The sequence below is a fragment of the Manacus candei genome, unplaced genomic scaffold (assembly GCF_025592945.1).
Source record: "Manacus candei isolate 608988 ecotype Guabito, Panama unplaced genomic scaffold, ASM2559294v1 h1tg000014l, whole genome shotgun sequence".
NCBI classification, from domain to species: domain Eukaryota; kingdom Metazoa; phylum Chordata; class Aves; order Passeriformes; family Pipridae; genus Manacus; species Manacus candei.
Window position 1 is genome coordinate 11,971,515 of NW_026138062.1, and position 288,358 is coordinate 12,259,872.

The 288,358-nt window shown below is 38.1% G+C and overlaps 2 protein-coding genes across 5 annotated transcripts in view; both read left to right on the top strand.

The window, feature by feature from the left end:
- The window catches only part of OBI1 (ORC ubiquitin ligase 1), a 24,149-nt gene extending 15,148 nt beyond the window's left edge, over nt 1-9,001 (top strand). For all 4 annotated transcript variants that reach the window (XM_051780447.1, XM_051780446.1, XM_051780445.1 and 1 more), the window contains one exon: nt 6,651-9,001. In XM_051780447.1, coding sequence (XP_051636407.1) covers nt 6,651-8,154 — 1,504 coding nt within the window. In that variant the 3' untranslated portion in view covers nt 8,155-9,001. The remainder of the gene's footprint in view (nt 1-6,650) is intronic.
- Nucleotides 9,002-17,958: 8,957 nt separating this feature from the next.
- Nucleotides 17,959-20,284, top strand: POU4F1 (POU class 4 homeobox 1). The gene is made up of 2 exons (XM_051780508.1): nt 17,959-18,262; nt 19,124-20,284. The coding sequence occupies exons 1-2, from the start codon at nt 18,140-18,142 to the stop codon at nt 20,171-20,173; spliced, it is 1,173 nt and encodes a 390-aa protein (XP_051636468.1). The 5' UTR covers nt 17,959-18,139; the 3' UTR covers nt 20,174-20,284.
- Nucleotides 20,285-288,358: the final 268,074 nt, after the last annotated feature.

The window sequence follows — 288,358 nt, forward strand, 5'->3', positions numbered from 1 at the left end:
CAATAAAAAACTTTCCTTTTATCATAGTCTTGAGTTGTTTTTTCTTTGTTCGTATCCATTAAAACCTGCTGAAAAATGTCATGTATGTCAATAAAATTGATATTTCAACCATCTCAGGGATTTTTACACAATTTTTAAACTGATGATGCTGATTGATTAGCTTTTTATTTTTTTTCCTTGAAACATTTTTAAGAGTAGACCTTCACCAGAATACAATAACATCATGTAGTTGGGACACAGGTCTGAAAGGCAAATAGAGGTAAGTTTCTTGCTCTAATTCTTGCTAAAGACCTTCACTTGTCTCCTATTTCTCAGGCAAATCAGACTGATTGGTGGCTGTTGTTTGCTCTTTGTTTACCCTTTCTCCTGATGAATTCTCAGTAACTTTCATTTTCCCAATGGGGAACAACAAAACTTCTAAAACTTAAGTTTTGCAGGATGATAAAGCCCTATTAATTCCAGCTCTACTTAAAATAGAAAACTGTTACGTCTATTGGCAAGGCACAGTGGATCTAAAAGCATTTTTGGCAAAAGGATGTTTTCATTTTTACCTGAAGGAAAATAACTAGCAAGTCCATCTACTCCAGGGTATAGTGTATTTTATGAATGGTTAGATTCAAATTAGCTTGAACCAGCCTTCTAGGCTTCCTAGGAGCCTTTTCCCTAAATATTTAATTCCTTCTGCCAGTTAAAATCCCAGTCTGAAAAACTATCTGTAAAATGCACAAAATTGTTGCATTATCTCTTTTCTCTGATTTTGTTTTATTGTTGTAGTTTGAGGAGGGAGGAGAGGTTCTCCATCTCCAGTTTTACTGTTTATCTTGTCTAGATTTTAATATCAAGTACTTTCAGAAATCTAAGGCTGTTGACTTTTTGGGTCATTTGTTACTACATTGAATTTTTATCTAAGTCAAATACTTCTGCTCATGCCAGACTTTTTAGTTTAGTCTTCATTTTACTGAGCCTACAAATAGGCTTCTAGTAACCTGTGTCCATGGTGCGGAGGGTAAGAACTTTACTGTCTTCCTTGATAGAAAACTGGGCTCTGTTCTTACCTCTCCACAAGTTTGCTATTCCAGAGGAGTGACCATTTTCAAAGACCAGCTGCAGTGTGGCCTTAAAAGTAAGTAGGAGAACGGAGAATATAGTAGCCTTCAAAACAACTCTGAGTTCTTAAGTCATAGCATTAAATCCTGAGGAAGTGCCCACTCCAGGTGTGAAGGTCTGAAAACTTAAGCAGATGGGTAAGGACATTCAGATCACACTCCAGTTTTGTGGGTTTTCTGGTAGGATTTTTTTTTTTAGTAATTCTGAAGTAATTATTTCTGGTTTATGCTGTTTGCTGACCCTGGGTATAATCTACCTTTCTTATATGGAAAATCAGTGCTGCTTCACTGAAAGATGTTAAAATGCTTGGAGAGATTTTGCATATTTGTCTAAATTCGCCCAATTCCCTAAGTGAAAGGAGAAGCTCATTTCAAAGAACATACCTGACTTGTCTGTTCTGTTCAAATCCTGCTGCTCTACAGTCATCCAACAAACAGTATATGTCTTGACTTTTTTTTTTCTTTGCTTGCTAGGAAAAGGCCCCTGTCTTACAGTAACTGTTTTTTTCTTCTTAAACATGCCTGTGCAAATATGACATACTTTTAAGGCAATTGTATAAAACCTGGGATATTCTCTGATCTGCAGACACTTGAGATCACTTGTCATAGGTGATGTAGAGGGGGATTGCAGAACTTGTTCTCGTGCAGCTACATCTGGTACACAATATCACAGAAGGACTGTAGAAGCTACTAAGGCTTTCAGCTGCTTTGTTCTTAGATTTCCTGCCTCTATCTTCCCACCTAACTGCAGAACCCAAGGGAAAATGTGAAAATGTGTATCTACATGACAGAACTGGGTTTGGTTGTACACTCTGGCATTGCCCTTATCTCAAACTGTGACAGGCCCTGACTGTACCTTGTCATTTCCCACTTTTCACCACTCTTTGTTTCCGTTGGAGTATGGATCATGCTCTTGCATCCTGAGCATGAGGGTGGCCCCCAGCCTGGGCCATCAGGTGATTAGAACTGGAGAGTCAATTTCCATAGCATCCTTGCAGCCCCAGTCTTCAGTAAGTGGTTATACAAGAAAAGTTTGTTGCAGCTACTTACTACCCACAAAGGGAAATGTTTGTGTGAGACTCTGTGGTTTTAAACTGAGTTGGTATCACTTAAGGGCTCAACCAGATAGATGTGTTAGTGGTCGCTGATGTGTGAAAATAAAACCCTAAAGCTGAATTTGCAGAACTGATAGATAAGAAGAGAAGAAACAAGTGAAGAAATTTGTTTTTCAACTTACCAACAGTTTCTAAGTGGACTTCTTCAGAAGTTGTTGTGGTTTAACCCCAGGTAGGAACTAAGCCCCACACAGCTACTCACTCACTCCCCTCCCAGGGTAGAGGAGTGGAGAAGTAAAAGTGAAAAAACGCATGGGTTGAGATAAAGACAGTTGAATAGGGAAAGCAAAAGCCATGCACAAGCAAAGCAAAACAAGGAATTCATTCATCACTTCTCACAGGCAGACAGGTGTTCAGCCATCTCCAAGAAAGCAGGGCTCCATCACGTGTAACTGTGACTTCAGAAAACAAACACCATCACACCTTTCCTTCTTCTTCCCCCAGCTTTATATTCAGAGCAAAATGCCTTATGGCGTGGCATATCCCTGTGGTTAGTTGAGGTCAGCTGTCCCAGCTGTGTCTCCTCCCAACTTCTTGTGCACCCCCAGCCTCCTCACTGATGGGTTGAGAGACAGAAAAAGCTTTGACTCTGTTGTAAGAACTACACAGGAGTAACTAAAACAGCTCTGTGTTGTCAGCAGTGTTTCCATCACAAATCCAAAACATAGGCCCATACTAACTACTGTGAAGTGAATTAACTGTATCTCAAACAAAAGCAGGATAGGAGTACTCAAACATAACTGAGGGAGCAGTTGTGTGATAATGTGCAGGAAAGTTACTCCAACAGTGTTAGTTCTTCTTGCTCCCTGTATGTTAATTCTTCTTGCTCAGAGAGCTGACTCTAGCTTTCTGTCAAGTTAGAATCATGCTGAGTCAAGAAAAAGGACTCTGACTGAGGAGAGATCCTGAAACTTTGGATTCAAGTGTTCCATCTAGACATCCAGTATCACCTCAGACACTATAACATATCCAGTACACCTTCCTGGGGCTGGTGGCTGTGATAGAGGGTCTATAGAATATGTGTATCCTTCCAAAGTGATAGCTGGAGGTCAGCAGTCATGTAAAAGATTTTAGGTGATCTAAAATGTCATTAAGTTTCTGTTTTGAAGAATCCAAATCCCACCTGAAATGTCTTTCTGTTCACTTTATGAGTGACCACTTGTTTCTGCAGGCTTTCAGTTTTCTATAGAAAGGATGCATTTAAAACACATGCGTTGAGATCGAAAGTCATTGTTTCAGTGATGTGACTGAAGAACAAGACACTAATGCTCAAAAGTCTTTGTCCATGTGTGAGGGTGTGGCTTTCCTTCAGTATATGTATGCTCTTTATCACATGTATACTGAATACCTTAACTTCTAGTGAAGAAGTTAACACTTGTTACTAAGTGTGAAATAGTTCAAATACTTCAGGAAATTTATCTAGATTGTCAGGTGAAACTTAGATTTATTTTCATGTAACTGCACTGCATTCTATTGTTATTATCAGACCATAATTTTTTCATTTATAGCACAGCTCACTGTACATCTGAAGGGAAAAGAAGAGAAAATCTTTTATGAGTGGTTTGGTTTGGGGAGATGAGCAGGAATCTGGCTTCTCTAACCAAAATGTGAATGTCTTAAGCCCTCTGCTGACCTGCTAGGTCAGTCACTAAAACATCTATATCATGCTCTGGTCTGGAGTAATTGGCTTAAATATGTGCATAGTAATATGGCTGTCTTAAAAATCCATGTCCTTGAAAATTTGGGAAATAAATGCAGGCAAGTCTCAAAGCTGGAAGAGAAAGAAAGCAATTACTGTTCTTTGCCTAACTGCAGAAGTAACTTTGTAGGCAGCTTGTCATATGTTCCGTTTCTGAAAACCAAAATTCCCAAGCACATCCCTCTGCAACAATTAACATATTAGTGATGCTATTTGCCTTTGAACAACATACTGTATTTTTTTAACCTGAGGACACTTGTTATAAAAGTTACACTTGAGAATATGGTGCTTCTTCCTCATAAGCAAATCCCAGACTGTCACTAATGCTATTTGCATTAAATAAACATATTACACCATTCTTCCATTAAAAAGGAATTACCAGGTATGCATATAAATGTAAACATGTTTTAATTTTTATGTCAGAGTGTCTGTTACAGCAGACTTGAGAAAATCTTGCTTATTTTGCAGAATCATTTTTCCCTTTCTCTCACTTGGCTATTCAGCTAAATTGTATTTTTGCATCATCTTTCTATCTTTTATTAAGCAGTGTAGCGTTTGCACCTGTAAGACTATGTGAACAGGTCTTTTAGAGAAGGGCAAAATAAATACTTTTGGATCATCTTAGGAAGTGTGAAAGGTCTTGCTTGGACCCTGCTGTGCTACACTGACTCCTTCCGTATCGTAAAGCAAAATCTGTGTTCCTTTAACTAAAGGAGGAAATAAGCCAAAATGTGTTGTATAGGAGGATGCTTATTTCATGTAACCCCCTTCACCTGACAATATAATGGAAACACTCTTGAGCTGTGATTCTGTTTTTATCTAGTTTCATATGGGAGACAGAAAGTTGTCTGTGCCTTTTCTCCCATTCCCCTCTTGTGTGCAGCTAGAAGTGGAGAAACTGCTATAATCGATTGAGAAAACTTGTTATCCAGAGCATAAGCAAATGAAAAATGTTCTGTCTTCTTTTTTATGAAGACAAAGAAAATTGAGTAGAGCTACTGTGGAGGGGGGGTATCTTTGCCTTGACTGAGTTCCAATCCAACCAGCTTCTTGTAGGGGGAAAAAAAGTCTTACTAAATATAAATATTCTATCTTGGCATTTTTTGTCAACAAGGCAGTGAGTGGCACATACCAAAACTGTGTGAACCTTAGGCTGATCTGATTTAAAAAGTCATCTAGTAGCAGTGCTGTGACAGACTATTGTGTGAGTCTTACCCACCACTGAACCATCTACACTAAAGTCTTCAGAGTTCTTCAGATATGCAGAAGCAGTTGAATGGTGAAATATATCAGTAGATCCTGGTCACTTGTGCCCAATTTGTCTGGGGCTTGTGATACCCGTTATTCCTTTCTCTAACTACCCACTTAACTGTATTGCAGTTGTCAGCATACAACAGTTTCTTGCTGCTTTGGGCTCATGAATTAGAAGAAATAGAATACAGTTTGATTGTTTGCTGGAAATGCATGCCTGGATCCATGGATATTTTGCCAGCATAGTTGCAGGCCACAGATATACCACCTTCAGATTTCACTGGTCTAAAGGTTGCAGTGGGAGCATTTTGTGAAGAGATGAGGGGATAGAATGGGGAAAATGGAATGTAAATTCACTGTGACTCTGAGGGAGGGACAGGCAGACAGGCAAAGAAAAAAGGTAGAAATTCCAGGCAGTGTTTGTGCTGGAAGAGTGAATATAAACTTACGCTGTAACACAGAGCTGCAAGATAGGAGGTGGAGATTTAAGCCCGCATACAGAATTGTCATTTCTTTGTGATATAAAACCTTATTTGTCATAGTTGTAGGGTGGCTGTAGGTCCTTCCCTCCTTTCTAATAATACCAGAACTTTAAGTGTTTTTTCTTTCTATAAATTGAAATCCTTGGATGGGGCAGGGAATTCCCTGGTGCTCACCTGTCAGTGACAGGTTAGAATTAGTCAGGGCATATAGCTGAAACCTTCACCTGCCCTCTGGGGAAGGTCAGTCTTGAAAGCTGATGGAGGACGGGGGGAAGGCAAGTCCATATCTTGGCAGTTGAAAATGTGCTCAAGCTGGAAGCCCCACAAGCACATAACTTTCACAAACCACAAGTGTCAGGTTTTTGTATTGGAGTCAAGGTAGAAATTAGATTGTTCTGGTTGTAAAGCTCAGAAAACAAGTAACTGAAGTAAGTGGATATACCTTCTGCAGAACAGGTAAGGAAAAGCTGTATATCTAACAGGAACGTAATTGAAATGGTCTGTATAAGTATTTAAACCACCTCAAAGGACTACTGCATTTTCTACGTTTCATATTGGCATTTTGTATTTGACAAGGTGACATTGTGAAAGAAATGTGTTGTAAAACACTGCTGTACTGTAGGAAAATGATTGAATGTAAATATTTCAAGATGTGGACCACTGTTCAAATGTTATCATAAATCTTTGCCATTGTTTTAGGGGATAATTCTTCATGCATATTTGAGTTGAATTGATAGAACCAGCCCCTGGAAGTCTAATCTGCTTGTTATTGCCTTGCCACCACTAATTTTTTAATTTTGTCTTTTTACATATCACCTCCACCTGTATGTTATTTGTGATGATTTTAGCATTTTTTCATAACTAGCAGAGAAAAGTTATGACTTTTCAAATTAACACAGTGTTTAATAGTTTTGCTCTGTCTTGAAATAAGCTTGCAAAGCATCATGAGAATGTCTTTTTCCAGCTTAATATTTTCTTTCTTTTTTACTTATTGCAGGTTTGGTAGGTTTACAGTAGCTGCACTTCAGTCCAAAGTGGAACAAAGTGAACGTGAAATGAACCGTCTGAAAAAGGCACTGGAAAGAAGTGATAAATACATAGAAGAGATGGAATGTCAGCTTTTACAGCTGAAAAATGCAGGCAAAGGAAGCCAAACAGTGAGTGCTGTTAGTGAGAGAGCACTTTCCACAGATGCTGAAGGAGGTGAGAGCAGTGAAGATGCAACTTCTTTGAAAACCCAAGTTGAAGAGAAAAAAGCTTTGAATACCAGTCAAAGTCCTGACAGTCTTGAACAGCTGGCAAGTCGTGGAACTTGTTTAATCTCTTCTAGTCAAGATAGTTTGAATAGCTCAAATACCCAGTGTGCCACACAGAAAGAACTATTTCCAGGATGTCACAGGGTTGTCCTGGATGAAAACAGTACAAATATGGATGCCTGCTTAGAAGAGCAGTGGAGTAAAATTGAGGAATGTACCCCATATAAGGATGAAGAACTTTATGATCTTCCACCACCGTGCACACCTTTTTTGTCTCTCAGTCGCCTTCAGTTGAACACTCCTGATGGAAAAGAAAATGCAAGGAAACCATCAACATTCCTGAGAAAACTGAAATTCGAAGAGTTTCGTGGAACTTCAGATGGTGGCAGCAAAGCTTCTCCTGAACACAGCACAAGCAGCTGTAATAGTCAAAAGAAGCTAAACTGTTTTACTACAGGAAAATCAGGGTTTTGGGGCACCTGCCCAACAAATTTTGCTGAGAACTTAGATTTTGATGAATCGGAGCAAAATTCAGTAGCTGATCAGTCAGATGAGACAACAGCGAAGTCCAGTGATAAAACAAGTACTTGCTTACCTAAAAGGCTACATACTCTCTGCTCTTCAGAAATGAATCGCACAAGAACCTCCAGTGAGGCATCTATGGATGCTGCCTACCTTGATAAAATTTCTGAGTTGGACTCAATGATGTCTGAGTCGGACAACAGCAAGAGCCCATGCTATAATTTCAAGTCCTCTGACCTTGATAATTCTTCAAAGTCAACAGAGTGCCCTAAGCTTCTGAATGGAACTGAGAAGAAACTGGAAGAAATGAATGAGGAACAGACAATGAAGTGTCCAGAGACAAGCAATCTAGCAACTGATAGAACTGGCTGGAAACCTGTTATGTTTTCCAACCTCTCCCCATCTGACCTAGATATGAATGACCACTTTCCACTGTTTACAGGCCAAAATGCAGTGGCTAGTGGTAGCAAACCTCAAAACTCTTTATTTCAAAGGGACTTTTCCCCAAGTGTACTGTTCAGTAACTCACAAAGATTGTTTGAGGAACAAAAGCTTGGTTGCTGTTTTTTAAAGATGTCATCTGATCTGCACAGTCAGCTTAGTCCTCCTTGGATGTCTTCCTTTGCAGCTGAAAGAAAAAATAAAAATGTCAGTCAGTCAACCAAGAGGAAAATTCAAAGCAGCCTTTCCAGTGCTAGTCCATCAAAAACCACCAAAAACTGACTCTACTTGAAAATCAAACGTGATTTAAAGTGATAAATCTGCAAATGTGTAATATTTACAGGTGAACTGAATTTTTAATAACTTCCATGCAATCTGATCCTCTCATTTTCAGCTATGTGAAAACCAAATATTCCCTTGCCTATTGCAAGCTATTTCCTAGGGAAGAACCATTCCAGATTATTTTCTTTGACTGGGCATTTTATGTACTTGGAAGTTTGGGGTTTTTGGATGTTCTTTTGTTTTCAGATTACATGCTCTTCCAGTTGTGAGCACAGCTAATGGCTCCCTTCAACAGGAAGTTCTAAGTGGACTTAGCAAATCAGTCATTCCTGTGATAATTAAAGGTTACATTTCCTGTTCCTAAAGATTGCAGTTTTTTGCGTGTAAGGCAGCTACTGGCTATATATCCTATGGATTCATGAAATTGCTATAAAACAATGTCAGTTTTGCCATAAAACTTTCCTCCCAGAGGAAATGTTGCTGCTCAAACTGTTTCATAACACTGTACTGTGCTGAAGCTCTTGTTTTAGGTGGGTGTAAGATAGCAGCTTGTTTCTTTTTAGGGTTACAGCACTTCAGTTAGAAAACATCTCTTCTTTAACACTGCAGTCATGGTTTGTTTTTTTTTTTTTTTGAAGTTAAGCACAATTTTTAATTTAGTTCCCAAAAAGCATTGTTATTCTAAGTGTGTTTAGTATGCCTGTATAGACAATAAAAATGGGTTTGTATGCTAATAACTTGTTTACCTAATGTGCACTGAACATCTTACATTAATACTGTACCATTTCACATTAATACTGCATGCTTTTCTATGTGAATTGAATAAAACATGTTATAAGCACTGTAATCCTTGATGTTGCCTCAAATATTGAATTAGGAAAAAAAGAAAAAGGGGGAAACTTTTTTTTTCCTAATTTGGAAAATAGATATCTTAAGTTTGGTAAAGCATGAATGTGAGCTTATTCATAAAAAAAAAAAATCTCCCTTCCTCCTCCTTGTTAGACATACTACCATTCTAGTGTCAGCATCGATACAGTTGATGGAAATGGCTTTCAGCCTCTCTGGAGGTGACTTTTCCATAAAGTATTGCATAGGTCAACATAATGTGATGGCCTGCCACAGGCAGGAGACCTAATTAAGCAGCAGAGCAAAATTGGTTTCTTTGCATTATTGTGGGTTTTTTTAAGGGCATATTTAATTACAAGATGCAGGTTTTTTCTTTCTATATAGGCCTCTGATGGCGTTTCTTAGAAACAGACGTCCTCGCTTCATCAATACCTATGATATAAAAAATCCATACACTGCCCTTTCTCCCTTTGGAAAGAGTGATAGCCACTTGGAAACTTTTCAGTAGACTGGCTCATCTTTTGTAGAGTAAAGTCCTGTAAGTTGTTTGAACAAGAACTGCATTTCACATTGTAATGTGGGCATGCATTTATGTAATTGTGTTCATTCTAAACTGTGATTTTTCTTTTCTGAGCTTTACCAAAAAATCATTGTTCAAACCATACATGCAAAGACTCTTTCCTGATGACAGGCAGGATGGCATTGTACTTTCATGTACACTTGAATTTTAATCTTCATAGAAAAATCTAGTTGTTCAATTTTAATATATTCAGAAATTAGGGAGCTTTCAACACTATCTGGACATGAGCTGTTACTTGATTTGGCTAGTTTTACTAATAAATCAAAAAATACTGCCACAAACACTTTCTTAAAACATCCTTGCATTACAGAACAATCACAAATACACAGTAAATAAGTGCTATAGTTTGTGGGTTTGTTTCATTGTGGCATTGGGGGGGGTGCATTTATGGGCTTCATTTTAGACTCTGCTTTTTCATTTTTCACTTTCAGTTATGGACATATGAATATAACTGGTGTCATGCCTGAAATCGAACTAAAATAAAGGAGAACGGTGGAGGGTTTTTATGCTATTTTGTAGTCTTTGGGGCAGGAACATCACATACAGGCTTGCTCTTCAATACACATATTTTGACTGTACATATCATGCAATTTGAATGGATAGAAGAGCCAAGCCCAAGGTTAAATGCTGAAAATTGAGGTTGTAAATTTCTTACTCTCAAGATGGGAAAGGGAAAAGGCCATCAGGCTGAGTGCTGGCTTTTTGCTTGGAATGGTTGTGGGAGCTCATATATTGTCGTGTAAAGCCTCCCAACTCTGGGCTGGTAACTTTCTACATAGTTGCAAGAAAACTATCATCATTATCTGTAATTAATGAATTCCAAGCTCTCTCATACTCTCAGATCTCAGCCACAACTATAGTGAGCAGATTGTGATTGCAAACAGTGCTGTAAGTAGGAGCATTTTATGTGTCACAAGTTGTAAAGCTGAAACTGTTCTGAATCCTTGTCTTATTTGGTTTGTGTAGATTCTTTTTGGCTTAAAATTGGTAGTGTGATCAATGTGATATTAAATCAAAATTTCAACTATATGTAATGACTAGGGTTTCTTCACTTATAAATTTGTCAGCTGTATATGAGGTTTCTTTCAGTTCTCCAGGTTGAGTTCTGTCAATGCTGGGCTTACTTAATCTCTTTCTGCATTTAATAAAACAGCCTAAACTAGAGTGCATTGCTGCTAATTTTTGACAATAGATATTTCAAAGGGATGTACAGAAGAGATCTATGATGTCTAATGATATTTAATAGGTCATAAAATTTTTACTTCCTCTAATAATACTTCCTATACTAAATACAAGTCAACTTGCAGATTTTAACATGGAAGAATGCTCTCCAGGACAATAGGTAACACAGAAAAATGAGTTTGCTACCAGCCTAGGTTTGTTGCCAGTGAAATCTACTGGGTTATACGTAAGAGCAAGAATGCCAAGGTCAGGTTTTTACTTTGTTATTGGCAGTTTTTCACCTACGTGAAGTCTGGCAAGTGACCTGCTTCTCCATGATTCCCTAAAGGCCTTGTGGGAGCCCAGTTCTGCTTGGTATTGCTTCCTTGGGAGAGGGCTGCCAGAACAGCTCTGCATACCAGCACCAGATAGTGACTTGAGCTGTGTTTGGTTTTAAATGTGCTTTATTATCTCTTTGTGAAGTATCCTTTAAAAGGGGGAAAGGGGACAATGTGTAGCTTGTACACACAATACAAGGTGTGCTAACTTGGGTCTCCCATCCTTCAACATTCACTGTTTCTCTCACCCAGCAATGCCATTTAAAGGCAGTTTAACTGACTGAGTCTGATCCTAGTCTTTGCACAGCATCAAAGTCATGCCTCTGACTCCTAGCAACCACAGGCTTGAAATGCAGTCTTTACACACCTCTGCTGTGCTGTGGTTATGATAAATGTTTTGCAAACTGGGAACACTCCTTCCTTGCTGCTTTTTGGCATAGGACCTGTGTACATAGACTAAGGCTTCCACTTCCTCCTTCCCAGGTTTTGGTGAGAGGAAGAGCAGCTCTAAGGTAACTCAATATAGAGATTCATGATTATTCCAAGGATTTCCCTGCTGGCTAGTAACCCAGGTCCAGCCCTTCCTGTGCCTTTGTTCCTTGCAGCAGTGACAAGTCAACTGCTGTGACAAACCACCCACTTTTCAGGCCTGGTCTAAAGGGGTGGCCTGTCTGTCTTGTCTTTGTGGTCCAAAGTTGAGCTACTGCCTCAGTGTCCCTTAGCTCTAACTGGAAAAGCCATCATCATTGGCTGAAGGATGGAGGGGAAAGCACAGCTGGCACAGGAGAAAGCTTGTGTGTGCTTTGACAGCTGTGAATGTAGCGAGAGATAGCAGCAGAGGATGAAACTGTATTCTGGTTTCTTTGGCTTTTCTCAATAGAAAGCAGTCTCCTCTCTAAAGCTCTTAGAGGCAGTGTAGGTGCGGTCTGCTGGTTTTCAGGGAAGCTAGGTGGACAAGCAGTCAAGCTACCTACTGGGCAGCTGACACTCCTACCTGATGCTCGTTGGGCCATCGAGTGCCGGTTTCAAGCCACCAGAATGTGCCAGGGGAGCCCGAGGACCAGGCACGGATGAGAAGAGTCCCTGTCCCTTTCCCAGATCATTCTCTGCTTGGTGCATGCCTGGGAAAGCAGTGGGAACCAGCCACAGGGCTGGATGGCTACATGGGCATCCGAACCTCACAGAAAATGATGTCAGAGTTTTTTGTTTTGTTTTTGTTTTTGTTTTTTTTTTTTTTGTTTACCTATCCGCCTTAGAGCTGTCCCCAAATTTTGGGGAGAGAAGTAATGGCGCTGCCCTCCCCCGGCTCCCCCACCCCACGCAAACCCAGGTCGCGGGTTTGTTTTGTTTTGTTTTCCCACCTTCATTGTTAACAAAACCCGGTGATTAAGACTCGAAACTAACAAAGAGTTTTTATTCCACCTTAACCTTGCACACAATCCTTTAACAAATTAATTAATCCTAATGAATTAACACTTCATTTATTTAAACGCGCTACAGTTCATGAATTAAATTTTCATGCAGTGATTAAAGGCTGTTAAAATATGCATGATTTCGTTAAAATTTTATAATAAATCAGGGCAATGTGTTACATGACAAGGCAACTACTTCCCAGCCCCTCGGAAGGTGCTTTGATTCGCGCGGGGGGACGGGGGAAGCCGAATGCTCTGCTCTCTGTTTGAGCAGCCGAGCGGACCCCGGAGCGCGGTGAGACGCGGCTGACGACCGACCCCTGCCCCTTCCGACCCCTCTCCGTGTCTTTCTGGGAAGAGGAAGGCTGCGTTTTCAGGCTAACCCATCGAAATGTGGCGTACTTAGAGCGAGAGCGCGGGCCAGCAACTGGTTTGCCCACAGAGCGGGTGTGAAAAGCGAGCGGGGTCTGGGAGGTGTTTTGCTGGGGGGGCATCTTGGTTAGCTTGTAATTCCTCTGCATCACTTTTACGAAAGAGCGAGAAACTTTACTACCGACAGGACCTGCGGTGTCTTTCACCGGACCTCTGCCTGGCTCCTCCGGTCTCCTTCCTTACCCGAAAGGGGACGTTGTGAACTACCTTGGGACTTAAATCACCATCAAGCGTTTCAATTTTTAATATGACAACATTCTACACTTTGGCTGCAAAAGCAATTATTGCGGCTTGTACATCAGTAATTAGCAGATCTTTGCTGATGTAAGGAAGGTCCTCATTAGGACAAGGAAATACTTTTTGTGCATTCACCCAAAGGGTTGGTTGGGTTTTGTTGTGGTTCTTTTTACTTTTTTTTTTCTTGTGAAGGTTAATTTTTATCATCTAAATGGAAAATAACTTTTACACTAGATAGTATATTGACTTTCTGTGAACTTCACCAAACAACACATGTACTGTAGGTTTTCTCTCAGTGCTCCCACTGACACTCGGGGTAGGACAAATACTCCGACTACAAAATGTAAAGCTAACATTTGGTGAAATAAAAATATCCAGAAGGTTTAGAGTGAGTCGTGAGATCCACATTAACATTTTTTTAAAAGTCGAGATATACAGCAAACTATGATCAGACGTTAATACTTAATATCATAAACTTTAGTATATTTATCTTTGGGGAATCCTAAAAGAGAAATCAAATACAATGGGTTACAGTAATTAATTTATAAATCGTTTCACTGTGGGAATAAGGGGTTACTTTATTACTTTCTCGAGATAGGTTGTTCAGTCAATTAAGGAAATCTGCCTATTTCTTGCATTTGAAGCCGGATAAAACTGCGGGAGACATGTAAATGCGTTATATATATATATATATATATATATATATATATATATATATATGTGACTCCTTCGCTTTACTGAGCATCTCGGGCCATAAAAGTAGGGCTACAGCATGGTCGTGTCGCCAATGAACTCACTCCTCAAAGCCTGCGAGTTTATTGCCATCAGTATTCATGAGGCTGGACGTACCCACGAGGAATAGAAATAAGAGCGAACATTAAGATAAAATCTATTACCAGGCCCGTGCGATTCTGAGCCTGGCTCAAGCCGTCTGCTCGGGGAGCTGGCTGTGTGTGGTGGGGAGAGGAGGGGCTGCCGAGGGCTGGTGACATTGGCGGCTGATCCCCGGCGTGCCCAGGGGAATCCTCCTGGGCAGCAGCCCCTGCACTCGGTGTAGGGGAGCAGAAGGGCTACGACGCTGGAGCGGGAATTAAGGTCGGGCTCTAATTTTGAGCGTTGCTTTAAAAGTTAGCGTGAAGTTAGTGCTTCACCTCTTCAAAAAAACTTAAAAAAAAAATTGTTCCAAGGACTGCGAAGGGAAGTTTTACCTCCTGGACTTGATAGGTGACAGACCAAGCAGTGCCCTAAAAAACCTTTTGTTCTGCTCCTCCCTTCTCCTGAAAGATTAGACAGAGGGAAATCTTGGCTGCAAGTCCATACGGAGGCTTCTGCCTCCGGGGCAGCAGGAGGGAATGGGCGGGGGCCGGCGGCAGCCTCCCCAGGAGGCGCCAGCAGCCCGCCTCCTCCCCGGGGTCCGGAGGCTTTGCCAGCCCCGTCCCTCGGGCAGCCGCGGTGACAGAGGCCCGAGCAGTTTCTGTGACTGGAGAGAGGAGCCTTTGAGAGGGGGTGTCTCTCCAGCCGGGCGGGACTGCTTCATCCCCGAGGAGTATCCAGCAGGACGCATATCGCGAGCTGCAGAAACAGCGTGCCCACCCACAACCCGGCGTCCAGAAGACACTGGAGAGGTGGGACGGGACCCTTAGAACTTCTAAAGGTCCTCACCTCCTTAGCCTCGGGCTGGCGCTAGGGTGGAGGTGTGAAGGGGGCTGAATTCCCTGCCTTTCTGGCCGAAAAAAATAAGCCTGTGAACAGAAGGGGTCATTTTAAAAGCACTGGCGGGGTTGAAGTTCCTCCAGCCAAGGAGAAAGTCTCGTCCAGCAGTACCTGCCCGAGCCTCCCATCCCCATCCCGCTGGTGGCTGCCTGCCCTCCCTGCCTGCCCTTGCTGCCTCGGCCCAACCCCTGCCAGCCCAGAGGTTAAAGACCCGGCCGCAGCGGCAAAGCAGGTCCCCGGTGTATGTGGGCATGAAAGGTCACCGCTTAGCCTGGAAATCCTCCTCTCGGCAGCCTTTGCCATCACTTGCACAATTTTCCCTCCTCTCAATGTTTTCCTTAGGGAAACCTGGTGTACTTGGCCTGACAGCATCCTGGAGAGCGGGGTACGCGCAGAGACGCACTGACAAACACCCACGCATCCCAGGCGCAACAGCATCCCACTCCTTCCTCCAAGGGACGAGGACGTGATCACCACTATCCGTCTCCCTTCCCCGTCGGGGTCTGCCCAGGAGCCCCCTGGCGCGTGCCATGGGCTTGATCTCGCCGCTGAGTGGGAACGACAGGCTGCTCGGCTCGGGCCTTGCTCCTGCCTCTGGGCGCTTTTCAGCAACTTTGGAGGAAAACGGTGATGTCTCCCGCTTTCCTACTGCTCCCCATCCCTTCCCCAGGTGGCTTTTCCTTTACAAGCCACGATAGCTTAGAAGTAGCTAGAATAAGTCATATAGCTTTAAAAAATAATAATAAAAAAAAAGAATAAATATATATGAAGTATGGTTTGTCGATTCTGATACAATGATGTCGATAAATAAGGGGAATCCAAGCCCAGTTTCAAGTTACATCCTCTTCAGAGATGAAGTTGCATTCCGATACCCCAGGGGATGCAGTAATGGATGGAGACCTGGCTCCCCCTCGCACAAGTAATTGGCAGTCGTTCCCTCCTTCCTCCTGGACTGGCAGGGGAGCTAGGAAAGGGCTTATGAAGACAGATGTGGACTTCACCTGGGGTTGTGGCGTGTGCCCTGTGTGTATGTGCATTCGAGTGTGTGTGTGTGCCTGTGTGCGCGTTTGCCTGCGTGCCATTTCGGCTGTGTTTATGCGCATAAATAAGAAGCGTTCAGGAGAAACAGAACAATTCCGTTGCACTCCCAGGCTGTCACATCCCTGATCCAAATATCCTGCTGCCTCTCCCCGCGGCTTGCCTGCCCGCAGCCCTGCCGGAACAAACAACGTAGCATCTGGTCAGTCACCGAGGGACGGCTCCAGCGTGCCCCAGGGGACAGGATTCACCTTGGGCCGTTCGATAAGAATCCACATTAATCTCGCAGGCACAGTAGCAGATTCACTGCTTCCACAGTTTTGCCTCCAACTCCATAAACAACTCCAAGAAAAAATTGAATCTACTCTAAAACGGAACATAATAGTGCACTATTAACCCTGGTGTGAACCCTTAAATGGTTCAAACGCAAGAGTATTCAAAGAATAAACCACTGAAACGGGAGGGAGAGGAGAGAAGAGAGAAAAATGCAGAGAAAGATATGAAGGAACGAAGGGAGGGAGAAAGGGAGAGAGAAAGGAAGAGAGAAAGGAAGAGAGAGAGAGAGAAAGAGTGAAAGAGTGAAAGAAAGAAAGAAAAAAGAAAAAAGAAAAAAGAAAGAAAGAAAAAGAGAGAGAGAAAGAAAGATAGAAAGAAGGATAGAAAGAAAGAGAGAAAGAAAGAGAAAGAGAAAGAGAAAGAGAAAGAGAAAGAGAAAGAGAAAGAGAAAGAGAAAGAGAAAGAGAAAGAGAAAGAGAGAATGAGAAAGAGAGAAAGAGAGAAAGAGAGAAAGAAAGAAAGAAAGAAAGAAAGAGAAAGAAAGAAAGAGAGAAAGAAAGAAAGAAAGAATGAAAGAAAGAGAAAGAAAGAAAGAAAGAAAGAAAGAATGAAAGAAAGAGAAAGAAAGAAAGAAAGAAAGAAAGAAAGAAAGAAAGAAAGAAAGAAAGAAAGAAAGAAAGAAAAGAAAGAAAGAAAGAAAGAAAGAAAGAAAGAAAGAAAGAAAGAAAGAAAGAAAGAAAGAAAGAAAGAAAGAAAGAAAGAAAGAAAGAAAGAAAAGAAGGAAAGAAAGAAAGAAAGAAAGAAAGAAAAGAAGGAAAGATTCTGTTTGTGATTGTTTTCTGCTTCAAGCCACGCCAGTGAAACTTGAGTTTTCCCACAGAGCGGAGTTGGGGCTGGGCAGCAGGAGGAGATGCACAGTCTCACCTCAGCGGCGCTGCCCGTGCAAAGCGCACACGCACACACGCCCCGCGTGGGCGCAGCGGCTGTCACCCGCGGCACCTGGAACAGCAGTATGTTCACTAAAACTACACGAGGTGAGGGGAAATTAAATTACAGGGAAAACCATAGTCTCTGAGCGGTTCAAACAAATGTCTACCACCGCAGTTCTTCTCCAGGAGCCGGTGTACATTTCGCGGCAGGAGCGGGGAGCGGCCGGAGGACGCCCCTTTCTGTGACGGGGCTCCGCAGCGCGGAGGGGCAGCGCACCTTTGTGTTTCAGTGCTGGGGGCCGGGCTGGTTCCCCCCGCCGCTCCAAGGGCAGAGAAGGGGCGCCCTGCCCCGCACCCCGCCCATCCCCGCCCCATCGGGGCGCCCCGGGCCGCGCCGGCGGCCGCGCAGCGCGCACGTGTGGCAGCCACAGGTGCCGCAGCCGCCGGTGCTCGGTGTCGTTCTCTATAAGAGCGGCCCCGCCGCCGCCGCCCCGGCGAGACGGGCGAGGGCTGCGGGAAATGCAACAAGGCGCGGGGAGGCAGGGACCGGGGGCGGCGGGAGGAAAAGAAGGAGGAGGAAGAGGAGGAGGAGGAGGAAAAGGAGGAGGGAGAAGGGGAAGGAGAAGGGGGGGAGGCAGCTGATGTCTGTCAAAGCCGGAGCCGCGCTCTCGCGAGAGCCCGCCCGGCGGTAGCCACGGGATGCGGGGCTCAGGTGCGGGCAGAGCGCAGCGCAGCGCGCCCGGCGCCGGGCAGCGGCAGGCAGAGGACTGAGAGAGGGAGGGAGGGAGGGAGAGAGGGAGACGGCGGGGGCCAGAGGGAGCCTCGCCGCCCGCTCGCCCACCCACCCCAGCCCCGGCCACCGCGGCAGCAGCGGCGGCGGGGGCAGGGTCCGCTGCGGCACCGCCGCCACCAGCGGCTCCGTCACCGCTGTCAGCGGCTTCCCCCGGCGGGAGGAGAGAGCCCGGAGAGCACTTTTCCCTCGACTTTAGGAGTGTTTGTGGATTTACATGCCAAGCCTTCAAGATGATGTCCATGAATAGCAAACAGCCGCATTTTGCCATGCATCCCACCCTACCTGAGCACAAATACCCCACTCTACACTCCAGCTCGGAAGCAATAAGAAGAGCATGTCTACCAACTCCACCGGTAAGGGATAGATAGCTGCGGCTCTCTTCTTTCTTTCTTTCTCTCTCTTTTACACACGCACGCACTTTTCTTTCTTTCTCTCTCTCTCTTTTCTGTATACTGCATGTATGTGTATGTGCATTAATAAAAAAACGCTGCGAGGCACATTTTGACAAGCGGCGCTTAATGTTTTTTTCATGTCTTCCTCTGCAATCATCTGAGCGCCTGTGATCTTTTTTGAAAGCGGTGTTCACACGAGTCTCCGACTTCATCCACTTTCTGTATTAATTTTTATGACTCGGCCTCTGAAAAGGAATGCGTTTTATGTGCTCTTGTGTTTGACACAATTCCCCAGCTGAGAGTTACAGATCCGTTTCTTCTCCTCCTTTCTTTTCTCCTTTCGTTCCATTTCTCTCCTTTCAATTTATTTTTTCCCTTCACTCCCTCCTCCTCTCCTTTTCGGATTCCCCCTTGCTTCCTGCCCTTTCTACTCTTCGCCTCTTCTTTTCCTCTTTTGCTCTCTCCTTGCTTTCCCCCCACCCCCCGCACTCCCCCTTCCATTATTGTACCCCATCCCCTGTTTCTCCTCACTTCCCCGCGCTGTCGCCTGCTATACCACGCTTCCCTAACCTCTTGGCTCCCCACCGCCACCACCCCGTGCTCCTTTACACGCTCATCCTACTGTCGGCTCCCCGCCCGTACGATCACCCCAACTTTGCCCACCTCTCTCTCCCCTCCATCAACTTTCCACCTCCTTTCCCACGGCGCTCCCGCAACCCCACGCTCTCCCCCGCCCGTCCCCTTCCCCCTCCGTGCTTTGCCCCATCTCTGCCCCCTTGCCCTTCTCTTCCTGCACCCCGCTCTGTTTTGTGTCTCCTGCAGCTGCAGAGCAATATCTTCGCCAGCCTGGATGAGACCCTGCTGGCGCGGGCCGAGGCTCTGGCCGCCGTCGACATCGCTGTCTCGCAGGGCAAGAGCCACCCGTTCAAGCCCGACGCCACATACCACACCATGAACAGTGTGCCCTGCACCTCCACCTCCACCGTGCCCCTGGCACACCACCATCACCACCACCACCACCATCACCAGGCGCTGGAGCCCGGCGACCTCCTCGACCACATCACCTCCCCGTCCCTCGCGCTCATGCCCGGCGGCGGCGGCGGCGGAGGCGGCGGCGGCGGCGGCCACGACGGGGCGGGCGGCGGCGGCGGCGGGGCCGGCAGCGGCGGGGGCGGCGGCGGCGGCGGCGGAGGCGGCGGCGGCCTCATCTCCACCTCGGCCCACCCGCACTCGCACATGCACGGTCTGGGCCACCTCTCGCACCCGGCCGCCATGAACATGCCGTCGGGGCTGCCGCACCCGGGGCTGGTGGCCGCGCACCACGGGGCCGCGGGGCAAGTGGCCTCGGCGGCGGCGGTGGTGGGGGCGGCCGGCCTGGCCTCCATCTGCGACTCGGACACGGACCCACGAGAGCTGGAGGCCTTCGCCGAGCGCTTCAAGCAGCGCCGCATCAAGCTGGGGGTGACCCAGGCCGACGTGGGCTCGGCTCTGGCCAACCTGAAGATCCCGGGGGTGGGCTCCCTCAGCCAGAGCACCATCTGCCGCTTCGAGTCCCTCACCCTCTCCCACAACAATATGATCGCCCTCAAACCCATCCTGCAGGCCTGGCTGGAGGAGGCCGAGGGCGCCCAGCGGGAAAAAATGAACAAGCCCGAGCTCTTCAACGGGGGCGAGAAGAAGCGCAAGCGGACTTCCATCGCCGCCCCAGAGAAGCGCTCACTGGAGGCGTACTTCGCCGTCCAGCCCCGGCCCTCCTCCGAGAAGATCGCCGCCATCGCCGAGAAATTGGACCTCAAAAAGAACGTGGTGCGGGTTTGGTTTTGCAACCAGAGACAGAAGCAGAAACGGATGAAATTTTCCGCCACCTATTAGGGGCGGGCGGGAGGGGCACCGGGGGGGGGGGGGCCGGGCCGGGGCCGCGGGGGACGCCCACGCACCGCCACCGTCGCCTGAGACGCCGTGGGAGGCTCCTGGGGACCACGGGACGATGTAGAAACTAAAGGCGAACTAGTCGGGGAGAGGGGGGGGGGTGTGCGTGTGTGAGGGGGGTGCGCTATCAATTATTAAAACAAAAAAGACATCGGGACATCAACGAGAAGAGGAGAGAGGAGGTAAAAACGCTCTGGAAACCCATGGGGGTCACTTCTGCGGGCCCATTCCCCCTCTACCCCCCACCCCCTGACAGAAAGCGGGAGAAAGCGCAACTTAAAGCGTAAACACACACAGACACACACCAATAAATACCGTGACAGCAACAACCACAAACCGAGAAACCTAAGTCACAACTTTCCGAAGGAAAACAAAACCGACCAACAAACCTGGAAGGCGAAACTGTCGGTGATGATGATACTACGTTTGGTTTGGGTCTTTTTTCATTACTTTATGCTTTTCTTTCTTTTCCTTGGCTTGGTAATGAATGAGGTCGGCGGTGGTTTGGGGAACTTTTTCTTTGGTTGGCTTGGATTTGGTTTTTCTTTGTTTGTTTGCTTTGATATTTTTTTCTGGGTTTTGTTTGTTTGTTTGTTTGTTTGTTTTTCCTCAAACGCGGTTTTGCGCGAGGCTTTGGCGATGGGTCTTGTCTGTGGCGGGGGAGTGGTGCGAATGGGACAGGGGCCAGGGCCGGGGGAGCCACCGCAGCCCGACGGGATAGCCGGTCCTCCAAAAGCTCGGGAGCGGTCTCTTTCCGTTATTGCCTCAATATTCCTAGCTAGCTCAATGAAAACAAGGAAAAAAAAAAAGTTACTCCACAACCCCTTTGTTCCTCCTCCCTCGCCTGCGTGGTTTGCGTTTCCAGCTGTGTCCAAAGACAGGTCCCTCTTTCTGCAGAGATGCATCTGGAGGCAGATGCCAAACCTGCCAGAGCGGGGATGCTCTGCAAAAGATTATGTTCAGACTCATTAATGCTCGCGGTTAAGTATGTCCTCTCCTCTCCCTCCCTCCCCGCTGCTCCCAACCCTATGCCCCCCGGCATCCCTACCAAATATGCAGGATTTAGGTTAAGGTCCTTCCTTGTTTTTTTTCCGAGGGCTGAGGGTTATTGCACCCGGTAGGCAAAGGAAATCACCAGTTTGAAATGGGTTTGAAATAACATTTGTTTCTGAGGGGTCTGCATGTTAGGAACAAACACGGAACAAAAAAAATTTGGGCTTAAAAATTTTTTATTGTAAATAATAAACGTTATGTAGAGGTTGGCTTTTGGGAGGGGTGTGTGGGGTTCAATTTGCACTATAACAGTCTCCTGGATTGGAAGTGATGATGTTATACCATAAAAACGATGCTGGTAGTACTAATAACTATCAAAGTGCGTTACATATCTCGCGAGTTGAAAACAAACAAAAAAAATATCAGGGCTTGTTAGGTAAAAAGGGCAGAGACGTGCAGAAGCCATCGCTGATTCTGGCTTTTGCAGAGAGACTACTAAGGCTTTCAAGTAACAAGGAATTTCTGCAAAGAAAATACAATTCTGTTTAAATCAAAACAAACAATAGACTGAAATTATGCATGACATGACCTAAAAAAAAAAAAAAAAAAAAGGAAAAGAAAAAAGGAAAAAAAAGGCATAGAAAGATCCGTGTTAAAGTCTCTATATTATTTATTTATTTATCTATTTATTTTATTATTAATATTATTATTATTATTATTTCGTGTATCATTGTTTGCAGCGCAAACATTCTATGCATTTTGAAACTGAGCACTAAATAGACTAGCTTCTGGTAGAATCTTTTGTGGATGGTGTAATCTCACAGTTTAACTGCCTGTTTTCACCGAAAACACAAACGTTCTTGTCACGTTCTTGTATTTAGAATTAAAAGAGGAAAGAAAAAAAAAAGGAAGAAAAATGGGAAAAAAAGATAAGAAAGACGATTGTAAATATTTTCTTTAATGCACAAAACAACATAAAAGGGTTACAAACTGCAACCACGTGTGGATCCTAAAATGTCTCACTGAATAATCTACCTGTCCATGTATGTTTGCTGAGCTTTCTCCTTGGTTGTGTCTTTACTCTATTACTTTTATTTCTATCAGAAATATTTCTGTATGCCAAAATACAACAGGGAGATGCGTCCCAGCATACTTACAAATAAAACAAACGTGAAAACAGAATAGTTACTATTATTATTGGGTGCATTTAAAAAAAAATATTTCCGAGACTCGGCTGGTAAATTCAAGGTATGGCCGTTAGATGATAAGACTAATTCTACCAAAAAGAAAATAGTGAGAGATGTATTTTTCTGCTTAAATCCAGAAATCATTACTTTGAGATAGCTCTTATGTGAAAATCGGTGCTCCGAATAAAATTAACTATATATTAGCTGCGTGTGTTTCTTGAAATTTATTCTATAACTGCAGAATATAAATCAAAGTAAAATTTTAAGAAGGACTTCTGAAGTATTTCTTTTCAGTGTGCTGGAAAGGATTATGCACCTACAAAATATGTATAAAGAAGAAAAGCTTGGGTGGTTTCAGGTTTATATGTTGTTCTGACTGGCCTAATTGCACTTAATTATGTAACAAGATACTTTATTTTTATTTTGGGTTAATAAATATGAAAATCCTAAACTGATCTCTCCTTATGTTGTGAATGCAATTGTTCATTAGGAACGTATAGGATGCCACCTACTGCTTCAAGTGATCAAAGAACCTCTTTCTATTTTCTGATGACCTGTGACTAGATCAGATGCCAAATGTAAAAAGTTACTTAATAGCTGGGATTATTTCTTCTGTAGACATATTTTAGCCAAATCTTTTTTAATTTTGCCGGTAAATCTGTGAATCAAGACACGTGATGTTCAGAAGAGAATAATACGTTCAAAAAAGCTGTGATTTTAAACAACTGTTGATGTTAAAAAATAAGCACTAAAGGTATTTTTAAAAAACCATAGATCTCATCCACCGGAAATTACCTTGTTTCTGTTGTTATTGACTTGAAATGTCATCAGAATTTTTAATAAATGCATTTGTAAAAATATTATTTTATAGAAAAGTATTACCGGGTATCATTTTTTGGAGAGTCAGGAATGAACAAATAAAAATAATAACAAATGTTGGGTTTTCTTTTTCATCAGTCCCAAACGATTGAAATGTTGCAAGTGATACCACATTTGTATCATACAGTAATGACCGATGTATGTATTGAAAAGTTGAGGAGTTTGTTTTGTAATAAGTACAATCCTTATCGAGTACAAAGAAAAAAATAATATGTTAATAAAACAGATGGTGAAAATAAAAGCTTTGCAGGGTTTCCTATTTTTCATGGTAGGAAACTGTGCAAAACCGTAACGTCCTGCTTTCTGTCAGATGAATCTGAATAGTTCATAAAACCACAAAATGCTCGTGAGGCCTTTTTAATAAATGCCTTATTAAAAATATCAAAAGAAAAAATAGAGTGAAAGGAAGAGAGGAAAAGAGAAAAGAAAAGAAAAGAAAAGAAAAGAAAAGAAAAGAAAAGAAAAGAAAAGAAAAGAAAAGAAAAGAAAAGAAAAGAAAAGAAAAGAAAAGAAAAGAAAAGAAAAGAAAAGAAAAGAAAAGAAAAGAGAAAAGGAGTATTTATAACGTCTAAACTAAGAACTGTTAAAACTTTTGCATCCGAGGAAAAAAGTAAGATAAAAGATGGAGAGGCAGAACATGCGTTCGCATTTATTCCTCAACAGTTCGTAGCCTCTTGCATACAAAAGAGCAATTTGAGACCAAAAAAATACAGATATTCCCCCCCCCCCTCATGCCAGGGGCCGACGCCTCTAATGACTCCTACACTCCAGCCTGTTCCCCTTGCCGAGAACGCCTCGGTGCTGCCGGCCCTTAAATGGCCTTTTTCTCCACAACCGAGGTATTTCGCCGCTTTCCTAGTGTGATTTTCCAGTCCTAAATCCGTGAGACCCGGTTTGGCTCCCGGATTTTCTGCCTAACGCTTGCTCTCTGCTTGCTTTCAACTTAGATTAGGCCATCATAAGTGAGTAACAGACACCCACTGCCACGGTCGTATTGATTTTTACTCTCCTGTGATATTAAGACTAATTCGGTCCTGGTTCAACAAGTAAAAAGGCTCCCCAGAAGGAGAATGAAGTGTCCTACAGCACTGACTTTATGGTTTATGTGCCTCCCTCCCGCCTCCCCGTGTTCCCTCTTTCCTCCGAAGAGAAATAGATTTGTCGAAAGATAATTATTTTAACTCTGACGGACTCGAGCACATAAAGCTTGATACCGCCAGTGGTGCCCTGTGTTATTCTGGCATTTCCCAAACGATTTTAAATCCCTCCAGTTATTTATATCTCGCTTTTCAGCCGGCGCTATTTTTTTAAAAGCTTTATTATATTTACCTGCTGATTCCAAAGCGGAGGCAAGCCTAATTGATTTTTAAAAGATCAGCAGCAGAATTCTAATCCGCTTGGGAACCTGTTTCCACCTGCCAGCCGAGGGTGTGATTATCGGTAATTATGTTATTTAAGAGTTGATAAAATAGCGGGGCGCGGCGCCGCCCGGGCCCCTTCCCCAGCCGGGGCGCGGAGGGGACCCAGGCGGGGAGAGCGGCTCGGCGGGGCCGCCGCCATCACGTGCGCCGCGGCAAACACAATTACGGGGCCGCTGTTAATAATTCATGGGCTGAGATTTAGAAAATTAATAAAATGAATTATAACAAGAGGCTAATTAAAAACTTTAGTAATTGTTGTCAAGACAGCTTGATGGGAGGCGTGCTGCACGACACCCCCGCCCTCCCCCCCCCCCCCCCCCAGCCGCTTCCCCTCCTTCCCCTTTCGGAAAGCTTTTTCTTTTTCCTCCTTTGCAACCCTTTCGCACCTGAAGGAGGCTCAGTTTGGGATAAAAGCAGTGGATGAATATATAGGTCAGCTGAATATATAGGTCCCAGAGATGAGACCGAGGTGGTAAAACTTCAAGCAAGTCTCTTCGTACAGTAGAAAGATAGATAGGCAGGCGGCTGGTGGGTGGGTGCGTAGATGGATGAATGAAACCCAGGGCTCAAAAGTTAATTTAAACTAAGATGTCACATATAAATCTTTGAAGAGGCAGCAGTAGCAGAAAGCACGCCTGCACCGAAGGGCCCCAGCCCCGTCGCCAGGAGGGCGGGCAGCGGCTGGGGGCGGGCAGGGGCAGGGAGAGCCGGCGGGCACAGTAACGCACTTTCCGCTTTGCTTCCGCACCACCGATGGCAGCAGCAGTCGGTGCGGGGCCCCCACCGCGCCTCCTGCCTCCGCGGAGAGCGGAAGCGCCGCGGGATGCTCGCCCTCCCCAGCGGGATCCCTCTCCGCCTGCTGGTTTAAGATGCAACTTTGAGGCGGGCTCAGCGCGATGTTTCCGCGGGCAGAGGGGGCCGGGGATGTCGGTCCCTGCGCCGGTGCGGATTTATGGCGGTGTCACCAGTCAAGCCCTGCCCGGGAGCTCGCCGTGGCTGGTCGTCCAGAGGCAGCTGTGCATGCAAAATCTGCTTCCCAAATTGGAGTCATAGCCCCTCTGGGAAAGCAGGAGTCCTCCTTTGAACTGCATTTTAACTCCTTCAGCCTGCTTACCGAAGTATACTAAAGCATCTCTAATTCTGTGGGGAAGCGTGGTTAAACACTTTTTTTTAATATAAAATTAAAATTTATCAGGAAGTCGGGGGTGGGGGGAATTAAAAAAATGTTATAAGACGTTAATCACTCTAAAGACTGAAGTATTTAAAAGGCTTTATATAAAAATTAATTTAATATTTTCTTAAAAAGACATTCGGCCCTGGTACGTTGAAGACAAATTGTAACTTCCCACTGATTTTCATAAGTGAGTCATAAAACTCTCCAGAATGCCTCTTTGGGTAGGAATGCCAACCATCCCTCCTGCTCACACGGGCTCTAGCACGGGGCGGCTCTCGGTGCGGGGACAAACCATCCCAATCCCGGGTCCAGCAGCGGGAACAGACACCAGCTCATGCTGCAAACACCGGGGTGCAGAGAAGGACCGAGGCGGTTTTTCATCCCTTGCCCGGGTAGAAGAAAGAAATTTAACATTGTGAGCCAGAGCTAGAAGATGTAAAAGTTGTGGGTGTGGTGTTTTTGGTTTTGTTTTAGTTTGTTTGTTTGTTTGTTTTAACCTATTTTAAAAAAGGTGTTCCTTGACAAGAGGACAGATGTTAACATGAATACATCTTCTTACGGGCTGCGCGGAAAGAAGACAAGGCGCCGATATACATAACTTAGCCCTTGATTATGGTCATTATGTAAACGGAATTACTAACAAAAGTTTGTTTGGTAACTAATTATAGCTCACTAAATCTCTGTCGCTCTTCACTTCAGCATAATGTATACAAACTTTTGTACACGCGGATCAGAATAAAACAAAGTGTTGACAGCATCCAGCAGTGGAAATTCACTTACACAAGACTTTTTTTTTCACTGAAGTGTTGACAATAAACATTTAATGAAGGCAGAGACTTGGATGTCTCCAGACAGTGTCAGAATACTTTAAACAGACCATTAGCATGGCTTCTTCTACTTCAAACAGAGCACACTATACCATAACATTATAAAAATACAAAGTATGAAACAAATAATCTGTTTATACAGATATTTTAAGCTGTTTTCACCAGCTCTGACATCCCCTGTATTTAGTATCAGAAACTTACTCATTTCAGATTACTCGCGCTTAAAAAATGTTAAATACAGTTAATGCAATATTAATCGCCCTTTGGTGATATAAAATGCAATATTTTCAGGCAGCTATTGAGCTTTTCTAGAGGAAGAGCTGATGAAAACAGTCACAGCTGAATAGTGGAGAGAAAAAAGCTCTGTATTTATTGCTTTTGTTTGGCTTTTGGCTACAGAGACAGGAACATTCTAATGGGGTAAGGACATTTATTTTATCTGCAATCTATTGCTGCTAGAGCAGGAGTGGCAGATGGGGTTTGGTGTTATGTTCAAGGAGTAATTTAGAGCAAATCCTAATAACTAATAATGATTTATGTTAATTTCAATCACTTATGTGACTTTATTAAAGCACTGCTGTAAGAGGAATAGAAAGGGAGGGGGTGAGAGGAGAAACTGGAGAAAGACAAGCTGTGTCTGTCTGAAACCGAACCGCATGCTTGAAAGGTTGTTGTGGTGGGCTGCAGTGAAATTTTTGACGAGAGAAAGCAGGTTTTACTTATGAGACTCTATCGTCGGCGCTAATTTCTTAAAAGAAAAGCCCCGTGTAGAAACCCCATCCACCGACGAAAGGCAAAGCAAAATAGGGAGGGAGGAAGAGAAGAAGAGAGCGTGCGAGAGAGACTCGTGTTATGCAAAATGTATTGATTGTGTGTGAGGAATATGCGGTGCTGATGTTCTGGGCTCCCGAAAGAATAGAGGAGGTTCCTGGCGGAATAGCTAGGAAAACCCCAGATGTACATACATCGTGCGAAACTTTTATTCTGGGTTTTTTTTCAGCGTGGTGGAGGTCTACAGTTCTCTACTTACGTTGCATCGGCTTTACTCCTCACCACACATCTCTAGGAGGCTTTTCCCCACGGGGTTTTATAGTCTTATTAGGAAAAAAGAAAAGAATTACAATATAAAAGTAGCTACAGCAATGAGCCTTCCGTATTTGCCCCTGTAATCTTCAGTTTCATTAGCAACTGATAATACTGAAATGTGCACACACATAAACACAGTAGCACACGTCGTCGTGTGTGCATTGAAAGGAGAGATATTTGCAAAAGTCAGCAAACCTCAAAACAGCTAGCGCTGCTCTGTATAAGATCGGTTTGATGTAGGTGAGAAGAGTACTTACACTATTTTGAAAGGGAGGTGCTCTTTGCTTCTGGCAATTTACTTTCCCAGGTACCTTTATACGTTTTTCTGCCTTAAGGCACACAGTCTGAAAGTAAAACAACATCAAAGCTCCTTATTAACACTATTTTCCTGAAATCAGAAGATGAAGCTATCTGAAACGTTTAATCTGGTGTTAGCATTTATTTCCCAACAAAACAACCAGAACAAAGTTCCAAAGAGTCGGGGCAGTTATCTTCAGGAAAATAAAAGGCAAAATGCAGGGAGTGATGTATGTTTCTGCCAGAATCCTTGAAATGGATTAAACAAACTTTAGGTTTTGCTGCATTCTAAAGACACTCTTTTGTTTAATATAATTCCACTCTCCTAATATCAGATATCTTCCTCACTGCCAGGTGCAATGGATGCGAGTTTCTAAACTTTCGGGTCATTTGCAAAAATGTCTTTTCTGCACTATAAATGCGACCGAGTTCTACACAAGGCAATTTTTTAGTACTCTGTGGTAAAGGATTTATACATATAGCAATACCTTTTTCTCCTGGAATTTAAAAAAAAAAATAATAAATAAATAAAGGAAGGGAGGTAAATCCCTATATTATGCGCAAGGAGTAATGCCGATGTTGCTTTCCACCTCTCCGTTTGAAAGCGGCGCAGGACTTTCAAATCCGCCTGTGCGTGCACGCCTGCTTTTTGAACCCTGTCACGGCGGAGGCGCCGCGGGCGGGCTGCGCGCAGGCGGAGCGGAGCGGCGGCGCTTCAGCACAGCGGAGAGCTCCAGCGGGGCCGCGGCGGGCGGCGCGGTCCAAGGGAAGGCTGTCTGTCTGGCTGGCTCTCTCTCTGTCCGTCTGTGGCTGCACAGAAGCCTGTAATATGTTAATGGCCGTAGGGTATGCCTGAGGTACCATCTCAAGCTGCTTCGCACACCATATGTCAGGCCGTTAGCCACATGGATCTATTAATCAAAGGGAGAGAGAGAGAAGAGGAGAGAGGCGGCGGGGGAAGGGAGCTTTTCATACCCCACTGTATGTTGCTGTACACTTTCTCCTTTCATTTCTCTCAGATATAAAGACCCGGAGTACCTCGAACAGGCAGCTGTAATTCTCTTTTGATCTGCTCTTTTATACCCTCGTGTAACCAACTCAGGTCAGCCGGTAGCGAGATTTGAGGCAGGAGGGAGAAATGTGTCACGTTTCGCCTGGCAAAGGATTTGGTTTTAAAGTGCTACTCAACTTCTGTGACAAAGCGGATCGCTGTGTGCCCCTTCAGCCTTCTCCTTGTGGAGGGTGTCTCTGAGGGGAAGCCTTTTTCTAGCGAGCCAAACATCATCCCCCCTATAGACAGCCAGAGCTCTGGCCGTCCTCATCACTTTTATCTCCCCTATTACCTATTGCTGCACGTCATTTCTTCAAGGAAGGTTTGTCCCACGTGAGATCCACAAAAGTATTGAATCCACAATATTACCGGGAGAAGGGGAAGAAGCAGCCTGTGTAAGAGAGAGGTGCAAAAGTCCTTTTGTACATAAATTTTTTATGCAGCCCTCAAAACGGGACCACCTAAACTTCTGTGTTTCAGGCAAATAAAGGTGCCTTGATGTATCTAACATCAAGGCTCAGCGCCCAAGAAGAGGCACGGGCTCTCAGGTCTGGTTTCTCAATTTTGTTTGGAGGATAGGGTTTTCGGGGGACTTTCTCTTCAGGGTTAGAATGAACGTGCTCACATGGGCTCCTCCTGAACCTTCTTGACCAGTCCGTAGGTGACACGTCAGGGGTACTCGGGGGCACAACTCAGACAATTGACATTTCCAACCCAATTCCGAGACCGCTACCATTTTTAATTTTTTTTTTTTTAATTATTATTTTATCTTTCACAGTGAATGAAGGAGAGTATTAAAGAGACTGACCTTTTGCTCAGGTACACGCCACATAAAGTTTTGAAATACTAGATTACTATAAAATGCTACAGCGGCTCAGGAAAGTTACTGAGCGGTGGAGGAGGGGAGAATGGGTTCACTTCAGTATGCTAGGATCCTGCAGTAGGGATCGTGGAGGTGGATGGGGCTGGTCCCTATGCCTGATCTCCAGGTCAAGTGACACGCATGGATGTGCTGTAAATGGTGAAAAAACACCCGAAGAAAGGAAAAGGACGTGGGCTACAGCAGGGACGCTTAACACGAGGACAAACTGTGTTTTTGCAGGCTTACACAAAAAGCACAGTATCCTGTAGCTGGTTGGAATTTCCTCTGTTGGTACAGGACACCACAGAGAGGCAAGTTAGAGGGAAAAGAGCTTGAGACAATTTCTGCCATTGCAAACACAGGATAGTAGCCCTACTGATATGTGTTATATAGTAAAGTGCATAGGTTATGTTGAAGTCAGCCTTACTTTTTAACATTTTTTTCCCCTTTTGGTGGCTGGAAAAATAATGAGTGCATCTGTGCTTAGACCTACAGCTGGCACCCGTCTTCTGGAACCTATGCTTTAATACAGATTGCATTAAATCTGCAAAAATATGAATGCCTTCCTAAGCAATACTTTACATCAAGACAGAGGTAAATGCACGGGTTGAGTATCAGTTGATTCTGCATTTCCACCTAGCTAGGAAAAGGCTCTTATTACCTTTAAATTTTGGTGCACACACCACCCATCATTTTCTTCCTCTATTTAAAAGGTAACCCATATATCTGTCGTTTTAGGTTTCCAAAGACTCGTAACTTAATTCCTTCAGGCTATTCATCAGCACAGTAATTAAACTAGCAAATGGATGTAAATAAAGTGAAATTGGTTTCATGACAGATGAGCCAAAGAGGCCTCTGACATGAAACAAGCCAGGACAATAATTATTTCTGCACCGGGCTATATGAGGAACTCCATCTGGATTTATTAGGTGCTGCAAGTTATTTGCTGGGAGCAGGCAAGACAGGAGGACTCACTTTAATTTGACGGGATTTTTTTTTCTCCTTTTTGCATCCTAAGTAGGTTACAGAAATAAAAATCTGGAATTAACTGTGGCAGTACTCTGGGAAGCCTCTATTCAACGTAAAAACCCGGCAGTGAAAATAGGTAGTAGAAGAAAGGCTTCCTATATAATTTCTTCCCAAATGCTAAATAGGAGAAAATCTACGTTAAAACTCTCCTCTCGAACTATGCCCTATTAAAAAATAATCCAGATCGCTGTGGCAGCCAGTGTATGCTTCTCTTTTCTACAAATATGCATATGGGACAGTGGAGGCAATAGAAAGAAGGCAAATTTGGAGATCTTGGGAATTCTGAAGAGCTTCTCTTAAAAAATAAATAAATTATAATCTCAGCTAAATGGTGTCTGGTAAAATCCCCCTGCTTTACTCTGTCAAGGAAAAGTTTACAGCAGAGAAAGGGGCTGCAAAAGGGAGAGTATGGATTCCGCAAGGCTCAACTGTAATTGGAGCCATCAGGTCCAGCTTGGAGTGGAAGTAATATACAGAATAAATAAAAAAAGGGCTCTCACAGCAGGTGCAGATTAGTCCCTTTCCCCCTGAAAAGATTAGAAACTGACTGCTTTATGCTTAAACGTACTCTCAATTATTTAAGCGCCCCTTCGTGATTAGCAAGTAAAAGTAACGCTCCAAAGCGCTGAAGAAATGAAGCAAGGATAACATCGCTTTCGCCCAGCTCACGCAGGCTTTCCAGCACACGCCTTGCTCCCTGCCGGCTAACAACGCTCAGACCGGGGGACTCGCTTAGATACACACACCTGTAGGGTGGGAAGGGGGCTGGGGGAAAGGAGAGAGGAAGGGAAAAGGAGGGAGGGAACAGGTTCAGCGTGGTAGAGGTTCCGCTGCCGAGGCTATGCAGGCTGCAGTCCAACCTTGTTTCATAGGCGATTGGAATCCGTGGGATTTTCGCAGGAATGCTGAACCCTCAACATCTTTTACACTGGGAAGGGGGAAACCCCCCCCAGTCCTGCACCAAAATCCCAAACACACCTCCCTGCCCATCAATCCGTCGCCCCCCCCCCCCCCCCCCCGCCCTCCCCAAACCATTCTCTTTGAATGGGATGGAAATGAACCGAGGACGTCTGTGTTTGCATACGGCAGTTTGGTCAGGGTTCATATCTTTCTGCAATCAAATCAGAGGCGTTTTCCACCCTTCCTCATGGAAGGCACTGTGTTAACTGCAAAGCCGGGGAGAGATCCTAAAGGGACTGAAATCCCCTTATGTCTGAAGCTGTCCCTTTTAACACACACCAGACTAATTATTTAAAAGTTCTTGTAAAATTAGAAGACATAACCCAGTCCTTTAATTAGAATACACTATGAATAGGGATAGCATATGGAGGCGAATGTCAAGAAGAGGGTGCCAGGGGCAGATCCTAGGAAATCTGTATTCATTTCTGCCTCCTGTTTGTTCAGTAATCTCTACCATCATAACTAAATCTTGGAGCACTGATGTAGTTCGAGTTGTTGTTGACTTAACGTCAAAATTCAATCACTGGGGGTTTTGCATCAGCCGGGCCACTTATTTGTCTAATAAATCCGTCATTTTGTAAGAAAAATATTTGAGCAACCGTACTTGACCTCTTGGTATCCACAAGTCACATTTATTTCTACCAGTTTACGAATGCAAAATGGAGATGATCATCTTAATGCCTCGAGGTACTGTGTTGATTTCTGATTGGATTTTAGATGGAAATGTCTATTTTAAATACCCCGTGATTAAATTGTACATATAATAGAATTTATGCCTCTTAAATCAAATTCTGGTTTGCAAACCCCGAATTTATTTTAAAGGAAATATTATTTAAGCATAAATTGTTTTCTTAAATGATTCGTGACACCCCCCGTTGTAAGATTTTATTATAGCCGGACAGCTTTTTCACTGAAAAACTTATTTTGACCCTGGAGCGTTCGTGTCTGATGAAAGGTGTCTGACAGGGGTAGGGTGGAAGTACACCCGTTTGCGAGCGCTGCCTGGCCCGTGACATCCCACGCTGGATGTTTTGCTTCTTGTTTTTATGCATAATTCTTCCGAAAAGGGGGCCATGTTGTACGAGTTTAATTGGAGTTGGGGGGAAATAACTTTCACTAGAGCTTTTGGGTTGGGGGAAGGGGAATGGGGACGGGAGGATGGGACAGAACAACATCTGTGTCAGGTGAGGGGAGGTTTGGGAGCCTTCCGTGGGGCCGGAGGCCGGCTCCAGCCACGGGCACGTGTCCCCGGGAGCCGCGGCGTTCCCTCGCTCTGCCGGCTCTGCCTGCACCCCCCGCCCGGGCGTTCCCACACGGGACCCCCGCGGGTCCCGCTGCATCTCTCGCCTTGGAAAGCCCCCCTGAGGCCCTCCCTGCGGAGGGGCCCACGCCCTCCCCGGCCGGAGGGGAAGTCCTGCACGAGCGGCTTTTGGGAAGGGTTGGGGAGAGGGCTTCTCTCCTTCGGCAGACATCCCCCCCCCCGCCCTTCTCTGACTCCCAACCCTCGAGTTTTCCCCTTGGGCGGCTGCCGGGGTCCTTCTGTCTCCATGGAAATCTAAGGGGCGGCTGTCAGCCCGGGTAGCGGTCATTATTCCCGCATTAAAGCCAGCCATCGATTCATTCCCCAGCACCCTCTCGCGCCGGGAACACGAAGGGCCAGGCTGGAGCCGCCGGCCACGGGAGCGCTTGCCCGGGAGCGTGCCTCGACCGGCATCCCCCGTGAGTTCCTGCAGCAGTGCCCGACACGAGGAAGGGGGAAAAAAGGAAATATTTCAGCATATTGGAAATTTTAATGTTGGCTTGTAGGAATTAATGTAATGGGTCACGGTTATTAACAACTTATAAAGGCTTAAATCAATATAAATTAATTTAATTATGATTTCTAATTGCATTATGCATGATCAATTTGAAACACTACATTAAAGATAATTAGAGCAGGGTGCTAGTCAGTAATCACTTCCTTTATAGCTTAATGAAAAGGAATGCCATGTATTACCTGTGGGGTGGATCCATGAAATAATATAAATGCTTATTTTCCGATAGAAAATAATTATATGTTTTAAAAGACATTTTAATTGTTTTATTGTAAGCACAGAATGGATTTGAACTTTTTAAATGGCCTTGCTTAAGTATTATTGGTGTTGACTGAAGTGCTGAGTCCATCTATTGATGACCCAAAGGAAGACTAACTTTTATGTAAAAGTATCATGCTGTCCTCAGAAGCTAGTGCCAAGAGGTCACAGTAGATGGAGGTCCTAGCTTAGCATAATGGGTTTAACATTTCCATGACATCATCAGGGAATCTGAAAAGGAGTCTGAGGATAATCAGAGTGGTCATTCAGAAGTAGAGTAAATATTTTATGAGGATATATAGAAGACAGGAAAGAAGGTGGTCAGAAAGGTGAATCTCTACTTCTTCATGCTCTATGAAGAAGGTTTTTTACTTGGTACCACTTTTGATTGAAAACTCATGTATCTGTAATACAAAAAAAAAAGGCAGATCATGACCCTTGGAGAGGTGAATCCCAATTCACTTTTAGTGGCTGATCTAAATATATTTGTATTCATGGTCATCTTTAAGGGTTACAGATTATTTCTCTCTTACTTTTCGGATATAAATGCATCCTTAATTGATTGTTTATTTGTCCTGTGTATTGGCACTTACTCAGAGATGTGTTCCTAGTTTAGCAACAAAAGTTCATTTACTGTTAAAATTAAAAGCAACCACCATAAATGAATGCCTTGTAAATGGACACAATGAGGCAGACTAATTGAAAATGCTTTCCCAATGATTAGCTTTATTTTCCTATCTTTGCCTGATAACTGAAGCAGTACTTGCAGCATACGCCTTGGTTAGACTCATTATATAATTCGTAGTTTTCAGAGACGTAATGTGTAATTAGGGAAACTGAGATTTGAGGAGAACAATAAAGAACAGTAGCATACAATACCTACATTTTTCACAGCAAGACCTGTTTGAAGAATTTGCTTTCTTTTAAGGCCTGATTGAGACCTAGAAGCTTTGGGGCTCCTGAGGATAACACTGTCTGAATAAAAAGGAGAAGTGAAAAGGAGAGCTTAAATGTCACCCAAGGATTATAGCCCTTTAAGGCTAAATTATTAGAAACATACTGATTTTAGTACTGAACCATGCCAGCAGATGACTCTTTGGATGAAATGATTCTAGGGATATACAGCATCTCTTTTTCATAAAGATTCCTGTTTAAAAGTGCACAATAGAGTAGCTATGCCCTCACTCCACCACATCCTGCAGAGGGAAAGTAGAGGCAGAAATAAGCTTACTTTGCATAAGAATTTCTAAGTATTCCAGTGAAGTGGGACAAACTGCAGGATGAGTCTGGTCATTCCCTCTGTTGTTCACAGTTTGAAATGATGTGGCCTCATACTGCCAAGATCCAGGGACAAGATCTGAAAGCAATTCAGGGAAAGGTTTTAAAAAGTACAGTTCTCCAAGCCCAAACTTGCTGTTTTTCTCAACAAAACAAAACAAAAGAAAAAAAAATCCTCCACAGAGGCCCTCGGTTCCTGCATGGAAAGTTCTGATATTTTGGAATAGCAATAGATACATATTGAGTCTAACACCTCGAACTAAGGATGGGATATCAATGCAGCTTGAAATATCCAGGTGACAAATGCCTGATAAATACCAACGGAGACACACTCTTGTGGCTTCTTTGTCACTTCATCTGTGGTAGCTATTACAGTTGTTGTGACTTTCTTGCATCCTGACCTCTCCTCTAAACAAAATTGATTTCCATGACTCAATCTCTTGTCATGAGTGAGGAGTCCCCTAGCATGACTCTTCTCTAACCAAAAAGCTCACCAGGAGAAAAACAGTCTACTGGATTTCATAAATCAGCTCAAGAACTTAAGCCTGCATTGTAAACTCATCTTGTGATATGCCTTAATCTTCTCCACCATGAATAAATATTGCACCAGATTATGATTTTCCACTCTGCACCGAAGCTGGGGCAGTCTTATCTACAAAAAGGTGCAAGGGAGGTATTAGGTTATCCATCTGCTTTTGAGAATACTGATTTTTCTCTCTTTTTTTTTTCTTTTTTTTTAAGTACAAAGAAAATCCTTGCTTGTGCAGGGGACCCTTGATTCCAAAAGCCTCACCTATCTAACCTTTGAGTGGTTAGATTGAGAGCCACATGGAGTCTGTGTTTTATGCTGTTTTTTCATATAGCAATTGATTTTAGATACCACTGCAAACCAAAGATGGAGCGTGAGTGCTGTTTATACGCCAGGGAAAGGAATGAAAATAGCTATGTGGGATACACGGACAATTGAAGCATATACACAGGTTTCTAGCTACAGAACTTTCCTGTGCTCCTCTCTCTAAACTATATCTAGTAAATAAAACAAATATCTTAGTGGTTCAAACACATCTTTGCCTCCTTTTGGGGAACTTCTGAATGACTGGCATATTTGCAACTGTGGCAATTCACCAGAGCCATAAGATACATTTTTGTAAATTTCTGCCCAAGTTTTTCTGTTGAATGCAAAATTGATTTTTTTTCCTCACCTTAAATTAAACAGAAGGACAATTTTAATTCATTGTAAAAGTACTTTTTATAATTTATCGTTATTTAAATAATCTATATTTTTAAAAAAATACATTCACTGCCCAACATCTCAAGGCTTCCCCTTTTCTGATTGATGAAATTTTTTACAAAATCCACTGACAGCTGCAGGCAAATGTCTTAGCAGAAACTTTAATAAAGTGTTTGGTTTTTAAAGCTTCAAAACTAAACCTGGAGGCTTTGCTTCTCAATACTAGAACTAAGCACATTTTGATCAGTGGCTATTTTACTGTTATGCAGGTAAGATAATTGTGTCTGACCAGGTTGTCATCGCAATCTTGCTAGTGAGCTCTCACATTCAGTGTGAATATGTTGGGTTGCAATGCTATATTTTTAAAAAATTTAAACTAATCAAAGACTGTGGCACAATTTCAGCTAATTGGTCACTGGGTATCATGATTCTTTGACAATGCACAGGGTTGTACTAGAGAAGTTTGTAAGTAATATAAAACAAGGGAAGGTCTTTTCAGCATCCATGGGAGGCTGAAGAGGATGATGCTTTTAGCATATAATCAAATATTAGCAATAGAGAGAGGTCAGACTTATTTTTATCTCAAAACATTGTTAATAGGTCTCAGCCTGGCATTGAAAACATCAGGCACATCGCTCTGTGTCTCACCTTTTTAACTCTATTTGCATGTTTGAGCAAATACATCTTAAGGTCTTTTGTGCTCATGACTGGTGATGGAAACAATCTGTATGTTAAATCAGTGCAGAGCTCTGAAGAGGAGCACATTCTGGCTCAAATTCATCCCATTGCAAACTGAGTAAATCATGATAGCCATCAAGTATTTTATCTGTGTTTGAACTGCACATGGTTTGATTGTCCATAATAAAGGGCAAGAATGTGGAGTGTAAACTTATCCACAAAAGAAATGTAGAAACATTAAAAAAATAAATTGGATTAAGAAACAGATGAATATAATGACCCTCCTTACTCTCAATCATATGCTGCCAGATAAGTGTTTGAGTCTGAAAAATTGCACTAATGAAGCTATTTGAAGGCTTTTGTGGACAACTGCTTACTCTTTGAAGATTAAATGAATGATGTTGATGTGATTAATCTTAGTACAGGGAGTGATGCAGCAGCCAGAAAATACCTTGGTGATTTTCATAATTAAACTGAATCAACACTTCAAAGAAATGCCAGTGTTATCACTTGTATATTAGAATTACATTCATTAGACAGAAGAAACAAATAATTTGAGCAAACAAGATTTTCCTTTTGGTGTACTGAGACTTCTGTCATGTCTCAGAGTATCTTACTATAAATCATCATTACTGTTTAATTTTATCCTTGCTTTTTCAGTTACTTGTTTTCTGTTTATTTTTTCTTAAACACTCTAATGATTCAGTGATACTTGCTTCCTGATTACTTATTTTAGTATTAAATAGCCTTTCCCCGTTTTCCAGTTAAAATTGCCTGTCCACTGTAGGATTTCAAATCTTTGTCACTGAAAAATAATGTGAGTAGTCACTGGTTTATGTGGGTAAGCGACTCAAGCATTCCAACAATCTCTAGCCTTACAAGGGCTCCTCTACAAAGGATAGGACAAGCCGCAGAATATAGGGGAGAGAGGAGTGACAACAGAGTCTGTATAAAACTAAGAACATAAATAGTTGTTCACAGTGATCTGTGGAAATAACAGTTCAGGTCAGATTCTGCATGACTAACTCATTTCCTGAGAATCTTAAATATTTCGGTACCACTGCCCAAAGTAATGTTCCTTAGCACCTTCTAAAGTAGCAGAATCTGGATTCATGTAATTGAGCCCCCCAAGTGATCTTTAATAGTGCATGTTTAAAATATTTGAATAATATATGCACACTATTTTGTAACATAAGGAACTTAGAGTATTATATATGTTCCCAAACACATTCACAGACACACAGGTGGACACATATATGCACATGTATACTCACAGACAGTAAACTTGCCAACCTGCTAAACAGTTTTGGTGGGATAAAAAAACAGAACACAAAGATGCAGTCAGCTGCTTCTTTAGTGCAAATCAAAGTAAGGGTGTAGGGTTAATGACTGCTGCATCAATATAAATTTACTGTATTACTCTTTCTATCACCACTTCAGATTATTGGAAAGGTTGCTCTGTGACTTTTGGTAACCTTGATATTTACATCATACTTCTAGTTGTTGTACAGTCTTTCCTTTCACAGTTGCTTAATGTAAAAAAAAAAAAAAGATATTGCTTCTTTAGCATAGTGGATGAAACACAAGCTTTTCACCTTTTAGTTCATTCCATAATCTGAAGTGAAATGAGCTTGATGGTCTCCACACAAGCTCTAATGGGCAATAATCAATAATACCAAGCACAAGTTTGCTTCCATATTCAGTTTAAAAGCTGCACATGGATTTGGAATGCCCACTGATCCCAAGGAAAAGGTTTCTGTGTTACTGTCTAGATATGAGATAAAGAAACACCTCTTACCTGATCTGACCTTCAGTCCCTTCACCTAACCTTGATTTTCTGAATAGTGTACTCTATTTACCTCAACTCAATCTTCCTATCCCACTTCTCTCTTCTTTATAGAAGAAACATTGTATTTGTTGTCATCCCAGATATCATCTATATCTTTTACTGTTCTTCTTTAATTTGTTGTGTGTCCCTTAGGTTTGCTACTACTCAGCACTATACTTTTTGTATGACTCCAAAAGTACTTCTTACTATCAAATAAATGTGGCTACCACCACTACTAAGGCACCTGCAAGGGGCAGACCCAAAGGTACCTGCTATAATTAATGATCCAAATGTGAATCTGTTGAAATTCATGTGTTGACTGATTTCATATGCACATCTCTCATGCTGGGTGGCAGCTCTATATTTATCAGTCATTGCAGAGTGAACCTTGTGACCAAAGACTGTGGACAGTGAGCTGTACATTCGTCTCACCTAACTTTAACCATAAAAGAGACAAATTGCCTAAGCTAACAGTTAGACTTCTGCTACTGTTCATGAATAAAGAGGTAGGCATTTCCAAATGGAGATTTATTTCACCTGAAGACAACTGAGATAGCTGTGCTGAACAGCTCTCCAGAGGTGCCTATCCTTTTCGCTGGCATTAGCAGAGACAGAAAGTCTCAGCTGGTTAACCAGCCTTGGAGAGCTGTACATCCTTACCTCAGTCTTTGTGGTTGAGGTCTACATGACTTTCAGGTGCGTCTTAAAGAGCATGGGAATATACGGAATCTGTTCATTCATGAATTAGTTTTGGCTGCAGATGTATGAACATGAAAATGATTCATAGTCATTCATGTGCAAGGAACAACAGCAGATTGGTAGGTTAGGTTAGAATTTTTCATTGACTTCTCAGAGATTCAGCTTGATTACTTTGCTTTAAGGGGGAGGATAAAGAGGAGAGGAGAAAAAAAGTGGACAAAAAGAGGAAGTGACCTCTATCCTCTAAAGTCAATAGCAAAATATATTTTGTATTAATGTATCTTTAGCTGTTTTTTTTAATTTTTGTTACTTACTTCTACTCTTAAAAATGACTTCTGCAAGCAGCCCTCATGTTATTTCAAGTATTTTAAATACAGTTTACCTTCCTTTCCTCTCCTGCTTCTCACCCCTGAACTTGACCTAAGGCTGCATGATGCCAGCAGAAGGCCTAGGTAAGATGAAGGGTTGAGTGCAAGGCAGTGCACATGCTGCCAATGTGAAGGCATTGGTCCTGGTGAGGGTGGTGCTGTACCATTGGGCCTGTGAGCTAGAGGTGATTTCCTGTCACAGGTACATATAGGAAAGGAAAAGTAGCTGAGATAGCTCCCACAGAGAGGTAGTGACGAAACAACAACAGAGAGTGGGTGTAAGAGCACTATTAATCTTCCATTATACTATACAATCTACGTGGATATCATCAATTGCTTTTGTATGGATACAATTATATTGATTTCATCCTTTAGGATAGAACAATTAATTAGGGCGAGGTTCTCTTCAGCTAGCTTTTAGACATTCAAAGAATGAACCTGAACTGTTTGTTCAAAGTCTCTTTGGAGTCGGTGTAAAAACATAAACACCTCACGGGAATTCAGTTCACCTCCGAACAAGCATCTCATGTCAGATAGATGAATCACTCCTCGGAGGTACCTATTTCTTTTCATTTTTAGAGGGTTACAACTAGGCAGAATTAATCCTTTTCCTCCTGTAAAATATTTATATGATTTCAATAGTCATCTGACCATAAAAAATGCAGGCCAGGGTATATTGTACAACACACATGTGTTGTATGCATACACCAATACACATACATGTGCATTCGTATGGCTCTAGGAGCCGGAAGCAGTACAGTGTCTTAAACATGTTAATTTGGGAGAGTAACAATATCAAAACAGCCTCAGTGGAGAAAATTTAAAGGTAAAATGTGCCTCTTCTGTTGGAGAAGATTTTCAGTTCATTAGCTCTGTTGGAAGATGGGAAGACTACATTTTCAGACTTCTGAAAAACAGACAGATTGGAGAGGGCGGTAGTAATAGGTGAGTATTTATTAACCCCAGACAGACTATTGTTGTAAACAAGAGTTATAATGGCTATTGGTTGAATCACAGTATTTGTAAAAAACATTTAATATGTATGAATAGAAAGAGTTTTAACAACAAAAGTAATGAAAATATCTTCAGAAAAAAACTTTAAAAAGGAGTTGAAGTTTCAAAAAAAGAACATGTTCCTACCCATCACACATAAACACTATGCTCGTAAAAACAAGGAAAAGGGTAACAAGGAATATTTTTCTTTATTGTTCCTGTATAATGAACATTCATATTAAACAAGAAAGATACAACATATAAACCTTAAATTTGAGCTGGTTACTCTTGAGGTTCCTTTATGTACCACTTTTATGTATAATATACATTTTTATTTCTACCTATTTTTAAAGATATGAGAAATAATATACCTAAAAGATATTGTTTTATAACTGGTTTGTGGTAAAATATTTATAGTAGTTGTTTATCCATAACAATGGTGTATATTTAACACAAAGATGAAAAAAGTACAACATTGTTGGCTTAAGGTGTGTTTTTATGGTTTACATTTAAGTATTAATACTTAATGAGTATACAGATGATTTTGTTTCCCTTTTAAAAGAGTTTTCTAGGATAGTTACATTTCAAAATTACTAAAGAGATAGTTTTTAGATTTTAGATGTTTAAATGTAAAACAGGTTGCAATGAAATACAGATGGCTTTATTTTTTACAGGAATGGTCCATTCCTCAGTCACACTTAGTGGTACTGCTAAAAATTCTTCTATTCCAGACCCTCAAATGCCTTTCATAAGTGATGATATGGAAATGTCAGACAGAATAGTAGCATGTGATTTTTTTCATTGGATCAGAGGACTCAAAGAGCTTGATTATGTTTCTTACGGAGGTGCCAAGTGCCATTGGAGAGGTGATAAGGTAACCAAGATATCTATATTGTGTGGGACTGGCAGATACAAACCAGGACCTACATACTTGACCCATCAAAGCCAAGCATGATATCTTATGGCACTAGATGCTATATTTAGAAAAAGGAGTTCCTCACTCACCTAAGCAGACATCGATTTTATGGACAGATAACTAGCACCCTTGAAGTTGTCTTTGTCAAATAATGACAAAGGGAATCTAGAGTGCCTCATCACAGGCATTTACGCTGCAGAACTAAAATTAGGTGAGCTCAATTTTACCTTTAAGACCCAAGTCGAAAACCTAATGCTCCAGTCTTCTGCTCAGTTGCCAGTTCATCTTGGGATGCCCACTAAACATTTATGTTTCTAACTCCTATTCTTCCTCTGAATTTCATAGAAAATCTGGGTAAATAAATTAGTATTTAGGACCATAAATAGATAGATCTCCAGCTCCAAAGCTGACAGTGTATTAACGCCATACCTTCTAAACTAGGAGCCTTAATGGCTTAAAGATGTTAGGTATGTCTATTTGAACACAATTGGAGTTGATCCTGCTGTTTTCTCCAAGAAAGTCTTATCATTAGGATACTTGTTCAGTATTTGGGCTCAGGATTTGTTGCAGCTTGAGATGACTTGAATATCACCTACTACATCTCAAGGCATATCCAATTTTTACGCTGTCAAGTCAGTAGGGATTAAAGGCCTTGTGTTCTCTCCTGTTAGAAATGGACAACTGTGTGACACTTATTAGTCATTGGTCACAGTCACCAGGAGTGCAAAGAAATGCTAGCCTAGGTGGGTTGCTTTTGGGAATGTTTCAGAGTCTGGTCTCTTCTTTTGGCAGCGTTCATAAATTGTACTTAATAATTATATAAAATAAAATAGACACATTTTCCTAAAAAATATTGGTTAGCTCACTTTCTTAGTTTCCTTCCTTCAGTAGAGAAGTCTACCCAGTGGGCTTGAGCTATACATAGTTCCTTAGGTCTACCTTTCCTATGATCCGATGAATCTTTGTTGTAAGGTATTACTCCCTTGTAGCTCATTGCAGCTGTCATATGAAGCCTACTCTTTCAAGAAGTTATCCTCGGTTAAGCACACTGGATTCTTGCTTAACTGATCACATGACTAGTTCTCTGGACTCTGCTGTTTGTATTGGCTGAAGGCTAGATTCAATTCTCCACTTGTTGTCCCCAAGTGCTATCTCAGATACTCTAGTTGATTCAAGATGGGGACTCTTGAATATGACATAGATCCAGAGCTACACCCATGTCTCATGTAGAGATCGTACCTTCACTTACACAGCCACCTAACTGGTACACACATACAGACAGATTCATACATTTGCACTGCTACAGCCTAGCGTTGAATCTTTTACTTGAGATTTGATTCTGTTGTCCATGAATAAGGCTCTAGTACTATTTCAAATACCCTAGGTTATCTGTCTGCAGAGCTGGTGGACATGACACAAGAACTGAGACCTGGAGTGTCAGCTAAAGGGAATCTGGAGGGCTACCTTACACACCTTTACAACTCTAGATGCCTGTATATGGACAACTGGATGACTCTCCTAATACTAATGTCTAAACTTCAGAGGGAGGCAATGATATAGCCAAATTCTGTGGCTAATGTTTCATAACAGCTATCTTTACGTGAGTCTGCTCCCAGTAGGCAAACTCTCTGGACTGCTCTTTGCTGCCTGGCTCTCTCCACTAATCAATTAGGAACCATAAGCACCCAATTTAGGCAGTCTGTGGGTGCCTAATTAATGTTCTTAATTTTCCTAACTCCTAAAAGGGAATTAGGAGATGACATAACTCTTTGAATCTGTGCTCAAGCAGCCAGGATTTCATTATTAAAATTATCCAAGAGTCGAAAATCTGCTTCTGGACAATCTGATAACCACCTAAATCCTGATCCACAAGATGTGTAACACATGCCTATGCAATCTTTGGATTTTACATTATTTTATCCAACACATTTATTGTATATGCAATGTGAAAGGAATAGGTTTAACTCCTGATGTACCTTGCTGAGTTATGTGGCTCTGTAGATGAATGGTGGATGCCAAGCCCTTCAGGAGATGTTGCATAAAAGTAGAATAGAGCATATGCTTTGAGTTTAGTCTGAACTTGTTTTCACTTAAAGGTAGAAAATTCTGATTCAATTCGTTCTATTTTGCTAGAGATTTGAAACTGCATCTCTCACCAAAATGTTCTAAGTATCAGGCTGGTAGATTTTCTGGGGTTTGCTGCTCACAGCCTCCCCTTGCAAGATGTGATGTTCCACTTCACAGAGAGTTATTAAATATTCATTACACTAGTGAAAGAACAAGCTTCTCAGAAGACAGAAAGAGTCTGGTACTTAAGGCAGTCACCTGGGAAAAAGAGAGATCTGGATTCCAGTCACTGCTATAATGATTACTTAGTATTAAATACATACACTGGTTCATGAACTGGAACCCAGCTTCTTTTTTCTCATGGAGAGGGGGGTTGACTATCAAGCACTACTCACTTTCTGTCTATTGCAGTGATTACTTAATTATCCAGGAAAGCTATGGCTGGGGATAACAAGCACTCCTCTAGCAGTTGGGAGATTGTAGTTTCATGTGCATTTCTTGAAATGCTTGTGAAGAAAACTAAATGTGCATTTCTTAGGCCCTTTATTGTCCAAAAGCTAGAAGAGGAAACCCCTTTTATTAGGGAGTAAAATACTATAACTCAGGACTTTAGAATCATGGAATCCCAAGTGGAAGACAACAGCTCCTCTAATTCTAAAGTAAGCTGCAGAATAGAGAGAAGGTTTAAGGCATATGCTTAACCTCCACATTTCCTCCTCCACATGCCTAGCATGTCTTTGTGGATTCCATCTTTTCTGTACAGTCTGTAAGGCAACAGAGATATAACTCAGGACTGCAGATTATGCTACAAAATACACCTGTTGGATAGGTGCTGTGGTATTTAACTAAGACCCCTTGCAGATCTGTACTTTCAGGTAGAATTCTCAAAGACGTTTTGCATTGCTTCCCTAACTCCTCTTGAAACCAGTGTAGATTTTACCATGGACTTAAGAAGGGGCAGACTTGTACCAGCAGAGATGTCTTTCATGCTGCATTCTCCCCATACAACTTCAAAAGCGGAAATATTGGAGTACATATTCTGTTAAACAAATGTCTCTAGGATCATTACATTCTTGATACAAAGACAATGGATTTCTTTCTTCGATTTTTTTTAACATGTATGTTTCTATGCTGACAAATATAACTTATGTACATTGATGTGAATAATTTGAACTTTTGATATGCCTCATGGAGATGTGTGGCTCTAATTCATCAGCAGATGGCCTAGGAAGTTTCAGGGTTTTGCTGCATGGGGTGAATCTGAGCATATGCATTAAATCTATTGAACTTGCTGACTCAGGACCTGAAATAACCATGCCTGCTCAAGAAAAGACCTATTGGATATTGAAAACTTCTGGTGTTAGGCAGTGAGAGAAAGAGAAGCAAAATAAATGTTGTCTTGCTTACAGAATGCATTGAAAAAGAATTAAGAAAACCAGCCAGACAAATCTTTTCAATATCACAGTATGAACTAGATGTAAATTTTTACCTGGAAAGATGAATAATTGGTTTTCCTTGCCTCATAAAGAAGATGCAAGAAGTGGTTCTGGAAAAAGAGGGGACTAGATTGATTTTTTCACAAAAATAAATCGAAGCAGACATTTAATTCTATTGTTTTGTGTTTTCTCTTTCTTTCTCTCTCTCTCCTTCCTCCCTATGATTAGTCCTTTGCTGTTTCCTTTTCTCTTTGATTCTTCCCCTCTTTTCCTTCTACTCTTTTTGCTTCCTTCCTGTACTCTTATATCTCTATCCAACCACAGCCATTCCTGACTCGCTTGTGCAGAATAATCATCAAAATGATCCTTAAATGAAGGACTTAGCTGTAAACTCAAGCTACTTCTTTCTGTCCCAATAGAACAAAATATTTATCCAGAAAGGCATGATAGGAAAGCTAGGATCTCCTGTCTCTGAAAAGAGAGTCTTTGAACTTTTCAGCCAGAGGAAGTTTTCTGTTGGCTATCACTTATGAAAAACATGTTGGCTTTGTTCATTTTTGTTCTTATTCACTAAAGTTCAACAACCTAAAAGAAATATCTGGGCCTTGATCCTTGAATCTACTGAAAGCAAAAAGCAGAAAGAGAGGGGACTAGAAAGGAAAACTATTAGGCTATACTTAAGCTAGTGTGTGCTCTTCCAGACTGAAAGAGAGTAAGATTAAGGATGAGATGTGGATAGCACGAGGCAAGAGATACAAAAATTCTCCCTAAAGCCTCTGTACTTGTCTGCTGCTAATAACATTTTTCAGCTTCAACATGCCAGCAGCTTTCTGCACTACCTGCCTTTCTAAAAAATAAAAGTATAGAGACATTTTAAATAATTCCAAATTTAGCAATGTTAAGAAAAAAGAAGAAGTGAAGAAACCAGAAGCCAGCAAGCAAGTGGGTACTTTGATGTGTGTCAGAAGCACTGAAGCAGGTGGTTTACTCTGAGTGGGCAGCTGGCACTATTTTGGCCAGTGTTTCCCTACTACCCTGGCATCTCAGATTCACGTTTCAATTAACCCCTAAACTGGGAAATGCTCTGGTTGCTGCTAGGTCATATTTTAATTTAAATTCAGAAAATTCATGGGGAAGCTCATAAAATAATTTCACTCATAACTGTTTTACTATTGTGCCTATTCCTCTTTCTTCCTTAAGCCTTCTTCCTCTAATCAAGGAGTCAGAGACAGGTCTCTCACCTCACAAAACAAAGCCTGGTCCCCACCATGTGACACACTGCTGGTCATTTTAAAGGAGTGACTCCAAATGAATTTGTGAATGCCAGATTCTTCCCGTATACGTGCAGCCAATGCTGCACAATGTAAGGAAGAAAAATCCATCAAGAGCTTTAAAGCACCAGAGATACCACTTCTGTTTCTACATTTCCGTTTCAGTTTCTGGCACTCAGCCTAGCAGCAAAACAGGCGCTACCGATCCTCTGCAGTGTCACTAGGACAGACAGTCAATAGAGTCTGTCTGTCAAAAAAGTCACTCGAGTGTCAATAGGCTGGGTAAGTTGTCCTGCTCTGGCACTGAAAGTGGCCAAAGAAAGATAATTAGAAACTTTTTTAGGGAATCATGAGAGACTGCATGCCTGTTTCTGTGATGTCAATGGCAATCAGCAGGAAAGGGGCAACAAGGAGAAATTATATATCTGGATTGCTTTCTCTTGAGTACTTACACATCAGATCTTCAACTAGCAACAAAACTGGGTGTTTAGAGCTCTTAATGAAAAAGGAAAGCAAGTATTCCACAGGATTCTCAGTCTGTGGGTATGGATTTATAGGTATGCATGCCCTAATCATGCCCTTTGGACCAACTTCAGAAGGAAGGGTGGAAACACGCACATTTCACTCTGTGGAGTGGAGGATCTTCTCAGGGTGATACCACAGGCTGAGGTGCATCCAGAACCTTGCTGTTCCACCCTGGGTGTGTAGTTTAGGACCAGAATTATTGTATAACCTGGTTAAGTGATTTAACCACTAGACTAGTGTGAGATATTTGGGAATCACAGTGGTATCGCACTCAGCAGAGCCCAAACAAATAAAGAGCAATCTGAACAGGTTTAGAAAATAAGGCTCTTCTGGGAACTTCTCTCTTTTATTAGCATTCTTAAGTGCTAATAGACACAAAGATGGATTCTAAAAAAGTCATCTCAGTTTAGAAAAAAAAAAGGAAAATAAAGAAGAAAATAAAGAATGCGACTTACACTTAGTACACTTGGCAGTAGAACCTTAAGAAAAATTACTTTCTGAGTCTTTTGTTTCCATGATTGACTTTGTCTGTAAACTGTTCAAAAGTAATGTGGTCAAGTGAGAACTTGGCATTAAAAGATTACAGGAGGAACATTGGCTAAAATATAAAGAGACAGAGTCTCAGTAATGACCTCCGTGGTCCTCAGCCCTGTGGCTGAAAATAGTAGAAGACAGGATGTAAGAATTTGGAAGCAGTGAGCAAAAATGTTAATTGGAACACAGAGCTGAGATTGCAAGAGAGTTTTGGTAGATGGCATATATGTACTCGGGTTTGAATTCAACCAGGATCATGCTGGAACATTTAAATACTCTACATGCATATTTAATATATACAAGCTGCCTGTAGTACTATCTTATAAGCATCTTAAAAAAAAAAGACAGTATTTACCATTTGCTGTTAAATCTAAACAATCAAAATCTAAACAACTGAAGTCTATGATGCCTGTCTCAAGGACTGCATGGAATTTATTTTTCTTCTGGTAATTTTCTTAATAGCACTTTCAGGCATTAGTCACTATAGCCTAGTCAGAGCTCTTGATACTCTGGAGACACTCCTGAAAGACTGAGAAATTCCAAACATTTTTTATGTCAGAAAACTTGTTCATATATGGGAGGAGGTATAGACAACCATAGTTTTACAGTGCATTTCTAATAAAATGAAGTTTACAGGACATGCTTCTGCCAGCCAGTTACCTCTTCTAGATACTTTTAAAATCACTGGTTTGGAGAAAAGAAGAACATTTGCTGAAATGCCGTCACCATCCCCTCCCATCAACTCAGAATCCTTTCAGAATACACCCTGTCAAGTACTACTCAGAATTAATGCAAAACAACAGTGAAATTAACAGCAAATTACATAATTTCTAAGATGTGAGAAGAATTGCAGCCTACATTAATGAAGCACTTAGTTTTGAGCATGAAAACCAAGTCCTATAGTTCATCATCGCAAAGAAAATGAAACTATAAAGCAACCAGACAGTAGAATTTGGGAAGTGTTAGTTTGTGTACTGTGCAGTTTGGCATAATATCTTGTCTTTATTCTATTTGTAAGTAAAAAAAAAATAAAAATTCGGGGTAGAATAAAAGAGATGTGGTTTCGATATACACTTATTTGTGTGCACCTTTATATGGTTGTCTGCATTGACCATCTAGATACTGTAAGAAGAACTAGAAGGACCAGAGGAAAAAATTAGACACTACTGCTGTTTTCCACAGTCTCAAGAAAATATAAATCTGCTGATGTAGATCCTGAGGACTTTTTTCTCTCTTTTCCTTTATACTTTTCCTGACCTAAATGCTTTTGCACCGGACTTTAATATTCAGCATATATATCTGCTACTTTTTTTTTCCCTAAAAGCCTCCAGAGCCCCCTCTCTGCTTTCCCTTTGTTATCAACCACAACAGAAGCCATGTGCAAGTTTAGTTCTGTTGCAGATCATCTCACTGTCAGCAGTTTTCCTTAACTCTCATTACCATGATCCTCCTGGCACAGCAGGTATTGAGTCCACATCCACTGGATTCAATGTCAGAGAGACCCTTGCCCTGACATGGATGTGTCAGTGCGACACGTTTAAACAAACCAGTGTGTAAGTCTATGTTTGAATTCCAAGCTCTTGAGTAGAAGACATTGCCTTGCTTTCATTTCCTATAATGGGTTTATACCCAAAAGAAAATACTCACCAGTTTATACCAAGAATGCAGGCATGTAACAGAAAAAAAAATTAATTTTATGTAGGTTGGGTCAAAGGCAGCTCATTCCTGTTAAAATATTTTGGGAATGATGCTGACCAAGGGAAATGGAAACATATTTTTAGTTAGTTAGGGTGGGATTAATATTGCATGCTCCTATCAGAGGTAATTGCTTAGACTCCTTTTACAGGCAATAAACATCAAAACAACAAAACAAAAATATGCTTCCGGAGAGTGATTCTTATCTTCTGAAAGTAGATGTCCAAATATGTCACATGAATTGAGCTCTACAAATGTCTAGTGCACTCCATTGCCTAAATATCCAGACAACTAATTTATATGTAAATGTCGACATATAAAACATCTCAGGCTGGCTGAGATGAACCTCACCCATATTGTATTCCTTCAGGTACACATCCAGGAAAATCACCTAAATATACATCTGAAATATGTGAAGGTACTTCAGCACTCTCATCAACTGGACCTTGTACAAAGTTCAAATACCTAGCCTTGCTAACCTTACACACCACTGCTGAGATCCTCTAGAACAGACTACTTTTTGAAGCAGATGGTTGGATTTGTCCAAAATCAAGCAGAAGAGTTAGATAGTTGTCAAGTGGCATGGATGGTCAGATGCACTCTGATCTATTCAGTTGCCACAGGGTTGAGTGGTATATTACTTAGATAACATTACATGACCCATACATTTATTTGTTTGTTTTATGTGGACAAAAAAAAATAATAAGGAAGCTATATGAAATTTTTAAAATTAGTTGTATTGAAGCAGTAAATAAATACAGGTTTAGGAGAAATGTATTTTTCTTATGGTCCTTTGGATTTTAGTGCATTATTTTTATGGCTGTTTTGAAATTACTCTTAATTTAGTCCATACTTCATGTATACTAGGTAACAGAAAACAATTCTTTCAAGAAAACACTCAAATTAGAAGGAAAATGAACACAAATCATTCACTTCATTTCCTTTGCTTTCACATATGTCATTGAAAAATATGAAGTGATGGTGTACTTCTGATTTCACCTATCCCCATGTTTTGGGGGATACAGTTTATTTGAAGGGACACATCTTTGTTTGCTCATTGCATTGTACTCTTGGTTTTCTTTGTCACCCTCTTGTTTTTTTCATTCTCCTCTGAGTAACTGAAAATTGATTTCTTTCTGAGTAGGATGGTTATTTCTGTGTTCTTTAGCTAAGTATTTCATTTGATATTTGATTTTAAAAAAATTCCTTATGTTGTTGGTCTGCTTTACTATGTATTGCTTTAATGATTCTTGGTAGGCTTCCTATGCATTGACTAATATAAAAAAATAAAATGTCAGTATTTATGGTAAGAAGGAACATATGTATATTTCCTGTGTATTAGTAATCTGACTCTTTTATTCTGTTTCTCCCTCTAGATGCAATTATATTGCAAAATTGATATTGCTCCTTTCCAATGCATAGCTATAATGAAACAAAAAAAAAATCTATGATTAATGTGAATCCTCATTACTTCTTACAGGTGAGAAACATTTGGAAGTAAAAATTAATTTTTTTTTAGTCTGCACAGCATGAGTATTATGTATCATAAATGTAATAACTGTTTTTGTCACATGTAATCCAAACAAATAATTACTTGCGAAAATCTGAAAAAAGATATTCAAACCCATTATTTAGGGGGAAAGCTGATGAAATATTTTCTCATTTCACTTGGGAGTAACTCTGTTTTGCTACTCAGAATAGAATAGATATCTACAATAAAGAGTAGGAAGACATAATGTCTCATCAACTGAAATGAAAAATCTCATTTATCTAATCACACACTCCTATCATATTTGCATTATACCAAAGTGCATCAGTTCATCTAATGTAAGACCGGGGGTAGGGACATAAAAATAGGTGATGAAAAAAGAAAAGTGCTTAATTCCCTTGCCAGGCAAGTTTTCAAGATGCAATCATATGCTGTGAGAACACGAAGACTGCAAAGCCAGGTATAGGACGGGTAGAAGTGGACATCTTTATTAGACTTATCTCCTGAGGACACTACACAAGCTACTGCCTCATCCAGAATAAATTTTCTGGAAGACTGCATGCAGTCAGATTATAATCATGACCAAAGGGTTTTCTCAGCTGGCCGATAGGTTGCTATCTTTGCAGACCCTTATATCAGGACACAATACTTTTTTACAGGTATTTACATCATTATTGACAACTCAGATAAATTTGTGACTTCTGTGTTGGGACCTGTTGTCCTCAGAGTTCCAAAATAACTAGTAATAGCTGTGAATACAAGCAACACTGTCCTTTTCTGCTACCCTCACTTAGGGTTCTCTCCTGTTAAATATCCAGGAACACTTGGTGGTGCTGGCTTGACCTGCCAAGATACCTTTTCTCTTGAATTAAAATATCTTTGCTCTAACACACAGTCTGTCAAATAACTACATTAGTCAGATTGGTAGAGAAAAGGCATGGAAAGAAGAGAGTAAGAAAATAGACACGAATATTTATGAGAAAATGACAGTTAATGAATGTTTCAAATCAGACATCAGTTCACCAGAAAAATAAAACTGCAATCTGTAATACTAAAAAAAAGTCAATTACTAGAACTGGTTGAAAAATGAAGTTCCCATTTCACAGGAATTTTTTCGTTTTAGAATCCTTTTTTCTTTAAAATGTGTGAAATGCTGAAATCTCAAATTATTTCTTGTCATAGAAAACCTGAAACATTTTTTATTTGGTAACTTCAAACAATCTTATTACAAATAATTACTTTTATATAGCCAAAATATTTTATTTTAAAAAATATAATATTATCATTTGAAACAAATATAACAATGTTCAAAACTCCATTTTGATTTTGATCTATTCAGAATCATCTGGTGGATCGCAAATTTTCTAATGAAGTAACCCAGAAAAGCACCCTCAGAAATCTTTAGGACATCTTTTAACTGACACTGAATATACAGCAATCGAACGAGGAAAGAGTGCTTCCTCATCCACAACTTCAATTATGAATTGCATGTTTCAGATATCCCTCCATGGCAATACTCACAATCCAGCAGAGCTAGCAATATAAATCACAGGGCATAATGTAATGGAAAGGCAACGTGATAGAAAAACATCCTGCAATTTTAGCAAACAGCATGTGCACAGCATTGGTTTACAATGTGGAGGGTGTTCAGTAAATGCTGATTAGCTTCTACAAAAGCTGCAGAAGCCTACTGAGTCTGACATGACATTTCTCCATAGACACAAGGGCTGTTTCAGAAGACTTTGGCAACAAGAAAAAGTGAACCTTAGCTCTCGTATTACCTACTGGTATGGATTGGACCAGTTGACCATTCAGCTAATGAGAGCTTAGATTTGGTCTAAGTCATGAATCTCACTAAATGCTGCCTAGAGGAGGACATAGGAGGATTCTCCCAAAGATTATTATATCCAAAGCCATATCTATTTGACAAATGATCCCTATGGTGAATTCTCACACATCTCATTTCTCTTTCCCCCTAAAGTTTTTCTCAAATTCTCATGTTAGGTTGAACTTGCCAGGCAGTCAGGAAACAAACAACCGTCATAAAAGAAAGGGATAGACTGTTAACGAAACACAGCAAAGGAACTGCATTTCCATACTGTTACTGAGATGAGGCTTTAGGGGATGCAGTGGCTGACTGTAACGTTCCTAGTGTGATATCCTCTACTGGCAGTCAATAAGACAAATTGAAAGAATATTTTAACAATTTTCAGTGCAAAGATTTTACCTTCCCAAGGGCCTCTAGACTTCTCTTCCATGCTAAAATAGCATGTGACGGTGACTTTTTAGCAGCAACTTTTGCATAAAAGGTGATACCACTTCAGAAAAGAGAGGTCATGCTACCCAGTAGTTGGAGGATTGCAGTGCCCTTCCTGGAGTTGTGAGTTCAAATTCCTCTAAGCAACAGAGGGACTTAACCTCAGTCTTGCATAACATGGGTAACCACTTCGCTGAGATTCACCATTATTCATTCTTCTGCTGATATTTCATAGGGAGCCTAACCTTTCAAATATGTTAAGGTATGAAACGGATACTGCACAGCAGTGAGGCACTTTTTGGAATGGGAAAAAGAGGGAAGCTAGTGCTCTTGGGCAACCTTGAATGTCAGCAGCTGGGACCATGATGGGTGGAAAGGCCTTTCAGGATCAACCAGGTTTTAAACAGAGATCCTAAAGAAATAGCTTTTGGATTTAAATGCATAAAATAGAGTTAAACACTAAAGTGTCATCTAAATCTCTTTGTGGATCTCCATCTTACTCCCTCCATCGTTCTTTTTTTTTTCATGTGTCCTTGTGACTAGATTTAAATATCACTATTCTCTATAAAAAAGATCTCAGTATGCTCATTTTTGAGGAGATTTGCCTGTTTTTCTTCGTAATATATGTGCTATTCAGTCACAGTTTAAGTTTTTCAATAGTGAAGCTATAATACAGGCCACAGATTCCAGACTTCTGTACCTATGCCACCCTGCAAAATCAGGCAGTTGCAAAGTACTCTACACTGACTGTCAATACTGCTCTCAGTTTCATTTGCTTTAACACTGACTTTGCCATGCTTTTCTGAATAAATTGAACATTGGAGAAAAGAAGAAAAAAAAAGAAAATAAAAGAAAAATACTTGCTGGAATTCACAGGTGTACTCATCCATTTTGAATTCTAGTGCTAAATTGGAAAATAAAATTATTGTTGCTGCAGACCTTGCTTGGAATGGTTAGCAAAGGTTTGTGACCACCTTCAGTCCTCATGGTATTTAATAAAACCAATTGAAGATCTTCATACCCAGATTTGAGTAAAGTCAATCTTCTATGGGCAATCAGAATTGTGTGTTTAATCTGAGTATGCTTCAGATCACTGCTCAAAGTTGCCCTTTATAAGAATACCACTTCCAGCTTCCCTTTCTAATTGCTGTAGAAATTTTTTCCAGTGTTGGGAAACATGTGATCTCTTAGGCAGCTTCAGAGTAAATAACCTTTTCTATGTCAGCTTCTCTGCCCAATTTAGTTTTCCAGTGAACTCTACAATTTTTTATATGGATTTTGTTAATGGTGCTTTGTCTGAAAAGATTATCTTACCCCCCAAAACTTTCCAGTTCTATTTTGCTTCACTTTAGATTTCAAGTCAGTCATTTGTAGAATGATTTGCATTTTGTAGAATCAGTCTTGACACACCTTTCTGATAGATTTTTCCTCAAACATGAGGGTTCTTATGGAAATGACACTTGGCTTTATGCACTTTCCATTTCTTATCTCTGACAGTCTGTGCAACTCATACAAGCCGGCACGTTCTCAATCTGTGACACCCAACTGAGATTATCATCTTTGTACAACTTGTTAATGTCAGTGGCATTTAAAAGTCTTTGCACTGAGCTACGAAATAATTCAGATGCAGAGAGAATCCCCAAAATAGGCACTTGAAAAGAGCGCCTGCAAACAAAAAAATGTTAAACATCCACTGTCATGAATCTTCCCATTTAAGGGGAAGCAGATCTGATGCTCCCAGAATAAGAGTAGGGGCATTGCCCAACTCTCTTGGGATAGCTGGGCTAGTTAAGATGACATAACACTTCCAGTGTGAAGTTGAGTCTTAATTACAGATGATTTACCCATGATCACAGAAACCCAATTTCATCCCTCCCTTCCCATACCCTTTAAAAAGTGTATATTCATTATGCGGTTCTTCAGCTTTCTACTTACTATTCTTGGCATGATATACTGCTACTTATTGTTTGGCCTTATTCTATCCCACTAGTTCTCTAAAAGCTATCCATTTGTAAAACAGGCTTTACTCTATGAAAAAAGTAGGCTTTGGCTCTGTTCCACTTTCTCTCTTTTATGACACTCCAATGGTGAAAAGGCAGAAGAAATCCACTGAATATATAGTTTGCCCTTAGAAGTTTGACCAAGAAAAGGCAACTTAGTTCCAAGTATTTTTAAAGTTTTGTTCGTTTTTTTTTTTCCTTTTTTTTCTTTTTCATCACCTGTGTTTAGTCATACTGAAGAACCTGCTTTTCTAAATTCAGCTTTTTACCTTAAGCCTGGACTGTACATAAAATCATAGCCTGCATTCACTGGGCACCAAATTTTGAAGAAGGTATAGCAATGTTTGAAATGGGAAGGTGATAATTTAACTTCATAGCTACTTCAAATATGTAAGAGGAAATGTATATTGACAAGTGCACCACATGCTTTAAAATTTTGTAGCACCACATGCTTTAAAATTTCTTGTAAAACGTAAGATCTTACTTTAGATATCTAAAATAGTTGCACATCCATTTAGTGGGTGTGTGATGACTGCAGAGGTATTCCCACCTTAAAGTTATTTCAGAGTGTTTGTTCACCTGAATGTCTCCCATGGTAGCTGTGTAGCTTTAGGGCTATACTCAGTACCATTTGTGTCCACGAAGTATAGACAATATTAAACAGGAACATGCTTGAAAAATTGGCTTTTCTGTTCTTGCAACATACCCAGCTTGAATATTATGTACATTACAAAGAATTTTGTTAGAAAACTGACTGACTGATATTTTTCTTGAAACAACATTATGCCAATAGGTCCTGATGCTGTCTAATATCAGAAAGCCCCAAATAAACCTCGCCATTTCTTGAGGTATATCTGCATTAGGCAATCAGATTTATCTGACTGCCACTAATCACAGCTGTTAGTGGTGAGTGAGGCAGTACCACACAGAACAAATGCAGGCTTTGGTCCTGGAAAAAATATAACAATATTAGAGCACTTTAAACAAGAAATCTTCCTCCTCTGCAGGGTTAATTAGATAAAGTTCAGCACTGCATTCCTGTGATCACAGTGTTTCATGTCATAGGGCTATCAAATATTATGTGTTGGTCTTGACACTGTAAACATAAGCAGTCAATAACTAGGCTATTACTTATTAACAAGGTACAGAGAACTAAATCCAAGGAGATTACCTGTCAGGTTCAGCTCTCTTTTTGGATTTTCAGTTGTTGAAAGAACCTTTCACTTGAGTTTTTACTGTTTAGACTGCATTTCAGTAGGGTTTTGGAGTGTGTTGTGGGCTAAGCTCCCTGCTGCTGGTAAATCCTGTTCTTTCTACTCCTACCTGTGCAATATTGCTGCTCACCTGTAGATGCTCAGTGTGTCTTCAGTGATCCGACTAATCTTATCAATCCTTTGAAAGCTATTCCATCAGAACACAGCAATGACATCAAGTATTTAGCTTCTGGTAAGTCACCAAAATGAATCACTCTGACTGATTCACTTTGCTAAGTGCCATCTTAGAGAAAAGGAGTGAGAAAGGTATTTGTTATCAGGGGAAAAGAAAGGTAGAAACTTGAAGAGGTGACTGGGAGTATCTCCCTGTTTTGGGGGGCACCTGTTAGACGAGGCCAATTTCTGGAAAAGCTATGACCTAAGCAGATAAATTAGGTGAATCCCAGACTAAAAATTTCCATAATTGTGCAAAGTCTACATCTGCAAAAGCCATGGCCCCATGCTACTACTTTCTCTCTTTCATGGTAGAGAGAGGCAAATTCATCTTAGTAAGGTTCAACCAGCCCTTCTGGAAATCATAGCTCCTGAGTTATGAGTGCATTAAATCAGAACTTGAGATGATACATTTAAAATAAAATATGCCTAAAGGTCACCCAAATTTTTTAAAAAATTTACTGTGCTGGAAATGCTTTCCACTATAGAATTATTGAATCATTTAGACTGGAAAAGACCTTTAAGATCATTAAGTCCAGCCATTAACTTAACACCGTCAGATCCACCAATGAACCATGTCCCTAAGCGCCACATCTACGTGGTTTTTTAACAATTCCAGGGACAGTGATTCCACCACTTCTCCTGTCAACCATTGCTTGACATCCCTTTTGGTGAATATTTTTTTCCTAATATCCAATTTAAATTTCTTTTGGTGCAACTTGAGGTAATTTCCTCTTGTCCTATCACTTGTTACCTGGGAGAAAATACTGACTCACATGGTCTCCCTACCATGGAGAGGAAGGGGATGAGATGCATTGAGTGTCCAGGTCTGGAGATGCAACTATGGATAACTTTTCTAATATAAGAAGAGCAATAGGAGGGTATTTTCATGATAAAAATTGAAGATTTGGGGAATTTATCAAGGACTAACCCCCATACATTAAATTGTGGCCTTATCTAAAAAGCTGTATTTTTATCTCTGACTGTGAGTAACTGTAGTATTTAATGTATATAAATATTTGATGATTAACTTTGGTTAAGAGCTATGCTATCTCTGTTCATATCATAAATTCAAGCTCTGAAGCAATAGCTTGGACAAAACACTAAGGACTCAATTGTGCCTTGAAGACACAGCACCACACTGGAGATAACGCAGAGGCACATCACCTCGTCAGGAACTCCAGGAGGGGCTGTGCCTCAGGCATGCACTCTGCCTCCTGCAGCTCCTGGGGAATGCGGCTAATGTACTCCACTTACGTGGGCTTCTGCATGTACTCCAAAGGCAGGCAGTGTTCCTGGCCTCAGAAGACCCACTTGGAGTCTGACACCCTTTAGCTGTGTGAACCTCCCTCACTTTCTGTGAAACAACTACACTAGCAAAGGTCCTAGCCACAATTTGGAAGGAGTCACCAGGAAGTCAAAAGGTTGTTTCTCCTCTGTACTTAGCTTACGCGAGTACTGCTTGTGGCAACTCTTCAGAAATCCAGCTGGCAGACTGTAGTGGTGTCTCAAAAGCACATTTGTGTACTATTGAGAGAGGTTCACCATTCTGTACCTCATGTGACAACTGTCCTGCCCAGTGTAGGACAGGTGTTTCTTTGTAGGCAGGCTGAAAAAGACAGTTTTGAAGATGTGTCTTAAAATTGCACTGGTCTTCATGGTGTCCTAGGATTTCAGCTCAGAGGCTGATGAAAATATCACCCACCAAGAAGAGTGCAAGGACTGTGATGAACTCTGGTTCTCACGAGGAAAATGTTAGCAGAGAGGTTCATACTCTTCTATTCTGCAGGCCTGAACACAGTCTCACACTACACCCCTGAAATTAGCTTGCAATATTCATATGCTTGATGTTATGCAGAGGTGACTTGACTTAAAAATTAATTTTTTAAGGGAATAAAAGTTTGTATTGGAGGGGGACTCTCATAATCTGTGTAATACAGCAGGACCCTGGCAAATGTATGAAATAATATGCTTGGTAGATAAAATTGGAACTCGTTATTTGCTTGCTGTTTAAAATGTGCTAAGGATGTCAGACACTCCATTTTTTTCTATGTTCATAGCATGCTTCCTTTCAGTCCTTGTTCTGTGAGCTCCTAATATATGTATGTTTTGATGCTGCTGCAATTTCATGTGTCTGAGAGGGTGATCTGGTTGTGGGTGGGAGACTTTGGTGGATTATTGTGGTTATATTATCCTGACAGTTACTTGCATAGCTCATTCTTAAATCCATTCTCCCCTAGGCTATCTATTCCTCTTTTTATTATCCTCAATGCCAGAAAGTGACTAATGACTGACTTGAACTTATGGTAGCAACCTAAACCCATTCCTTTTTCTACTGAACACTACTGACGTGGAGAACAGATTATTTGTTCTCTTTCAGATCATTTTATCTTTTTTAAAAATACTGAGAATGTCATCCTACCCCCCTTCAGGATTTCTCTAGACTGAACAACCTGATTATGTCAAACTTTTTATGTAGTCCTTGTTTTCTTGCACTCTGTTCATCTTTGTGCTTTGAACTCCTTCCAGATGTTGTGCATTTTCACTGAAATTACACTGACCATTGTAATGCAGCTGAAGAGCCATCAATGTCAAACGACATGGATTGGCTTAGACTGTAGATAGTCTGTCATCACACCCCTCCTTATTATGCTATTCATCATGTCACCTGTCCAGGATTTGGTGAGGTAGACACAGCTGTAGAAAGAACCACACCTTTAGGTTGGAACCTGATTAACAAGGGAAGGCTCATTGAAAGTCTGATGGTAGAATACAGTTTTGGGTGGATCACAGGTTCATCATACTGAGAACAGGAAGGAGGGAGAACAGCAGAGTAGGCATAATGGACTTCAGAAAAAGCACTCTACAACAGCTGAGGGAACTGGTAAGTAGAGTCCCTTGGGAAAATAATCTAGAGGATAAAGGGATTCAGGAGACCTAGCAGTTATTAAAATAGACTATATTAAAGGTGCAAAGCAAAGTATTCTGATGAGAAGGAGAGCTTGGAAGAGACAATGCAGCTGAATCAGGAACTCTTTAAGGACTAAAGAATACAAAAAAAGGATATATATTAAGTGGAAACAAGGACAGCCAAATAAGGATGTGCATGGAGGATAATAGCACAAGCATGTAGGGATGAACTCAGAAAGGCTAAAATGCAAAATGACTTACAGCTAGCAAGGGAGATGAAAGGCAAGCAGACAAGGTTCTAGAAATACGTTAGGGAGGGAATAGAGGGAAAGTAACAAAAAGTGTGAGTTCAGTACTGAAGACAGAAGAGAAGGAAAGTAAATAACAAAGCACAGAGAAAGGACACTATACTCTTTTTTCTGCTTCCAAATTAACAAAAATACGTAAGAGATGTTAGAATAGCATGATAAAATGCACTCTCAAATTCATAGAATGTTAGCTGAAACAGCTGCAGAGCTATCGTTTTTTGGGAATTAATGGAAGCTAAGTGAAGACCGGGAGAAGGGTACTCTAGGCTATTTCTAAGTCAGCAAGTAGTACAGCACAGCAGGAGGGGCTATGGAGAGGCAGAGTCAGTGTGAAGACTTTAAGTCTGCACAGTGCCTTTCTTCAATTTGACTTTCATTTGATCTTGTGCACCAAGTATGGTGGGCTTTTGATGGGTGTTTTCCAGTTTAGTTCAATCCAGAAGGAACTCACGAAAGTCAGTGTGAACTAAAGCATGAGGACTATTGAGAGATCTGCTTCAGAGGCATATATTTAGAATTAAACTGGGGGGAAAATGCAGGAAATAGAGATAAATCTGCCTGTCTTCAATAGCAAGTCATTCTAACCACTTTTTTAATTGAAAATGAGAAAAAAATTCAGTGTTTGATGTAATGGAAGGTTGTATGTGACATAATTTAACTTCGGATCTGAAGACTCTCATGTCAGACTTTAATGACCATATCCGAAAAACAGTTGAATAAAATCACTGTTACATTTGTGTGTGAGAGGTGGAAAACTTTGCTTAAGATAAATTATGAACTGCATTGTGAGGAGAACATTTCACAGTGGCTCCGACAGAAGTCTGTACTTATCAGGGTTTGCACTAATGAATTGTATTATGGAAGTGAAAGCACATTTATATGTTTTGTTCATTACACCAAACTTAGGACTTTTGTAAGTGAGAAGGGAAATAGGAACATATTGCATTAGGTTGGACTTAAAAATGTTCTTGCTATATTAAAGATATATTTAGCCCCAAATCAATATGATAGATTTGAGTAAGAATCTCCAGAAAAAATATAGTTTAAGAACACATAAACAACAAAGGAATATCTAGTCAGGCACTATGGAAACAAAGCAGGCGTGTCAATCAGCTCTGGGGAAAAAGTGGGAAATGTCATTCTGAGATGTGTGAACAGGACAGGAGTGCCATATATAAGATAGGGAGATAACCATTTTGAATTGCAGGTGAGGCCTCCGGGGAAGTCTGTGCTTAGTTTTGGGCTCCACACTTAAACAAAGATGTTGACAAAATGCAAGAGTCCAGCTGAGCACAAGAATGACATGACATTTCAGAATCTTAAGATCAAAAGAAAGGTTTTATAAACCAGTAATGCTTAGGCAAAGAAAAAAAAAAAAAGAGAAGACAAAGGAAGTACAAGAAAACATGGTTACGTTGCCTCTTCACTGTGGTCTACCCAGAAAAAACACAGGACAGTGGGAGTAATTAGGAACATCTCTCTTTAATCAGATATTTGGTGATACCAAACCAGCCGTTGTAGCTTGACTCAAGATAAGGGTATTTTGCTAAGCAAACTAAGCAGGAAAACAATGTTTATTCTAGCAACACAAAAGGTTACAGAAGTACAAAGTTAGAATTATCTGCCAGCCCTATATGAATGTCTTGGAATACTCTTGGGAATCTCAGCACTCATTAGCATCTATGTTTGGGCATCTGAACTGGCACCTTAGAACCTATGGATTTACTGTCATGTGAAGTGTTATGGCAAACAGATAAGAGAAAATTATTATTGTATCTATTATTGCAAGACCAGCGATTCTGGCCACAGAATAAAATGCATCTTGAACAGACACATAGAATAGGTGATCAACATATATCCAGTCACTATTATTTAAGATATTACTTGCTTGTTCCTGCTACTGTACAACATTATCTTCAAACACCTCAGAAGGAAATCCAATTGGTTCGTTATAGGCACATTTTTAGAGAGACAAGGGATTTAGCCCAGAGCACTTAAAAAAAGTGAATTTTAATGGGAGAGTATGTGAAAGAAATGTTGATGAAGCAAGAAATATGAAGTTTACTGAGCTTAAATATGATATATATACTTATATGGAATACACTATCAAAGGGATAAGACAGAAGAGGAGTTTAGAAAGGGAGACATTCATGTCCGAATCGATGGGAAAAAACTGTGCCAATATTTGTATGTACCGAAGAAAAGTAGGGAAACAAACAATATACATGGAAGTTGTGCATCCTATGAGATCTTAAGAAGAATGGATTTTAAAATTTTTAAAGTCATCCTCTAACAAAGCTTGAACCCATGTCTACTGTAATCTCTGGATCTAAGCTCAGGTATTTGAGCATTGTATGCATGCATGTTTTCCTTTTATAGGTATCTTTATAGGTTGTCTTAAACAATTGTACAAAAATTAAAATAATTCTATGAAAGTGTGTTATTATTTTTTAAAACCATTATGCAGGAGGAAGTAATGGGACATATTTGATCTGATTATCAATTATATTGGTTGTAAGAATTTATTCATAAATGTCATTTGACAATTATTTCAGATGAGTATACATGTCTATGAAATTACTAGTTTCACTTAGTATCTTTCAGTATTAATAAAAGAGAATATTAACATAAGAAAAATGTGATAGTTCTCAGAGTAGTAGCAGAAGTTGAGTAATTTACTAACTTTTCAGTAAATGATACCAATAATGAAACGTCCAGTGCTGCTTACCTTAATGTAGTTCTACATATTTTATGTAAGGTTTTACTAAGAAATAAGCCTCACATGAGAAGAAAAAAATCTAGCTCTCCAAATTGAAACTACTAGTTTCATTTACTCAATGAAATATATCAATCCTGAAAGTCAGCTTCCACTAATGTGCTCATTGCAACATTATTGGTGGTAATATACTTAATTAGTGAATTTTATATAAGATTTATTTTATTCACAGAAGCTTAGTTTGATAAAATCCTTCATTGCAATTCGTTTAATAGGTAGACTATAGAAACTACATTAATATTACATCCATGAGCAAAGAGATTACCCCACAGTTAATGACTCCCTTGGGTTGCCCTTTTCCGACAAAGGCACAGAGCCAAAAAATTCTGTTTTTTTTCCTTCCTTCTGAAATAAAGAAATGCTGTTACATAAAAAATCAAATGTGTTGTTTTTATAACATCTGGATTGTGAACAAATGAGAAGTGACAAAATATACTAACTATGAAACACAATTGTATTGGCAAAAATCTGGTTTAGGGTAAAAAAAAAAGACTCCAAAGGCTGTTGATATGTCTGCCAAATGACTCATAAAACATCTAGAAGTGATTGGGGTCAGAAGAAGAATTTAGCATATTAAAGGATGCTACAAGGAAAGTTTTTAACTTGAAGAGTGGTGTCTCTTAGTGTATTACTTGTGCGCATGAAAGTAGTGAGAGCTGCACACCAGTGTTCCAAAGGTTTCTGCAAATTGTGGTTCAGGTCTTCTATTTGTTTGCTTTGCTTCAGCCTTTGCTTCACAAAGGCTGGAAGTATCACACAGGTAATACCTCTTATGACAACATGACTTTCTTTTCACTGTTCTAACACTTTTGTGGGGCAGGAGGAGGCAATTTGGCTCACTGTCTCCTGAAGATCTATACCAACAGCTGAACATGAATGCTTCAGAGAGAAAAGGGAGGAGCAGTTTAAAAAGGGTGTACTTACTGGTCTTCCAGAAAGGCTCAAAGTATACTGTCATCCAGCCACATTATTTCAGGCAGGATAATTTCAGATAAACATTGCTGAGTGCAATAAACATTGCTGAGTGCAATTTCAGTAGAAGAGAAGATATGAGATCTATATTGGTCTTGGGCATCTGCCTACTTTTAGGGATATCAATACAAAAACACACAGAAACAATGCATAAACAGGCATTTTGTTTGCTATCAGAAGGCAATTCATCCCACTCTAAGATGTCTAGATAGATGAGGTGAATTGCTCTCTGCAAGTACCTATTGTCCTTCAGTCACTGTGAAGAGAGGTTAAACAAAATTTCTAACTTGCAATGAGAAGTAAGAAATCCTGGCCTTAGAGTCTGAAATGTGTTTTGTCCTGTCAAGAAACACATCTTAAAAATATTGATGTTCAGCCTCTTTGAATTTCTTTTCTTCGCTTTCCAGTTCCTGGATCTGCCCAAGGTATGTTTTTATTCTCATTGGCTTGGCTTATCTTCATAAACACAACAAGACTAGAGGAGTGGTACTGGTTACTCTCTGTCAACTACAGTCATGGACTTGGCCCATACTGACCTGCTCTTCTCTGTCAATGTCTGGGGCCATGGGCAGGGGCTTCTCCTTTGAAATCAGCCTGGCACCCTGGATGGATTCTGAATGCAAACTGTGCCATGACAAGGCAGACACTAAAACCAGGATCTGTCTTGGTTTTAGTTAGTTTTACACGTACAATTTGTGAACAACATTTACTTCCTTCTTGCTGGAAAGAATGATGAAATGCACTTAGCTTTTTTCTATGGAAAGAACAGTGTTACCTTCTTTTTATTTCCTTCTGTTTAATATTTTAGTTTATAGAATAATACTAAAAAATTCCTGTTGCTTTATGATAGACTCATAATAAGTTGCTTTTGTGATTGATTAAGTACCTCAGCTTTCATTCCTGTGTTAATCAATTGCAGCATATGGTTATTGCTTCATATACTGTGAAGTTGATAATTTACCATATAAAAACTTCATCCCAACTGTGTCTGCCATTCTGGTTCTAGACGTCAACTTCTTTCATGCTTATGTTTTCCATGACTGTGGAACAAGAATCATAACGTGTTTTGTGATCATGGGAATATGGAAAACAGGAGTAAAATGCATAGTGACCTACTTTTAAGAAAATAATTGGAGCATATCACATACGATTGTAACATAGAAAGCATATTAATATTTATGAGGAAGTACCTTTACTTTTGAGATAAATTTTAAAAAATATTTTGAGTTTTCATGGACCACATCTCTGATTTAAAAATAAACTATGTCAGTTTTAATTAAACTACTTTGAGTTTAAGAATTTGTTTCAGATTACCTGTAATATGTTTAAATGGGGTTTAAGAGACTCATCTAATTTATTCCATAATGTCTTGATGAAAAGCAAAAAATTAAAGAAACCTGGAACTATCAAAAATTGTATTTTCCATATTTTTTCACTTTAATGTCTTCAAAACCTTTAAAACAGTGATGATTTGAGTTCCACAGTCAAAACACTTCTTTTGTAAAGAAACATGAATCAGAATATAATTTTTAAGCTTAGCCATGTTTATATGCATAAGTGATTATTGCATAAGGAGATTAATAATAAATCACAGAGAGATTTATAAATAAGTTATCCATGGGAAACTGAGCTAGTGCTACCAGTTTACTCCTTTACATTGCACACATTGGATTGTCATTAAACTTTAGTTATAGACTTTTTAGTATTTAATTCCATATATTGCCATTTTATGAATTTAGGTAATATATGTGGTGAGCTGCACAGCTACTGCTCACTGGCCTGCATGCCAATAGCTGTACTTAGGAACAATCCACCTGAGCAGATATATATACACATATCTACATATATAAATATATATAAATAAACATACATATATGTGTGTGTATATCATTGCATGCTTGGTGTCAACCAGATTATTGCCTTCACTTCAGCTGAAGTTGCAACAAACCTTAAGTCCATAGCTACACACGGATTAGGACTACCATTTGTCAGCTACTATTGGCAATTTCATCTTATTTCTACACTGAAAAAAACTAACATTTTTTCACTACAAACTCAATGTGATATGTTCTGATTATGTGGACGGCTGTGGTGGAAATGACTAAGGTGGTCATACACAATCTCTAGCTAAAGGCACTATCCATCAGCATCCTAAATCAAAATAATCTTTCTATGTATTTTTGTGAGTGTTTGTTGGCCAACTGCTCATTCTGCTTGTTTCTTTGAATGTATTTGTTGTTAAGAAAGCTTAAAAACAGAAAAATAATTAAAATGAAGAAATTAAGTGTTATGCAAATCATACCACACAGTAGTTTTATGATTCAATGAGTTTGAGAAAGAGAGAGAGTGATGAAAGGAAAGCTTTTTGAATCTAATCTTACATAGTCCATCTGTTGCAGCATATGACAAGAAGTCAAGCATCTGAACTTTTAGTAGCCATTATGGATCCTCAGCATGGATCTGGCTCTCATTGTGAAGCCAATGTTGATACTTCCACTGATTGCACTGATTGACTGTCGTGTCATGTTATCCTTGGCCTTTCCGACTTCCTCACTTCAGGGGATATCAACACTAGTAATCATCAGGCAGGGCTCAATTGATTATCTTCAGAATTTTCTCCGGCTATTGACCATAATGGAAAAAAATTGTGCCTCTGAATTATTCAAAATGAAAACATACACAGAAGAAATCAATAAGGCACATCTGATATTAAAGACAAATTAAAGCAGGCAGTATAACGTGTCTTGGGGCAACTGCTACATACAAAGAAGAAAGCATTTTGGAAGTAAAGAAGACTATTTTCCTTCTTTCCTTTCATTCTTTTACAACTATTATATTTTAGCTGTCAAAATTAACATCTTTACAAATTAGGATATTGTCGGTTTCTTTTCAACTTGTCCTTTGTAAATGTTAGAATTTAACTTCAGACTCTAGCACAATAATTCCTTCTTTGTATCCCCACAGTCTTTTTAACTTAAATGTAGCATGCTGTGCTTGAGGGATAAAATTATAGAAAAATGTTCAGGTCAGAAAAATCACATTAACAAATGTCTAGAGTTAGGCACTAAGCCTCTGCAGACTTTGAAAGTGTTAGAGATTAAACTAGTGAAGAAAAAAGTGCCTCTCTCTGAAATATCTAATGCGTTAGCTGTAGGAAAATGTTCCCTATACGAATCACAGATATGAGTTTTTAAAATCTGTGAAAGAAGAATGGCTTGGTTTTTGAGGGGCAGTATTAGTGAAGAGTCATGTAAGTTTTTACTCTGAGTTTCTGATTCAAGACAAACTACATGCAGAATGCTCATGTAGTGGATGTCATGTAGCATCTCTGATTTTCCATTGGTAAGATTAAGGATTTGGAATCTCTAGAATATTCTCTGGGACTCTGCTATGAATGTGGTAAATTTCTCAGCAAAGACTGCAGAAAAAATGTTCCACACCTGTGGTTTGAAGCAATCAATAGAAAACAACACAGCACTTGTGTGACAACAGGCAACATTAATACCAAAGCTGAACATTTCTAGCACTCAGAAATCTTTACTAGGATCCGATTCCTTGCTCCCTCACTTCATGGAATAATAGTTTTTTCAGTATTATTCCACTGTCTTGTTTACAGTAAATTTTTATTTACAGGGGATTGGAATATCAAAGACAAATGCAAAGGAAATTTAAGTAATGTAATAATGTCTTCTGAGGAACCAAAACCCTTTCCTAAAAGTATGAAAAAGGGGTAATCACTGCTGTGATAATTAATGTTCACTGGAAAGAGAGTCATATCCAGGATGATATAACAATCCCCAGGAATGAGAGCATTGGTGGCTGAGTGGTCTTTCAAAGAACTCGCACAACTGGAATTTGTTTCCACTCTTCATTGAAATTCACACAGGCGGTTGAACCCTATAAAACTAAATGGGTTTTTATTCAGGCTTTTGGGGCATGGAATAGAATATAAAAGGAGCCGAAGCTGCTGTGTAAAAGGAGAAACTTGAATGATTTCTGCTTTTAGTTTGTCTTTTACCACAAAATATGAATAGGCCTAAGCTTTTAATACCTGTACATTTTTACTGCAAGAGGTAGGATTTCTAAAAATATAAATTATTGAGAGATGCAGATAAAATATTTAAAACTACTTAATGTGCTAGGTGCCCAGGTTCTCTTGATCTCAAAGGAAACTAGGCACCTAAGCTGCTTAGCTGTTCAGAAAAATCATTCTTGTATTCCATCCTACCATGTAAACACCTAAATACAGCTGAAAGTCTGGCTAAAAATGCACAATGAACTGTGGAGGGACTGTACACTATGACTGGGATTCTTCTTGTCTAATTTTACACACTATTTGGAAATTTAGGAATGTTTTTAAAACATAAATCTTTAGTGCCGTCAGAGATATAGGATATGTAGGACAACTCAATAGGATTACCAGATGTGATATAGGGCCCAGAAAAAACTTATACCCTCTTGGAACTGCAGGTTGAGAGTAGAAGGGAGAGTCTGTGTTATTTCAAATGGGACCAGATATGCATATTCAGCATGGAGGTCTTAATTTGTATGACTCTGCTTACATTTTCCAGATCAGAGAGTATTACTAGTTACCATGTAGTCTGACATCTCCTCCATATGACACCTGGTTAAACAGGAACCATGGAGAACTACCATAGGTAAGTCTGAGTATGGCCCAGGGCACTTGCCTAAATCTCTTCAGTGGCAGGACCCAAGACAGTCATCTGAGATTGGTAAAATGTGAGAAACATGAGAAATAAATATGTCTTGGAAAGGTGGACTGGGTTTCACACTTGCATTGCAAAGGTTGAGTTTTGTACTAATTTGGTGCTTTTTGAAACCACAGCTATAATAGCGGCTGATGTTGAACCATAACCAAAACAAAGTTCAGGAGAGCTCTGGTTCTGCAGAAAATGGGACTCCACATTGCCAATGGGCAGTTGCCAGTTCAGTCTTCATGTTGCTGGAGCTGTCTTTTTTGCTTATTTCTTTGTCAGAAATGCAAACATGCATCATGATATCTCGTGGGATCCCTGTGACCAACTGCTTGAAATTTTTGCTACTGTGTTTCACATACACACAAAAAACCCTGTCTCTGTTTTCTACTTTACAAAACATTTTGAATGCTTCTTTTCAATTACAATTAAACTTTTTGCTCCTGAAATGGAGAAAGAAATATCACATCATAGTGGCTTGGCCCAGTGTCAGGGAATTACTAAAATTCCTGTTATTGTAAATGAGAATTCTGACTATTGAACCAGGTAAAATATGGTCAATTTTATAGAGCCTATGAAACTCGTGGGAACTTGCTTAATCAAACTTCTTTTGAAAATATGATTTTTTTTCCTGTTCAATTCTGTTGAAGATCTTATGTTGCTTGGGTAGATCCAGACGAGGAAACCAAGGATGGACGTTTGACAAAGATGAAACTCTAGATATTGTCCCCATGATTACTGACACACTATTGTCTGTGGGAACACCAGATTCAAGATTTAGATTACTGGACTAGTATGATGGCTTTCTGCATTCCAAACTCAGTGCATGTACGTGTGCAAAACGTGTATGCATTCTCTATATCAAAACTTGGTATATGATAGTTTGTTGCACAATAAAGTTTTTTCTCAATATAAGATTCTTCTCAGGAGATGTGTTCCTCCGTGAAACAGTAAAACATGAATAAAGCTACAGTAATATTTACAAAGAATTGCAAGCATTGGAAAAATGAAATAAATGTGAAAAAATGCAATATTGTATCTAAGCATGGTCCTAATTAGAAGAGCTAAGGGACTAGATTCTTGGCTACTCACAATTTCAGTTTGCATGGTTGTCAAAGCACAGTAGTGTTGAAGAGATGCTCTTTAATATGTGGCAGAAAGATGTGAAAACAAAGTAAGAACAGGTCAAAACAGAAAGAGAATATGGAAGAAGTGATCTCAGTAGTTTTACAATACTTTCTATGCTGTCAAATAACTAAGTGCCAACTCAGTTTGCTTCAGGTATCTCTTTCAAAGTGACCGATGAGACCTCATTGAAACAAACACCAAGAGTCATTCTAGAGAGAGTTGACTTTGGCCAACAATATGGATAAGACTATATGCAGATTTGGCTCCCTCTGTCCTACACAGTCCCCCAATACTAGTGCAACTGGCTTTGCATCCTCAGGCAGCTCAAGCCCTATCCAAAGTATGCAACAGATAGTTCCACATCATGCTATGAAAACGTGATCTTTCTGGGCTGAGAAGTGCTGCTTGGGCTGTCTGAGCTGAGAAAACCCCAAAAGCATAATTATTATGTTCAAGAGTCTGAAGGCATGGAACCAGGACCAAATGTGAATGTGACCACTTGGCCAGTTGGCCAGTTGTATCGCATAGCCTAAGGGACAGGATGATTCCTAGAAGTGGCTATACTGAGCAATATATGTGTAACATGTTGTCTACATTGTTGCAGAGGAGGTGGGAAGAACCACTCAAGTCTTGATAACACTGTTCAGCACATCTATCTCATGTCTGAACCCCGACTAATTTCGTATTTTTCTCTGTTTTGCCTATATTATCTGGCTGGTACTTTTCCTCATGTGTTTATGGGATTTATAAATCCCCTGGTAAAGGCCTGGAATACTTATCTCTTGTTTCCCAAATAAGCACTACTTATACACCATAAAAAGAGTCAACGTTTCTCCTTTTGTTTTCTTCAGAATAAAAACTTATTTTTATCTAGAAACCTATACTCAGAGCTGGCTTCTAGATTATAAATGCCATATGGATGTGTGTATTCCTCCAGTCTGAACATATGCAATATGAAGCTTAAAGTTACCTCCTTCTCCATGGCATTTCTCACTCAATGACCTGACTTAGTGGCCTGTTGTTCATGTACACACGTTTAGGTGTCTGTTTCTTCCTGTATACTGGATAAGCAACAAGATTGCTAGAAGTTATAACTCCAAGGCTAGTCTTATACCATGTTTGTGATTTTAACCTCTAAGTTTGCTATCGAACTATTTTGTATAATGTGAGGGTCACAAAAAATTGTAGACTGCAAAAATAGATTAGATGATGGGCTTAGTTTACATTTTTGTTGCCTAAGTTATAGTAAACAAAATATAAACTGTGTGAAAAAGTGTCAGATGATGAATGGCTTACACTCTGTACACTTCTGAAAGTTGAGAGAAGCAGCTCATGGAAATGGATGCTTGCTTCTGTTCTCCTGGCAACTTGAAGTTGCTGGCAACTGTCAGAGGCAAAATAGGAGGGTATTATGTCTGAAGTAAAGCAGTCATTGTAAATGATCCTAATAGACTTGCAGAACTGTAAAGCCATGACATGTCCAAAGAAAGTGGTTTAAAAGACCTATGGGGTACAGCTGTCGTCTGTGAAAGAGAAGATGGCGGAGAGTGCCAATGTAAGAAGTACAGTTTTAATCTTTTCAGTCTAAATATTCTCCTTGGCCCTCTTTAGTGTATGAAGTGGGTTTAGCCACTGACTAAAACAAAGAAACATACCTAAGGATACCAATTCTGAGGAAAACTTTTTCTAAATCTTACCTTCTACCTAGACAGTGGAAACATTTGAGGCTGATATTTTCCTGGGGGTTTTCAAAGTAATTGTAATACTTAAGTTGTTGAAGTCTCGTTTCAGAAAAAGCTTGGGGATATAAAACATAATCTTCAATACAATTCTACATACAGAGATATGCTAAACATCGGTGACAGCAGCCGTCTGAGTTGGATGTCTTGTGTTTTACCAAGTTAAAAGCTCATTCTATTCATTTCAGTATAAGTCCATTGTCAATGATTTCTGAGGAACTGATGCAAAAACATGTCACGCGGAACAGGAAAGATGAAACATTTTAAAGAAACTTATTCACAAATATTTCAGAATTAACTGTTTGAAATGCTTTGGAAAGATGCTGGATTATTGTTACATAGAGATTTTCCTGTTTTATGGGAAGTGATACTGGATGGCTGCTTTAATATTGTACTACAGACATCTAGTTACAAAGCAGTAATAATGGTTTACAGCAATGACATAAACTGCATGTTGCAAGCCTATAAGTAATGTGCCTGAAGATGAAAAGTGAACTCAAGACTTGCATGGTATTTCCATGAAGCCTTTTTCTTGCCATGTAAAGACCTTTACCAATATGGCCACCAAGCTGATTAGAGGGCTGGAACAAATTGGGTTCGTTCATCCTGGGAAAGAGGAGGCTTAGGGGTGACCTAATTGTGGCCTTCCAGTACCCAAAGGGAGCCTACAAGAAAGGTGGAGAGAGACTTTTTACAAGAGAATGTGGTGACAGGACAAGGGGGAATGGTTTCAAACTGAAAGCAGGTAGGTTTTGTTTAGATATTAGGAAGAAATTCTTTATTGCGAGGTTGGTGAGAAACTGGAATGCGCTGCCCAGAGGAGCTGTGGGTGCCTCATCCCTGGAAGTGTTTCGTGGCAGGTTGGATGGGGTTCTGAGCTATTTGGTTTAGTTAAAGGTGTCACTGCCGATGATGGTAGAGTTGAAACTGTATGATTTTTAAGGCCCCTCCCAACCCAGGCCATTCTATGATTCTATGGCTATTTCTGCATTGCAAATGCCCCACTAGCCTGTTTCTAGGAAGGAGATTGTGAGCTTTACAGAGCTTTATGTTTTCAATAGAAGAACAATATATTACAAAAAGCAGGTGCCATTGGAATAAATCACATTGAAGATATTTTCATCCATGACTTTCAACAAGGCTCTGGGGCAGTTAGAAGCTAATAATATTGTTTTATCAGGTGATACAGTGCTGGTGTCTGCAGAAAATTTAAGAAGGTAATTTGTTAATTAAACATGAACATTACTATCTTCAGAAAATAAAGAACATTTTGGAAATATTTTGTTAATATTTACTATTTAACAGATCAGGAAAGTCCCATTTAGCAATATGTAATTGCTAAAATGTTGTTGTCAAACACATTAGTTGAGGAAAAAAGAACTAAACTGAATAAACATAAATGACACTTCTGTCTTAAGCAGACAGCATAAACAGTCCCGGGTGATGGGAACCTCCTGCTCCCAAGAGTTACACAAATGTATTGGTAAAATGCCTAAAGCAGATGAGAAGTAAAATAAATCTTGGAAAGAAACCAAAGGATGACATCATCAGCTCAGTGATTCTAATTTACAGTCTAATTTGGAAAAGTTTAAAAAACAAGCACAAAAGAAGTGGTTGAAATAATGATAAATAAGTAACGAGAAATTTCCTGAATTTGAAATTATTTAACTTCATATGCCATTAGTTTCCATTATGATTTTTTCTGAAACCAGAGAAAATGAAAGCGTGTGGCTGTGTCTTATTCTTCTCCATTCCAAAATTCTCATACTTCTGTATACTGAAACTCATCACTGCTAGGTTCCACAGCTCCTTTCAAAGAGTTGAGCTAGACAATGTATCTACTAATTCAAAACCCATCAGTTTACTAAAATAGTTAGTTTTAAATGAACACTGCTTATGTGGCTTTTCATGACATCCTTCAAAGCTGCATATAAAAGTTTATATTATGAACTAACTACTCTCCATCCCGTGATTAAAGGGCACACGATGACCTCATGAACCACCCTTTAGACTTCCAGTGCTTCTGGCTTTAATATTCTGTGCTAGATTCACAGAGCTCTTCTACAGATGCTAAGCGTTCAATCCTGAAGGCTCCACTTCATCATCAGGTAATTAGTATTTTCATTAACTTGCTTATTGTCAAGGAAAATGAGCCTTGATCATCTAATTTTTCCTCAATGAGTTGAATATTGTAATATATCTATAATTAATGTGTTTTATGCCACAAACGTGTAATGGAGTGGAAATCTGAGGCTGCTCCCAGCAGTCACTGTCAGTAAATGTTTGATGAATAAACAGAGACTTTCTAATGGGAAATGGTGGCGACTTTTATAAGCAGACACAATAAAGACTTTATTAACATACTTAAGAAGCATTCTGGGAAATAGAATTGAATGCATTATTACTGTAGGCTCCTTTTGTGAAAAGTAAATTTTACTGTCCCCATAACAAATGTTTGCTTGTTTGATGTAACTTGTAGTATCATTCTTTTATGGACCATCTTTCAGTGTAAATCTGTGATGCATTTTAAAGCCACATATTCCCTATAGGTTTATGATCTTAAAAAATCCCTGTGAAATTTGTATAAACTAATCACCTATACACCTGGCTGTAATGGAAAAAGAAATAGAAAGGAAAAACAAAAGAAAACAACAGTGAACAGATATTTAAAATCTCAAATTAAAGTGAATATCTTGTTAAAATGAAAATGTAATGTAGGTGTTCAGAGAGTGAAGAGAAGCTGGGGTGGAATGGCAGATCATTTTCAGTGCCACATCTGCTGTAACTAAGACTAAATATGTCTTTAAAATGTACTAATTAACAGCTCCAGATGTAATATCAAATGCTGTAATAAAGAGCCAGGAGTGTCTCTGAGCTAGTCAGGAACACATTTAGCTTCTTGACTGCCTCCAGAACAGAAACTAAAACTGCACTGGTTCAATTTTCAGAGGTGTCATGCGCACAGCCTGTGCTACAGTCAATGATGACTACAGACTGTAAAAACACAACCTTCAGGAAAAGGCTGTGTTCCCTTTAATTTTTTTGTTTTCCCCAAGCTGGCATGGTGTTTGCCTTCCCAGAATACACTGTATCTGGGGATCAGCAACTTACCTAAGCAAGAAAGGCACTTGAATTGCATCTACTGGTTTTACTCAGCTAAGTGCAAATTCTGTGTCCAAATTTGCATGCAATTCAGAAGCTTTCTGTGGCGTTGTTGTAATGTGATGGAGAGGGCAGGAATAAAAAGAGTGGAGGATAAAGGGAAAAAAAGAGACTAGAAAGCAAAGAAAAACTTCTAGAAGAAAATCAGAGAGGACAATTGTGAGAGTAAGCAGGATGGCCTGTGGTTATTGCCTCTCTCCACACCCCTGTCATGGGAGCTTCAAATACTCCCCACTCTGAGCCACCAATACTTTCAGTGAATGGCTTTGATACTCAAAACCCCTGCCTGTGTGACTGGTGAGGAACAAGTACAGGCTAGAAGAGGTTCCCATGTTGCCTGCCCTGCAATGAGTTGTCCAGAGACAGCTGGTAGGGTCAAACTCCAGAGCATGCTCTGGGACAGGAGCTGTAGATATAACCATGGGGAGCTGGGTCTGTTTCACACATCTAAATGGGAACTTATCACCTATACCTCATGCAGAGGACTCAGCATGCCTAGGGGTGATGCATCTGTCCTACTTTATAGAATACCGTGAGATTTCTGAATCGAGCTGCAATGAATTATTTCAACTTTTTTGATTTTGAAGGCAAAAGTTTTAACTTTTTGTTCTATTAAGACATTTTAAATATTATGTAAAACTACATCATTTAGAGAAAAAATGTGATGGGCCACATATCATTATTAAAGAACTTTATTTTCATAAGGAAAGTAAGTCAGTGCTTTTGCTTTTCATTCCAGTTTTGTGGAATAAATGTCAGAATTGCCTCTGGAGCAACTTTTTCTTCCAATTTGTTCTATTATATAAAACCAGAAAACTCAAGTTTTGATACAAGTAAATGCCAAGATGGAGTTATTTTGTAGATGCATCCATAATTCAGAAAAGAATTGCCTACTCTTTTGTGTTTTAACTGACCAAATGTAGATGACTATTACATTTACATTTCAAGTAGCTGTTAAACACCCAGAGCGATAAATGAAGAGACACTGTCACTTGCAGCGTATGATTTATCTGATTCTAATGTAGATCTCTGGAATAAGCCAGATGAACCTCAGTCTAAAAGTATGTATTTCTCATCACTTCTTCACCAAGCAATGTGACTCACTCAGGTGTTGAAGTTTACTCAATAGAAGCTTAGACTTAGATAAATCTCCCTTTGTAAACAAACTGGTCAAAACACTAGGAATCTGATCATAGAGAATAATTTAAGATGTCAGAGGATGAAGATGTGAGATTGAAGTAGACTTTTTTTAATTGATAGGTCAGACATGCTTTTGACTTACGACATCACAAGAAATTTCACTGAAGGTGTTTTGTATGGTCAAGACAGAAGAACATATGTGGAGGATTTTAACTCTGACCTACAATTTTTTTCCAGTGGGTAGATCCTTAATTTCTTACAAAAGGGACCTAGTCAAATCAAACTGTGGAAAATAATGTTAAGAAAATTAAGTTGAAAGCTCTGTCCATTCCACCCAAATTGAAGCACCTAGATAGGTGTCCAAAATGAGGTGCATATTCACCATAGCTTCATCTGGGGAAAAACCAATATTTTCATATCCAGTCTTCTTATATGGTGTATTTACCTCAACTCTTGCTAACTACACTGAAAATGAAAATATCCTGAGCCCTGAAGTTTGATAACCATGACATTTGACAAGTGTAATTTGATAAAAAAGGTCAAAAAATAAATCTAACATTGTCTGAAACTTCCAAGTTTAAATTTAATTTTTTTTGGGGGGATATATGATTAAGTCACTATCAACATAGCAAGTTTTATTATATGTTTTTTATATTCACTATCTTTTGCAATTATTCAGATGAATGAGGTGCTTTACAACAGATGGAAAAAACTCAATACCAATGTAATAAAATCAAAACTCCAATAAATCAACATATAAGATATATTTTAATGCTCTCTGGTATCATAAACAAAGTCATCTGATTTAAACAGTAGTCCAGTTTTCAGAATGTTGGAGAAAAGAAAGGTATGTTCTCTTCTAATGTATGAAAAAGAGTTAAGTAAGATTTTGTGACTTTTCTGTCTTCAAGCCAGTGTCTTGGGTGGGATACGGATTGTTTTGAAAATATAAGGAGTGTTAGCAGGTTTTTTCACTGCAGCCAGGGTTATGTTTGTGTTCTCCAATTGTGGTATGTGGCAGCATACTGAACAGTATAGGAAATATTGTAGAATTCCCTCCATGCCTCTCTTAACTAAAACCTTATTATTGTGTATCTGAAATGCAAGAAGGCAAGAAAGTATTTTGCAGGGCAGAGTTTACTGTTATAATGACAGACAAAGTTCAGGTACATCCTTTTTTTCCCCCTAAGAACTACCCATATTGAAGACAATACACCATTGAACATCAGCAGCACAAACTGGGAGCACAGTGCTGTTCTCCATTATGCTGCTATTGATCTCAATATCTACACCTTCTCTTCTAGTTTACACTATCATTACAAAATTAATATTTGACCCAGTCTTCTAATAAGAGATACACATATTTCTACAGACTTCATTGATCTTACATATATTTCTGTAACTACCTGATATTTGGTAAGATTTATCTTTGGATGAGATCTTTGAATCTTTAAAAAAAATATTATTGAAAGTGCAAGTTAATTAATTTTATGAAAAATATTAATTAGAAATAGAAACAAACATGGCAATGAAAAACCCAACTAATATGTTGCTTTCTATTTCACCACAAAAGGACAGAGAAGAAAAAGAGTTTGGCAAAATAATGCATATAAAGGCCAGATATCTGTGTCCTGAGGCCATCAGAGACTTCCCTAATGGACTACAGAATGTGTAAAATAATTAATCATGTGGAGAAGGTATTGCCAGGGTTAGAGATGGGGTCTTGAGCTTTTAATGGAAATGCTCTGTGATTGAGCTGGGAAAAAACTTCTGTAGTTAGAAGAAGAGGGCATCTGTCATACTTAATTCATAATGGTTTAGGAGCACAATAAAATACGAGACATAGTTCAGCACTTCTATTTTGTGGGGTATTAAAACTATATATAATACAGGAATAGTACAAATATGCACTGAACCACTCTCCATGGTGGTGTTCACAAATATCAGTAGGAGGAATGCTTAAAAGGTTAAACTCAGACTCTCTGGGGTCAGATTTGTTCCCTGACTAACAATACATCTATGTCCCTGACTAATCTTTCTGTGTATACTTTAAAAAACCCTGTTATCTTTTCTACCTGCCTATTTGTATGTTGCTGAGATAGAATGAAAATGGATCATTTTATTTGTTTCTTTGTTGGAAGCCTGAACACAATGATCTACCTTAAAATAAATAAGTAAACAAACAAATAAAAATAGTTCTAGTATTAACATGCAAGTTTTACAGACAAAGAATGGAATTAAGACTGAATAACTTAGAAGGGAAACACGGTTAACATTACTTACGCACATGAAATCTCAATCTGTCTGTCTGGTGGAGACATTTTATGGTACAGTCTTTATTAATATGATCTGGAACCTAGCTTTTTCTGCAGGATGCCTTCCTCATTTATTGTATGGGATAAACACTGTTAAATATCTGAGCATTTCCTTTACATTTTCTTGCATTCCCATAGGTCAAGAAGTGAATCTTCTCCTGTGCTACTTTAATCACTCATCCAACAGTTTGGGTGTCCAAATGGAGGCGGCTAACATCTATGTTTTAGTCAGAGCTTGAACATTATGCAGTGTGCAGGGATGCTACTCTGTACTCACACAAAATGAACAGAACTGCTCAGAAAATGAGAGTATAATCCACTGAAAATCATACAGTTTGAGATTCTTAGTCAACAAAAGAATGATTATTAGCCAACAGGCTTGAAAAGAACAAGATATACTTAACTGTGCAGGAGATTTGTTAGAGGCACCATAAGAAACTTTTAAAGGTTCTCATCTGCATTACTTGGTGGACATCAAATTATATACAGTAAAGAAAAATTCAAAATTCAAACTGAAGTAGTGGTACAGAGAGACTGAGTTAGGTACACACTTTTCAATTGTGTTTGCAATTTCTGAGTATGTTTAGAATCAGTAATACAAGGGTTGAAATGTGCCTGAAAAGGAATTTTTTAGGATTACCAATAATCAAAAAAATATTTAAAGACAATATAAGCCTTTGATGTTTCCAGTACGACTAATTCAATCTATAATTATACTCTAAAGATTCTAAATTATGTTAATATTCACAATTTTTGAGGATTTTATTGAAGTATTAGCAGTTTGATCCCATTCATAAAAAGTAAGTTTTATATTAGGCAGTTAAGGAGAAAAAGAATTAACTGGGAAATCATAAATATATCAACATATCACAATAGCGATATGTATATTAATCATAGAAACATAGAAAGCGTTGTGTTGGAAGGAACCTTAAAGATCATCTGTTACACCGTACCGTGCCAGAGCAGGAATGCCTCCTAGTAGACCAGGTGGCTCAGGACCCCATCCAACCTGGCTTTGAAAATTTCTAGGGATGGGGTATCCACAACTTCTCTGGACGACCTGTTCCAGTGCCTCACTACCCAGTTTCCTCACCAACAGAGGAAAAAAACGTTCCCATGTAGCCAAATTTAAGACGACATAGAGTGTCAAGTTGCACCAGTTAGACCAAAAAGACGTATGAGAGGAGTTGACAACAGGACACAAAAGTATTGTTAACATTGTTTTTCAGCTTGGACAGGAAGTTCAGCCCATTCAGCACCTACAATCTGAGCAGGACTATAGGAGTCCTAATCCTTTGCAGCAACTCACATCACTCTGTGAGCAGAAAAGACTCTTGTAGTCAAAGGCAAACACTGTAGCCTCAGAGACTGTAGGTTTCTGTTGCCGCGGGAGGTAGGTGCTGAAAAAATCTCCCCGAGCAGTTTATTAGGGGTGAGATAAGGAAGGGTTTATTATGCCAAGGCTAAAGATGTTACAAGACCCACGCTCAGACTGTGCCTGAGATGTTACATTTTATAATACCATCCATCCAATCCCAGATGTGTCCACCCCGTGGCCTTTACTCTGGTCCGCCCCGGGTCCACCCCCTGAGAAATGGGTCTGGGGTGCATTTCGGGACCCTCTGTTCATCCCATCTTCATCTTCATCAGAGCACAAAGGGTACATAGTTACCAAATTCTTGACCGTATTCTGTGGTTTAGATCCTGATATGCTGTTCTGCCAATAATCTAGGCCTTGCCTTGACAAAGGACTAAACATTTCTGCTGTATTTGGGGGTAGGGGTGATATAGGGAGCATAGAATGGGGTAAGAGGGTTAAGGAATGTGTAGACAAGGGTGCTAGAGGGAAAGGGACAAGGGAGGGACAGGGGAGGGAGGGTTGCTGCTTTTAAAATCTACTTATAAAACTTATAAGGCTTACCAATATTAGAAAAATAAAAAAAAACATTAGGGGTTTAAGGCATCATTTCTCAGTCCTGCTGCTTTTGGATGACTTCTCTACAGAAGAAGGGATTGACTGGCTGCCACAAAGGAGGCATCTGGAAGATAGTATGCAGACTGCACTGAGAGAAAAGAGGAGGTGAAAAATATAAAGGATCTGTATCTGACAGGGATTGAACTCTAATAGAAAGCAAAAAGGGCGGACTTCTGCCTGTGTCAGTTAATGGGAGTTTTGACATTCGTTTCAGGAGCTGTAATGTCAGGCCCATGTGAATTAACAATGGCTGAAGCACAGGAGAAAAGGAATAAATAGGCTGTCCACAGCAGTGGAACTCTTTCTGCCTAAGGGTGTGACTGCACTGTGATTTGGTGTGTGTATACATATTCACACTACCTTTAATCTTGACTGAATGGACACTACCTGGGGTGACTAGTGCTGTGACAGCATGTACTCCAGTGTGGGAAGCACATGGTAGCAGAACACCCAGGCACTTTCTCAAGCGTTGTTGAAGCTTTACTCAGACCTAGGTGTATCTCCTCCAACCATCATTCTCTAAACCAGGTATGATGTAAGTATTTTGACGGGTCTTTAGATGAGAGGTGTTTCAATATTTCTACCATATGGCTGCAGAGAAGGTAGCTGATGTTCAGATTCTAGAGCATGAAGCCTGTGCTACAGTGCTCAGTTCCAATACACTGATGATGCAATTAAACAACGTTGTAACTAACAACTATATGTGAGTGTATGTGTAACTGTTTGCTTGAATTCTTAAAAAAATAAATATATAAAGGAGAAGCTAAAGGTACACAAAAGCACTGATGGACCCTTAAGTGAAATAGGTTATGCTGGTGTGAGGGGGAAGGAGGTTGAGTGTCTGAACGTCACAGCTGTGGCCCAGTGATAGGCAGGCTGAGGCAGCGGGGGCAAGAAGAGTGGGCATATGATGATAGTTGAAGTGTCAAGGGGGTAAAATTTATTGAAAAGCAGATCACAAAGGAGAAAATCCTTCTTGCATATTATTAGGGCTATTGATTGATTTATATAGTGCGTTTCTTAAGCAAAGCTCTTTATAGAATTACAAACTATTAAAGCTGAGTGAATAACTCACAATGAATAATTTATCCCATGAATTTAACCTTTCTTTCTGCTCATGAAATAGCCACAAAGAGATCACTATTTCCTTAATTATTCAGTGAATTTTTTAATGAACTTTTAAAACACTATGAACTCATCACCAAGAATGTTCTCATAATACAAGATAACCAAGGATTCTTTGGGTGCTGAATGTTTAGAGACAACCAAACTTGTGGTGAGCAAAAGCATGTGGACTATCCTGTGCAAATCTGGTGGTGTGCAGTATGTGCTTACTACACAGAGCAGTGCTTTGCAGTGATAGCTGAGCCCTCTCTAAATAGGACAGAAATAAGGAGAGCTGTGGCAATGTGGAACTCAAGCCCTGCTATCTAGCCCTGAGTAGAAGGAGTCTCACACAAATGGCACAAGGCTTACTGCTATTAGCTGGGAATGCTGACAAGTGTGGGTGTATGGAGCTGCAAGGTCTTGCGGGAACCCTCTGTAGTACCTCCATAACAGTGTGCAGCTCGGGAGCACCTAGAGATACTCCCTGTATGCATCAAGTCAGATGGTTATGCACCTGAGTACTGGGGTTTTTTTCAATCAAAGCCTGAATTCATTGTGACACAATATATTTTTCCCTGACAGAATGAGTATGTAAAGCTCTGAATTTAAAAACTTTGCTACTCTAAAATTCCTCTTCCGTGAATATTCAGGTAACTATCATGCAAGTCTATTCTTTGATATATTTTTTTTCCAGGATACATTAAATCCATAAGTATTGGCAGAAAGTGAACACAAAAGCGAGGCCTGCAAACTATGACAAAATGGGTGTAGTAGTTGTGCACTAAGTACATGATCCCCAAAACAAATCCCTTGGAATCGTTCTGCTTCATTATATTAAACATCAGTCGTCCCTGAAGAAAAAGAGAGTTATGTAGAAATAGGAATAGCAGAAACATTATTCAACAGTTTGGAAAGAAGACTATGTCTTCTGAAAAGGAGGGAATATAAGGAGGACAGGGTAGCAGCTTCTTTTAACCTATCATCTCTAATGCAGTCCTCATTCTTGGAGGCTAGGGGCAGATCCTAAAGCTATGTATAAATGCTCTCCATCCTACACTCTAGCTCACTTCTTTTAAGGTTATGCCATGGGACTTTTAAAGCAGTTTCACAATTAAAGTTTCATGCTGCACAGATGGAGAAAAATGAACTTCCAGCACAGCTCTGTGTTGTGGCAATGGACAATCCTTTTTTAATTACAGAATAAACTTTGAGATATTTTCTCTATGGCTGTATTCTATGGCAGTAGCAAGCAAGACTGAGGAGTAATGGATTTTGCAGCTGCTACTGAGTATCTTAGTGCTTCACAGTGCTAATACCCTGAATGGGGCAGTAGATTAATAATTCACCTGTGACAAAATGGTTCAGTCTTTAAAAGGAACAATTTAAAATAAGGTATTAACAAATACCTATAGATTTTTTTTTTTTTAAAGAAGATCTTAATTTGGTATAAGGAAATACAAAATGCTGCTTTCAGATCTCTGCTGAGCTTCTAAATGGAGAGCAGACTGTCTGAGTCTTTATTTGTCTCTCTTGATTCGATTTTTGGGATTTGGGAGTATAATTTTACTGAAAGATTGCAATTACTCCGAGTTCTGGTTTCTGTCAGTCCTTTTGCTGTGCTCAGGGTAAACTCTTTTGGAGTGGTGTCCCAGTGGTCAGGTCCATGTCTCATAGAAGTTATGGGATACACATATGAGATTCTTCCAGAGGGAAGGAAACCAGAGGAGCTCTTGTATTGCTCCTGAGCTTCCACATGCCAGGACGAAGCTGGAGCAGGTCGATTGCAACCTCCTTCTCCAGGGTGAATATGAAGTGAATTTCAGGTTCTCAGCAAGAACTGTTTTCATCACTAAATCCATTTGTATTTGTCCACATTAACCAATAAGGTAGACAGAAGCACAGTTAAGGGAAAGGCCAATTACCTAACAATTTCAGTTTGAGGCAACCTGCATGTCCAAACTGAAAATAATCAGAGATAAAACTGTTCTGACTTTCTGATGAAGTTTAAGCCTCTTGTATCATTTTAAGAAATGTTATACAATTTTCATAAAAAGCTAAATGTTAATTATGAATGTGTCATCCTCATCTCAGCAAGCTAAACAGTCTCTCTACCTTCATAATATTTAAATACAGTTAGATAATTCTGGATAGTTGATCACTGTGCACTTCAGATGTTTAACAAATATTATGATCATAAGTGTGCATCTCAAATGTATATTTATATTGTTGTGCACAGAGTAATGTGTCTTCTGGGTCCTATTGTAAACAAGCTGTCAAGAGCTTAACTGGGTTAGCCTGTAAAAATATCTTTCCATAAATAAATTGGAAAAAACCCCAACCCAACAGTCAAGCAGTGTCTTCTAATGGACTTGATTGGAAAATAAGCGGAAAAAATATAATAACACAATAATGTACTCCTGTGCAGATCGCTTTTCAAAATGTCAGTCTTTGTAACTTTGGGATATAGTCACTTTTTGGTTAATTTTTTTTGTTCTGTGCTTGGTGATATGGAAAATTCCATATTCAATTATATCCAGTCACACCCAGTTTGTTATTCCTCTATTCTAGTCACTCATGTCCTTAGATATGACTAAAATTATCCACAGAGAGATCAAGAGTGCATTTGCCTGTATCATGTTCAGTGCTGCAGCAGCAGAACAGACTGATGACAGCACCAGACAGAAGTGGCTTTTACACACAGCCCAGTACCTGAGGAGGATTAGAAGTAATACACAAGAGCCAGAGATTATTCATGGTGAAATTATAACTGTGTTAACAGAGATCAAATATAATTTATTTTGGTTTCTTTTCTGAGCTTGAAATCTCTGTTGCTGAGGCTGTTCGTCTCTTCTCTGTCACCCTCTTTGATCTACTTTGTTTTCTCATACAAATACTGTATGTAATTATGACATTTATGCCAGCCTTTAAAATAAAATCACTCCTGTTTTGAGGAGAGTTACATAGTAGTACTACCAGACTTATCATAAATGCAGAGTAAAATGCTCTGACATTCTAACAGATGAGAAAATAATTGATTATATAAAACTTATTCCAGAAGTTGCTAATTTAGATTAGGAACTGCTTCCATCAAGAACACTAGTTTAGCTATTCATTCTTTTAGGGAATGAAATTATCTGTTTTTTTATCATTGGGATGAAAATACTTTTTTTTTTTAAGTCACAAAATATTTTGTTTTCTGGAAGTTACTGTTGATGAAGTCTGCATAAAAGAGATGGTTATCTTTTCTCCCTTTTCAAAAGGGATTTAAAATTGAGTATATAATGACAAAAGTTATCAAAGGCTCTCCAGTGGAGACAGCCTTCAATGAGGACTTCAATGGGCATTTGAAAATTTATAACGATTTATTGCTAAGATTTCTCAGGTTGCTTTTAGTATATATTAGATCATCTAGAAACAGAAAAGTTTCTGTCCCTATAGGTCTCTTTAGCATGAACTGATAATGAGATTTTGTTTTGTACCCTCCATTGAAAGCAGTGCTTGCTGATTCATTTCCCTCATGTTGGATATTCACCAAAGCTAACACTTAACTTTAAAGGAATCAACATGCTACCATTCTGACCTAATAGACCCCTCTGAAGGAAATATGCAAAAATTTGGATCACTACAGAAAAGAGAACAACAGGGACTTAGTTATTTTGGTAACAAACAGTGAACCATAACAAAAAATACATGAGAAAACGAGACTGAGGTTTTCACACATATCAGTGTATTCTTGACAAATGTGGAGGCTAAAAACTGTTGTTTCTTTATTTATAAGAATGAAGGTACTTAATGAAGTAAAATCATGCTTCTTCCAAGTTCATAATATTATGGTTTAAAAGTTCTGTACAGAATTAGAGGCTTCAAGAAAAACATTCTCTTCCTCTTGGCTCTGGTTCAAACTCAACACCAAGTTTCACAAGTTATACTGAAAAAAGCTATAATTTGGCCTGATGCTATTGACATTTCCCAGAATATTCCTCTAGGCATCATCAGCACAATTTTTGCCAAAGTGATGTTGCTGTGCATTGCTTGTGTGTTGCTGTGTATAGTATTACACTTTAGAACTAATTCTAAATAATTTGCTATTGCTGTCTGGACTTATCCCTGGCTCCCTCAAAATTTATCAACAATTAATAAATTCTTTGCCGTTATTCTCTACCCTATGAATGATCAGGTCTTTTGAAAAAAAAAGCAAACCGTGAATGTCATGACTTTCCTAAATGTAAATAACAATCTCCCATCCCCTTTGATTTGGTGAATGCAATTTTTTCTGCCAGTTCAACATATCAGTTTTATCCTGATGTACTAATGTCATTCGACCTCTTTTACTTGTTAACTGGAAGAGTCTGGAGTACCAAGACTCATAAAATGTTGGGGCAATGTCTCCAGTCTGGCTGCTGGTCTCTAAATAGAAGTGGTAGATGATGTTTTCTGCAGACTACTCATCCTGTGTCCCAAACTTGCATTGCCTCTTCCTGTCTAAGCAAGTAGTTCTTTCCCTCTCCACTGGTAATAACTGCAACCATCCCATCTCATCCCTCATTTAGTTCTGCTCTCACTCTGTGTCCATTTCAAAATCCTGTAGACCATCCTTTTTTTTTTAAGTACTAGCAGTTGACTTCACCCACTGTCAGTTCTACAGTGGATGTGCCTCTATCCAGATGACTTAATACAGGCAGGCTATGAAACTCTGCTGTCTTCTTCTAATTTCCGAGTGCTTTCTTGGTGCACATATTCAAGGGTACAACTGCAAACATATTCTTTCTATTGTCCCTTGTCATCAGTTCTGACACAAGTACCTTTGTATTTCTCCATCCCACATACATTACCCTGCCAACAATATATTGATGATGCATGTGAGGGTAAAAAGGGATTATTACTAGGATAAAAACCTTTCCTGATTGTTTTCTTTTTCCTTGTTCAAATTTGAAGTCTTTAACTGACATTTTCATAAAATATTTTAGCAGCACTGATATCACTATTTCCTTTTACTGTGTCTGCATCTTTTCTTCTTTCCTTGTCCAGTATTTAAATCTGATAAAGGACATACTGCTCCATATGGAATCTGCTGCTTTTGTTCCAGAACACTAGAGATGTAACCTTAAAATTAAGCCTAGAAACAGTGGAACAAGCTAAAACTGGTTAGAGAAGGAGGGTTCCAGACTATTACAGAGCAATTCATATCGACTAGCATCGGACCCATGCTGACATCTTAACAATAAAAAGGAATCATCTGTGGAAGCAAAGATGGTAAGTCACAGAGGGCATATATAAGTGCAGCCTCAGAGCTATAAAAGCCAGACTGACATTTATCACTCTGTGCATATTGGAGCTGTCATGTTGGTCCTCAGATGATCGTGTTACTACCTTGAAGACATTTTTTTAGAAGCAAAGATTAGAGAGGGAATGAGAGAGAGAGAGGCTTGTTAATAAGTATTGGGTGAAAGCCACATAAAGGAATTAGCATTTATATTATTTATTGTCCCTTTTTCATCATACCCCTCTTCTTACTAATTTTTTTCCCTCCCCTTGGATTTTTCTAACCTTGTGCTGAGATCCTTTTATATTAAACCTAGTTCAGCTTCAGAATGGATTAAAATCAGTTTTACTAAATACTATGTTCAGTGAATGACAAATTGTACAGCTTCACACATTATTATTTGTGCTAAAAGCTATTATGTAAATATATTGGCTTATAGAAGCTTAAGTGGGATGATACAGGAATGCAAAGATAGGGCATACATACAGATCTATTGAAATTATACTCTGTGAGCATCTTGTCTAATAGAAAATTGCGTATTCTCACTCAGAGGGCAGAAAAGAACCATATGTCTATTTTAGTGGCTATGTCTTGAAATGATGCACTTATTCTTTTTATAATATTTTGAAATAAATACATATGGGACCGGTCAGATGTCAACAGTAGCACTGAAAGGAGTATGAATTAGTCACACTGGCACACAGGGCCCTGGAACAATGAACACTGCTCTGGAAGACCCTTGAATGCAGGCCTATTTGCCTCTTAATCCAAATGAATAATTAATGATAATTATCATGCTGCAGTTATTATCTGTGATAATAATATATCCGTAAGGTGAATAAATTCAATCTGCTACTATGCAGAAATGGCAACTCATAATATTCTTAAGAAATACAGATATAATTATCAGTATTAACGGTCAAGGAAAAAAAAAGGAGAGTTTTATATAAAGAATTACAGCAAAAGGTGCAAAGTTTAGTGAGAATGGATTAGATTGTATTATGTTTATTCTTTAGCTGTCATTTCTGTGGTACCAGTTTGCAATCTTTTAGTTGTTTATTTTCCTAAGACCCATTTAGTAACAGCTGATATGTGCATTTGTTCATTACAATCTATCAATAACTTTTCCATCAGTCTACTGATAGAGAAGATCAGGCTCAGGATCTCACAGGCACCCATATGCAAATTGGTCCATTTGTGTAGTTCACTATGCTGGGAATTTTACTCAGCTACAAAAACTTTGAAATATTAAAGCAAAAATCAGCAAAATCAAATAAAACATTAAAAGACCAAATACACCTTTTAAGCTTGTACAAGCCTAGCCATAATGTGTATTTTGGAAAGCACTCTAGGTGAGCTGTCAGCTAGGCAGAGTAGTAGACAATCATATTTAATCTGATCTCCCTCATTGGGCTTGTTGTGACAAAGGATAATGAAGGGGGATGGGTGAATGGAAGCAAGAAGAAGCAACTACCCTCCCACTCTTTTTGAAAATGTTTTTATATCTCTTTATTTTGGCTATTGAGATTTTCACTCATACAATTTAAAGACTTTAAAGTCTACTTAAGTAGAATTAAATTAATTACTGAGATAAAGCTTTGAAATTCAAAGTTCATGCAGACCTTTAACTCACACCAGGAAGGCTTAGTTTTTCCCTCCTTCTTTTCATCCTATGATTCAAAAACTGGTTTACTCAGGGGAATGGTATTGAGATGTAGAGTTTCTCACCTCTAGGTCATTGCTTCAAATCTGGCACAGGTTGGTAGGAACCAAAATTCATTATCATCTACTTATGGTTCAGTGGCCTATGTGAAATAGGTTGATGATCTTTTGGTCTAGTTTTCAGTGGCCAAATGTCCATGCAGTAATAAACATGAATTAGTACTGGAATAAGGCTGAAAGTTGTATTTCTAACATCCGGGGATTATTGTGACAATCCCTCAAAACTCTGGCAGCTTCTAGGGCTACATTTCCAGGAGAGGAGCTTAATTCTTTCATGAATGTCACTATGATTCATCCATTTTCAGTTTATTTTCTGAAGAAATAGGCAAAAGAATTTGCCCCTTTTTCACTTCCTTTTCCATCAGAAAACAACAGATTTCCCTCAAAGTGGATCCTGACAGATGACAAGAATAATAACATGTAAGAGTCAGTAAAAGAATGCATTATTAATCACCCTGGGTTTCATTTAGGCCGTCAGCTCAGTGAGTGAGTTCTGTAGAAGGAAGAGTAGAGATATCATCATTATTATTTACTTGTCCACCTAGGAGTCACAAACCAGGACATCATTGTATTAAGCAATGTGCAAACATAGAAGAGAGAGCTGGTCCCTATCCTAAAGAGCATACCCTAAAACGAGAAACAGTGTATTCTTACAGGTAGATGGACCTAGATGGAGCAATACTGAGAGATGATTATTTGATGCCTGCCAGCCTAGTGGTTATTATTAACAAAAGCATGATATTTTGAAGTGATAAAATATGTTGTTTTTTTTTTTTTTTCCACAGAAAAGAAGAAATCTGGAATGAAGAATTAGTAAAGGAGAAGCCGTATTCACAGATGTTAAGGCAACCATGAAGGGCAGCTTGTGGGGAAAAAAGCTTATTTGAAAATTAAATAAAAGGACAACCAGTGCTGACACTGACTGTGCAACCAATAATCAATAGAAAATTGAAAACAGTAAAATATGGAAAGAGTCAAGAGTGTTCACAGGTTGCTATAATATCTACTGTGTCAAGCAAGGAAAGATACAGGAGAAATATTACAAAAGCACTGAGTTGGGAGATGGCCTTTGCAACAGCAGTCCAACAGCAACAAGAGTGTCTATTAATAGTGGAGAAATCAGCATTACAGTAAGTTACATAGAAGGTGATGAAGGACTTGATCTGTGTGAGTGTATTAGTGTGTATGAAGGGAATAACTGAGAGGATGCATACAAATTCATCTTGAAAATGCTTTGCCAAAAGTCTTAGGAAACTTAGACAAGGTCTGGATAGGACCTACAGTACATGTGATATTAAAATAGATAATATGTTTCAGCTGAAGGAAGATGAAAATATGATCCAGTGATTCAGAAAGGTATTATTGGGAAGTATTTGTCAGAAGATAATTAAGGACCTCATTTAACCCTTTAACTTGCAGAGAAGTTAGGGACCCACAAGGAAGTAGAAGTCAACCAAGCCGAGTTTCTTGTGAAGTGAAAAAGTGTTCTGTTAGAGAAGATATGTCCCTGAAAAGCTGGAATTCTTTTTCTTATATGAATAATATAAATTTAAAGGAAGAAGAAAAGAGCCATTTTGCAACTCCTTCCTATATGGGAAGGAAATCTGATATGGATTTATAGAGGATGTGACAAAATCATAAACAGAAAGGAAGACTAGTAGAAGACAATATCATGAAAAGGGAGCAGATGTAGTCTATGTAGAGAAAAGGCCAGGTAGGCATGTCAAAAAGAACAACTCTCTAGGAAAACGTTTTTAAAGTGTCTGGCAAGAACAGTTTCCAGAGAGGGCAGGAGATAAAAGGCTGTGTTGAAGAGGGTATGGTTTGAAAAGGGAGGAGAATTACTGATTCTTATTGTAAACAAGCTATTTGATGAATTTACAATGAAATAGAGGAGGGAGTTAAGGCTGTACTTGAAGAGAAACAAAAGGTCAAAGGTGACATCTTCTTAGACTGAAGCATCTAAAGCATATTGTACCATGAGGGGAAAGTCAAAGTAGAGTATGAAGCTAAGGAGAAAAGTAAAAGAGAGGCTGTGTGTAGGAACAAAGGATGTGAGGAGCTGGAATAGAACAGGGGCCTGTGGGTGGACTTCGGAGGAGAGAGTAACGGAGAAATGTCAATATCTATGACAGAAACCAGTGCAACCTGTGTAAAAGGAGAAGGAAAATGGAAATGCATGCCAAGGTGAGGAAGGAAGGTCATGACTTGTGTTGCCTATGATTCCTTGGAAGCAGAGCAAAATTCTAGCAGAAACAAAAGTAAAGACAGGAAAAAGGGGAGATTTGAGAAATAAATTAAAAGTGGTAAAAAGTCGTGTGGGATTGTGGACCTGGGATTCAGTTAGGCTATATCTCTGTCACTAGAAAGGCATCAAAGACAAAAGAATGAATTTGCAGTGAAGCTTGACAGAAGAACCATTGAATATGGTTCATGAAAAAGAATGGATAATGTGTAGGTTGGTGGTCAGTAAGGAAAAGAAAATGGATTAATGGAACTTGAACTGGAAAAGAAGAGGCAAAGGCACCAAGGTGGAGGAAATTGTCAGAAAACACATAGGGAAGAAGGCCTGCTGTTGGACCTTCAGCAGCAACTCAGCTGTACAAAGTGAGAGCAACCATATTGCTTGATGTTGACTCATGATGATACTGAAAGGTGGGTTTTAATTGCTCAAGCTTCAAAATTAATTGTCTATATCCTGGGGGAAAGACAGATGAAGAAAGCTCACTTGTCCACTTCCTTTTGAGTGACACAAATGTACCTACTGCAGGACACATGCTACCTCAGTAACAGACCAAACAAATCACTTGTCAATTCAATTGCTGCACACATGATAATGTTAGCCCCAGACTACAATATAAACTGCACTGTTTTATTTCATTATCGTCTGTACTACAAACTACATAGTAAATATATGAATTTTTATTTCCTTTCCTTGGAATCGCTAAAATCTCTTTTACAGAGGGTTATAAAACGTAACATATAAAATCTATGAGGATAACAGTTTTGGACTTTTTTCCTTACTTTCTGGACATGAATAACAAATTCAGTCTCAGAACCTATTTACATAGATTTTTTTTCTCTCCATGTTAATCTTTGACTCTTACATATACCACAGTTTTAAACTATCTTCCAGGTAAATCCCAAAGATATGTTATCCCCTTATAAAAGTTTTTTTTTTTAATCTAATAATTTATTTTTATTAGTAATTTATTATTATTTATTTATACTTAAAAGTACATTTGAGTTATGCTTTTTGTACCAACTCATGGTCAATGCAAATGATGATACAATAGACTATGAGGCAGTCTTCTACAGTGCTCCAAGTGAGGAGCAAATAATCGAGATTGATGCACGTGCAGTGGTTAATTTCAGTGATTAATTTCAGTGCACTAAAACTGAGCGGTGTCAGGAGTCCCATACAGAACCAGGGCTAGTTCATATCACTAAGTCTCCTAGGTAACTTTTCTAAACAGTTATCAGTCGGACAGTATTTCTCTTTATGCACTGTATCACTGTTGTGTTTTATTCAAGTTGACTATTGTCATATGAGCAATAAAAATTTAATTGTCATGGAAGTAACTAAGAAATAAATAGTTTCTATAAGCAATATTTTAATCTGTTGCATTTAAGGAAATACAGTATCCTCATAGTCTTGTCCTAGTAGCCTTTCAGCTAAGATTTTTATATTCTCTCTACTGCTGCTATGCTATTTATTGATTTAGTGACAGACAGTAAAGAAGCAGTAGTGACATGTTCACAGGTAACTATAAGAAGGAACCAGATCTGTGCTAGAATGAGAATCCAGTCAAAGCCCTCTGAAGGAATAGAGTCCATCTGAACTCAGGGGTTATCTGCTCAGCCAGGCTGCAGTTTGGCCAGCCTGCTCAGCCATCATCACAACTAGCTACAGCACTGTGCTGCATTCTTCCTAGGTAAGAGTACAGGGAAGAGCTGTGATGGCATGTGTGTGAGAAAACTGTGCTTACAACACCGTAAAAGTAGAGGCTGCAAGCAGGGAAACAGAAAGTTTGAAAAAGTGAAATAGGCCATGGGCAAATGTGGGAAAGCAGTAAAGATTATTTTTAGGAGGGAAGAGGTATAGGAAAATCTTCAGGAACTTAACAGTTTAAAAGTTGTATCATATGTGAAAAAATTGTCACATTTTTACTCTCCTGTTGCCTTGAAGAACTTTCTGAATGCATCTTTTTTTTCATTCTAGGTACCTAGACTCCAGTTTGGCAAAGCACTTCAGCCAACGCTTGGCTTAAATGAGTTGTATGCAATTCTTAATTGACCAGAGGCTCTAAATGAGTCTGAAGGTATGCTTAATATTTAAACTATGCATATATGCTGTGCTGATCTAGAGGCTAAGCAATGTGAAGAGCTCTGCCATGAAGAACAGAGAAAAGTGAGTAATCCATAGATAACAGAGAAATAAATGTTAACTGTTTATACAGAGACTGCTTTTGGGACCATGTTATGATACAGTCATTACTTGTTACTAGTAGAAATAGTCAACAGAATAATAGAATCTTAGAAAACGAATTAACTACCCCCACACCATGGGCAGGGATGTCACCCACTAGATCAGGTTGCTCAGTACTCCATCCAACCTGGCCTTGAACACTTGCAAGGATGGAGCATCCACAGCTTCTCTGGGCAAACTGCTCCAGTTCCTCAGCACCCTCTGAGTAAAGACTTTCCTCCTCACATCTAATCTAAATCTCTTCTTGTTTCATTTAAAACCATTCCCCTTGTCCTATCACTATCTGACTATGTAAAAAGTCACTTTCCCTCTTTATGTCCTCTTTAATTACTGGAAGGCCACAATGAGATCTCCCCTCATTTTGCAGGAGCAAATTGCAGGAGCAATACGTGGACTTGAGTTTTATGATACAAGAAGGCTAATTTGAATAAACCTTCCCCTTGTACAAAGTTACATAACTTCTTTCCAGCATGGTTTTTAATAGCCTGGGTCTAATATCAGGTAAGAGAGAAAGCCTTCTCTTGAAAGGGCCAGCAGCAATGCAGCTCTGATATAGGTGATCAGACTTCATGGGTCTTATGCAGGGAAGCATGTTTAAGTTTGCCTTTCACTCACTGCCTGGCATGTTTACAGCATATTTATAGCCCCATGTGTATAGGATATGTGAACATATCCTATACACATTCTAGTTATCTCAGGCACTGTTGTGCTAGAACAACCTGGATTAAGCAAAGCTGTGGATAGTACCTATGTAAATGAAGGTGTAAGAAGACAGAACAATCATGGAATGGAGAAAAGAGAAGAAAGGTTGGTGACAGCAACACTTGCTTCACTGTGCTCGCACCTTCAGAGAAATTGTCATTAAATTTGTCCATGAATATTCAAGAATTGACTGCAATTTCTTTAGAGTACTCCATTTTCATAAAGAAATTATGAAAACATAGCTACACCAAAGTGATTTAACAGCACCTGTTAACTACTGAATGAAAATCTTGATATTGCCTCTGTCAAAAGTATGCTTTCTATCATGTCATAGTTTTCAGTCAAGTACTAGGATTTATTGACAGGATATTATTACAAAACATAACTGATGGAAATACCTGTCTCATTGGAAACCCTGAATCCACTGTTCTGTTCATTACCAAGAAAAGATACACAGCATCTTTCCTTAAAGACCTCAGTGTTTGTCTTCAGCAGAGGAAATTCACCAGTGGGAATGTGGAATGACCAAGACCCTCCATCTACTTCTGCCCTGTCTTCTACTTTAAAAGGAATAATAGCCTATAATGCATATAAAAAAATGTATTCTTACATATTTTAAACTTTTACACCTGTTGTCACTAGTGTTTGCCACTTTGTAGACTTGTTTCTGAAACAATATTAATATCAGAATGTCAATGTATTTCTCTTGAGAAAAATGGCCTTCTTATTAATTTATTATTTATTATTGCATCTACATGACAATAAGCACTGCTGTGATAATACTGGAGAATGAAAGTGTTCTTCTTTATGCATAGGTATCTGGGATGCTAATCAGCCTAACAAAGTTCCTTAGCTAGGACCTGAGGAAAACAGCTCGTCTCAAGATGAGAGATTGGTTCTGTCTTCATTGCATGTCTGCTGTTAGCCTACATCTCCAGTGAAGCAGAATTACTCTGAATCTTCAATAACAAGTTTTCAGTAGCTCTGTAGTCAGCACTTTGAGAATTTTGGTATTTATTGAGCATTGCATTACATTTTGGCACTTAGATGACTATTACAGACAAATGATTTCCTGTCCGATACAGAATAATTTCTGCAAAAATCTAGGTATTTAGAGGAATAATCAGCTACTTGATATATTATTTCTAACATCTCAAGTGCTTATCTCTTCAAAATGAACATTTTTGTTTTATTTTAAAAAAATTAGAAACTTTATTCCACAGTGAATTAGATATAGCTATCAAGAGAGGTGTGGGAAGAAATGGTTTTAATAATTTTCATTCATTCCAGCTGGTGAGGCCAATTGCTTTGCATTCATGTTATTTTCAATCATTACCTCTGACCAAAGGTCCTTCAGCAGCCATCGTAATTCCATGCCAGCTGCTCTCTTCATTTTTCTGCTGACAACAAGCTTTCTTTCCTAAAATGGTTAGAATCAGCTGAGCGTTTCTTTTGAATTTAGGATTGGTCTGTACCCATAAAAGCACAGGTGAGACAGGCGAAATAACAGGGCACAGAAAAGGATCAGTAAGAAAATATTGAAATAAATTCAATTTTCTGGTCTCACAAGACTGCATTCTTGATTGTGCCTGCTGATCTGTGCTGTAATGTAAAAATATACCAGTCTGTATTGTGATAACAGCAGAACCTTGTATACAGAAATTTGTAGGCATTTTCAAAGCAAGTAAAATATGCTTTTTTTAAATTATGTCTATCTGTAAACAGAAATACTTGATATCACAGAATCACAGAATATACTGAGTTGGAAGGACCCACAAGGATCACCGAGTTCAACATTATCATTGTATTTTGTGGTTGTGCTCATATCAGTGTCATTGGTATCAATGATAATGAACACCTAAAATTAAAGGAGAGTTAGATAAATACCTCATATGAAATGCTGAGCAGCTATTTTTAAATTAATACTGATGTAGAATTTAACAAACCTTTTTTCTTCCCTAGGTACTTGCTGTCAAGGAGTCAGACTGCAAATCTGCAAACCTTTAAAGTGAGGGGGGCAACCAACCATAGGCATCTACCACTTAGTCCCTCCCATACTTTTAAAGACTATTTCAGCTTTACAAGACTAATCTCACATGGTAAACCATTGAGAAAAAAATGTATGTATTTTTCATAACTATCAGTTGCTATCATAAAAAAAATCCCAAACCAAACTAACAAAAATCTCCCTGAATTACAAAGACAGAGCATTTTCCATTAATTTTGTGATTTTCATAATCTGCTATTAGCACTCTGTCTAATTTACTTCTCTGATGCTTTGGTGACATCCTAACTTCCACAGATGAGCAAATGCACAAATATGCTATTCTGGGTCATTCCCAGGTATGTGCAGTATTGAATAAAGACATGCTTCCTGCAAGGGTCAGAACAAATGAACATCCATGATCCATTTGCATACTCAACATTTCATCTCTTCCAGCTAAATGCCACTTCCTCAGTCCCAGCAGTTTTCCTGCTGAATATCTAGCAGATATGAATTCCTTAGTGGAAGAAACTGTGTACCTTGATAAAGAACACTTGCAAACAAAATACCTGTGTTAAATTACAGCACTAGAATAACGTCTTTTAATATAGAAATTGCTTCAGAATATAGGATTTAAAACTATAGTAACTGTCACGAATCAAAGAGATATCTCAGTGTTACAAAAAGCCTCTTTCGATAAAGAATAAACATAAATCTATAATTTTATATTCTCAGAATAAGATTCATTTCACCTTATTAGCTTTCATAATGTAGACATTTAGTTTTATGTGGGCTACATCTGCAGTTGGTATAATGAATATAGAGTTTGCTAGAGGGTGACCTGATCCTTTTCCCATGTAGGTGTCTAGGGTAAACAGGATGAGTTACTAGATGCCGTCTCTCTCCTCTGATTACTGATGGATGTTATAATATTAGCTTACACTAGGCATCTTTTTAGTAGCTTAAATTAGAAGGAAAGAATCCCATGCTACATGTATTATGAATCTCAGCCATCTCAATTATTTTACCTAAGATGCTTCATGAAGGTAGAACTTTAAAATTCCACAAATAGTTGCACTCCCCTACTGGAGATTGAAAAAAAATGGGTGTTCTTGATGAAGAAATTAAACTTGTCAACAGATTTTGTAAACCTCACATGAATCACACGGTTCTTTAAATAATATGGCTTAAGTGTTTCTGATTGGGGGGATATATAATCTATTTTGGTGTTTTGTGCTTATATACTGTGGGCAGAACTGATATCACTACATTAAAATAAATGATTACTGTCTGCTACAATAAACTATTATCAGTTTCTGGTAAATTCATCAAGTTCTAACAGTTGACTGAAATTTTTGGGCCAAAATTCTGGGACACTGCTCACAGAAAACTGTTCAAGAAAAGAAATACTTGTGGCCCATTCCTTTAGAAGCTCCAGTGTTGCCATAGCTTTACAACATGAACTCTGCCCATCTCTGCCAGGGAGAGGAGCTGAGCAGAGTTTGGGTAATTGAAACCTACTTAGCCAATGGATGAACTGACAGATACTAGTGCTAGCAAGATAAGGAAACTGTAATCAGGAAATTGAGAAAAATGTGCTAAACCTGAGAGGATATTGCATAGACCTGACAAAGGAGTGGGATTAAAATTGTCTGTTTGCACAGACAATGGGACCAAAGCAGGAAACTCAGGAGAGAGGATTCAGTCCAAAACGGGTTGAACAAAAAACAGAGTAAAGAAAAGACTGTCTGAGTAATTAATTAAGATCAGGGAGCTAGAATTACCTATGGAAAGAGAATGGGATTCTAAAGGAGTGTTGGATTACAACTGTGATAGCCAGACGATAGGACTATGGCTCACTGAGCAACAAGATGAGGGCTGACAAAAGCAGCACGGGAAAAGCAGCACGGTATCTGGAAAGAGACAAAGAGGCAAGGCCAGCCTGTAATGAACACACCTTACCAAAAGTCTGAGCCAAAACCTCTTTTTCTCTACCAGAAAGTATAGGCAAAACCAACCACAGAAGAAGTCTCTGGGTACACTGACAAAGCAGAAATTCACTTTGCAAGTACTAAACAACTCAGGGAGATGTGTCTTTCCAACCAATCAAAGAGAAGGTTAAAAGAACCTGAAGAGAGACAAATTCAGATGCAACATACAATATGCATTTTTTTATACTAAAAGTTAAATCCATTATGATCCATCAAAAGATATGGAAACTCTTCTGTGAGGGAAGAACTTTCAAATAGAAATCCTCATATTTTTCAAGTTTCAAAAAAAATGGTTGTAGAAATTACTATGGCCTATATTATCTAGTGATTGCAGTGTTTCCTTCTCTTTTAATCTATCAATGCCCTTTCCAGACCCCTATTCTAGTCCATATAGAAAACAATAAATTCCCGCCATTACCAGTTGGTTACCTAATGGTTTCAATGGATCCTGATTGATTTTTGGGCTGTTTATAAGGAGGAATTTTCAGAAAAAAGTCTACAAAAATTCAATGAAATCGCATCCACACAGGCTTCTCAGTTGTTAGTCACAAACTCATTTTACTAGTGTCTAATCGAATTTTCTTATTAGTGCTTCAAAGTAATCTAATTTTTGTTAGCAATATAGATATAAATTTATATTCCACAAAACATGGAAAAAAAATTGCTCAGACTGAGTAGAAATAAACAGTTTTGATGAAAAAACTTGCACTTTTTCTATATTTAATACTGCTTTCTTTGATGGTATTGTGCTTTATATTGTTCTAGGATGCTTTTTTACAGATGGAGAGAATAACTAAACAAATTATTCCCAACAGTAGAACCAGAAAAGAAAATCCATATTCCACCTATTATCTTCAGTTCTAGATACTAGAGAGAAAGTGTTTTATCTAACACAGATGATGTATGTACAAACTATAAGGTATTAAGTATAAGGGTTGAAGTGCATTCCAACATATGAGTAGCACATGGAGATTCTGATAAATCAAAGGAATTCTATACACCTACGTTTAACTCATAGAGTATTCTAAAGGCTTCTAACAAAACTGATTAACAGCTATTTTGTTAACACAGTATCCAAATATAGAGAGCACTGAAATACATTGACTAACCGATTTAAATCTATCAAAGCAATTTCTATTTGTAGAGTAAATCTAAGGTTTTCCTCTTTCAAAAAAAATCTCTGCTTGTTAAGGTAATGTTCCCAAGTACACGGAAAGTGTAAGAATGAAATATGATCTCCAGACAATATGAAGCAACTGCTCTGGATGTTGTGGACGTGTCTGTTCCAGTTATTGTAATAGGGAAGACTTCTGAATTTCTTTTAGAATCTAAATAGTCTGAGTTCACTTTCTGGAGTTATGCTTCTCCCCAGGGACTACAGAGGGAACAGAAGACATGTTTTACCTAATTTAGATAAACTAATTTAGGTTTCTCAGGAAGTTTTCAAAGCCTGATGAATTCAACATTTTGCAGAAACACTTCTGGATCATCTATGTTAAAAGTTGATTCATTCCAAGAGGATTTCAGACAGGTAAGAGATTTCTCTTACACGCCTTTTATCCAGTTTCCTATGACTTATGTGGAGTAAAAAGCTAAGTTCTTCCTTTTCTGACTGAAGCATATATTATAACCTATACAACACTACTTGTTTTTAATAGGCTTTTCCTCTGGGTTCATCTTAATTCCTGTCCATGTCAGTGGGAGTGATGTGAACATATGGTTAGAGAAAGCTTGAAAGAGGGCAGCAATTCTCATGCCAAGTGAACAAGATTTTGCACCACATTTCAAGCATTTTGTGGATTGGGTGCTGTCAGAAGATGCTATGCACAGCATTGTTTGCAGTATTTTGACATTGCATGGAGATAACCTGGAAACACAGGCAAGCAATTAAGCATTGCTGAAGGGTGAAACCTTGGAGTCTGAGTAAGTTTCCAGCAGAAGGATGAGATTTAGCTGAACTAATTTTCTCATCATCTGATAGACTGCTTGAACAAAATTGCTTCATTTGTGCAGAGAAATCAGAATGTCTCTCTTCTCCCTCTTAAGGTCTATGGGTGCTAGCATGGGGAGAGTGACTTTGGTCAAAATTAGAACTGTGAATTTCCAGACTAAAGGTCTTGGATGACTCCTTATTTCACTGCATTCTATTCTTGAAAGAAAAATTACTTTTTTCCTTTTACTTCTCTAGTAGATGTTCCCCTTAAAATAGCCACAATCTTTTGAAAATGGAAGTTGCTTATTATAGATCTGTTATCTCTCTGCTGGACCATCAAGTATGTGGGTTTTTTTTCAGACTAGCTGCAAGTTATTCAGGATTTTTAAACTTGCATGATACAATATATGCTCTGTAGTGCTGGAGCGTTTTTAAACATGAGATGACTCCAGGTACACTTTGAAAAAGGAGCGAGAGATAGCCTGGACACTTGTTGTCCCTCCTATGGGCTTACTACTGAACTGGGGAAACCCAAACTTATCATTTAGGCAGAAAAACACTGAGATAAAAGGAATAAAATCTCACCCTGAAGGAGGAACATAGATGACAAGTGAAGAATATATTTTAGAATTCAAACATTTGTCGGTAGTTATCAGGATAGTCATGTCTACCTAAATCAAACTATCAAAGTCATTGTGTCCTACCCATAATAGATTAACTCCAGAGATCTGAATACCATTCCCATCTGGAATAATATGCAGTTTATTCTTAAAGTCAAAGTTCTTTGAAAAGTTTATTCCAAGTGGTGTTTAAATCCAAGTACTGATGTCACAGAGATAGATAAGAAATCAATTTTCCAGTTGAGAGTGCAAGCCTCCCCAAATTGAAATAAGTAGTTTTCCTGAGGGATTGTGATAGTAAGTCTCTATGCCAAATATTTGATCTGTTCTGCTCTCTTGCAAAATACATACTCTGCATAAAACACTCTCTGAAATGGGGCCTGCTTGTCCAGATGAATACATTATTCCACTGTGTGGAAAAAGGCTGATCTAGAGGCAAATTATTGAGTGTAATTTATTCCGTATCCTTGCTGGAATAACTTGTGCTCCTGAGCCTCCTCAGATGTGTAGTCAATAGGGAACTCTCTGGCTACATGAGGTTTCTTAATACATCTTTCAGCTAAATCAGAGATTCAAATGCAAAACCCAGCACTCAGGGAGATCATATGAATTTGTGATGCTCCCTGGAGAACTGAAGGTCTATAAACCAATGAACGGATTACAATGAGATGTAAATTCAGTATTTCCAACTGTGGGAGAAATGATGATACCCCAATATTTTTCAAGCTGTACTTATCTCCCTCAGTCAAACAGTAGCACCTCTCAGCATTTATCAACTCTGTAATGTACTTTTAAAGAAATTTTAAGAGCTGATTGTATTTAAAAGCATAGCTTTATATATTTTTTTAAACTGTCTTAGTATTAGGAACTGCCTCCTAGTTCTAAATGTGCTGAACTGAATATTATTACTGAATGTCAGTAATGTGCTGAACACTGCTGTACAGGTTTACTTTTTTTATCTGTTACAATGAAATAATTTTTAAAGATTCATACTAGACTTGATGAAATACCTTAAGTGAAACACAAAGTAGAAAGGGGATATTTGTTCTTTAATGGTGTCTGTAGCTGAAGACATCTGCAGATAGATCAAGCAACTAGTTGGAGAAAAGAGCTACTGAGGTAAGGAACAGAAATTGTTCACTTGTAGTTTAAGGTTGAGGAAGGGGTAGTCTATTCATTCAGTATTTTTTAAAGTATGTGTAAAAGTTATGTAATTTGAGATATGTTGTTGTCCTCCTGCTGTTTAAGTAAGGTTGAACAAACTAGGTCAAATTAGAAGTGAGATCTCCTCAGCCCCAGATAAACTGCTGCAGTGCAGTAGTTGATCTTTCTTCTCCTGTTTCTCCCCCGCTTTTTCAATACCAAAACGGTGTGATAGTTTCAGCTATCAGATTTGTACTTGTCAGATCAACCCTTTTACTTCAAACTTGTCTCCATTCTAAAGATGTCGTTCAGCCTTTTTTTCGTCATTTCCAGGCTCAGCAGCAGCACAGAGGAGCCCCTTAGCTGCCCTTCATCACCATATGAAAGAGAAGAGAAAGCATGTGTCTGCCTTACTGATTGGTGCCATGCACAGACAGAAGGACTGGGACTCAATTTGCTGCAGTATGCCATAGCTCTTGGATCTTGTCTCTCTCCTGGTGTTGAAGCTCACACTTGGTGGAAGTGTAGGCACACATCATGCAAACATAAAGAGTTGTAGGACCTTAGACCAACATTACAAAGAAAGTGTATATACTTCCCTGTGACACTGCTTCCTCTGTGGTTCCACAAGGAAGCAACCAAGTCACACAAATTCATGGTACATGTCCATATTTACTGCATGACTGCAAACACAGGTGCTACATTCAAAGATTTCAGAAGATGTTTTATAAAAAGGGAAGTGATTGACATCATGAAGTTTACCACTGACACATGTATGTGATGAAAAGCTCAAAGATGACTTAATTTCACTTCTGTGTTATGCCACTAATGGCACTAATTTACAGACCAAGCTTTTATCTCAGATACTCCAAAGAAGCTCTAGTTGACTAGAGTATGCACACACAGTCTAGAATGGAGCCTTTAGCTATTGAACTTTCTGGGGGCTGTTATTGATTTTGTTCCATTTTACTATTGGAGGCAGAGAATTGAATTCTGACCTGAGCTCTACAGTAATGCCTTTGGTCTATGACACAAGGGCAAAGCAAGAGTTACAAGAAAATAGAATTTAAAAGATAGCGTGTTCAAAGCACTGATTCTCTATGGTTATATATTCACCCTGGAATCAGTGATCAACACAGAAGCTCTCAATGTGAGTATAAAGATGTCAGAATCAGTTCCCTAATCTTGATGCAGTTTAAATATTACTTCTGGCTAAGTATTACATCTGAACCAAACACATGACCTGAGCTTACAGACATGAGTTTGTTCCTGAGCTGATTCATGTCAGTTTTATAGTCGTAAACATCTTTTGATTTCAGTGGTGTTAATTCATTTTTTCAATAACTCAATGAGAACAGTATATGGAGTAGAATCTTAGAGCGTCTGTTCAGAACAGCCAGTGAACTCCCTTGGTACATAAAGAAAGATTTCAATTTTCAGTATCAGACAAAAAATTTAACAAGTCAGGATACAGTAAACGTCTTCAATGAAACTAATAGAGAAATTAAATGGACAGCTCCTTGAATGAGAACATCTCCTTGAAAGAACCAGTATTATACAGTACATGAAGGCTGTTATTTCTATTTCCACATAAGATAAGCACTGTATAGAAGAGCCAAGACATTAAATTAATTTTACTAAGATCCCTTTATGTTAAATCAGATAGGAGGGTGGATTTGAAAAAGAAGATGCAAATGGCATATTTTTAATATTTTCTCCCTGAAAAAAATTTCTGAAGTTAAGTTAAATGAAGAAATAGGAACTGGAAGGTTGATGGAAGGTTAAAATATTCACAAAATAGACTTGATTTATTCAAGCTTTTCGAAGGCCCAAGAAATATGTTTAATGGGATCCAAAAGACTTGAAAAGAAACCTTATTGTGGTGCACAGCAAAGTAATGAGGAAAAAAAATCTCCATATTTCTTCAGCCTCTAGCTTACCTCTCACTGTGGGGAATCTTGCTGTGAAGAGATTAATCACTGCTGCTTAATAGTATCTCTGCTGGTTGCTCCAGGATAGCAACTAGCTACATAACGCAGCAGATGCATTCTTCTTTTAGTATAACACCTAGTGTACTCTGAATGTGCCAAAGGGTTTTCAAACTTACCATGATGCAAAAACTGACCAGCAGATATTGTAAGCATGTTACCTGGCTCTCCAGAGAGAACAGATTCTGGAAGAAGATGAAATAATCTCTTTTGTCCCCTCTCCCTGCTTTTTTTTTTTTTTTTTCTAAATGGAGGAAGCAAAGGAATGGCCCCTTATAAATCTAACTAGCCACCAGGCTACTTCCAGAGCAAAGTCTCAGAGATTTTCCATTTTCTGAAGCTAGTCCTCACACTGAAACCTCAGTAGGGACTTTGACTTCTTGTCTTGATCTCATCCTTTTTTCTCTTCCATTTGTAGTACTTGATTTCCCTAGGAGCAGAATGGACATTTGCTTTGTTGCAGTAATTATTAATAGTTGGTTACATCCCATTCCTTGTCATCTGCTTAGCTCTCCTTGCTAGCATCAAAACCTCTCTAGTTCCTTTCGGTCTTTATTGGACTAAACTCTCCAGACTATTTGCCTTTCCCTCATCTCCTCCATCTGCAAATCTATCAGTTTTGTCATCATTATCTCTAGTTGTTCAATGAAGAAATGTCCAACAAAAAAGTCTTAACAAACTAGGTCTTGTATAAGATATCAAATGAGGAGATTGGTGCAAGGAAAACTACTTGGCCACAAACATCCTTTCTAGGAGGGCAAAATCAACCTTCTTTTGAGTTTCTCTCCTACTGCATCAAAACTTCAACAGCTTTACCTGAATGCTCTTCAGAGACTGTGGTTCAAAGGTTCTGCCTTTAAAGGGATTGCTGTTTTTTATCTTTGGCAAGAAAAATGGACAGGTTTATTTAAGTTAAATGCTTTTCAAAGATATTTACACAGGAGCTTTCATCTCCTTTTGTCTTTGTTTCTAATTTTCCCAAAAATAACTGCACTGACACAAGAGCAAAGTCTTTTTGATCATTTCAGTGGTAGTGATGATGCAGCTTTGTGAACAGCTAGGCAAGTTGTCTGAAAAAGCCATCTTCTGCTAGGAACAGCAGAGGAAATTGGGTAGAGAAACTGGCAGTTTTCTGCCCCCATCAGTCACCTGTCACAGATCCTTCTCCAGCAGCTAAATAGAGGGTTGATAAACTGCTACCTTTGGGGACTTCCACCATGGAAAGAATGACTGTTGCATAGGTAGTAGAGGTACTCAGAGTAAACTCGATGTCTAAATTCAGAGTAAAACCAAGCCTGAGGAAAGGCTGCTGGGTTTTGATCAGCAGAAAAGATGAAGAGGTGGCTCCAGCTCTTTTTTTTGCAAGAAAATGTCATGGGAACATTATACTGTTTAAACAGCAGTAGTCAGCAAAGATGAAATTCAGTTCCAGATTCTCTTAAACCAGAAAACACTTAAATGTAGTTGTCTGTATGTCATCTAAGTGTTTCAACTGCTATTGTGTTCACTGTGGGTTCAGTAGAGTTACCTAAAAATGAATATATACTGACACATGAGACTTTCCAGAGTACTCTGCCTACCCTGCTGTATCCAAGCGGCATCGTTTTTTCATAGGTCCTGTACCATATCTGCCAGCCTGTTGAGGAAGTCCAAGATACAACAGAGCATCTCAAATAAGGCTAGAAACCTAGATTTAAACAACTGAATTTACTTTGATGATATGGACCAGGTTTTATTGAGCAGAAAAGATGTATAGATGAATCTCACACATAGACACTTACACGTAAGTTTTGTTGAACTGAATCCCTCCCCTGATGCTTTTTTGCTGGGCTGTTCCCTACTAGTGGCACAAAGTGACTGGCACTTTGTGGTTGGGTGAATATAAACAAAAAAGCATGATCCTTTGTCCAAACAGCAGAGAGAACTCAAGCAAGGCACAACTCAAGCAAGGCACAACAGCAGGGATGCACAGGGTCTACAGAGGGTACGTGGGGAAAAAGAGAAGGTAAGTGAAGCCGTGATCTAATAATTGCATCATTCTCATAAGATATTTGTAGCCAGAGAGAACTTTAAGGAGAGGTTTAAAAGAGATTGGAGACTCAGTTTTCCAAGAGTGGGGGATCTTCTAAGCAGCAACATGGAAATCTTGTGAAGCTGTTAACCTGAGAATTTACCTCAGAGTCTGGTACTCCATGCGAGGGATCTTTTTGGTGAAAAGAGGAGGCTTTGAAACTGATGTGACTGGCAAAATGTTCCTATAGAGTGAGCCAAAGGTGGTCAAAATGCCAGGTAGGTATGCTACCTGCAGCGAGTATATTAGTGGAGAAACATTATGTTTGTCAAGCACATTGATTAAAAAGTAGGAATCTAGAAATAAAGTGATAAAAGGCTTCACTGTGTAAGTGGACAGGAGAGGCCTTATCCTCTGCTATTTAAAAATAAAATCTCAATTATATTAGTTTAGATGACAGTACCTCGGCAGAGATCCAAGCTGAAGACTTGTTTATGGGTTTGAACAGTAAGTAGGATGATGGTGTTTTCCACAGCAATCAAGTAAGAAAGTAGCAGGGAAGATGTGGGAGAAGAAAGATTAGAGAAAAATGCAAATAATCATTTTGCCTGTCTATTCAATTAACATCTAGGCCTACTTTGTAGCTTCCTGAAGCCTCAGTGTGGCATTTGGTAGGTGACAAACATTCAAAATAAGCAACCCGCCAACACTTATTCGGGTAGAAATTTCAAATATTCTGGTATGTATTTCTCCACTATAAATAACTTTCTGCAAATTCAGTGTCCTAATTTTGTGTTCCACGTAAAAAAGGAAAAAAGAAGGAAACACTCCAACAAAAAGTTATACTTTTTGTTTTAATGTGTTGGTATTTGGGAAATTAAAGTACCTTATTGATATACAGGCAGGGATGCAAAATTGCTACCTCTCTTTTTAAAATCTCTTTTTTTCAGTCTTCAAAAATACATGTATTTAGTTAAGTCTTGCTCAGCTTTTTTTATATTAGAATTGTATATTCAATTACATTACTCCAAATTAGTTTTGTTACTCTAAAACCCTTGCACAGTTCTTATCCTACCCCTAACATAAAGACTTTGGAGACGGTAATTTTGTCAGTGTTTAAGTAAAAGACATGAGGGAGATATGTTTGGTCTTTCTTGACTGTTCATAGGTTAGAGCAAAATTTGTGTCATTTTAATTTTGTTGCATTTAATAAACCACAAACTCAGAGGAAGTGTTATTGTTTATGGCTTGTATATTTTAACTGTGTATATGCAAAATAGTGTTTCACTTTTCTGGTACATAGCTGCTTGATTAAAAGAAACAACTTACAGTGGTGACTGTAGACATTTTACCTTGTAAATTGTGTTTTAGAATAACTGCAACAAACAACATGTTTACAGCTAAGAGATACTTATAAAAAAACCTGAAACTTTGATCATGGGGGATTTTAATTTCACAGATACTTACTGGGATAACAAGTATGCAAAACCTGTAAGGTGGGAAGCATGTTTCCAGAGGCAATGCATAATTGCTTACTTACAGAAGTCAGTTTATTGACTGAACTTCATGATCAGAGGCTCTTGACATCCAGTGCTAGAAAATTAGCCCATCTTGATAAATAGAGCAGGGCTGATTTATGGATCACAAATTCACAATAAAGAAAAGAAAAGAAGATGCAACACAATTAGTTTTGGCTCAGTGGAAGTTTTGCAAAACTTGTAATACTATAAGGCGTGTTGATGCAGCTAACTACATAAATTAGGGATGTTTTTCTGGAAGATAAACAGGTTTTCATTATACACCACAATATAAATTACATCTATTCAAGTAGAAGGAATAGCTTGTGGTAACATAAACAACTGAATGCTCTTGATGGAAATTATGCCAGATCTCATGGCTGTGTAGGAAACCTGGAGCAGAAAAAAAATGGGAATTATTTAAGAAACAGTTGGACATGTTGCAGTTACAATTCATTCAGGCTAAGTCTCAACAGGGGGAATGTAACTCAAACAAGGTGCTTCAACAGAGTGACAATAATAACATTTTTTATATGTCTGCTTTGGGAAGGGGAGAGATTTACACTTATATTTTAAAAAAATTGCAAAAACTAAAAGATAATTAGAAGATCATGAGTAGATGTTGACTAGCAGGTTGCACATAGTATTCCAAGTATGAACAAAGAGCTTTTTCACATATGGTGTATTTGCAGCAGACAGCAAATAAAATGGAAACAGTCACTAAAAAGTAGTAATTGAGATTATCAGGCATGAGGAGTTAATGTGATGTGTCAGGAAATAGTACACTCCTACTGTTACCTTCTTTCTTGGATGGAGTATAGGGAATAGTTGTCTTAAGATGAATTTCTGGGTCTTGGTTGATTTAGCAAGTTTGTCATTGATTTCAATGTTGCTGCTTGCGTGTTTAAGCTAAGTGAGGGCTGGCCTTTAGGATTTGCCATTGTACCTATAATTACTTGGATGAAGGAATATGGGAAAGGAGCTTCATAACAGCGCAGTCACTGAAGGTGGACATGATACAGGAGCAGGTCATGATTCTGAAGAGAGTCTGTAGCTTCTTTAACTTCATGGTAAAAGTTCATACTTTTACAATGTATTTCTGGAGAGCATGGAATTTGTCCATACACCTTCACTGTCATGGAAGAATTAAGGCTTTGCATTACATATCTTATCTACATTAAGATAAACCACTCGATAAAACTTTGAATATGTGGAAATCAGACCTTTGGGTTACACACAGTATCATGGGGTTTTTCAGGAGGCAGTCCTTCATTTATTTATTCACTCTTCAGTTCTGGTGGTTTTGGTCTCTATTTTAGCTGCAGATCCATGTATTAAGGATGTAAATCACTTCACAGTTTCTGGCAATTTAGGTGTAAGTAAAAAATTAGAAAATCCTTAATTTTCCACTGAAAATTCCTTATAATTTCTCCTACTAGGATATCATTACCTATAGAATAAGTTGAGCTTGGCCTGAAACACTAGTCATTCATCTGTTTAGGAACATTACATCTCAATACATATGCCTCTTATTCCATGTATATACAGACCAAAGATAGGACTCTTTAGTATGAGATATCAAGTTTACATCTGCATTCCCAAATGAGAGACTGGGACAACAAGGACAAATAATGCTGTTAAAAGCACTCCAGTGTGGTAAGAATGTAAAGCTGTAATGTAAAAGACAGAAGGAAGGAGAAAAGGAAGGAGAACACAAGAGCAGGTTGGATAAAGCAACATTTACAGCTCTGTATGACACAGGCTAGATTTTATGTGTACAAGTGAACTGAATTCTGTTCCTCCTTGTTTATAGAGCACTGAGAATTTATAATATCGGTCAAGAGGCACTTGCATTTAGCAGAACTTCTTCATGCCCCAAAAATTTTTGTAATATCAGGCAGATACAGCTATGTGTAAAGGCATAAAATTGTAAAATGATAAATCTCTTGCTTTTTCATTTACTTCTCCATTCTTACAGACTATCTTTGGAAATTCATATGTAATTAGTTTCTCTTTAATATTCTCTCTCTAATCTTTACTTATCTATCAGTATTGCTAAATAATAAAAAAAAGACACAAAAGCATTTTAGCTGAAATACAGCAAATTGATCACTTGGATTCATTCAAAATACTCATGTATTCTGTGGCTGTGGTTATACAAAAAATCAGTCATCATCACTGACATCACATTCCTGCCAAAGCCTTAAAATCAGTAAGGAGCATGGAGTACCATTAAGGGTCAAATTTTCAAGCATTCTCACCACTTTTCATTTCAGAATTGAGACTCATCATTGACCTTTTCCTTTGTCTGTTTTACCCAGCAGTATTTTTATCTGTTAGTGCAAGGTTGATCACAACATGGCATTGTTGTATTCTGGACATGAGAAAATAAACCTCTCAGATTAGATATGACGCTTCTTTCTCTGGTGCTTGAAAAAACCTCCAAAACTACACAAAGACTAACTCTTGTAGGAAGGCAAGGCAACAGTGGAGAATGTTATTCTCTTGATAAGAGTAATAGTATTTAGGCTGACAAATTTGTTAGTTCTGCTGAAAAGAAGACCTCACAAAGTCTGTAGTTGTTCCCCTTTAATTTGATCTACTGGGATGCCTGGACAAATTACTGTTTCCCTTTTGTGCTCAACTTCATTTGTGGAAGGGGTATAGTGGAAGGATAAGGTATTATGAGTCCATACAGTGAGCCTCAACTATGAAAAGAATGAGGGCTGTGAAGCACCTTAGCACTGGTTTCATGAAGTAGCATATGTAAACAGAAGTTCTCAAGTTGGGCAAAAAATATGCTGTTCTTCAGCTTAGAGATTAATCACGTTCCTTTCTTTCCTTCTCTGTAAATTGTAATTTTCTGCAAATATGCAGTTTTGCATTTTATTTTAAAACACAACTTACATTTTTGGTTTACATTTGCACACTTTAGCCTTTGGAAAAAAAGTTTCTTCTTCAACATTACCATCATTGTTACGTCTGAGAACTGCGGGAGTGGTTAATATAGTATCTCAGGACCAACTCATTTTATTGGGAAATCCAAAAGTAGCTCTGTTTTCAGGCTTTATTTTAGCTTCTAGTGGGCTAATATAATGACAAATGTTTGTAACAATAGTAAAAAAATTTTTGAGAAAAACATTTTCACTCCAGTAATATTTAGCAGAATAGAATAGGAGTTCACTACTTTGTATAAAGCAGTCTCCTAAGGTATTTTTGTTTCTAACAAAGGATTAAGGTGTGTCCATGTGAATTCCATCACATTTCTCTCATAATAGTAAGACTATGTTAAGGATAAAATGGCAACCATCTTGCTGGTTCAGCCTACTGGACGGCCACCATAGTGCTTAAGTAAATTACTGTCTAACAAAAAATAGGACATACTAAACTCTGATGAAGAGAGGAAGAAAAGTATATGTATACATATATGATGATAGAGCAGAGCTATGCTGTGAGCACAAGGCCATTGAAACACAGTGATATCATTCAGCTGGAAATCACGTCTGTTCCAATATGTATTCACTGCAGCAAATGTGGCTTCGTAAAACTTTTATTCTGTAAGGAAACCTTCATAAATACAGGGCTTCTGCATTTTACTTGAACTACCACACAAGTGCATGTTGTTGAAATATAACTTTAAATAGCTTATGAAGACATCTCTATGAATTCAAAATTACTGTACTTGCAGAAAAAGCAACAATATCCATCTGTAAATCCTTTAATCATAAGCATTAAAGAATAGTTCTTCAGAGAATCACAGGCTGCTGACTAAAGTTTACGTTTTCTTGAGTTGCTTTTGGTGCTGCTAGCTATTTTTCTCATACACATGATGTTAATGTGAAGTGACACTTGCACCTGTTGTCACCATCTTATGGTAATTAGCATAGTGCCCTAAGTAGTAGCAGGGCCATCACATCCAAACATAAGCCATTAACATATTGCAGCTGTCATCAGTAGGGAAAGCTAATGGAGTTAGTGAATTTGCACACTACTGCATACCTTGGCTCAGCTAGCATAACTCCCCATATTGGGGTCATTGGGGATAGGAAAAAGAAATGTGGGATGTAGCCAGTCAGGAGTGAAAGAATACATTTTACTGCAGGTTTACTTTCATGTATTATGCATGTCCTTCAAGGTCACTGCATGATCATTTATAAGATTTTAATGAGATATCAAAGTGGAATGGATGGAATGTAATTAATGTGATCATACAGAGAAGATACAGGTATAAAATAGCATGCATGAGGCAGTCAACAAAAAGTGGGAGCAGTGGACAGAAAAGGACTCTTTGGCCAGATTTCAGCCAGTAAAACAATTTTTCTACCCTACTTTCAGATACTTAACATCCTGCCAAACAGTTTTCCCCAGATAACAGTGAAATAATGGAGGGAATTAGAGAAAATGCATTCTGCTGCTGTTCTTTGTATATAGGCTACCCACGCTTTCCTTCTTTGAGGGAAAATAGATGGTTTGTAGATAAAAGTATCCTAGTCCTACAGAAACATGACATTTGTTGTCATTATATATGATATTAATTATATTATATTATATATTTTATTATTTTGATTCCTCTTCCTGATAGAGCCTCTGGCAACCCTGGACTAAACCGAAAATTCAAAATATAAAAGAACATATTTTTAAGTACTTTTCTAGAGTCTATTCTTTGTGTAGGTGACAGAGAAGGCACAGGGACTTAACAAATCCCTGAATAGGAAGAATTCCTTAGAAGTTTTCCTAAGATTGCTGTTTTTCCCCAACATGCTTCAGTTTCACCTTCTTCTTGCCACACAAACCCTTTTGTATAAAGACTCTCCATTCTACAGATAGACTTTCTTTCTTTTTTTTGGGGGGGGGGGAAGGGGAAGAGGACTGCAAATCAGTTTGGTGATGGCTGTGATCCCTGTGCCCATCAGTCCTCACTGTCTGTGCTGGGCCAGCGCTATTGCTTCTGCATGGGAGCTGACATAAATGCTGGTGAGCAAGGGGCAGGAGACACCAACTTGGCAGCACAAAAGGTAACCCTATCTAGGTAACTAAATTAGAGACTAACACTGCTTCACAAACTCATCCCAATTTGGCCTTTGGTAAGCCACACAAAAAAACATTTTCAGATGTGGATGAGTAGTTATGCACTTAAATCTTTCTGTGGAAGCAGACACCTTCTATGTTTTCTTATATATTCTTCACTTTGTCTTTTTTCTAGAAAGGTCTTTCTACAAATACAGTTGTTTGGAAAACCCTGTTTTAAGCCTGAAGTGATTCCAAGGACTCTCTCAGGATTTATTCTGTGAGTAGGACATGGAACCCTAAGTATGACATTTGTTGTTGAATTCATGACCCCAAACTCTGAATGCTCCATTGAAAACACAAAACATCTTCAATTTGTGTTACTAAGGTTTACAGTCTGAGCCATTTGAAAAGATAAATATATAAAAAAATCTTCACTGTACATAAAATGTTCAGTGTAATATTCATTTTTGAAAGCAGTAGATATTTTCTTTCCACTTAGAACTTTTTTCATTTTTATCTTTCTAAATACCTTTTATATTTTTAAAAAATAATTTAAAATATTCTTTATTCTCACAAAATAAACCAAATTGCTTTCCCCCATCCTCAAAAATGATTAAAAACCAAGAAAGAAATATTTTAACTCTAAAAAGGAAATGAGAATGTGAACTCAAGCAAATAAAAGGGTTTATCAAAACAAGGTTATTTCAAAGATTTACGAATATGTATGTATATTTCTAAGAAATTGTTATTAATTACTGGACTGAACTTTCAAGTAAATACATATATGGCAGATTACTTATTAGTTAGTGGAGTATATACTTTTTAAAACTGTTTTATTTTCAAGGCAAGCAGCTGTCCAATCTGACCTTCTAAGATGTTTGCTCTGGGAAGAAGAGCTAATGAGAATGTCACAAAGAATAGGATGCAATGAATAGAAGCTCCTGATAGGGATTCTGGGGAAAAATGATGAATAGAGTATTTATCTTTCATGTACATTCTTTGTTTCAGTCTTTTTCTTCTTCACCTCATTTTTTGTTTTTCTTCCTTATCTTTTCCCTAGTTTTTTCCTTTCTTAGCCTTCTCTCAGCACTGCTTCCTGTTCTTAACCTACACCTAATCTTTCTTTGTCTCTCCAACACTTAATATGTTGCCACTGAAATATCTGTCTAGCCACGACTTTGCTAGAGGTAATGGAAAAGAGGAAAACGTGGATAGCAGCTCTCTTCCTGCTAAAGGAACTCTATGTGGAAGGCCAGTTCAGCCCACAAAAATGTCCATGTAAAAGTGCTTACAGAGAGATGCCTTAGAAAACTCCTTTCACGCAGGACTGGTATATAATGTGGTTCCCGAAGTAAAATGCACTTTTTCAGCAGTTGGTAGTTCCAGCAGCTCCCTAATCTGTGACTCCCTCCAGTGGCTGGTCTACCATAGTTTACGAAACCAGATTTACAAACGTTTTTTTTCCATGAAGCTGCCTATGGCAGAGGCTAGGCAAACAATGCTGCCAAGAAAATGATGAATGGAGGCAGGGGACAAATAGAAGCAAACCCCTTCATTTTTGATATCTGTTGTCACAGAGGACCAGAAATGAACACCGCTCTTGTGATGCTCCACTGAACAAAGCCCCTCAGTCAGATACTGTAAGAGACAGGTCAACCTGACATCCTTCTGCTGCTGCCAAAATCTCTTGCTGTTGCCTTGCATGAGGACAGGTCTCATGTCCTAATTTTGAAGTTAACATGCTTTATTTTTTCTACAGGAGTTCATATTGTTCACCTGAAAAGCCTAACTGGTGAAAAATTATGCAGAAAGGAGAGAAAGGTAATTTTTGAAGTGGGCACATGGTAAAAATTGAATATATGACAAAAACTTTCCAGTTTCTGTTTCTGACCCTATATAAACAAATGAGATTTTAAAGAGAGAGTAATTTTCGGAAAGTCAAGATAATATTGGGCCTAGAAAAATCAAACAATTTAAAATTCATGAAGGTACCATCTTCCTATTTATAAAAGGTTAAGTTCCCCTAAGCTATGAAAGAAAAACACCCTCTGAAGACCTGGGAAGGTAGTAAACACTGGTGGCAAGTGACAGGAATTGATCCTGCTTTTCTGTGCCTGTCATGTCTCTAAATTTTATTTCCACCATTTCTAGGGTACCGTGATAAGAGAGACAGAGAGAGGAAAAAGATAGAGCTGAGGCAAGACTATGGCCCGAGGGCAATGGTACCTGGGTCTCTGACTTTTTCTCAATTAGTAGGTCTCATTGCCTGACTGCGAGATGCGAATCTAACTGGGGACTTAGACTGTTGCAAGGTATTGATTAGCCATAATGTGAAGTCAAATCTGAATAAAAAAGCATTGTGATCAAAAGCCTTTCATTGGAGACAGCATGCCCTCCAAGTCAAGGGTCTGCAGAATCTGATGAGCTCTGTTTCCTTTTTGTCTGAGAGAGATTTCCACGGTTTACTCATAAAGGCTCTCTTGATAGGAATGTCCAGTGGACCCTCTGTCAAAAAACCTGATGTCTCAGATTTGACAGGTGCTTGTTAGTTTTTCATCCCAGATCACTCAACGTGCACACAAAACTAGAACAGATGATGGCTAATAATGCTACAGTTCAAGTTGACTGCCTCGTCATTTTTGCTGGAAAATTCACTGATTCAATCACTAACATTAAATTGTCTGCATTAGAGGAAAACAAAGCATAGCCAACCATGAAACATATTGGTTTTCTGACTGCTAGGATTTACACAGCTCAATACAATTTCTCAATGCAATTCATTGCATTGCCTTGTTTGATAGGAAGAGTTTATCCAGATCACATATAAAACAACATAAATTGCTGTTCTATGAAAGAAAAAAGACAACAACAAAACCCCTGTAACTGAGAAAATTGAGAGATCCATTTTAATTCATTTTGTCTTTTCATGGAAATTAGCTTTCTTCTAACTAAAAATGTTTTCAGGGAAGGAAATGATCCTCCACACCTTTACTTGAATGAACAATGTACTTTCAAACAGTTCCAGTCCACTGGGATGTCATATGAATGTGGATTTCTGCTCCATCCCTTGTGAGTTGGGGTTGGTTTCTCTCAAAGCTCAAGGGAGGGGGGAGGTTTATTTTTATGGACTGCTCGCATGAAGAATTTACAAGCCAAGGGTTTAGGCCAACAGAAATGATGCATTTTGGTAATAATATCTCTGGGCATTGTTATAATAAAGTCCACAGTTTGTCTCTTCTTCTGTAGTTTGCAATCTAAACCCCAGGGCACAGCAGGATGATGTTATGATGGTGGACTGTGGGACTCACTGGAGGTAACAAGAGTTGCGATTGATAAGGGTGTATGAGAACACTGGAAATGGAACAAAAAAAAGATGAATGTTTTTGCTGAATAATATCTCACATTACACATTCTTAGGTATTTTTGAGCCAATTAGTGAAATGAATGCTCACTCTGAGATCTTATAAATTATACTTTATACTTGAATAGCCTTCTCTCGTACTTGCAACATTCCTTGCTTCCAAGGAGCTGCCTGTATTTTATATCAGGAAAAAACAACAAAAAGAAAAAAAAAAAATCCTTCTTCCCCACCTCCCCTTCCAGCACTGATGAAAGACCTTCCCAAGGTATCACCCAGACAGTCTGGGATTAGGGCTCAGCCCCTTTCTCTGCCCAAAAGGATTACAATATTAGTCTTCCTTCCAAAGGAGCACCCCAACCACAGGTGTATGAACTGTCAGTCCTGCCACAGAGCTTTCACATGTGTATGCGTTGGCACAGGCACTGTTCTGGGGCCAGGGCAGCCCCCATCAGAGCAGGGACTGGGGGTACCTCATGCTTGTTCTAGTGACCGGGAAATAATTTATCTGACAAGAACAGAAACCAAACAAGAGCAACAAAACAAACAAAAACCCCCAACAAGAACAACAACAAAAACCCCAAAACAAACAAACAAAAAAATCCAACAAAACCCACAAAAAACCCCACAAAAAACCAACCAAACAAAAAAAAAACAAACAAAAAACCAAAAACCAAAAAAAAAACCAAAAAACCCCAGAGAAGCAAAATTAATCAATTCAAACCATGCTCATAACATGAGCTGTTCCTGGCCAGGTACAGAACTGCAAAAGCCTTGTTAAAGAACTTTTGGTAGCTACAGTAACAGGTGTGCGATTCCTGGCAGACACATTCACGGACAAACACACACACAGGGCAAAGAACAGAGAGAAAGGAGAAACAGGTTGCTCTTACAAAACTGGGGGTGAGACGGAGCCTTGAAACACAAGCAAGCAAAACATGATTTGTGGTGTCCAGACACAAAAACCTTGCAGTGGTTCCAGGATGAAAACCCTCTGAGGTATTTGAGACAAGGCCCTGTTACAAGATGGGCCTTCAAGATGAGCCAGTTGAGTCACAACAATCTGGTGCAGCACTGCAGGCTTGGTGCATGTGGTTGAGAAGCTGCCTAGCGGAAAAAGACCTGAGAGTGCTGGTTGACAGCCAGCTGAACATGAACCATCAGTGTGCCCAGGTGGCCAAGAAGGCCAGTGGCATCCTGGCTTGTATCAGAAATAGTGTGGCCAGTAGGACTAGGACAATGATCACCCCCTTGCACTCAGAACTGGTGAGGCCACACCTCGAATCCTGTGCACACTTTTGGGCCCCTCACTCCAAGAAAGACACTGAGGGACTGGAGTATGTCCAGAGAAGGGCAGTGAAGCCGGTGTAGAGTCTGGAGCACAGGTCTTATGAGGAGCAGCTGTGGGAACTGGGGTTGTTTAAACTGGAGAAGAGGAGGCTTGGGGGAGACCTTATTTGCTCTCTACAACTATTGAGAGGAGGTTGTAGCAAGGCGAGTCGGTCTCTTGTCCCAGAGAAGTGACAAGTGACAGGATAAGAGGAAATGGACTCAAGTCGCCCCACAGGAGGTTTAGATTGAATTTTAGGTAAGATTTTTTCACAGAAAGGGTTATCAAGCACTGGAACAGGCTAACCAGGGAAGTGGTGGAATCACCATCCCTGGAGTGTTCTAAAGGTGTGTGGATACTGCACTTAGGGACATGGTTTAGTGGTGAACACAGCAATGCCGGGTTAGCAGTTGGACTTGATGATCTTAGAGGACTTTTCTAGCCTAAATGATTGTAGGATTCTATGAAATGTCTCTCCTCCCCAGTGGTGTTTTCCGTCACAGGAAGACAGCCTGTATGGGTCTTTTCCATCTATCTTCCAACAAATGGCAAAATTGTGAGTGACTTCTCCAGGCCTTCAGCCCTCATTGCTCACAGCACTCTATTTCCAGCCCTTCCCAGCACAGCACAAGGTTGTGAAAGTATAATGGATCCCAAAATATTTCTTGCTGCAAAGTATTCGTTGTGGTAAATGTCAACTATAGCAATAAGGCACCAAAGGCTGTGCATTAGCAAGCTATTAGTGCATGCTGAGAGTGCTCTGGTTGCCTTCTAATGCACACTGCAATAGCCATTATGGAGTATGACTCATTATTTTTACATTTATTTCACATTTTTAAAAATTGTTTTCAAAACACTTTTGCACAATTTCAGGAGATGTGTTTTTTCATAAGGAAAAAAGTGGTCCTTATGAACAAAATGTGAAGAGAAAATGGTAGGCAGAGATAGTCTTCAGTGCTTCTGAGTAAATCTGAAATTGACTGATTCTTTCTTACCTCACTCACTTTCTTGTGGTTTTTTGACTAGCATAGATCGATCTCTCCTCACAGAGTCATCCTTCTGCCTTTGCAGTTTCAGTTTGCAATAATTTTATTTGATTAAAAATAGCACTTTGGCAGGTACGTGACATTAGGTTCCTGTGTTTCACACCAGAAAAACGCAAAATGTCCATAAAAGTAATACCTTGATCCTGGAAAGCAATGTATGTCTTCAGAGGGGGAAGACACCACATGTTCTTTCCTTTAGCTTCTCATTTCTGCTTCTGTCTCATAATTGTCTTTGCTTATGTCCCATTCCCATAAAAAGCTGAATTTTTTGCTCTTTGCTGCCTTTTCGTTTTTGGATATTGAATTCAACAGTGTGAAAGCCATGTACAAAATGTAGTATAGGTGTAGGCAGGTTGCAATTACAACTCCTAAGCCTGCTATGAAAAATAAGGTTATGATCAATTAGGCTAGGATTAATTCTGCCTAACTTTAAACACCTAACTGAGGTGTTTAAATTAGGACTGTAATTGCTCTAGGCTGCCTTAGTAATAAAATGAAGGTTAGATGCCTCCCAAATATGTTTCATCCAACCTAAGGGCTAAATCATCTTCTTTTACTGACAAGGCTTTACTTGACAGCGCTTCTAATTCTATCAGCTAAATGATACGGGTAATCTGACTTCGGATGAATCTGGGCCCTTTTTTTTCCCCAAGCTTTGCTACACTATTTAATGGTTTGGTACCTACAGTGTGAATATATATTCTTAAAACCTTAGCTGTCTCCATAATACTGGAATGTCAAAATAATGGTGTATTTTACTGTTGATATCTGAGTAAAATTCTATGGGGTCCTTTGTGAAAATGCCCTGGAGAAAGGATGTTTAAGGAACAGACTGGAAAAAATATAGAAACTTACAAGGTATTTGGCACCAGAGCATGTAAAGATCACAAAATTCTTTGCAAAACGATTGAGCATGAGAGTAGGAGAAGGTTGTACTGAAGTGCTAAAGCCAATTTTTGAAATATAGGAGAGTTTAAATACATATGGAATCAGACACTGCTATTGAATAAAACTGACACTGAAGGAATATTCAGTGTTATGTTACAGCCTCTGAAAACATAGCAAATGTCAGAAATTTCTCTTTTAAAGAGTCCTCACTCTTGTTCAATAACTTCAACTGTCAGAGTGTGGAGCTGTATCAAAAAGGGTTTCACAGAATCAAAAGGTTTGTTTCCTAGCAACTCTGTCAACAAATTTAAATTGCTGCATATCATGGCTGTTCCGTAATCATTTGCATGCAAGATTTGTAAACACAGATTTTCATTGTGAATCCTGTTGTCATGGCTGGTAGGGAGGCAAAAGCGGACAAATTCTCCAAGGCAGGGACAATACTGGTACCAAATCAAAAGATGCAAGTCAAAATAAAAGGTTCTGTGTAGCTCACTTGACCAAAATCTTTTCTAGTTTACTTTGCTCATGAAGTGCAAACTGCAGAGGCAGCAAACCAAGCCATAGATGTAGCACTGCAGTATTCCACAAAGTCAAAAGACTGAATATTCCTTTTGTGATAACAAACATCGAGGATGATATTTTGCACCTTGTTTACACAATAATCCAGAGGCCCAGCTGCACTGCAAACAGACACATGTACACTAGATTTAAATAAACTTGTTTAAATGGTTTGTTATACCAGTAATATTATAGCTGAGGTGATAAGTGACTCAGCTGCTGGGCATTCACCTGGAATTGGGATCGGCGAAAGGCTTTTGCAGCCTGAACTCAAGGCGGTGCTGGTACAACTGCTGTTCAAGGGCTTCAGATCTTTTCTGATATGACTCATGTGTACCTCAGGGATGCCAGGCTGACATACTTCCCCTTATTTTTTTTGCTAGTGTCATTAAATATTGTGGCTAGGAAGTGATGAATATAGTCCATTTTAATTTTTATGTTATTTCAATTGTATTTATTATTTACTGAGTGGCTATAATGTGCATGCTACTAGAGAACACACTTTATTTAATATAATGCATTTTAGAGCCACTTTATACAACAGGCTAAACATATACAATATAGGTAAGTCTATAAGTCTATATATGCTCAGTATGATATTATAGACTAAGAGAGTACCCACATTTTATATGTTTATGTTTTCAAATTTAATGAATTCATCTTGTCCCACACATCTAATGGCTCATATACAAAATCAAAGCTCCTTTCACATAATACTTCTGTTATAGGCATTATGTTATTTATTTGTATTGCAGTAATCCCAGAGGCTCCTGCTCAAAAATAAAGCACTATGAAAAACTGGAGAAAGAGACCATCTCAAAGAATTTGCAGTTTGTAAAAGTAAGAGGGCGGGAACATAGATACAAACTGGCAAAATGACATGCCCAATTTCATAGTCCAGGCATGTGACAAAGATAGGGTATTGATTTCTCATCTCTAACCAGTGGTTTAGGAAGCCCAACATACAGTCACTTGGAGTAGTCTATCTTCCTAATTCATATAGCTGTCCTGAACCAAGCCTCCATTTTACTGGAGACCCTGAAATTCCCCTTGCTGCACCTTTATATGTCCAAAATATTATTGCCTGACAAGAATGCTGGCTGGGTAGTGGGATAGGACATGCCTGTCCCACCACGTGATGGGAAGGGAGATGTGTGGGTTTGGGCTTCACTCAGCAGTATTTGCAGCTCCTGGATATAGGAGTCAAGAGTGTGAGGGCCCAGAAGGCTTCCAGAAGAACCTATGTAGCTCAGTCCAGCCCATACATTAGATCATGTCTTCTCTATATTTTACTCTGTCCTTGATACAGCTCTATTCCTCCCTTGTTCTCCATCATACCTACTTTAGGATTCATGCACTCACTGCCTGTGAAATGGATAACTCATGGCAGCATCAAAATAAACCTAATCCCAAAACTAAACAAAAAACATACTTATTGAGTGAAACAAACCTTAGTGACAGAAGTCTGAAATTCTCAAGAAGCATCAAATTCGTCAATATACATCAATCTGCAAATTTATATTCTCCATAGATGTCACCACTGAGAGCCACCAAACGGGATAACCCAGGAAGAGATGACTATGCGTCTTTTTTAACATGGCCCTAGATTACTTCAGCTTATAAGAAAACTTTTTCCCTACATCTTTTTAAAGGAGAAGAAATACAACAAAGCCCAATGCATGCTATTGATCAGGTAACAGACTACAGGAAAATCTGAAAACAGAAATGAACAACAGATGACGAAGTCCATTTTTCTGGCTACTGGAGGCTAGAATAAAAGACTGAAGTTCTACTAACAAAAAAATTCAAATATGCTAGTTGAAACAAAAAGATGATCCCTCCAAGTAACTATTAGTTAGAGACGCTGGGAGAAGATTAATATTTAATAGAGCTGAGTGTACCACAATTCAGTGCAGTTGTTTTTTAGCACTGATATCTAACTTTAACTCAGGTCACAAATGAAAATACTTTGGTGCATCCTTGCCTAGTTCCCGGGAGCACCTACACAGTTTGGCACACCAGACAGTCCCTTTTCAGAATATGACTGACTGTTAGTGTAGCTACTCAGCCCTGCCTGGGTATGAGAATGGATAAAAGCTCTCAAAACTCAGCATCTGACAGGCTCAACCCAGAAACTACAAGAAAAGCTGGTCTTAATGGAAGACAAATGCAGGACTCTACCAGAAGTTCTGTACAAATACAGTCTTATTGTAAGTCCTTGTAGTAAGTGTTATAGGTGTTAAATTCTTGTCTTCAGCAGTATTCAAAATATCTTCAGTTTTTTCAAACCTTAAATGAAGTTAACAGTTAAATGCCGAGTCACAGATGTGACAACTGTTCAAAATGAAAATACATCAGATGTTGTGATGAATTCCATGCCACTTATTGTAGTTGTGGTAATCTACTGAAAATCACTTAACACTATTCTTTGTTTATACCCTAACAGCCTAGAAAACAACAAAACAACTCTTATTGTTGATTGCTATCTAATTATTATGTGGGGAATTTGTTAAGATGTACTTCAGGAAAGGATTATGACATAATTGCCATGACAGGCACACCACTGTAAATAAAGAAAGAAATAGTTGTCACAGAGGGAGGACAAACACATTATGTACTGCAGCTCTGGGTGTACATGTAAGACAGGCTGTGCTGCTTCTCAATAGCATCTCCAGAGTTCCAGGAAGGAATAGGTGTCACATCAACATATGTGTCTTATTCCACCAGAGTAGCAATGTTGATCGATTTTCTGATGATGCTTATTGATTTTCTGATGATGCTTGTGAACCTCAGGGTTACAATAGAGAAACACAAACAACTGCTCATCTTCTGGGTATGATGAATAACAGAGCTTCATAAATTTGGGAGGATACTACCAAAGGCTCTTCTTGAGAAGGAATTAACCTCTAGCTATCACAGGGCTGACATTAACAGATGCAGGTAAGGCCTTAAAAAAGAAAAGTCTTCTTAATAGTGTTTGATAAATTACTTGGTTTCTAGAATCACTTATTCTCTTTTATACTGTTTTCTATATTGACAAATTCTGTCTTCTGCTGCGTTTAAATTTTTGTGCAAGGCTTAAAGCCTAAAAGCCTGACATCTCTTAAACTGTTGTACAGATTACTGGTAAGCACAACATTTTGCTACTATTATTGAATTTACTGTCCTTGGTAACCTTCCATCTATATGGCTGATTGCCATTTCTTTGACTTTGTTGTGTGTCCTCAGACTGGACCCAGCCAGGCCGTGGAAGTGCCATATCCACAAAGCTCCAAGCTGCACTCCCATCCTCAGAAGCATTGTATTGCCCCAAAACTGATCTTCACAGTACTGTTAGCTCATAATTTGTTCCACTCTTCACTCACTTCATAAATATGTGGATGCATATGCAGGAAATGGTCATTGTTATTATCCCATCCAATCTTGTGTTTAGCATGCACAGTAAGTTTCCTTTAAAATATTCCACTTTGCAGTTGAAAAAAATCTCAGGGGAAAAGAAAAACAAAACCAACAATACTACTTAAAAATTGCTAGCAATGAAAAAAAATATTACTACCGGTCTCCAGAAGTTGATTCAGCAGTTAGTTTGCTCTGTATTAAAGATTCTGTGTATGATTTTTTTCCACAGGTTTTTATTGTTTCTTTGTTAAAAGTCAGAAGAACCTTCATTATCAAAGTCCTGTCTTCCGTATAGGTTCTTATTGGCTAAGATCACAGTAGATCAGGCATTTTTAAAAACAGCTTTAGCTTCATAATTCTTTCCTTGCAGCAGCTGCTGTACAGCATTCTTTATGCTCTTTTCTAAGCCCTCTTAATTTCCCTAAAATCCTTTTCGAGATAAATATATACAGAATTTCAATAGCAATAAAAATACTTCCAAGTTAGTGCAAGCAAAAGTTGTTTAATCTCCTCAACTGCTACTTGAGATAAATCTCTATACAAACAACAACAGTTGCCCTTTCATTGAACATAGATTCCCTTTCTTTGATATCTCAACCTCTTTCCAGAGTTACAGCTTCAAAGGATTTTCCTGTCCTATGATGCAGTCTATGTTTTAAAAAAGCAATGCATGCAGCTGTATCTGTAATATACATTCCTGTTTGCATGAGTGCTTATTATCTGTAGTTCCACAGCTCTTTAGTTATCTTTGGTACAGCTACTTCTGCGCTGGGCTTGTGTGCTTGCAATAGTGTCTGCCTATGCAATCTGCTTACTGACTCTCCTCTATGTTTCTTACAAAGTATAAAACATTATGTCCAGGTGGGCATTAACTCATTTACTTCAGGAATTTGTTCCTTCTTTGCATCATCCTTCTTTTCAAAAACTTCTTTTGTGTGGTTGAAGAATATTTGCAGCCCCACTTCTAAGAAAGGCTTTGATCAACAAAAATAGGATGACTTCCCTTGTCTCAGGCAGCATATAAGTCACCTTTTCCTCCAAGAAATGCAGTGAGCATATACCAGAATAAATTCAGAAGTGTCTTTTTTTGTACCCTATGAATCAAGGCTTAGTCTGATAAACACACAATTTTTCCAAACATGAGAAGCATTTCTTTAAATTCAAACTGGTCACTTGTTTAGCCTTCAGTCTGGTGTGTGCCTCTTTGTCAAGACTCAACAATTCTTCTTTTTCTTTTTTTTTTTTTTAATGAGATTTTCTTTTTCCACTTTAACTGATTGTATTTTTATTTTCATCCTAAGAAAGAACAGTAAATTAGGCTGCCTTTTTTTTTTTTTTTGTGGGCACAGACTGTGATCGAAATGCTAAAAATTTCTTTGGATCTGGAAATGGAGCTATGAATCATAAAGCTTCTGTTTCTAATTCATTTCTAGCTTCAGTGTGCCTGTCTTTCTAAAGTTACTGTCTTCTTGTTAAGACCAGATGTGTGGATCCTGATGTCTCTTATACTTGAATCATCTGTATTTGCAATTGCAAGTGTGTCACAGAAACAACTTCCCCTGTTCAAGGTTTTTGTTTCAAGCTTTCTTGATTTCCCCACTCAAGACAAAGTAACGCTGTACCATCTGCAACCCTCTGGCACTGTGTCAGTAAAACTTCTGGCTGAAATAATTTCCAGTTTCACACTGAATTTGTCTTGGAAATACAAGCTCCACTTAGGTGCCTTCTAATACGCAGTATTAAAAGACTGTAACCCAACCCTGGAACTTAAGCCATGCACACAAAGCTATTGTTCTGAACATGGAGCTTGTTTTGCTAGTCACCACATGAGATGTGCAGGAGTGTTACTGTTTTATCTCATCCATTTCTTCTGGGGACTTGGGGTGAGACGCATCCATGTAATGGACCCTAAGGACATCAAGCTCCCATTTGTTTTACTATTTGCTGTAAGTGGACTGAACCCCTACTTGGCTTTTCTTACACCATTTTGCAATTTACAATGGTATTAGAGGAATTTAAATACTGTACATTTAATATTTCTCTCTTTATTATTACCTCAGACCATAAACATCCACTCAAAAAATAACGCTTGATATTTTGCTGAAATAAATCTCCAGTGAGGGAGTTTTGTTGCAGTGAGGAGCGTGTGGGGAGAGGAAATCATAAAACCTGTACCCCCAACTCTGTTCTCCCTCCTAACTGAGCTGCTGATCCTATTTAGGACCCGATGGGATTGAAATTTGCTGTACTGACTGTAATAAGCACCTCTGCAGGACCAAGCACAACAGCAAGATCACAGAAATAATAATAAAATAGTAAGAGGTAATAAAAGCTCTTTATTTTTATTTCTCTGATATAGTGACCTATGAACTTCCTGATGCATCTCTATCATTGTCATCATCCTTGCTATATGCTTCCAGATCTCTACTAGCACAATGTTTCACAGTGCAGAGCACTTTCCATTTTCAAACACAATAAATCCATCCATTATTACTAAATAAATCAGTAAATTAAATACATCAGATGAAGCATTAAGTTAGACAGATTCTCCTATGGCTATCTGCCTTAGTGAAGCTGACATAAACTCTGTATTGACTTTATTAATGAATCCACCACCAGCCACATATTTGTATGCAAACTGTCATGGGAACTCTGGCATTAGCCACATTTCCCTGCAATTCATACAGTTATGGTCTACAGCTGCTACCTACAATACTTTCAGAAAAATATTTTGTGGAAGCATCTGCCACTTAGAAGCTTCAGTGCCTGAGCTGCAAGCCTCTGTCCCTTCCATGCAGCTCTAAACAAACCTCTGTTTGCCAAAACTCAGTTGTAAATGCAAGCTATACAAAAAAAACCCAGCAATGAATACTGAAAACCTGGCCAATAGCTTCATCAGAAGCTATTTCATCCATGTAGTTTGTCACAGGTTAATACTGGATGCTCCTTGAATCATGTGACATTTACTTGGTGTTGTGAAAAGTGTCCCTGCGCATGACAGGGACATTGAACTTTAAGGTCCCTTCCAACCCAAACAATTCTGTGATTCTAGGACTGTAGGGAAAGGTGTCACCAGTCCCTTTGCCCTGTCTGCTGGATCTTATGTGCCAGGACCACTGTAGCTCTTACTGTCTACACAGCCTGACAGTGCTTTTGTCTTCCCTTTGGTGGGAAAGTTTTTTCTGCAGTTTGATACAAGAGCTCAGATGACCAAAAAAAGGGAATATGCTGCAGATGTACAAGAGGGATCCCACCTAAGGCTAGTTAGCAACATTGCTTCCAAGGAGAATTTACAGATTGGACTAAAGTACAAACTGGACAGATTTCTCTCATAATTTTGCTGACTGGCTTGTTTGTTTCACGTTATCCAGCAAGATTACTTCTTACTTTATTTACATTTTTTTTAAACGGTATCTGCACAGTGATTTGATGAACCCTATGTAATTATTGTTTTATTTATTTCAAATGCAAGTAATGATGAAAATAAATAATAACTAATATATCCTCCCTGAATGAGAAAAATAAATGTATATAAACCAGATGAGGAATGCCCGATGAATTATCTTTATTCCTATATCACTGATAAAGACAAGCATACTACTGTTGTTTATCTGAAGTCTTTTAAGCTTTTCATCTAGTGATAAAACATTGAGAGGTCTGTTTGTCATGAGGAGTATGAAACATACTATTCTGATAATATCTGGAACCATTGGTAATAGCTATTGTCCGAGGTAGATGTTGAACACAGGCACCCAAACCTTTCCTAATAGATGCTGTTAGTTGTGGGCTCTCACAGCCCTGCAGTAATAATAGTCATTGTAATTGACCCACTGTCTTAGATACTGGGAAAGAAAAAAATCCTGTTACCTTAGCTGTTACTTAAATTTACATATTAAACACTGCAAAATAGTGTTTTTTCAGCCAGACAGTGTTACCAAAAGGAAAGAAACATGAGAATCTCTAAAATTCAAGAATCTTCTGCCCATTGTCTTAATCTTTCTGAGTGAATGTTTGAGCTTATTATACTCATAGAGACCTGCTAAATCTTTGGATTTATTGCTCTAAATCAGTGTAGCCATTGTCATTATTAGACCAGTTGCTAGTAAATACTAAAAAGCATTCATTAAAATGACAGAAATGGTAGTACACTATAGATTTTTTTTATTGTTGTCCAGAATGCATGCTTCCTTTTGAAGGGAATAATGAGAGAAAAATCAAATGAGAGGTCAATAAGGATTTTACCGGTAAGGGGAGCAAAGTGGTAGGAATCCCTTGCTATTGCAGCATCTTTCCTCATTTTTCTCATTTTTGATATGCATACTAATTTGAAGACAAAAGGAGCATTGGTAGTTTTTGTGGGTAACTGGTGGTGAAATTAATTGATTTCAGCGAAAATGCAAGGAGTAATTGCCTTTTTGTTCTTTTTCCTTTGCTCTTGGATGGCCTGTTTTATTTGCGGTACAAGATTCATGAGTTATTTCTTAGTTCTTACATCCCTCAGGCTTGGGCCTTTTCTCAATTGTGGATATTTGCTCTGATTTAGCATGTTATGAATTTTAAAAGTCCTTGAGTTGGGCTTCTCAAAGGTGCTGGGTTAGGTCTTCCCCTTCTATAGCCTCTGCATGGGAACTGGGCACCTATATCCTTTAGGTTTCTTTGAAAACCTCAGCAGCAGTTCCTCCTGAAAAGAATAACAAGGAAGATAGACTTGACAAAGGAGCTGGCCCTTAGTAGCTTCCTTTGTTTTCAATGGAGCTGCAGAGTAATAAGCCTCTGTGAAAATCTTTCTGTTCATTTCACCTTCTAACTGGGAGCTGAGTTCTTGGGAAATGCTGGCCAACAACTACTACATAAGGATGACATCTTAGGATGACAGATACTTTGACAGTTCACAACAGTTAAAAAAAAAATTGCTGAATTCATGTTATATTTGGAGGCAACTACATTCAGATTTTTCTTCACCATTTAAAGAGAGATGTTCTGTTTTACCACCCAGCAGGCTGACTGCTCTCAGTTTCTTTTTAAATTTAACTCAAAACAATTAAACATTCAGATGAACAGTTCTTCCAGTGCAACACTAACACAATGACATGATAATCAAAATAATTATAGTCCTGGAACATTATTTTCTTTTTAAGCAGTCTGAGTCTCCTACAGAAGAGCCTCCTTAAATTGCATCTTCAAAGAGAAATTTATTGCCACCAATATAAGAGTTGATATTAAAAACAAAAATTGTAAAACTGAAAAAACAACAACCTAAAGGAATCTAAGCTTATTAGTGAAATATTAACTTTTAAAGATCTAGGCAATTTCCAGAGATTTTATAATTAACAAAGGAAACATTTGGAATTCATTGCACTTTCTGATTGTTAAAACTGTCATAATTCCATTAGCAACTTTAAAAAGAAAATCATTAGAGAAAATATTACCTCTTTGGAAATTTTCTTCCCTTCTCTTAATTACTGTGGCATGAACTCCTCTTTTGATAAAAGGGTTTTCCTTCATATTTGATGACTGACGATTAAGGACATTGTTCTGAAAATGTCTTCATTAAGCATAAGTACCTGAGCTATAGAATTTTTTTCCCTATAACTTGTAAACTAATCCATTGAGCATCTCATTATATGAGCAATTTTAACTTATGCAGACAATAGTATTGACTTCAATAAGTATGGGTCTGGAGACTAATCCTTAGAAACAGTTCGGTTAAAAAGTAGCAATTTTTAAATATGAATATATGGTCAGCTTTGGATAACTGATTCTAACTGCATAAAGTAAAAGAAAAATGATAAGGGAAAAATGCCTACAACTCTTATTCAGCAAAAGCTCCTGTTTAAATAATTAAAACAGCTTGTGTCCAATGTATAAATTTCCCTACAAGACCCTTTTTTTCCATGGAGAGTTGAAGTTTTGTTGAATCTTCTATTTCTAACTCTGAAGTCAATTTGTAGGAGGTGGTGTGTAAAAGCACTTTAGTAGGGAAAAGCAGCAATCTCAATGCATCAAAGTTAGGTGGTAGCAGGGTTATCGCTCCGTGAAAAATCACATAAACATTCCACATATGAAATATTATTCATCAGGGCAAAACCCTCCAAGGGTTTCAAAGATGACAATGGTGTCATGAAACCTTTTTTTGAAAAAGGAAAAATTTATTCCACTGCTAAGATTGATTCTGTCACCATGTAGCAGGCAGTGTGACGAGGCAGAGAATGAACATAATTGAGAAGAGAATTAGCAAACCTTAAATATCTGCTGCTGCAATATCATTACCCATAAACTTGCCCTTTTTCCACCCTCTTTTCCCCAAAGACTGACATCCCATAACTGTAGTGAAAAAGAATGTATTCTTTCAAACAGCTAAATCAACAAGGTCTCACATGAGTAGTGTTGAGTGGTGTGGTTGAATGATTTCATGAAAAACTAATCAAGTATTCATCATTGAGATCAAACACTTCCCAAGTAATTATTATCAAAACCAATCTGATAAGACCTGAAGAAGTGGCATTGCTGATCTAATCAGAAGTAGAACAGAAATAGTTCTCTCAGCTCTTGTAATGTTCAGGTATGAAAGTACAAAAATGTAATTGTATTTTATAATTAAAAAAGAGAAAGCTGTCATACTGTAATCAATTATTTCAGATCAATCGTAACAATTTTATTTTTGCTGGTTATTTTATAAGAACACACATTTACAAATTGACTTTTTCATATGTAGATAATGTAATACAGGGAAAAAATATGCCTTAGAAACAAACAATATAGTTTAAAGCTATTTCAGTCAAAAAAGAAAGAATCATGTGACTATAGTGACTAACAGAACTAGTAAGTCCATATTTGTCATCTTTTCTCTATAATGATGATTTCTTTTTAGATCTGATGCCTTAAGCCCCTAATGTGTTTTTTATTTTTCTAATATTTGTAAGACTTGTAAGTTGTATAAGTAGTGGAAGTAGATTTTAAAAGCAGCAAGCCCCCTCCTTTGTCCCTTGTCCCTTTCCCTTTCTCTAGCACCCTTGCTTACACATTCCTTAACCCTCTTACCCCATTCTATGCTATATCAATCCTACCCCTGAATATAGCAGAAATGTTTAGTCTTTTGTCAAGGCAAGGCCTAGATTGTTGGCAGAACAGCATATCAGGGCCTAAACCACAGAATACGGTCAAGAATTAGGTAACTATGTACCCTTTGTGCTCTGATGAAGACAAAGATGGGAGGAAAGAGGGGCCCCGAAATACACCCCAGACCCATTTCTCAGGGGGTGGACCCGGGGCAGACCAGAGTAAAGGCCACAGGGTGGACACATCTGGGATTGGATGGATGGTGTTATAAAATGTAACGTCTCGGGCACAGCCGGCACGCCTGTCTTGTAACATCTTTGCCTTGGCAAAATGAACCCTTTCTTATCTGACCCCTAATTAACTGCTCCGGAGATTTCTTCAGCATCAAAATTCCACTGCAACAGATCAAATTTTAAATACAGAATATTTTTAAAAACTACCATGATATTTGCAGTCTAAGTAATCTTCTATTTTTAACTTGTCTTTATGGATTAGAATTCCTGAGGACAATCTACAAAATTTAGGAATTTTAAAGAATCTTACATGTATTTTAAGCTGCCAAAGTAGAAATTGCAGTGCCCTACTCAATTTCCGGGAATGTATTTATCTGGTCATTATTTTCAGGCAAGAGCCAAAATACATTTGAGATAGCGTAATACATCATATTTCCATTATCCTGGTTGATTTTGACAATATAGAATTTCAAACAGCTCATATTGGGAAAAAAACCCTATCCTAATTGGTTGATTTATTTAATAATACCAGGCTAGAATCCCAATGCCACTTGCATAAATCTTAGTTGGTCCTAATTCTAATAGCTTTATTAGTTTTAGCTCTAAAGTTATATGATTTCTCAGAAAATATTTTTCCATGTAGATTACTGAAACATATCTGGGTGACGAAAGTCCTTAGAAAAGTGGCCCTTCTTCAGAGTGTAATTTCTTGGATGAGGAGTTTAAAAACTGAGTACTAAATTTCACAGATTATTTTGTGAACATTTGAATTATTATGAGTATGTGAATGTGGCTGTGGAGTTTTTTTTTAAAATTAATTGATAGGTAGAATGCCAGTATTTTAAAATAACTTGCTGATATGTAAATAAAAGTATTAATAAAAATGAACCCTGCTTCTTAAACCTAAGTTCATCATTGTAATGTTGTTTGGGTTTTTTTTGATGCCTTATTCACACTGTGTGATCATAGCCAGGTAAATACGACAATTTACAGAGAGACTAATAAAAGTTAATCAAGATGGAGGAATCTGGTCCAGCCTAAAAGGTAGTGTTTTCTAATGGGAAACAACCTTCTTTCTATACTAATCTTAAAATTAAAACAACAGTAACAATTCTTTTCTAGGCAGGCAGGTCAGTGGAAAAGTGGTATATATTCAGTAGTCAGAAATTCTTATTATTTATATTGTTCTCAAAGAAAGATTTGGGGGATCTCTTTAAAAAATACAGGCCTAAATGTGGTTTAATTTTCATTTAATATTTATTTTTAAGACTAAAAAATGAAAGGAAGGACATTTTATGTCGACAGTGAAAACTATATCCTTTGTCAAAGTGAAGTTCTGTACAGCTCTGCAAAAAAACACATCTGAGAAAGTTGTTTCACTGCAGAAAATGGCATCTTCATGTCACACTGTTTCTGCTGATTACCACTGATGGCAAACATCAGTGAATCATTCACTTGAAAGATAGATCTTGCCAGCCTTACTGTTGACAGGAAGGTTCTACACCCAGAAGAGGCTCTGAATGCAGGCTGGTGCCCTTTTGTCTCATACAATTGGCACAAGTCTTTCTTGCAGTGTGATCCAATAAAAAACATATTCTAGTTTCAGCACCTCATAAAAAAGGACTGCTACTCTCTACAGTAATGTACAAACCAGATCTTCAACTACCAAAGCTATTTAAATATTATGTAGTTATTTTAAAAAGCTAAAGTATTTTTTGCTTCATAGACTGTCAGCTGCCTTGACCGTAAATATTCTCTATAAGACCTGTTTCTATAGTTGAGCCCTAGATGATTTCCAGCTGCATTTTTAAGTATCCCTCCACCTTTATGAGCAAGAGCCTCTATGTGTGTTGAAGATCTTTTTTACTCCAAACACGCAGGCTTCTATTTGTCTTTGAAACCATAAACCACTGGTATAATAAGAAAATGTTTTTAAAAGTGAGACAAAAGCAGTAGGCCTGAATTCTCTGAACTTCATTTGCAGCTGATAGCCCTTTATTTGTAGATAGTTAATCAATTTATTTGATAAGCATAGTTTTGACTGGTTATGAGTACAATAACATGAAGTGACTCAATATTAGCTATAAAAACTGTTAATTGCATTCATAGTTGCACATTGAACATCTGCTGTGTTTAAGACTTCTGCCATTAATACATGAAGGAGAGCAAATTATTATTTTCCTTTCCTAGGCACATTTTTTTTTGAATGTCATGCCTTCACTGAAGCTGTTTCTCTCCTTAATTGTTGCCATACCAGTGCTGTATTATATTTATATATATATATATTTTTTTTATACATATATGTAATTATTTTCCTGCAAGCAAGGTATGTTGCACAAATACAATTCTATGTAGGTCTTATAGGATATGTACTATAGTAAACATGAATTATGATTTTGTAGTAAATAGCCACAACTGTGTCAGGCTTTACTTTCATGAAGGCTGCATTGAACACAAGATCACTGCCCAGGCACAACTTCAATAAGAATATAAAGAGGCTCCGCTGCTCTCTCCCCACTTCTGCTTTGAGGTGATGTCTCATTGATGTCTCATGTCTTCACTGACCCCATATTTAGAAAGTCCTTAACCTCACAGGACCTTGGATGATTATTGTTACTGTAAATCTGAATTCTTAGATTTATAACCTTTAGATGTTTAAAGCATAAAAGAATGCTTACTCAACATGCTACATCATCCAGGATGGGATGGATCAAAGATGTGGTGACACAATTCAGCTCTAAGTTTTCACTTCACCTCAGTTCAGAGCTTATTGAAAATGTCTGTATCTAATGCTCATTTAGACGGCCAGTGGGAATTTAATGATGATCACTGCCTGACCATTGTGCACTGATATGGGGGTTGATTTCAATTTCAGCAACAGAAAAAGTCCTAAAAGATCATTATTTGTGTACTCTCCCTCTAATTCCTAGAAGGCCCACCCTGGCTTTTAGTCTGAACACACTCTGAAACACACTCTTCTAATGCCTATAAAAGTAGTCGTATTTTAGTCACACTCACCCTGAAAAGCCACATTGTACTGTTCAACAAAGTCCTTTTGAAAGCTATCTGTGACATGGAGTTTTTATAGGTAGAAATAGAAAAGAGACCTCAGATGGCATGTAGCCAGAAAACAGAATTTCACCTTAATACGTTTGTGGTCCTCTGCTATTTCTAGGAACACGCTCAAGAGCTTTCCTGAGATTTACCAACAGCATCTCAATTGTCTGCCACAGTTAGAGTGACCATCGGTTTGTCAAATTCTGGCAAGACAGGCCAATCCTTCTCATATCTGACCAAGACTATCTCTAATCTGAAGTAAGCAAACAGGAGACTAGCTCTGAGCAGCATATTGTACGTTACATTGTGCACAAGAACTCCAGTCATGGGAAGCCCATAAATCCAGTGGTACATCCAGAGGGTTTGCACAGGTCATGTACATTGACAGATGCTCCTCTGCCTCTATTCAAGGGTTTCTGACTGCAAGAAGGAGATCAGACCATTATTTTCTTTATCTAAGCAAAGAAATTTTTCTAAATACCTGTGGAAATTCTTGGGGAATGTCCTAGAACCTGCTCAAAGCAATGGAGAGCAATGGTAAAACTCCTATGGTGTTCAACAGAAGTAGTGCTTGGAAAGAAAAAAGGTTGTGGCCCTTCTGGCTGCTTCACATCAAATTCCTATCAATTTTGCCTAATGCCTTCATCCAGAGAAGGAGAACTAGATAAGATCTGGCAGAAAAGTCTCTGTAGTACATTCCCTCTGCCAAGCAATGCCTCTGTGAAACTTGACAAATCACATCACTTGGCTGTCTGCTAATTCCCTTCTACTCTTCCTCTGCTGAGAATAGAACAACTATTTCTTCTGTTCTTCTAGTTCTGTGGGGTTACAGAAGATTGATGGTCGCCAATAGGTCTTGTATCACACCTGCTAGTTTCATGTAGAAGTCACGGACATCACTGATAGAATAATTAAGTCTGGGATATGGAATATACTTTTATTGGGACATACTCCAGACCTGTAATGTCAGCTGTGGCATGCTGCAAAGTTCATTTCCTCCAGTGCTAGAATACTTGTTAGCCAAGATTCATTGTCAATTTTTGTTGCTGTACATTTAGAGTGTTGATGCAGTCCAATATGCACAATGGAAATATTGTCAAGTCATTCTCTGAGGAAAACTGCAACGTGCTATTAGAATAATTTTCTTCTTTTAAATGGGACTTTTATAGTAACCATATTATTTCCTGTAAATTATCTGGAGAGTCAAATGTCTTTAGGATGCACACTAGCAAAAGTAAGGATTAATGATTCCCCGATATAATGTAGTTCTTACGAACAACTGAAGACAAAAACACTGACAAAAATGTATTTTCCTTACATTTCCTGAATTATATTAAATTAGAAAATCAATGTAAGTCACCATGCCTGCTGGCAGTTTGTGAATGAATAAAATGTTAACTTTTAATTTTAGGCTTGAAGACTACTTTTGAGCAAATATCTGTGTGAAGCCACTAAAATACCTGGATACAAAGAAAAAAAACACATGCAGAGCCCTTGCCCTTACTCAGAAATAAAAACAAGCCTCCTCAATGCTTCAGCTCAGTCTTCTTAAATGTGTTAAAGATACTGCTGAGCACGGACGTTCTGATCTCTAATAATCCTAAATGCTGCTTTTGACCTGTAGTTGCTTAAAAATAAATCTAGTTATGATACAGTACCTGTGTTTTCTTAACTTAGCTGCCAAAGCTCTGCTTTTCTTTGTGGTCAGGTCAGATTACTAAGAACATATAAGAATGAGCTTGGTCTATAGGGAAGAACTACAAGAGGAGGTAAGGCAAACAGTGCAAAGAAGATTTGAGATTGCAAGAATTAAACTTTGGGATGAGTAAAGAAGGCTCTGGAAGAAAATCATAGAAGAGGTGAAAAAGAAGCAAAATAATAGAAATGCCTAAAGGAGGCAAATTGGGAAAAAATGGTTTTGGAGAAAATGTAAACAGAAACAGTGAAGAGGCATGACTGCAAAAGACAGAGATAATGATGAAGGGATGAAAAAAATCCTCTGAGAGGAGTATCGGTAGAGAAGAGGAGGAGAAAGAAAAAATGGCTTTATAGGAGACACTGATCTTATTTGAGTAAATAGAGTTGGTTTATGTTTTTCTGTCGTGCTTTGAGCCGCCCCCCCTGGGGGGGGCTGGAAGTGATTGTTCCCAGGTGAGTTTCTGATCAGGGGCCAATCACAGCTGCGTTTCACCCCTGTGAAATTAGGATATTACAACAGCCGGAAGGAAGTTGTTGGTAATGAGAAAGAGAGAGAATCGGAGCCTCAAGGGGTGGCCAGGGGTCCCTGGGCCTCCACGGTCTTGGTTTGGCCAGGGCCGGGGTGGTTTCTTCACTGTTTCACCCCACCACCCTGAAGAGGCAGTGGCACAGGGCTTGAGACGCCAGCTGGGGGTTGGAGCCAGCCCCCTTCCCCCAGCAGGCAGGCAGGGCATCAGGGCCGAGCCATAGATGGGCCGACGGGTGGCCTGGAAGCTGCAGAAGCAGCGGAGATCGTGCAGAGCTGGAAGAATTCCAGGCAGAGGATGAGAGAAAGACTTGAAGCAGTCTCGCTGCCACTTTCCACCCCCCCCCACAATGGCGGGGGAAGAGGCGACCCTGAGTTGAGACTGAGCAACGGAGAGACAGGTCGAGGGGCTCGGAGGTGATTTGGGCGGGGGCAGCCGAAAACCAAAAGAGAAATGTGGGGGAGGAATGCCTCCTGTGACATGTGGAAGTCGAGCTGAAGCTGCAGCTGAAACAGAGAGAAGCCAAACCAAGCAGACTTTTTCTGGGTAAGGACTTTTGCTGGAAACTATTTGGGGCATAATAAAAGACTGAGCAAAACCCAGAAACCCTGCAACCTGGAGAGGAAGAGTGAACATCTTACTCCCTGGGAGGAACCTTCATGAACTAGGGCAAAAGGACTCAAAGCTGACTCCCTGTAGCTCGTGATGAAGACCTGGTGCAGCAAGTGTTCCCTTGCAGTTCAGGAGGAGACCTCAGCAGAGGCCGAGGAGCTGGTGGGGGTGCAAAAGACCCCTTCCTTGATACCCCAATGAGAGAGAGACTTTAGCTATCACCCTGATGGTTTTTCTTCTTCTGGTTTGATGTGGGAGAGCCTCAGGGGTGGTAGAGATTGTATTAATACCATGTATTTATTTGCTTTTTAGTTTCTATAGTATTTATTGCGTTAGTAATAAATTTTACTATAATTTCCCTGTGCTGGCAATTGTGTTATGTCTGAAAACCCTCTCACACTGAAACAAATTGTGGGGAAGCTTGGAAATTGGATTTTTGGGGAGCTCAAACCACGACATTTTCATACCCAAAAATCTTTTTGTTGGGTCAGCATCCTAGACATTATCATTTAATTTGTTTCCTCCCAACCAAATAACTATTTAAAAATTATAGTTAAAGCCCCAATAAAAATGCCAGTAAGAAACAGCACAGTAAGTTTAATTAACATATGTTTACTCAGAACTCACTTAAATGGAAACAACTTTCACAGGGTTAACATTTTTTTATTTTTTTTTTAAATCTTTTTCATACAAAAGTTATGGGTTATGCAGCCTGTTTCTTCCTAGCTCACAGAAATAGTGACCTTTAAATGGCTGCCATACCATATGTTTTCTATTACATTATAGAAGGAAATGCTCTTCGCCTTCTTTTTTGGAACGGAGAAAATATCTACAAGGTGGAAGGAACTGCTGTCTGATGATTTATCAATTTTCTCTAAAATATAGATGGGAGGGATGTATAGTGAATGGATAAATAGATAGACTTGACACCATCACGTGACTCCAGGAGTTAAATCTCTAACTTCTGCATCCTTTTCAGACCACAGTTTGGTTAACCTAGGACTATTTTTGCTTTGAGAATACCAACAAATCTTGTTCATTTAGATATCACTAGATAATGCTTAAGTAAGCTACTTTTTCTTAAAAAAAAGCTATGTAAAGCTTGACAACTTTAAGGTTACATGAATGTAGAAAAACAGTGTGTATAAAACTATTTCTGCCTCCGTTCTTTAAGATCATAAACAGTAATTAAATGGATTAAGAGGAAGCCATAATATCTGTGTGTGGGATGAGGGCAGAAGTGGCAAATTGCCAGTAGAAATCTAGACCTTTGGAGTACATTGAGCAGTATATGTGAGTAAGAGTTTTCTCAGCATGTGCCTTTTGTTAGCCAACATTTCAGAGTATTATCCAAATTCCTGGCCTCTGTTTTGGCTCATGTGTAACAATGCTGTGCCCCTGCAGGTGAAGCATGTCAGGAGACAAGAGCCTGAACTACAAATGTGCTGTGAATATTGCAGCCTCCACTGAGCCTGCAGGTAAGATACTTAAAATCACCAGTAAATGTATTAAATGACAGCTATATGGCCAATTTTAACATGCTTTAGCCTGGCAGTTAAACATCTAAACCTAACCATTATGGTCCAATATGTATGATATTGTCAAGTTTTCTACCTGCCACAGATTTTAACATACTTTTCTAAGCACTTTGATGATTTGAGTGCTGTAAGGAGATGGCTGCAGAATCAGAGCTCTCACACCAAGCAATGGAAAGGCAGTGCACACACAAAAGCAAACCCAGCTCAAATACTGATGCAACTGCACATAGATGAATGCACTGGACATACATAGCATCTCCCACGGAGCGGTGTCCCCATTGCTGAATCATTAGTGTCTCTGTCCTAGTGCATGGAGATGAGTCTGACACTGCTGTTGTTACCTTTCACATGTAATTTAATGCTAACACTGATTTTGCTAAATATTAATTGGAAAAATATGTAGTTTGAATGAATATGGAGAAATCAGATTTGTGCTATACATAGTATAGTACAAAGATTTCAGACATACGCGCAGCAGAGTTAACCAGCTCTGACGAATTTTTTTATACATCTGTAACATTGCTAATAGCAAAAGGAAGCCCCAGACTCACTCCTTTGTGGAAAGGAAATCAGTTGAGAACCTGTTCCTAGTGTAAGTCTGGTGCACTAATTGTGAATCATTTTGAGAAGCTGCTCATTGACAGCTTCATGCTGGGAAGTCTAAATTACTCTGTCCCACTTTTCTCAGAGGGAGAGAATCATTTGTGTAGGTCTTTCTACAGCTTGAATCCCAGCCTCCACAAAACAAGATGTGCTAAGTAAGGCAGCAGCATTTAGGAGCCTAACGAATGTGCATACACAAGTACTTGTAAACTGGCACTGGTAAGGAAGAGCGCATTATTCAATGTATCCTCTTTGAAAAAAATCAATAAAATTCATATACAGTATGCTCATTGTAAAACGACATGTGCTGCATTTAATACTCACTGACGTGACACTTAACAAACAGTCTTGAACTGAGCTCCATTTGCATTTGATTTCTGTCACAGCTTGACAAAAAAGTCTGTTGCTTTCATCTGCTTTTTCTTTTTAACACTTCTAACCAAAGATGCACAGGTGTACCTTGCAGGCAGAATAAAAAGCAAAGTGCCCTCTAAAGGGTCTCAAACCTCTTTCCCCATGTGTTTGTAATGTACCGTAATGTTCAATCACTTGCGCAGCCAGTAGAAATAATAAAGGATAATTTTAAGATCTATTGAATATTTTTTGAATTTTAATTAAACATATGTAGACAAAAGAGCAGGAAACACAGAATTGTCCCAATGTGGAATGAGGGAGCAGACTTTTAGTAGAAGTCCACAGGACATTGCAGTGGGAGCAAGAAAGGATCACACAACAAGAATAGAAGAAAGTGTAAAAGACTAAAAGACCCAGATTGTAACAGGAGATTTGAGATAATCTGAACTCATGCTGTGACCAATCCCACACATCTCAGACATAAAAATAGGAAGTTTTCCCACAGAGTGATGCCTTTTACAGATTTGCAGCAGATCTGCACTGGGTGAGAGGGTACACTTCTAATAGACTCTAACATGTCTGCGGAAATAAGATCAAAGGTTTGACCCTTAGGTTTTGTGTTTTATCTTCAACATGTGAATATTTCCATAATTCCGGTGACTTAGAAAAAATGTGAAATGTTTAAAGCACCTGCATTAATTTGTCTCATGCAAAAGTTCAGTCAATACTACAATAGTAGTACAATTGCATACAAACTAAATATGAGCAAGTTATGAATGGTTCAAAGGGTTGGACTTGATGATCTCAGAGGTTCCTTCCAACCCAGCTGATTCTATGATTCTATGAAATGTTGACAAGGTTTCAACAGCCACTTCCTCTTGCTTGAGTAACTTCCTCTTGCTGCCTCAGAACTTTGATTCTTGCTGGTTTAATCCACCTCCTAGGTGCTCTTTCATGTGCTGACTTGCCAGAGCTCAGGCAAAACTACCCAGGGATTGCCAAGTTTTGGAACTGGATCAGAAATACTGCTAATGTTCCATAAGCGAATCTGAAGTACTTCAGTGTAAAAAGTACCTGAACAGCAATGCCTAACTTTTCTACTCAGGTGAATTGATCCAACATGGGAATTCAATGTATGTAAGAATATTATCTTTGCCTGCTTATCTGTCAGAGATACCATCAGTTTGCTTGAAGTGTGTGACCTGATCCTTTTTCCTGTTTTGCTGAGCAGAAGCCCTGCCATTTCCTTAGGATGTGAACAATTCAGATGGTCTCTGATGACTCAGAAAACCTACTGGTCACATTTAATTTACTTCCAAGCTCACTTCAGGGACACTTTAATTGAAAGCTCAGTCAAAAGATGAGTGAGAGGTAAAAACAATGCTCTCCCTATGACAACATTATTACTATGACAGTTACTCAGAAAGCAAAGTCCTGATCTCCAGATATTGCTCACTTTGATGGGGTTTCCATTCATTGCTCCAAATGCCTAGAAAACCACTCCTGTCAGGCTACAATATATGTCCAAAAATTGCCCTCTCCTCTGGACTGCAGCATCAGCGCTGCTCAAACCTCCAGTCTCTCTGGTTAGGCAGGCCACCATTTCCTCCTCGTTTTCCAAATAGCTTTCCTTAATATCTGGAAATGTCGTAGAAGTGATTGATGCAGCCCTGAGTCAGATAGTAAATTCCAAGACAGAATAACTGGGAGGGGAGGATACAGGACATAATCAGAGAAAGAAAAGCTGTGAGTTCATATATGTTTTGGCAGTTCTGGGAACTGCCAATCTCTGAATTAGCTTCCTGCACTAGCATTATAATCTGTCAGTTTTAAGAAAAGTTGAGAGAGAGAGAGAGAAAGGATCCATCTTTTCTTCATGGAAAAGAAAAAGAGAAGGCTCTGGGAGGAACTTAATCACAGTACACCAGTACTTAAAGGATGGTTACAAAGAGGACAGTGTCTCTTCACAAGGAGCCACATGGAGAAGATAAGTAGCGGTGGATACAAGTTGCACCAGTAGAGGTTTCATCTTGACATAAGAAAGAAACGTTTACAGTGAGACCAGTCAGTCACTGGAATAATCTCTGCAGGGATGTGATGGAGTCTTCATCACTGGAGGTTTTCAAGATGCAATGGGATAGGTTGCTAGACAACATCATCTAGGCTCCCTTTCCCATGAAAATTTGGACCAGATTATCTTTGTAGGTCCCTTAGAAACTGGGATGTTCTGTGATTCTATGATTGTTCAAGTCTCCTGTGTACATACTCTGGACATGGCCACTGGATTTAGTTATCTGGCTCCTGATTTGGGTCATACGTGAGATGAAATGTGATTTTTCATTCTAAATAGCATGGTAGCAGTCAGAAGAGGGACTCCTGAAGACAGGAAAAATAGTCAGTAAAAAAGTAAGGAATCTGGAAAGCCAGTTGGCATTTGCGATTTTTGGACCATATATTTGACCTCCAGTCCTTCTTTGAATGAGGTTTTGTCTATTTGAGATAGATGGTTACCTTAAAATACCACTCCCCTAGCCCACCCGTTAAAATCTCTTAAACAGTATATGGTGGGTACTTCTCAGTCCCAATTCCTAGTTTTGTGAGTGGAGATGTTTCCAGAATAGAGACTGCAGAGTCAGTGTGCTAATTTGAAGGGCTGGAAAAGAGTATTCATTTTAACAGAAACTTGTTCCAATTCGTTACAGAAAATGGGACTCCATATGTACAGTAACTGAATTATTAAGTGGACAGATTATATGCCTGAGGACATATTTATTTGGCCTACAAAAAAATCTGTGCATTGTGTTGCAGTAGTTGAGTTCTGGCTAATATAAACACATGCCACACATTCCCCACTCTTTCCTTTAGCTTGGATTTTGATGTTTATTGCTTTAAACATAAGTGTTCAGAAAACAGACACGTGCTGTAGAGATTCATGAAAACACTTGGAAGGCTTTTGCTGCCCAGTTTATCCAATAAGAGAATGGGGCTCATGTTTGACATGCCTCCTGGGCTCTGGTTCCCCCATAAATTCATGAATTTAAACATGTGGCCATACCAGCTGGGGACAGTGGAACTAGCAACAGACATTAAGCTGGGCACAGGTTTTAATTCATTGAGGAATTAAGTCCCCAGTTATCAGATGAGTGCTTCAAATTCTGAAGCTTTCTGAGTCCACACATTTTTACCTTCTAAACATTCATGTATAAAATAATTTTTTACAGCCTGTGTTAATTTCAAATTATGAATATCGAAGGCAGAAAAATGCCTCTGTAATTTATGTAATATTTATTTAAACCATTAAAACAGAATTTGCTAACAGCAAGAAAAGCTAACAGATATTACTACTCAAGGGTTTTTAGCAGATATGAAGCCTTCTTCATAACAGAGTTATGGAAGACATTCAGAATTTGTAATTATTGAGTTTCAGTTTTAAATTGTTCTGCTTCTTTTATGTACAGATATAGCAATTTTCTGGTCCCTGTTGAAATGCATTTTGGTTGTAAGGTTTCAGTGAAAAAAAATTTGTCTGTTTCTTAATTAGATATAAGATTTCCCTTATTCTGCAAGTTTTCTCTATAGCAGGAATGTAATTTTCATCCAACCTGTTTCTTGTCTTTGTTTCCCCCAGTTTATCTTGAGTTTTCAAAGGCAATCTTAATATATTTTTATTAATTTTATTTTATTTAACCAACACCCTGCAAAAAAACCCTACTGAAAATTTGCTTTCTAGAAACTTTGTGTTGATCAGGAACTTATTAAAGTGTTGTAATTGGGTTAAACTGCATAAAGATAAAAGTTTAGAACAATTCCATGTTTTTTTAAAAAGACCAATAAGCATCCACAAAGGGTAACCTGTCTGAGGGACCTGAATGCATCTAGGTCACCTTTGGGAATATATACTACACAAATATTACCTGCAAATTCATGTTTTGTGAAAACATAATAACTTTCAGATGAGAGAACTTGAGTGTAGTCTGCTGACATTTTGCTGTTTATCTCTGTAGATGCTTGTGGCCAACCAAGGTAACCTGTTGTGTATATATATGTTTTTATATAAAAATATGTATGCACCCTCCATCTCCCCCAGTGCATGCATGTGTTTATGGGTATGTAGACTGAGACGTATCACTGATTCAGACTGGCATGTGGATCTGACATCACCATGCCCTGAGTGCTCTCCAGCTCCCAGCTGGTGTTCATTCGTGCTGAGCCCTGACCATATGTCAGGGTAATATTGAGGCATACACTCCTCTCCTTCTCCTTGCCCTCTATGCCTCAGTTGCTGCAGGAGGCAGCCACTGTGGTCTCCAACACACCTCCTTGTCTGGGAGCTTGTGTGATGTGGGACCTGCATGTCAGATGTAGACACTGGATTACAGGGGTTGCATCTGTGCTGTTAAAGAGAAGAGGGAGGGCACATGGGCAATCTCAAGACCAGGACCCCTGCCACTGCTTAGTTTTAGTTTTCTCCCAGTCTCTTAGTCCTCAAGGTTAAGAACATAGCCAGTCTGAAACCACTGTGTCCCAATGTGACCCAAAGATCAGTACCTAGTCTGTTCTTATTCAGCAGTGCAGACATACTCATTAGTCAGGCAGGAGGAGAGGAGCTCAGAGAGCTAGAAGTTATGGTGATCACAGGATCCAGTGAGCCACAGGTGGGGACATATCAGGGTTGCCTTGGAAGCAGCAGCAATAAGCTTTTGAGGGTTCTGGGAGAGGCATATGGTCACAATGAAGCACTGAGGAAGCAAAGGGGAAAAAAGGTCAGGAACATGCTACTGGGTTCATGGCTCAAGGGGAATAGGAAGGGCAAGAAGAAGAGAGAAAGATAAGAGCCCTGATTGCAGGAACATTTGAAGCAAAAGGAACTTGAAACTTTGAGGACCAAGTCTGACTACTCCCCTACAGCAATGACTATTTATTAGAATGTATATAGCAATGAATATTTATTAGTAAAGAGAATTTTCAAAAGGTTAGTGCATACGAAAAATTCTGCCAATGTAGCCTAAGAATTGTTTTTAATAACAGGGCTGGAGGTGGCTGAAATAAATAGAGTGTGTTGGATATCCAGTCTGTAAAGCAGTCAACATGATGAAAAAAGAAGTTCAATCACAGAATCACAGAATCAACCTAGCTGGAAAAGACCTCTGAGATCATCAAGTCCAACCCATGACCCAACACCACCCTGTCAACTAGACCATGGCATTTAGTGTCACATCCAGTCTCTTCTTAAATACCTCCAGGGATGGTGACTCAACCACCTCCCTGGGCAGCCCATTCCAATGTCTGATCACTCTGAAAAGAATTTCTTTCTAATGTCTAACCTAAACCTTCCCTGGCACAGCTTGAGATCGTGTCCTCTTGTCCTACTGCTGGTTACCTGGGAAAAGAGATCGCCTCTCACCTTGATACGACCTCCTTTCAGGTAGTTGTGGAGAGTGATGAGGTCTCTCCTGAGCCTCCTCTTCTCCAGGCTAAACAGCCCCAGCTCCCTCAGCTGCTCTTCATAGGGCCTGTGCTCCAGTCCCTTCACCAAGAGTGCCAGACTTCAGAACAAGAGCTGCTATGGCCAGTCTCCAGCCCCATATACCTGTAATTATCCAGGTGCCTTGCAGCCTTAAAATACAAACTGAAAGCTCTATTTCCTGATGCAATGCATCTGATCTTTTTCTTTCTTCATTTATCCTACTTGTCAGAAGCAAACAAAATTACTGTAACTGCTAGATCATAACTGAACAGCAGAACTAACCTTCTCTGCTGATGAAGGCTGATATTAGTAAAATAGCTTGACTGATGAGAGAGTTCTATGGATACCTTCTATTTTTGAAAATGGACTTTGATTATTTTGATTCCACTCTTACTGAAATTATTTTTTGGATTATTTTAGTCCCATTTTTGTCTCAGTTTAATCAATAGCTTTCCAATATTTGTGCAAATTTTCCAGTTTGCTTGCAAAGTGGCTGAACAGGTTGGTTTTTCTGCACTTGAAATAGGAGATTTCAATGGTTTTAACTGTACAGTGCTAAGTACAATTTTTATTTTTTTTTGGCTAATGAAATCAAAAGAAAAAAACTACATAGGAAAGTGATCTTAAAAATATATTTAGAGAAAGGTGTTTTTTTCATCAATCCTTAAATCCAGAAGGGTTTGAATGAAATCATGGCCCACTGATCTCATGAGTTTTGGAAGATTTTAGTGGGCCATTTTGGCATTCAAAACCAAAACCAAACTCCTAAATATTCTAGGACAAATACATAATAGTTCACTACAACCAGAGCACCTGATCAATAGTTCTGCTTTGAGTAAGAGACTGGACTAGATGCCTCTTCCTTTCCAGGCTAAAATTTTATTTAAATCTGCGAGTTTATCTACATATTTCACTCTTCTCCTCTAAAAGTAAAAGACTGAACAAGTCAAGTAGTGGCAACAAATGTTAAAGATGTGAAAGAAAACTGACAGCTGATCATGCAAAAGAGACCTATTACTTTTTGTCTCTCTCTCTCTTAGCTTTAGGGAATGGGGAGGGATAACTGACTCATATATCATTAAAAAGTCCTTATATGGAGAAAATGTGTTCAAAATTAAAATCTATAATATTGTGCATTGTATTAAGATGTCTGCATAATTAGACTGTATTTTGCAGGATACATTTTTCATTTAAAAGCCTGGTCTGGGATACATTCATATGTAATTTCAAAGAGGCAATTAGTATCAACAGAATGAATTAGTTCCTAAGCCAATAATCATTACAAATTCCAAGAGATATTTTTAGATATTATAGCCTGTGCACACACTTCATATTACATTAGCACACAGGAGGGTACGAACATCACTGGATTTCTCTTTTATCTATATACTTTACCTATGTACATTATCTATATTCATATATGTATATTTTAGTTCTCACTGCAACGAAAGAAGGTCTTGGAATTCACCTTAAGGGTACCTGAGTCTAACTGTATCTGGATAAGAACATATAACTCATAAAAGATCAGGATAACAACTAGCTCAAATAAAGCATGAAATAATTCACAGAATGTAGGACCAAACTGAAAGCTTACTGTTTTAGCTGAATTTCATTCCAAGCCCACGCAGCACAGGAGCATCCTTATGCAAAGACACTCAGACACAAATTCATTCTGTTGAAAAGTGATTACTCGAGGTGTCAAAGGCAAATAGTCACCCCAGAGTTCATTTGTAGTCAATAGTGAAGGAACTATAACTGCAGCTTGCCTCATCACCACTTGAGAAACCTGTCAATTATGAGGAGTAAAGAATGGTCATGTTTTTAATTTTACTGCTTCACTTCAGGTTTCAATAAATGGCCTCTTTAATATCCCATAAATCTACATAAAATGTGCAGGTATTTTCTATTCAAAACACAGAAGCTGAGGTTAATGAGGCTGCAGAATACTTGTATGATACATTCTCATATATTTCTAAATACTCCATATTGAGAGACCAGCTTGTGACTTGCACAGGGTTGTTTTAATTTTCACAAATAGTTCTGATTATACCTTGCATTGTCAGCATTATCAAATATAGTAAAGAAATTTACCTCAGTACTTAACGACTTATTCCCTCAACAAATTTTGTGTGAGAAAATATATTATTATACTCATTGTACAAAGAAGAAATGCTTCACTTCTGGAAGAATAAATAACGCAGGGCACTGAACTTGTGTTGTTAAACCAAGTGACTCTTTACATCACCTTCCCGATATGCTAACAGAAAGAAATTTGTTTAATTTTATGCATTAGCATATGCCATCTTCAATCTTTCCTCTAAAAGTCAAATCTTCTCCTTGTTACATCACAGGTGATTGCTATGGGAATTACTACGATGAAAATAATTTAGGGTGAAAGGCAGATGAATTCTTAAGAAGTAAGTATACTCTCATGCAACAGTAATATTGTCATGTCCCTAATGATAAAAATGATAGAAGAAAACCCAAAAGATACATGACACCCAGACAAAGTGTTTTTAACTAGAACATTTTTCAAAGTTTTCCAGACGACATCAATTGCTTTTTAAGCAAATTGTTTCGTACAGAACTCCAATGGGAGAATTACAAAACTTCCCTCTTCAGCCTACAATTAGTTTAATCAGGTAACTGAGGGCTTGAATCTGTGCACATTCTTATTCAACAAGAATATCATTCCTCATCAGTTATCTGCAAGAAAAAAGCTGCATGAATGTGATTTGTACACAAACACCTATCCTGTAGTTGCTCCTTCGTGCCAAATTCTCTCTTTCCTGAAGAGTAATATTTTATCTCCTTTTCTTGAAAAAAAAGAAATATCTCTTAATAAATATTTAAAAAATTAAAAGTAAGTTAAAAAAAAAAGTGTTTGTGGTGAAAGGTATTGGTATAGGAAATTGAAAGCCGGTTAATCAGATTATCTGGACATTTCCCTGATACACTGCTAACTTTGTATAAAAAAGTTATAACTCTGAGGTGGTTTAATTTACATGGGAAGTGATGGTAGTGCTTTTGTATCTAATATATAGTTCTGTTGTCATGATGGTTTTTTTCCTGATTTATGTAATTTTGAGTAAAAATGACTACAATTTAAGAATATGCATTAGGTCATCTACAGTCTTCCTCTTACAATGACAAAATTAGTTCTTTGGAGGTATCAACACTAACACAGATAGTACTTGGAATAAATGAGAATGAACTGACAGCTTCCCTGTCTTTGTGCCTTACAGCTATTGGGAACTTGAGGCTCCCACACACATAAAAGTCAGAAGTGGACCCATACTGGGTGAAGATGTGCTGTGGTGGTGATTACAGCTCTTGGTACTCTTCTGTCTTGCCATCTCCTTTTCCCTGACTCTCAGAAAGAATAATAAACAGCAACCACAAAGAGGGAAGTTTTCGAACATTCCTTTAAAGCAATGGCACCACTCTCCCTTAAAAGGACGAAGTGTTCCTCCTGGATTTGTCACATCTTTAACAGGAATAATGTCCCTTTTCTAGACATTTCTAGTTGGGAGGTTTGTTTTAACATAACAAATTGAGCATATACTCAGAGCTCAGTGCATATAGGATACTTCTAGTCTAAACAGCAGTTACCTATGCTGGAAGGGGATTGCAATCACAGTTTTGCACTTAGATATCTTGGGCCTGCCTATATCCATGTCTGGGTCTAGACGCTTTATAAACTCTTGATATTAGAAGAAAATCTGGCACCTGTTGAAATAACTGACAGTATTTTAACCACCTTAAACTGGGCTATAATAGCATCCTTCAAATTCGGTGGATGGGGAGGAAGAAGAAGCTTTGCATATTATAACCCTGTACACTAACTGGCACAACTGGTTTTTATTCCAACTGTGAACTAAGCAGGGCTGGAATACAAATAACAATAACAGTGAAAAAGTTAAGTGAGAATTATCAAATAATTTAATGATTGTGTCAGGCTCTTACATTTATAATGGTTTGTATTGTGTCTATGAAATCAGGGTAAGATAAATCAATCTGGTGCATACCACCTAGTCTTTCTGTGAGAACAGGGGATTATTTCTGAAATTATTATACTATAAAAATGCTATATAACCTCAGGAGAAGGTTTCATTGATAGTGCTTAGTATTATCAGTATTATCAACTCAAGCTTCTTCAGTCACAGGAGTTACACAGTTAATCTCTTTCAAATTACATGAAATACATGAGGAATAACTCATTCTAAAAAATGAACTGAGCTGATTTGGATCTGCAGGGTAGATGTCTTCCTCATTTTTTACTAGTCAATTCTTTGATAACTGCTGAGGCAATCAGGAACTCTCTTACCTGCCTAGTTCATATTGCCATTTGTTACTCCTCCTTTACCTTTAATGAATCCATATATTGATTCCTAAACTACTGGAGATGATTGAACTTATATATTTTTGCATCAATAAAACAGTCAGATCTAAGTTTGCCAATGGAGACAGAAACAGATACGCTAAGCATAGAGAAGTTTAACTTTTAAGGCAGCCTTGCAATTATTCCATACTCTAGCAACTGTAAAAACTGGGTTAGTAGATAAATAGCATTTGCTTCTTTTATTTCCACTTACATCTCCTGTAAAATATAACCCAGCAGGCACACTCTTTAAATACTTTCTAGATAGAGTGTCTTAAGAAACACAGATGGAAGACTGCTCAGTCTGTGAGCTCTACTAGGTGTAAAATGTGGAAAAAACACAAGGGTTTTGACTGACTTTACTCTGAGCAATGGTGGAAGAAAGAAGATTAGAAAGACTAGCAGAGGTTCACAGAGCTTCATAGTGAAAACCTTGTTCTCTAGAAAACTTTAAAAACTAGAAAATGGAATGATGAGTCAGAGGGTCTAAGTTTTGGGGTGTCAAGCTCTATTTCCTATTTCGTACTGATTTATTAGCATAAACAGCAAGTTTAGGATCCTATGTTGGTTTTTAGAATACCCTGTTGCATGTGTACGTATTAGTTCATAATTCTCAGTCACACAACCTCAAGACTATACATGACTTTTAGCCTAATTAACTAGTTTTAAGAATTCTCATATGTGTGGTCTTCCTTTGGATATAAAAAATGGACCAAGATCTAGATGAGTCTTCTGTTCTTGAGTTTTGATGTTTCCTCTTCTGTGCCTATTAGCTGTCAGTAGAAATGGTTTTGATATTTTTATTACTTTTTGGAATTTCTTTAGCTCTGCTTTTGAGAAAACTCATGAAATTTAAGTGAATCTGTGGAAGCATACATTATAAAGAAGTAAGGTATAAAAAGGCATGTCTGAAGTTCTAGGCTGAGCTAATTTCATTCAAATCACACTTAGACCACGAATTAGTAGCAGCATACGCTCCATATACATGACATAGAATATGATGAATTTTCTATGTCACAAACTTCCAACCAATTCAGCTGCATCAATGTATCTCTACAATAAAATTAATAATAAACAACATACACAAATTTAGGATCTAATAACCTTAAATTAATATATTAATTAATTATTCAGGTCTCTTTAAAATCAGAATTATATTTGGCAGGGGGGTTATTTGTTTTGGTTTGGTTTAGTTTGGTTTAGGTTTTTTTCCTTTTTTTTTCCGTGTTGCTCTTTCAGATGCAGGATAAAACACATCTCCTTGGGCAGAAGGCTGGAAACTGACTATAGGAAAACAAAAATATAAGTAATCTAAAACTAATTTCAGAGTGAAAACCAGTAATAACTCTTGCTGTGAAAACAACACATTTCTCCCTTAACAATGCTAAGTGGTCTTTAACAATTCCCGCTGAGCAAGAAACCAATGATGCATTTTGATTTCCCCATATTTCCTTAACTTATTGGATAGATACATCTATACTTGCTGTATGAGGTTGCTCTTTAATTTTTACAGTAACTATGATCTCAAATTTTGGTTCTGAGTTAAACTCTTGGTCAAATTACAATGCCATGTGTTTCATAAATTGCATTTGTAGCTGTTAGCCTCAGCAGCTTGCCTCTCAGCAGTTGTGGAGCTGTGTAGTTTTAAGAATGTAATAAACGCCATCCACAACAACTGTAGATGGTGTTTCCAGTAAAAGCATTTTCAAAGAACTCTGGGCCAGCTACTGGATTTTACTGGACTGAAATACACTTTTTCTCTTCTTACTAATGCTTTCCCTTCCTGGCACATATGACACCAAGATATTTATAGTTACTCTTCATTTCTTCTCTTCAAATATTATTTCAATGTGTTAAGAGAACAATCTCAGTCATTTCTCTATATCTATGTATATCTTTAGTTCTTAAGGTTTGTATAATTATAATTTCACCCTACAAAGCACTGATTTTTAGATTGAAAAAATTTACCGAAACAATATATAGGCCATCAGATATATTTTGATGGAGCTTCTTTCACCCCGTGTTTATGAAGATACTCACCCATTAAATCATGTAATATTACACTTTCTATGGCACCTTAAAAACCAGTTATAGGGGAAAGAGAGCAGCAACCATGGATCTACCTTGCAGAACTGTTTTCTCTCCATATCAGCACATAACCACAAAGCTCTGTGAAGGTTCATCTTGCATTTTCAAAGGCATAATCATTTGTTTTCCTGCCCAGCTACAGCCAATATTCTATTATGGCTGTAACTTTACTAGAATGCTCCTCAGTTTCACAACAATACACTCCAGGATTTAATCAGATCTTTGTTATTCTTTATGAACACCATGGTACCATGCAGAAAGACCCATTCTAATAAATTAATTTTCCCTTTTAGTAAATTTATTCAAATATTTTTATAAATCTTCTATAAATGTGTCCACTGAGACTTTGGATTAAACCCGCATGAAAAACTGTGAATATCCAACCATGGCCATTGCCCCCATCCTCTGACTGCCCACCGGTTTATCAACTTCATTTTTCTTATTGTTTAGTTTTATCCTGGTCACTCCCTTCCTCATTCAGACTAAAACAACTGTGGAAGTCAAAGAAGAGCACTCTTGCCTGCAAATTCTCCTTTAGGGCCACTTTAGGCTTCTATCAATCATCTTTAACTTCAGATAATCCTTCTTCAATTTTATGTTACCTCACTACATGAAAGGAATTCATGTGCAACAGTATCATCTCTGAAGGTCCAAGACATTGCAGAACTGATATATTGCACTGCAGTTTTATGTATGCTGCTACTTTCAAGCACATTTATTACACCTAACAAATAATAGTGTTTGGTTTTTTATATATTGCTTCTTAGTAATTGTATGTTCATATCAAAGCTTGATCAAACTTCTCCACACCCCAAAAGCAAGTGGAAGAGCTAATAAACTTTTGAAACCAGCTAGTGTGAAGTAAGTTGGTTAATATATGCACCGATATTCACATCAAGTGTAACAAGACCATTTATCCTCTCTTCCACAGCGGTAATTTTAAAGAGTTAATCCTTGTACAACTGATCTTTTCCAAGAGCCAAACTCTCTGAAAAACTCAGCCAGCTAAAAAATAATGACCCATCATGTTTTGAACTAATACTACAGACCTGTACAAAAAAGAATTTTCTCAGAGTTTCTGCTCCTTTGCCTAGATTATAAAACAGGAGTGCTGAAGACTCCCACAGAGAACAGACTGAAAATCAACACTAGACCTGGCACCACTATGTTGCTATGATCCCAGAGAAGAGGCAGGTAGAAATCTGGGAGAGGAATGCCTTCTTTAATCTTCCTAATGAACCTCTTCTTCTATGAATGTGCTACATTATACCCCATACACTATTTAAAACTTGGGTTACCTAATAGCCCCTTAAATTCCATTAGTATGCTGTTAAAAGGAGGTCGAAGATTTCACCAGTGTCAGTTAACTGGCAGCTATTGCATTAATGTCCACTGAGAGTGTGCTTGTATCAAAACTGCACCCAGTGAAGTCACTGACTTGGCCTCTAAAGATTCTGAAGGGACGTTGTGTTTCTAAGTGTACTGACCTCAGTAGAAGTGGCAGATAGTGTGGTGTTTCTAAGGGTAGTTCCTTCTTTTTCAGAGCTGAGTAATCTGTAGACGACAGGCATTATAGACCATATATTCTACAGAATTGTGACGTTCCAGTTTTTCATATATCTGATAAGAGAAGAAAAAAAGATCATACACTTTTGGTATGGTCTTTGTCAGTTAATCTCAATGGAATTATCTGTCTTCAACAACTGATTTAGCTTGTCTGCCTTCTTTTTGGTTTTACACTCATATTTCTTATGACCCCTGTTTACAAATGGTTGAAAATCCCTTGATGTCTGGACAAATGAATAAAAATTAACCTTACTCCTGAATGCAAGTATAGCGAGCTATACTTATTTATGTACCATAGCTACTTGGCAAATAATCTTTTTGGTATTACAGCTGGTAAAATACGAGTAACTAATAACTTTAAACTGAATACCATGCTATGTTTTGGTTTCCAATACTGTCCGAATAATATAATCCATATTTTTTGTTATTTTATTTCAGCATAAGACAGAAACATTTGCACCGTAAGACGTTTACATAACATTTTATTATTTTTTTAATATTGTTTGTATAGGATTCTTTCTGTGCTCCTTGATGGATTTGCACTCCTTTCTCTGCTAGTGAATAATAGCATGCTCAGATGTACCTGTGTCATCTTGCATTTGGTGGTCAGAAAAGACTCACAAAAGTCTCTCTGAAAGAAGACAGTTTGTCTTCCTGGTGGAGGGACTTCATGCTTTCTCATTTGATCCATCAGCCACATAGCTTAAACCCCAGAATCTCTCAGGTGCTCCTGAACTATACATTCATGTGCTGAGCTGGTAAAGTGCTTCTCAGATGAGAATGTTTCATTCATTTAGAATCCACTTTTGTCACCAGCAGTAGTATTTTTATCTCAGTAAACCCCATTTACTGATAGCAACAAAAGTCATGGTCAAAAGTGCAGGTAGAGAAGCAAAACAAAATTCCCAACAGGAATATAGTCTTACTAACTTACATATAATCTATGTTTAGAGTACTATGGTACAGTACAAAATTAACATACAGTTAATTTTGGCAGCATTATTTGTGGACTCCTCAGCTTGTTCAGCCATTTGAATTATCTCCGATTATAAAAAAGAAGAGCCCTTGCTCCCTTCAGTATACAAAAACTTTCTATATGCTCTAACTTTAGCAATTATGCATCCGTTTATTATAAAGAAAGATCTGTAAGTCTTGGTCTTTCACAAGCAGAAGACATCCCAAAAAGAGATCATCTAACTTTTATAAAGAATGGTGCACAGATAACGACCTTTATTCTGCCTGATTAAATGCAAGCACTTAAGTTAGATGCCAAATCAGCCTAAACTATTTTTTTTTAATGGGCAAGAGAGGCAGAGATTTCAGATAACAATTTTTGTGTGTGTGTGAATTGAATGACATCTGCTCTGTGGGAGTATGGGGCAACTGTGCTTCCAACTTGGCTATCTCACATAGCCTGAAATTAAATAGGGTGGATGCAGGTCTAATAACTTCCAGTGAGATGGACAGAATCGTCCTTGTGAGCATCAATCTCCATACAAAACTTTCAGAAAGTTACAATGAGTTCAAGTAATACTTCTGGAAGTGGTAAGAGCAGGATGGGGCTTTTTGCTGTTTAACACATGAAAAAAGCCAAGTCCTATATTGTACAGCTCCCAGGCTTAGAAAGGAAAACAGCATGGTACTTGGCTCACACCATATACTGAAAATTAACTCTCATGCAGCAACTAAAGCACCCTCTCTAATATGCATGCTGTGACTGTAGTTCTGTAGGAAAAACCTGTAAATCAGGAATTCTATGACTGATGTAGCTAGCCAGATTTACACTGATGGCATCTTCTTTGTTTTAAGATTTTAAATGTATTTAAATCATAGAATCATAGAATACACTGAGTAGAAAAGGACCCATTAGGATCGTCAAGTCCAACTCCTGTACATTAGCAACTTTTACCTGTCCCTGTAATTAACATTCCCTGATATCACCATTGCCACTGCTTTGAACAGGAACATTCATTTTTGTACAAAAGTTTGAGAACCACTGGTACCTCAATACGGGACCACAGTGCACAGACTGGGACCTTCATAGCCTAAGTGGTCTGATGAAACACTCTATCTGTATTAGAGATGCCTACTGCTCTTTATAGCTCTCCTTTTTACTTTATTTCCTTTTCTATTACTACAAAAGACCAAATCCATTGCTGGCATAGCTGCTCTGAAGGCAGCGAAGTTACTTCAGGGATGAATTTGACCCATTTTATGCTTTTCAAGAACCTAACTAACAATAAATGTCACATCTCCGTCACAGCTCTAGTGCTGTTCAGAGGATGGATGTACAATACATCTTTGTCTTCTTCCTGCTCGTAATGAGTAGTGTAGGTCATCTGCATCATTAACATTTGCAGCTGATGCATTTATGTAGTCTGTATACACTTCTTGGAACTACACATACCTTCTCATTGTTTTCAGAACCTTGATTTTTCATAGTATTATCATCATCCAAATGTATTTAAAGATAAAACTATTAGAAACACAATTGGTGAATTAATGTCATGAGGACTGCTGCTGGCAGCTCATCAATTTTTGATATGCCACTCAGACAAATGAAACATAAGCCACCCAGAACAAGGGGACCTTTTGACACTTCAAAGGAAACCCCTATGGGTGGTTTCCTCTTGAAGCTGCACTAAACTGGCTCAATCTCCTCAGCTGGAAACTGCCAATGTCTCATTAACCCCTAAACAGGCCCTGCATGAGCTTTTCTTTTCAGCTATAATTATGCCATGCACTCCTGTTATGCTGTACTGAATTGCAACACTGTCACCAGCACATTATAAACATCCACCCTAATTGAAAAGCAGATTAGACTCGTGTTAATTAGTGAAAAAGCCCGCCCACTTGCATGCATTATGATTGCCTCTTAAATACTGAGGATGTTGAAATCCCTCAGAAAGACAAGGCAGACTTAATTGCAATAACCTGCAAATTAAGTTTAATTTACTTTAAATTTACCGGTTTAGCAGGCTCATTTGATGGTGTTAATGTTCTAGCAAATTAATTATCTGAATTAGTCATGCCTGGTGGAGTTTTGCAGCAGAATACATTGTACAGTGGCCTATTAATAACAGACAAACAGGATAGGATTAATGAGAAGCTTATGCTAAAGTTTTTTTAAAAAAACAAGGATCTTTCATGAATTCAAATATAATCACCAAAGTGCAAATACAGACACAGAATATAAACAAAACTGAAATTTATTACACTCTATGGCATGCCATCTAGGAGAAACAGTAAAACATTACCGGTGAAATATTTGATAGAAAGAGGCTTCTTCTATGCACTCAAGTAGATCACTTCTCACAGCAAACCATTTCCCATTATCTGGTATCTCTCTATGAGACTTCAAATACGTAAGTGCTTTCGAGAGTACTTGTACTACAGAGAGAGAGCTGATAAATAAATTAGAAATAACATCTCATACGTTAATTCCATAGTCCACTTTGTGGCTTATGAGGCAGTAGAATTGCTTTTTTGTATTCCATTGCTAACCACTGTCTGCTCCAGTTTAAGAAAAAGAAAAAGAAAAAAGCCCTCCCCAGAGATACAGCTGCAAGTAAGCTGCAAAGCAGCATCCTTACTTGCCTCTGCTCCTTATAAAAATACAAAAAATTGAAAAAAAATCTTCTAATAGCCTTCAGAATAGTTCTCAAAATAAAGATATAATTGGCCTTGTAAACAATGTCAAGGTACAATCATTCACCCTGCAGAAAGTGTTGGGTAATGCTGTGTAAGAAACGAAGATAGCAGTGACAAATATCCTTTTTAATTCATCTCAATCATGAAAGTTTAGTCTGCTTATGTGCTAAGTGTTACCTCTTCCATTAAGGTCCACAGCCATCCCAAATATAATGAGGTATATTCAATTCAACTCTGTCTCCCTGTGGAGGACAGGAAAACCTATGGGAGCACAAAAGATAATCCTTGATGAGTGTGAACTGAATGTGATTAAATATAAAATTCTGGATTATTGATTGGAATGTGTATGTTAAAGCCATCATTCACTGAGAATATCTGTGTCTTGTGTTGGTTTTAAAGGGCTTTCAGGCTGCTGTGCGGTGGCCAGTGAAAAAGCCCAAATTTACATTATTCTTGCATATACTGTAATGCCTGGAAAATAAAAATGTCACCCCTTGAAAAGAAAGACTGAACTATGCATTCCTTAAAAATAGAGTATCTCATTAAAGAAGGAAAGGTTTGGTAAGGGAAAAAATATACATAGTTGTTTTATGGGACATATTTTAATTTTTGAGGAAAAAACTTTAAAATAAAAAAATGGTTTCAATATATTTTTTGTATTGTACTGATATATCATGCAGACCTTTTCTGCTTTCCTTATTTCTTCCTCTCTCAGATAAAATTACAGTTTGAAGCACTAAATGAAACTGGCACAAAAGCAGCCATTATTAAAACTGGGCCGAAAAATGAAAAGGGAAAAAAAAAAGGAAAGTAATTCTGCTTTAAAAAGCTTGTACAGGAAGGTTTGAGATGACTTTAGTAAGAACCCATAGGGAATAAGAACTACACAATGAAGAAAATGGATTCCTGTGTCACATAAACAAAAGGCAAATGACTAATATATTTACATATAACATGTGGTGTATTCATTGCACACCATGGTGACAGAATTGTTTATTTCATTTATAATTTATACAGCAAAACCTTATTATATGTGTAACTAATTTGCCTGATGATAATATGCAGTAGGAGATTAGGTTTCCATTATATTCTGTCATTAAGAACAAAAGATTTTCATTCATTGGTTAGTTTTTTTCTTGGTTCCTATCCACAATATAAGTACGTTTCTATACATAAGTACATTTCTCTTAAATCATTATGATGCTGAACTAAGTAGAAAGCAGCTAGGAACTTGTGAAAAAAAGACCCCTACAAAATCCCTCACCCACAAATCCCCTTTAAATACTCTTCCCTTCTGGAATTTCTTACAATATCAGTAATGACAATATACAAAGAACTTCTCACAGGTGATGTGCATGCACCAAAAAAAGAAATGTCAGAATAAATATAGGTTCTAGAAAAGCTTTTCTCTGAGAGGGGGAAAAAAAATAATCAAACATTTTACCAGAAGCAGCATTAGAATATGTGACTAGACAGTTCATCTCAGACTACAGGGAGCGGGTGGGTGAGTAGGCAGTGATGAGGGAATTATCTTGATGTATTTTCCACTGTGGCACACAAGACAGTGCAATTCTCTGAAAGGAATTGCTAGCACCAAGTCAGTAATTCCCCTTTGTGGTATTACAAAGTGCATGTATTACAACACAGGGGGGGTTGGAGTGGGGAGAGGAATCTGCAAAGTGCTATACATGTTGCCAACACTGAAGCATGTATGACCTTGAATTAATACAAATATGCTTATCAAAATATGAATGCTGTGTTAGAAGCACACATACATATGTTGAATTTATATCTTTGTAACCTTTTAGAGAACAAAAAGCAACTCTAACAGATTTGTTAGGCTTGAACTTGCTTAACCCTTTGCAAGTCTACTTTGCATTACATAGTGAAATTGGCCAATTGCAGAAAAGGATAGCTGAAGAGAAAAAAATATTTTAAACAACAGGGGATATTTTCCTGTTTAACTCAAAGCTCTCAATCACATTTCAAAACAGTAAGTCACACCATTTCAGTCTAAAAATCTTTGCAAAGATTTGATAGTTTCAAAAGAGTGTGCTAATACAAGAACTTTGGATAAAGTGGCAGTCAGTTGCAGGTATACATAAAACACTGAAACCTTTTACAACTTAAATTAATCTACTGCACAAACATCTTCTCAGGGACACCCTAGGAGTCATCATAGTTTTTTGACCATGAATACTGAAAAGTCTGAAAGTTCAGGAAGCAGTTGAGAAAGTGCATCTCAATAAGCAGACAGCAAACAGGTAATGGACACTGCCTGCTTTTGGGACCAGTATGAATAGTATGAGCACGCAATAATACAGTCTGGGCACCAGCCAGCTGGGCAGCAGTTTTGCTGAGAAAGACTGCAAAAAGGTGTTCTGGTGGACACAAAGTGGACCAAGAACAAACAATACATGCTTCCAGGAAAGACGTGTAGCAGCCTCCTGGGCTGCTTTAGGAGCAGCATTGCCAGGAGGTGCTCCTTCTCTGCTCAGCACTTGTGAAACACATCTGGACTGCTGATCTAGCTCTGGGTATCCTAGTACAGTGGAAGCATGGACATATTGGAGTGAGTTCAGTGGTCCATGAAGGTGACTAAGGGACTGAAGCATCTGTCATACTAGGAAAGGATGAGAGAGCTGGGACTGTTCAGCCTGGAGAAAAGAAGGCTTCAGGGGGGGTCTGGTGAGAGTGAGTAAAGATGGAGCCAGACTCTTTTCAGTGGTGCCTAGTGACAAGACAAGAGGCAATGGTGTCAAAGTGAAAGACAAGAGTTTTCATTTAACCTTAGAGGAGGTCAAACACTGGATCAGATTGCCCAGCGAGGTTGTGGAGTCATCATTCTTCAAGTTGTCAAAAACTAAAATATGTTCCCGGGCAACCTGCTCAGGTTGTCCTTCGTTAAGCAGGTTGGGGGTGTACTAGGTGGTCTTCAAAGTTCCCTTCTGACCTCAATGATTCTGTAGTTTTGGGGTTCTGTGATCTTTTCTGCACTGAACTGCAATAGAGAAAAGACTGTATCCCTGAATCCACACTTGTTTCACAGCACTACCTCCTTTAGATTCTCATACAGCGGAAAAAAGAACAATCATGAAGATTTCTTGTTTGTTAAAGTAGAGCAAAGAAAGAAGACATCAAAGAGGGCTATCAGAGATATCCAACAGGGATGTTCAAGAGTATGAAGTTATGTGACTTTGTCCTATGCCAGGTTTGTTTTCTATCCTTTCATTGCCAATAGAGTTTAACACTTATAATGGAAATCATGCAAAATAAGATATTCCCAGGGAAAATCTGACCACAGTATGTGCTATTCAGAATATCTGGGGAAATGAACTTTTACACAAGCCAAAGTAAAGTGTTGAATATGTTTCCTTAAAAAATGTTATGCTAATCTATTTATCTAATTTTAGTATATCAGCTGCCATTGAAACCAAGCAGATAGAAATGGAAGAGATGAATGAAACTGGTTTTGTCCTAGATTTTCTAATCAAAGTTTAGTCTCCAATAAGGCAGCACTCCTACCACTTTCTAAAGGATCAGTGCTATTAGCTTGATCACAGAAGTATGCTAAAGTGGAAATATGACTGCTGGTCCCAATGCCTTGAGCCTGGAGTATAAGCCTGAACATACAGAAGGTGAGTTCAAACACACTTGCAAAAAACTTTTCATGCATACCCAACACAGGACCTGAGCATTGTCCCTTGTGAGAGAGAGCAGTGAATATTCAGGAGGAGTACTGAGGGATGGGGGAGCCTTAGCTGAATTTTGGAGATTATTTGGCTTGTGTACATAGATTAAAAATACGTGGGCATTCAGATTGTAATATCTAACTGCAGTTGAATAAGTTCCTAGTCATGTTAAGACTGTTTCAATACTGTACAGCATATGCAATTTATTAACAATTCATTAACAAGTCTAATACCCAATCAGGGTAAACGTCAGTTGGAATACAAGTTATGCAAGACTGTTCCCTCTGCAGAGATTTATAAGGGCTGGAAAAGACCTAAAGATTTGCAAAAAATGTAGACATGCTTCATTTGTCTACAGACAAATTGAATCTATGCAGTACTAAGAAAAGAAGGACTTAAGGACATCACAACAGATCTTGTTTAGTGTTCTAAGTAAACAGCCTAGCTTTTCTGCTTGGGTAACAGAAGGAACTGGGTTCTTCGAGAAGATCCTTCAGAGCATCTGATTATGATTATATAGGTCAAACACACCTCAAGCTAAACACCTAAATGCAACATTAACATGCCATCTGCTATTTTAAATGGGACTATAAAAACCTGACTAAGAAGCAACATAAAACCATACATGTATTCAGTGAAATTAGACTATTTTATCCATTTTTACCCTTTCTTTGTACTGTAGAGGATGAGGAAACCACAAGTTTTGACAAAATCTCCATTTTCTGACATTTTAAATAAACTGAATGGATAACATTTTTGGTACCATACTAGCAGATGATTGACTCTTTCCTTCTTGCATTCAAGTGCATAAGAAAACATTAGCAATGTCAACGTTTTTGTAATTGTGAGGGTCTTCTACATACTTTTATTCCATTGACTTAGACACAAGAGAAATGTACACTAAAGTCCAACTAGGACTGCAGTCTAGTCCAGAGCTACTGCATTTTAGTTTGTGTGATTCAGATTAATAACCTCTTAATTTAAAAGGAGAACTGAGTTCAACACATGACAAACAAATGGAAACAAACAAAAAAAAAACAACAGAAAAGAATGTGAGGAACCATAGCAGACTGCTTGAATTAAATCCACATATGAACAGACTCTTCCCATGCAAATTTATGAGCCTAAGTGATGAGTTTGATCTAAGTAGCCTTAGGCACCCAGTGTAGTTGTCAGAAATGAGGCAGAGGTGGAAAATTCACATCCCACTTTGCAGGGTGGTTATATAAAAGTTGATTTGATCACTGGGAATGCTTATGTCTATCCATGGATTTTATGTATACCTTGGTCAACTCAGCTAGGCACACAATGTTATTTGGAGTTAATATTAAGTTTGATTGTACTTTTTGCACACCAGGAATACACAACAGTAGTTAATTATCCTGCCCCATGATATTCTTAATTATAATTTTTAAAAGTTAGTTGCAAGCTTTTTCAGATTATAGATAATCTTCTCAACACCACCCTCTGTCAGGTTGTCTGATACATAGATCCAAAAAGTTCCCATGCTTTTTAAAAATTTTTTTAAACATCTGTCTTTGAAAATAAACTCTTTAAATAAAGATGGCTCTAGAAAGGTAGCCTTTTGATTAGTTGTCTAGTGAACAATGAGACGAAAGTGAGCCTACTTAGACCAAAACCCAACCTTCAAATTTAGTACCTTTCTGTTTTCTCCTGGTCCTTCTCCAGCCGACAGTGTCCCCCATACTATGAAGAACTTCAGTGTCCCAGTTCAACTGTGTGTCTGGGGACCCACGCTGCTGAGTTGTCACTATTCAAATGTCTCTTCCTTGCAAATCCTTAAAGTGCTACTCAACCAATGTATGAAAAACTCGTGCACTCTGGTCCTTGCAGTAGCAAAAGTGTGCTTTACACTATGCACTGGGCCCACTATTGCAGTGGATCAGAAGTTAATTCTAGATCTGAGGTATGTAAATTGTACTCCTTAGGAAGATGCTGAGCTCTAAGTGGCAGTCTCTGAAGAATGAGACATAGGATCATGAGCAACTCCAACTTTCTAGAGTTGGTTTTGAGCAGTTACACCCCAAACAACTTAAAGCGATTAAGTGCTTGTTTTGACTGCTTGCCTGCCTCCTTTCCTCCTCCCCCTGTAGCTGCCAGAGCTGTACATGTATGAACTTCAATGTTGATGGTGTCATGGTATCATATCAATGAGGTTACTTAAGAGTAGGGTGTTTTTTCTTCACTGAGTACCTATGCTCCTTAGCTATGGTAGATCAGAATAGCTCAGGTAGCTTCAACAGAGCTCTGATGTTTTAAATTGGAATGTAATGTCTGTGTTCACTTAGTCTATGTTGGAAACCCTTGAAATAAACTACAAAATTGTTCCCTTTTTCTGTCCATCATCACTGATTTAGAAATAACAATCTGCAGGAAATTTTGGTTTTTTAGTTGCAGTGTGTGTTCTTATGGCATTGTCTGTGACCATGTAAACACTGTCATACTCAGTGAAGTACCAGCTAAAAGAAAAGAACCTAAAATGCAAAATGTTCAGCACTCAGAAGCTGCATCTGATTTGCACTGAGTGTAGGTGGCAAGGGCAACCCACTACAGGGCACAGCTGACCCCCTCAGCGATGATAGGGGTACCTTGGGGAAAATCTATTTTTAAAAAGGGAAAAATGTGCCACACAGGCAGAGAAAGAGATAAATAAGTGAGAAACAGCAGTGCAAGCACCTGGGATTTTTCCTCAGTTAGAGAAGAAGGAGGGGGATTAGGTGCCTCAGATGTCATAGCAAATATTTCCCTGCAGCCCATGTAAGAGACAACACCAGAGCAGTTATTTCCCTCCCAGAGCAGTGGAAAACAGCATGCCAGAGCAGGTGGATATTTCTTGAAGGAACTAGGATCTGTGGAATAACCCACACAGTGAATCAGCTTTATCCTGAAGGAATGCAGACCATGGAGAGCCTATGCTGGAGCAGGTCTGGAAGGACTGTAGCCCATGGACAGTACTCATGCTGGAGCAGGGGAAAAGTATATGGAGGAAGGAGCAGCAGGGAGGAGGTGTTATGGACTGATTGCAGCCCCTATTCCCCATCCCTTTGCACCATTCATAGAAGAGTAGAGGAGCTGGAAACAAAGGAGTGAAATTGAGCATGAGAAAAAGGGAAGTGGGAGAGAGGTGGTGTATTATTTTGGCTTTGCTCCTCCCTCTCCAGACCTATTTTAAATGGCTGTAGATTAGTTTTCCCCAAATCAAGCCTGTTTTGCCCATGATGGTGGTTGGTAACTATTCTACCTGCATTTATCTGAACCCACAATCATTTTCATCCTGTTTTCTCACTTTGCCCTTCTGGGGAGCTACGGGTAGTGAGTGAGGAGCTGGGTGGGAATTTGAACCTTATCCAAGACTAAGTCACCATGCTATTTTGAGGTAAGACATATTTGCTAACTAGCTTTTCTGATATATGGCCTCTATATCTCCCTAATTCAAATTTTTATATTGAAATAACACTGAACCATTTCTATTCATTTACTTATCTACTTGCTTTTGATGGACAGTGAATTTGTTGAAAAATTCCCTTTGGGAAGAACTTGAAATATTCAAAAATCTGGGTCAAGTTTATGGTTTCAGATGAGTAATAAGGATTACATTTTGATAATCTTTAAAAATGTTATTTTGATACTTTGAAAACAAATATATTATCCTTTTGTTTTGAAATTTTTCATTTTACTTAAAAATTCACCTTCAATTTAAAACAAACAAGGAAATATTTATATCCTCTCCAGTGCCAGTGTATATCCTAAAAGACTGATTTGTTTATGCTGAACAAAATTTTTAAGTTTAATCCAAATTAATTTATGAATTTTTTCCCATCTGCAACTGGAAAATTAAATATTGCTTGTATCCAATGTGTTATGGTTTGGTTTGCTTTGCTTTGCTTTTCCCCAATCCCCCCTTCCAATACAGATATTGACCAAAAGTATCTTTCATCCACTTAGTTCTCAAGTCCAGCACTGGTTGTAGATTCTTGCCATGCTCCCATAGATGTTAATTTTAGCTCCCTGTACATTTCATTTTTTTAAACTTTTTGGGAGAAATAGTTCATTTGCAAACTTCCCACTTCAAATTTCCAGTTCTTGTTAATGGTCTATGCTATTGCTATAGTCTTTGACTAGTAACTGCAATCCCTAATTTAGATGATGTAATGGGAAACATATTTTCAATAAACCTTATATTATGTCTTTTAGTAGTGATTTAACTGCTATTTTCCTGAAACTCTTTAAAAATCCTAGTGTCCTACATTCATATGACAACATGACAATTCAGTTTACATTTCAAAAGAAAAAAATTCAACCGTAGCAATAAGGCTTATGGAGAAAATCTCAAAAATTAAAAGTAAATTAACTCTCCAGCTTTTGAAAACTATTCTTTCAAATCTCAAAACTATAGTTCAGTCTTACTTTATTCTTAATTTTTTATTCTCTTGGTCAAACAAGCATTATCTTGCCAAGAATTCATGAATATTCCAAATATAATAGGTTTTGGGAAAACATTATACTATTGTTTTCAGATTTAAATTCTTTTATATTAGCTCTTTGTCCACCTGGTATATAAATGACTCGGTCCCTAAGAAGCCAAGGAAGTTTCCTCACACAGATGTAATATAACTGAGAAAGTGGTAACATTCTCTTTTCAGGCTCATATTCTCTAGTCAGTCCATATGGCAATTTTGGCCTATGGTGAAACCACATCAGGAGAAGCATAAACAGCAAATGTGACCTGTGGAGGAGACACACAGAACAACCCAATCCAAAGACGTCATTAGTCTCAGTGGCTGTACTCTACACTGCTGACTGAATACATAATCCTCTCCTCTGTCCAGGTAAGGCTGCACCATTTTGGTACATGTACTGTTGCTCCATATAAGTGAGGTAGAAAAAGGTGTAAATAGAATTCTTCAATAGCCATAATACAAGAAGTTTTGGTACTTGGAATGGAGTATCAGGAGATCAGCCTGGACCTAGCATTGTCATGGTCTGTGAGCAATGAACTTTTCTGAAATCTTCTTTAGATGCTTTTTCCTTTCCCCCTAATGAAGAGGAATGCTCACAAATGCAAAAGTCCTGGCCCTCCTATAAGACAGCATCAAGGACTGAATAGGTCAAACATTCACTTTTAAGTGATTTAGGCATTGGACATATGCATATTGCAAGGTATGTCAAGAACATTAAAATCTCTATATGCTTCCTATTGTGACAGAGTAGTGACTTTGGATGTAAAAACATGCACTTTAAGTAAATATATACAAATTTTATCTATTCCAAACCAGAAAATGTACAACTGATGAACATAGAGGCAGATAAATATTCTGTCTGCATCATATATTGGATTGCATTATATATTGACAAATGGATAAAAGAGAACTGGCTGTCCTGGGGCTTCCTAATGAGATATGGACTCCTTTACCTTTAGGTCACCCTTGTGATTCCCAGCAAGGTCAGGAACTAACAAAATGTGGCCTGAATTGATGATGGCAGTCTGGTTCCTTACTGCCAGATGTTCAGTTAATAAAAGTAACTACAGTGATTGGCATCATACTATAGCTTTGTTAGAGAACCCAAATTAGCTTCCCCAGCAGCTACTGAAAGGCCATGGAAAGTAGGTCCTCCAATAGCTGGTCTGAAGCACATTGTGAGAAAGTTTCCAAAATGGCTTCTTGTGCTATATCCATTCTGCAGATGCACAAATGAGTCCCCTTTCTACAGCTATCAAATCAACACTAGATTAATTTCTGTTGCAGATTTAAAACAACAGGAACAAACCCCAGTTTGTGCTAACATCAACCATGAAAGGGAATAGGCAGCTAATATATCACTCCTTTCACCTGGGGTTTTTTGTTCATCATAATTCAGTATATAATGGTAAACCAACACCTCACACTGCAGAGCTTATTTTCTGTGATATTGCTTGAATATCTAAGGTTCCTTTCAGTGGACTAATAAGCCCTCTTTATTAGATGTGACTGTATATTCATGATCCTATTGGGATAGATAGATTCTCTATAGTTTGATAATAAAAATATGTTGTTAATGGGTTTCCTTGCTCTTGACTTCTTACATGAAGAAAGAGGAAGAGTGGGCATTATTTACCCACAGGTAAAGTAAAAACTATAAAGGTAAAAGGCTTTTCCATGCAATATACTGCTCAAATGTAATAATCCCTGAGATGCTTATTTTAGTAAATGAATCAGTGACACAGAGCCAAGGAAGGGAACCATCTATTACTGTGCTATAAATGTTAAAGACCCTATTTAGAGCCTTTATGTCTGGAAGAAACAAAGCCATTTTTGCTGATATTTGTACGACATCCATAATGGTACCTCACTAAGTTGTGAGTAGATGTTACAATTGCAGTTTGCCCAATTCTTTTTCACTGATCATCAGGGAAATTCATCTAAAGCAACCAAAAAACCATAGATATGTTTGCATCATATTAATAAGAAGAGAAAGCAAGGTAGCTGCCAATTGGCAGCAGAGTATGTTTTGGTGGTTTGATAAGGATACTAAAGAGTTTATGATGTGACAGATGTTTCACTACACTATTGTGAAATGAATAGATTATGAGAAGTAATTAGATGTACATTGGAATCAATGCTGTTATCATCGAGGCCTTCGGGCGATGCAATAGATGAGAGTCATGGCAGCAGGTGGTCCAATGGCTCGGAGACAGGAAGACACACCGCAGGAGACTGAGTGACAGGTTTCACAGATCCAGGGGGTGAGAGATCTGAGCTATTGCCTGCATTTGTAATCTTTACTCATGTATAAATAATAACAACTACACTATTGACTTCATATGCTATGTCATACCCTCTGCTACCCCCTGCACACACACATACACACACACATATACAAACACACACTCACGTGCACACACATTCTGCAACTTCTCCCCTGTGATAAAGCTATGCTTTTATTTTCATGTGAATAAAAAGAATGCATTCATCCCTTTGATTTCAGTGCCACCTCAAATTCTTTGATTAAAATACTTAAATAGGAAACCTGGCAACAGCTTTGAATATAGTGCAGTGTATTGTGTGCTTAGTGCTGAACTATATATGCACTTTCCATGGGAGACTTAACAGGAAGTGAGGTGCAATAGGCACAGTTCTCACTATGCTGCTGGTTTTCAAGCTTTTCCTTATTTTATTTCTTTGTCCAATAGGTCCCAAACTTACAGAATCATTAGGATCATGCCTGAATTGCCTTTCCAAAGGACTAGCAAGCTGAGTCATCAGGATAGATAACATACAACATCTGCTGGCTCTGGGAAGATTTGGGTCCTGACATAGAACCTCAGTTGTACCTGTCCCCAGAGCTTCAACCTGGAATTTCTGGGCTCTCCTGCACCAAGTGGAGTGGGCAGCAAAGGAGACCTAAAGCAAGTGTTACTAGTGCTCAGCCTCTCACTCCACGAATGGTTCGTAGTAACAGGAGCTGGCTCTGGAAAGCCCTTTGGTGCTGCTGCCTGTCAGTCCATGCCTGCAGGTGTTTGCTGTGAAATCTTTTATTTTATTGTTGAGGAGAGTGACAGTAGGATAAAAGGGAATACTGAAACATTAAAATGTATATTTCAATATTCTGAGTGTAAACATAAATACCAGGATTTTTCTTTGAGGTATATGAATATCAATGCAAATACATAGTCATATATGTGATGTGTATTTGGATAAATCATTTGTTCTGTATGAATACCTACCATGGACTGAGATTTGTATAATTTAAGGTGGTGAAAGGAATGAAATCCAATATTATGGAAAAAAATAATACTTAACCACCAGCATAAACTGATGAACTAGGATGGGGCTTGCTAAAGGAGGATATAGGACAAAACCTTCAGGTATATATATGTATAAGGCATGGCAAAAAGCATGTTGGTCTAGTACTGCAACTTATGGAAACTTGACTTAGCTTACAAAAAACTAGGATGTACGAATAACTAAGTGTCTTTACAGTGATAGTTATATTTAGACAAATTGGTCTGGGAAAAACATAGAGGTTGGGACACTGTGCAAATACAAGATAATACCCTGAGATCAGAAACATATGTTTTCCCTGTGTGAAACAATATACAAACAATTATCCACTTATCAACAAATACATCCTATTGCTCATGTCTCCCAGAACCATAAAGAGCTTCGCCAAGCTATCACCACAGAAGTAAAGAAGCTGTCAAACCTGTTGAGCCAACTTTCAGTGAAGTGGTACCTTAGTGGGACTAAGTGTCAAGGAACACTCTGGAAATCAGGTAGAACTTGTCCAGAGTGATGGGACTGCAAATCCAAATTCCCTTCTGAAAATCTTGTCATTGCATGTGCATTACCTGCTAGACTAGGCTACTAATTTAAATGGTGAAGCCTCAAGAGACTCATGTGTTGGAGTAGCCAATCTATATCAAAAGAGGTGAGGAAACCTATTGCTTGGTTGATTGAATCTGACTGAGGTTCAATTTTCTGTACTGATAACCTCCTTTTTAATTCTTTTGTTCCTCTTCTTTCCAAATTATCTACACCCTCGGGTACTCTGAAAAAAAGGAGATCTTATGCAGTAATATTCATGCTTTTGTTGGCCTGTCTGCATCCCTGAGAGGTTATAGGCAGCACCACTAACACCAGTGGGTGTACTGAACTGCCTATGTCAGGACTGAATCGGTCCCAATAATTCCAGAATATCAATTTCCTTTCAGGACTTTGTTCAGGAAGAGCTTGGTAACTGTGACCAAACTTGCACTTTGTGAAATAAACAGCAAATATTAAACATATTAAAAATAAATGTATGTCTTTAAATTGTACAGCAATATACAGTGCACAATGGATTGTCCAGAACGCAAATGCTTTACTCTTCTAAATATGAATTCTAAGATCCTTCTTATTAATTTAGTACTATGAGATAGGCAGACGGGCAGATGTTCCCATTTTTTGGACTTTCAAATATCTTGAGTACTACCAGATATTCAGTTTCTACCATCAAGGCCTACTAATCAGATTTCATGGGTCAATGCAATGCCCCGAGAGGAAAAAACTCTGAGTGCAGCTCTCTCGCTCTTCAAGCAGGAACCAAATCACTGTGGGGCATTGTCTTAACAGTATTGACATTTCTGACTTTTTAAAAGGAACTGGCTCACAGACACCCCTAGATGTCTCTGGTGTCAATATAGAACCTAGGGAACTGTTAGGTCTAACAGCCTTTCCCAATTTCTTTCCCTGTTCCCCCACCTTCACATCTTATAGCAGGATTAACTCTATCCCAGGCAAAACCAGTACAGGCAGTAACATCACTATGGAAAAGTACCCCCTGCACACACCAATATCAGCCATTCAGGGATATCCTTGATCTCAATATTCTTGCAACTTTCTCCTAATGTCCCTTCTGCATTTGGCCTGTTTCCGTTATCTTACCTTTACTTATTTTTTTTCTCCTCTCTTCTAGACCTTGGAGCCCACCACCAGATCATGTCACACTTATATTCTTATCACATCCGTGCACATCTAACCCAAAAGATAAAGAAACCCAGTGAACAAAAGGAGAAGCTCTTGAAGAGAATTGGCTTATGTAATAGCAGAGTGTGTCTCAGTATGTTCAATAGCAAAAAAGCAAACCTTATGTTCATACTGTTTGCCTCTAATTAAATATTGAGATTCCATTTGAAAGTTGTATCCTTTATAAATGCTAGCAAGTGCTTACATACACATGCTCAGTTAGGACCTATAAGGACAGTAATGCAGGTGCTTTTCTCAGCAGAATGATGAGTATCATACTTTTAGCAACATTCATACCTTAACTTGCAAATTATTTGGGATAGGAACCTGTGTGTCCCTATGTTGTTGAGGACTATTTAGCTAAAAAGGTCCTTGCAAACATAAGACAATAGGGATGATAAATAATAGCTATCTTCTAACAGTAGGTCTCTCACAGTTAAGGTTTAAAGGCTCTTCCACTGTGAAATGTTGTTGAATCACCTGCCATTTGCTGAACTTCCTGACAGAGCTCCTGCCTAGAGAAAAAAAAATCAGGAAGAGTTTGAGGAAGAGTTTGAGGATAATTACACAAGTCTTTTTAAAGTTGCAGTGCAATAATAATTAATATGTGCTTAGCTCTTGCTATAGGTTTTGCTGCAGTCTTGACTTTCTACCATATGTGAGGCTTTTTTTGTCCTGTCACAATTCCTTTGTTTTCCAGAGAGTTGTCCTATATAATCACTCTTTTCAAGGAGGACTATATTATAGGCTCCTTCTGCCACAATGCCAACATTTCAACTTCCAAGAAGTCCTGTCTTATAAATTCCAAGCAAAGTATTACAAAAATTACATGTCTCCAAGGCTCATTTTTAAACCTTTCTTTAAAAATCTCTACTCTTTCATTGCATGTTTTGTCTTTACACATGAAAACGTGCACACATAGTCATATTCAAACACAAATATGTGCTCATGATATGTATGGCCAAACATAAACAAACTGCTTTAATTTTTCCAGTCTTTTACTTGTCATCAGTTTAATGGTTAAGTCTATTTTCATGGTAGCACTGAGAGAAAAGGACTTAGTAGTTGAAGCACACTGTGGGTGACTGACACTGGCAGTGCAGGGGTAGTTACACTGTGATGCCAGCACCAACCATAACCATCACAGGGTCACTTTTATCACTGGTATTTCCTTGGACAAATTTTCTTGTGCAGCTTCACTTTTCCTATCTCTCCTTCAGACAAGCAGAAGTGATGGAAAATGTATTTCCATAAAATCCATGGTACTCAAAAATCAGACAAGGCTGTAAGAAGAATAGTTATGTGATGTATGAAGTGCTGTAAATGCTAAGTAAGTATGTTCAGAGTGTATGACACGTACAGAAGCTGATTATTTGTGCATCACTATGATTTGCCACATCTAAATAACTCATGTATAGAAAAGACAGAAGATGTTTAAACTTCAGTATTTTATTCTGCTCTGCCAAAAGGTGTATGCTGGACAGTTCACAGGCCACAACCTGGAAATGCCTTCTATACTCAGATTCCAGCAGATCTGGTTTTCTTGAATCCTTGAATAACTAATGTACCCCAATTTTCTGCAAACTTAAAAGTAAATTATAAAAAAAAATAGGCAAGGGAAAAAAAAGTAGCTAGTTCTTCATATTTTGTTTTGATATGCTCGTTTTATAGTCTGATTACTAAGAAGCATCAGAAAGGCAATGAGAATGCTCAAAAATTCATCATGGACTAATACAGTGTTGATATTTAATGCATGCATGTCCAAATACTTGTTGAGTTACCAGGGCAAATACAACATCTGATTAACTCAATTAGGAGCTTGTACAAAGGACATAACAGACTGAAAGATATTTTAAGGGATTTATGAGTTCAGCAGATATGAAACTCCAAAACCATTGGGTTGACATTCTTTAGTTTCCTGAAAGAGCATGAGCATTGCTGATTTACTTGATTTACTTTGATAGTAGTATTTTTTGCTTTTTGCTTTCTACTTTTTATGACCTATACATGAAGAGCTGCTTCTTCTTGTCAGACACAAAATGTAATGGCAAGAAATATGCTGTCTTCTAATTGTTGGACTGTTTTTCCTGCAATTGCAGGGCAAACTTACTGTCAGTTTTCACTTGCAAGAAAAAGTTTGCTCTGCAAACTTATAAATGAAAAACGCTGGAGTATAACTAGCTTATAAAACTAAATTACTTGGGAATTTTGAAGGAATTTGGACTGTATTTTACTTATATGAATGAGCCACAGAATAATATTCATGAAAGATGAGCTACAACTAGATATGACTGCAGCTACTGAGAGGGTATCATACCTAAAATCTAGACAATGACAGAACTTGTCTGGCTCTTTGTTAATACCTGAGATCAAAGAGAAAGAAATAATCTACTCTGCTTGCCTGTTTCTGAATTTACTGAAAACATGGGATAAACTCATGCACAAAAAGTTAGTTGGTGGTTAGTACAAGGATATACCTTGTACTAATAATAATACCCTTGCTAGATGAACATTGAGAGACATCTACTTTATAATAAGAAAATAATACTTCAGAATGCTCTTAATTCTCTACTGGCATTCTATTCATCAGCACACAACAATAAAGCCTGGCCCTTTGTCAGGATTGTTAAAGTAAACATAGCAATTTCATACTTGCTTTTAATATTGGAACCACTAATAGATGCTATGTTCAAAAAGTATAAGCAAACCACAAGACCCGCTAATCAAGGTAAGTGCCATATGTACAAAACAAATGGAGTCTTCCTCACCTTTGGCTCGAGAAAACAAAAAAGAAAGGGATTTCAATAGCATTGTCTTTAATCCAATTTACTTTGGATTTAATCTCCAAAACAAGGCTGGCCTGCTAATTCCCAATTATAATGGCACATGTAATCAGAGTCCTCATTAACAAAGACTGACTATATTGTCTATTAGGAATGGAAATCTGAAATGCAAATTCAGCAAATCAAAACGTTAAATGAGCTCTACCCAAGATGCTTAGAGCTCCTGCCAGGGCAGCGCATGCTGGCCGACACCTGCCCTGAATTCTCCCTCCAGCTGAATGTTTCATTCTGTTCCAGTCTTTGCCTCCTAATTGACCTGCTTATGATCTCTGCTACAATTAACATATGCTTATTAGTAATGGCTGGTTAAAGATTTCAAAGTGCCGCAGTTTACAAAGTCTAATAGAGATGGCACACCACAGGAAAGATGGGACCACTGTTTTCCTCATCAGCAGTGTCTTAGTGGTTTGGTTTCATGTGATTCAAATGAGATAATTTTTCACATCATCTAATGTCTGCAAACTCATTCTAATTGAAACTGGAAATCTGCACACAAAGTGGCTTAAGGCTCCCGGTGCACTAAATGAAAATCAGTTAGTGAATATGATTTTTCTCCTCTTTAACCACATGCTTAGCAGCCATGGGAAAAAGATTTTTTTAGAAAGAAGAGGACAAGGAAACAAAGAGGGAGAGAGGGGAAAAAGCTAGTTTCAATCATAACAAAAAAGAAAACAGTCTACCCACACTATTTTTGGTCAAATTCCTTAGTCCATTTCTTAGCTCTTAATGAAGGTTTATAGATGTATCCAGGAACTGATTTTTTTTAATATGTTGCAGAAGCAAAATAGTAATTCTGTCATTCCCAGAGTACTGATTGCCATTATTTTTTCTCAAGCTCCTTATCCAGGAAAACATTCTTAACTAAAACAAACAACCAAACCAAACCAACCAACCAACCAATCAACCAAAAAAAAGCACCGTCACTTAAATATGCAGGTGTGCTCTTATATGATGATTACTGTAATACTTTTATTAATGTCAGGGTAATGTCACATTACGTACACCTTCTTATATGAAAAAGATTATATTATTGCTGATTTGGCAGGTCAGTCTACTTTCATTAAATTTTCCTCATCTTCAGTGTTTTCCCATATTATTATCTCCAGTTTGCAGGAACCAATGGGCGACAAATAGATCTCTTCCACCTGGTTATATTCCAGCTTCATCAGCAATGCATTAATACAGCAATTATGTCTAATTCTTCTCTCCTAACTGCATTATTATTATTTATCTAAGGTTTCTTGCTGGCCATATTTATTCCTTTTAATTTTGTTCCTTGATTTCACTTGATCATAATGCATTCTTAAGGAGAGGATTGGGCATTCCACAGTCCTTCCTTTGTATACTTATCTTTGATTATATAAGCCACTTATCCCTTTGAAGTCTCATACTGCCAAAATCCCAGAAGGCTGGAAAGAGGACAAGAAAATATTTGGGTCCAGTGTTTCTCTTCTGTAATTCAACCATTTCCACTACTTACAGACAACTGCAGGTAATATTTTTTTTTGTGGAGACTTCGATCTTTGTACCAAATGAATTAAATGGCAATTTTGTCTTATTTTCCTGAATGACATTGCTTAAAACTAATGTTTCATGCTTCATTAAAAAACCACATACTCATCAACATGTTTTTGAACTCAGAATGCAGAATTGTGTAGTTAGTATAATCCCCACATGCTTTGCAAAGGCATAACAAGACACTCATTGCTCCCGAAAAGGCTAGAGTTTAAGTTGGGTAAATACAATAGGAAGAAAAGATTAGGTTCTAGCAAAGGAGAGAACACCAGAGAGCAAATTCATGCTCGGTTGTACAATTGATTTGTGGGTTTTATATAAGGATCTATTGGAGTTGGAAGGTATAGTTCAGTTTGTAGGGAAAAAAAACATTATTGCAATCTATAGGAAAAGGTATACATTAGAAGGCAAAAGAAAGAAACAAAGGTGTCTCCTTAAGGTTAGCACTAACAATTCTTACACTTTTTTATTTATGGATATTTTCTTGGAGAGCGATGCCCCCATTGACTTTTTATCTTCATTTTGAAGCTGGTGAAAAACGGATAGCCCCAGATGTTCTGATGTAACTGAAGTGAATGGGATTGTAGTAAAAAAAAACTTATGTGTTCCTTGAAAAGGAAATTCTCCCATGCACCTCAGCTTCATGACCATTATAATCATCTTAGCACCCTTTTAACAAATTAAGATTAAAACTTCCAGGACTAAATACAGTTAGCATATTCAGCTGCAGTGCTCCATAAACTTTTTTTGCCCTTGCTGCATCTGAGTATTAACTTTATAGGAAGTAGACTTGATCCTGCTTATATCAGAACTACCTTTTCCCTTTCCTTTCCATTTTCCCTGCAGCTATCAGTATAATCAAAGCAAGAGGGGGATTAAATTTACTGAAAATTAGCTAAGTAAAAGTCAGGGCTCTCACTTCAAGAGTTCTACAAGGTTCACTTTCTAATCAGCAGACAGAGAGACATAACCACAGTGTGATTCAACCCGTCCCAGAATGGGTATTGAAGGCAGGTAGATAAGCTGGTGTTTTCAGTAGACTGTAAAGGAAGGCTCAATGGTAACTTTAAACTGTTCACTTAATTTCAAGGAACTCCTGAAAAAACAGATTATAATATCCCTAGGTAACATAACTTCCCACTGTGTGAAAAGGTATCTAAGAGCAAACATAACCTAGAGTTTTGAACACAGTATTCGGTACAAGGAGTTTCCCATTCTGCTACCATTCAACCTGTTATCACATTTCCAAAGGGATTTGTTTAAACAGTTTCCTATATTTTCTGCCATCTGAAGCGAGTGCAATTCTAACCATCTTACAGCAAGGCCTGTAGTTAAAATTAGCAATATCCTTTGATTCGATTTAACAACCCCTTCAACTGCTCAGCAGCACATCGCTGTTGGCCACACCACTAATTTTTCAGAACAAACAAGAAGTGGCAATTTTGTAAAGTTATAGGATTCAGGATTCACAGTTCTTAGCTGTGTTATTTGGAAATCAAGGAAAAACTAAGGGGAAAAAGTGAGTACTCAGTCTTTTCAGTATGTAGTCAGTTAATGATAAGGTCTTATGGTTGCTCATAAGTTCACAGCTAAAAGAACTACCAGTAGCAAAATTCCTGTCACTTCATTCTGTTTGAGGTTGAGCTGTGTTAAAAGTACTTAGACTCCTCTATGACATGGGATACTTGCTTGAATAAAAATATTACTAAAGCCCCAGGAAAACTGCGCACACCATAAATCAATATAGACTTTATTTGCATTTAATTTTCATCCAAGCTTATGCTTTGAAGGACAATTTCTTAAGTTTATTTTAAATGTAATAAAATTAGATGCAGATTATCACCTGAATATGAAATAAAACAGAGTTTCCCATTTTTTATGATCAAAATCTCTGAAATACAAAACCAATATCTCATAGATGTTGATACATTTGCATTGACAGAGGAAAATAGCCGTACAGTTAAACTCTGGCCCTGGTACACAGTTTCTGCAATTGATAGAGATTCAGGCACTTGGCTGAAAGCAGAGTTCAGCTCCCTTCCTTTTTTTCCCTGAGTAAACCAAAATATGGTAAGTGTCAGCAAATTAATTTTTTTATTTTTAGCAATCTGAAGGACAAAAATTTGAACAATAATTACCCATACTCCAATATAACTTTTCATTCACCCATGTGCCATTAGATGTGGTGTTTCAAGGTAGCATATGTGGTTCTTCCTGCAAATAATGTCAAAGTATTTTTTTATTCTCTGCATAGTGACAAATTCTCTTCTATGAAATCACTCAACTAGAACTCTGTAAATCTGGCTTATCATTCAAACTCTGCTACAGACCTTCACAAGAATCTACGATAACTTGTGATAGGATCTATCCTGAAGAACTGTAAAGGAACAAAAACTCAGGGTGAAGCTGATGTGAATGGAAAATAGTCAATACCTCAGAAATACAGGTGCTTAATCACTTTGAACTCCAGTTGACTGCTTTTTATTTTTTTTTAAAAAGAAGGTAATACTTCCCAGATTTACAGTTTTTTGGAAAATGTGTTTCTTCTTATTTATGAAGTACTTGGCTATTGTAGTAATGGGAGCCCAGTGGACAGAAACATGTTCCTGTTCTGCAGCTGCTAATGAAGTTAGCTCTTGCACATGGAATTTTCTGTCTATAAAGAAGGAATAGTGGTACCAGCTACCAGGGACAGCTGAATCTGTATGGGCACCCTGGGATTCTCTTCTACTTCTCGTAACACAAATAGTGACAACTTCTGCTTGCATGTTCCTTCTTTGCTGATTGTGTGGGAGATTACATGCCTGATTAAATTGCTATATTCCAAAGAAATTCATTTAACATATTTGTAGTAAAAGTACTCAGACTGTAAATAAAATTTAACGTTCATTTAAATACTTGAAAATAGCACAGCTTTTTAACTCCAGATGGAGCTTAACTTGCAATGGAGTCATATTCCAAAAAGTAAATCTGAATGTGCTTTTTTAAATGAAGTTTCTATCTGGTAGTAGTGTATTTGTATAGCTACATACCTTACTGCTGCAAAGAGTAACCTTTCTAAACATTAATGGATAAAATTTCTTTCTTTTATCAAATAGACTATCACGGTTTAACTGGCACCATTATGACATATCAGATCAGTGTTGTGTTGCATATGTGTATGGGGTTCAGACAGTGAAAGTAATTATGATGCTGGATATACTGAATTTTCTTCTGTTCACTGATATATTTATACGTACTTTAAATGCCTAAAACTTAAGGGGAAAAAAGAGGAAACTTTCATATTTTTTTCTTTTTTCATTTTCGTTTATGTAGATGTTGTGTTACAAAACAGGGAAGAAAATGAGAGGAAGTGGATGAAAGTACCGTCTTCTGTTTTCCCCATCATGGAACCTAAAACTATTCAGATGGAAATTTTTTTCTATTATTTTTTAAAGGAAAAAAAAGGAGATCACTCCTGGGACTTGACTTTGTATGCCAAGCTCATGCCTTGAAATAGAATTTTAAAAATAGAAATTCTTGTATTTATTGTAGAATAAATGGTACTGCTTTAATAAGAACACTTGGAATGCAAATGAATCGTGGAACTAGTTTGTGAAAATATACCCAAAATGAAAGAGAGAAAAAGAAAGCAACATAGAAGATGATTTATTTACTACCCCTCAGTTCCTAATTATAATTATTTTTGCACTGTGAAGTCTTCTCCAGGCTTTTTGTTTCATACTATCACCACTAAAGTGATGAAAAGGCTATTAAATAAATATGTGATATCATCTTTATTTTCAAGATTAGGGATGTTAGTCATGGAGTCTCGGTAAATTCCATTTTGCCCTTCCAACAATTCTTATCTTCGAAGAATAAAGTGCCTTTATTAACACAATCGAAAATTATCATCTCCCAATTGCTCTGAGGACTCGCTGCTACAAAAATCTACAAAGGCATTGAAGTCTGATCTTAGCTATTTCAGGACTCTAATGTTTCCATTGCAACAGCATCTCTGCATGATCATGATAGGGATGGACTGGAGCTCTTGTGCTAGACATTGCACACACTAATCACAGAAACAGCCTGTGCCTTAGCATGGTTACAGCCTGTACTTTATTCCAGATAGGAATTAATCTTTCCATAGCATAAGTATCAAAAATGGATGTCATGAAGTATTCTCCATAGATGTTTGTTTCCTTTTGTGGATTGTAGAAGACTGGAGTGGTGATCTTACACAGGTGGTCCTATTTGTAAAGATGCTTAGTTTAGGGCAGATAAATGCAATCAAGGAGCACGTTCTTCTGGGACTGTAAAAACACAGATCAGAAAGACAGTCCTACGCTCTGAATTCTGAGTCCCTATCTGTTGATGCTAGAGAGTCTTTACCCTTAACCACCTCCCTACTCAAATCATTCTGGATTTGTCTTGTCTGAGTTCCAGATCTTCTCAAGTGCTGTCAAAACTACTTTCTGTACTATGAAAAGAAAGGTACCTAAGATATAATGGCAATTATTTCCCTAATTGGCTTAACTCCTTGTTCTCTGTGCAAAAGGTGAGACTGCTGACTCTTGAATACTTTCAGCATTACACCAATTAATAAAAGAAAAACAAACAAAATCACCATTGTGTTGCTAAGTCAGTGTAGATGGTTAATTAATACTAAAATCTCCAGCAGCTAGGTGAGCTAAGAAGACATATTCTCAAGGCATCTGAGCACTGAAATACTTTATATATTGCTGTAGAAGTGTTAAAAAGAACTGTGAGGGAAACACCTTTTTGTTATGTAGGGAATTTTTTAAATGTAAAAATTTCCTCTTTTCATTGTCAGGAAAATTCTGATTTTCTGAAACTGGTGGGGTTTTTGTGCTACAGAATCTGTAACCTGCTGTTTTTTGCAGTCATCAGAGAAAAGGAAAACCTAAGTCTATTCTTCAAAAAAGGAAGAGCAGGGATACGAACCTACATCGCATAGAAACATTTCAGTGGGTCATCTCTCCTGGTGGAGATCACTGAGTAAATAATCACTGGGCAGGAGACAGAGTCTAAATGTACAACAGGTTAGGACACTGATGTTAAACACCTGACATCAGTTCTCTTGATTTTTTTATACGACAGATAAATGCCACAACAAGCAATACCATTGCAAACTGCAAACAGATTTACTACAGTCATCTCCAGAGCCAGGGTGTGCACTGTTTATGGGGTTACTTGTAGCAAATGCTTGGCACTTCTAGAACATCCACCTTAGGTGGTTGAGGAAGTACTTATCTTTTACCCTTGACTATAGAAGGAGACTGAGTGAGATCAGACACCTAACTTTGGCCAACAAAATCTGTGTGGGATGAATATCACATATGGGTAGTAAACTTGCAGGTTCTCTGCTGGAATCTGTTTAGCACATTATGTGTACTGTATAAAGCACTGCAGAAAAGCACAATATCATGTTTGAAGAAATATAAATAAGTACTGGTTGAGATTTACCAGTAGGTTTGAATAGAGAAAGGAGCTAAGTAAGATGGCCACTAGTTCATCAACCATAATGCATTGCCTTTTTTTTTTTTTCAGGAGGAATGCTGAAAATCTCATAAATCTTATATGAAAATGTGTAATTTATCTGTGGTGGTTTTGTTTTCTGTTGATCCATGTTGGTGTTGATTTTAAGAGCTCAAGCCAAGTGAGGTAATCAGCTTTTAAACATATTTAATTTAAAACAAAGCAAAACAGAAACCAAACCTTGGATATCTTTTATAAGCATAGTGAGGCACTGGAACAGATTGTCCAGAGAAGTTGTGGATGCCCCATCATTAAAAGCTTTCGGGATTTAATAGGGCTTTGAGCAGGCGTCCCTGCCCATGGCAGGAGGGTTGGAACTAGATGATCTTCAAAGATCCCTTCCAATCCAAACCACCCTATGTTTCTATGATCTTTTAAAAATTAGCAACAAAATTTGACTGCTGTCTTTTTACAACAGTGAATGGTAATCATTATTTTGTTATTATATTGTTTGTCTTTTTTGAACCTTAATTCTTAAAAGATGAAAAAACTGAGATACAGAAAAATACAATACAATACTTTTCAAGGATGACGAGCATCAGAAAATTCCAATCTAGTAACTGGTAGATTATGCTTGTTACAGGAATATTATGTGGTTTTATTTTCTCCATTTTATCACTGATCATTGCTATTCCCATACCAAGAAATAGCCTGCAAAACACATACTGAGAGTTTTTCCCTAGACATTTCACCATCTTGGTCCCCTGTTAAGTGTTGGGTAAGCATCTATATCATCAGTGCAAAATTTATTTTAAGTGAAAATTAATGTTTGCTGGTTTCAAAGCTTTTTTGTGTTTGCATATGATTTTGTTTTTCTTTTTGCCTAATTTCTTTTTGTGGATTGTTAAAGGGACAGTTATTACTCTGGGGAAGATCCCTTTCTTTTCACCCTCAGCCAAGTCTTTTTTTCTTTCTTATCTCTTCAGTGCTCACAATGCCTTTTTAGTGTTTGCTCACAGAGTTCTGTGTTCCTAGTGGGACATGGTGTGTAGTTTAAATATCTCTCCTGATATTTTAAATGACATCCAATTGACCTCATAAATGTCTTATGAGACCAAACAAACTCCATGCTCGAACAAAAACCGTCAACCAATCTACCTTGCTTGTCCTCAGGCTGCTCTGGCATGATGCCATAAAGCATCAGTATTGATATTTTGTGGCATTCAAATTGTTAGGTACCTAGGCTAAGCAATAGGAGCAGAAGTATTAATACAATCTGGCCATGCCACTGATAATTACCCCAATATAAACTAAATTTATAGCATGATACCTTCAATATGAATTGGCAGCAGGCATCCAAACCTTTTCTTGACATTATCATGTAAAGCTAGGAGGCATATAGATAGCATGTTGTGGAAGGTGTTTTATAGAGAAGCATAAGAGATTCAGAAAAACTTCTGCATAGTTTTATCATAACCTTCATCAAGACTTGTTTGTTGTCAATAGTGACTTTTACCACAGCCAAAAAAAAAATTCTTGTAATGTTTTATAATTTTAACTGAATAAACTCATTAATGCATTCAAAGTGTCAGGGAACACAGCTACACTAAGCAGTATAAGTTAACATTCATTCAGTTTAAAACTATGCCTCTAGTTTTCCAGATTGAAAGCAATTTCTTTCTAATATGGAAAACAGAACCTATCTGAAGGGAGCTTTTTATGCTATACTTTTGTGTTAAAACTTATCAACTGTCTAGGGAAATGCATTCTTGAAATCCCGTCATGATCCATGTGTCATCGAAGACAAAGATCCAATGTGCTATGGAAATTTCTTGATGCATATTATGAGCTGTTGTTTGCCATAGTGTCTGGATAATCCTGCTTCATTTATTGGAGGGCCATTTCAGCTGCACTGTCAACAGCCTGGGATGATTGGGTCACCTTTCCCTATAAAATTATGTAAAAGCTGTCAAATGGGCAGGATTATAGGCACATTAAAGGTGCTTTAAGATTTCATGCCTATAAATATTAGCAAAGAAGATTTAAAGGCAAATTTGTCATCAGTACATGCCCACATTTCTACAACCTTGTTTTACAGCACTGCAATGTTATCACCTACATTTTATCATCTAACTGTAAAGTGTTTTGGTGGGGAGCAGCTGCTTGCAGCTTTATCTGTTTAATTCATGTACCAGGAATTAACCATTATTAAAAAATATAAAAATAGAGGATATCTGTTTCCTATTTCTCATCCAAGTAGATCAATACAAATATTTTGTATTTGGAGGGTCAGCTTATTAAAAACCATTATATATTTAATATAGACTTTTTGATTATGGCACCAATTACAAATATCTTTGCATGGAAGTAATAATGCAGCAGATCATTTTGCCTATTATTTACTTTTAAGTTGTGAACATTTTATTATAGTGCTTTGGAATGACAGCTCTTATTTATTGTACATTATGAATGCCATGGGCACCTCCAACACAAATAGACATTGGCAGACCCCTAGCATTTCTTCAGAGTTTTCTGGTATTCTTAAAAGACAAGCGTAGCATTTTAGTCATATTTTTGTGCTGGCAGATTTCTAACGAATCTCTAGGTTAAACAGACCAAAAAAGCTCAGAGGAGGAAGAAAACCATGTTCTCCCACAGTCTTTCAGGGAAAAAAAGATTTCAAACCCCTACCAAGGAGCAGCGTAAATTGTGAGCAGTGCTATGTCAGTTGTAAATTTCTGCTCTGGGACTTCATCCAAACTCCACAGACATCAGCAGAAAGTTTCCCATTTCAATGAGCTTTGAAACTGGCTGTTGTTAAGGCAGTGTGCATGTCTGCTCTCTCTATCACAAATGTCCAGGTCAGAAGGCAGCTCTAGATGGAAACCTATGTGTAAGCTGTAACTGGTACATCAGTCAGCAGAGCATGCCTCCAATGAATTTGCTCTTGCAACATGAGTTAAGGAGCGAAAATGCTTGAAAAATCCTGAATGCAATTAGGCACGACATGGTTGTTCTCTCCAAGCTTCATTAGGCTTTGTTCTTAGTTTTCACATTCCCTGTTGGCTTGGATAAATGGCCAGTCTCCAGCTAGCTTCAGTGGGAGCAGAAGTGTTGTGGAGGGTTTGTCTGAAAAAAATGGGAAAAAAGGGATATAGTGCCTGAGCTAACATCTTGCTGCAGAATAGAAGAAGGGAAGAGGAGAAGACAGTAAAAAAACTGTATGCTCAATGCATCAATCAATGGGAGAAAGTAAATACAGCAACTACCAACAAGGAGGCAGCAGAGGAACTTACTGCATACAGATGCAAATTTCTCTTATGTTAGCCTTTGGGGTCCCCTAGAAAATAAACGGAGGATCTGGTTGAACCCCCCTGTGGGTTTGCAGTGAGGGAATTGGCAGCTGTGGTCCAATAGCAGTAGGGCTCAGAGAAAAAATTAAGTGGAAACTTCCCTTGGAGGTGAACAAGTAGAAACAGAAGCAGCATGGTTGATGCTTCAGCTGAGCATTTTTTTGGTTTTCTTCTGGCTCAGAGTCAGAAGGTATGTGTTTGGGAAATTGGATGCAGAAACAATAACAGGCCTGGAGCAGAACAAGAAAAAACCTTCCACATGCACAGACAAAAGGAAGCTTAAAAGCAGAAGTTAATACAACTCTTTGTTCCCTTCCCCTGAGTGGGTTAGAAAAGGTAGAAATGTCCAGCCCTTATAGTCTCCATTCTTGTCTATACATAGTTTCTGGACGCAACTGTGAAGATGACGAAACAAGCAACTGGAGTGAAAGGAGCAGAAGTCATCTGGATGGTAAAATATTACAGTTTCAATATCTAGGATCCAGTCTGGAAAATAAAGGGGCAGGTGGAGGGGACAAGAGAACAAACACTAAGAGACCTTTCCTTGTGTGGACTGCTTATATGGCAAGCTGCACAACCCCATAGGTGACAGCTTGTCTTTGTGTGAGCTGCAGATCAAGCAAAAGTTGTTTTTTGCAGGCAATAGTACTGGAGAAGTGCAAAGAAAACTGCTCAGACTGTAATAACAAGATATCCACTCTTGGACAAACCAAACTGTGGTTGTACAAAGCAATGGAGATTCGGACAACAGAGTAGAAGATAATGCAACTGTTTAGGGTCCTGCTGACAGCTGCCTATAGAGTTGTACAGCACAATTGAGACACCCCATGGTATTGGGTGAATCCGCTTAGAGTTCACAGATGTGGCACAAGAAGTCCTTTGCCTTTCTGGAACAGCAGAATGCCACAGAATATCTCAAATGATAATAGACAAATATGGTTAAAGACATGAATTGAGCTTTGGGAAAAGAAAATGATCCAACTATGCTCTCTATCAATGCTGAGCACTAAAACTGAAAGAAGTGGGGCTCCAGAGCAGCTGTGGCTAAAGTCTCAGCCAGTAAACTGAGGCACTTGTGGACATACAGCAGAGGTCAAAAATCTTCCATCAAGAATCCATAGTCCAGACCCATGACCTGGGGTTCAAAGGGGTGCTATAAATCCTTTCTCCATGAGATACTGAGTAAATGTGAACTGGGACTTACTCTTTTGTAGACACCACTCAATGTGTACAACACACCTGACAGTTGGGAGACTTGTCAGTGAAAGAAATAGCGAGCTCTTCATTCCCACCCTTCAAATACCTTGTTCAGTTTAGAGACAGAGCAGGTATTTCTGCTCATCCTTAATAAACTGGCAAGATTTCAGGCATTGACTAAGACAGCTGGTGATACAGCAAACTCCTTATTCCTTGCCAGAACTTATTTATTATTAAAGACATATTAAGTGATGGGAGGTGGGTCTTGAATGTTGGATAATCCATTAATCAGTTCAATAGGATTCCGGAAAGTATTTCCACTGCAGTTTGTATAAAAAGGGATGGGGAAAGAGAGAAAGAAGTTGAAAGGTAGTGCTGTGAGTGAGAATGTTTGTATGAGAGGTGGGGGATGTGTGCTATTAGACCAAGAGATCTGAATAGGTGAGCAAGACCTTGAAGGCTCACAAATATGAAGGGACCAGTGATGGGAACACCTCTTATGAACTCCTAAAAAGAAACAGCAATCTATGGGATACACAAGCCATCCAAGGAGAGGGCTCCACCTGCTCACTTGTATTTCTGGCTGATGTAAGAATGATTAGCTATCTGGGAACCAGGAGAGGGCAGCTCACCTAATTGCTGGTGCTTACTGGTGGCAGGTGACTATTGCCTGTCTGTTCCCCAGGGCATCTCCTCCTAGATAAACCAGAGTTATAAGCAAATCAAAGAGCACCCACTTGCTAAAGAGGCAAAAGATGCTATTGCAGAAAATAGGCAGCACCCTCTTTGCAGCCTCTTAACCTTCCTAGCAGGGGAGGGCAGTGGGGTCCCAGCTATGAGTGACAGCTCTCCCCAAATATGTGGAAACAAGTGAAGAAGAAATAATTACCTGCACTGAGTATGTTTTTGCTGAATGATTCCCAGGTGAGTTCACTTAATAAAGTCACAGACAAATTAAACCACATTCCTCACATCTTGTCATTATTTCTGCATGTCTGGAACAATGAAGACCAAGACTCTTTTTTTAAGTGCAAATACAGCAAATTGAGTTTAGTATATAGAAAATCTATAGGCTTTTAGCTGGCTCTAGAAAGTATTTCCAGAACAAAGGTAACTTAAAACATGTATGGGCTTAATTCAATTGACAGGTATTTTTCTTTTCTTATTATAAACATGGATGATAATGTAGTCTATAGATCAGCTTCTCTGTTTTAATACCAGCCTAATTATTCTAACATTTCATGTTTTATCAATATATTTTAGGGATCCTAGCTTCTTCACCAGTTATTTTTTTCCAGATTAAATGATTCTGCCAGCTTTGACTATACCAATCCAACCTTCCCTGCCCTTCCTGCCCCCCTCTCGAGTCTTTGATATACACTTTATAATAAATACCCTAGCAGCAGGCAACACAATGCCCACAAACCTGATTTTTCATCTGTCTGAAAAGAGGTCAGATAGATGATGAAGCAAGCTAATATGAGGAACTTATAAGTTTGTAGAACAGTCCTGACATATTCTGCAACCTTGTGCTAGAGTTGCTGAATGCTCTGAGTCCTATCACACATGCTGAGACTGCTTTTCAAAATTACATATTATATATATATCATCACTGTCACTGTTTACTTTGCGCATACTTGCTGTAGTCATACATATTCTATGAATAACATTAAATATAAACATTTGATATCTTACACTAAAGGAGATTGTTTTTGTTTGACTACATATCTCAATCCATCCTTCATCAGAGAATTCTTGATCCAGATCACTTTTGCACTTGAACTGAGCTTTTATCTCCCCTGAATTTATTCATCCTAAAAGGATGTCAAGTGCAGATTCTTTTCGTGGTCTTTATCCATAATTAAAAGCTAGTATTCGAAGGGAGTGAACTCAGGGATAGAAAAATTCCTCAATTTATCTCCCACAGATAATGCTTTATTTGTAAATATCTATAAACGTGTTGTTTTGGTGTATGGCTTATATTTCACTAATCTCTCAAAGGGTCTAAATATTCTTTCATTACAAATATCCTTGAAAGTCATCATGTCAAAATCATTCCACAATTAATAGAGGTTTCCTCCAAGGGCCTCAGGGAGAAGAGGGCTGTTAGTAAGTGGACAAATAGGAGATACTCTCTGGCCTGCTTTAAAATGCTAGAGGACATTATACATGTGCTGGCAGGTTAGGCTTTGGTTAATTCTCAAAAATCCTTCTAGGATGTGTTTCTATGTCACCAATAAATTCTTATCAATGAGATAAATATGTGAGGTCTTGTACTATTTTCTTACAGCCACCAAAACTATGAGGCAGATCCATTGACTTACATGAAGATATGGCTGTATATACTCGTCAGCCTGAGGTGCAGATCATAATTATTAGAAAGAAACTGCTAAATCTTGCTCTTTTTTTATAAAAAAACCTGTTGTTTTGAGGCTACATAAGGGAGCATATATTTGAAATGCCTAATTTTTGAAATGGCTAAGAAGAATTACTGGATATTGTAACAGTTCTGCTCACTTTACTTTACCCAAATTAATACAGAGTGTAAACTCTATCTTTCCATTATCATTGCTCAAGCTAGTGGGGAAAAACTTTGTCTGGTTAAATACAATTTTTCTGGTTTATTCTTTTGTTTTGTTTGGTGGTGGTGGTAGTGGGGGCGTTTTTTTCCAGCTGGAGGGAAATATTTGTTAAAGTCTAAATCTATTGTGACTCAGACAAAATGTCCTTGCTCCTTCTTTAAATAGAGCTTTTAAACAGTTTAAGAGAAATTTTTTGAATAAAAAATTGTGCATATATGTGGTTTTGTAATAGTGGCTAGAAATATAAGATATTAATGTATATTTATGTAAGATTGGAGCAGATTCTCTGGTTACTTTGTTGGACTTTATTGAGTGGTCATATGGAAGTTTCATATGGAAGATCAAAATCAGCCATAAAATGGGGCTGTGACTGTAACCTTAATTATCGAAAGGATATTCCCTCCAGAGGATCATAATCCGGTTTGAGAAGCAGAAAGGCGGTTACTTCCCTAAGGGAGTCTGGGAGCGATCCTCTCTCAAAAGCTTGGTGACATAGTCCTGTAAGCCTGATACAATTTCACTTTCAAATGTATTTAAAAATTCTACAGCAAATCCATTGGGGGCATAGGCTTTCCCGCTTTCCAACACAAATACTGTTTCCTTAATTTCATTCTCTATCCTGGGAATCTGCAACAGTTCTTTCTGCTCTTGTGTCAGTTGTAGCTGCTGCTATTCCACAGCTGATGAAAGAACTGGATTTTAATGTTTGTTCAGAGGTACGTAAGTTGGCATGATAATTGTGAATAACTGTGATTCTCCAGGGTGAAGAGGAGTTTGGCCTTAGTGTTTTCAAATTTACTGGGTTAGTTTGGATAATTTCTTCTTTGTTTATCAAACAAACTAACAATGAGCATACTAAGGAATAATTAAAAATACACTTTTTTATCAGGTTTTTATAAAGGGATAGAAATACATTTTGAGCAAAATTTGTAGATCTTTCACAAAGTGAGTAATCTTAAAATCTGTTCTTGTCTCAACAATTTTTTTAACAGGATAAATATTTTATTCTGAAAACAAAATATCTGTCAAATTGTGTGACCCCATGGATCCAATCCTCTCACATACTCTCCCAATCCTGCTCCAATGAAACAAACTATTCATAGGAATTATTTCCAGGTTTTAAAAATTACCAGCATATGAAGAATTATTTACCTAATTCTCTTTATCTTTATTCTTTGCTTTGGGAAACACTAGACTATTTCTGCAAATTATCATCAACTGTCATCCTTATCAATAAAATCTCTCTGAACTGAAAGAAGGCAAAAACTCTGAAAGTAAAACTAGAAAAAGAGAGGAACTTCTTAAATAGTCAGAAAATAGTCAACTGGAATTCAGTTGACCCAACTTTGGCTTTGAGTGGAAAGAGATAAGCACTTTTCATCATACCACATCTGTACACATTACCAGGGATGTACTAACCTTTGAAAATGCTTCTTTATTTCAGTCAATTTTGAGTGTATAAATGTCTAGCTTAGACTAGAAACAACTGACCTTCAGATTGATAAAGTTATGACTGCCCCATCATGAAAATATTTATGAGGTTCTAAGCAAATGCTATGTTCTGTTAAGCTTTCCTTGTTCCAACTTTTTTTATTTCCCATTGTTGCCAGGTTTTCAAGGCAAGGACTGGTCCATCTCAATTTTGTGATAACTGTATATTTCCCACTCTCCAACAAGTCGAAAGGTAGCTTGCACATATAAGCTTTCAGCCTCCTGTGGATAAGTTGATGTAGACTCACGTATTCTCATTTTGCAAGAGATCTGGAAACCCCCAACATGCTATCCAGGTAAGATGTAGAGTGGAAAATAATAGTTTCTTAATAGTTTGCTCTAACCCTTAAGACTGTATTTCTGGACAATAACACACAAGTGTAAGTTGCTTCTTTGAGCTCTAATTTTCAGTAAGAAAAGGTTTTTTTATTATTTATTCTTGGTTTTTTCTGCTTTCCTTTTCCTGAATGCACAATCCTACGTACTGTTCAGGTGTCCAGATTTATGTCAGTAAGACCTACTGAAAAAATTGTGGATCTAGTGTGTTAGGCATAAATCACCTATTATCCTTACCCTGCTCAGAAATTGTTTTCTGTTTGCTCACTTAAATGTTTCAAAAGCCACTTATCAACATGATTCAAAAACTATATTATAACAAGATTTTTCCTATTCATTTTGCTTTCCTTACAGTTTTGTTAAAATGATGATTTGTTGCCTTGAACATTGCTACCAGCACCAATTACTTTTGGTAATCTAGGGTTTCTGATCATGACTGGAGGTAAAAAATTTCATTCTTCTCAACTTCTTACTTCTCATGTTGGTTGTTCTAAAGGTTTAATTGTGGAGATGTAGAGTGTCCTTTTTCCTGCTATGCTTTCTTGTAGAAATCATCTTCTGCTTATTCATACCGGGGAAAAGAACTGGTCTCCTTTTCCTCCTCTACCAGCAGGACTCAGTGGGAGTCTTTGCTTCTTTGCAAGGTTTTCCCTTAAGCACTTTGTTTTTCCTCGGCTTTTCTCTTCCCTAGCACAAGGAAACTCCAGCCCTGTGGATGTTTTCACTCGCCCTCCCAGTCCTGCTGCCAAATTTGCTGCTGCTGCTCATCTTTAACTGTTTCGAACAGAATATCTCCTGCAGCACATTGATTAAGTACAGGAAGCATTAGTGACCAGCAGCTCAGGGCATTGGGTTGTTATTGACTCTGACAGACCAATTTGTTTCTCCAATGTTCATTATTCTACAAAAGGGGCACATCAGACAAGGCAATTGAAATGTACAATATTGCCACCTGTCTCTTTTCTGCCTTGATTATGTACAGCCTAGATTTCAGCTCCAAAGTACACTGAGACCTCAGAGATATGAATTGTAAAAATGAAGATAATTAGAATTCCAGACTGGCCCAACTTGGAGCAAAGGTAATTAATGCAAGTTCCAAATGAGCACATATATAACAAGTAAATAAATTTAAAATTACGCAAAAGTTCCTATATTTCTTGGAATTATTAGTGTGTGGTCACAGTGACACTTTGTGTTCATATCTGGGGAGTGCACTCTGCTGAAACACTGAAGTGTGCTGGAGTTAACATCTATTATCTAATATGCTCATTAACAAAGAGTGACCTAATGTCTGCAGAGAGAAGACTGCAACTAAATTTTAGTAAGGTCAAGAGCTATTTGTGGAGCAGCAGCTACCGGATGTAAAAGGAAAACCAAGAAGAGAATGACGCAGTTTGAAACATGGTACTCACAGGAAAACTAAAATATGTATACCAACACAGTGCACTGCTACTTCATTTTTAATGCATGTACCAACATGTTTGTCCTTTGCCATGGAATGGCATGTGACTTTTCCCCACATTCACCTTCTGTCCTTGCCTGTCAGCAGACATTTGGTCTGCATGTCTCCATTCATAAAATATAGAGACCTACTAACAAGACATTTCTCAGAACAACAAAGATATTAAAATTCCTTAGGAACTGCTCTTAGTCAAGAGTTAAAACATAACGCTATTAACACACTCTGGAGCTAATAATTCCAATTGTGATCCATCATTTTTCCTTTAAACTAGCTATGTAACAGCAGAGAGCATGCCAGTGTACAGGAAACTGTGATTTTCTTTAAAACTGGAAAAATACTCCACAGAAGTTTTACTCACTTTTTTTCCCTTCCCTAAAATTGCACATAAGAAAGATAATTTTTCCTTACACCACCCTTTTATAATTATTCTTTCCCATTAGAAATAACATTTGCTTCCTGCCAGTGGCTCTGATTCTCAACTACCCTGCATACTCCCCTGTGCCTCACACCAGCAAGAAGAGATAGACCTGTCTGTTTAGACTTTCTGCACTGCTCTGGCAATGTGAAGAAGCTGTAAACCCGACAGGGAGCCAACCCAAACAAGTCCAGTTAATTCATGTTTACAGTTGTTTTACATCAACAAAGCAGTGCAGGGCAGCCAAAGCAGACCAGTGAATGTGGCCCTCCAGATGTGTATTGGTTTTAAAACTGAAAGTTGCAAAATAAATGTATTATTTGGAATGGGAATTCAATACAATTAATTTGTTTTCCATAAGCTCTTGCAAGTACTTCTAGGCTCTGATAACAGATTTGATTTTCTTCCTGATCATTTAAACTCAGATGCTGCTTTTGATGCATGTGTCACATACATATGGTGGAGTCATGAGCCACACATCTCGCTGCACTTTACAAAACCCAGACAAAAATGTACATACTTTTACTCTTTTGAAAAAGATTGACAGTAATTTACAAGTGTCCTTGAGTGCAGTTAAGACATGTAGGGCAGCATCCTCACCAATCTGAAGGTGATAGCTAAACCTGGCTGGGGTCCCCTCACTTCTAGTAGGATGGGACTTTCTCACTTCACTGCTAGACACTATTAGTTGGACCACTTCCACAGAGTGAACGCTTCTGCAAAAATATCAAAGATACGGTCACAGCCTCCCTAATGCATGGAACAGATTTTCTGTGGGACTAGAGCAGAACTTCCCTTACAGTGAATTCCTATTCACCAGAGGTTAATTTCCTGAATGTGCAGGGGACTTTCAGGCTGCACAACTCAGTGGATACAGTAGTTTTTAAAAACCTACAACAGAATACTTGAAAAACTAAAGCATTTACTTTACACAAGTAAATACTTTAGTAAATACTTTACACAAAGTATTTACTAGGGAGAGTTTTCCCAAGGAATACCTGCTTTAGCAATCTACCAAACTGATTTTACTTATCAGTCTTTCAAGACGGATGACTTAATCAAAATACTGTAAGCAAAATTTTAACTTAACAGAAAATTTTTAAGTTGAAAATTTACAGATATGCCTATGTGTCCTGGAAAGTATGTGTGTGTGTTTCTCTGGGAAACCAAACAAGCCTTTTAAACATCCAGGAGGAAATAGTGTGTACACTAACTCCATTTACCAAGTTAGCTAGTGTTAGCTAGCATTTTATAGCATAGGATATACATTTTATGACATCACAGAGATCTACTTACTGTATGAGAGACATCAAAAGCAGTTTAAAAAACCACCAAATCAGTGTGTGCGTTAGTAAAACAATGATTAGCACAATTATTATTCTTGATTTTCTTTTAAGCTTCAACAACATTGTTCGTGCTACCCCCAAAGCCCAGTTATAAATCTCAGAAATCCTGCTGACGACTCCAAATATGCCACTTTTACAAAACCAAAAGAGGAACTTCAAATTTGAGGGGTTTCTTTGGTTGGTGGGGTTTTTTCCTTTTTCTTTTTTTTTTTTTAAATGTACAAACTATGCACTGGTGGTTATGACCTTGGAACAGCAGAGCGGTTCTCGATTTGTACCAGCCTGGGTGCACATGCACAATACTATTTCTCCCTGCTGTGCCTATCTGCCTGCCGTGTTAGCAAATTTACAGGTCTCTGGTCATTTTAGAGAGTTTTGGCCCCATTTCCTCCTCCTGGGATGCAAATAACTCCCATGGACTTCAGTGAGGGTTATTCGTAACCCACAGTATGGGGGTAGGGCCATGCTGGCTGCTCAGAGGGCTGCAGTCCCAGATTTGACCAGCTGCTCTGTGCCTCTGGCCACAGGAGATGCCAGCAGAACCAGGGCCAAGGTGTTAGGAGTACAAAAGGCCACCCTGACTGAATGCACCTATGTAAATAACAGACAGACATCTCAAAAAGCAGGAGGGAGCTGGGGACAGCAGAAGGAAAGATACAATCTTAGCAAAAGCAGCTTTTGGATCAAAAGAGACACATAGCATTATCCAGTCACATTCTATATCAGGTGGCTGGGATGCTGATTTATCAGAGAATGGTGTGTCTTCGTAGAAGGACTCCAGCCCCAGCTGCTTCTTTAAAGGCAGGCTGTGTGCCATTTACCTCTCGTCAATCAAAATCCATAAATGGCAGAAGGAGGTGGAGAAGTGAAAGAAAAGGGTAGTGGGAGAGAGAGTAAACCCTGGAGGAAAGATCTGTAGGAATATATGATACATGAAGTAAATGTGAAAAGGCTAATACACCACCCAGAGCCTCTCCTGATACAGTTAGCCTTGCATCAGGCTTCGTTTAAAATTCTTACCCATGCTATATGCACTGCAAAGCAGTGTTTGCTGGTTCATGAGCTGAGTGAATGCAATGGACAGGATTTGGATGCTGTTTTAAAAATGATCATAAAAAGGATCTTATATTTAAACTCCACACCTGTGATCAGATCTCTGAGGGTCATTACTACTCTTGTCTATGGATACAGACACTTCTCTACAGAGGAGGGGAGGGAGGGAAGGGGATACTTTCTTCACCTATGTGGTATATTTTCAGCTGCCTATTTCTTCTAGTATGAGCACTGCACTTGTGTATGACTGACACACAGTGTGTTGTCATCAGATCAGGCTGACCAAAATGACTTCTACTAGTTTCTGTAATGCTCTGTGTATGTTTCTGTATGTGCATACATGAGTAGACCTATCTGTATAGAAAATAAGAGATAAAAGAGATAAAGACAGTTTGTATGATTCAGAATGGAGCAGTAAGGTCTTTCTGCCTGTCCTACCACTTCTAGTTCTGTAGTTTGTATGGGAGAAAATTATCCATTCCCCTCTCTGACATAAGAATATGAATCATAACAAGAGTATATATCACTATTTCCCTTTCCACCACTGGGTAAGGAGGTCTTGCTTCCCTCCTCCCCCTGCATCAATAGTATCCCAAAAATCCTTCGCACAACACCATCTGTGGATTGGAGGCAGATGTCAGCACTGAATTGATGACCTTGCTAAGTTGCTTAGGCCAACAGGTCAAGTCCAACTCCCCTTTGTTCATCCTTAGAGCTATTCATCTACATGAGTGACTGCAAAGCATGTTTAAAAAGCGTGATATTTATCTGCTGGTTGTGAAACAGCATTATAAGCCACAGTCCTGTGAGCTGAAAGAACTAAAAAGGAAGAGTGAACTGGAAATGCTCTGAAAGTCTTTCCTCATTTTGAGTATGTCCCTCCCTGGGAGATGCTCTCATTGGTCGGAGAGATGAAAAGTAATGATATAAGTGATGTGAAGGCAATTGCCTGGGGTATGACAGCTTGAGGGAGGAAAGAGACAAATTCAGCAACATATCAGTTTATGACTCTTTAAAAGTAATTGGTTTAATCCTTGAATCATAATTTAAAACCTACTAAATTTTACTGTCTTCTGCTCTATTTTTCCCTCATGGGAAAAAAAAAAGAAAAAGTCACTCTTTTAGAACTAAACTTACGTGAAATCCACAAAAGGAAGTATTAGACCACCCTACTGTCAATAGCACAGACGTGCAATGCTGAGTCATGAGACCAAGGGGTATTTATGTTAAACAAATTGTTAACCTTCATCACTTTAAACTACTGCATTTAACTAGTTTATCTTTGGGTGTCCTGCACCAATGGTTTCCAATATGTCCCTTATTTTAACTGAGAAATACATTGTTCTGTATTTATTATAGTTTTTAACTTCTGTACTATTACGGTGGCTCAAAAGGGTCTCTGTAGGAAAGAGAATAGTGTGGGAGTTTTTTACTCTCCGAATTGTTCCTGAAAAATCACTATTGTATAGGAAGCTCAATTACATCTTAAAACTGAAATTTAACAATAAAGTGCAATATAACATTTTCAAGAAAAATGTATATAAAATATTGGAGCAGAATTCTGCAGGGGCAGTCACCTCTTCTGAAAATTAGTAAATAATCATGTAAAGACCACAAATAGCAAGCTCTACAGGACATGGTCTATAACCTTCTTACTCTGTCTGTAAACAGCGATATGTGAAACCCAGACAATGTCTTCTGAATCCAACCTATTAAACAAATAATAAACATATCACCTAACTTATAATGTTACCATGCACTTTAGCTTACACAGCTCTGTATTTTCTTTAAACTAGTGAATTCATGTTTCTAGTGTGCTTATATACATGTCTTTTTTTGCTGTACTGTGGCAACCTGCAGTCTGAGTTCCAGACATTTTTGTGGGAGCAAGGTTTGTGTTGTGTGTGTGGTGGTTTGGTCCTGTTTGAAATGGTTTCAAAAAACTCAAGAGAGTTCTGTGCTCAACTCCTGTTAATAATTCATAGTTTTAAAATTTAAATAAATTGGTAAAAATCTCACAGTTTACCAAGTTTATCTACTTGCTGGTTTTTTCTTGATTTTGGACTGTTCAGTTCTTTGTGATTTTCAGATCCTGCAAGATCTGTAAGTGTTACGAGAGAAGGAAACTGTGGTTATCATCCAAAGAAATTACATTAGGCTTGGATACATCACAGCTCCCTGTCATCATCTAGAAGTTTGTGGTTTACTTTGAACTAGTTCCTAGAGTGAGCACTCTCTTGGAAGAATTATTCAGCTCAGCAATGCTAAGTGCTCAGTAAAGGTGGGCTATTTAGGACACTCTCCTTTGAGTACCAAGGGAGACTTGCTGATTACTTTAAACTAGATGTCCATGACTAGATCTAAAGTGAGCTAGAAGCTTCAGGTTTGGCTCTAGGAGGTGAGATGATTGATCTTTGGATCTAGGTTTGCCTTTTAGGAGTTGAGGGGATTCTTACCCAAATACACAACTATGGGGTTTTCCCTAAGAATCTTAGAAAGGACGGAGGGAGCCTCCCTGTGAAATCCCAGTGAAACTCACAGTGTGGAGTTTTTTGTTAGTTCCTGCATGTGTTTTTAAATTCAAGACAGGTAAGTGAAAGAAAGGAGAGAAAGCAATAAAGGCGAGTACAAGGCCCAGCATGGTTAGATAGGTAAGGTAGGCTTTATCTTCTCTCTGGCTTTGTCCATGGAAAAGAGAGTATGGAAGGACAAGAAGAATGCAAATCCCACTCTCATTCTGATAAAGAGCTGAGATGTTTGAATCATGTATTCAGACTCTTGGATGCCTTCCCAGGACCAGTAATGCTTGTGCCTCACAGCCTAAAACCATGAATTCTTGAAAGGGGAAGACATCCCACAAAGGGAGGAACAGACAGTAATAAACATAGGTTGTATCATCCTTTTAGTCCCTTTCTGTATCCCACAGTGATTTTTAGAATAATTTAACAGAACTTTTCTGAAGTTTCATTGCCATGTGCTGTTTTGACTGAGTGAAACATTTGTGGAATTTGATCTGTGGGAACAAGGTTTCTTAGAAGACTTGATTACATGCTCCTTGGCTACAGATCATGAAAGAGTGGACATGAAAGATAAAAAGAAACTATTTAAACCTAAATTTTTGAAGCAGATTTTAATTTAAAAAAATATTTTGGGTTTCTCCTGCTTTATTTCTATTATTATTATTATTATTATTATTATTATTATTATTATTATTATTATTATTATTATTATTATTATTATTATTATTTTACTGATTATCTTTGAACCTTATCCAGAATTCCTTACTCAGGTTAAACTCTTACTGCAGTCAGTTTTGACTCAGTAAGAATTGCAAGATCAGACTCTTTGTCACAGATGGGTTGCAGTATCAAATTTAATTTTCTTGCATAATCAGTGAAGAACTCAGCAAAGCCACAGAATGTTTTCCAATACCCTTTTCTGTCAATCCACCTTGTTCCTTCCTCTCATGGCCTCATTGGTCTGACATGAGGAGTTAAAAAGACCATCTATTCAAAAATACAAAATTCTGAGGGAGAATGTTCCTTGTGATTATGGATATTATATGGGACATTAAAATTCCAGTGTTGTCTTTTTGATAGGGTATGGAAAGGAAAATAGGAGATGGCACAATTTGGAGCCATTATTGCGGCAAACAGCAACAAGAGGAAATACAACAGTAAAATCTTAACCCATTCACATGTTCTTCTTTGCTGTACATTGGATTTCAGAGTGTAATGTGCATACAATCAATTTGGACTTGGTTGCAGTCATATATTCCCTAATGGGGCCCTAATATCTTGACCATGAATTTCAAAATAACTACACAAAGTGATGATAAAAAGTAGACTTTTCTACTGGAACTAATGGTGATTCCTTCCGTTGTTTTGCACAGCATATGCTGTTCATAAATAATGTCAGAATTGGGCCAAGTCTCCTTAAGAAAGGTGGTCATTTAATGTAAGTAAATCCACATTAAATATTGAAGATCAGAAAAAAGCTGCCTTTTCAGAGAGGTCACTTTTAAGTGAAGGAAACAACAATGCATGTGTGCGGATGGCCAGTTCCACACTGGGTGACACAGAGTTAATGGCTCATAGAGAGCATATACGTGTTTTTTAAAGATGTTTTATTGCTTACAAAAGGAAGTAGTCTAGAGAGACTGGATACATAAACTGGCTCCAGCCAGCTGCGGCTGTCAGGCTAGGAAGGATCCTGTTCAATTAGTGTTGTAAAATAAAATACTTTGTAAAGGAAATAAACACTATGAGAGCTAAGATTCATGCTTTCAAATATACACAAGGTTTGAATTTTTAATTAGGGCTGCTAATTACAGTCATCAGAAAGCAGAACAGAATAGATTTTACCTTACATTTAGCAGACAAGCCTTCAACCCCAGTGTATTTTTCAATTTCATTAATATTTTATGAAAATGGCCCTTGCAGCTTCAGCCTATTCTGTGCCTCCTACAAAACTGCCCCACATTATGGATGCCAATGCCTTTAAGCCATGTGCATTAGTGAGATGACAAAATGCAAAACAGCATCTTGTCAACCATTGCATCAATTGATTCTATTAGATAGTGTAAAAACAGTTGGGTGTGAGTTATAATTTAGCTGACACTAATGATGAAACAAGACACTGGCTGGGAGCAGCCATTAGCTATAAGCCAGAAATTAATGCTTCTAATATTTTTAACAAATTAACCTTAATGAACTGGCCATGTATATACTGTAGTATATACTGATAAGTCAATTAGTAGAGAATAGAGGTTATGTATATATAGATATATAGAAAAAAGTATGGTTATGGAGAGTTCCAAGCACACATTTCTATTAACACAATTCTACAGTAAAATCAGCTCTTTTTCACATTTAGATACATTCTAACTCTAATGTGCAAATGTCCAGTCTTGTGCATTTCAGTGACATTTTGTATGCAAACAAATACAAAATTCAGCATGTCATCATACTGGTAGATCAGACACAGCAATGATATGTTTATAGAAGTGTCTTAATTTCACTGATTTTTAACCATTACAGAATTTGAGAACTGGTAGTCCAATTTCTATCTGAATTAATAATGTACTGACCAAAATTTACAGTATATTTCCTTTTTATTCATTACTATTTGTGAACATTCTCCAACAGAGATTCTTACAAGCCCTAAATCAATTACTGTCTAAAGGGATGCAGTAGTATTTTAAAATAATACAGTTAATGTGAGACCCTAAATTCTAGGAATGCCATTTACAGGCAACCTAGAAAACAGAAGCGGTTAATTTATAAGGAAGCACAGAACAAAGGTAAGGCACTTGCCAACAATAGTTTGTTGGTTTAACTTTGACTTGCTTTCCTGGGAAAGAAGAAAACAGAATTTTCAATGTGAACTGTCAGCCCACCTTATGACAGGGCTTCACTAGTTAGAAATTCAGAGTTCCTCCTCCATTGGCAGAATGATGTAAAGAAAACCACCAAACAAAATTCTTTCAAGTTTCAACTACAACTCTACTTAAATAATTTACTTTTTAGTTTTACTCATACTATTCTTTTTAAACTTGGTTGACATTTTCGTTGACAAGCACATTTTATTGCACAAGATCAGTAGTGGAATTGGCAGTGAAAAAGAGAGAGAGGGGAAAAAAGCTGGCTCTGCTCAATGAGAGAACTACTATCTTGCCTTTGGGAAAACAGTGCTGACAGTGACCCTTTCTGAAGCCAATAATAAGTGGTAAACCAGTCACTGTAAGTAAAATATTTGGTAACTTTGAATGTTTCCTTCTCCTACAAGAAGCAAACCAGAGGCTGTTTAGCTAATACATATAAAAAAAAGCCAGCAATAAAAAAAGTTATTTGTGAGCATAAAGCCTTTAAATTAACCCATTAGAAAGTAAAAAATAAAATTATTAAATCATTGACAAAGTAAACATTAAAGCCTTCCCTTATGAATTACTGCGAGCTGTAGTTAAAACTAGTGGAGAGAAAAAAAATACAAAACTCAGGGGAAAAAAAGTGGAAATCATGTCTTAAGTATAGCTTTTTATTTCCAAGATTTCTGGCTCTTTTATTCCAAACGCATGATGCTACTTAGCCATCAAAAGAGAAGGCCGAATAAACAAAAGGCATTTTCAAGAAATTCAAAGCTATTTGCATTACATACTGAATGAGTGACCCATGCTTCCAAAGTGCCTTATGGAGGATGCAGAAAGAGCTATTATAACATCCCAAACAATAGTCCTGTCAAAGAGATCTGTTCCAGTAAAGCCACACATCAAAGCTGCTCTTGGAGCAACTTGAAACTCTAGGTTGTTATCCACACTGCACTCATTTGGGGAAAGTGTCTTACAGAGTTTTGTGTAATACTAAATTGGGAACAGGGATGGATATGTTTTATGCCTCTTCTCCACCAACTCAAATGAAGGCAAATTGCCAGTTTGCCAAGCCAGTTTAATCAGAAGTTGGTTTGGGTTTAATGTGAAAAGTTGCAAGGGCCATTTTGGGACCCAATGCCACATACTTACGTCAGTGATCTGCAAGTCACTTTGGTTTGATTTTTGACCAGGTGGAAGTCTTGGGCCTTAAGCCAGACAATTCTCACTGTTCAGCCATATTTCTCCTGGGCATCCTCTTTACTCATTTCTCCCCTGTGGGTAAACACCATCATCACCCCCACTGCTTCACTATTGCTTTACCATTGCTTTACCCAAAGGTGTTGAGTTTTGGGGTAGTTTTTCAGGCTGGTCTCTGGAAAGAGCTGATAAACTCCTCAGATGAGACAGACATCTCTAGGGAATGTGTTTGAGAACCTAGTAGACATGCAGTTGGATAGGGCATAAGGACTCCACTCAGAATCATTTCATCCCATACAGTTGAAATCCTGGCACTGTTTAAACCAGTGAGTTTTTCACAAAGACATTCTTGACATAGCTAGCATAAAAATAGCAAACAATGATGTAAAATATGTTTTGCCTAGGGAGCTCCTTTCTGAAAATTATATGAGTAATCAGATGAAATGAATGTACAGTTCCCACTGCAGATTTCCTTAGATGCCTCTCCCAGTATGTCTTCCACCATAACATAGATATTGCTACACCTGTACTGGGAAATATAAGAGCAACAGGGCACAGCTTCAAGCACTATCCTGTCTTTAGACTGTCTGTTTAACCATTAGCACTCAGTCTGTCATAGTTTTGCCCTATGTTGATTAGAACTGTGCTGTCTAACTCCTGGGTATTGCTCAAGAGACAGAAAGCATTACAGATTCTTCCCAAAATGAGGTCTGAAGATGATCTCCCTGTTTTATGGGAAAGTTTAAATAGGTAGATGCAATTCTTGCCATGACACCTGGTCTCAGAGAGAAGGAACAATGCCTGACCTGTGTTATGTAACAGCATGGGTGCTAAATTTATTTAACCTCTGTTTCTGATCCATTCTGCTAATGACCATTGCACTATACACAGCTGTGGAAGTTACGCATAGATTAGGACCACAAAGGTGTGCACTGTATGAACTCGAGATAGACTAAAAGAATAAAAATGTTGACTTCAGAAAACCCAATTTGTTTGCAGTTTTTTTACGAGGAATCTAAAGCTGTCTCAAAACTTTGCTCCACATATTTTCCTGTTCATGAAATTTCCCCCTCTAAAGTTTCCATAGAACATACCGATGCCACATACACTTCGTGGGACAGAAAGGAAAAAATTGTCCAGAAGAGACCTCTATTTAATTTTCTAGTACCAACCAAGCCTTTGAGTGTGTTATAAAATTTCACAAAGCTCTTTAGGTTGATTTGATGAAGAAGAGTATGTGATTCAGGTGGTTTAACTTTCCATTTTCCGTGCTCCAACCTGTCTAGTTCCTAATGACCATTTCAAAGTCCCTACTGAGGAAAAACTCTTGGTGAGGTAAAAGTAGGGCTTTCCTAAGAAAAATACAAAGCTTCCTAGGTATTGTGATTTGGTACCCCACTATCAGAAACTTCTTTCTTCTGTGCACCTTACTTAGAAAAGAACCACAATCAAAAATGAAACTTTAAAACTTGCATGCAAATGGCATGCAATACACAGCCTTCTTTCAGTATTCTTGGTTATTATTTTTTTCTTTCTCAGCACAGCATTGATAGAATTTACATGAAAGCTAAACTCCTGCTTGGAGCCATTTGAACCATGGACCACAATTTCTCAGCCTGCCATTCAGACCATCACATCTTTACTTCAAAAGTCAACTAGGAACAAACCATGCTAGAGTCCAGCTGTGAAACCCTCACCAGCAAAGATCCACAGACCACAGGAAATGAACAAGTGCTATGTTGCTACCATGTTAAACCTGTCGGCACTGATCCAGCTTCTTCCAGTGGTCTGGAAATGAAGTGAGGACTCTAACCATACATATCCATCTTCCACAGGAGATAGGGTTATTTCTGGGATGGAGGCTCAGCACATTATGTAGAGAGAGAGGGGATGCTGTTGTGCAAGCAGAGAGGAGCACTTACGGAATTGGGTCCTCTCAGTTTAGTTGATTAGGTTTTACCATGAAAGCAGACAAAAAAAAAAGATTTTCTGATATTTTAGGTAAGACTTAATCCTACAGGTTTTGTTAAATTCATTAAGACCTGCATAAAAATCCATAGCTCTTCTGGTCAGTCTTCAGTGCTCCAGAAGGTGTACTCCCTGGCCATCCCTAAGACAAAGTATGGAACAAAGAAGAAACAATACTTCCTACCCACTGACAATCAGTGAAGCACTGTCACTACTGCAATCTGAATAGAGTGTTAATGTTGATAACCTTCCTTCTATGAACCCCCAAATTACACCAAATTTATCACGGAAACTATGAAATTCGGTGGCAGAATTCTGATTTCCAGATCACATCAGGTCATAGTTTGACAGCAGTTATTCCCATGTGTTCATCAACATCTCTACTTGATTCTTAAGAACATCTCTACATAGATCATTCAAGGTAACATCTGTCAGCTTTAGAAGATACTCGATGCTCAAAACTCTGCCTGGTGTCAGTGGGTGCTGAAGTCACTCAGCTACAGGTTTGATTCCTCTGGGAGGACATTTGGCTGAAATTCCTTTCTAATGGCACTTAAAAAAAATAGATATGTGCTTTTTCAACTCAAATCTTTGCCCAGTAGCTCCCCATCTTCAGTTCATGCCTTTATCCCTTTTTTGTTGTCTCTTAAATAAATACAAAAAATAAACACAAACACCAATTTTACTAGAAGAATGGATTTTCATATCCATAGTAAAGGTGTATGCCATACAAATGTAATTACATCTCTCCTTGGGAATGATTGTGGAATTTTACCACAGGTTGTGGTGGATTTGTAGCACACTCCCAATTAGGTAGATGTGTGGAGTCTTGGCAAAAATGAAGGCTCTATACAAGCCAAGGCTCAGCCCTGTGTTTGGAGTGTAGTCTCTTGAGTCCAAATGTCACTCCTGTCCATTTCTGACCTGGTTGACAGCATAAGGAATTTAGGAAGAGCCCATGCTTTGGTGAGATTCAGTCCATCTCCCACTTCATTAATGCACAGGATGAGAATACACACTACATTAAGACCTGTTTATGTGCATCCCAGACCTACTGAACCTATTTAATTTTGTTCTCCCAGGAATGTGTTCTGGGTCAACATGCACTTTCACCTGCTAGATACAAATTACAGCACTAAGATGATGTATCCAGAGAGAAGACTGGGGGGGGGGGTGGTGTCCCCAGGCTCCAAACTTAGAAAAAGGCAGAGAAAGCAGCTGAGATTTTCAAAAATACACACAAGCTTGAAGTGAGGAAGCAAGCCTGAGATTAGGAAAGGGAGGAAAAGTGCTTAAATGTCTCCAGATCTCTATACAACAACAGGTTAACTAGGCCGGAGATTGTGCCCTTACTAGGCTCTACCCCAACAAGTCAATGTTATAGATGTCTTGCTCACTTATCTCCTAGTGGAGTAAGAAATAATTAGAGCCATAACACTAACCCTTTTTTGAACACTTCTCTGTGATGTGCAGTATCTTTCCACCAAACCGTGCAGTATGTCTCTGCTTTTTGTATTTTTATCCAGCATTTCAGAATCTACACTAAGATAATATCTCCCTGAAGGCAACATGTGGAGCACAGAGGTGGGAAAAGGACTATCTGTTCTTCCGTAGTTTGTGATACAACTTGGAAAAGGACCAGAAATTAGTGCTCCAGGTTCTACCTAGGATGCAATGGGAATTAAAATAAATAAGGACCTCAGGATTTCACTGTGTGTAGTCAGGTACGTCTAAAGGTGATCCTATTGCTTTGTTGTTTGCTTAGACAAAACTTTTATCAGCTTTAATTGGAGTTTTGTCTGCACAAAGCATAGGACTTGAAATAAGGACTGCAACAACAGATAGTGAACACACTGACTGAAAAATGCACCTCTCTCTCCCACGTGGTATAAGAATTAAGGATGTAAGAGTCCAGCTCAGGAGCCAAAACCAGGTGCTTGCCATAACCAAAGAGCTGTGGTCCTAACACAGCAAACCCCCATTAACCTCAGCCAGAATTTTGCCTGAGTAAGATCTGAATACAAGCTAAGAAAACTGAAGGCTTTAGCTCCATGAGCACAAGGGGGCAAGATCATTGTTTTCATGTAGGCATGACTGAGTTGTGCTTCAGAAGCATATTTCATCATATTCATCCAGAAACACTGACCTTTCAGACCTGTGAAGCTTGCATTCTAGTAAACATTTCATTCACTAAGGAGAAAAGCACAAGCCAAGTAATTCATTTATGGGGGAAAAAAAACAATAAAAAGAAAGGAAAAAAGAAAACCAAACAATGTTGTGTTTTTTCATATAATCACTAGAAGAATCATTTTATAGTGTTTCCCATGTAATTACTGCCAGACCTGTTTAGCAAATGTGAAATACTCATTAGCAATTACTTAACCATACATATATTAAAGCTTAATTAGTAAATAAATTAAGCATATAATTAATTGCTTTAATCAGTAGGCTTTTAATATTGTAATTATCACTTGATACATTAAGGGCATGTTAAGAATACTTTTCTCCAAAAAATACATTGTTAATTAATCATTAAAACTTATCTTACTACATGCTCATTAATGATTTATTACATATTCTGGGCCAAATTCTTCTCTCAATTACAGCAGAGCTAACTGTTGAAACCAATAGAGCTTCACTTGCATAAATTAAAGGAGAATTTGGTCCTGTTAATTAAACGTAAAGTGTTTGTCAGAGCATATCACCATAGATGGAAATCTGTAGTGCCTTGCTTGCTTTAACCCAGTAGGAGCAAACTGGGTTTCTTTTACACACTTTTGCTATGGTTGAGGATTGTCCTTCTGTAGGCTGAGCTCAGAGGCAGCAAGTTGGGCTTGCTTCATTTCTATCCTTGTCACTACCTCTGAATTCCAGGTCAGTGTGTGGACAAGCTATTTACCCAGATGCTCTTTAAAGAGACAAGTGATTGTTTCTAGGGACCACATCACCCTTTTTTTTCCTGACATTAACATCTAAAAGGATCCTAGAGAATCAGACTCTCAGAGTGTTAATTTGAAAGGTGACTATCAGACTCAGGGGTCAAAGGGCAGTTACTGAAAACCAAACACAAACTCTGGCTACATTTTTCTTATCCTGGATATGGCTTTTCTATCGGGACTCTATATCTCCTCAGGAAGGGAAATTTTTTCTTGGAATTTTTTATAAATAAGATATTTGCCATATTGGGTCAAATGGGCCTTAGTTAAGCTTTGAGAGAACAAGAGTGATAATATTGTTTGCAGAAGGTCTTCACACATAAACAGTCATACTATGAATTGTTGCAGAGAAGGTAGGATGAGGAGGGGGAAGTAGCAACTGATTTTTGAGCAAGGGATATCTGTTCACAGATCTAGAGCACAGATGTAGAAGCCTCTGAAATGTCATGTGAAGCCTTCTAGGGGTTTCCCTTCACAGTCCCTGTGAGACTCTCCCAGGTACAGCCTATTTGCAAAGATGCAAAGTCTTGGTTGCATAAATGTAAATGTAGAGTAAATGAAGAGAGAGAGATTTATTGACAATGAGCTTTAGAAGTTGGATGTGGCATAAGCAGTATACTATTTACATATGCACTTTCTTCCACTAAGGTCTCAAACTTGATGAAGCAGCCATTCTTCTGCTTTGGTGAAAGGAATATCTGTTTCTAGCAGGTGAAACTTAGACAGCATTTAGCACTTGGTAGACCAGCCCAAGGTTTGTATTGAAAACCTGATATTCCGAATTTATTCCTATTTGGGAAGGCTCCCAGTAGAGCTTTCAGAAGAATACATTAAAATCTTCATTTCTTCACTAAGATAGCAAAGAAATTAACACACCAATGCATACTTGCACATATTCAATCTCAATCTTCAAGTGACTGTTCCAGATAGAAGAACAGAAAGAAAATATTTAATTTTAAATGAGTTAGGGTTAAGCAGATATTTCTTCATAATAATTTACAGGAGAGTGTTTCAGTGCTTTAACACGCCATGAACTGTTTAATCAGAACTACAGAGTGAATAAAAGAAAATCCCTACCTTAGAATTATCCATGAGTTCTGAAACCTTGATCAGTCCTAAGAAAAACATCTTTCCTCCAGTCTCTTTTCCACTGAAGGAAAGAAAAGTGACTTGGAAAAGGAGCAGATTATGGAAGCAACCTTCAGGATTCACATTACACTGGACCAATCTATGATACTAACAGCTATTATAGTCTTGTAGACTCACTATATAACTCTAAACATTTGTGTTGTGATGAACATTTCCCAAGAAGAAAAGACAATGAGCATAGTGAATCTTGCTTACATACCCTTTCCTAAGCTTAGAGGCCATATCGAAACAAGGTTTAGACATCTGCTAGGGGAATTCTAGGGCAGACAGCGCTCACAGGGTTTTTGGCAATGGAAGTTGTGTTATGCAAGGGATGAAGTGGAGGCTTCTCAATTATGTGATGTTCTCCATAGGTTTCAGAGAATTAAGCTCAAATGACAAAATGGCTAAAGCTTTCCAGGGCCCCAACCATAATATGGAAGTCTCAAAGTCAGAAAGGAAACCCTCTTGAGTTTCCTTGCATTAATCCTTTAAACAAAAACTAAAGATAGTGATGAAAAAAAAGTTTATAAACAGTTCTGGTGCACACTTAATATTAAAAAATATGAGATCCTTATTGGTAAAGAATTCCATTCTTTGTACTTCTGATGAATTATCCTGTAACAACTTCTTCTTTACAAAATCATGTTTTGTCCTATTCTGTAGGGACCATTCTCATTCCTCTGTGGCGTGTAGACAGTGGCAACTTTGTAGAACATATGTAAGGAGAAATGGTTCACTTATCTTCAGTTTATTTTAAAAGATACTTTTTTGACAGAAGTAGAAACTTTATTAAAGTGTGTTTGGTTTTGTTTTTTTTTAAAGAAGTATACAATATTTGACATAGTAAACAAGATAATATAGGCAAAGTCCTTTGGTACTACAAACTACATGCTTATGTGCTTCAACATCATTATTTAAGGGGATTCTTATGATGTTGAGAAAACACTCCTTTAAGAAATTGAACTTGACTGTTCTGATAGTATTTCTTCATACTGATTATGAGTCTGAATGTAGACATGATTCACTGTAGAAATCATTCTTCTTAACAGCAAAATACACGTGATAAAAAAGTGCTGGCAATCTCATTAAAAAACCCAAAGAGTATTGACTTGTGTCTTGACAGATAAAGGTGGTAATTATTTTCCTGCTATAATCTACAATTTTTTAATAAATTCATGTCCATTTCATGAGGAAAGGCTACACTGATTCAAATGAATTTAGCTAAACTGATTCTGATTCTTAATATAAACGTACTTAAGATGGATTCATGCATATTCAAATATGTATGAACATATTTATTAGCTCAGCTTACAGCAGTAAATTACTAGCAATCAAAATCAAAGTAGGAAAGAATTAAATCAGTGTAAAATGGTCCAGATTACAGATATGCCTCAATTAAATTTTATGTTATAAAATAATTTCAATTAAGCAAATGCAGCTTTTTTTTTTTTCCAAAGCTCAAAAGGTTTATAGAGATACCTAAATAAATCAATATTTTCTGAGTTGTTGTATAATGGTATAACTTACATGAAAAAAAAGCTACATAGACTACCGTGCACAGTTAGGATAGTTTAACAATGTTCACTTTGCGTAGAAAAAGGAATATCCTGGAACAGTGGGCTTGGTTTCTTCTTTTCCTGATTATTCCAGCAAAGCCGGAATAGGATAGCTAGCTTCTATAGTTATGAAATTCCATGTGTGTGTGTGTGTGTGTGTGTGTGTGTGTGTGTGTGTAGTTCAAATACAAGTTGAGTAAAGTCCCAGCTTGCAGACTTCAGCCATTTTGTTGTCATAGTCTACAGTCTGGTCTTCCTCACTTGGGCACCTAACTTGCATCTGCATTTAACAGCCTATTGAAGCAGGCTTCCCAAAGGAAGCACTGAAACTTTTCACATGAGCACCAGAGATGCGTGCCTTTGAGCATCTCCAGAGGGAAAGCCTCCCTTCCTAACTTGTGTACCTAAACTCAGCCAAATGGGGCTTCTCAGTAGGCTTTCAAAGGCACGCTGCTCTCTCCTTGAGCTATATCTGGGATTTGAGCACTTCAGAGTGCTGCTGCTCTGCCTGACTAACTCAGGTACAAGTCAGGTACGTGGGGTAGGAGAGGGTGGCAGAGGGCAGCTCCCAGCAATGCCCACTGCAGCTTTCATGCTTTGTCTTCAAGCTGCCTCTTGAAGAGTTTACTTTTGTTCCTCACCTTGACATTCCTTAATCAAAAAGACTTGTCCTAGAGTAAAGGTATGTGTTTCTTTCTGGATTGGATGGAAATACTACAATGTGTGCTGTTAAAATAAGGATTCCAGGTGGACCTCAGTTTATCTCAGATGTGCTATAAGGGCACTGGAGTTTCCAAAGTATGCTGGGGGGCAATTTCAGTGTCCGATTCAGGTCATGGTCTCAAGTAAAACAATTTTTCTTTTAATATTTGCCACATCTACACATTTTTGAATGTCACCAGTGGAGGCAATAAGAAAAACAACTATAAACTTATAAAAAGAAGCATTTTATTCCTGCCCTTGTCACCACATGCACTGGAAAGGAACTATATTGGCTCTTTTTTAGCTAGTAATGTCTAATGCAGGAAGACAGGAATAAGCAGAGTAGAAAGCACCTGTCAGCTCTATTTCCCACTCTCCTTGATTAGCATGAAACATTAATAGGGCTCTCAGAAATTCTGGTCTGAAATGGGCTTTGCTTGAAAACGTGTCTGCCTTTGCTGCACAAAAGCTGCTGTCATTAAAAAAGGGCAGATAACTAAAGAAGACTCTTTCTTGAAATTTATACCATTTTTTCATACAATGACAAATTATTTTAATAATAGGAATCGCACACTCTGCCATTTGTATAATGTTTCCCATAAAATTCTCCCATTAAATTTGCTCCTCTACTTGACTCATATCTTTTTAAAAAAATGACACACACAAAATGATACATCACGCATTCTTACAAAGAATTGGAAGTGAACATACTGTAATGGGTTAACATACGTTTTAATAAAATTTTCATTGTTGCGCATTTCACTTTTCAGTACTGAGAGCCAGGGCTATACCAGTAACCCCAGGCAATGCCTAAGGATAAAACAAATCATATGGTAGTGAACTATTTTCACCTATTTATCCTTCTACTGAAAATATATTCATAAATACAAAATGGAGCTAAGATACGTAGCCAGTAACATTGTACATAACAAAGATATTCTCTAGTATTTGTATTCTATTATTTTTTAATAATATACATTCTGCATTTCTAAGATGCTCGAGCTTCTGTATTTATTCTTTACATATCTTGTAAGCCACAAAACCGGTTTAATTTTTGTCTCCTCAAAGTGGTCAGTAACAAATATTTGAATCCATATAGTGAAATGAAATCCCACTGCACAACCTATTATGGAACATGCACTGTGAGCCAAAAATGTATGCAGGTCTATCTAGCAGTTGGAGTTTTCTGAAGAAGAAACTTTTTATTTGTGGCATATGTAGGTTTATTTATGGCATATGTAGGTTTATTTATATATAGACAATCTGTTTTAAAGTATCAGTGTCATCAAAAATGTTCCTGTGCACATCAGCTTATTAACTGCTTGCTTATCTCAGAGAATAAATACTGCAAAAAAAAGAATATTTACCCTGAATATCCATTTTACTATGGAGGTACCATACAACTTAAAAATAATAGGTTTTGTTTCTTCATTACTGTATAGGAAATCTGGAATAAGAATTACATTTTATTACCACAAAGTAAAATTATGTGGTAACAGTAAATAAAGCTAATTCAAATTGCACTTAAGTTCTGATTTTTGTGATTGCTCATCTTGTTGCCTACCATCAGAAATTTAATGGTGAAATCAAAAAGACAGATTTTGTGAATAAAAAAGAAGCTGATGTAGTTACTCCATTTGTTTAATCAAATTTCAATATTTCAAATTTTAAAATATTAGGATCTTTTTTTCTCTTGCTGTCTCCCCTCTCTTCCCAAGTCTGATTCCACTAAAGATGTTTCAGTTTGTCTGCTAATATTTTACTAAAGATCATGTTTCTTCTATTGGAATGAAGTTATACAGAATGAAATGCAAATATATTTACTCAACAAAGCATTATAAGAAAGCAAAACAAAGTGAGTTTACAGATAACTTTAAGTCTTAAAATACTTGCTTCAAAAAGCAAGAAATCTTTCTGATTATACATATCACAGGGAAATATATTAATAAAACTTGGAATTCTCATAATTCTCTGGTCAATTTTCTTCCTCTATGGACTAAAAATTATACATAAAAGATTTTCCACTATTTTTGCCTTGTCTCATTTTATAAATGCATAAATTCTCATAGAAAGCAGAGCTGAGAGTAAAATTATTTAGTCATTTTATTACTCTGCTTACATATGAACAATGCTGATGAGGAACTTCATAGGCTGAGCTAACATTACCAGAATTTACATTTCTACATCCCAATAGTCCAACTCAGAAACAGAGAAGATGAGTTGAAGAGAATTCTAAAAGGTTTACGTGAAACAGTCAGTAATAACACATGAAAAATGGCAAAGAATTCTGATGTGTGTGTGTGCATTGCTTGCTTTCTCTCTCTCTCTCTCTCTCTTACTCCCTCTTTCTTTCTTTCTTTCTACTTCATGCAAATTCTTCCTAATCAAATAGCAACCAATAAGTCTATAAGAAACAAAATTCAACTCCAAATCTGTTAATATATAGCAACAGAAAACAAGGTATAATGCGTATTTGCTAACCACGGTGCATTTTCTAGTAAAAAATGCTTTGCAGTCTGCCGGCTTGTCAATCTTTAATAGAAACTCATCAATTATTTGTGGGCAGGAGATTGAAGCGGCTAATAGCTCAAATATATTCCTCCATTTCATTGCATCAGTAGCTCTAAATTAATGCCTGCATTTTCCCCCACTAAAATAAGTTAAAATAAATAAATAAATAAATGAAGATGTAAAAATGTATAGGCATCATTTGAATAAAGAGTTAAGCATCACAGCACTCGGTATTACCTCTGAAATAAGAACATGAGCCACAGAGCTTTTATTGTTGAATACAAATTTTTTAGAATGCAGAACAAAATGTAATTTCTTAGCAATCTGACTAATTTATTTTAGGATATTTTTCCAACAGCAAAATACCAATAGATGTGTCAAATATATCAAAGCACTGAAATGTTTTAAAAAACACCCTCCCCACTTTGACTTTTCACTTGAGTGACATCATGCCTTGAACCTGAACTATGTATATATATATCTCTATATCCATCTCTCTCTCCCCCTCTCTCTCTCAAAGAAGCTTGTAGGTGGGACATATAACATTACTCATAAAACAAAGTCTACTCATTTCACCTAATTAAAAATGAAACTTCTCTGACATTAATAGGCAGTAAAGCAAATTTATAGGCAGACACAGAACATTTCAGTCAAAAAGTTAGCCTACAACTTGATAGAAGGCAGGTTTTGCCAATCACATGCCATGAATCTACCCCCCCTGACCCCAGCCTTCTCTCAGATAGCGGATACTGGCATTCTTTGCACATCAGAAATGCGCCAGCAGAGACCATTCATGAGGGAAATAGGAAAGCAAGTCACATTTGAGCAGACAACAAATGCTCCGAAACCTTGACCCACTGCATGCAACAGTGAGTGAGCCGCAAACCCAGCACCCAGCAACATTAGGATGAACAGCAGCTGCAGCTTTCCTGACCTAGGACCCGGTCCTGCTAACGAATCCTCTGTTCCCTGCCCACAGCTGCTATTCAAAAAATAAAAGGAGCTTTGCATTATCATTTTTTTAAGCTAGTAACCGTAGAACAGCGCAGAATAGATGACACACTTACTGTAATGTCCCATGAAGAAAAGTTCCCATCTAGAGAGAGGCACTCTTATTCCACTCCCTGCAAAAGGGTTAACCATTATGAAGAAACATTATGCCAGACATTAGCAGACAGCCTACTTAGATATTACATTTTTCCATACATGATAAATCCTGGGTAAACCTGTTTTTCTTTTTAAACACCTTGCAGAGTGAAGCCTAGCACTGCATCTAGTTGCCAAAGCACAATCAATATGGAAGGAGCGGTATTTTATGATTGGAGAAGTTGTTGTGTTTTTGGTGGTGAAATTCATTATTTAGTATCTGAACCCTCAGCATTTCAGTATCATTTATTCATAAAGTCCCTTTTTGCCAGGAGGAAATGGATACAGCTGTAGAGAGAGAGAGTGCTAGAGAGGGAGAGGGAGAGGGAGTGAGACGGATTGATGATATTGATCAGGTACCATCTTGAAACAAAGGCTAGGTGCTCTATTTTAGTTGACAACTGTGACACATAAAAAACAAGCAAGAGAGGGGGAAGGCTAGGGCCTTGAACATCACAGGCTTTAAAAAGCGTTTGAAGAAACCATTATGACAAGCAGGTCTAGGCAAGCTGCTGCAAAAATGTATTCAGAAGAGTCATTAAAAAATGATGCTTTGTTTGCCTTGTGAATATGAGGTTTGTAGCTAGCTGCAGAGCACTCTCCTACAGAGGAAATGATGAGGTTTTTCATGCTGCACAGTCGCCTCTCTCCTCTTTTTATTTTTTTTTTGCCTTTTAAAAACAGAAACTTTTTTTGATGTATTCATATTCCAGACTTAAAACACAGTATTTTTGGATTCACAGTCAATCAATCAAATTCATTGTCAGCTGTCCTCAAACTCCTCAGGTTGGTTATTAAAAATGATGAGATCAAAATAAATGGAGTGATTTCCTAAGCTTTCCAAGAGTTCAAATTGCTACTTTCTGTCCTGCTTGCATCTCTAAAAATGTAACTAGTACTTCTGATCGGTTGCTCTGTGATAGTCACGCATTCTAGTGCAGAGAGGTGTTACTAGCATCATCAGATCATGAACTTTATTTTTTTCTTCCTATCCTCATAAGCATAGATACCTGTATACCACCAGTTTCTTTGTGTACTAAATCCCATTTGAAAGGGAGGAGAGCAAGCCTTTATACTTAAGGTAAACACTTAAAATGCCATGCAGTAGTAACTCAGCTCCCCATCACAGATGACTCCAGTGCCTTAAAGAAGTACATAATTCAGAAAAGGCAGAGGTGAGTTTTTAATTTTTACATAATTCAGAATATCTGAAAACCCTGGTCAAAACAGAAAATAAACCATACAGGTGGAAAGCTTGTAGAAGTCAAATGAAGGTATTCCCTTGCCTCAGAAAATATTCCCCTTGGTATGTCTCTCTTTTCTGAGAGTTGATATTTTCTTTTACATTCAGTTTTGAGGGAAGGTAAAATAAAAAGATAGGGTGCACAGAACTAGTTTTGAAAACTGGGGAGGTACCGCACTAACACTGGATGAAGTTTCTGACCTGACTGCAGGCTCCAGGCTGGTCACACATTCAAAACAGAAGAACACAATATATTTGAATGACAGAACTAAAGAAAATAAAAAGGTATACATAGATTGCTGAAATAAATGGAAGGGATCCCAGTGACTTCAACAGTCTTTAAAGTATTTCTCAGGTGCCAAATTGTACTTGAAACCTTATGCAACTGTTCCATTAAAAAGCTTGAATTATCTAGATGTCTGTGTCAAAAAATCTTCAGTGGTCAGTTGGAGAAATCCCTAAAGGAAACTGCTCCTGAGAGACCTAACAAAAGCTTCCAGTTTCTGCTATGATTGCCCATTACTAGGGTGATATATTTGTAGGTTCATAGAATTTCCTGTTGACATCAGGACATAGCTGTGTGTGCCTTTTTGTGTGAATTAGAGGGAAGCTGGGAGCAGTACAAAAGCTCATTTCGCCCTCATCCTCACCACTACTTATGCACAACTATAAGGGGAACCTCTGAATGTTCAACATTTATACTTGCCCCAAAAATTCTACCATCTTGAGGATGAAGGTGACTCATGAGACTGGGCTTTGCATTCGTTTCAGGTTATTCTTAATGCCACTCAAGTCCACCTGAAATAAAACGAAGAAAGAAAAAAAAATCAATCATCTCCCTGCTGCTGAACTCCTAGAATATACTGAGGAAAACACCTTTGTGCCAAGACTGTACAGGTCTATGGATCTCACAAACAATATCGCACGTATCCTTTACTTTGCCTAGCTGGAAGAGGATCAATATTACATATATACAGGCTATGCTATTATGAGTTTTTTCTTCTGGAGTGCTTTGTGCTCTAAGTCAAGAGTAAAAATAACAGGAGAGTCCATACCTGCCAGCCAGTTTGCTGTGAACAACACAGTTTATCCAAAGGTGTCGGAAATGGTATCGTTTAAAAGATGTGAATGGAGTCATCATAGAAAGAGAGGTCAGGACTGGAGGAAGAATACCAGGGAGCACTGCAAATGCTCTTTGGGAGGGATGATGTTTAAATGAGATGTTATTCAGGTTGACCAGAGTGAATTTACTGAGACTACCAAACAAGTGTTTAACTAAGCTCAGATCAGAGGTTAAATCAATGTTTGTGAAATTCTTATTTCATGTGAAATGGTTCAAATAGGTCAAATTGCTGAAATTTAGTTATTCTTATTTCTGTGGTGATCAATTAAATAAAACTAGTTTGGAAGCAAAAACATATAGAAAGATGAGTACACTCTTCCACTATATTCCCTTTTCAAAGCAAAAGTTGAAACATTTTGTAGCAAATGAACAGTGATTTTAAAAAGTATATATCCCTTAGCATTTCTAATTCTCCTTAATCTGCCTCTCATCCTATCATTTTTTCCTGTTCTTACGGCATTATAGCCAAAGTTTCATACCAACTGATGAAATTCCTGTTGAACTACTCCCATTCATTCAGTTACATTTCTGTATTTATTTAGAATTTCTCTGGTTCACAGGTATCTTCCACGGTTTTATCTCAACTCTATCTAGGTACATGACTTGCTGTTCATCCTTAAAACTCATAGGCTTTATCAAAATTTTTTTCATTCCCTGCCCTCAAATATATGTAACCGTAGGCTCAAAAATCTGCCTGAGAGTCAGTGTTCATATGCTTACTATTGTAAGAAGTTTTTTCCTATCATCATGAAACTACCTAGTGAATGAAAAGGAGTAACCACGTAAAACTGTGGACTTCTGGGTGAGAGCTGGAGACTTTACCTCTCAGCATATGAAGCTTTCACCTACACCAACATCTCCCCAAAACAGAATTCCTTTTTTTTATCAATTCTCTCAAGCAAATTTTAATTAGAAGCTCTTAACAGAATTTGGGATGACTTATTATGGGAAATAGTGTAATGCAATGAACAATTACCACTCTAAATCAGTGGGAAGTTATGAGATTGAATTTATTAAAAATTATGAGACTCTAAGACATTGCAATAATAGTCTCATACATAATATGTTTAAAAAGATGGACCTGAGGTCAGTTTTGAAATGTTACATTCCTTTCCAAAACTCATGAGGAGTAAATAAGGGAAAAATAAGTTTCTTATGCCAACAGCTATAGTATTGTAAGCACTATGTCTTAAAGGGACAAGCATGTCACAAAATTTTATTTGATCTTTTCCATTGAAATTATCTGGATGTAAAAAATAAATTTAGGTACATTAGTGGAACCAGTTTTACAGAATCATAGCATCATTCCCTGTCAGGGAAACTCTCCGGGGCAGATGGAGCTCGTCAGTCCTGTAAGGCCATCCATCTAAGAGAAGGTCACTCTAAACAAACCTACATCCTGAGGACCTCACTGCCACTGTCCAAGCTTGCTCGGCCCCAGCAGATGAACCTCAGGATTAAAGGGTGGGCTCAGTTCAGCGCACACTGTGTCTCACCTAAAATATCCACTGCGCAGGCTCGAAGGGTAAAGACCTTTCCCAAATCTTCGCTCGCGAAGACTGGCCATACAAAACCAATACAGCATCATTAAGGTTGCAAAAGGCCTTCAAGATCATTGACCCACCTTGTCAACTAAACCATACACTAAGTGCCACTTCCAGCTGTTCCTTCGACACCTCCAGGGACGGTGACTCCACTACCTCCCTGGGCAGCCCATTCCAACATTTAACCAACCTTCCAGTGAAAAAATTCTTACTTATGTCCAACCTGAACCTTCCCTGGCACAGCTTGAGGCTACGTTCTCTTGTCCTGTTGCTAGTTGAGTGGGAGAAAAAGCTGATCCCCATCTTGCTACAACCTCCTTTCAGGTAGTTGTATAGAGCAATAAGGTCTCCTCCGAGCTTCCTTTTCTCCTGGCTAAACACCACCAGCTGTTATAATTAATAACTGGAAGTTTATAGTTTGAGGGAATTAAGAGAAGAATAGAGAGACAAAATAAAAGTAGAGGGAAAATAAAAAAAATAAAATAAATAAATAAAAATATTTTTGTCTGCCTTTCTCTGTTTTATGTCAAATGAGACATACTAACCTGAAAATTCTATACAATTGTTCATCAAAGTACCCTGTCTGATTTGGACATTCTAGGATTTGTTTTTCCCCTTCTCAATGCAACAGCCCTTAATCTTGGTTCAGCCTCTAGGTGCAACAGTAAAGAAGAATAAAGAATACAAAAAGTAGTGTTTAGGAAAAGAGAGGATTGGGGAACAGCAAGAAAAGCAACACTTGCTTGAGGGATTAGCTTTATATAATTCTGTCGAGTCAATTGCATAAAACTTTCCAGTTGGTAATTTTTATATCCAAACCACACATTTCTTTCCTCCAAGCAGTCAGTCATCAGATCACACAGAACAGAAGGTTCTTTTCAGTGGCAACTCTTCAATTAATCGACTGCATATTAGCCACCCTGAGAAACCATATTACAAGCCAAATGGATGACAAGAAAAATATGCATTGGGAAGAACTACTCCAGTGGCATTGTAAAGAAAAATAGTAAAATAAATAGCTAATAAGTTGCAGTCTGGTTAAGGAACAGCTATGTTTTCTTTGTGGGTCAGCTGCCTCTGTCAAACCTTCTTTTTTGTATACTCCTCTCTTCCACTCAGGGTGTCAGTGCATAAATAAGCTCTGAATCCTCTCAACATAAAAAAATTTGTTTCCTTTATTACAGATGCCCAAGGATATTTTCTATTAGCCTTCAGTGTTTATCAATAGCTACAGTTTGGTTCTCACAAGAACTTATATATTGGATCATTCCCTGCTTACTCTGCTGAATGAAAAGGTTCATTCTATTAAAACAATGGATTTCAAGAGAAGACAGGAACTGAACAGGCTGCCTGTTTACACTTGAACTGGTATTAACCACCATTGCTTTCCAGCAGAGGGATTGGTGCCAGGTGGCTCGATGTTGTAACACTTTATTTCTCAAAGCCTAACCTCAAAGTGCAGCCCAAATTACTGTGCGAGATACCCAGGTGGGTACCCAGTTGGACACAGGCATAATTAGGTATACCATACAATCCTACGCTCTTCTGTTAGGATCCAGAATTACTGCTCTCTGAACTGATGCTATGTGACTCTCTGTGCTGGGAAGGAGTGGCACTAAGTCAGCTAAGAGGGGAAATGCTGCAAACATGGCCATCTCTAGCGTATTTAGGAATCACTTGTCCCTACCTGGGATTTGCAACCCAAAAGATCTCAACTAAAAATGAGTTTGAGATTTCATTATATTTGACAGATATGTGTGAAACCCACCTATGTCTCCTTTTCTGCTCCCTTATACAATTTCTGTGCCACATGATTCAGTAATCTACAGTCCAAATAACTCTGGAGTCCTCAAAAAACTTTCACAGGTTATATAGTTGATTGCAGAATCTGGCCCTTGGTCATATCTATGGAAGAAGTTTATTTCTGCCATTTTTAATGAATTACAGGTGAGTAATAATTTTAGTAGCCTCTTATTAAATAACAGGAAAATATAATTCCAATAAAAGGGGATAGAAATTAACTACAGGGCTGTTGGGATGGAACATACCAAATAGGAAATTTCGATTACAGAATCAGTAACTTCTGAGGGCCTTTGTCAAATACTCAAACAGCTCCTGCAGATATGTCCCACTGCTAACATCCCTTAAGATCAAAGGGGTTTGGTGACTTATACTACAGCTTCTGCAACCACATTGCTGCGTTTACCCATCCAGGTTTTCATTTGCTGAAAAGCAGATGTAACTGGCACTCTGTCTGGAAAATGCAGAGAGAGAACAGGGACAAAAAAGGCCTCCAGGAATGGAACAAAATCAAACTGAGGACAGCATACCCTTCAACAGAGTTGAGTATTGTGCTCCTTTGGAGCCTTAACGGAGTGGAACCCAAGAGAACCTGGCCACAACACATCCTGTCCTCTAACATGTGCCCTTCTGTTCTGGAGTGATTGATAACATGTCCAGCACTGTAGTTAAAGGTAAATGTCCATAAACAAAGATTAATTTGGACAAGAAACAGTGTGAACACTTTCCAGACTCTGGCCTCAGTACATAATGTGAATTTGACAAATGTTTGCCAATCCATATAGTTTGATTTCCTGATCTTTGTCCCTATTTTATCCATGGGGAATGCAAACCAGGAGACCACTGGCAACCTAGCAGAAGACTGGATACAAAAATAATATTTTTGTTTATGTCATGCTGTTTTGGGTTAACCCTGGTAGACAGTTAAGTACCACACAGTTGCTTACTCTTTCCCCCCACCTCCTAATGCCTGTGGAACAAGGAAAGAGAAAAGAAAGGATTATACTCAGGACTTGAGATAAAAATGTTTTCATAACCAAAGGAGAAGTGGAAGAAGAAAGGATAAGAAAAAACAAAACAACTGATGCAAAAGAAATCACTTACCACCTTCCAAGCAGTAGACTGATGCCCTGCTAGTTCCCAAGCAAAAGATGGCTAACCTATGTAAATTCCCCTCCTCTCCCTTTTTATTGCTAAGCATGACATTGTGTGGCATGGAATATCTCTTTGATTAGTTTGGATCATCTGTCCAGCTGTGTCCCCTCCCAGTCTCATGCTCAGTTTATTCAGTGGCAAATATTTTGTCCCGGGTGGAGGTGTATAATTCCTCCCAGGTGAATTTTCATGCACAAAACCTCTGATTTTTCCAGGCATGGGTTTCTCTACTCCATAATGTGTAAGACAGAGACACTTCAATAAATATATAAGAGTCACTAAGGTGGGATGTCTCTGTTTTATCCAAAGTCTCCAACCAGAGAGTGGATAAGTGAATTTTGTCTTAATGTTGTTTTATAAACTGCTTGTGGTTAGAAGAAGAAAGCACTTTAGCTCAGGACTACTTAGGAAATTACTTTTATGGATATATTCATCATCATTACCATGTACCAAGAGATCTTTAATATCTTTTATTCCTTTTAAAAGCAACTAGTGGCCTTTCAGGAAATATTTTTGTTTTATTATTTAGGCATGAAATACACCAATACATACTCAAGGCCTTATTAACAGATGGTAATAAAAGTGAAAATATCTAAAAAACAAGTTTCTGACTTCTGTTAGCAAATATCTTTATGTGTTATATGATCTTGTCTCTTGGTCTTTGATTTGGGATTTCCAATGTGAACAGTACCCCAAGGGGCCACATTCATTAGGAATTATACATAAAGACAGAAACTTTCTAGGTGGAAAGAACAATTAAAGATCATCTGGTCCAGCTCCCCGGCAATGGGCAGGGACTTCTTCCACTAGACCAGATTGCTCAAAGCCTCATCCAACCTGACTTTGAATGCTTCCATGAATGGAACATCCACAACTTCTCTGGGCAACCTGTGCCAGAGTCTCACCAATTTCATTGTAAAAAATGTCTTCCTTATGTCCAATCTAAATCTGTCTTCTTTTAGTTTAAAATCGTGGCCCCTTGTCCTGTCACTACTGGCCTTGGTAAAGAGCATCTCTCCATTTTTCACATAATCCCCATTTAAAATATTGGAAGGCCACAATAAGGTCTCCCTGGAGCCTCATAGTATCCAGGCTGAACAACCCCAACTATCTCATCCTTTGTGTTCCATCAATTTGATCAGCCTCGTGGTCCTACTCTGGACCTACTCAAACAGGTCCATGTCTTTCTTGCACTGAGGCCCCCAGACCCGGATGCAGTACTCATGACAGTGGAGTAGAGAGGGAGAATCACCTCCCTCACCCTGCTGGAAATGGGGTTTTTTATGTAGTCCAGGATACAATTGTCTTTCTGGGCTAAAAGTGCACATTGTCAGCTCATGCCCAATTTTTCATCCACCAGTATTCCCAAGTTCTTCTCTGCAGGACTACTCTCGATCCATTCATCCCCCAGTCTGTATTAATATTGTGGATTGCCCCAATTCAGGTAGGACCTTTAACTTGGCCTTACTGAACTTTTTGAGGTTCCCATGGGCCCACTTCTTGAGCTTGTCCGAGGTCCCTCTAGATGACATTCTATCCTTCTAACATACCACTCAGTTTAGTGTCATATGCAGATTTGCTGAGGGTGCTTTCAATCTCACTATGTCATTGATGAAGACTCTAAATAGTATTTGTGCCAGTATGGACTCCATTTGTTTCCCTGGTGTTACAGGGTCAGTAGACCTTCTGGCTGTGCAAAATATATAATTTTTAAAGTATGTCTTTTTAGTTTTGAATTGGCCTTGTTCCATTAAAACTGCTACAAACTCTGTGAAATGAGTCTAGAGAATCCTTGTGGCGCCAAAAATCTTGTTTCTATTAGTCATATTATTTTGCATTTAATATTGCCATAATGCTAGGGTGGAGGTGACTTGACAGGGATGGTTTGGAAAAAGAGATTTTTCTTTGACGTATGTGTTAATATAATTATTATATAATTTTTCTCTTATTTTGAAGGCTTTTGTCAAAAAAAAAAATTTCCAGTGACTATTTCTATCTCATCTGTAAAAAACCAAAATATACTCTACTGTCACTGGGATCAAATCAGTGCCTGACTTACATAAAGACAGTTAACAGTCTTCTGCCTGTGCTTTCCATCAAATATAATGGTGAGGTATAAATTATTCAGCTCCATAATAAACCTTTCCAGCGAGTTACAATCATTTTTCCAAATCAGGAAAATATCACTGAAGTGCTATAACCATTACAAAAATTGTTTCAATTTCTTTAGGGTGTATAACAATTTTTCTTCAAACACCCCCATTTCAATCATAAGTCTTTTCATATAATCAAGAGAATACTCTTATTACTTTTTGCGCTAATCAGGACCATCAAATGCCATTTTTAATCCTCCTGTGATATGGATATTCCTTTATCAGATAGGTCACTAATATTTTTTGCCATGACGGGATATTTGTAAAATATTATGCTTTATGGTTTGATGCAACTACATAAGATTGAGTTAAGCAGATGGGCCAAATTACACTGAAGTCATCAGAAGCTGCTTTAAACCCTAACTGGACAGAGGTTCTGTGGTCTTTTCTGTGTGTTGACTGGATGTATAAATATTAGAAGTAATCTTCAGACAGTAATAAACACAGCTCATATTGGTCTTGCAGAGTAACTATTAAAAATGCTAATTCATAGGCCAATGAAAGTATGGTGCCATAATTCTCATTCTTTTCCATCCATAAGTTTTTTTCAAAACTGAATTTCTGGATGACAGAGATGCAGGAGTGATCAGTTAACTTAAGCTTGAAACTGGGAAAGATTGTCATGCAGCTGTGGAATCTATGACATAGCTACTCAGCATCTGGTCTTCATGTTTATACTATTACTCTTTAGAATCTTTGGGTGTTAAGGAGTCAGGCTTTCAGATACATGTCAAGACATTTCCATTATATGATGACATGAAAAAATACTTTTTTCTAGATTTTTAAATTTTCTTAATTCCCTTATCTTCCCTTAGTATGGCAAAGCTATGCATTGGCAAGTCAAAGGTTCTAGAAAACAAGAACTTTTCACTACTATTATAGCTTCAGATATATATATTCAACTGTGGTATAATTGAATACTTGTATACCTTTACAAACGTGTGCAGTGCAACCACCCTACCAGTTGAGTGGAGAGAAATGGTACTACTTCTCTCTATTTGAGGTATGTGGAACATATTTTCATTTAATCCTTGGATGAATCATCAGACATCTCTTTTAATACCATCTATCTCTCGTTCTCCTTGAAGACATGGTCTTTCTTCATCCCCATATTTTGTTTTATTTTAACTTGGAGGTTTTTTCTTATTCTGTTTTTCTTATCTGATATGCCTAACTTCCTTGCTACACTTTTGCATATATCCCAGCTTCAATATTGCTTTTTATGAGTTTTTTTGTATGTCATATGGAACATCTCATTTATTCCTTTTTACATCCACATCATTTAGCCCTCATAGCAGCTTTTACAATCATGGTATCTTCAAATTCTTCTGTATCCTAACCTGTCTTCAGATGGAGACTGAGTGACTGTTCTCTTCCTGAAGAGCAGTTTGATTTTAGCTCCAATGTGAAATTATGAGAGAGACTTTGACATTTTGTTGATATCAACTTGCATTCTGTTCCCCATCAGAGGAGAAGGTGGACTTTTCAGATGCAATCAAGACCTCTGAATATATAAGAAAGAATTCAGAATCCTGTGGAAGTAATTCAAAAGGAAATAAAGAGGATTAAAAAAGGAAATAAAATATTAAAAGGAAATAAAAAAGATTATTAGCTTCAAGAAGGCAATATGAAAATTGATATTGGTCCAGATAAATTTAGAGAAACATCAATTTTTATTAAACTGGAAGAATTTGTTTTAGTAGATAAGCCAAAAAAAAAAAAAAAAGCAAACCTAAAAACAAAAAAACAAACCAAACCAAACCAAAAATCAAAAACCCCCACAACAACAACAAGAAGGAAACCCACAAAAAAACTCCCTTAACAACATAAATGCTTCAAATTTTAGTTGTTACTACAGTATCTTATGAGCTCTTTTTCTTAAAAAGATTGGGACTGATTGCATTAATTTTTACCCTTCTATAGAAAGGGGATTTGGATATGAATCACATTCTATTAAAATAGAATAAAATAAATTTCAACCTGCCTATGCTTCCCAGATATGCAGGAAACAAAATATTTCTCTGACTCTCACTAAGGTGACCCATACATTCATTCACGTGTATTAAATTGACACCTCTCTCATCCAAATTCACAATGGATTCTTTGTTAGATTAGAAAAAAATTCTTGAATAAACCCAAGATATGTCTTCATAAATATTAGAAATATTGTAAAGGGAAATTCTTTATCTTTTATCAGCATTATAGAATAACTGCAGAGTGAGTACATTTTGTATCACAGGGACAAGAATCACAACAGTATGAATGACTTGAATTACCTTGGGTGTTTTCCTAGCTATAAAGCGATTTATTCCTTATTGCTGGAAGGTAATACTTGTGCTGAAAAATGGGACACAATGCTTAATTGAAATTTTTTTTATGTACATAAAGGCTGCTTACATTTCTTAGAACTGAATGGCATAAGAATGCTGCAACATTGAAGTACACAGAGTGCTGTCACTTGCTGTTACTATGGGGGAAAGTATTGAAATAATTTTGCACATAATGAATGATCATGAGGACGTTCAAAAAGGCTGAGGGAAAGAGAGATTTCAGTGAACATAATAGATGCATAGCTGTTGTCTCATATAGGGCAAATTCCATCCTCATATTACAATTTTCAAAATAATTTCTAAGACTTTTGATTATGAATCTGTAGACGTTATGTTCAAAGAATTTGTATCTCACTGTTCTTTCTCCCTAGAAACAAACCCCTTTCTGGCAACAGCAAGTTAAACCACTTCTCTGATGGGGAAATTTTGGTAGAAAACTCAGATGGCAAGGAAATAAAAGAACATACATTTCCAACATTGTAAATACTGGATAAGGTGAACTCTGCATCATGTTTACTTTCACATTTATTTCACATACGCCTGATCTACGCTCCAAATTTTTGCTGGATGGGTCTTCCCTCTGAAAGCCTCAGAAACTCCTATCTAGAAAGTCTATAAGGACTAAGCATTTGGTATTTAAAATTTGTATTTTTAGTGCAGATAGATTTGATCTCATCCTTTGCTACTGGATTTATTATGGATACACTCTGTGTAACAAGCAGAATTAACAGATCCCCTGTCTTAAGAAACAGGAATACTTTGGATCTCTATTTTATCAAGAAAGATGTCCATTTAATTATCAGAGCCATGAAAGAGAAAAAGATCTAGTATACTATCAGATGCATAATTCTTCTAAAAGCTGCTAAATTCTGCTTTGCTGTTTTCAAAATGAAAATGGCAAAATAAATATATATCAATATCTTTCCATATAATATTGTCATTATGAAGGGTGTCACATATAGAATTTTGAATTCTATATCCTTATAATCTGTTGCTTTTTCTGATACAGAATTGAATAACCATAAGTAATAGGAACAAAAACAAAAATATGTGATTCCATAGCTACATTTGCTACCCTTAAACAGGTTGCAAATTAAAATAATACCAGAGAAGTGTTCTAAGTATATTTGGGTATCAAAACAGATGGAGATTTATATGACACCATTTAACATTGCATTCTTAGCAAAGTATTTCTAAGTGTTATCTGATTTCCTGGTGATAGAAAAGAAGAATATTTCACCATCTGTATTGCAGCTTTATTAATTTTTTTACTCTTGTAAAAATTAAAAAGTACTGAAGTGCATAACCACAAATTTTGCCTTCACTCCAGAAGTTTTCTAGTTTTGGTGCTGGAAAATACTGGAAGATACACAGATAGCTATAGTAATAAAATAATAATAATGATAATGCCTAAGGAGTAATTTGATTCAATATATAGAATGAGATACTCTTAGAATATTGCATTAAAAAGTCTAATCAATAATATTACTGCTTGTATGTATTTCCAATGATGTTTGCATACTGACTGGTGAAGCTAAGCATATATATACTATAAATCAATACAGAGACAGAGCAAATAAGAGCTCTGTGAAATTGAGTACAGATAAGTATAGCATATGAGGAAAGAATGGTCTTCAAATGTCATGGTGTTCTTGGCAAACGGAAATGGGGAAAGATTCAAATTCACCCATCAGACCACTTTTTAAAAATTCTGATCAATCAGTTGTGGGGCTGAATGTGCTGTGAATGAAAAGGATTTTCTTTCTGATATACTTATTTAATGTTTGAATTGTAGAAACCAGAAACAAGACACCTTTTCAGAAAATCGGTAAGAGTTTGCTATTGTGTTCACCTAGACAAAATAATCAGATTTACGGAAGATTTACTTAACTTTTGTGCTCTTACTAAGGATTACAAAAGTAATCTGCATACTTTGGAGATGAACTTGTATATATTAATTTCAAAATGCCTGTGACTACTGCTCACTTGTGAAACTTAAGACTGCTGTACCTAAAGCTAGAATTAGACCAGTTTAAATCTTATCAGTACCAGTATTTCTACTGGGACTACACTTTCGCTTTGAACGTCAAACATGTTTCAAGAATATTGCAGCAGTTTAGTAATGTGTTCAATCACAGATAATTTAATCAGAGCATAAAATTAATTAAATGGCATTCACCACTATTTTAATGTTGCTGATTATGTCAAATAATGGATAGAAACAACCTTTTGACTGTTGCCAGAGACAAAATAAAAACCACTAATTCTGTAACTTCATTCTCAGCAAGGCTTGATTCTTGCATCACTATGAGCAAAGAAAATGGCAGTGTTCAGGGTATAGTAAAAGCATGACTTTGGCCTGAGGAAAGTACAGGCAGAAAAATTATTGCTACAGCCATTTTGTCTTGCCTAATTTCTAAAGACAGAGGACAGGATAGGATAGGATAGGATACGATACAGAGCACTGTCCTGCAGATGCCTGCACAGGGCTGTCAGATACCTGAGACTTTTACCTTCAGAAGCAGTCATTGCAGGCTGCTGCATCTAAATTGATATTACACACCCATGTTTATCAAAACATCACTAGCATAAGGGATCTAGCTAGCTCTTCTGTTTGATTTCTTCAGTCTAGGTAGCTATCTAACACGTCTGTCTGTCATATATGCAAGCTACTTTAGGTATCCAGACGACCAGATTTAGGTGTCTTAGGTAAAGATCAATAGCTCCCTAAGCCCGTTTGACTAGGGTGAATGGATGCAAGATTAGCCATCTATTGCAACATTAAGTGGTCTGTAGTATCCAAGACATCTCTACGTGGGGCTAGCATTCATGACAAGTTAAAAAAGGATGTGGAAAACATAATTATGGAGCAGCAACTGATGTCTAGATGCATATAGTAACACTACATATCTGTGTTGATAAAGCTGAAACCTGTATAGATCCCCTATGACTATGAGGAAGCTTAGATACCTATATCATGTACCAATACCTACATTGTAGTCACCTAAATTTAGGTGAGTTGTAAGATTAGACAATTGCATCCTGAGAGGTTCATTTCATTGCCCAATACACCTTTGGAGATGCACTAGGACAATAAGATTAGACTCCAAGGTGTCATGAGTTTTCATTGTCATGTCTGACAATGTTTGGGTAGCCTAGCTTTCAGTAAGCAAATGAAGAAGCTGACATTTCTCTTATTTTTACTCTCAGAAAAAAAAGTGGCTCCAGCTACATTGCCTGTACCATTTCCATTAATTTTAAAGATACTTAAAGATACTTTAAATTAATCTCATGAAAGAAGGCCCCTATTTTAAAAATGTATATTTAGTGCTGAAAAATGTATAAAGGATTTTAAAGTGAACACCCAATTTTCACTAATATCAGTGGAAGTTACTACTGTGTGAAGGAACAAGCTTCAGGATGGGAGAGGTTCCAGGCGTGGAGAAAAACATACAGCAATCGACAGGACTTCATGATAGGGACTTTACAGTTCTTACGTGTTTATAAATATACACATTGTATGTTTCCCCAGGATTTGTATCTCCCGGGCATGCCCAGGCACACCCGCTTCCCTGCTTCCCCGCTCCTCTCTCTGACAGGCTGCAGAAGCTGCAGAGAGGAGACAGTTACCATTCGCCCGGTTCCTCCCACATTCCTCCCCCTTTGCCTGTGTCCCTATCCCGATTTGTTCCCCCGTTTGTCTGTCTCATGCTCCACCCCGTATTCTAGCCCTTTCCCCGCCTAGACCCATAAAACCTCTGGAAACCTCAATAAAGTATTCCACTTGCACCTCTACGTTATCTCCGGCCCTAGCCTCCCTCGAACCGTGGCACTACTGAGTTTGAAAATTTCAGTAGCACTTACCTACATTCTTAGCAATCTAAAAAAAATCCAAAATCTATTTAAAAAGTGCTTGTCTAGAAAAAAAAAAAAATCAATAAATCAAACTCCTCAGTTAAATCACAAAGCAAACGTGTTGTGTTTTAAAATGTCAACAGCTTAGGTTAGAATCTAATTAAAAATTTTGTAAATCCTGTAGTTTTTCATCTTTTTTTTTTTAAATATAGGATACAGGGAAAAATGTCTAGAGTGCATTAGATTAATTATTAGATGATCTGAATCCTTAAGAAATAGACACCCTTCAGAAAAAACTTCTTCTGCTTTCCACCCATTCATTCATTCTTATGAAGCTGTGTTTAGTGCTTAACACTGTGTAATTGTTAAACTCACCCCTACCTTGATGAAGCTCTGTATCCCAAGTTAAAGCTGAAGAGACATTTTTTGTCTCAAAATTGTATATGGGTGGAAGCCCTAGACTCCATACAGCCCCAAATGTAACATCATGAATGTGATGTCCTTACAAGTCAGCAGTATAACTTATACAAAGGGCAAACATCACACTCAAATAATGGAACTCAAAAACTGGAACTGTTTGTATTTTCTTGCTTGACTATAATGTTAGATGTATACATTATTTATTAATGGAGGATGGATTTTTCTTTTGATGAAATGCAACTGTTACTTTAACAAACAGATATGAGATCCCCAAGCTCTTGATGTGCAGGGAATTTTGTCCATGCATGCCATGCCAATGGATTGTCAGTAATGGAAAGTGACGGAGTGTGGACGGGAAGGGACTTTGCTGAAATATCCTTACTTTCATGGTAATCTACCAGCTACAAATGTTTGTCTCAAAGGACTGCACCTTTCTATAATTGCTACATTTTGTCTGAAACTGTAAAACATTGTTCTTCTCACTAAAGCTGTTGAGAATAAGGTCTAACGTTTTCATGTTAGAAGAAAAAACAATCTGTTTAAATTTAGAATTCAGTAATAGAGGAATTCAGCTTTGAATAAATAATCTAATAGTGTTGGAGTATATTATCAGATCTTAGATATTCTCCCAATGGATGAGCTAACTGTGGGTTATCTACTGTTGTTGCCAGATTGCTGTAAGATAACAGGTATAGGAAAGCAAATAAACAAAAGAAATCCCACGAGAACTCTGTCCACTCTATTTCATTCTATTCCATAATGATATTACAGTAACTTATTTTTTTTACTTCTGAGCTCAGTGATCTCAGTTTTGATGACTGTCTTTTAGCTGCAGCTTCACTGGGACGTGTTGCAATACCTGACAGTTGTTACCATAGCCCAGTCTTGGCACTAGGAGTGAGATTCCCCTTACTTGATTTCAAACCTATAAACATCAAATGTCTGAGTTTTCTCTACATTCACTGAAGATAGATAACTCCAGAAAGTGAGTAATCTGCTAAATGCTTTTTCTCTGTATTAATTAACTTCTGGAGCTGCCTGCCTCTCTGCTTTATACCAGGTAGAGTTTATATGACTAGTTGGCTAAATTTTACAGAGATTAATTTCCATCTCAAAGTCTATTGACTGTACATGAAAGTATCAATCTCATTTCATTAATGTACTTCAAAGCATTATTCCAAAATAATTGTTGGGGTTTTTTTTTCATAGATCTACTACTTCCTAATGCTTATTAGTTAATATTTAAGGTGTATTTAATAAAATAAAACTTCATTCAGTTACAATATTGATTCATGACCTTTCACAAAAGTATGAAATGCTTTGCAGTTAGGTAACTGAGTAACTAACAAACTGTTTTTCTACAAAGGAATTAGCTGGTTCCAAAAAACTAGGGTTTTTTATATGAGTCTGAAGTACAGCTCTTCTGTAAAATGAAAGCACTCCTATTAATTGACCTGAACTAAAAAACTCTATGTGTAATATATACTATGCAGATTCAAAAGTGTGAAAGGCCACAACAGAGAAGATGGATCCTCACTCCCAGAGCTGAAAGGTTCATTATCACCACCAAGTGTCATCAAGAGGATACAAATAACAGGGTATCAGACAATGACATTCATGGTTAAAATTTTGAATATTGTGAAGTAGCATAAATTACATCTTTGATTATGTAAGAGTGATAACAGGCTCTAAACAAGACTATTTGCATATGAAAAGTTACATGGAAACTAGCAGATAAAAGATTCAACAAAGGAGCACATTTGTTATAAGCTGAAAGTCAAAGTTGGACTATAGTAAAAGCAAAACTGATAATAAAACAAAATTTGCTGTGTAACCAGGCAAATTGCTGATAGGTAGACTTGCTATATGTAATCTAGAGTTGAAAGCAGCTAAATTCAAGCAAGAGAGTTCCAAAGTATCAGGTGTTAAAAATAACATGCTTTTCTTAACCCTTAGAACTGCATTAGAATTCAGTAAGTAAATCTGTTCCAGTCACGTTTATCTCTTTTTACAATATTAATGTGAGAGATGAAGACCTAAATTGACCAGTATATGCTAGAGTTCTTCCAATATAATTTCATTAACAAATGCACACAAGAAAATTTAATGACCATGGAAGCATAGTAAAAGTTCTGGACTTCACACCTGATCCTCTGTATTCCATACCTGTTGACCTGATTTTCTGATCTGTTTTGAGTATCTCCAGCATTGTATCTTCCAAAGGCTCACTCCATTGAGCTCATTATCCAATTGGATATAATGGTGTGTTTTCTTTCTCAGTTTTTCACTTTAAAGGACTGAACTGGTTTTAAACTCCGGGTCTAAAAGGGATTTTAACAATGAATGCTAAATGGGTGGAGGATTCTGCCCTCAGGCCTATTATGAGACACTTCCTTACTAATTTTGCTGCTTTCTATGTTTCACTGACTTCCCAGTGTTGTACAGCCAACCTGAGCAAGCACCTCTTGCTTTTGAATACAGGAAGTGCCCAGAGCTATAGTTAGGTTGAGGGGATGTTGTTCTTGGAACCAGTTCTTTCCTATATCTTGTTATCTCTCATAAATCTTGGTGCAGCCATGGGGTAAACCAGATTAAGTGTTCAGCACAATACTTACTCCAGTCAAAGCAACTGCTAACTTATTTGTAACACTACAAAGAGCAAGGAAAGTACTGCTCTAGCCAGTGTGGATAACCATTAACAAGAAAGCACTTTTCTAGTCAAGACCAAGATAGTGAGAAAAGTTTCATATTTTAATAATTCAATATAAAACCACACCTCTTTGCTAAGTATCAATTCTCAGGAAGTGATAAAGAACCTTCCTGAGTCATTATCTGAAAGAAGCAGCCTTTTAAAATCAGCAGCCCATACAGCTGAAAACTCTAGTCCCACAGGTTATTTTTTCCAGCGGCATTTCCAGCCTGGGAGGTTGCCAAAGCCAGCAAATGCTATTGATATCCTGGTGTACAAGTCAAAAGTGCGACTGAGCCTACTAATCAGGTTACCTTGCCCCTGCTTTTTAGCTGCCTCTTCTTTCCTCCCTTGCTTGCAGTTGGGAAGTCTGGCCCTGAGACCTGTACTAGCTCCAGTGCTCATTGAGGTAATCTAGAAGAAATAATCTTTTTTTTTTTTTTTTTTGATGGCGTGTAAGGGGAGGGAAGATGAGGCAAACGGACTATCTTCTGACTTCAAGAGATGGATCATTTCAACAAGATGTTCAATAAAATGCCAGAACTGACACAAGGGAAAATACCTGGCCATGAGTAGTGAAGGAAGGCATGTGAAAAAGGAATCAAGTGATCTCAGCTCTATTTTCTAAGTGTACTTCAGCTTCTATTTCACTTCTCAACTACAGGTATAAAGGTTATACCTGCAGTATGATTCCCCTAAGGACAACTAATGGTCTGACAATGATAGAGTTTGGCTCTGTTTATTTGCAATAAATCTTTAGGAGTTATAGGACCACATGTTTTTTTATGCCAAAGGCATTTGAAGCCAGCCTTCTTAGTCATTGAATTAGTTGTTTTGTTTGAGGGAATAAATGGTTGAAGCCACTTTGAGGCTAGTTTGTGGGAATTCACATCCCTGGTAATCTGTGAAGAATCCCTTTTCTCTGACATATTGTTTTGTGCTACATATGCCTAAATTGTGCCTAGGTTTTCACCATATATGAGAACTGTCTCATCTAACTTTAGATGTATGTGTCTACTACAGCTGACCTAATTCTACTTTGCACTTTCAGTCAGAGAAAAAGTAATTTTTAAGGTAGTTTCACATAACTAAACTATACCAGGAAAGGTCTCTTTCTCTTATTGCCCACAGTGGAAACATACTGTCAAGTTTAGATGTATCTTTTCTAGACATCTGACTTTGTTCTGCAGAGTGGATAAGCTCTGAAGCAAGTGGTGTGATGCAATCACACACAAGCAAGTACTGTGATGCAAGCTGTGAAGGTGAAACCCTTGCAATACTACTCAAGTTTTGTGGGCTTTACACCACAATAGTTCCAGTCCAAACCCCTGCACTGCTTCCTGGCATGTCCAGTTCCCAGCCTGGGGTGGGGGATGGCACCTGATTGTGAGACCCTGCCCTGCCACCTCCCTCAGGGGCTCCTGCAGCTCCCAGCCCCAGACAGCCATGTTGCACCAATGATTGTCCAGAAGTGATTGCTCTGCATTGCTCAAACCACCTCTTTAGCTTCATCAAAGCTGAATCCAATTTGAGTGCTGAGAACATTGGGTGATGTCAATTGGGTAACTGGGAAAGTGGTAAATTGAGCTGACCTGAAAATCCATTTCTAAAGCAGCCTCTTGATCCAAAGTAAAAGGCCTGTCTTCCACTGGCCACTCAAAAAGGTGTCTTTCTCTTTCCCATCCTCTATCCTTTCTGTCAGCATCATACAAAATAAATATCTTGCTATGACTAAGATGTCTGCAGAACCAGAGAAACTGGATCTCATGAGCAGTATGTTTTTAAGGACTACATCCACTGCCCAGTCATAAGGGAACAATTCTGTTATCAGAATTTGTTCCCAATGGAAAAATTATTTCAGACAGCAGTCTTCTGTCACTTATTACAGTCTTTTATGGAAAATCTTTTAAGAAAACCAGCCACACAGAAGGATCTATATAAATGAAACCTGTTTTCACACCAGTAAAAGAGATCAAGGTCAACCCACCACAGTCACCTGTGGATGTGACAATCTAACAGTGTTCATAAAATATCACAAAAGAATAGTTTGATAACTATTATCACAACAATTCTATGGACACTGTTAGATTGTCACCTCTAGAGGTGACTGGTTGTCAGATGCCCACCCAGCTGCTCTCATGCTCCCCCTCCTCAATAGGACAAGGTGAGAAAATAAGGAAAAGCTCATCGTCTGAGATAAAGACGCTCTCCAATTACCATCACAGGCAGAACAGACTTGGGGAAAATTTAATTTAAATTATTTCCAATTTAAAACAGAGTTGGAAGATGAGAAACAAAGATAAAATCTAAACCACCCTCCACCCATCCCTAACAACACAAGGGGAATAGGGAATGATGGTAGTAGTCAGTCCATAACAGCTCTTCTCTGCTGTCCCTTCCTCCTCACATTTATCTGCTGATACTGCATGGCCTCTCCGTGGCTGCAACTTCCTTCAGGAATATCCCCCTGTTTCAGTGTGGGGTCCTCCCTGTGCTGCAGTGAAGATACCTGCTCCACCATGGTCTCCTCTGGGGGCTGGCTGACTACTCTGGGGATTCTCTGCTTTGCTTGGAGCACCTACTCGTCCTCCTCCTCCTCCTCTCACCTTTGTCTGTAGGGCTGTTTCTCATGCATTTTTCCTCTTGGTCAGTTTTTTTGGCCTTTCTTAAACCTTCTTTCCCCGAGGTGCCACCTGCTTGGCTGCAGAGCTCAGTAGTGCCTCCTGCAGCCCCTACTGCCGGTAGATGAGCATCTGCACCCAGTGCAGTGACAATAACCTTATTGTCAATTGCTTTGCCAATTAAAGAGTTTATATTCTAAGCTGAGTTATATACCTATGCTATCATCAAACTCATGTTTTTTCTGATGCTGAATGTTAATTTTTAAATGAGGATTGCATTGGAAGAACTGAAGGAATTTTGAGAGAGTATCTACCAAAGACAGCAATCTTGTTTTCTTGTATCACATTGTATATTATCTATAGTGGAAAGTGCATAAATAGATGAGGCATAAATTATACAGCTTCTTCGTGTTTTCATCCTGCAGTATATACTCATAACAGGTCTAAATTATATATAAATTGTAAAATGCACTCTGAATAGGTTTTTGCAAATATATGATTGAAAGGGCAGATTAGTGCACAAAACCATACCCCCATCCAGCTGGGTACATGTGAAGCTGACAATGCCAAAGCAGGCTGCCAGTAACCCAGCTAAACAAAAACTCACCCCATAACTCAGTGTCTGTACACTGCAAAATCTCCCTCCTCACTGCAAGTATCCAGCGAGCTGTGCAGACTTCCACCAGACACTGCCACAGAACTCCAACAGTTGGAGTTGGCTGGATATTTCATTCTATTCAAATTAGTGCTTTTCCCCATACAAACTGAAATGAACAGCAATATCTCTTCCTGTCTATCCCGTGTAAATGCTGTTCAAGAGCTAATGAGCATATTCAGATTGTTATTGCCATTTAGATTGGTACCACTTGTTATGGTAGTAATAGGAACAAAGTGATCAGCTTTTAAAAGATAATGTTGTCTTGACAAGTATGGAAAATTATGAGATGTTTCATGGAACTACTTTAAGTTTTACAGGACCTGTGTTGAGCCACTTGAAAATGGAGAGTTTGACTGCAAATTGGACTGAAAATAATGGATCTTAGGTTGCCCATGGGAAGATCATTTTCAAAGGAACTCATTCTAAGGCTGTGGAACATAAAGTACCTGTTAACATGCACAAAATATATTTGTTCATTCTGTAGCTACTAGTTTTAATATCTGAACTATAAATGATATCTCAGTTGAGGGGCAGGTAACATTTGCTTGTGTAAGTTACAAAAAAATACCTATCCTTCTATGAGAGAAATAGTAGCTGGAGACATCCATTGTTAAAAATCTTCAGATCCTCACAGAAGCTGATTTGCCAGAAGCTATTATTTTTTTATTTTTTTTTTTTAAAGGTAGGGAATTTGGACATCAAAATAAACAGGTTGCATAGCATTGGTTTTTTGTGTGGCATCTTGCATAATGTAACACTTGAGACCTTGGAGCATGAAACATAGTACCAAATAACAAACAGATCCCAATATGGAGCTAGAAGACTGAAAGTTTGGAAAGCACTGATGACAGAGTATTGCATAGCCCCCATTACTTACAGCACCTTTCTGGAAGGCAAAATTAATTTGGTTTCTAGAGAAGCCTTAAGGACAGTTTTGTTGGCATAAGAGAAATGAGCTGACACATGCTGGCAGGGGATCTGGAAAGTTCTGCCAGGGTCACAGGGCAGGTTGACTTCATTATACACAAAGGCAGAGTATTCTGAAACTGTGGCCCAAGCCAGACCTTCAGCTCTGAGATAAAGTGACAGCTCTGTGGAAAGTGAACCCATGCTTGATGCAAGTTATGGCAACTCTGTTCCTGAGAGAGGTCTAAGAAAGTGCTCCACTGGAGTAATTAAAACTATGATAATTTGCCTGAAAACTTGTCCCAGGGATTCACAGTCACCTCAGGTTTTTCTTGCCTCACTGTTTTGTCTTTTTCTCTTTCTTTTTCCGTCTTATTTTCAGATACTCTTGTGTATTATGGATCTAATGAGCAATCTGGGTGATATCACAGAAATTTAAGCAGAAGACAGTAAGGGAAAAGAATTCCATATGATCCTGAGGAAGGAGTAACAGTTTTAAGGCAGGTTAAAGCTGGCAAACAGAAAAAAAGAAGGTTTGTTTTCACTGTGTTCTGTGTCCAGAATAAACACATTCTGAAATACTCAAAGGTAATTTAGATATTCAACATTACCTGGCTTGGTTTCATGGTACCAAGAGTGTATTCCTTCTTGCTCAAAATATACCTGGAAATGATTTTTAAATGTGTATGTCAAAGCAGATTGCATGGTGCTATTTGGAGGTGAACCTCTCATCCTGTGACCTCACATCACTTCCCATACAGTGCAGCTCACAGAAGTGTAATAGCAAAAAATACACTTCACAGCATAAGGGGAAGCAGGTCAAAAAGGTGAAGGGAAAAGGGTGTAAGTAACTCAAATTCCTCTATGGATTTAGGCATTGATTGTCCAAAGCTGTAATCTGGTTGCTTAGTGATTGCTTTTCAGTGATTTTACACCAGTGCATAAACTCCTTGGGGAGAACACTGATATGACAGTGTCAGATTTGCTGCCTTTTATCAAGTTCCTCTCCAATTCCAGAAAGCGAGTTTGGGAGTGTAGACAAGATAAACCACTAAAAGTATCGCAACCTGAATTTCTCACTGTGCCTGTACTGGGGGTACAGAGTTCCTCTTGTGCCAAACATGCATTTTAGTGCTGTAAAAGACAGCTAACATTCCTGTCTTTTGAAAACAACACTTGTAAGCACTCTGTGGATCAGAAGAAATTGCTCTTATCTTGTAGCTTTAGGCCACTGGTTTAAGTCCAAGCTGACATTTGCAGCTCACTTGAGTCCCTGGTGGACAGACATCTACCACACAAAAACCACTGTACATAATCTTGTAAACTTGGCAGTCACTGAATTACAGGGGACTAAAACTGATGCTGACACAGAACAAATTACCCAGAATAGTAGGGAAGGGTCTGAGAATGTGATGGGTCAGAGGCAAAAGAGGGACAGAAAGTTGAAAATTCTTATTTGGTCACCAGTTATTACTTTTGCTCTAAATTAAATTGCTCTTTTGTCAAGCTTCTTAGACATTGAAGAAAATTAAGAGAGAAACAGCTGCTGTTTCACAGTTTTTAAGCAAGGTCTGTTCATAAGAGAAAAAATGGGAAATGTGTGTTTAAAGAATATGATAGGATCATCACTGAGAAATTTTTCATGCACTTGTTAAATTGGAAGGAGTCCACTGCTACATGAATTTGCACATTTTTTGCTTACACAATGAAGTAAAAGAGATCAGCACAGAGCGAAATAGATCCTTTGTTATGAAAAATAAAACATGACCACATTTATTCCTCCTTATGAGGTGAAAACACACAAAATCAGAGGCAGAATTACTATACAGACATCCACTTACAGATGTGGACTCACCTATACACAGTATTGTTTTGCTTCTGAACACTGAAGCACATTCAAATATTGAACATGTCCCACACAACACCGCACAGTAAAGAATCTATGCTCCCAAGCTTATCTCTTATATGTAAACCTTGTGGTCTTGCCAGTCATCTGTCCATGTTAACAAGCAGAACAAATCTGCTTGTTAGGTTCAGTGAGACCTAAGGATATAAAATGCCAGTTTTCCAGTACAGTTCAAATTCAAATATTTTTGTTCTGAATTTTCATGTGAAATTATAGAATATCCTGTGTTGGAAGAGACACACTAGGATCATCGAAGTCCAACTCCTGGCTCTGCACCAACCACAAGAATCATATCATGTGCCCGAGAGTGTTGTCCAAACACTTCTTGAACTCAGTCAGGCTTGATGCTGTGATGACCTCTCTGGGGAGCCTGTTCCAGTGCTCAACAACCTGCTGGGTGAAAAGCTGCATGTCATTCCCTCGGATCCCGTCAGTGGTCATTAGGTAGAAGAGATCAGTGCCTGTCTCTCTGCTTGCCCTCATGAGGAAGTTGTAGACTGCAATGAGGTCTCTCCTCAGTTTACTCCTCTCCAGGCTAAACAGACCAAGTGACCTCAGACACTCCTCATATGGCTTCCTCTCTAGACTCTTCACCATCTTCGTAGCTTTCCTTTGCACACTCTAATGGCTTTATACTTTTTTTATATTGTGGTGCCTATAACTGCACACAGTAGCAGCTTTTCAGATAAGAGTTCTTACACTTAAGTCTAAAATCATATTATCATGTCTTTCTTTGTTGTAGCTACTTGTATGAGTAAGAATATTTGGTCTTCAAAGAGTTTTTTGGAAATGAGTCCTTAAAGTGTTTTAGAACTTGAATCTGAAATAAAAAAGGACAAGACTCAGGAAGAATTAGTGGAGTCCTCCATAGGGTGACTAGTTATGCATGCTAGTTGTAGTCCCAAGAATACACTGTCTGTATCCTTCTCAGACAGTGCAGTAGGAAACACAGAGGCAAGATTTATTGGAAGAGAATATGCCATTTATTAAGAGATAAAATAACTGCCAGAAGTTAAAACAAAAAAACCAAACCAACCAGACAAAAAAATGTACAGCTGGCACTTAGGCTTGAAGAGAATATTGAAGTAGAAGTTAGATTAGCCAGAAAACCTCAGAATTCTGAAACCAGGACTAAGGCAATTTCTAAGCAAAAGAATATTTATAGTGGCCAAAAACCCCTTCACAGTAACCATGAGAGGGAAAATTTCTAGCTTTAAATTTCTATCAGAGACAAACTGGAATATCTACACTATAACAACCTGAAATTGAGACAATCTTGATTTATGAGACAGGAAGGGATTAGTAGGTAGGGGGGTAACAAATGGAGTCATTCATACTTTTGAAATCCATTTTTTCATTTCCTTCTTCACAGTATGTTCAAAAAGTGTTAGACCTTCCTTGATCTCAAGAATTCCTTTTAGTCTCCTAATAACAAGGGAGTCAATTAAGAAGAATAAAAAAGGAAGGGTCCCCAATGGGTTTTTTCATTTCCTTCTTAGGTCACACTCAGATTTATGCAAGGGAAAAAGTGAACTGAAAGAAGGAGTACTAAATTCTCTCACTTCTTTTTCACAAAATTCTTTAGATAGTGAATTTGTAACCAATAAAATCAAATGACGTAGTATGGGTTTCTACTGACATCCTGAAAACCTCACACTGAATAAAATGAGCAGTTGCTTGCACTCACCAAAGGATTATCTCATTTACATTTTCAAAAGGGATTACAGTGCCTTTAAAGGACAAGCATCTTTTGGGCTAATTAATTTTCTCAGGCTAACTTGCAATGTATGGTGAACACTTGATTAAATATTAATATGGGGTATGGGGTCACACTTTTTGCAGTTTTCTAAATCTGTTAGTGAATTGTCAGTGGGTTAAAAATGTATGTGCGTGAATGTTTTTTTTGTGCATGTGTATATTTATGTGTTGTGGGAGAAGAGAGAAAATGAAGAGGATTAACAGACATTTGCAATATCTGACTTCTTCTGGGGAATACAGGAAAGTTTGCAATAAGTGAACAGAACACCATACATTTAATCTCCATTGGTAGCATGATATGGTTTTAGAATCCAAGAATTTCTGAACATTATGCATAGATACGAGATATTTAGTGTAAGATTTTCATGAAAACATTCAAAAAACATCAGGCTGAAGAGTGTGGTACCTTAGATCAAGTAAAAGCCCCACACTACCCCCTAGTGATCAAAGTTTGGTGACCTCCAAATAACAGAAAACACAATAAGTGGACTTTAGATCACAAGAACAAAAAAATGCCCAGGAGCGATGCAAGTCACTGCTGGTGTTCTTTACTTAGGATCCTTTTCATGATAGAAGAATAAAGCAATGGCTGTCGAAAGGCTGCAACTTCCAATTCCTTGGTCTGAAGCCTCAGTCTTAGTAACCAAACAAATATAAAAATGTATATATTCAGGAGAAAAAAACAAAACCTCAGGGGAGATATTTCAAGTGTTAGGATTTGTAAAAACAAAAAAAAATAGAAAGGTTTATTGCAACCTTATAGTTGTTAAAAGATTTTTTTTCAGTTTTGTGAGTTATTTGCATCGTTCAGATATACTGATTTAGCAGATATCATACATACATTATTTCTTAGCATTACATAATCTTGAAATTAAACAAACCAAAAGCCAGAACTACATGTGTATCTGTGGTTAAACTGAAACTAATTAAGCACTGGCTTATGCATCAGAGACTGGAATCTGAATCTTAAAAGAAATAGGAATCACCAACAATAATTTCAGTACAAATTTTGAGAGATTTTTGTCATGTTTCACCAAAGTAAATAAGAAAGTATAACCAGGGTCAAGTTAAACCATTGGATCAACTCATGTGTTAAGAAATGACTAAATCAGGGTGCTTTTTTATGTAATAAAGATGTCCCAAGATAATGCTGAAAATGGTTCTGTGTTCATTTCATCTTGACTTTTTTTTCTATGAATGTAATGCAGTCAATTCTTTGGGCTTCTCGAAGGAGTGAGAAATCATAAACTTATTTGGAGAAGCTCTCTGAGAGGTTTTGCTTTTGCTGGCATAGATTTCATGCCCTATACAGAGGCAGGTGATCTGCACTGGGTTGTCTCTCTTCCACATTACCTAAAATCAAAGCCCTACAAAATAATGATCTTTCATTACCACATGAAGAAGAGTTATTGTATACCCTTACCAGACTTCAATATGGTTAATTGTTGTTGATCCTTCACATTCTAAATTTTACATCAAGTTTATTAGCGCAGCATCTCGGAACCTCTCAAGTTAGTGCATGAAGGCCCATTTATAAAGCTGTATTCCTCTCTCTTTTCCATAGGACACTTCTTAAGGTCATCTTTTTTATTCTTTGTTTTCCTTTAGCAAGTTCTGCTGAGCGTGCATCCTCTTTTCTTTTGTTTCAATTGTGGGAAAGCTTCATCCTTGCAGCTGGCAACTTTGTAGCATGTAGGAAAGGGAGATATCAAAAGACCTGACAGCTCTTAGATTAAAATCATCAGGGCAATGGGACACTAAATCTGATATTCCATTTCATGATAGGCTACCAGTGTAAGACAGGTCATGCAGGAAGCAATCAACAATATGATGAAAAACATCCAGAGGAAAATAATGCTAATGGGGGGGGGGGAGTGAAATAAAATCAGGCATTAAAGATTTCTTAGAGCAGATGCACTTCTCGTTGAGACAGAGCAATGTTGTGTTAATATGAGAGCAATAGCTGAGATGAGCAATAGCTGAGACAAGCAGTAAAATCAAGATAATAAGAAAGACTGGAGGTATGAGAAGGAAAATGCACAGCATCCAAAAGGAGAAAAGACCAAACAAAAATAAAATACAAAATTGTACCACACAGTGGTGTGCCACACACACCTTGGTGCACTCTCAGACCCATAAAAAATTAAAACTCATGGCCTGTGTAAATACAGTTTAAAAATAAAATTAAAAAAAAGAACCAAATATAAATATAAATCTAAGAAAAAAAACCAAAGGTCTTAGAAGAAAAGAAACATCTATTATAACCCCCACAGTCTGAAGGTCTCTCCAGAGATGTGTACTTACAAACATTATACACTACCTTTAAAATTTCATAATTATTATGAATTAATATGAAATGAAAATGAAAAATTCATGCTTGTCCTGTATTTGTAGTCCAAAGGTGAATATTTACTCCTATTTCTAGCAATATTATTGGGGAAAAAGAGAGTAAAGGACTGATCCTTGGCCGCAAGGCCAAGTGGCACAGACTGTATCACATCCAAAATGCTTAGGGCTGCCCCTCTCTAGAGAAGATGTGTTGGAGAAAATTAGCTGAAGCAGTCCTCAAAAGAACTGGGAAATAAGTTGAAAATTAATCATGTAGGCATTCAGGATTGTAGTGCTTGACTGCTCTGACTTATATTTGTCTGTGTAGACATGTCTAGAACCTCTGCAATAACCTGGAAGAGATGGCAATAATTTTATCCAAAAGAAAACAATTTAAAATGGGGAGGAATTTTTTTTTCAAGACACTTACTGCATATTTGTACAGACACATTGAGATGGAGATTGTAGGACTTTATGTATTAAAGTTTTGTGACAAACACAAATACTTGATAGTGTACTACTACTGAGGCTGATCTCCTCAGTTATTAAATCCTTTTTCAATCCCTCATGAAACTCACACAGCATCATGAAGTCTAAGGAATTCATACTTGTCATGCTCACAGGTAGAACTCTAAGAATAAACAAGTAGTATATACATTTTAATAATTAATCCCTTTCCTTCTGACTTCCCTCGAGATTGATTTGTATCTGTTCCCATCTCCTTATATCTATATTTATTTTGTTTCTTACACACGTTTAAATTTAATCTGATTGAGTCCTTAGGCCTGTTGTTGATAATTAAACCCACGTATTTTATTGCCTACAGCATGCATTGCAAACTCTGTCTCTGAAAAGGAGTCTGAAGCTTCCCCTTGATCTCAGTAAAATTATGGTTTGGTTTCCCTTCTGATTAATTTTATATTGGGCGTAGTTTTAGATTTTTCAGCTGGGGTAAATATGCATTCCTGTCTTGAAGTCTAAAGCAGTTTTTCTGATTGATGTCAAGTGAGTATTTGACCTGTAGTTCAAACCTGTTAGTAAAGATGGAAAGAGTAATCAAATGCCAGTTTTGTCTGGAGCTGCAATTATTTTTTTCCTTTTTTATTTTTTTAATTTTTTTTTTTTTTTTAGTGCTAAACTTATTAGTCACATACGTGTAATGTATCTTACTGGAGCAACCAGAGATTTAATTTTTTCAGAAAAGGAGTGAGATGGAAGGAGGGAGCTGGCCAGCTAATTTGCGTATCTAGTCAAATACATTATATCAGAGAAAATGTTTCACTACTATTATGAATTCATACTCTGTCCTTACAAATTCCAGGCTCAGAGGTCTTCTTGATGACAATATAAAAACACATTGTAAACCCTATTTGCCCATTTAATAGACATGTTGAAGACACAGGAACTGTTCAAATGAACAATGCTTCCAAAACACCTAAGAATTGATGGGCTTTCATGTTAAATTCAATTATTATTTCAGTTTTCTCCAGGTAATGCCATATTAACCCATCATGACAGAAAACATTGGTTGTTTAAACCATAGTCTTTGGACTGTAACATATTTCTAATGGCAGATGAATGCCCAGGGAAGGAGCTTTCTGGAAAAGTGTAAAAATTATTTTAAATAAGTACACCATTGAACATGTCAGCTTGGCAGAGACTTCAGAAAATGCATGTGTACCCAGAAACATATATTTTGATTTCACCAGCTGTATTAAATGAAAGATAAACCCTCTCTATATATACATTTTTTTTCTTCTTAGATTTTCACGGGAAAACTACAATGGTAGTGTGTATAAAAGCCATGTATGTGGGTCAGTGAACAACATTCCAGGTTTACAATACAGAACTTTAAACAGCTTCACTGTTCATCACTAAAGGAAGCATTTTCATTAATTTTTCTTTCCCCTCCCTGTGCCGTGTGGTTCTGCTTTATGATATGCTGTGCAAATACATATATCATACCCACTGAGTCTTGGCCCTTACCTTGCCATTTTTTGATTCTGTAGATAGAATCTGACAGATTCTTTAGGTTGCTCTCTTCTGCCTTTTCCTTCATCTCCTTATTCAGCAGAATGTTAAAAAAAGTCCATGAGAAACTTTGAGAAAGGTATTTAAAATAGGCCACTCCAGAAGACACTGTAATGAGGGGACAGCGGCTTCATGCAGAATCTCAGCAGAGTTTAACCACACACCTTGGTTGTAGACATCAGTATGTTTTAACATGAGTGATTGCTGTATAACCTGAGAACACACTGTGACATTCATACATGATGTCTTTGACAACACCACCTGTACATATTGTTTGTAAGAACTCATTGCTATGGAGATGTGTCAAACACTCTCAGTGAACTTTGACCTACCATCTAGAAAGCTCAGTATTGTGTGGGTAGAAGATTAGCTTTGCTTGCTTGAGAAAATCCTAGAAAAATGAAGAACAAAAGTAATGTTGCTGAACATCACCAGGGAGGTGATCTCCACCATGTGCCGTGATCAGTGTGAAGGGGCTCACCTGGTGCTGCATCACCCAGAGTTCCCAGTGTCAGAAAGTATGTCAGATTGCTATTACCTTTTCTGTTACTGTTATAAAACAAGTAACCAGCTTTGAGTATCTGTACCCTTCTCATGGCACAGATACCAAAGGATCCCAAAGTAACCAGTATCTCCTTGGTACAAATCAGTATTGAAGAACTAAAGGCAAGTGACCCTGATGCTGCAGAAAGCACTACTCAGAAACACACAGGCCTTTCTTCCTAGTAATCTCCCTTGACTATGAGTGCCCCTGAAGTCTCCACGTTATTGCCATTATTTTCTTCCTTTTGTGATTCTTTTAACTGTTTCAAATGCTATTTTACACTGGACACCTGTGGACTGATCATATTATTGGCCAAGTTGTCCCTAGTGAGAAACAATGCTCCCACAGAGTAATATCTCTAGTACTGAATACCAGAAATTCTGGACTTTCTTTGTATTCAGTCCATGGGTGTTATAATTCAGCACAATACCACTGGAGCAAAAGACGTTACACTGATTTTCACTGATGTGCAAAATTGTCATGGTTTGTCATTGTCTTTTTTATTTTTTAATGAAAAAGGACTGAATTTCAACAAATTTAAAACATAGTTAAACAGAAGTGACTAAAGCCTTACTGCTGTTTTATCACTTTTGCAGCAGCAAATTCTACAGTCCCTTCCTCATGCATTAAACTTGTATTCCCATAGCTGTAGTGGAATTCTGACAATAAAATTCCAGCAAGTATTTTAGAGGTTGGGATACATGAAAATCCAGGAGTTCAAATTCAGGAGAGACTGGTGACTAAGCAGCCATTAGCCTTTACTTCTAAAAAATTCATGCAGCTATTTAGCATATTTCCTTGCCCACGGTTTTTTCAGTGCCTGTGTCACAGAAATCTTTCAAAAAGATCTCAGCCATTACAATTCCACACTTGATTTTCTGATGATCTTGAAGATCATGAACACCCAAGTTTATGCCACCTCAGTAACAAACACTATGGCTGGTTTTGAAGGTAAATCATAGATGTGAACACAGAGCTCACCTGCCTGCCCCAGATGGAGAGAAACAGTAGAGCTTTCCATTAAAGATGAAATTAATAGAAGGGTTTCAGAAGGTAAGCCAGGGGTTAACTTCCTTCCAAGCACTGAGCTGCAATACACAAATAGTAATTTACAGATTAGGTGCAAAGCTAGATAATGTATCACTACAGATGATGCACTGAGGTTGCTATAATTGTATATCCTGATCTTAAAGGAATTGGAGACAGAAAGAAATATTCTGAAATAAGTTTCTGACTGCCGTCTTCCCCCTGCTCCCTGTGATTGCTCTACTGTAGGTAACATGATGTGTGTCAGAGGAATGATGGTGAATGTAGCCAATGGTGGCTTAGGAAGGCTGCAGTCCTCATACTCAGGAGAGTGCCAGCACAATGATTAGGATTTAGGGCAGGGCTAAGAAACCCTAAGGACAGCCAAGTTTCGAGGAGAAGTTTTAATACCACTGTTGCTGATATTATTTCCAATGCAGACAAACCTCAAGAAAGTTAAAATCAGAGAACAGCTCAGGTCTTGACATGGAGAGGTTATGGACTCAAGCATTGTGTTACCACTTGCACAGGGACATATTATCCATATGTGATTGTCTCGAGAGACACACTTCTGAATTTTATTTGCCATGTCAGAGCTGGGGAGAGAGCAAAAGCCAGGTTTAGATAACTCAGCTATAGGGTTTTAGGTCATTGTCTTTTCCTGTGTTGCTTATTCACTAATTTCAGTGAACAAAATCTTGAGTTATACTTTATTTACCCAAACACTGCTGAATTGAATCTAGTGAGTATGAGCAAAACTTCATAGAGGTTCTCAGAAAGTTGACCTGTTTGTCAAAAATGTTCTGAATGCTGCCTGCAATTCTCTTTTGTTTCCCTTCTTGTGAAGTGTTAAGAACTAAGAATTTGAGATATGCTATGATTTCAACTATTAGACGAAAAAGCATTTATTGCAAATCAATATTTAAGGCTAAATTTTGCACTGATTTCTATCACATGAAGCTACACTGTCTTCATGGCAACAGTGTGAGTTAAAAAATATCAGCATCAGTTCTTTCTTTCAAAAAAGAAAACGCAACACAATCTGCATGCAAACAATTTATGAATGTGATGTATCCAAAGGTATCCCCTTAGTCTAATGTTTCAGTATTTGTGAATTGTATGCAATAAATATTGTACTTCCATTATATTTCAAATAGTAAGATAATAGATAATAAGTATCTCTAATAATTAATTGCTTTTACTCTCAAAATTTGCAAAGAGTGTGCACCTGTGTCTTGATATTTGGATTTTTTTTCAGTAATGAAAAATACTGACAGTATGGTGCTAACTGTGTGTGACCCATTGTAAGCTTTATTAACTAAAAACAAGCTATTTCTTGTTTCTGACCACAGCTCTATATACCAGACGTTGACAAAATATGAAGGAAGTACAGAGAATAGGGCAAGATAATCACCAACTTTTGTTCTAAGAATATTTTACTCTGGAATGTAGACGATTGTGATTCAGCATAAAAGGCAGCTGCAAGCCACTCAATACTCTCTTTCATTGGAGAGATAAAGAAATGATCATCCAGCCTTCTAAATAACACACCTTCTTTCTAACTTTGTCAAGATTCATTTCTGCTTTCTCCTTCAGTCTTTGTTAAAAAAGAAAAAAAGAAATTTAATGATACTATTCTCATTATACAGCTATCAGTTGCATAAAATATCTTTGTTTAGAGGCCTAATAAAATTGGTCATATAAAGAGGAAATGAGATTTTGAATGTAAAACGAAGCTGACAGTGCTCTTCTATTACTATGGTCTTATTAGGAAAAATTCTCTGACATCTGTTTATCCCCTGCAGCCAACCTTGTATTCAGAACACAGTAATTGATTCACAGCATCCACTGGGGATCTAACTGGCTCACTTTTCCACACCGCACTACACAGGTATCTCTGCAGCTAATTCTGAATGTACATCTACATCGTTATCTCCTGGTGAACTGTGACCCGAAACACTTTGGAGGCCCAGATGAAAGTGCTTCCTCACCCCTCCAGTGCTGGGGGTGCAGGCGTTTCTGCAGCGCGGCAATTCACCCAGGACACCCAATCACAACCAGCCCCTTTGAAGCCCCGCTCAGCTGGGAGACCATGAATGATTCATGGCTTCTCTACACACACTAAAGGGGGAAGAGCAAAGCTAGTGTGTATTATTCAGGACTGCATCCTCAATAAGCCTCCGTGTTCAGCAAATTGCTACAACGTTTTCTGCTTAGTCCTCACCTGTACACAACATCTCTTTTTGTGCACAACTTTCTCATTTTAACAAAGATTATCTAGGAGGCCATGTTAATTAGCACCAATACAAATAAGTAAGTCCAGTGCCAGTGCACAAAGTCGGTGTTCAAAGAATTATAAGGAAATTAAGGAAGACCAGACAATCCTAATTTTACAGTGGTTGAACTACCTTTTTTTTTTACCCTCTTACATTTCCACTACATCACACAGGTTCATTTGCAACCCAGTTTAGTTTTTTATTTCAGAATCCATACATACCCTGCCTGTTTAATGGAAGACTATTAACTCCAGATCAATGCTGTAACAACCAAATGTCACAGAAGCTGATATTTGCAATTAATACCCGCAAAAGAACCTCTGAATTTCTTGGCATCCAGGTGGTAGAGCCAGACACCATTTCTGGAAGTGTGTCACTTGATAACCTCACTTCAGTTGTCTTTTATTTCCACTCTCAGAAACAGTTCCAGAACAAAAGGTAATAATGGCTCAAATAATAAACTCTATCTTTTCATTCAAATACCTCATTATACACCTGTGCTGATGGGATCCGAAGACTGCAAACTCCTACCAGCCTTTTAACACCATTCACATAGACTGCCTGGACCCTGCTGAGGTCACAAGTTGAAAGCCCTGTTACTTAAAGGTAAAATACAGAAAGTGGCAAAGACAAAAGGTAAGTCAGTTCTCATTGTCCTCTTCATTGCTGGCAAACAGAGGAGGTGGTACAGCTAAAAGTCACTCACGAGAGAATGACACTAGTGCCAAGAAAGCAGAGAATTAAATAAACTGTTTTTATAACTGCAATTTTAACATTCCAACTTCTCAAGATACTTGTCCTCAGAGATCAGTTTCACTCATCATCAATTTCACTTATTTTTAAGGACAATAATTATTAGAATTGGGTGAATACAAATCTACAGGGAAAAAAAATCCCAGTGAATCTCTTGACTTTGGGGACCTAGGGGTACAGGTCGATAGCGAGCTGAACATGAGGCAACAGTGTGCCCAGGTACCCGAGAAGACCAGTGGCATCCTGGCCTGCATCAGAAATAGTGTGGCCAGCAGGACCAGGGAAGTGATTCTGTCCCTGTACTTAGCACTGGTGAGGCCACACCTCAAGTACTGTGTCGAGTTCTGGGCCCCTCAGTTTGGGAAGGATATTGAGGTGCTGAAGAGTGTCCAGAGAAGGGCAACAGAGCTCGTTAAAGGGCTTGAACATGAGTCATGAGAAGATGCTGAAGGAGCTGGGAGTGTTTAACCTGGAGAAAAGGAGGCTCAGGGGTGATCTTATCGCTCTCTACAACTACCTGAAAGGAGGTTGTACCCAGGTGGGGATCAGCCTCTTCTCCCAGGCAACTAGTGACAGGACAAGAGGACTTTGTCTTAAGCTGTGCCAAAGGAAGTTTAGGTTGGACATTATGAAGAATTTCTTCATAGAAAGGGTGATTAGATATTGGAATGGGCTTCCCAGAGAGATGGTGGAGTCACCACCTCTGCAAGTGTTTAAGGGAAGACTGGGTGTAATACTTAGTGCCATGGTCTAGTTAACAGGGTAGTGTTTGGTCATAGGTTGGACTGTATGATCTCTGAGGTCTTTTCCAGCCTAATTGATTCTGCGATTCTGTGACTTCAGAAGACTTTATTGTAAGGCTTATGATGCACCTGATTCAAGGTCCATAAAACAGGTTCCACCACACAGGGAACACACTGATAGGACTGGACTTCCTACAGAAGAGGTAGTCACCATTACTTTTCTTTTAAACATGAGAGAAAGAGGAAAAGGAGCTGTTTATAGCCCCTCAGGAACAGCAAGTTTTAGGGAAACATTGTCTTGCCTGTGAAATCCAGTTTCACTAGGCAACAGGGACTGGCTCTTTGCTTTTACTCCTCCTGGCTTTGTGAAACCTGAACTTTATACTGCAGTCCAAGTTCAGTAGAAGCCAAGAGCTCTTGAAAGACAGGAGATGTGGATGGAAAGCAAAGTTCTCTTTTACAGCTTGAAGAATTAGCCATAGAAATGAAGCACACCACATCTGCACTGTGAAATGAGGGAATCTCCTTAATCCTCCTGGATAAGCAGGAACCACATTTAAGTGAAGATTTTGCAGAGAGACAAGAAGTAACTTCCTTTGCTGTCCTGATACAATTTACAAACTCAGAAAAGGGCAGGCTGCCAGAGAGACCCTATTCCTTAGCACTTTAAACAAGATAATAACTTCTAATTCAACACATGGGTCTTTAGCATGACTGTTCTGAAGCTCTTACCTTTAATTGCTAGGCTTTTAGTTATGGGGTGTGTGTATTCCACACACAGATCAGATATCACAATTTACGATCCTGCAGGTCAATGAAAATTTTTCCAACAGTCTTGTACAAAAAAATACAGACTCTTTGCTCACATTTAAGTAGCTCCAACTAACATAATTAAGTTCATCTATTCAAAAACAGTTGATCTGAGCTTAGAATTACAGCTGAGGGATAAAATAAAAGAGGGAGTTTTCCACACCAGTCCTTTGGAGTTTTTAAACTTAGTAAAACAAGAAGAGTTACTAAAGGACAATGACTAAACAGAGGAATTTGCTCTACCAAAACAAGGCAGACTGTAATTCAGTAGGAACTGCACATATATACATGTATGAATATACACACATGCAAATATATATATATGAAGTGATTATACATGTAATAGGCTCTTTAAATCCAAAATTGAAAGTACCAACTAAAAGGTAGCGTCAATCATCTAGGATTCATTGGCTGGATGTTCTAAGTGCTGGGAGATACAGCTTTGCTCTCTGTGAATGCTTCCCTGTCTGCACAATGCCTCTGATCCAACAGAGAAAGGCAAATCTCTGTCTCCTGCTGGGCTAACCTATATCTGGTGATTAGAACACCCTAATCCAAAAATGTGCATGGAAAAATATTCCTTCAATCCCCTTTTTATAAAAAACTGTCTAGGAGAGATGTGTGATCAAATCAGGTTTGCAGTCCCAATACTGTTATATAAAAGTCACCTCCATGTTCAAGTTCAGAGTTTCCATTAGTTTTAGTTTCAAGACAAGTTCTCACAGTCCACTAATGGTTTAAAGCCCATTGCAAGGTATTGTTCCTGTGCATTATTTAGAGAAATTGTGCCTAATTTAGGTATCTAAGGGCTAGACAACTGAATATGAGGCAATGCAGCACTCAGCTCTGAAGTGTCACATCCCGTTTTTTATATAGTTTTAAGACTTAAAGGCTTGTATCTCTGTCAAACACAGGAAGCTTTGTCATCCAAACAGTACTAGAGACTGAGTTGGTATTTAAACACATTAAGATTGATCAAATGTCAGCCACTGAAACAGATTTTCTAATGTAAATTTCAACTCATTAGTTGAACGTTGTATTGTTAAAACTGTTTCTAAGTTTTTCAACTTAATACACAGTTAATTTCAGTATATTTAGTTAGCTAAACATTAATTTTAGGAATACCTTTAATTTAGATTTCTATAATCTCTAGGTCCTAAATTAATAATTAATTTTAGTATATTATTTTAATTCATGCTGGGTCTGTAACTTTAATGGCAGAAATTGCTAAACCTGAAATTTAAAAAACTGAATAAGATACAGTTTCATTGATCAGTTTAATAATACTCATAAGAAAATATTTTACTTAAAAACACAAACTGATTTCTGAACAGTATAATTGCTTCATTAATTAAGCATTTCTGGAGTTCATAGCAATAAACTTTTGACTAAGAAAAAAATCTACTTTACTGATTTGTAAAATTATGTCTTCCTTCAGCAGTGCTATATTTTAATTATACTTTGTGACTAGCTGGATGTCCTTTCCAATGGCTATTTACATCACCTAAAATTGTAAAAGTTTTCTACAGAGTCAATTTTTTTTTTCTTTGGTTCTTCAGTAAGATGTAGAATATACAATATAATGCTGGTATATGATACATCTCCATGTATTAATCTAGTAAATATAGTAATAAGATTAAGAGAGAAAACAATTAAGATTATTGAAAATATTCAGTTATTTGTCAGATTATAGCACTCAGAAAATTAGTTTCAGGATCAAATTAAAGATGTGGACACAATCCACCTCTTATTTACATCAGGCTTTCTCGGTCTACCTTTCTTCACCTCTGGCTTTCAACTGAGAGAGTAAAATAAATATCAGGCCCCTCTAACTTAGCATAGAGAGATGAGAAAGAAAAGCTAAACTTTCCCCTATTTTTATTGTTTATATTTTCATGTTTAACAAAAAAGTAAAAAAGTGTCAATATTCCCTTAGACCTGAAATTTAGAAAGTAGCATTATGCATGTATTCACAGTTATTTAAATAACTAAGTACAGGACTTAGTTAAAATGTTGATACACACGCTGAGATCATTCTAGTGTGAATTTGGCATCTACAGTATATAGGTCTATAGTGACGTAGTGACCCTGGGCTCCCTTTTACACTATTGCAAAGAAATGGGCATTGCTAGCCTGCAATTCATCTGAATTATTTCACACGTCTGCTTCTGGTGAGGTGTTCCTAATCCAAGTCACAGTGTCAGGAAGGTGATGATTTAGCTCAGACAGGTACCTCTGTGAAGTTCCAAATCTATGGTATCGTCCGTACATTTTCAGCTGTCATACTGAGATGAAAATTGTTTTGAGAATTACTCTAAAAGAAGAAAGGGTGCAAAGACGAACAGTAAGGGTTGCAAGTAAAGGAGCCAAGTAGGAAAGAATTCCAAACTCATGGAAAGTTGGAAGGAAGGTGAAAAGTTACTGCATCAAAGTGAGGAGTAGGTACCATATTAGAAAGAAGGGGCATGAGATAGGCAGTCGGATCTAAGGACTTTAGAGCCATCAAGATGAAACTAAAAAGCCTCAATTTGATGGGAAAGCTAAAGGTGATCTAGTGAAAGAACTAGAAGAGCAAAAGCTCACTAGGGCACAAGCAAACAAGGATTGTAGATTGCTGCTTTTGCATGTCACGAATGTAGAAACTCCACAGAGAAGGAACTTGCAAACATAGGAGGAAACAATGTAAAGCAGGGAGTATATCATACATGTGCATCCTTTCTGAAGATACTGTGCCTTGAGATTCAAATGTTCCCTTAACTGCAATCAGTTTTAGGAGATGAGAAGTCTTCCCTAGAAGCATGAGAAAAAGTTGTTCAAATATTTTTTGTTTCCTTTCTCTTTTGACCTTACTGTTCAGTTTACTCTTAAAAATTTTCAGACCACTTGGCAGGCATGGTAGTCTCCTGCCTCTAAGTAACTGAACAGCTTACCCAAGCCACTAAACACTGAAATATTCTTATCTAAGCAAGCACAGTAGGATATTCTTTGTGACAGAGACTTGTCCTTTTAGCATGAAAAACGGGGAAAGAATTAAAAGAAACTTAGAACTATACAAGAACTTGTCTGACACAGACAGAGAAATTCCTTATCTGTAAAGGGGACAGAGAAATGTGAAAGATACTTTAAAAGAAAAAAAAAAAAAGCTTGTTATACATTCTTCTGTTTCCCAAAATTTCTGAAAACATCTGCATAATTTTTAAATTACTTAGCACATCAATCACCAAATTCTTGCAAAAAGACCAGATGACTGCAAAGGCCATCACAGTTGTTCTGTGGGTGTTTGACTTCTTCTGCTGTTCCATGTGTATAAATAATGGGTGTAAGCAACAGCTTTACCCAATTTGGTGTGGCTTTCTAAAACTGTAATACTGCCTCAACACTGCAAACGGAACCATTTTAAATTTACCATTCCTGTGATGAGAACATCTGCTTATAAGCCAAAAAGTCATCAGGTGTGTAGCACCGAAAATACATTATGTGTGTAATTTTCCAAGGAACACCACTTTTCTTTTAATTGTGTTAATATTGAGATGGTGCAATATTTTGCAACCTCATTGGCTACAGTTACAAAGTCAGTGACATACATGAAAAATAAATTCCAAATACAAAAGCAAATTGAATATTTACAAAATTCTAAATGCTGGTAGTGTAAAGAATGAAAAAAACCAAACTTCTTAGTTTAATGGTACATTTTATTTCATAAAATTTTATTAATGTTTATAATTTCCTAACAAAAACACCTATCATCTAAACAATTAAATTGATAAACTTGTTAAAGTGCATATTTGTCTCATTCTGACAGAACAAAATTCTTCTAAAATGAGAGTAATAAAACTTAAATGATTATACATTGGAACAGAAAAGGCATAAATCCCTTCAATAAATATGTAATGGACAAAATGGCAATACAGAATAGATATTATTCTTCACAATTAAATAAACTGCAAATTCAGAGGTCTGGTCAGAATGTCAAAGGAAGTTTGGTTTGGGTGTGCAAGTTCAGAGAAATCAAAAGAAAAAAAGATTAAAAACTGGATCTCAAGCCTGCTCATTAAGGCCAGAAAGCTATTCCATCAATTCACCTAACATGACAATTACAATTAATTATCTTCTTTTTTTTATTTTCCATTAAAGCAATACCAAAATTCCAAGGTACAGCAAAGATATCTCTTGGACAATATACCAAACAGTCTTTTGGACACATAGTATAATGGACAATACATATGCATATCTCATAGCTTAGAAGTTTCAATGCCATCCAAGTATAGAAAGGCCACAAAAGCTGTAAGTCAAGTAAGTTGTGGGCAAAACTCAGCCTACTCCTTCTATTTAAACAAGTCTTACATTTTCACTTTTTCTTTAAGTCTTTTCTGGGTGCACTTTCACATTTCAGTGGAACAAGGAATTATTTCACACAATACGAGGTAAAAGTTCATCTTTAGGAAAGTGTGTGAAGGAAACTTCAGAACATTTTGAAGTGTGGGAATTAGTGCTCCTAACTCTGAAGCAAGGTGCTAAAGCCAAAGAAGGAAAAAAACACACAATATTGATTTTTCTTCAGAATAAAAAAAAGTAGCTGTTTTTCTACTGATCCCTATCTGCTGAGCTCTCCCTTTCTGAGGCTACGGCTGTGCCTGCAAAATCTGTGCTGTGAGCTTTATCAGGTCAGGCTATTAGGAACGGTGAGTTCACACAATGTTCAGGGACCTGTTTTTTGTATCCTTGCTAACAGTCCATTCTCCTATAAAGGACTTTCCTTGTTATTAACTAATCTCAGTACCTAGCCTTGAAAAAACGTCAGTGAAGATGACCTCACTGGCTCTCTTAGTCCATACACACTCATTTTTGATTAGCCTATCAACTGCAATAAAAAGGTCTCTATCCAGAAGCAGGTGAGTTAAATCCAGAGCTAAGCACAGGGAAACTGTATTAGTGCATTGCTACCTCATTAAGAGAGAGGGTTGGCCAAGGGGTTACAGAGATATATATTTGTCCCACCTTTGTGGCTCAACTTAGCCCCTCCCACTGGTGCTTTGCCCCAAATATACCATCCCATTGAGAATTAGCTGGAGTTTCAATGGAGAAACAACACTAGAAAGCACTCTTAGTGCTGATTATTCAAGTTCCCCTTACAAATTAGTGATAGTCACAGTGAGAGGAGTCAGATCACACATGTGGCTGCAGTGGAAGGTCAGTTAGGCCACAGCCTGGAGGAGGGACCTCCTTTGGGAGCAGAAACTAAAAAATTTATAAATATTAAATCCAAGTTTAATTTGTCTGTCCCATGTCAATTAAAACCAAAGAGACAGTGAGGCATAATGCTGTATTTGCAATATTGATCACTTTAGAAATTATTTGATAACCCAAATTCAAAACCAAGGGTTCGTGACCAATGAAACACGACTAAATTGTTCCAAAGAAAGTAAGGCTGTCCTTAAGGCTAAGAGCTTCAGAAATTGCATCGTTAAAAGTATCTTAAATATAAGAAAGTCATTTAGATAAAGCCCTTTTTGATTTTTTCCCTACTTCTGAAAGTGTCTCTTTAAGAGATCTGTGCTTAATTTTATTAATTTGGAGATGGAAGAAAACAGGCAGATGCATAACACTGACATCTTTATAAAATATTTAACAAAGGTACCTGTCGAGGTTTTCTTTATTTTTCTTTTCACACTATAAGCTTCCATCTACTACTTGACATAAAAAAACAAACAGGATATGAGCCAAATGGGAAGAGCATATTGGATCTCCAGAAATCACATCACTAGAGAGCAAAATCCCTTTCTGACTTTCAGACTTGTGAGATAAGAAATGAGTATTGTTAACTTCTCACCAGATAAACGGTACAGTTTTTAAGCATTCTCGTGTCCTTTTTTTTACTACACTTAACTCTTATCTATGAAATCAAACAGGACTCAGCTGAAAATTTGTTCATATTAGGAATGGGCCTGCTTCCACTAACAGACAGCAATTTAGAATAAGTAGGGATAATTTTAGGTAGTCTTGATTGAGAAAAGATGAATGAGCTGAGTTTTCTAATATGCACAAATGTTTTAAAAACTGGCTATATACATATGTGGAATGAGTAAAGGCCTGTGAGTCTGTGTAATTAAGGAGAAAAGGAAGATGGCGAAGGGAGTGAAACAGACTAATCTATCAGTCTTCCCTAGCAAAATGTTCACTTGAAAGGAGAGAATGGATCTTTTCAAGAGAAAAGCTTTAGAAATCAATAATTTGAACTTATTAAAATCTTCATATGAGAAGATTTACTGTACTCAAGAATTATCCTGATATATTAAGACTATATTAAAAAGAAATATAAAATACATACTTACAAGCACACAATCATGCACTTGTATTTCTGTGCAAATATAAATTTTATTAACACACATATAAGTTGCTGGAAGATCACTTATCCATTTACTTCACAAGTTCTTATTACTTCACACTAAATGTTTGTGACTCAGAGCAACATAAGAAAATGCAATCTATGCCAAAAACAAACCCCGACAAAAACTAGTAGCTCTGATATGCATTCAGTTCACCATGTCTACTTATTTACCTGCATTAGCTTTAAAGGTTGTCAAGCAAAATTTCACATGCTATAGAGTAAGCTTTTTTAATCTCTTGAGTTGATACATCATTGATGTGGTACTTAAATCTAGAATGTCCTAGTCCCAATGTGTGCTCCAATTAAACACATATCCCTATGATCTGAAAAGGCAATCTTGGAGTAATGGTTCTTCAGTAAAAGAGCTGTAGTGCCTCCTAATCAGTGGACAAGAGCCTAGACAAAGGTAAAACTAGAATATTCATTTTAACAGAATGGAAGATCTTTTTTTCCCTATCAGCAATGAATGGTCACAGTGCTAGAGCTACTTTCCTAGGATTCATTCTTCTACCACATATAGATTAAATTCTGTGCCTTGATAGATGACATTTCAACAGAAGCAATAAGTGCAGGCATCTTGGAGCATAAGCTGCTCTTTTCTCCTCTTCACTTACCATCCAACATTATCATCTGTTACATTACCAGAAACATCTACCTTTGGAGTCTGTTGCACGTGTTATTTAATTATTTTGTCATTTACTGGAATTATACTGTGCACAGAAGTTTTTCATCCCAACTACCTTATATTAATTTGAAGTCACTGGTCCTAAGTATCGTTTCAGGAAGGATCTCAGATAATAGCCCATATTGAAGCAAGCAGTTCAAAAAGGCTATCAAATTTTCCAAAGGAAATATGGGTTCATTATGAATGTGCTTGCTTTCTGTACATTCTCCAAGATTTACCAGTTCCAATGCAAAAATATTTCTGAATAAACATGCTGTAATAAGATTAAATATGCCTGTTACTTTAGCACTGTATATCATGCAAAACTGTTACACAACTCTTTGATCAAATGTTAACAAATGAAATCCCTCACTGCTTCACATAAAATGTGCACCATATTTATTCTTTATTTGATTTGTGGAAGAAAACAGGAAAGACCTGAATGCCTTTTGCACAACTTGCAAGAAGAAATTACAGTAAAATGCATATTATCTGCTACAACCATCAAGGCATAATGTTCTATCCCATTCCGCTTGCAGAATTAATGCAGCCCGGCATGGGTTTAGTTCCTACAAAACCTATCACTAACCTGAGATGAAAAAAAAACTTACTCCCAATCAGTTTGTACTGTTGATAACTACAAGAAGTCTACACACTGGAAAATTTTAAGACTGTGTCAGTGTCTGCCTGAGACTCATTAATTAAGGAGTCATTTTTATGTATAGTGAACAATTAACTATGCAAAATTCCTACCGTATGTACTTCCCTTGAGGCATTGTTTATTATGAAAAACAAAATAAAAATTGGGGTCTTGATCTGTCAAAGTGCTGAGAAACTCAACTACTGTTAAGTTCAATTCATGTTCAGTACCTTCTACTCTTGTTTTAATTCAATGTCAATTTAAGGTCCTCAGCCTATCCACAAAGTTCTTGGAGACCTGGGGTTTGGGTGCTGTTCTTCTCCTATTCTGCAGTGTCACTTCTTATACATCTCACATACATAAAGCTATGCTTTAAAAAAACAAAGTCTGCCAATGCCAGCCATGCTGCATCAGGCACTTTTAGAGTTTTCCCCCCCCATTGTTGTCATGAATTTTGAAACACTAAGAGCATTAGACTGTTTTAATTTGTTCACAGTCTTTATGCCAAGCCATACTAACTTGCTGCCTTACAGCGATTCCTATCACATTTTGTAGTATCTTATAACAAGACTACTGAAACATATAAATATTCTTCTTAAACACTGTTAATAAAATATTAAATTGTATATTAAAATTTTCAAAATGACATTCTCTTGTCTTGAATTTATTTATAGAGGAAATAAAAGAAAATTTTCCAAATATGCGGAGATTTAACCATGCTTTATATCAGTACAGAATATGTTGAATAGAAGGCAAACACATTTATGTTTATACAGTTCATATTTCCATTATCTATATATCTTTACATAATTTAGAACCATGAATCACAGTAATTTTCCAGGCAATAAAAATAACAGTCTCGAACCTCTTTTATGTTTATTGCATCTGTTTGCAATGTTACCTTGATTTTTCATGCTGAAATATCATATGATTTTTTTTTTTTTTACTTTTTTTTCATCTTTTACTCTGTATCTCTTCTCTGGTTTTACACAAATGTACACTCTCAAATCTGAATCTCAGCTTTGGTCAAGTTAAAACACTGTCATTAAATCTGAATTATTACAAAGAGTTTCCTAATTTTCTCTTTACTAAAATTTTGAATAGCTATTTATCAACACAATGTATCTCTGTGTTTCCACTACATAATAGCCATTAGAGAAATATGTTTAACCCTGCTGCTAGCGAAATGGATCACCAAATATTGGAAAAAAATATAAAGCAAAGGAACATAGCTTTCAAAACAATGGAATGCATGCACATGACATGCAAGTGTTTGAATTCAAATTCTAGTCTGCAACTTCACAACCAAATGGGTATATTGTCATATTGGTCACTCACTTTCAAACTGGTGCTGTTTTACTGACTGGCAGAATCCCGGTTTAATTTTACTGGTTTTGGTTTTCACTCTTATGAAGTGTCTCTTTCTTTAATGTTTTTCAATATGAAAAAGTTTTTTGGCATTGTAGTGAATTTATATGAATCTCTCTTTTTATATATGTTTTGCCCTTATTTGTCAGACAGATAGAAATGAAAAATACTAATCTTCTGTCTGTTTTTTCTCTGTGCACTGGTTACACTATAGTCCATTTTAAACATAATTCTAAAGGATTAATTCAAAGATTCATTTTTAATACACTTATATTGCAGATAGCTGGATGGAAATACAAGTACTAGCAAAATAAAAAGCAAATACGGCATTTTGATCTGAATGAGGAGAGCAGAACCAAGTCAGCTGATTTCCTTTCAGGTTACATTTGTAGGTGTTATCAAAGAACTTCCAAAATAACTGTAGTTCTTCTAATCTGCGTCTGTTTTCATTTTATATTGTACCTCTTTTTTTTTCTCTTTCTTAGTAGAGAATATTTTTTGATATTGCCATTACTCAGATTTTTTTCTTTCTTTCTCTTTTTAAATATGAGAGAGCATGTTGTATGTCCATTCCTAGTGGTTTATTTTTCCTTAGAGAATTCCCAAGACTATGCATTGACAGATCCTGGTATCCAAGGGGGAGTCTACTCACAGGATTAAAGGCGAGAACCTCAATTAGACTATCTCTGATTTCTTCAGATGTTTTTTCTAATCTTTTAATATGGGATTAAAGTCAGCTAGAACCTAGCTCGTTTTTTCTTAGCTGAGATTTTCTTTGTTGCAATGCAAGATAGAGAGAATTTTTGTCTCTGTATAAAAAAAAAAAAAAAGGGAAATGGAAAAGGAAAGGGGAAAAAAAAGGTTTATCTCTTTTTCCTAATTTGGAGTTATTCTAGTCCAGATGAGGATAATGAACTTTTGTCAGCTCTTATGTGATACTGCGTACAAAATAGCTTGATAAGCAATGTGAAGCGTACACATGCTTCCCAATGATCTGCAGGAAAACTCCCTCAGAGACTGATTAGCCCATGCTTGTCACAAGTAGGGGAGATAATTATGGGGGCTTAACAGTCTATATGGTGGATCTTTTGAGAGGAGAAGGGTAGATCTAAGACTGTCTCGTGGATCAACCGTAATTTTTAATATTACAGATAACATGTGTGGTTTTTTCAGTATATCCCTGGAGCCCGGGGAGTGACTCTTCCCATAGAGTGACATCATATTACTTTTTGAGAAGATAAAAATTGTTCAAATTAGATTATCCCTAATTAGTATAATCTTATGAACCATTCTGAAAAGTTTATTGCACCCATGCTGGCAGTCTCTGATTCCATATTGAGAGCTTCTTATTGCTAATCCTTAACCATGGAAATGAATCCACGGTACATAAAAGTAATGTTGTTGTATTTCTTCATTTAATAAACTCCACATTGTACTCTCATTCCAAAGTTAACAGTTATTTTTATGGATCTCTGTATATCAGATAACAAAATATTTCAACATTTTTATTTTAAGTAAAGACTATGTTATTCTAAAGGTAATTTACATTCATTAGACCAACATGTTTGTTAAGCAGAGCTGGCAAGATTGGGGGAGGGGAGCTTTAACAAATGTTCTTTACTCTTATTTATGAACACAGACATCCTGTGAACACTCAGTCCTGTGCATATGTATTAAGTAGGCAGAACAGTGTGTAACATGGCCACATTCCTGCCGTCTCGTCTACTGCCATTGATTACAATGGTGTTTGTGGATGCTCTGTCACCCAACAATAGATACAATTTTTCTTTCGGACAGGTGTGAGCGTTCTGCAGAAGTAGCTTTTCTTGTTTGTTAGAAGAGCACAGACGTCTGAGAGTTTTGAACTACCACCTCACAAAATCTTTTTGGCGTTTGTCTCTAACTGCACAACCCAGTAATTTCAGATGCCTTCCAGCACAGCTTTCATCAAGGTGATATCCCACACCATTTTACCACCCAGTATTTCCTTTTAATCTCCTGCCTGAGTTTTCCTCACCTTTGCCCATCCCATTTTTGTGTATGAGTTGGTGGGCTTGTCAGCCCACTCACTTGGGCTGCATTGCTGCAGTTACTGCACTGGTACTACCTGCTCAGAGGAAAGCAGGTACTTGCACCTTCACAGTGTGCTCAGTAGAAGAACTCATAGGATATGTAGCTTTCAGTGGAGGCACTGTCCTTGTGGCACAGGTTAGCCCTCGCTGCACAGCAGGCATTAGCTTTGCTCTGCAACTCTCTAACTGAAGGAAGTGCTCCACTGTGTGCAGCCCTGCCATAAAAAATATACAACAAATTAGATTAAGAAGAGTTATTTTCTTCCTCCACTTCTGAAGGATATTCAGGGCCTGTGGTTATTGACAACAAAGATAAAGTCTCATAAGGTATGCAGGCTTCTACAAGCAGCCCCTCAGCAACATTCTGGGGAAATCCCAACTGGCAGTAAGCTGAAGTAACTGTATTAAATTTAGTGAAGGTTTCACTGACTTGCACTATCCAGGGGTATGACCCTCTATCATGCATGTGTGTTTCTGTTTCTAGTTAAGAAAACACCACCTCTAAATTTTCAAATGTTGTTTGACCTCTTCTTTGCAAACAGGGCTAAAATGGTACTTTGTCTTCCTCCCTGAGTGGATGACCTAAAGGGTGAAGCCTCATTTATTTGCATGGTGGTAATGCTCTCGCTGTGCCTGTCCCTGACGTTTTTTTACCACAGAACAGCAATAGGAGTGTAAAGAGTGTTTTAAAAGAGCAGAGAGAGTCTCATGATTATTTCTTGGCCTAATCTTGTAACAGAGAAAGGCCAGGATAATGCACTCTGTAGTGACCCATGGATCAGTCAGATTTACTGAGACACATTTCATTGATTTCTGACTATGAATTGCAATTGATCTGGCTACTCTTAGCTGTCCTCACAAAGCTAACCAGTGCCACTAATCCTCTTAGGCAGCAGTCAAGAGATGCAGATAAAAGCTGGTAATTCACCTTGGCTCAAATATCAGATCTCTTAAAAGGAAAATAGAGGGTTTATGCCTTGGATATAAAAATGTATAATCTGTGTGCTGACTGCATGTTGTGTCACAGTGGAGTGTATTTCAAGGCTATTAATTAAGATAATAAAAGATTGAGAGCTCAGAAACAAACTACTACTAACAAAAGCAATAATTCTTCTATCTTTACCTATGAAAACAGCTGTAAAATCAAACATAAATTATTTTTTTAATAGAATTTTTGTACTTAGATGAACCTGGGATCATGGGAGGCAGCTGTTTCAGCAGATCTAACATTTTTATTTCAAGACAAAGGCAGGCAGTTTGCAGAGAACCACAGAATATCTAAGTGTAACATTTTGGCATCAGTCACAGTATATGAAGCAGGATGCTGTGTAAGGAGGAAACAATAAAATCAGACAATCAGTATCAGAATGAAAACATTGCACAGTAGCATGAAGACAACCTAGACAAATGTCAAAAAAGCCAGGTTCAGCCTGGCTCTAATAGTATTCACAGCTTTTTCATTGTGGTTCCTATGAGGATATTTAAGCAATATTATGCTTTATAGAGAAATAGAAAGAAGGTGAAAGCCAGATTACTTTCTCCCGTGAGCATGTGCACATAAGGGCTTTGTTGGAAGTGTTCACCACTATATCTGCAATTCTCTTTCACCTCCTGAAAAAACTTTTTGACATCTCATAAAAACGTAAAAACAATATTGTGAAAATTTGATGCTTGAAACATTTGCTATGAAAGGCAAACAGTGATGAGTTATGAGCACAGTTAAAGCAGGCTTATTTGTCCAATTCACATGATGAAATATGTTTGCGTAGTCAAACATCATCAAATAGCAACCAAGCTGTGTAGGACTATTGATTATTAAATGGAACTTGACTCATCAAATAAATTATTTGCTGGGAATAGTTCATCCCATTCTAGTCAAGAAGTCATACTGTGATTATTTTATATCTCCTCAAAGCTCTAATCAAAAGTGCATTCTCCTTCTGTTGCAGTCTTATGAGGAAATGCATATCTCTTTTCTTCCTTATCTAACTTCTGTTCCCTCTGCAATAGCAGAGAGCAGCCTTGTCACCTTCCCACCATGCAGACCCTTTGCCCAGGCTTGTCTCCAGAGCCTTGTGTGTTTTCGGGAGGAAAAGCCATGTTCTGTGCATCACAGTCCACACTCTGTATCATGTACCAGGATTGATCCATGGGCCCTCACTTCTTCAAATGAACTTTTGGAACTTAATGAGGTAGTGGATTTTATCAGCCTAGGCTCCCTAATGGTCACTGTGGACAAACAGGCAGCTCCAAATGGTAGTTTACATCTTGAATTGAACCCAGTCGGCAGATGGCAGTTCCCAACTCCAGTTCCTCACTAGGTTTCCTGAATTCAGGTGGTATCATTTTTTTCCAGAGGTTCTCTGTCTTAATATGGACAAAATACCTCTTTATCCCACTGAGGGACAAAAAAACCCACCATTTTCTGCCTTTGCAGGCTTAGTTCTGGCAATAAAATATTGTTTTCAACTTACCAAGCTGAGCAAAAAGATACAGAAGGAAAGTGCGGAAGTCTTTTACTTACAAATTCTGAAAAATGACACCTTATTATTTAGAACTGTTCATATGTTCTTTAGTTCTTGGTTTTACAATTCCATACACAAATTTTCATCATCCCTGAGCATTCACGGATTCAAAAACATCTTGAAGCTACTATCAGGACTCACCACCTACAAGAACTGTAAACACTCTCAAGATTAATTGATTTTTTTTAATAAATAAATACTTTTAGAGTTTTGAACTTTTGGACCATCCTATTACTTCCAGGCTTCTGAATTCTGGTTTTGGAATTTCACTGCAAACATGATAACTCCTCAGAGCTCCCTGTATTAACCTTTGTGTAAGGCATTGGCTGCTGACCACTATTCATCGAAAGACAATTCTGAAAGTCCTTATTGGCTCATAAATCAGAATTTTCAATTTCAACTGATCTTCTTTCAGAGTTTTTGTTGTAGACAGCACAACTGGTATTGATACACACTGCCACATGAAGGAGACACCAATATTTTGTTACTAGAAACCATTTCAAATCTTCAATTTTTTTACTTTCATGTCTGTAGTTTGAACTTTTAATGCTGAATTTTTACGGCTGTTATGTACTATTTGAGCAATCATGTTTGCCTAGAAATACACAATTGGACTTAGATCTGGGCAGGTAGGGAAAAAATGTTGGTGCTCTTTTTTCCTCCTGAAAAACATAAAGATTGTAGCAAATTTGAAAAAGATAATGCAAAATCACAGAAAAATGTGACTGTAGTGAAAATCTGTGTGGAAATCATGGAAGAAAAAAAAACAGTTTAGATATTACTATCAAATCTCTTCAGTTATTTCAGTGTTGTTAAGGAAAAAAAAGTGTAGCTGTGCACCAAAGACAAACCACAGGAGCTACTTCGCATCTTTTCTGGGACAGTCTTAGGGACAGTTCCCTTTCAAGCAGATTTGTCTTTGAAATAGGCCTGAAGGTAGGAAGCTAGCAAGGAATAGTTGTGAATAATCAGAGATTTGGTCCCTGTCAGATTCACTTCTTGGACCTACCCAAGTACTACATCCCAAGTAACCTTAGTATCTCTACTCCCTTAGGACATGGCTTGAAGACACTCTGGCCCTATCCAGAAGGATTTTCTGACCATGGAAATGGTCACTGTGTGCCTGAGGTTTGATCCAGAAACTGGGAGACTTCTGGCATGCATATGTGGTATTCAGAGACATTCCTGGGTTCACCTTTGTAGACATAGTGCAATCAGTCTGATTTACATTGCTGAAATAATTATATATGATTATTTGTGCTTTTCAAAAAATAAGCATTTAACACCTTAGTAGGATATAATTCACATATCGCTTGAGTTAAAAATACTTCTGTTTAGTCACCAATAAAATATCTTGTAGAGTTCAAACACATTAAGATAGCAGTGGGGTGCAACTGACACCTGCCTTTTGACAGACAGCTCCTGCAGTTAAAAAGATCAAACTAAGTGTGACTTAAAGATGTGCCCACCCCAGATTTTGGAAGCACCATGACCTTTTAATACATAGTGTTATATTGGCTCCTGCAAGTTAAACAGAAGTAAAGCTACAAAGAATTTATTAACATCAGGCCAAAGAAACATCTTTTGCAGTAAGGTTTTTTCCCCATGGGTGGGAAAACATAACATGAGCTTAGGATGGATAATTAAGAGCTTTACCTAGAGGAAACCACCATGTTAATTCTCAGATGCCTCTATGGACAGCACTGGAATTGAACAGCAAATGGGCTCAATAGGCTGCTAATTAGGACTGGCTCTAAAACAAGAATTTGCTATACTTCGCCTTTTGTTTTTGCTTCTCATGAAATGAAAATAGACCTTTAGAGTGTTCTGGGGAAAAAAACCCTAAACTAAGTGAGAAGTATGCTGTCTACAAAGTAGACAGCATTTCTGCTTTGAGAATTGCAGAAAAGGTACAGAAATAACTGCAAAACTTCATTTTACTTTTCTAGAGCAGAACTTTCCAAATGATAAGAAAATCTTTCAGCCACTGGCATAAAGCATCAGCCTTGCTCCTTACATAGAGAAGGATGAGTAAGGCCAACAATAAACCTTGAGATATTTCCTCTGTTGGCAGAGAATATTATGAAAGTAACTCAAATAAAACAGTTCTGCTATTAAATTAAAATCAGTTTTTAATCACTAAAGATGCTCATCTGTTCTATTCTGAGCTCATAGATCACTGCTGGCTTTTTAGGATCTGATGATGTCATTGGAAAAACCCTGTGAGCAGTTTGTTTCATCATTAAACTTCTTTTGAACGAACAAAGTGTTACAGGTGAAATTCACTTCAGTTATTATTGACATGTAACATTTAAATATCGAACTCTCATCTAGGTTGATTTTAGATCCCTGTTGCAGACCACAAAAGAAGCATCCAATTTTTTTTATTATTATTTTTAACATGGTTTTTGAACATTAGTAGCAGCTGCTTCTAATAAGCATCCCTACTTCTAATTGTCAGTAAAATGATGTTAGACTAATTTCTAGGAACAAGTAGAGGTGAGATTCCACCGTACAGTTAGTTTGTAATTATTTTTTGCCAGTATGTTAATTTTAGATACTAATGAGAAAAAATAATTTTTAAGCATCACTTTTTAGAGAAAGACTCTGCAGCAATTACCATGGATTAGAAGAAACTAAGCAGAACCTTACAAAAAGAAAAAAAAAGTCACTTTGAAAATCTGCAAGAATCGCTTCCATAGCATTCTACTGAATTCCCCAGCAAGGCTATTAAACTACATTTTCCAAACATCTCACATCAGAACAAAAAATGTCAAAAAGCTCCTATTTTTTAAGTTTTATAACATTGCTTCATAACGGACGAAGCAACAATTCTGTCTTTATTGTCAAAGAAATGGATAAACTTTTATTATTTCTGTTGATCTTAAAACTACCATGTTCTGGCACTGAGAGATCAGCTATTTACAACAGCTGGTTACAGAGCTAGCACATGTGGATCTTGTGGGCATAATATCTCCACATTTGATTTGGAAAAACATCTTTTGTGTTGTCCCCCTTTTTAACAATCAAAATTCAGTATGATGTCACTGTTCCAGGAGGGAAGATAAACAGATGATGGAATCAGTTTTCTTCTGTATATTTCTCTAAGCATATAAAAAGTCCTATTTTGCAGATCACAAAAGAAATCAAGCAGAGACTGTTTCATTGCTTGTCGCTCTAATTCTCTTTCAGCCAACACTTTATAGCCTCCCACTTCACAATTGTCTCCCAGATTCATAGCCTACTCTGCTCTTGGCTTTCTTCAAGTTGTACATTTGCCTTTGGGCAACACCATGAACTCCACTGTTTTCTTTGCAAGTCACTTGAAATAAAGCAGTTTATTTAAACAAGCTTCATTTTGCAGTGTTATTATTATTATTATTATCATTGTCATCATTCACGAAGGGAGTCTGTATTATGAGACTGCTTGTGAGCTATCACAAACTGCCTTCTATAAATATAACTTGTGCAAAAGAGCTCACATTCAAAGTGTAAAATGAGAGACAACAGGTGGAAGAAGCCATCAGCTGGAAGGGAGCACAAGGGAACAATGAAGCAATTATGAACAGTTGATGAAGCAGCAGTCAGAGAACACCAGCTGCTTAACTATTGTGGGAGCTCTAATTACAATTCTTCTTGGGAAAGTGAATTACTCTTGAAGCACTCTGCTCAGAACCCTCCCTCAGGAAGGAGTATGTGATTTTGTGAAGTGGGAAAATGCAGCAGGGAGAAGTGCAAGATCTCTGTTCTCCTTTCTCAGCAAGGCAAAGCAAACCAAGTTCACATGTGTGCAATGTGCTCCTCTTTACATATTCAGAGCAATACAGTATGCATACAGTAGTGTCCTTGAGCTGTTAACATATGGATCCCTAACATAATAAAAAGTGTTATTTCAGCACAGATATCGAGCTATTAAGATAAATCATGTCAAAAATCTTAGTGTTAACAGCTCCACGCTACTCATTGACATGATCCATCTTAATGGCTTTTCCTCCACAGATGCTATGATCCACTATGTCAAAGCATATTGAGCCTTTCATTTAAAGTGCTACATCATATCAAACCTTCTTTTGCAGTTATTCAAATGTATAATGTCAGCACATAGTATGGAGTTCATAAGCAGATCTTTGACAAGATGAATCACAACAATACATGGTAATGATTGTTATGACACCAAGCAGTGCTTAGTAAGTATGAAAAAGTTCCCATGTGTAAGTACATTAAATTAAATTTAAAAGGTTTGGATTTTGCTTTGTATTTATTACAGAGAGAATTAATTCAAACCAAATATGGACTAACTTGGAAGAATCCTTCCTGTATACTAATGGAACATCTTTCTGGTTTTGTCCAGAAGGATCCTGTGAGAGACAGTATCAAAAGCTTTACTGAAATCCAAAAAGATTACATCAACAGGCTTCCCTTTGATCAATTATGTGGGTTACCCTGTCATAAAAAGGAATCAGGTTGGATAAGCAGGACTTTCCTCTCATGAAGCCGTGCTGGCTGTGACCAACCACTGCATTGTCTTTTAGGTGTTTTTCAATACTTTCCAGAATAATCTTCTCCTTCTTAACTTTACCAGGCACTGAAGTGAGACTGACATATGGGAAAAACCACTATGGCTATATTTAGTAGTACTGCATTTAGTAGGACACAGTACTGACTCCTAATCATAACTGTTAAAATTTTTGTTAGCCTGCAGAAACACTTCTTGAGGGTACAGTAGAGCAAGTAACAACAAATGCCTCAGTAAGAAATTGTGATAGAAAACCCTTTTCTGTTGGGGACGGTTTTTTTCAAAACAGAAAATATTAGAACGTATTAATTATTTTCCTGATCCTCCACAGATATGTAGTTAATGTTAATCATTAAGGCTACATACACTCTTATATTTTAAGCTTCCATCTATGCTGTTCTCAGTGAAGACAAAGTTTGGCAAGTAGTTTTGGAGACCACAGTCAAGTTATTTCTTTTCTGACTGCTGCCACCTTACTCAGGGAAACAAAATACCAAAATTACATTGTACTAATCTTTAAACACTCAGCTACCAGTTCAATTCCACACCATTATTTAAGCCAGAACCTAGATACAAAAGCTGGCATCTAGATATTAGCATTGCATTTTTCCCTCAGAAAAAAATAGTCAGAGGAAGTATTTAAAAAAAAAAAATTATGAGATCTGGAGTTATGGGATATGTAAACATGGTGTTAGACATTCCATGTCCAAATGATTGTCTAAATAACTGTAAGTCAAAATTACTGGGAGTTGATCACATAAAATAAAATTGAAGTCTTGTGTGACAGTTTCTTTGAAAACTATTACTAGTTGGACAAACTTATCATTAGAGTACTTCAAGGATATATTTTAAAATTCAAAAAGTTGTGTGTCAGAGTCTAGATGAGTCTTATTTAATTATTGTTTTTCAGAGCGTATCACCTTTCATGGAAGATCAGATGAAATGGATATTAATTTCTAGTTTCCTTTGGATTCTGTTTTTGACATATGTATTTGATTTGCAGATCCATTAACTAAAAGTTTGTGGACTATTCCTTGCCTTATTTGGCATATTAAATGCACGGCCAAGAGTAAGATAATATGCCTGAAGGCATTGCTGTTTGGAAAAAGAAAATAATTAAGCTGCAAAAAGTACTTTTCAAAAATACAGAAACATGTTTCTCCAAAAAAAAAAGGAAAAAAACAAGCTAGTACATTTTCACAATTTCACGGAAATTTCTTATGTACGAAATCTCAACTTAAGGGCAATCTGAGTAGTTATATGAACTTCAGAACAAGCATTTATATACTTCCTAACAGACATACACGTATTCAAAGTTTTGAAGTGGTCATCATATTGCCCAACCTGCTCTTATACTATATCACAGAATCATAGTCATAGAGTGGCTTGAGTTGAAGGAATCTTAAAGATCACCTAGTTTCAACCCCCCCACCATGGGCAAGGACACCTTCCACTAGACCAGGTTGCTCAGAGCCCCATCCAGCCTGACCTTGAATGCTTCCAGGGATGGGGTATCCACAGCTTCTCTGGACAAGCTGTTCCAGCGCCTCATCACCCTCACAGTAAAGAATTTCTTCCTATCATTTAATCTAAATATACTCTCTTTGAAGTTTGAAGCCACTCCTCCTTGTCCTATCAGTACATACACTTGTAAATAGTGTCCCTCCATCTTTCTTGTGGGCTCCCTTCAGGCATTGAAAGGCCTCAATTAGTTCACCCCTAAGCCTTCTCCTCCCTGGCTAAACAATCCAAATTCTCTCAGTCTTTTCTCATAGGAGAAGTGTTCCATCTCTCTAATCATCTTGGTGACCCTCCTCTGGACTCACTCCAACAGGTTGATGTCCTTCCTGTGCTGGGGACTCCGGAGCTGGATGCAGTACTCCAGAAGGGGTCTCACCAGAGCAGAGTAAAGGGGCAGAATCCCCTCCCTCACCCTGCTGGCCACTCTGCTTTTGATGAAGCCCAGGACATGGCTGGCTTTCTGGGCTGCAAGTGCTCATTGCCAGATCATGTCCAGCCTCTCATCCACCAGCAACCCCAAGTCCTTCTCAGCAGGGCTGCTCTTAATCTGTTCATCCCCCAGCCTGTGTTGATACTGGGGGTTGGCCCAACCCAGGAGTAGAACCTTGCACTTGGTCTTATTAAACCATCTGAGATTCCTATGGGTCACTTCTCAAGCTTGTTAAGGTCCCTCTGGATGGCATCCCATCCTTCAGGTGTGTCAACCACACCACTCTGCTTGGTGTCATCTGCAAATTTGCCAAGGGTGCACTTGATCCCTTCATCTATATCATTAACGAAGATATTAAATAACACTAGTCCTAATACAGACCCCTTGAGGGACACCACTTGTCACTGATATTCATCAGGACTCTGCCCTCTGGATGTGACAATCCAACCTATTTCTTATTCACCTATCAGTCCACTTATTGAAGCCATCTCTCTCCAGTTTAGAGAGAAGGGACTGTGTCAAAAGGCTTTATAGAAGTCTAGGTAGATGGCATCTCTACCCTTCCCTTGTCCACTGATGTAGTCATTCCATCACAGAAGGCCAACAGGTTGGTCAGGCAGGACTTGCCCTTGGTGAAGCCGTGGTGGGTGGCTGTCCTGAATCACCTCCCTGTCCTCTGTATGCCTTAGCACAGCTTCTAGGAGGATCCATTCCATGATCTTTCCAGGTACAGAGGTGAGGCTGACAGGTTGATAGTTCACAGGTACTCCTTCCCATCCTATTTAAAGATGGGTACAATGTTTTCCTTATTCCAGTCACCTAGTATTTCACCCCACTGCCATGACTTTCAAATATCATAGACAGTTGCTTGGCAATTACACCTGCCAATTCCCTCAGAAATCTGGGATGAATCTAACCAGGTCCTATAGATTTATGTATGTTCAGTTCCTCAGGTGGTCATGAACCTGATCTTCTCTTATAGTGGGAGGGACTCCCCCAGTTCCCATCCTGCTGTCCATCCTCTCGAGAGATGGGGGAAGAGAGATCACCATTGAAGACTGAGGCAAAAAAGTTATTGAGTACCTCAGCCCTCTCCTCATCCATTGTTACCAGTTTTCCATCATTGTTTATTGGGGGAGGAATGCCTTCTTTAGCCTTCCCTTTCTGGTGATATGCCTTTAGAAGCCCTTTTAGTTGTTCTTTGTCCCTTGCCAAGTGCAGTGCCAGCTTTTCCTTGGCCTCCCTCACCTCCTCCCTACACATCTGAACTTTATCTCTACACCCTTCCCAGTAAACCTGTCCTTGTTTTCCACTGCCTCTTCATTTGCTTCCTTCCCTTTTATCTGGCCAGCTGTTTCCTAGTCAGCCAAGTCAGTCTCTTGTCTTCCTTGCCCAATTTCTTGCTCATGGGAATTGCTAGCTCTTGTGCTCTACTGTTCCAGTCACTTGTCCCTGTGGGCCGTCTCCCAGGGGATCCTATTGACTATCTCCTTGAAGAGCTGGACGTTTGCTTTCAGGGTCCTAACTTTACTCTTTACCTGACCCATATCCCTCAGGACTGCAAGCTCCACCAATGCATTATCAGAGTAGCCCAGGCTGCCTCCAATCTTGATGTCTCCATTTAGCTCACTGACACTGACAACCATCAGATCCAATATTGCATCCCCTCTGGTAGGGCTACCTATTACATGGCTCCAGGTGCTCTTATTGGCTCAGAGGATGAAACAGAAAATTAGCACTGTATCAGTGTGCAGTTAAACATACTTTGCCATATTTTCGAGAGAGAGAAAGGGTTTAAAAAACCAGGAAGAAATACATTGGCTACACTTATACTTTGCTGTTTATAAAAAGCTGCATAGTGCTAAGGCAGGTGCCCCCACAAGTGATGCTGTGTGTGTGAAGATACTTCGGAGCACAGTATTGCATTCATCTGTCACACTTTGGAAAATGGATGGGCGAGACAAAAAATTTTAATGTATTCTCACCCTGGGAATTCTTTGGGAATGCATAATGATTAAATTCAAATGTGAAATATTTCATATGTATTAAAAATATAGTGACCCAGCAATAATCAACATCTGTATTTGTGATAACTCAGCAACATCTGAAGAGGTGCAAGTGACACCTTTAAAAGGAAGGAAACTGCTCCCATTCTCTGTCTAGCAGAATGGTAGACAACATGAGATCCCAGAAGCTCCTCAAGCATACCGCTGAGATTTTCCAATGAGAACAAAGAATCTAAGGGGAAATCAGTTGATAACTAACTTATACCTCATTCACATTCCATCTGATTGTACATAGCTGATTTCAAGTAATATATTAAACACCATTCTAAGAACACATATTACTCTAAATTGTATTTTCTTTAAACAAAGTTTTCAGACTTCCTTCACTTGACCTTGTGTCAGGTATTTAATAGCTTGCAGTCCACGTATATTGAGTAACTAAGGTCCCCACCCTGCCTGTACAGAGGAGCAGGCACCTGACAAGGATAATTCAACTCACCTAAAAATATGTATCAGGCTTCCCATTTTAATTGAGCCAGTGTGGGATTCAGCTCCAGATTCAGATACCCACATTTAAACATCATCATCTCCTCACTGACATCTGAGTTCAGTGTCTAAGTTTTCACAATAGTCAATGTAGTGTTGTGGTAGGATGGAGATGCTTAACCATGGGCCCCTTGTAACACCTGGGATGCTCTGAGATGTCCAAAACAGCAGCAGCTCTTGCTGAGATATTTTAGGTTATCTCAGCAGTACTAGACTCATATGTCTAAGTAACTGAACTGAACCATTAGTGACAAGTTAGCTGAAAGACCCTAAGGACTCACATGACAGTACTAATTAGATCTCAGCTGACTATGATGGGAGCTAGGCATTTAGCTCCCCTCTTGGTACCTATATCTAAATTTGGGTGTCTGAATCAGAAGATGAAATCTACTCTTAGATTTGCAGAACATAAATCCAGGCCTTAAAAATTACCTAACTTTTAAATCAGTCACAATAATTCCAAAACTTCATGCCTAGGTTCTGTGGAGCATCCATTTAGCCTTAAGTGCCTTCTAGTGCAAGCCTCTTATAATACCTGTATGATATTAGTCAGCCTGTGTGGATGCCTTGGATACTCAACTGGCCCCAGGTGCTATGTTTGTGCACATCAACTGTGATGGAAACTTGCATGCTTAGCTCAGAGTAGATATGTAGACACTGACTGGAGAGGTATCAGTCTAATACCCCACGTTCTATCTACTTATAGAAATTCTGGCAGACTCCATGGAAATCCTTCCATATAATCTCTTGTTACTATGTCCTATGCATACTAGGTAGACAACCAAATCTGCCACTGCTGAGATGACTGATCCTACTTACTTTATTAAATTTATGCAAAACCTTAGATTTTTTTTTTGTGCTGTGGTTCTACCAGAGCTAATAAACAACTGGGTTTAGAAGCAGAAGTCACAAATCCAGTCCAAGTAATTAATATTTCTTTCTATATCTGGTTCGCTGGGTTAATGTGTCCTCACCTCAATATATGGACATGGAACTGAATAAATCTTTTGCAGACATCCTACAACACTGAATGGAAGTGCTCTTGAGGTCAATGAGTAAATATGAAACCAAATTAATTTGATTCAGCAATTCTCAGGTGCATCATATTTTTCATTGTCCTGCAAATACTAGTTTGTGAAAAATCAGGACATTTTCTCCTTCATAAATATAAAACATAGCCATGCTAACCAGGAGATTTAGAAGTAGATTTCTAATTGTGTAATATGGTGGCATGCTCTTATTACCTCACTTTATTATGACACCTAACTTCACCAAAGTGTATTTCAATCCCCTCAGTGCCTTAGGGTATCAGACATATATTCTATAAAGAGGTATTTGCATGATTCCACAAGCGTGTATCACAGTTCTGACAGTGCACTGAAAATAATTAAAATGCATTTGAAAGGTCTGGCCCTGGGCATTAGCTCTCTTTTTATAACATGCATCTTGCTACAAAATGCAAAATCTCTAGTTTTACCGACCACACTATTGGCAGGATAGTGAACAGAAATGTTTTCAACCTCCACCAAGTAATACACTTAAATGGATTTTTGAGGTGTTACACCACTTCAAAAAAGTAGATTTTTTTAAAATAAACTACCATATTTTTTACAAAATTAATTACCTGTATTGTAAAAATTCAACCATAATCATTCCTTAATCTGTGTTTGAGACAAGTATTTTGCCCTTCAGCTGGGCTAGTATAATCCATGAAATGCTGAAGAAATATAAAATTATGTAGAAACATAAAATTATGCTGAAACATAAAATTATGCTTATATTTGGAGTGGATAGGGGAGATTCTATGACAATATTTTGGTCCTATAAACATACACAATAAGAGATACTTTTTCCCTTGCCATCTTGATTAATAACAACAATTTTCATTTACTAAATTATCTGTTCTATTACAGTATTTGTAATTTTCTGACTGCTCTTCTGTAAGAACAGTAAACTGTATTTTCAGCTCTAATTACCAGTACTACTCCATTCTCACTTCTCCCTGCACATATGTCATTGAATTTATGTGCTATTGTTGTCTTTTTCCTCTCTCAGCATCCACTTTTTTGTACACCCAAAAGAAACAATTGATATTGTATTATGGTTGTTTTTTCTAGAGAGAAATTTGCCTGCAAATGAGTCTATTGACTGCTTCACTTTCAGGCAAGTTATCTTATAAAAAATTATGTGTGAGAATTGGTGCATTCATTACAGCTGACCTGCTGGGATATCAGCAATGTGGTAATGCAGGTTTTTTGCTTATTTTAAGCTCTGTATAAAGCTGGCAACATATTTTGTTTATATTATTGATAATAACCAGGATTCATCTGGCATGCTTCCAAGGGAAGCACACTGACATAAGTTTATTTTATATCTCAGAACATATGCTAAGGGGTTTTTTATACTCTTTCTTCAATACAATTTCAGGAGATCATTGCATCACACATAAAGAGTTTGCAAGTTTGAAAAGATTATGATAAAAGAAATTTTCCAATGCCTTCTCTTTTAATTACTGCTAATTGTTGTTATATTCTGCTTATCTATGTGAAGCCTTGGTACCATAGTGAGACAGAAAAGGCCGTTTTACACATGCAACAAATTTGTGAAATGCAGAAACATTTAAAAACAAATAAGAAGAGATTTAGTAATGCATAAGGGGGAAGCATTTTGTGTGCAAGATAATTTTGTTTGGGCATTAACCAGATATGTCCAGACCTTATGAATTCATGCCTTACAGGGCATATCAGTGACCAAGGCACCTGTCTCTCAGTAGCACTTATCCTGAAGGTGATGTATTCTCAATTCCCCGCTTCATAGCTCTGAAAATGAACCCCTCAGTTCAGTGGGATCAGATAGTAATAAATTCACGTAATTACATACTTGTTAAGGAGGTTAAGGTTATTTTGTTTGGATAACATGACTATAATTTATTTTGTCTGTAAGGTTTGAGGTTAAACAATATTAATGGTTAGTTAATGGCCTAATGAGTCAGCTACAAGCCATTTAGGCATGCAATGAACCTTTGCTTTTCAGTGACTCCTCTAATGAAAGATCTATATGAGCGCCTGTCTACTGTCACAATAGAGATAGCAGGAGAGTCATCTAATCGATTGTGATGGTAAATCAATTGATCTGTAACCCTGTTTTCATACAGTGAAAAAGATATGGAAGAAACATTTTACTGTTCCCTTATTTCTGTCTGAATATCTATAAATAAAAGAGACAGTTCCTTATTTGAAAATATTCCCTTTATAACTGTGATTCAAAAGCAGAGAGAATCTGATTGATGTTCTATTTTATAGATGTGTCGGTTACTTTTGTCATTTCCAGAAGATTTAAAGTTCTTAGAAATTAAATATATGATGCAAAACATCAGAGAGGCTTGCACTTCACTGTCATGTGTAAGGTTAGGGATTAAGATAAAGCTGATATGTGCTCTACTTGTTCCTACTTCTGAATAGCATCCAAAAATGCAGCAGGATTATTTAGAAAGAAATCTGGAAATGCTGTTTATTATAAAGAAAAAGTCTTTGAACCTTCTTTTAAGTAGAAACTGGATTAAAGAATGTTTTAAGACAGTAGACTGTGATATTGATGCTGCTTTTATAGCCTTATTTCATGCTGTCCTCTGGGTTTCATTACATATTTTTCTTTCTGTTTTGTCCTTAGAACACAGATTTTTTTATACCTGTTTTAATCACAAACCACCAGAAACATCAACTATCATGAAGACTCTGTTACACCTATGTATTGATTCTTTCTAAACACCTAACAGGATTTCATTGTGTTTTTTTTTTAACTAATTTGGTTGCCTGATTCTTCTCCTAAACTGAGATACCTCTAAAAAGACCACTTTTCAGATATATTGATCAATTTGTTCCTTTCCCCTTCAGAAAAATCAGAGACCTTTATTTAAGGTACCCCAGAATGGGCACAAAACAGTGATACATTTGAGCAATGTTTTTAAATGTGAGCCATTCATCTTCTAAGGAATTCAGTTCAAGGACTTTTGATACTCTGGTTGACATCAAGTATTCTATTGCTGCTGCATGCAACTTTGCAGCACGGGAGTTGCTTCTACTCTTTTTGCTTCTATATCAGTGTTTCTCACTTGAAAGGGTGACTATGATACCATATTGAAAACACCCAATAAGAAGGAAGACAAATTCAGATTCCCTTTCTTAGCAGCCACAAAACCTTGCTTTGTTAAATAGCTGACATTTGATGGGGAGCTGTTACATGCACAATAGATGGGCAGATGATAAATGTTTGCTGAATATACAGAACCAAGCAAAATGATGGTGTGAGTTTGTAACCAGAGGCAATGTCTGTAGTACAGAAGGTGCCTGCAGCTGTCCAGCTGACATGGAACTGCCTCCATGAACACACATAAACTGCTTTTGCCATGCAAAACAGTGTGGTTGTGCTCAACTTGCCTGTTAGGAATGGACCTCTATCCACACTAGCTGCCAAGCTGGGAACTGTTTTGGAAAAATGGTACTTGGCCCAGGTGCAAGCTCTTCTGAGACCACTCCAATGGTGCAACAGTATGGACATTCAACTTCCAGGAGCAGGAGTGCTCCTTGAGACTGTTTAATTTGTTAGGGGTAGGTAGAGCCTGAATACCTAAAATCAGGCACCAGAACATGCATTTGTTTGCCTCACACCACTTTTACAAGTGCATTTAATGGTCAGATTTTCAAAGGGTTGCACCACATAATCCAAAAACAGTCCTCATTCCAGATGTCTGGGCATGTCAAACTATATTCTCCTCACTTGCAAATGAATATTTTCTCTGATCATATGACAATTCACGGACAACACACATGTTGTCTGATGCAGTCTGATCCTGCAGAACACATTAGATATCAGCAGCTTATAAATCTGATACCTCATCCAAAAACCTGTGATGCCTCTGCGTCCTCTATTTCAAATCATGACATGGAGATATTTGTCAGCTCCTCTGCCTATGATAGCCCTGTATCATCACTCAAGGGGCTAGAAGAGAGATTTAATATCCAAAACCAAACCCAAGTTATCAACTGTTGCTAGAAAGGGTCAGTATGGATTCTTTTGATAATTTGTTTGCCTGCCATTTGAATTGACTACAGCCTGGAGATGATAACGACACAAGCATCAGCCTGGTAACAGAAAGCCAAGTACTTCAACCCACAGAACTATCACGCAAGGTTAGCGCTTCAATATTTCTGCTGATGCAGTCATTGATACAGAGCACATAAACAGATGCACAATCCCATTTCAAATATTTGTTCCCCTATACTGTGTGATATGGAGACTGTTAAGAAAGAACAAGCACAAAACTTTTTTTAGATGAAAGCACTGGAAAGAAACCGAAATTATTACCATGCCTTTTTTTTTCCTCCCCTCTAAAAGCTCTCTACTGTTCTACTGAGGATAAAAAAATTTATGTCAGACTATTTGGTATAACATCCAGCACAGCATACCTCAAGATTTATAGTTCCCTTTCCTTGGCTTTAAAATGCGCTTTAGCTATTTTCCATATGGTCTTATCTCCCACACAGGATAAATTTGAATAGTATGATAAATTATATCCACTGATGTATCATGTAAAATGTTTCTTCATGGATAAAAAGGACACTTTTTAATCAGGGAAAACATGGGCACAAGTAATCTTTTTTTTTTTTTTTCCCAAGGCATTATCTTCCTCCTACTGATAATATAGAACTTGGAGAGGACTAGTGCCTGTATTTTAGGTCCAAGTCCAGGCAGCAGGGCTACACCTTTAATCTCCATTATTAGCCTAAGGTCAGACCTTAGGGTCAACTCAAGGCTCAGTTGCCTAAACATAGACATCCTACTGCATTTCACTTCAAGGCATAGGATCTGTAGATAGATCCACTGAATAAAACCATGGAACTATAGAGACCTGGAATTTCTCCAGTTGCACATGCTATACAAGTAAAATTAGATATCTACATACGTGTGTCCACATGTGAACCAGCCATGGTTCAATGAAGATCAGAATTGCATGTCAGGACTCTGACATTCCGTCTACATCTCCAGAAGACATCAATTTCATACCATGGACCATGCCTTCCAGACTCTTCTGAAAATCTTGTACTACACACGGACAACTGCACTAAGTGTAATGATGCAAACAAGCAATAGGGGCAGAACTCAGATATGACATAAACATCTAATGTCACATTAGATGCCATATGATGATGAGGCTTTAGACATCCTAGTTAGCATCAAACTGCCATCCCAGAAGGATACAGGTCTCCAATGGGCCCTATGTCATATCACTAAACCAGTTCATATGTAATAACTGGTTCAGACGTAGAAATTTAGGACTTGAATCATTGCATATACATGCGTTTATTGGGCTAATTGAGATGTTCTAGGGGAGATGTATGGGGTTTAGTGATCTCACATAAAACCACGATCCCTGAAGAGATTTGGTTTTATAAACATTATTGATTGCAGGGCATTCACATGCTTCAGTGGGAAGTTGGTGCTAAAGAACCTTTGACAGGTCTTGGTTACAGCGGTATTCTTTGTAGTAGTCCATGTTTGAACTAACATAATATAGGCCTCACAGTGACCTTTATATTACATGGGAGCCTGCAACTATAGGCACAGTCCACAGAAAACAATATAATATCTCCTTCCTTTTCCACAAATGTAAGTAATTCTGGGGAACAAGGACTATTTTGCTGCCCAGTCCAATAGGCCATCAGCTTCCAAATATAAATATTTCTGTCTTCTGAATGCCATAAGTGGATACTAGAAAATCTTACATTGATGTTTATTGCTTTTCACACATTTCAGTTAGTTAGACTAGTGTGTATACTAAAAAGCTGCACACTTGGTTATTGTAAATACCAGTCTATATATTTACATTTTCTTAAGTCATCAGGTCAAGTACCTTATGAATATTCAGCCTACTGTCACCAAAAATGTGTACTGTTTGTACAGAAAATCCAGATTTGGAACTGATAGAGCAATCACCAGTGAAAAGTGAATCATCCGAACACCTGACTAGAAAATCTTTTTTTTTTGCTCTCTCAGTTCTTACATGGATGGTTGGCAAAAAAGGAGTGACATCCTTTTTCTTGGTATACTCAAAGTTCAGTTCTATTCAGTTATATACAGGTGTGTCTGCATGAATAGAGAAAGCCTTGTTTGATGGTAATATGTAATGGAAAGAGAACATCATCACTTTATCTTTCAAATGGTTAAGATCCCAGGCTCCAAGCTACGAGCTCATCAAAGGAGTTTTACTTTAAAAATATACAAGGCTCCAAAAATTCTCCTACTGAGTATTTTAAAAGGGCCTTCAGTTCTTTTAATACCTTAAGAAAGAGCAAAAAGGAGAAGACACTGCACACATTTCTCAGGAGGTCAAAAATTAACATGCTTTTACTGGTAAACTTTAGAAAATAAGGGAACTTGGCAAAAATTTAAAGGGCAACATTCAACGAAAATAAAGCATTCCACAAGGCATTGACTCAGCACATGCTAACCCATACAACTTAGCAAAATCCAACAAATCCAGCTTTAAGTTACCCAAAATATTAAGAAAGGAGATTAGGAGAAGAAGAAGAGAGAGAGAGAGAAAGAAAGAGAGAATTATAGCTACAACCTGGAGTCCCATGCAAGTCCAGCTCCCACGTGCCAAGAAGGTAGGGTCAAAATGCATGGAGACCACGTCTTTGCTTTTATCTGCTCTAACCATCTGTGGCCAACCTCCCAGGTGTAACTTCTGGCTCACTGGCCACTCCGGGGCTGCGGAGCAGGCTGAGTGGCAGTGCTCCCGGTGTGTGAGCCATTCTGGGACTGGGTTAGGGGCTCCAGGGGGTGTGGTATGGGGTGGTGCTCCTGGTGTGCCAGTGATTGACAGCTGCCCTGGGGCTGCCCAAGGAGGCTGGAAGGGGCAGATTATCACCTCACCTTCATGAAATTTGACCTGTCCCTTCCCCCCCCCCCCACACACACACACTTGAGTTGGTCTGAAACAATAATATAATAATCCAGTATCCCACAGAAGGTTACACAAAATAATTTTAATCCATAAATATTAGGAGGTTTTCCTTATGTTTAATGGTTCTTTGAATTTAGTATTTTGAATTTAAAGTTTTCTAGGCAATTAACTTTGCCAATGAAGTTTCTAGCAAATGAATTTATTCTTCTTACTCATACCAGAAAAGACTAGGCTAAGCTAATTCACCAGCCTTTTTTATAAAAGTGTAGTTCAAAAAACTGATCCAATTATTCCCACTCATGGATCTCTCCCTCACCCTTTTCTCCCCCCAGTGCTCCACTTCATCCTTTTGTTTTTGAGGAAAGGGCAATGACATGTAAGAAGAAATAGTAGCTCATCTGTTATTGATGAAGAAGCAGTACGTAAAGATAACCTGTGATATCCCAGAAGACCACACTGAAGTCAGATGGCACTTTCTGTTTTGTATTTTCATTTTTTACTTATCCTCAAGGAGTCAGGACTTCATCTCACACAGAAAAGTTTTTCATATTTACTAAGTTTTATTCAAGTTGTTCTATACCTTTTTTTCAGAATTTCACTCTCCTCTACCAGCATAGACCTCCTTTTGTAGGACAAAGCTGTGTTACCTCTTTGACAAGAGATGTTAATTGGAAATATCACTAAGACATTACAGAAGTAAAACCCATCAGTTCAATCTCACAAGTTAAATCAGCATGGCTTTTGTCACTTTGGTGGGTTGACCTTGGCTAGCTTCCAGATGCCCACAAAGCTGCTCTATCCCTCCCCCTCCTCAAGAGGACAGGGGAGGCAGAAGAAATGACAAAAAGTCTGTGTGTTGAGATAAGGACAGGGAGATCACTTAGCAATTACTGTCACAGGCACAACAGCCTCAGCTCAGGGAAATTAATTTAATTTATTACCAATCAAATCAGAGTAACATAATGAGAAATAAGAAAAAATGTAAAAATAATTTCAGCCCACCCTCTGTCTTTCCCAGGATCAACTTCACTCCTGACTCCTATGCTTCCTCCCACTGAGCAGCACAGAGTAATGGAAAATTGAGGTTGCAGTCAGTTCATTATGCGTTCTCTCTGTCTTTCCTTTCTCCTCACACTCTTCCTCTGCTCTAGCATGGGGTCCATGGGACACAGTCCTTCACAAACCTCTCCAGTGTGAGCCCTTCCCATGGGTTGCAGTTCTTCCAGAACTGCTCCAATATGGGTCTCTTCCATGGGGTGCAGTCCTTCAGGAACATTGTTCCACTTTGATTCCCCGTAGGATTGCAGGTTTTGCCAGCAAACTGATCCACCATGGACTCCTCTCCAGAGGCTGCAGTTCCTGCCAGGAACCTGCTCTGGTATGGGCTCTCCCACAGGCTGTGGCTTCTTTCAGGGCACATCCACATGCTCCCATATGTGGTCCTCCGCAGGCTGTGGGTAGATACCTGTTTCACCATAGACCTACATGGGCTTCAGGGGGACAGTCTTCACCATGAACTGCAGGGGAATCTCTTCTCCAATCCCTGGAGCACCTCCTCCCCCTCATTCTGCACCTTAGTGTCTGCAGGGCTGTTTCTTTCATGTATTCTCAGTCTTCTCTTCCAGCTGCTGTTGTGCAGACATATCACTGAGTTGCTGTTTTATACACACTAACCACTATAACAGAGTCCAACCCTAGGATCCCATGCTGATTAATGTAAGCTCCAAGTGAAGGTTTCCAATTCCTCTTTTATTCATTCTCAGGTTTCAGCTTGAGCTGGATGCCCCTGCAAAGGGCCCCCTTCCCCAGATTGCCCTCCTCAATGATAACCATACCACCCGTCAGCCAATCCAAATTCCAAACACGTAATTCTCATTGGAAGTCTCTTGATTTCTTACTGGTTTTTGCTGTCACTGGGCTGAAGTTACCTCATTCTCTTGGAATTGTTTCCTTTGCCCTTTTTTTCTTCATTCCACTTATATCTGCCAGATTGAGCTAGTTGTGTATTAGCAGGATTAGTTTTATCAAAAAGTTTACATTCTTTAGTGGCCTAAGACTTTAACTACTTTAGCTACTAGTGCTAAGCTACTAATGGTAAATGAGAATATTCAGAGAGATGAATACAGTTAATCAAATTTCTCTATGACAATACTCCCTTTGATGTTTTTTTTTGGGGGGGGGGCATTCATGCCCATATGTTATGTTATTATATATGTTATTATATATAACATATATATATAAACATATATATAAACATATATACATATTAATATATATATTAACATATATATATAACACACATATATAACACATATATATATGTTATTCAATACCTTTTTATAGATTTCCAAAGCATATTACACTTTTGAGGTGGGTTTGTCAATGCATGGTTTGTCAATGCAAACCATTTTGGCAATGATTTTACCTCCTGGTTTTGATTAAATGTATAACAGAAAGAGTGCCAAAACACCTATATGTAGAAGGATTAATACCAGAACTAGAGTAACCCACTCTATTTTAAGAAGATATAGAAGGTTGTCTTAATTCAATAGTTAAGTCTCACGGCTAACTCTTCTGCACTGGGCAGTTGATGCCACCTGCATGTACAGCACCAGTCTGTGTATCTAGCTATACCTTTTCTGGTTATATTTTCCCAAACCTAACACTGATGATGGTTTTCACAGTGGCCTTTTATTAATACACCACCCAGGGTGGCACGGACCACAGTTATTGCAGGATAACCAAAGCCAACTGTACTGGTGCTATTTCAAATCTTCCCATCTTGGAACTGAGCCTGGAGTGATTGCTACTCTGTAACAAGGATGAATACAAAAATAGGGCATTGTCCTTGATTTATGGTCTCTCATGGCCCGCTTGGCCAAACAAAGGGTGACTCCTTGGCCCATATTGTTCTAGAAGGAAAAAAACCCTGACCTGGTTATGGGATTCCTGCAACCTTGGTAAACTTAAACAGTGCCAGTTTTAATCTCCAAAGTAATACTGACAGACTACTGCAGGGTCAACGGGGGTCAATCTAACCGAAGTTTCTTGGGCAGTCATTTAACCTGAAAGAGCTGAATCCAGTTATACTTTTCTGCAACCATTATAGCAATGTCAGATATTAATAACACAGAATACGGACCCTCCCTTTTAGTGTCCAATTTTGTTTTGTGAGAGTGGACTTTTACCACTATTGCATATCCAGATTGGATTGCATTCCAGCTGCTATTGGTTGAAACAATCTGGCTTGTACTGCATTTTCTTGTAGGTCTTTTTGTACCCCAATACAAATTTGGTAACTCATCCGTCTCCATCTAAGATGCTGGTCCTAACGAGGACTAAGGTCTGAGGCACAGCTAAGTGCCTACCTGCCAAACACTATTTCTGCTGGTGGCAACGCTAGAGTTTGGTGAAGGATATTTCTAATATTCTATAGCACTAATTTTAAAACTTCAGGTCAATTCAAACCTATCTCACTGCAAGTTTAAGCATTTTTATTTCTGAGAGTCCTGTTCATTCTTTCCATGAATCCTGAGGACTGTGAATGATATGCAATATATAGCTGTCCCTGTATGTCCCTAAACTTTTATAGATATTGTTTAGCATTCCTGCTGAAAAATGAGAACCCTCTATCTGATTCTATGGTTTCAGGTATTCCGTATCTGGGAATGATTTCCCGTAGGTGGGCTCTGATGACTCCTGCAGTCTTGCTTTTGCTGGTAGGAAAAGCTTCTACTCATCCTGAGATTTAATCTGCGATTACCAGCAAGTGCTTAAGTCTGCTCTAGGAAGGCATGTCAGCACAATCAATTTTCAGTCTTCGGAGTGAGAAGTATGCCCATGGTCACCCTCCAACTTCCTGTTTGGGTTTTGCATCAGGAAACTTCCAACATATTTGGCAATCACAATCCTTTTTGCTGCCACATATATTCGGGGAGCTGTCCACTTTTTCTCAATCTGAGTAACAACTGTTGTCATTCCTCCATGTGTTTTATCATTAAACCACCTAGCTAAAGTCCTTAAATATTTTCTTGGTAAAAAGTGTTTTTCCCCAATAGTCCAAATTCCAGTTTCATCTTTCACAGCCTTCCATTAAGTCTGCTCTTCATGAGTAGTCTCCGCATATATTTCGGCCAATCACCATCAGAGGGAGATGTTATGGTGGTACACTCATGTATAGGTTAGCAGATAGCGGTTTTAGCTGCTTTATCTGCCTATTCATTAATTCTTTCAATTTATCTGGATCATTTGGTATGAGCTGGACAGTGTAGTACAGCAATTTCTCTTCAAAGCTTACAATGGCATTTGGTTTTCAATTCCATTAGAAATATTGTTTCCTGCTGAGGTAACGGAACCCTTGTTATTTCCATAGCATACCTGCTCATGACACACTCCAAAAGCATATTTAGAATCAGTATTAATTGTTACCCACCAGGCAGTGCTTGCTAATGCAGTTAATTCAGTCCCTTGGGCACTAACTGAGGGTTGTAGAGGTTCTACTTCAAGTACCTCTAAGGTTCTCTCTCATGACTACATAGTCTGTGTGTCATTTTTCATTCACATAGTACAAAGATCCATCAGTGAAAAGAATTAGTTAGAGCTGAGTTCTCTAGAGGTTAGTGCCACATATCTTCCCATAGGTGGCTGGAGTGAAACACTACCTTAGCACAATCATGACATGGCTTACCACGGGAGGGAGAAGGTAGTGAAGTTGCTAGATTCAAAATATCACATCTTTTTAAAGTAATATTATCCACATCTAAAGTTATTAATTCCTAATGATGTTCTCTTTGTGGGGACAATGTTAATGTGGTATGTTGTTTAAGAATAATTTCTACTTTATGCAGGTTATACATGGGGTTTGTGTGACTCAGGACTAATGGTCTGTTTATTTCTATGATAGTTGCTGTTGTGCTGTTGCTTTCAAGCAGAAATTATTTCCTGACGCTAGAGGATCTAGTAGAGTTGAGTACTAAGATGCAGGGCAGCAATGTGCTTACCTTTGAATAAGAACTCAACTGACTACTCCTTTCTTCTCATATACAAATAGCTCAAAGAGCTTGGAGTAGTATGGCTATCCTGATGCTGGAGCAAAGCTCCTTTTGTTTCTCTGGACCCCAATGTATATGTTCCACTTCCTCTGCCTTGGTAGCTTCTGTCAATGGCTTACTTAACTTACCTAGTCTCAGAATCCAGAGTCTACTACGCTTAAAACAACCTCACAATTGTAATCGTTGTTACCAGTTGAGATATTTCTACAATAGCCTTGATCCATTCTGGGTCTATTAATATTTGTCCTTCTAATATGAATCCCAAATACTTTAGTTCCTGCTGACACAGCTGAAGCCTAGAAAGAGATGCACAGTGACCTTTTTCTGTTAAATCGATAGATGGACAAATAGTATCTTTCAAGTACTATAACTTACCAGAAAGTAACAAATTTTTTTAAAGTCTACCTATTGTACAAGTGTAGAATCTCCAAGTAATATAATATCTTCCAAAGTTGCAGCCTCTAGAGAGGCATTCTCCTGCACATCAACTAAGCCTATCACAATCTTCTCTAGTAGTTGCTGGTGTGTTCCCCTGATCTTGTCTACTTTCCTGTACTTTAATTCAGTTTATTCATATCTTTTTGCAAGCTCTAATCTCATTTATCAGATTTCTAACTGCACACACACCCCATCCCTTGTTTAGCAATTATCTCTATCTATTAAACAAGATTATTGTTATGACCCGCCTCAGAAGGAGAGGGTTAATAAGAACCTAACCCAGGTTCTTATTAATAAATCCCTTGAGGTGGATTAGAGTAAAACAACATTGAATAATCAGTGTTTATAAACATGTATATGTAGGGTTTATTTTAGAGCAATTTTGTTTCAAAGGTAAAAAGGTATGTTGCCATTTTGGGTGTTATAATCTATAGCAATACAACAATATTAAAGCATAACAATATTAGAGCATAAAGATAACACTTAAGGAAATGCATAAGGGAGAGAAAAGGAAAGAAAGGATAAAGATGGAAAGATGTATGTATATAGTCACTGCCCACTGGATACAGTGATGAAACTTGGTAGTCACAACTTCCATGTCTGTTGGTTGAAGTGGTGGTCTTGGTCCATTGGGGCTTGGGGAAGCCCCCCAGTAACTCAGAGATGTTATGAGTTATTATACACTTCTAGCTCAGGTGGGAATGCCTTGTACCTCTCTGGGGCAGAGAGTTTTACAATGGATAGTGTCACGGGACATGTCACAAGTCTCTGACATCTCCTGAGACAGTTGCAGCTGCCTGTTTTGTCAGCATCAATCGTGGTCCATAATGGTCCAACATCTGAGATGCATAGCCCAGGCTAGATGTGCAGAGTTCTCATGTAAAGGGAGGACATGGGCATGATAAGAGGGATTCTCCCACTTTGCAGGGTTTGCCTCTTCTTAGCCTCTTCCCTTACCTGGAGGTCCAGTTTGTACCTTCAGGTGTGCGTCTTCACCTAGGATGGTTGGATAATGGCACCCACTTATCTGATCTGAAGGTCCTTTGGCAGTATTCAGGGAGGAGTGGGCTTTGCTGGGTGAGCAGCTGCTTCTTTTTAGTTTGAAAAAAATCTTTCGGTGATCTTAAAATGTGTAAGTCATTAGCTGTTTCAGCATCTGACAACTATTCAAAGATAGAAGAATAGAGTAATTTTTTTCTGTAACAGGTGCTACCACCATTGCTGATGGGCTCAACTTTGGCTCCATTAGTCAGTGTCTGCCTTCTCACAGAATCCACCCTTGGAGTCCCCTGCCACCAAAACTTTGCCATGTAAGGAAAATACAGTCAGATCCTGAATCATAAGTTTATTGTAATGTCTTTTTTCTAACTGAGATGTAAAGTCTTTTCAGATTCTATATACAGGTGAAAGAATCATCTAATAGTTTCCCTTTCCAAAACAAAAAATTTCCTGAATTTTATATTCAGAAAAGTTGGCATGCTACCAAGTTTGCTTAGGCACTTAAGGCAATGCCCCATGTTAAGCATAAACATCCAATACACCTGGCTGACTTTAAAAATCTTGTAAGACTGCAACTTAAAACAGTTTAAATATTCTGAAAAGAAATATATATTTTAAATATCTAACTATTAAGACAGGTTTGAAAATATTGACATAGTAAGGATTATAAAGCAGGATATCCTGTTTGCCAAGCTGTACTTTCCTTAGTTACTCAATTGTTCAGAAATAAGTTTTCTAGCAAAAATTCTAGGTACACTGAGAGAGTATAAATACAGATACAAAAAAATTCTTTGCCTAAACCAAAATGGTACTTAAAGGGACTTAGGGATTTTTGGCTTCCGTTTTCTCCAGTGGAGGGAAATCTGCACTCCAGAGTCTGATTTAACTCAAGGCGCGAATTATTATCTGGAAATGTTTGTCATTCTCTTCTAAAAGCAGAGGGAGAATTGGGTGACTTTGACTTAATTTAAAGACTTTATTTAAGCTTCAGTAGTTTGTGAAGTAGTTCTAGGCCTGACTTTCCCATCTGATGACTAAGGTCCTCACACAGCAAATTCAAATTTCCTCTCTGAATCCCACAAGACAGGAACTTGATCAAGAGATCTTAGTTCAGGAGAATTCCCGAAATGGTCTTGAGTATTCTAGAGTTTTTGTAAGTTTTCAACAAAAAAATTTCAACAAAAAAATTTTCAACAAAAAAATTCTGTCTTAAACCATAGTCTTATAGAATAAATTAGGTTGGAAGAGACCTCTGGAGGTCTCTTATCAAATCCCCTGCTCAAATCAGCCCCAGCTATAACAGGCTGCTCAGCACCATTTCTGGTCAGGTTTTGAGTATCTCCAAAGGCAGAGAAACTACAACCTCCCTGGGCAACCTTCTCCTGTGTTTGACCATCCAAACAATTTTTTTTTTCCTGGTACCTAACTGCAACTTTCTGTGTTCCATCTTGTGCCCGTTGTGCCTTATCTTGCTGGCATGCCTCATTGAAAAGACTCTAGACCCACCTACTCTATCGTGTAGCTCTGAAGCCTAGTAAATAAACTATTGTCATTGTTAGTACCAGGCTACAGGGTCTGTATTGATTTTTCAAGGTCTAAGGAAGAGGTTTTTTGCCATGAGGGTGGTCAGGCCTTGGATTGTAGATTGGAGAGGACCAACACAATTATTAACAAATGTGTTAAACAGTTAACACTAAGCACTAGTGTTAGTCCCCAAAGGATACCAGTAAGTTGGGCGTTGTACCACTGATCACAACGAGTGTCAACATCTAAACTATGGGTGAAAACCAGAATTATTGTGTTGGAAGGAGCAATAATTATAGGGTTGTTTTTAAAGTTCCTCGCTGGAGCCTCTTGCTGATCCATGGCATAACAGTTTGAGTGTAACTATGAAGATTCCCTCAAGTTCATAAAGAATTGCACTATGAACTATGCAATGCAGCTGGTAGTATTAGCATAAATTGGACAGAAATTTAATTTTTGGTTATAATCAATCATGGAAACAAGTAGCATAGTAATAAAAAGAAGAATCATATCAAGTAATGAACTGGAAATCCCTTCAGAGACATTCTTAAAAAACATGATTTAGCAATTAACTGGAATACCAAGGCACAACATTCACAATAGTATATCTTCATATGTTGTCAGTGTATCTTCTAGGTAGCTTAAGTATCACAATTATCACTGTTACAGCTTGCTGGCACCCAGCATCTCCCAAGAAACATTTACTACACTTGTGGCATTAATATAAGCTAGTGTTAGACATATGAAGTGTAAGACAGGATATTTGCTATCTTGGATGATATTCCATTTGGTCACCTTTTATAATAATGTTTTTGATAAAGCACTTGTTGTGCAGAAGTATAGGCTTTAACAACGTCGTTTAGGGGATGAACTTATCTGTATTTCCTAAATAGAGAGGTAAATATCAGCAAGTGCCACAGAATTGTTATATCTCTCTGTGTCAGAAAAAAGAAGCAGTATATAGCAGTACATAGCAATCTTTACATGCTGTGACTGTGTTGAACCTAATTGCTTGCTTTGTGAAAATACAATCCAGTAAGGTTTTAGGAACCTGTAACTATTTACAGTAAATAGATTTTAAAAATACAAACAAGGTTTGGATGCTTTTAGGAATACAGAACTCCTAAATAAATCCACTAAAACCAACAAAGATTCTTAAAATTTGTACATGAAATAAAACTCTTAAGCAAAAAAATACTCTGCAGCCATGAAAAAAAAAAACCAAACAAACCAAAAAACACATTATCAAAAAAAAAAAAAAACCAACAAAAAACCCAAACCTCTACCTTCCCCCCTCCAAAACAGAAACTTTTCATTACATTCACTAGCAATAACATTATAATATCTATCTAGTGCCAATACCTCTAAGTTGAGACATTCAATAAAACTCAAAGGAATTTTAGGTAGCCCAAAACAAGCTAAAGGTTTTTTTCTTAAAGTCAGTGTTCATCTAGATGCATTTCTTGTTGAAGGTCAATAAAATTCTCTCACTGTATCTACTTCTTCAATTATATGTGTTTTAATTTGAATAATTAGATAGGATCAATGAAAATATTCAAAAATATCTTAAAACATAGATAACTATGAAAATCCCTTTAATATTAAGATAAACAAAAGGATGGACATACCACTCACAGGAAAGTGAATACTTGAAAAACTATTTGTTCTTTACCCAGCCTTACATTTAGCAACTTTGAAATTTTGTTTTAATATCAATAATGCCTCTTAAAAAGACACTTGTCAGGGAATATTGCAGAAAGTATCTAAAAGGTATTTTTAATTTGAAACTATGACTATTCCTACTAACACTAATTCTAGAAGTTCCCTTCAGTTCATCAGCCCAAAGATCTATCCATGTGGATCCAATCAACATAGCTTACTTCTTCAATTTCACATATCAGCTGCCTAAAGCAATGAACTAAACTGAGTGGTCCTATGGTGTCCTAGGCTGCAAACTGTTGAGAGCAGAAAGCTTTACTCTATTTATTCCAACAATAAACAAATTACTGACACTTGTAACAGCCTATGAAGCTGAAAAGAAGCAGAAGTTACTAAGAATACTGAGAATAGAGAAGTCAAAACATACCATAACAAAAAAATTGGATTAAGCACTCAGATTTCCTGCTCTGGGGGACTTAAAAGCCCTGAAATTACTGTTAACTCATTTTAGGTTTCTCTATATGAATATCACACATCAATAAGGAAATTAAAATGGAGGGTTGGGTTTTAGCTGTTGATTGTTGATACAAGCATCTACTGAAGATGTTTTCTCACTGGATTTTTAGAGATTCATTGGACATTAACTGTTCCCTTTGAAGCAGCCCATTATCATACATACAGAGTGCCACTCAGAAATACTTCTGATGTTCCTTTGAAACTGCTTGTAACACATTTATATATTATAGCTTGTCTGTTTCACCAGACTAGTAGATATAAGACAAGTAAGGAATCTCAGAATGGATGCGCATTGTTGACAGCTGTTGATTGTCTAGAAAACTAATGGGTACCATAATTAAGTGAAGAACTAGTGTTCCATAAACAAAGGAAGTCTTGGAAATTTAGAGCAAGCCTGTAGAAATTCGTCACATGTTGAGTCACCGTATATAGCAAGAAATAGCAGAAGGAACTGTAAAAGTAAGCTGTATTCATATCTTCTCTATAGCAAATTGCTTCTTTGTGGTATTTAAAATCAAACCTGCACACAAAAAAACAAATGAAAAAAATCCAAACCAAAACAAAAAAAAACCCACAGAAAAAAAATAAATAGGTCCATCCATGAGTTTTTCAAAACTCTTGGGAGTGAGAGCTGTCAAGAAAGAGTTTGAAGTGGTAACAGAATTTGCTAGGGTGGCTGCTCCACTCTCACACTTGTTAAATTTATAGTGTTACTGTCATCCATTCTAAAGTAAATATCAAGAGAAAGTGGTCCTCCAAATATACCAAAGCTAATTAAATAAATAGATTTCCAACTATTTCTCGTATTGCTTGTTTCAGCTTAAAAATTAGGCATAGCAGAGTTGATCATACAGTTTATTCAGTGAAAGGAAAATGAAATCACTGTATAGTCAAATGAAAAGCAAATTCTACAGAACCATTTGTACAGCAGATACAACCATTTGTACCATGCTTATTTGTTACAATATCATTTTAATACTTTTGTTACATTACTGAATTTTTTTCAGTAAATTGATGTGATTTTCCCACCACTCTTCCCTATTGTTACACATTAGTATCCTGATGAGTATACTCTGAAAGTGTGATTTTGTCACCTTTAAAAGATATCCTGTTGTTGGATTGTTGCCTTCATCATTTACTTCAGTGTAGCAAAACAGATAAGAGTGCATACAGTTCTTATCCAAAGAGACAAGAAAATATTGCAATCTTGATTGTAAGATCTTAGACTCAGCATGGGAATTCACCTGATCAAATGTCGAGACTGGGAATTTTTATCT

Excerpts from the sequence above, each read along its gene's own strand:
- POU4F1 (XM_051780508.1), top strand. The coding sequence starts at position 18,140 with ATGATGTCCATGAATAGCAAACAGCCGCATTTTGCCATGCATCCCACC. Across the intron at positions 18,263-19,123 it reads CATGTCTACCAACTCCACCG|CTGCAGAGCAATATCTTCGC; the intron begins GTAAGGGATAGA and ends TGTCTCCTGCAG.